At 42.1% G+C, this 276,995-nt stretch overlaps 4 protein-coding genes across 4 annotated transcripts; 2 read left to right on the top strand and 2 right to left on the bottom strand.

The window, feature by feature from the left end:
* The first annotated feature begins 40,006 nt into the window (after positions 1-40,006).
* Positions 40,007-100,946, top strand: LOC132822279 (proline-rich transmembrane protein 3). The gene is made up of 4 exons (XM_060835452.1): positions 40,007-40,131; positions 53,378-55,297; positions 57,113-57,202; positions 98,671-100,946. Exons 2-4 carry the CDS (start codon positions 53,449-53,451, stop codon positions 100,719-100,721), a joined length of 3,990 nt encoding a protein of 1,329 aa, XP_060691435.1. The 5' UTR covers positions 40,007-40,131; positions 53,378-53,448; the 3' UTR covers positions 100,722-100,946.
* Positions 100,947-114,882: 13,936 nt separating this feature from the next.
* Positions 114,883-133,106, top strand: LOC132822086 (uncharacterized). The gene is made up of 6 exons (XM_060835112.1): positions 114,883-114,953; positions 121,440-121,570; positions 123,420-123,547; positions 131,502-131,561; positions 132,469-132,658; positions 132,981-133,106. The coding sequence occupies exons 1-6, from the start codon at positions 114,926-114,928 to the stop codon at positions 133,089-133,091; spliced, it is 648 nt and encodes a 215-aa protein (XP_060691095.1). The 5' UTR covers positions 114,883-114,925; the 3' UTR covers positions 133,092-133,106.
* Positions 133,107-134,927: 1,821 nt separating this feature from the next.
* LOC132822280 (protein disulfide isomerase Creld1) lies at positions 134,928-158,571 on the bottom strand. The gene is made up of 11 exons (XM_060835453.1): positions 158,387-158,571; positions 156,469-156,644; positions 154,989-155,071; positions 153,512-153,622; positions 152,894-152,985; positions 147,223-147,399; positions 145,631-145,726; positions 141,692-141,775; positions 140,632-140,727; positions 139,662-139,802; positions 134,928-139,186 (listed from the first exon to the last, which is right to left on the bottom strand). Exons 2-11 carry the CDS (start codon positions 156,622-156,624, stop codon positions 138,966-138,968), a joined length of 1,257 nt encoding a protein of 418 aa, XP_060691436.1. The 5' UTR covers positions 156,625-156,644; positions 158,387-158,571; the 3' UTR covers positions 134,928-138,965.
* Positions 158,572-172,073: 13,502 nt separating this feature from the next.
* Positions 172,074-242,159, bottom strand: LOC132822281 (interleukin-17 receptor C-like). The gene is made up of 19 exons (XM_060835454.1): positions 241,661-242,159; positions 218,167-218,188; positions 214,754-214,891; positions 212,683-212,775; positions 211,848-211,960; positions 210,020-210,131; positions 207,320-207,364; positions 206,017-206,153; positions 204,732-204,788; positions 203,662-203,719; positions 202,323-202,510; positions 197,898-197,948; positions 195,647-195,692; positions 192,972-193,117; positions 190,051-190,101; positions 185,954-186,011; positions 184,304-184,399; positions 176,577-176,621; positions 172,074-174,966 (listed from the first exon to the last, which is right to left on the bottom strand). Exons 1-19 carry the CDS (start codon positions 241,754-241,756, stop codon positions 174,266-174,268), a joined length of 2,253 nt encoding a protein of 750 aa, XP_060691437.1. The 5' UTR covers positions 241,757-242,159; the 3' UTR covers positions 172,074-174,265.
* Between the last annotated feature and the right edge of the window lie 34,836 nt (positions 242,160-276,995).

Here is a 276,995-nt window from a genome sequence, read left to right on the forward strand (position 1 = left end):
AGTTTGATGATAGTGACTCAAGTCTCTGCAACAACTAGCCTCGATATCTGCTGCTGTCCATTGTAAAATACCCTTACCAATCATAGTTCATTTCTGTAGTCCACCTATAATCATTTTCTTATGTCAATGAATATAACCATCTGTTATCATAGACACTTGTATAAATAGCTTTCTGATGAAGCAAGTGCACTTAAAAAACTTTGGTGCAATACATTGCTAGCAGCTTACAGATTTACCACAGGCTTGATGGTGGATAGGATTTACTGTGAAGTGTAAGCTTGGTTTCTATCTTATTTTAACAGGCAATTGTAAATATCAAAAGCAGCTATTTTATGACCATATGTGTTAAGTCCTAGAGTGAACAATCACTGATTCGTAACTGTTTGATAAATCAGATTTTATTTCAGTTCGACTGGCATCATCGTAAACACATATTCCATTCCCTCATAAGGAGATTTTGAACGTAGTAGGAGCCACTTTATGGAGGATTAACAGGCAATGTACATGACCGAATGGAGATAGTTGAAGGAGTCTTTGCGTTCTGAATAATCCCCGGAGAGCTCAATTAAAAAAAGCAAATAAATTTTAAAATAATATTTGAACATATGGTATTCATAGAACATGTCAGAGAGAGCAAGGAGATACAGTTTCACTGGTGGAAACTTTGCATATCTGACTTTGACAGATTCCTTCTCGACTTGAACTAGCCCAATGAAATTATGCCATCTGCAGAATATCACCACTCAGCAACAATATCATTTACGGTCAGTGTTCACAAAATCAGGGGCATTTTCTGAACACATGCAGCTTACAATGAGAGGTAGGATACAATGTCCTCTTCTAAAGATAAGGCCTGGCTTCCAAGAGTTCTCCATACTTCACCCAAGTGGACATACTTCATTTGCATTTATGATCTACCCGACTGTGGAAGAACATCAAAGCAGGTCCTCACTCAACATTCACAGTCAGCTGGCAGGAGCCACTCGATGACAATGAGCTGGTGCACAATTATTGGTTGACAATGGGATGTAAACTGATATTGTTGCGTCGACCTGTCAAGGACTTTGTGCTGTTGCATTGCAGTTCACTAATTCAGCCAAGCAGTATATCCTTTATTTACTAAATATCTTCAAGCTGATAGCTTAATACTATTTGTCAGTGCATTATTTTCTCCCTTAAACTTTATCTCTTAATTTAAACTGAGTTCCACAACCACTCATCACTTTCTGTTAGTAGCATTTTTCACGTGGGAGTTGAGACAATATAAATTAATGGGCTATTTGACCCTGTGTGCCATCATAACCAAGCTGTTGTTGTTCTAACCCAATGAAGTTGGTCTTCTTTCCTCATTTTATAACACAGCATCAATGCTAGTTATAGCACCTCTCTTATCACTTCAGTTGAGAACAAGTGACCAATAAAAGAATATTTTGATAGCTGTTACATTCTGCCTTTGTCAACACCTTGTATGACCACAAGAGTGTAAAACAACACTTATAGGTCTCGAACAAATCGTGATATTTTTACTGGATATTTGATGTAGGAGGATTTCGATTGATGCCTTGCACTAAGAATTATGTATTATCACAGTGCCAGGGACCTGGGTTCAATTCCTGCCTCGGGAAACTGTCTGTGTGGAGTTGCACATTTTCCCTGTGTCTGCGTGGGTTTACTCCGGGTGCTCTGGTTTCCTCCCACAGTCCAAAGATGTGCAGGTTAGGTGAACTGGCCGTGCTAAATTGCCCATAGCATTAGTCAGGGGTGAATGTAGGGGAATGGGTCTGGGTGGGTTGCTTTTCGGAGGGTCAGTGTGGACTTGCTGGGCCGAAGGGCGTGTTTCCACACTATAGGGAATCTAATCTAATCTAATAATTTGTCTTGTAAGAAAGCAGCTACGAGTGGCACAACTATAAAAAACTCAAAAATCTCATGACATTGGGTTGTAGTCCGACAGGTTTATTTGAAACTGGAGGGTTTTGGAGCTCCACTCCTTCCTCAGGCAGCTTCCTCAGGAAGGAGCAGCCCCTCCGAAACCCTTCAGTTTCAAATAAACCTGTTGGACTATAATCCGATGTCATGTGATGTTTTTTGACTTTGTCCATCCTAGTCCAACTCCAGCACCTCCACATCATAGTTAGAAAATTTAACATCAGTTCATTTCTGGACCTTTTTTGTGCACTTATTAATCAAAGGAGTTCATGAACTATCGATGTCTTGACAAAGCAGGCCTTGGAGATTTGATTACACACTGCTGCGCTTGACTTAAGTAGGAAAATTATGCAAAGGAGAGCCTGAGGCCACCCAGAGTAAACTCCATTTTGAAGTGGTTTGTAGGACCTCAGTAGTGGCTTCTCTTGAGGGTTCAGTGAGGACTCCACTTAATAGACAAACACTCGATGATGCTGCAGATCAACTTACACAACTTTCAAGTATGAATGTACTTTCTGTCTGTCGAATGCTGCTTGACTGACAGACAAGAAACAAGAGCTAGATGAAGATCACTGCTGTCTGTTCCACTTTCATGATTAACAGCTATTTGAGGATTGTTTATATCACAGTCTGGCAATTCCATGATGCAAACCCCTTTCCACACTAAATCTTGCCTCAAAAGGGAGCTGTGATATCTCACCCTGCCATGGCATGCACACACACACAATCCAAACAGAGTCAAGGTTAGTTGTAACTGAATTAAAACTGAGAATTTAAAGAGACTGCTAAAGGTTCATACTGGGGAGCATACTAACCGTAACCCTCCTTCAGATCTAAACAAAAAGCTTGCCATTTTGTTTGATCCACTATTCAATGATAAACTTTGTTGGTTTACCAATGTTCAGATTTTTGCATGGAAGCCCAATCTCTGCAGTTCTTTTTACTATGTTTGAAGTTGAATTTGGTGTTTGACAATGGCACATCTGTTTAAAAGCAGATTCGTGCAGTCTGCTCCAGGACGCAAGATACAGATGGACAGCAAAGGCTGTTCAACCTTTCTTAACTTTTTTACTTAAAAAAGTGCAGCCTTCAAGTCATGGCATGCACAATCTCTGAAATAATTTCCAAACTTTATTTTCGATCACACAAAGGTCCATTCCTTGTGAAGAATTCCATCAAAAGTGTTGTTTCGTACCATCTGGAAACTAGTCCAATGTCTGTAACTTTGGCTAATTATTTGGACCTCAGCTAAATCCTTACTTTCAAAACTGCCAAGCCTTCACTGGGGTCAGATGTAACCCAAAGGTAGATTGTTGGAAACCAATCATCTCTGTGCTAAAACGTCAATATTGGATCTCCTCTTAGGACTATTTCCTAAACACAATCATATTCAACTACTTTATTGATAATCTTTCTTCCATGATAAGGTCAGAAGCCAAGTTTAAGTTTACAGATGATTGCAGAGTATCCAGTTCCATTTACAATTCTGCAGATAATGAAACTGTTGGTACCCATTTATAGCAAGACCTGGAGTACATTCAGACTTTGGCTAATAAGTGACAATCTGAACAGCACCAGGGCAAGGCAATGACCATCTCTAACTAGAAAGAATCTCATCATCTCCCCTATACAGTCAATGGCGTTGCTATTGCTGAATCCATCACTGTTGACATCCTGGCAGGGGTGAGTGGTTTGGTATTCATCATTGCTGCATGAACTAGACAAGCCAAATACACACTGTTCTAATAACATCAAGTAAGATTCAGGAGGACAATGAAATATTCCCCAATTTCCTGGATCAGTGAAGTTCCAATGGCACTCAAGAAGCTCGACATCGTCTACATCAAACCAGCCCACTGGATTTGCATCCTATTCACCACCTTGAACATGCATTCCCTGCAGTGGTGATGCATGTGCCATTCACAAACTGTACTGCAACAACTTGCCAAATTTGATTTGACATCACCTTCCGAACCCATGACTGCTACTGTTTTGTAGAAGAAGGGCAGCAGATGCTTGGGAGCATAGAATCCCTACAGTGCAGAAAAAGGCCATTAACCCCACCCAATCTACATCAACCTTCAAAGGGACGTCCCACCCTCAACTCCACTTTGTTCCCATAAGACAGAATGGTTAATCTGCATGGTCTGCACATCTTTGGGAGAAACTGAAGCATCTGACAGAAATCCAAGCAGACATGAGGAGAATGTACAAACTCTGCACAGACAGTCGCACAAGGTGAGGATCGAACCTGGGTCCCACAGTACTGTGGAATGTGAGGCAGCTGTGTTAACCACTGTGCCACCCACTTATGGGTTTCTCTTTAGGTCACATACCATCCTGACTTGGAATTTATCTCATGTCCTTCACCATCACTGGGTTAAAATCGTACAACTCCACCATTCATTGTGAGTACTTAACTACACCACATGGATCTCAGCTGTTATAAAGGCAGTCCAAAGGCAGTTAGGCATGTACAATATATACCGGGCTTGTCCATGAATCAATAAAGTGAAAAAAAGGCTGCTTTACAAGCAACATGTTATACATGAGCAGCACGGTGGCTCAGTGGTTAGCACTGCTGCCTCATAGTGCCGGGGACCTGGGTTTGATTCCAACCTCGGGTGACTGTCTGTGTGGAGTTTGCACATTCTCCCTGTGCCTGTGGGTTTCCTCTGGGTGCTCCAGCTTCCTCCCACAGTCCAAAGATATGTGGGTTAGGTAGATTGGCCATGCTAAATTGCCCATAGTTTTCAGGGAAGTGCAGGCTGGTTGGGTTAGCCATGGGAAATGCAGGGAGACAGGAATGGGATTGGAAGGTGGGTCTGCCTGTAATGCTCTTCAGAGGGTCAGTATTGACCTGAGGGACTTATTGGCCCATTTCTGCACTGCAGGGACATGCATGAGCCAGAGCTTCCAGCAAATGAGTAGTGGAAAGCGCAAGTTACTGCTTGTATGTTCATTCTCCTTCCTGTTTCCTCAGGCTGAACTGGATTGTATATAACCTCCGCATCCAACTCAGTCCTGAACTGTAGGAACCTCCAAGGTTAATTAATTGTCAAATATTTACCTGTAGCTTAGAACATTACTCACCCAAACTGGCATTGGATTTATTGGCTCCAGACTTGACATCTCTTTAGGAATGTGCTGAGTTTCATCAGGCACTAACTCTAACTCATTCAAATGTCACTGTCTTATATCCCACACTAAATTCACTTATTACCATTGTCCTCATTAATATCCGTTTGTTCCCTGTCCTATTCAGCCTCTCCCTATAGCTCAAACCCTCTAAGCCCAGCAACTTCCTTGTAAATCTTTTCTGAACTCTTTCAAGTTTAACATCTTTCCATTAGCAGGAAGACCAGAATTGTGCACAATATTCCAAAAGTGGCCTAACTAATGTCCTCAAGGTCTCTTTGTTCAGCAATACTCCCCAGAACCTTACCATTAAGTGTATAAGTACTGCCCTGATTTGCCATTCCAAAATGCAGCATTTCACATTTATCTAAACCACTCCTTGGCCCATTGGCCCGTCTGATCAATATCCCACTGTAATCTTTCATTCTTCACTATCCACTACACCTCCAACTTTGGTGTTATCTGCAAACTTACTAACTATACCTGCTAGGTTCACATCCAAAACATTTATACAAATGACAAAAATAACTGGACCCAGCATTAATCCTTGTGGCACACTGCTGGTCACAGGCCTCTAGTCTGAAAAGTAACCTCCATCACCACCCTCTGTCTTTTACTTTCAAACCAATTTTGTTTCCACATGGCTAGCTCTCCCTGGGTTCCATGTGATCTAACCTTGCGAACCAGTCTACCATGCAGAAACTTGTCAAACACTTGCTGAAGTCTATGTAAACAATGTCCACCAATCTATCTTCATTAGTCTTCTTTGCCACTTCTTCAAAAATCTTAATCAAGTTAGTGAAACACCGTTTCCCATGCACAAAGCCATTTTAACTATCCTTAATTAGTCATTGCCTTTACAAATGCATTAAATCCTGTCAGTCAGAATCCCCTCCAACAACTTACCCATCATTGACGTCAGGGTCACTGATCTATAGTTCCCTGGCTTTTCCTTATCACATTTTTTAAATATTGGCCCCAGACTATTCAATCATTAGTCTTCTGGCACCTCAACTGTGACTATCAATGATACAAATATCTCAGCAAGGCACCAGCAATCACTTCCCTAGCTTCCTACAAAGTTGTAGGATACACCTGATCAGATCCCGGGGATCTACCCACTTTTATGCTTTTCAAGACACCCAGCACATGCTCCAATGTAAAATGAACACCTTTCAAATTATCCCTATTTATTTCCCCATGTTCCCTAGCTTCCTCATCTTTCTCCACAGTAAATACTGACGTAAAATACTCATTTAATCTCTCACCCATCTCCTGCAGTTCCACACACTGATGGCTGCATTGATCTTTAAGGGGCCCTACTGTCTCCCTAGTTATCCTTTTGTCCTTAATGTATTTTTTGAATTTCTTTGGATACTGCTTAATTCTAAATGCCAAAGCTATCACATGTCTACTTTTTGTCCTCTTGATTTCCCTCTTCAGTATACTCCTACAGCCCTTATACTTTCAAGGGATTCATTCGATCACAGCTGTCAATACCCACCATATGCATCCTTTTTCTTGACAAGACCCTCAATGTCTCTAGTCGACAAATGTAGATATGTATTCCCAACCCTACTGATTATCAGAGTCTGTTTGATCCTGTTATGTGATGGGGGCATACTTTTGACATCAACATAACTCATTTCCTGAAGAAGGGCTCATGGCCGAAACGTCGCTTCTCCTGCTCCTTGGATGCTGCCTGACCTGCTGCGCTTTTCCAGCAACACATTTTCAGCTCTGATTTCCAGCATCTGCAGTCCTCACTTTCTCCTATAAGTCATTTAACGCTGCTCATGTTTATCCCAAAATGACTGCTTTTTGCTCCTGGAGAGGAGGAGAAGTAGTTTATTTCTATTCTGAAAGAACTGCAGACAGACGATCCGGCAGCTGCTTCTGGCAATATTGCAGCCCCCAGCAGAACTCTGCTTAAATCTTGCCAAAAGGGAGGAATGGAGGTTGGGCCAGTCCTGGGCTATGAGCAAATCAATTCTTTGTAGTCAAAGCCCATTATATCCTCTGTGATGTGTGAGGCCGGCTTCAGCGAGCACCGCCCCAACACATGGAGATTTTGCCCATATGCAAACAAACATTACAGCTGGATGTGCTTACTCAGCTCACAGCAGCCAAAGGAAGGGAGACTGGCTGTTCCATATGTGTGATACAGCTTGGAGTCACAGGAGCCGTGGTTTTATCCAGAGATGTGTTTAGATTTGAAGAACAGATTTCTTCCAATTCAACTGTGAAACAGAGTCACTGATTGCACGCTCCAGTTAATGAAAGCCCAAATCTGGGTCAAAGATGCCTTCTGCAGAGTAAGAAAAGACATATATCAAACTCAGCTCTCTGTCCAAGAGGGTTTGCTGGATTCTGAAAGTGAAAGGGATTTTCTGTGTCTGCAGCACCAGGTGAAACTGAGCTTATGAAGAGACTGTAACATTACAGAGTGTGTGACAAAGGTAACTCAACAGCAGGTAATGTCACTGAAGATTTCAGGCAATTGGTGTACTGCTAGCAGCTAGGTAACCATAGAAACGTGCTAGCAGCAAGGTGATCAAGGATATGGGAAAATAGATATGCAATTGAGACATTGAATAACCAAAGTCATGAGGTAGAGGCTGTGGGAGTGAGCCGTGTGTAACGCAAGACTGGCTATGTTTAGGTCGGAAGACAGCAGCTGTGTTGCCAAGAATACGTGACAGTGGCTTTGTGATGGAGGATCAATAAGGAGATGAGGCAATGTCTTTGCAATGTAGAGCACACATTGGTGGCGTGATGATAGTTTCTATTTGAATGAAAACACGTGACACTGGCTTTATGCAGAAGTTAGATGATGTGTGACTGAAGATAGTGTGACGACGGTGATAGTGCTTGGATGGCCAAGGGCATGTGACAGTTGCTCACTGAGTGAAAGTATGTAATTGCGATAATTGATAAAGGACAAAATAGCTGTTATGGGCCAAAGGAGGTGTTATATTAGCTGCATGACAGTGAATGAACAGATGGCAGCATATGATGGCACAAACAGTAAAGCCAAGTACTTTGATTCACATTCCCACATCTTTTGAAAAAATAACTATATATCCAATGGTTGAAATGTGAATGTTTTGCTTTACAATGGTGCATCCTGATGTTCCATTGATCGCTTTTTTATTAATATGCATGTTGGATTTATTTCCTTCAAATTATAAACAGGTTTATCGCAGCAAGGGCACAAGTAACACCATGGTAACAGTGATGCAGCATGCAAATAGCATTAATGAGGCATGATTCGTAATCTGACTGTGCTGGATAACAAGATATCCCACTGGCTTTATACAAACACTCAATGTTGGAGGAAAATTAATCCTTTGAAAGTAGCAACAACAATCTGACCATCACATGATTATTGCTATTGTGTAATGAGTTATTATTTTTTTAAAAGTGAAATATTCAAAAGCTCTTGATTCAAATCTTCTTGTTCCTGATATTAAAAACAAGCCTACATTTGGTCACCTCCCAAGTCTATTCACACAGTTTCTATGCTAAGTCAGATTCTTCTCCTCAAGACCATAAGAAATATGACCAGAAGGAGGCCATTCGTGCCTTCAACTCTGCTTTGCCATTCAATAGGATCATGGCTGGTCCAATATCCCTCACATCCACTTCCTTGTGTTTTCTACTTTCCTGCATTTTCCCTGTAACCCTGATTCCCCAACTGATCAAGGATCTATCTATCTCAGCCGTAAACATACACAAGGACTTTGCCCTCCCACAGCTTTTCATGGCCAGGTGTTCTAAAGACTCACAACCCTCTGAGAGAAGAAATTCCTCCTCACCTCAATTGTACATTAGTGCCCCTTCATTCTGAGATGATGCCCTCTGGTCCTAGACTCTTCCCCCATGAGGGGAAACATCCCCTCAGCCTTTGTCTCCCACCGACTGCCAGTTTTATCAAGTGTTTTATGATATTTTGTGACCTTGACAGTGCTGCAGAAGTGCAGATTGTCATTAGTTTGTGACAGATGATTGGGAAGCTGGTAATTGTCATTGCTGCATAGTTTAATATTATAAAGAATCTGCCTGGTTACATCTTAGCTGCGGTTTTATTTTTTTTAAATTAACATTCTTCCTGACCAATTTTCAAATTGAATTTCGTTAAGTCCTTCAGAGATTATTTCCATATTTTGGGCTCCTTCAGGACCATCTCAAACTAACAGTGTCAGTGCCCGAGTTTGCGCATACACTTGACAGCAGTTAGAATAGAATCCCTTCAGTGTGGAAATAGGCCCTTTGGCCCAACAAGTCCACACTGACCCTCTGAAAAGTAACCCACCCAGACCCATTCCTCATTACTCTACATTTACCCCTGACTAATGCACCTACCCTACACATCCCTGAACATTATGGGCAATTTAGCACAACCAATTCATTCAACCTGCACGTCTTTGGATTGTAGAAGGAAATCAGAGCAGGCATGGGAGAATGTGCAAACTCCACACAGACTGCCCAAGGCTGGAATCAGACCTGGGCCCTTGGTACTGTGAGGTAGCGGTGCTAACCACAGACCAACCGTGCAATAAATCTGATGGTGTATACTTATAATGATGTTGATATACATGTGTAGGTGTGTATGCCTATGTGTGCCAGAAGGAGGAGTGAGGGCTTTGGGTGTGGGTCAAAATCAATCATTTCACAAGGCTTGAACCTTGGGACCCCATTCCTCTACCTTCCCATGGTACCCAAGTATGTGGCACAGTGGCTCAGTGGTTAGCACTGCTGCCTCACAGCACCAGGGTCATGGGTATGATTCCCGCCTGTCTGTGTGGAGTTTGCACATTCTCTCTGTGTCTGCGTGGATTTGCCCTGGTTTCCTCCCACAATCCAAAGATGTGCAGGCTATGTGGATTGGCCATGCTAAATTGCCCACAGTGTTAGGTGTGTTAGTCAGGAGTAAATACAGGGGTAGGGGAATGGGTTTGGGTGGGTTTCTGTTCGGAGGGGCGGTGTGGACTTGTTGGGCCAAAGGGCTTATTTCCACACTGTAGAGAATCTAATCTAACCTAGTGAAAATGCTAATGCACTGGACATGTGGATTCAAATCCCACCGTCAGAGATGGTGAAATTATAACTTAGTAAAATCTGGAATTAAACAAGAACACACAAAACACAGCAAGTGTAATGGCGACCATGTGACTACTGTTAATTGTCTAAAATTATCACTCGTTTCCTTTAAGGAAGAGAATCTGCCATCCTTGCCCTGTCTGGACTATATGTGACTCCAGACCCACAGAAATGTGGCTGATTTTTAAATGCTCTCTGAAATGGCCTATAGAGACAATCAGTCCATAGGCAATTAGGAATGGGCAACTAATGTTAACCCTGCCAGTAATGTCCACACACCATGTTAGAGTAAAAAGAGAACTTTAGACAAGGCCAAAGTGAAAGGCTTTTTAACTAAAGGGAAGGCAGTCTGACTTCTTGAAAAGGGACATGGAGCATTCTCGAGCTATCAGCAACACAATAATCAACTTCTTTTCAGGAAAGGTAAGACAAATAATATAAGGATGAATTTTAAGTTTAAATGCTCTGTACTTAAGCTTTTATATGAGATGTTTGTCTGGAATTCAAGTCAGAGATCACAGCGATCTATTTACATCCAAATGATCTCATTGGGGATCTGGTGATCTGCTTTCTGAACTGTGTGAAAGTACAGGATCAGGATAGCTCCCAGTGAAATGGGAGGAGCAGGTTTGATCATGTTTGATTTGAACTTAGCAAATTTACCAAAGCAGGTTGAAGGTACAGAGGCTTGAATGTTTGCCCCCATGGCAGGAGGTCAGAGTTGGGAGAATTCTCATATCCACAAAGTGCCCCAAATGGCCAGAGTTTGTTTCTGGGAGAGAACAGACATTAACACCAGATGGCCTTTCTGCCTCCAGAAGCAGTGCAGAGGCAGCAGAGAGAATGTCAGGGCTATGTGAAAGGCTGGTCTCTGTGCTCTGGGACTTATAATAAAAGAGCAAAACAAATTCAGCCCAAACCCCTCACGCTCCCAACACACCCACCCATTCCAACCAATGACATTGCATTCTCTCCCCACCTACCAACACACGACTCCCCATACCTCCAGACCTCTCTGTCTCATGCTGAACTCCTAATGCCTTTTTTTATTGAACCCCCACAGTGCAAAAAAAGAGGCTATTCAGCCCAACAAGTCCACACTCTGAAGAACATCCCACCCAGACACATCTCCCACTCCACCCTGAAACCCTTCATTTCCCATGGCTAATGCACCTAACTAACACACCCTGAACACTATGGGTAATTTAGCATCCCAGTCCACCTAACTTAGTGGGAGGAAACTGAAGCACCTGGCGGAAGCCCACACAGACACAGGGAGAAGATGTGAACTCCACACAGACAATTGCCTGAGGCGGGAATCGAACCTGAATCCCTGGTGCTGTGAGCCACCCCTTTTATTGTCTTATGCCAACATCATGCCAGCCTATGCCCTCCACCCATTATTCTTTGCCTTTACAGTCTCCATGCCAACTCTTCCTGTATCTAAACTGGACTGACCATACATCCAATGCTAAAATGAGATACACTGAAGTTTTGAGTCTCTGTTGCTGACTTTGCCATTCCTATTTAAATAAAATTCCTATTTAAAAGACCTATTCACTATATTTAAGTTCCTTAAAGTACTTAATTCTTTGTAAAAATAGGAGTTCAAATTCATAACCACATTTTAAAACTTCTTAACCACTTGATATCAATGAAACTATAAAGCAACAGGCACACTGTTGTGATAATAAGAGGTTGTAAAATTGGTCCCACAGCATAGACTATATAATGCTAGCTCTCAGGTTTGTGTCAACTGACAGAGTGAAATAGCAAACTACAAATTTTTATTTAATAAATTCCTTAGCAGCTTGACAGCCTCAATGCATGTATTAATTTTTTTATGTATATTGAGAGTAGACACTTTAAACAATCCTACTAAAGGGCACTTGACCCCATCCAAAGAAGACCTTACCTGTCAAAAAGCACTTTACTTCTTCCAGCGGTGTTCCAGGACTTATCCAAAAGGTTACTTTACCTTACCAAAGTGGTAAGTTGAGATCATCTCCTGAAAAGTGTAAAAACCCGTGCATGAGTCCCACCTGCTTAATGCTCTATTGATGTGTTTACTATGGCTAATCCAACTGGCTTGCACATCCCTGGACAGTGCAGGGCAATGCAACTATGGCCAATCCACCTAGCCTGCAAAGCTTTGGACTGTGGGCAGAAACCAGAGGAGACCCACACAGTTACACTGAGGACATGGAACCTCCACATAGACGGTGGCCCGAGGGTAGAATTGAACCCAGGTCCCTGGCATTGTGAGGCAGCAGTGCAGACCACTGAGCCACCGTGTGGCCTATGGCAGGCGTTTTGCTGTTTCTGTCAGTAGATGGCAGCACATTTAAAACACAATATGGTTTTATAGTCTGTTGGAGGTCTTTTGTCTATGAGAGATGATGGACACTTAGCACACAGCCATTCATATTGGTGTAAAGGGTGGTGGCTTCACTTGATCGAACTTTCTTCATGAATGTGAAGACCAATATAAAGAGATCGATCCTGCCATAAGTGTTACACATGAGGGTGTAAAGTGACTTTGCTGTTGTGATTTTTGTGGTTGACAACTGTTGACCTTCTGCAGCAACCCCAGGTCATGATGGTGGTGCACCCCAGATTAAGGGCTGCTGCTCTTGCCAGTCATTTACCCCGAGACATGATATTCAATGTTTAGGAGCTCCATTATCCACTAGGCTAATCCATGGGCACCCCACTGGCCACCTAGGTGTCTAGCTACCTCACCATGCAGAATGTGCTTAGTAAAATGTTGATAGAGGCATGTTGGAGGAAGCATTGATTCCTAGTCCCTAATAAATTAAGGGAATGGAGAGACTAAATTGCTCCAATGGAGAGTTAGTACTGCTTCAGTGGGCTGAATGACCTCTTTCTGCCAATGACTCTAAATACAATTGGGTATAATGGAGGGGATGGACCTCATATCTCTGTACAACCTTAAATTGGAATATCAGTTTGGGTTACCTACCTTTCTTCCCTTTAGACTGATTTAACAACTTTGTGTAAGATATCACTGTGAGCTGTGTGTGAAGGGTGGGTGTTTCTCAGTGAAACAGTCTGGTCTGAAGTTGAAATAAGATGTGATAGCAACCAGTGAACCAGCCTGGAATCGGCTAGACTCCTGCTCAAGGCAGTTTAATTTTAAACAGTCACTTGCCTTAGTTAAGTGAGTAGGTTAACTGCTCACCGAATGTGTGTTCCATCATTAGCTATTCCAACTTGCCGGTCAGTTCGATATCAGCTATAGAGATTTCAGAATTCAAAGCCAACTTCTGATTCCTGGTGCACGGGGAATGGATAATGGAAAGTATCAGCTGAAGTTGTTATTTATTTTCATCCAGTGTTGCAGCACATCTCTGGGACAGGTAGTCCAGAGACAGGGACACTACCGCTGAGCCAAGAGACTTTTCTTGTGAATGGAGGTAAACAATGGGAGGTTGATGACATCATTAATTAACGCGGTACAAAACCCACTGGAAACTGCAGAACATTGCATCTGTTCTGACTGTGTGAATTGCAGGACTGTTTGAGTGATGAAATCATGAACTTACACAGCGAAACTGATATAAGTCAATGGAAATGAAGGAGCTGGTTCAGGATGCTCATTCATCTGTATCATGATGAACAGATTGCTGCAGGCAAAGAGGGAAAGAGAGAAGAAGGAGGGAAAGAGAGAAGCATTCATCAAAGCAGGGTTCTCTAATCATCAGATCAATTAACAAGTTCCATCTTGTGTCCTTGGTGTAGCGAGAAAAGGGAGTTTATGTATTTGCTTCAGAAACGTTGATAAGAATCTGTTGAAAACTTAGTTTCTGTTGTGCCCTCACCTTGATCTCAGGGAGTCTTTATCTACAAGTATACAGGCGAGATGTTCTGTTTTGGGACAGCTCACATGCTTTCAGGTTGAGTACAAGATTGAAGTAACTGGAATTGACCATGTAGCATTCGACTGACATAACCATAGCAGTTTTCTTTTCCCTAAACACATGTTCAAGTTGTTTAATAAAACAAAGAACTGCTGGACATCTGAAACAAACAAAAACAGAAATTGCTGAAGAAATAACACTGTCTATTGTTTTTCCTTTCTTTGTGTGATATTGTACAATTGTCTGCATTAAATCCAAACCTTTCTCTGTGCAATATTGTACAATTATCTGCAATAAATCCAAACAACCTTTGTTCAATCCACTTACAGTTTTGCTTGAATCATTCAGCAATTGTAAGCTCCCTCTTTTAATTCTACTATTCCTCTTAGTTTTGTTTCATCCTTAAAACTGAACACGTCACAGAGTTTCTGAATACAAAGGTTAGAAATTAGACTTCATTATGGCATCAAACAAAAAGGGTTGATTTCAAAGACCAACAACCTACATGCAAAGAAAATTGGATCAAATCATTTTTTGCGTAAGGACCAACTTATTTTAGACTCTCCATGGGAAATTTGATATCATAGTTTACAACAAAAGGCACTTTTTTTGTACTTTAAAAGCATTTGCTGTGAAGAAGAGGTGCCTAAACGGAGAAGCATTGATACCACTGTGACTCGGGCTCAGTAGTTAGCACTGCTGCCTCACAGCGCCAGGGACCCGAGTTCGATTCCAGCCTCAAGTGTCTGTCTGTGTACAGCTTCCACATTCTCCCTGTGTCCACATGGATTTCCTCCCGCTGCTCCAGTTTCCTCCCACAGTCCAAAGATATGCAGATAAGGTGGATCGGCCATGCTGAATTGCCCAAAGTGTCCAGGGATTTGCCAGCTCGGTGGATTAACCATGGGAAACGCAGGTTTACAAGGATAGGTTAGGGGGTTAGGTTTGGGTTTACAAGGATGGGGTAGGGAGTTAAGTGTGAGTTTACAAGGATAGATTGGGGGTAAAGTCTGGGTTTACAAGAATAGGGTAGTGAGTTAGGTGTGGGTTTTCAAGGATAGGTTAGGGGTTTAGGTCTGGGTGGGATGTTCTTCTGAGGGTTGGTGTGGACTTGATGGGATGAATGGCCTGCTTCCACACTGTAGGGATTCTATTTCTATTCTATGACTCTGGAGATCCTCGAATTCTCCAAGATACCAAAACAAGCAAACTAGTGTAAACTGGTGTAAATGCACTCTTCATACTAAAAAATGTAGGTTTAAAGCTGGATATATTTTCAAATTATACGCATGGGTGCCCATAAAATGCATCTCTGTCAGGTGTTTCCCAGCTGACAAAAATATTGTTCCAACTTGGGCAGGGTTGCTCCAGGTTATTACAGTTCCAGATGGGATAGCCCAAGTTGTGGGTGAGAAGGAATGAACTGGCTTCCCTTCTGTACTTACCTAACCCCTCAGTTAGCCTCAACCAGATTCACTTCAAACAAATCCCTTCCTTATGGATATCTTCTTCCCAGGTCAAATGAATTTCTGTTTTAAAAGGGGCTCATGTAATCATGCTTTCTTGAGTTAACAAGATGGTGAGTTTCTTAGTTACTAAACACAAAAAGAAACAGCAACACACCACCACATATGCATTCACAGATTAGAAATAAGAACTAAGTCCAAAAAACGATAAATGTTCAAAGTGTCACCAAGCTGGTTTCTTTTTTCTAAAAGCTGGTCCTTTTCTCAAGATACTATGTCCTTGGTTTTTTTCAGAGGGATCATAAACCACCCTCGGTGTCAATTAAACTGGTTTGGTACAGAGATTAAAGAGTATTGAGAGGCCTTTTTGTTTATATGTAAACTGATGAGACTTCAGGCCAAAGTGGTCATGTTTTAAAAGTGACCTGTATAATGAAAAGGGGGCGGTCAGCTCTCTAACTGTGCAGTGTAATTCAGTCCAGAACTAGTTAGACGTTCAGCAGTGGACTGTGTGTGAACAAACTCTCTCTCTCTCTCTCTCTCCACCCTTCTAATTTCAACCTGTAAGCATCTGTTTCATTTTTTAACCATGTTTCAAGAAGGTTTGCTTATTGGGACTGCTGTGTATATTCGGAACAGCATAATTAAGTCAAGTTTGGATAGACTGAGCTCTGTAGGAGTTCTTTATTTTTTTCTTTGTGTTTCATTGTGTAATTTTGTAAATAAGCGTTTATCTGTTTTAACACCTGGTAGTCAACCTCACTAACTTAATCGGGTAACTTTCACTGTACACTTACCAAAACAAATTGCAAAGGTCCAATCTGGGCTACCTGCTTAAGAATTTTCTCAGTGGTCTGGCCTAGTCCATAATAGATTGGGGGCTCTTTGTGGGATTTTAAACAGCGAGTGGTAGATGCTACTGTCTTTATTTTGGGTGTTGGTTTGGTTGGGTGTACAAATCTTGGCATAGGAATGGCTCTTTCAGTCACCAGAAGTTTTCTGGATATGGATGCAGTGACTTTGGAAGTTTTGCAAGAAGTAATAAGACCAAGCTGCAGGAATTAGAGTTGGAGTTGCAGGAGTTGGAATTGGAATTGCCTGCTTCTGTGAGGAAAGGAGAGATAATTACAGCAGTAGCTCAGCATTTACGTTTGCTGGAGAAGCCATCAGAATCTATAGAGTTGGCAAGAATTCAATTGCAAATGAAGCAGCTTGAATTAGAGGCAAGAGATAAGGGAAGGTCAGCAGAAATTAAACAGTTTGAGTTACAATTGAAAGCAGAAGAGAGGGAAAAAGGGAGAGCAGAAGAAGAAAATGGGAGACCTTTTGAAGTTCAAAAACTGACACTTAAAAAGAAAAGTCAAAGTTTGTGTGAAGATTTGTAGCTCGGGTGCTTGTTGTAGTGGTTCTGTTCGCAGGAGGCTCCACAGCACTGATGATGTCTCCTAGCCAGGGGACGAAATGTTTGCAACTAAAACTTCCAGCTCGGTGAACAGAACCACTACAAGAAAAGTCAACTTAAAAGGCTAGTGATAAAGGCTGAAGATAACCTTAGCGAGGAACTCATGTGGAAGAGCAGAGAGTTAAAAGATCAAAGTTAGCAGCTGAAGTGGCTGATGATTATGAGCTGGTCCTTCAAACTTGGTTTGGCTTCCAGAATTAATTTCAGTCCATGAGGGATAGAAACATGGAAAGGGAAAGGTAGATCTCAGTGAAGATCATAAGGATAACTTACCACAGGGTAAAAAAGAAATCCTTGAGGGGAACAAAGAAGTTAAAAAGCTCTGGTGTTTTCATTGTAATAAAGTGGACCACACGAAATCACAGTGTTGGTAGGCTAGGAGAAAGCCAGATGTAGGAAATCTGGACAAGCCTGAGGTTTTGTTGGACTAGTAACAAAAAGCACAAGGGAAGTTAGCCAACTGCCTCAAAGAATACAAGATGTTCAGAGGTTGGTTAAAGAGGAAGTGTCAGATCTGCTTAAAAAATACACATTCAAGGATAACGTTTATTCAGATAGGTCAGGAGTAGCAGGTAAAGAGGCTACAATATTAAGGGACACAAGATCCTTTCGGTCTGCAATGCTGAAGGATGAGGAGATATGTACTCCTGAGGGACTATTGCCAGAAAAAGTACTGGTAATGGGAATTCATGGTGAGACACAAAATGCTTAATTATGTAAAGTGAGGCTAAAGAGGCCAGAGAAGAGTGAATAATTTGTGATAGGAGTACTGGACAAACTCTCACCTCTAGGAATACAAATTGTCCTTGCAAATGATGTAGCTGATTCACCGGTAGGCATGCTGCTTACTCTAGGTGAAAAGCCAGTGGAGACGCAAGCAACTGAAGACATGAAGAGTGTTTTTCCAGGAATTTCCCCTGATTGTGTGATCACAAGATCACAGAGGCACAAGTTGAAGCAGGAGGGATCAAAAGGCACAGATAAGGAAGCTACATAGCGTTATCCGAGACCTTTTTTGATCAGAGACGTAGCACAGAGCAGGAGCAAATAGGTGAACATGCAAGTGTCTTTAGCTCTGCTAAGGCTGATTGAATTACAGCAGAAAGATGAGAACTTACAGCAGTTATATCAAAAGGTATTTACAGAGAAGAAAAGTGAATGTATTCCTGTGTGTTATTATGTAACAAATGATGTCTTAATGAGGAAATGGAGACCATACATATTCAAGCAAATGAGAAATGGGCAGAGCATCATCAAATTGTTTTGCCAGTAGGGTATAGAAAGGAAGTGCTGCAAGTGGCACATGAGTTACTATTTGGAGGTCATTTGTGGATGAGGAAAACACGGGCTAAAATACAAAGACATTTTTACTGGCCTGGAGTACTCAAGAATGTAGTTGAATTTTGCCAGTCATGTCATACATGTCAGCTAATTGGAAAACCACAGGCAGTAATAAAACCTGCACCTTTAATATCTATTCCAGCATTTGAGGAACCTTCCACAAGAGTCTTGATTGATGGCATAGGTTCACTACCTCAAACAAAAAGTGGGAATGAGTATTTATTAATAATAATGGATGTGTCGACTGGATTTCCAGAGGCAATCCCATTATGTAACATCACAGCGAATAGGGTTACAGAAGAATTATTTAAATTTTTTACTAGATACTGACTGCCAATAGAGATCCAGTCAGATCAAGGATCAAACTTCACATCCAAACTATTCAATGAGGTTATGGATAATTTGGAAATAAAGCAATTCAAATCTACTGCGTACCATCCAGAATCGCAGGGAGTGCTAGAGAGATGGCATCAAACATGAGATACCATGTTAAGGGCTTATGATCAGGATTATCCAGATGACTGGGATAACGGAGTTCCATTTGTACTTTTTACGATCAGAGATGCACTAAATTAATCAACCATTTGAATTAATGTTTGGGCATGAAGTAAGAAGACTGTTAAAATTGATTAAGGAGAAATTAATAAGTCAGAATTCAGAGACCACCTATTTGGACTATGTGTCAAATTTTAGAGAACAATTAAATAGAGCTGGAGGGTTGGCTAGACAGCATTTAGAAGTATCACAGTGTACATTGAAACAGGAACTGGAAAAGAAATCAAAAATTCACAATTTTCAATTTGGGATAAGGTATTGGTGTTACTTCCAGTGACAAGTGTGCCTTTAAAAGTCAGGTTTAGTAGACCTTATCAAGTCAAAAGGAAATTGAGTGAGGTGAACTACTTGATAAGGACTCCAGGCAGGAAAAAATCTCACAGAGTGTGTCATGTGAGAATGCTGAAAAGGTATTTTGATAGGGAGGAAAGCAAGAGGAGAAGGTGTTAATGATTACAGCACAGAAGGAATAACCAAGTTCAGAGGATTCTGAATTGGACATTCCTCAAATCAAATTGAACAGTAAGGAAGTTGCAATAAATTGGAATAAATTATTGAGTTACCTTCCACAACAAAATTGAAATGACCTGAAAGGGTTATTGCTATCACATGGGGAGATATGCGGAAATAAACTGGGAAGTACTAACCTAATTGTGCATGATGTAGTTATAGGAGATGCTGTTCCAACTAAGCAACATCCTTATAGGCATAACCCCCTAAAGTTGGCACAGGTACAGAAGGAGATAGAACACATGATCCAAAATGGCATAATCAAAGTGAGTTACAGTGACTGGAGCTCACCCACAGTCATAGTGCCAAAGCCAGATTAGTCACAGTTATGTGGGGACTATTGCAAAGTCAATGCCTTTACAAAGACTGATGCATATCCAAGTCCACGATTGGAGGACGGTGTCGAAAAAGTGGGACAAGCAGCTTGCATTTCTGAGTTGACCTTGCTCAGAGGATACTGGCAAGTACCATGTCAGAGAGAGCAAAGGCAATTTTGGCTTTTATAACACCAAATGGACAATATTAGTTCAAAGTCATTCCGTTTGGTATGAAAAATGCTCTAGCCATGTTTCAGAGACTGACTAATAAGGTCATTTCCAGATATCCCAATTGTGTGGTGTATATTGATGACCTGGTGATTTTTAGTCACTCATGAAAGTAACATTTACAGAATTTATCTGACTTGTTTGATCGACTTCCGAAGGCAGGCTTAGTGGTAAACCTAGCTAAAAGTGAATTTGCCAAGGCCCAAGTCACCTTCCTGGACCATGTTATCAGACATGGACAAATAGCCCCACAGGATGTGAAAATGAAAGTAATTGGGGAATTTCCCACACCGTCAACAAAAAATGCAATACTATGGTTCCTGGGATTGAATGGATTTCATTGAAAGTTTGTGCCGAACTTTAGCAGTATGGCTGCTCCACTCACCACATTGTTAAAAAAGGGCAAGAAATTTCAGTGGACAGTGACTGTCAAAAGGCATTTGACAGCCTAAAAACTGTGTTAACCACTGCCCCGGTATTAGCGACACCGGATTACATGAAGCCTTTCAAGGTGCCTATCGATGCCAGTGATGTGGGAGGATGACGAGAGTATGGAAAGACCCAAACAGTATTTTTCCAGAAGTTGAACATTCATCAACAGAAATATTAAACGGTGGAGAAAGAGACTTTATCTTGGTATTGTCATTACAATATTTCAGTGGTTATATTACCAGCAATGCATCTGAGACAACTGTAGAAACCGAAGTGTTTTTGCCCAAAACGCCGATTTTCCAAATCCTTGGATGCAGCCTGACCTGCTGTGTTTTTCCAGCACCACTCTAATCTAGACCCTATATACTGATCATAACCCATTGACACTTGTGGAAAAACTTAAGGACCAAAATGCCAGACTGTTCAGATGGAGCTTGTTGTTGCAGCCATTCAATTTGACAATTGTGCATGTGTCATAGTCATAGAGTCATAGAAATGTACAGAATGGAAACAGACGCTTTGGTCCAACCTGTCCATGCCGACCAGATATCCCAACCCAATCTAGTCCCACCTGCCAGCACCCGACCCACATCCCTCCAAATCCTTCCTATTCATATACCCATCCAAATGCCTCTTAAATGTTGCAATTGTACCAGCCTCCACCACTTCCTCTGGCAGCTCATTCCATACACGTACCACCCTCTGTGTGAAAACGTTGCAGCTTAGGTCTCTTTTATATCTTTCTCCTCTCACCTGAAACCTATGCCCTCTAGTTCTGGACTACCCCACCCCAGGGAAATAACTTTGTCTATCTATCCTATCCATGCTCCTCATAATTTTGTAAACCTCTATAAGGTCACCCCTCAGCCCCAGCCTGTTCAGCCTCTCCCTATAGCTCAACTCTTCCAACTTTAGCAACATCCTTGTAAATCTTTTCTGAACCCTTTCAAGTTTCACAATATCTTTCTGATAGGATGGAGACCAGAAATGCATGCAATATTCCAACACTGGCCTAACCAGTGTCTTATACAGCCGCAACATGACCTCCCAACGCCTGTACTCAATACCCTGACCAATAAAAGAAAGCATACCAAATGCCTTCTTCACTATCCTATCTACCTACAACTCCACTTTTAAGGAGCTATGAACCTGCACTCCAAGGTCTATTTGTTCAGCAACACTCTCTAGGACCTTACCATTAAGTGTATAAGTCCTACAAAGATTTGCTTTCTCAAAATGCAGCACCTCGCATTTATCTGAATTAAACTCCATCTGCCACTTCTCAGCCCATTGGCCCATCTAGTCCAGATCCTATTGTAATCTGAGGTAACCCTCTTCGCTGTCTACTACACCTCTAATTTTGGTGTCATCTGCAAACTTACTAACTGTACCTCTTATGCTCGCATTCAAATCATTTATGTAAATGACAAAAAGTAGAGGACCCAGCACCAATCCTTGTGACACTCCACTGGTCACAGGCCTCCAGTCTGAAAAACAACCTTCCACCACTACCCTCTGTCTTCTACCTTTGGGCCAATTCTGAATCCAAATGGCTAGTTCTCCCTGTATTCAGTGAGATTTAACCTTTCTAATCAGTCTCCCATGGGGAACCTTGTCAAACGCCTTACTGAAGTCCATATAGATCACACCTACCCTCTGCCCTCATCAATGCTCTTTGTTACTTCTTCAAAAAATTCAATCAAGTTTGCGAGATATAATTTCCCACACACAAAGTCATGTTGACTATCCCTAATATGTCCTTGCTGGCAGACTCAAATGATATACAGGGGCTTTCGGTGGCAGGTGTGCCGTGGCCTCAATTTGCATGTGGTTGTGCATGCTTGCATGTTTACAGTTAGTATAGTATATCTGTTTAGACTATTAACCGGGTTTTTGAAGGGTTAAAAATGAAGCCATCTTTTGGTACTGATTTTGTTTTAAGGGGTGTAGTGTCAGAAAGCTGTGTTTTTCTTTTCCAAAAGCTGTTCCTTTTCTCAAGGATACTATGTCCTTGGTTTCGTTCAGAGGGGTCATAAACCACTCTTGGTGTCAATTAGACTGGTTTGGTACAGAGATTAAAGGCTACTTAGAGGCCTTTTTGTTTATATGTAAACTGATGAGATTTCAGGCCAAAGTAGTCATGTTTTAGAAGTGAAAATGTGTTGCTGGTTAAAGCACAGCAGGTTAGGCAGCATCCAAGGAACAGGAAATTCGACGTTTCGGGCCAGAGCCCAAGGAATTTCCTGTTCCTTGGATGCTGCCTAACCTGCGGTGCTTTAACCAGCAACACATTTTCAGCTCTGATCTCCAGCATCTGCAGACCTCACTTTTTACTCGAATGTTTTAGAAGTGACCTGTATAATGAAAGGGGAGTGGTCAGCTCTCTATTTGAGCAGTGAAGTTCAGTCCAGAACTAGTTGGATGTTCAGCAGTGTTCTGTGTGTGAACAAACTATGCCTCTCTCTCCACCCTTCTAACTTCAACCTGTAAGCATCTGTTCCATTTTCGAATTATGTTTCAAGAGGGTTTGCTTATTGGGATTGCTGTGTGTATTCGGAACAGCATAATTAAGTCGAGTTTGGATAGACTGAGTTCTGTAGGAGAGTTCTTTATTCTGTTCTTTATGTTTCATTGTGTAATTTTGTGAATAACCGTTTGTCTGTTTTAAAACCCGGTAGTCAACCTCGCTAACATAATCTGAGTAATTTTTCACTGTACACTTACCAAAACAAATTGCAAAGTTATAGTCTGGGTTGCCTGCTTAAGAATGTTTTGAGTGGTCTGGTCTAGTCATGCTTGTTAGGGCGGCACGGTGGCACAGTGGTTAGCACTGCTGCCTCACAGCGGCTGAGACCCGGGTTCAATTCCCGACTCAGGCGACTGACTGTGTGGAGTTTGCACGTTCTCCCCGTGTCTGCGTGGGTTTCCTCCGGGTGCTCCGGTTTCCTCCCACAGTCCAAAGATGTGCGGGTCAGGTGAATTGGCCACGCTAAATTGCCCGTAGTGTTAGGTAAGGGGTAAATGTAGGGGTATGGGTGGGTTGCGCTTCGGCGGGTCGGTGTGGACTTGTTGGGCCGAAGGGCCTGTTTCCACACTGTAAGTCTAATCTAATCTAATCTAATCTAAAAGACATACACAGATGACATCACTCATGAAAATAGCAGTTGAATGTCAATTATTGGTGTTCTTGACTTTGCAGGTAGTTGAAATCCTTTTGTGTTGTTTCCTTCTGGTTGGTTTTCTGGTTAGTTGGCTTCCAGCACTTGGAGTAAAAGCTGATTTTTTTTCATCTGCAATGCAGGGGTGACTAGTGTTTTTTTTTGACTGTGGTATTCAAACCCAAGCTGGCATATCAACCTAAAGAAAAACATGCAGTTATTTGGTATCTTTTCCAACATCCAGATGCCTCAATGCTAATTAGTTCCTTTCTTTATGATGTACACACTGTAATAGAAGTACACAAATTAGGAACAGAAGTAAGCCATTCCACCCTTCTAGCGTGCTCTCCAGTCAATAAAATCATTACTGATCTGATCATGGCCTCAGCTGCACTCTCCTGTCTACTTCCTGATAACACTGACTCTCTAATTAGTCAATAATCTAGTTACCTTAGCCTTAAAATTAACCAACCACCCTGTCTCCATTGTTTTCTGGAGAAGAGAGTCTCAAAGTCTCACTATCCTCTGAGTGAAAAACTCCCTCCACTTCTTAGACGGGAGACCCCTACAATGCAGGTGTTTCATCCCTAAAGCATATCCCAATTTTCCATGAGCAATACCATGGAAGCTTGCCTAGTACTTATGTAAATTGACTTGTAATAGGCCTCCTCATCTGATCGAGATGGTTTCCTGTACAATGATGTTACTCTCAAAACAAATAGAGCTGCTGTTAGTTTAATTTCCACAGGCTATATTTTTGGAGTAGGTCCAGCCGCTGTTTATTCTGACAGGAAAATGACTCTGAGAGGCACAGACAAGCCAGGACAATGCTCTGAGATGAATTTATCACACATCACTGACACTGCTGCAAGAGCCAGCCTCTCATCTCAATCTGTTTAATTCTGATGATTGACATCACAGCGGAACACAACATGTTTCCCACTTGACACTCAGTGCTGGTGCTGATTATATTGAAGCCATGTCCAATTAAAGAGAACAAGTCACTTGCAATAATGTGCTTTTCTACCTCCATCCAGTGGGGACATTTTTCTGGAAGATTTTAAACTTGTGGAAAATTTGGGGATTGGGGGCTATTTAGTCAATAGTTCCACACAATATGCTGAAGTCTAGTATAAGTGAGATGATCAAATCATTCCAGTTGGAGAGTAACTTGCAAAATGTAGATGCTAATGTAAAAGATTGGGCAGGATTAAACAAGAATTACAATTCATTTTTTATTTGCTACTTTCCTCTTTCTCTTTCAATGTGCGGTCCATTTTCACAGCAGTCCTGTGGCAGTTTGTACAAAAGGCACATCTTTAAATGTGTGTCACAGAGTGGATGGGGTGAGAGCATCTTCAAACTCCAGAGGCTGCTCTGTCCTCATCTAATATACATGATCAAAGGCACACAAACTTATTCAATTATAGTATCCTCAAACTCAGCAGAAATTAGTGTTCAAATCTGATACATTTCTGAATGCCTCAATACCACCAATACATTCATCCTTTGAGTGACATTTTAAACCATGGTGTTCACAACTTCTCAAATTGAGGCTTGAGTTTTGAAAGTGTACAAAACCATTCCAGCCCCTTCTCCCTCTTTTGACTATGCACTTACTGAGAGGAAATTCCATCAACCAGAACCTAGTGTTCAGCTTTTTTCACAGTTCCTTGGCTTTTGAAACATTTCATTTATGCAGCAATGTTCACACTTGGGACAATAAATGCCTAATGCTATATATGCCACACATTGACTTCCTCCAATCAGAGCCTCTCAGCCTCTCCTCTTGACATTCTATGGTAATGTGTTCCTTGGGGAAGTGTCCTAGGCCTAACTATTGAGGACCTTGTTTCCATCACAAGATTAGCAGTGGGGATGTTCGCTCATGATTGAACTGTTTTCAGCATCACTTGCAACTTCTCAGACACCGTGCCCCTGAGCATCAAGACATTTACAACATTCAGGCTTGGGATGATCAGTCCCAAGAAACATTTGTGTGATGTAAGTTCAATGTTCCTTTCCAATAAGTCAGAATCTGACTAAGTCTCCTTGACATTTGATAGTGTTACCTCAGTTGTATCGCCGACCTTCAGCATGAGCTGAACTGGAACAGTCATATATACACTGTGGCTTCAAAGCCAGTTCAGAACCTGGTTATTCTGGTGGTGTAGGCCAACTTCCTAAGAAGGAGCAATAAATGCTGGCCTTGTCAACAACAGGTATATCCCATGGCTGAATAAATAAAGTAAATTTTAAAAGTTGCAAGTACAAAGAATATGCCCAGTTAATGCATCATTTCAACTAAATAGCAATTTGGGGGACAGCCATTCCCATGGTAAGGGAATTCAAGCAAAAATTTGACAGCTAACTGTTCCATGGTATATTCTCCATGGCAACACCCCTTCTAATCACAAAACTGTTCTATTTGCCAGCCAATCAACACCAACTTCTCATGCAATATTAACTGTAATTTTCTTTGGGCTTGGTATTCTTGTGATTGTGTCCTGATGAGTGCAAAGTGAGAACTTCCCAGCGCGTCACCTTTCTCAGCAATATTCAAAGCTCTGTCCTACAAACGACTATGGTAAAAAATTCTGTGTCAAGAGTATTATGAATGGCTTCCTGATAGAGATAGTTTGTCAGGATCTCTGAACAGTTCAGAACAGTTTCCCGTCTGATTTTAATTCAATGCCCTTTCAGACCCTACTTGCTACTATTTCAATAGAAGACAAATGGAGGATAAGAAAGGATTGAAGTCAAAAGTAACCTCTCCAGAAAAATCAATCAGTCTCTTAATTTTAACACTTTGAAAAGATAAGTAAACAAACTTCTCCCCACAAGATGAATGTTGAACACAAGGACAGAAAATTCCTCAAGCCAGTAGCTGACATTCTGACAGCTCCAGGGTCCATTGACTCAGTTGTTCATTCCTGTAGCTTGTTGACAGCTTGTGATGCTATCAATCATGAAGAGATTCAGAGTCAGATCAATTGCTGTTTAATGTTTCTCGAATTCTTTGCTTTAATATTCATAGCTGATTCTAATTGACTAACCTAATGCTCAAAGCTTCACAAAAAAAAAACTCATTACTCAAGACAATTTAATGTAAGTTCTTAAGACAATTAATCTTGAGTTTAATAATCTGGGTAGAAATTTTGAAAGTGTTTTCCTTTCTTTTCTGTTAATGTTTGAATGACAGCAGCCACAAGCTTTGACTTGTCTGAACTTGGCTTAAGGAGATGTTTTCAGTGAATCTTAGATTTGCACACCTGTGTGAAATCTTGAACTTGTGCACAGACTATTGGTTTTAAAGTAGAAATTGTTGGAAAAGCTCAGCAGCTCGGGCAGCATCTGTGGAAAGAAATCAGAGTTAACGTTTTGGGTCAAGTGACCCTTCCTCAGAACTCCACTGGGTTTATTTTATTGCTGTGCAAAATCTCTTCACAGTGACTGAGATGCTGTCAGGAGACTACAAATATCACATTGAGCCCCCACGGAATCCCTAGTCTTACCTTCAAAGGATCTGCTTTCAAAGAGAAAAATAGAATTAGTTTATGAATGTTAACAATATCGATAATAAACAGTTCTAAATACAAGGAGAACAATTTTAACCCAAGCTGTTTATCACGATGGGATTCAACCCAGCTAAATACTATTAACAACTGATACATGGACAGTAAAATTGTTCGGACTATGAAATGGACATTGTGTTCAATCCTGTAAATTGCTCAACAAATATCTTAATTTAAAATTGACCCTTTTGGGTCAACAAGTACAAAAATGATATGATTAGCAGAAAGATATTTGGCATTGTGAGCCTCCTCAAGGCTTCTGAGAAAATTGTTTGAAACACAATACTTAAATCTTGCATGTTGCATATTCTGCTCCCCATATCCTAGAATAAAAATGTCTCATATTTACAAGGTTACTCCAGACGCCATTCCAAACAAATCAGATCATCAAGTCAGTTACAAACATTTTCTCCATCACATTTGAAATTTAGATGTTGGCAACCTTGATTGATTGGTGACGTTAATTGGTTCTATAGAGTGTGGATATTGGATGGGTGTGCATGGAAGTGCCAAAGGTTTGCATGGATGATACAAGGGATCGTGAAGGTAAGTACAGTAGCATAATTCAGCATGAATGTGGCATGGGGAGGAAAATGAAGAGTAAAGAGACATGAGAAGCGAGGGTTAGAAGGTCTAATATTAAATTTATAACTGGAACAAAGCCCTAGAACAATGAGGTGGGTCACTTAACAAGCCCAGCTAAGCACCAAGCAGCACCCATGGTTTTCCCCTCAACCCTTTCCTATAGTGAGGGTGGGGGTGCTGATTCCAGTTAACACTGGCCTCTCCTGAGTGAAAATTCACCCTTTTCAGGCAGTGTCTCTAGCAGTGGACATCTTGAGTTGGGAAACTGTCTCTGTACCTCTACTTGCCTCCAGAATTAAAATTCAGCTCTCTAACACCACCTGAGATATTTTCTACAATCAGTAAAGTCAGAAGTTTCTAAACAGTCATACATTAACAGAGTTTAAAAAAACCCAAAGAGCTGCTGGAAATCAGAAAGAGAAACAGAAATATCTGGAAAAGCTCCAGCATCTATGGAGGAAAGTAAGAGTTAACGTTTTAGGAACTGGATTAACAGAGCATGGATAGGATGAATAGGGGAGTCCAAACCTAAAGGACATAGATTTAAGGGAGATGGAAAAGATTTAAAAGGGATCAAAGGGGTAAATTTTCCACACAGAAAGTGATGCGTGTATGGAATGAACTGCCAGAGGAATTGGTAGAGGTGCAATTACAACATTTAAAAGGCATCTGGATGGGTATATGAATAGGAAGGGTTTGGAGGGATATGGGCCGGGTGCTGACTGGTGGGACTAGATTGGGTTGGGATATCTGATCGGCATGGACGGGTTGGACCGAAGGGTCTGTATCCATGCTGTACATCTCTATGACTCTATGGATGGGTATATGAATGGGAAGGGTTTAGAGGGATATAGGCCAAATCCTGGCAAATCAGATGAGATTAATCCAAGCTAACTGGTCCACATGGACGAGTTGAACTGAGAGGTCTATTTCCATGCTGTATGACACTATGATTCGAGAACTGGATTGAATGCATTAAGAGATAATGGGCATGGAGATTTGGAGAGGAATGTCCCAAGTAAAATAATTAGGACATAGAACATAGAACGTTATAGAGCCATACAGACCTTCGACCTTGATGTTATGCTGACCTGTGAAACCAATCTAAAGCCCACCTACCCTACGTTATTCCATTATCATCCATATGTTTATCCAATGACCATTTAACTTCCCTTAATGTTGGCAAGTCCACTACTGTTGCAGCAGGGCATTCCACACCCTTACTACTCTCTGAGTAAAGAACCTACCTCTGACATCTGTCGTATTTCTATCACCTCTCAATTTAAAGCTATGTCCCCTCATGCTAGCCATCACCATCTGAGGAAAAGGGCTCTCACTGTTCATCCTACCTAATCTTCTGATCATCTTATATGTCTCTATTAAGTCACTTCTTAACCTTCTTCTCTCTAACGAAAACAGCCTCAAGTCCCTCAATTTTTCCTAATAAGACGTTCCCTCCATACCAGGCAACATCCTGGTAAATCTCCTCTGCGCCCTTTCCAGTGCCTCCACACTTCTTTCTAATATGGCGACCAGAACTGTATGCAATATTCCAAGTGTGGCCGCAGCCAGAGTTGGAAACAGATCTTCTGCAGAATGGGCTTTCTTATCTATTCTATTTTATATCTCACACTGAATGCTGCAAACAGCAGGGGATTCAGAAAGGATTTTTAGAACTCCACCACACACTGCTCCTCTGTCAGCAGCTTCATCTGTTTGTCTTCTGCTTTCTATTACTAGGCCAATTTTCAAATTAGCCGGCTAAGTTACCATGAATTCTCAGTGTCTACATTTGTGTGGAAACCCTGAGGCACAGAATCTTACTGAGCGGCTTCTGAAAAACAATTTTAATTACATCTGTCAGATAGACCTCAGCTGTAACCTCAGCAAAAAAAAAGGTCCAGTTAAATCACTTTGCGTGGGTTAGAAGTAACCCAATGTGGCTTCTGCCCAAAGCTAAGAGAAAGCTGGTTTTGGGAGCTCCAGCAGGGAATCAGCATTCTGCCAGCCAGCCAGTTGGGTTCAATAGAGGGAGTTAAGGGGCTTGAACAACCCAACAGCAGGACAGTGTATTTTCAGTGCCAGGGAAGGTTATCCATAAATATACTGTTAAAAAATTCTTGGATTTTTTTATGAAGTGGTTTCTAGCAGCCCTTCAATTTGCCAACTATCTCACAGATGTCCACTCAATTGTCCCGGCATAGGACCTTTTATTTGCATTTTAAGCAGTTTTACTCAGATTTCTGACTGTGACTGAGCATTGCAACTGATGGATTTTGGGGCACAACCCACCTGAGTGGTTGATATAGAAAGACTTAAACACCTCACCCAGTTCTGTTTGTACAGCCAATCTAAATACTGCACGGAATAACCTACACGGATCCTCTGAAATGGGTTCCAATTGAATGTTAGTGGTCTCTCCTTCCTTGCCTGACAAGAACAGGTTCAGAGACTCCTTTTTTTGAATTGGAAGAATTATATTATCAATTTTCCAGTTCTCAAGGACAGTCTCTGTATTTTTGGATCTTCTAAAAATGTGAAGCAAGACGCCCACTCATAACTTCCACATTTATTTCTTCAAGGATTCCAGTGTCTATCTAATCCACTCCAGCTGCCAGTTGATACTTGAATTATCTTCATAGCACATTCTTTACTGATGTATGAATGGATTCCTCACCCCATTTAACTGAATTTGGAACTGATCCATATATTTGATTCAAGCACCTGACATGAAGGATCTATTAAACTCTTACCTTTGCTCCTTTTTGTATTTATGACAAACTTATGACAGATCAGAAGAAATAAATGTTTAGACCCTTAGCCTATTATATGTTGAACTTAAAAGAAATTCTCTTAGCTCCTCTTACTGCCATTAACATCATGCTTTCCACTGGTGTGTTAGCTTTTCTAATACTCTACAACTGCGTAAGGGTGTGTTCTTTTTCCTTTAACAGTATATTTTTCCTTCTCGGGTGTTCCTTCATCTTTCTTCAGGAGAAATATTTCACTGTTTCCAATGCCTTTGTTATTCTGAGATGTGATTATTCCAATTACCCACAGGCTGGCCTGACATGTTCTATAAACTTCAGTTCATCCAAATTCCCACTGCCTGTGACTTAAGTCACAGTGAATCCTGTTCACTTATTAACCCTATGTTTACCAGCCTTTATTGGCTCCTGGTCCAACATCACTGCAATTTAAAATTTCTTGTATTTGTTTTCAAACCCTTTCCCACTCCTCCCCAACAGTACAACTTCCTCCAACTCCAGCCAATTTTAATCGCTCCATCATTGGCAATTATATCTCTAGCAGTCTATATCCTAAACTCTGGAATTCCAACCCTAAAGAAGAATACCATGCTATTTCTCTCTCCTTCAAGATTGTCCTTAAGAGCTCACCATTAGATCAAGATTTTGGTTATCTCCCCCAATACCTCTCGATTTTATGGTTTTGACCCAAATCTTACTTAGTATCTGGAATATTTTGCAGACCCATACCCCTACCCTATCCCTGTAATCCTGCATTTTCCATGGGCAATCCACCCAACCTACACATCCCTGCATACAATGGGGCAATTTAGCACGGCCAATCCACCCAATCTGCACATCTTTGGATTGTGGGAGGAAACCCGAGCATCTAAAGGAAACTCACGCAGACATGGGGAGAATGTGCTAACTCCACAGACACAGTCACCCGAGTGTGGAATCGAACCCAGTTCCCTGGCGCTGTGGGGCAGCAGTGCTAACCACTGAGCCACCATACTGCCCTACTCTGGATTAAGTCAGAAGTCAGACGACACCAGGTTATAGTCCAACAGGTTTATTTGAAATCACAAGCTTTCGGGGTGTTCACCTGATGAAGGGGAAATGCTCCGAAAGCTTGTGATTTCAAATGAACCGGTTAGAGTATAATCTAGGCATTGTCTGACTTCTGACCTTGCCCACCTCAGTCCAACACCAACACCTCCACATATTGCTACTCTGTTTAAAAGTTAAGTAAAATAAAATTGCCACAGTGTAACCAGAGCATAAGGCTGCAGTCTCTTTAGAGAGAGAGAACTGGTGCTAGTTTAACCTGAGGGTCACCATACCTCAGATAAGGGAATGGTTACAAAGGAGAGTCCTTCACAATAACCTCAGCCAGTGTGGGAATTAAACCCACTCTATTGGCCTTGTTCTGCATTGCAAGCCAGCCATCCAGCTAACTGACCTCTATGTCACATTTATTACTCAGTAAGCGAGAAGTTTATCCTGGAGTTTGAAAAAAACCTGCCTAATTCAAAAGAAACCTCTATGACAACCTGTAGAACATCATTGCGGTTTGGAGCCAATCCAGCCTATACTGGGAGTCTTTCTCCTTTTCTGTCAGTCACAGGCTTTTGTGTTATCTTGAAAAGGTGTGTGCATTTACTGCTAAAAGACAGGTCTGGTTAGAGAGAGTGAAAAATGAAGTAAGTTATAGATTGTTTCGTATTCTACTACACTGGACTAGATTCTACCGCATGTATTTTAGGCAGAGAAGCCAGAACGAGCAGAATTTTAGTTAAAGGGCATGTGAATAAGATCCTATTAATAAATGTTAAATTCATCTGTGCTGAATATAATTACAAGATCCGTTAGAGGTATGGAGTGCAATGCAATACTGGCTATGTCTGGCCAAGTTGGATTTCTAAGGAGCGAATTGCAAACTGTAATCTTCCCCCTCTACTCACTTTCCCTCCAAACACCCTTTTAATTAAAATGTGAACCAGTCTTTTCAGTGAATCCAGAGAATGATTATTCACCTATGTATTTTGCTATAAATTCTGTGTCCTGTGATCCTCCTTCACTCGCCACCTGATGAAGGAATAGCCCTCTGAAAGCTAGTGCTTCCAAATAAACCTGTTAGACTATAACCTGGTGTTGTGTGATTTTTAACTTTGTCCACCCCAGCCCAGCACTGACACCTCCACATTATCATCACCTATATATGGCATAATAATTAAGCCTTAAACTGACTATTGTTATGTCAGGAGAATAATTTAACTCTCCTCTTTTTAACCCTCCTCAGTTGTTGTGATCAATATTTGTCTTTATTTTTAAGCATGCACGTATATTATAAATCAACTAAAGAGACAGTTATCTAGATCACAGTAAATGAGCCAATTAATAGGTGTTCTGAAGTGAAAGTAAGAGGAGTTTTATTCGCTGCTAATCCTGAGAGAAAAAATAACACAATATGACATCAAACACAAGTACAGGCAATGCATTTAAAAGGCGACAGTGTCTGGTATAAACAATGAAGGTAAAGACTAAAAGTCTCAAGGTTCTTAAACTCCTTGAGGTATTATAGTTTAAATCTGATTTTAAAGTTGAGTGATACTTGACAAGAATCCTTAGCAGTGGTGAACTTTGTGGATTTTTATTTGTGAATGGTTATTTCCCTAGTGAAACCAGAAAGTGCTAGAGAAACTCAGCAGGTCTGACAGCCTCTATGCAGATAGAAGCAGAGTTCTTTCCCCTGTTTGCTTTTCAAAGAGTGCTGTTTTTAAGATGCTAAAGGAAACAGGCAGGGACAGAGAGAGCTAATCTTGTAATTTTTACTTACAAATCCATTTCTTTTTCTCTACCTTACTTCTGAAAAACAGCTGTTGAAATATAGTTCGGCATGTGTTCCTGAGTCAAGCCTGATTGTCTTTCCAAGCTGGTTAATGGACTGGTGAGCCTTTTATGAAGGGATCACACAAGTATGAGTTAAAGCAGGAGATCTGATTTTCTTGATGCTGACACTGGTTTTGATGACTGTAGATAGAAGTAATAGCTCGAGTGCAGGCAGCTTCCTTATTACACAGTTTCACCAAGCTTGCTTCAGTTTGTAGTCAGACAACCACTGCAATCATTTTAGGTTCACATGTCTTTCTTTTAACAAGCCATTTTAGTCCTTGAAAAGGCTCAGCCACGCCAATCAGATAATGAAATTTAAAATTTAATAGTCTGTATCTACCATTTTGTTACAACTTTGGTGTAACATTCCGTATTCACATGCACAATGACCTTAGGGTTCCTGTTTAGTAACTGGAGAAGGTACATTATAATTTCAACAAGCTTGCAAGTGTGGCCCTTGATTTTGATGGGTTGTGCTCAGTTGGGCCTGTCATGAACTCCTCCTTCCTATGCCCTGCATTTTAAAGGCTTGGGCAACAGTTAAACATCTAAAAATGGCCTCCATGAACTCCTGTGGTCAGAATTTTCTCTAACTCTAGCCAGATTCAACACATTCCTCGAATCACTTTTGCTGACATTACAATAAACAGAGGTGTTGGAAATAGTGTAAATATTTGAGAGAACTGCGTTGGCTGGGAATGCAGGCAGACGTAACAATGAAAGGTTGGATTTGGAGGGCATTTGTAAAATACAACAATTAATTAGAAACATACATTTTTCCAGCAGTAATTCTGTTTCTATATTAACAATAGATTCAAACTTGGGAGAGGCCTTCTTCCCACTGGTATGGTAACCAGTGCCAGGAACTGATTCCGGGAACCATAAGTGATCCAACAATTCAATTATTCTTAACTCCTTGATCCTTTTGTTCTTTCGAGCTTTTCCAAGATCTTGCAAGGTGTAATCTTATCATCACTTGTGACATTTGAAGTGAAATTGTAAAAAGTTATTAACTATTAGCGCTAGCTGCAGTGGAACTCTGCTTAGCTGCTGGGAAAAGTACTCACCAAGTGGGAATGTCTCAAATTGCTGTGGGCTCTGAACAGCTGCCTCTCTCAGAGGTCTGCTTTGCACAGTGGATGTGCTGTAAACAAATGTGTACAATGCCGCAACTATCTGACCAAGTAAGACTTCAGGTAAGGTACAGATAATCTGATGTTTCACCACTCAGCCACTGTTATGCTTAAATGTCATAAGAGTCCTGGTCCATGATGCATTCAAGTTAAAATCATTTTCTTCCTGTTAATTAGCTACGATGGTTAGTTATGAATTAATTTATTCAACCTTCAATCTGCTGTTGTAGTTACACTTTGACCATGAATGACAAACAGCAAAATGGATTTCAGGTAGTCATAATCAGTGAATAAAAGATTTCTGAACGAAAGAGCTAAAAGCTAAAGCTTAACAATCCATTTAAGGCGTGGGACAATAATCATTCAGTGCAAGATATCTTGACATAAGCAATGTATTGTAGACGCTGGAAATCCAAAACAAAAACAGAGACTGCTGGGAATACACAGTGGGTCTGGCAACATCTATGGAGAGAGAGAGAGCAACCATGTTAATGTTTCACATGGAGAACTGGAGAAAGCTAGAAATGTAACGGGATTTATAACAACATTGGCTTATATTTATGTAGCGCTGTCAGTATCACAAAAAAATGTCCCGAGTTGCGACACAGAATGGTTATAAACCAAAACAAAGAAGAGGTTAGATCAACAGTTGATCAAAATCTTGGAGCCAGTTCTGAAGAACTGGTCATACCGCACTCAAAACCTTAACTCCATTCCTCTAAACAAACAAAAAGAACTGCATAAATCAGAAACAGAAACAGGAATTGCTTGAAAAGCTCAACAAGTCTGGCAGCATCTGTGGAGAGAAAGCAGAGTTAACGTTTTGGGTCCAGTCCCCTTTCAGATGTTTAACTACTTTTCTCTCTGCAGATGCAGCCAGACCTGCTGAGTTTCTTCTGCATTTCCTGTGTTTGCTTCCGATTTCCAGCATCTGCAGTATTTTGCTTTTAGATAGGAATGGAACCAGGTAAGAGCAGTCCCACTAAGCTCGATGACAATGGCAGAGTATTGGGGGAGGATCGTTTGGTGAATGATTTCAAAAGCTGAAGGCAGATCAAAACGAACAAAGAAGAACGTTGTCTCAGTCGCATGGAATGTAATTTGTGAATTTGATAAGCTAGAGTTGCCAATTCTTTTTCAATGTATTCCTGGAGATTTCATCATATGACTGACACCTTCCTCCAGCTTTGGTGAGCTAACATAACTATTCTTAAGATGTGTCCCATGAGGGAATTTTAAAAAGAACTTCAAATGTACAACTTACTGCCATTCTCCTGTCTATTCCTTGTAACCATGAACATTTTTCCTTCTCAAATAACCTTCTACTTCCATTTTGAATGTCTCAATCGAACCTGCCTCCATCACCTCTCATGGTGCCAGGCTTTGGGAAGTCAATCAAAGGTCATGCCATCTTGTTTTGATGTACAATTGCATTACATAAGTGAAGCGGCAACTATCAATACCTCAATATCCTGGTGTTGCCACTGATCAGAAACTCAGTTGGGCCTTCACATAAATAATTGGTTATCACAACACTGCAGGGGCTAGCAATTCTACAGCAATTAACAGGGGTGGCACGGTGGCTCAGTGGTTAGCACTGCTGCCTCACAGCGCCAGGGACCCGGGTTTGATTCCAGCCTCGAGCTGTGTGAAGTTTGCACATTGTCTGCGTGGGTGTGCTCTGGTCTCCTTACACAGTCCAAAGATGTGCAGCTCAGGTGAATTGCCCATAGTATTAGGAACATTAGTCAGAGTGAAATGGGTCTGGGTGGGTTACTCTTCGGAGGGTCGGTTTGGGCTGAAGGGCCTATTTCCACACTGTAGGGAATCTAATCTAACTCACCTTTTATCTTTCCAGTGCCTGTGTACCATCTACAAGGCACTAATCAGGAGTGTTTTGGAGTACTTCCCACTTGCCTGGATGGGTGCAGCTCCAAAGCTCAAGAATTTGACACCATCCAGGACAAAGCAGCTCGGATGATTAACATTTCATCCACCACCTTGAACATTCTATTCCTTCACCATTGATGAACAGTGAATGTCATTTACATGAAGGCTCCGTTAATGACACCAATCAAACCTGTAACTTTGACCAGCTAGAATGACACCACCACTTACAATTTCCCCTCCCATCCAGACACCAACTTGATTTGGAAATATATCATTCCTTCACTATCGCAAGATCAAAATCACAGACATCCCTTCCTCAGCCTACTCTGGATGTGCCCACACCATTAGGACTGCAGTTATACAAGAAGCTAACTCCACACCAGCCTCTCCAGAGCAGTTAGAGGGGCCAATTACTACCAGCCCAGGAGGCAATGCCCACAATCCTTTCATGAATAAGAAAATATCTTCTGAGTTGATTGTGTTGTCTGTGCTTGGACCAAGGCTGTGATGATATCAGGACCTGAGTGGACCCGGTGGAATCCAAACTTGGTGCCAATGAACAGGTTGTTGTGAAGTAAGTACCACTTCATGGTGACCCCTTCCATCATTTTGCTCAAGATCAAGAGTAGACTGATATGATGGTAATTGGCTGGGTTAGAATTGTCCTAATCTTTGTGTATAGGACCTAGCTGAACAATTTTTACATGATTGGGTAACTGCCAGTGCTGTAGCTGTACTGGCATACTTATTTAGGGGTGTGGCAAGCTCTGGCACCCAAATTTTTAATACAGCAAACATTTTAATAACTACACCTATAGCACTAGGAGAGTATCAGCTGATCAAATATTCCAGTTGATCAAAAGGTCCACTTAATCAGTGTAAAAACACACACTAAGTAATAGAGATGTAATGCAGGGTGTGTACACATCAATGCTATACTTTATTTACAGAATAAATCACTTAAATAATATAGCAACTTCACCTTAAATAAAACACTGGTAGAGAGCCTTCTCACTCACCTTCTCAACTGACTAGTCAAACATCATACAGATCACAAAAATACAGTAAACTTTCAGCATTTGAGGTATATAACTTCTGCCACTTTATCAAGACTGCCAGTTTATTAAGGTGTGCAGTTTAAAACAAAGTTTGCTGCACCATTCTTTAGTGCTGAAATGTTGTCAGGGCCCATAGCCTTTGCAGTATTCTGTGCCTGCAGCCAGTTTTGATATTCCATATTGTTGAATTGAGCAATGTGATGTGGGTGACCACAGAAGGAGACCGGGTGGACCATCCACTTATGTTTGTGATTTTGGATGGTTGCAAATGCTTTATTACCTCATTAGTGTCAGGCTCCCTGTTTATTGAGAATGAGGATATTTGTGGAGTGTGCTCCTGCAGTTAGTTGTTTAATTGTCTAGCGCCATTCACATCTGGATGTGGCAGGTCTTCAGAGCTTAGGTCTGATCCATTAGTTGTAGGGTCACCCAACTCTGTCATTTGCTGTTTCCACCATTTGGCACACCGTTCAGCAGTCCTGTGTTGTGGCCTCTTAAAGTTGGTCAATCCCCAAACCCAACTGCATATAGCTCTGATCACCAACTCACTAGAAGGATGTGGATGCTTTGGAGAGGGTACAGAAAAGGTTCACCAGGATGTTGCCTGCTCTGGGGATTTTAACTATGAAGAAAGGTTGGATAGACTGGGTTTGTTTTCATTGGAACTCAGGAGGTTGAGGGGTGACCTGAGTGAAGTTTATAAGATTGTGAATAGCATGGATAGAGTGGAAAGTATGAGGCTTTTTTCCCAGGATGGAGGGGTCAATTACTCGTGGACATGGGTTCAAGGCGCTTGGGGAATGGGGGAAGAATGTTTAAAAGAGGCAAGTTTTTCACACAAAGAATGGTGAGTGCTTATAATGTGCTCCCAGAGGAGGTGGTGGAAGCAGGCACAATAACAGCAGCCAAGAAACACCTGGATAAATATGTGAATAGGAAGGGAATAGAGGAATATGGATCCTGTAAGTGAAGACAGTTTTTGTATGGAAGGGAAATATATGTCAGCGCAGGATGGAGGGCTGAAGGGCCTGTTTCTGTGTTGTATTAACCTTTGTTCTGATTGTAATGGGAGAATGGGAGATATACCAGACCATGAAGTTACAGACTATGATTGAATACAATTCTGCCACTGATGGATGCCCTGTTTTGATCTGTTCATTCTATCTCACTCAGCATGGTGGAAGTGCTACAGTGCATAGGGAGGGTAGGAATTAAGATAGGGCTTTGTCTCCACAATTACTTGTTGTGGTCATTGCAAACAATACTGTCTTGGATAAATGTATCTGCATCAGGTAGATTGGTGAAGATGCAATCAAGTTGGTTGTCTCTTTTGTTGGCTCCTTTACCATTTGATGCAGACTTAATCCAGCAACTATGTCCTTTAGGACAATCAGTGGTGGTGTTCCAAACCTGCTCCTGGTGACAATACACACAGAAGTGCTCCAGCTAAAGTGTATTCTGTGTCCTTGCTACTCCTCAATGCATCTTCTAATTGGAGTTCAACATGGAAGAGAATTGATTCACATTTGAGGCTAGGATCAGAGGGATGTTTCCTTGCCCATATTTGAAAGGATGACAATAGACTTCATCTGGTCTGGAATCAATGTTGTGAACTCCCAGGACAATTCCCTACTAAAGGTACACCACTCTCCTGCCACTGTGTATTAGCCCTATTAGTGGCAGAGGATACCGATAATGGTGTCTGCGACTGTTTGTGAGGTGTGATCTTGTGATTATGACTATGTCAGACCAGCCTGTGGGACAGTGCCCCAGTATGTACAAGTTCCCTGTAAGGACCCCATCGGTTAGTAGGTCTGGGTGTCCCATTGTCATTTATTATGCCCAGGTCAATATCAGGTGGTCAATCCAGTTCCATGAATTTCCCCCAGCAGTTTGATACAACCGATTGGCTTACTAAGTGCATTCCAGTGCCAACTACATTGCTGTAGGTCTGGAGTTACATGTCGGTCTGAGCAGTACCACAGATTCCTTTCCACGAATGGCCAAATGGATTCTACATTATCATCAATGGGTTCACACTCACCATTACCTGGGGTAGAGGTTTAATAGTTGAATTTAAATTCCAGCAGCTTCCATCTGGGATTTGCACTAAGCCCCTAAGGATATTAGCCTGACCTTGGATTACGTGGTAAAGTCAATAGAGAGAGAGAGAGAGAGAGAACTGGTGGTGAGTAGAACCTGAGGTCACCACGTCTCAGGGAGTGGGTGAGTTTGGGAAGTGGGGATCTCAGTGGTGCATGAACTGAACCCATATTGTTGACAACACACTGCACCGCAAACCAGCTGTCCAAGCTGATAACTCCAGTGACATGACTGCAATGGAACCGTCTCCCCCTCAACTAACAGAGCCAGTTTAGCTCCACTGTGCAGGTTCTGAGCAAAGAAGATTGTCAACCAGCAGCGGATTATACCCATTTGTGCCTCAAAGTGATCTTTCAATCACAAGATGCAGCATCACTGCAGCGGCTGAAAGCTCTGTAATCACCTGCATGGCCTTCATCACAGCATAATCTGATGTTCTGTTATCTTCTGATTGTGCCTAGCCGTGACTGATTCACACAGTGGAGACGGTGTGTGTTTTAGTGAAGGTTAGAGAATACACGAGTGCTCGGGAATAGGGGTTATTACCTTGGGACTGCAGAAAACATTTGGAGTAATTCAGACATTGTTCACTGACAGTTCATGTGGAGACCAAGTCGCTGGCCAGGTATGATTGTGTGTACGGTTTATTATCCTTCCCTGCTCTAAGTGGAGAGAGAAAGATGTGTGCATGCCAAGCATATTTTAATCTCTAATGGATTAGAGGATTTTTATTCTAATTATTTTTAGTTAGCATTCCGGTAGACTTCAGCTGGTTTCAGCGATCAAAGCTATCGGAATAATTCAGATTTCGTTCTGACCCCTATCAGGGATGTGGGCTATCTGTGATTTTCATTCACTTTACATGTTCCCTTTGAACCTGTAGTAAAATTTCTTATTTTAAATAGCTTGCAAAGCCTTCATTTTTCGCCATTGATTAGGCACTGCAGTAAAGGGAACGGATCGTGATACCACTGGCCCCTTGCACATCAGAGTGTGAGAAGAAACAGGAACATTTCATTCCTGAGTTGAGTGCATCCCAGCTTTTGTATCAGTTGCTTTTCATGTGCAAAGATGCAGCACTGCCTCTGCAGATCTTTTCCTTTCGCCAGAAAGCGTTGTCATTTTCTGGCGTGCAAGATGGGCAGTTCTAAACAGAAGTACAACCTCTCTCAGCCATTACCTGAGAGGTGGTAAAAATGCCCAAATAATGACACATTTTGCAAGGCGGTTTTTTTTGACAAGGTGACACCTTTGACCTAGTTCGTTAATGGAAGTGAATGGGTGGACTGGTGTGGTTTTTGAAATTTGGATCATCCAAGTTATTCATGTAGAGCACTGAGTGATGTTTAACACCGGAAAGTGGAATCCTCTCACTATCTGGAACATTTATGGAAAATGCCCATGTATAGTGAGGACCCCAAGGATGCAAAAAGTTGTTGGCTTTGAGATGGTAAAGTGCGCACTGACTTCCAAAAATATTGGTTTCCTCATGTGTTTAGAGTTTACAATTCATGTAAAGACAATTTTGGGAGGTGTGATGATCAATGATGATTATCTTTATTGGAATGAAAATTTTTTATTTTTATTAGAATTCCTACAGTGTGGAAACAGGCCCTTCGGCCCAACAAGTCCACACCAACCCTCCCAAGTGTAACCCACCCAAACTCATTCCCCTATCCTATATTTGCTCCTGACTAATGTACCTAACCTGCACATCCCTATGGGTAATTTACCTAACTTGCACATCTTTGGATTGTGGGAGGAAACCGGAACGCCCGGAGGAAACCCACGCAGACACTGGGAGAATGTGCAAACTCCACACAGACAGTTGCCCGAGGCTGGAATCAAATTTGGGACCCTGGCGCTGTGAGGCAGCAGTGCTAACCAGTGAGCCACTGTGCCGCCTATCTTCCCTGAGAGAATGGATAGGACAAGCAAGGTCTTTGGCATGTAACCCAGTTTACATGGCAGCATTGGCAATAAACTACTGCATGGCTTTACATAAACCTGATGTGGGGGCACTAATCTAATACAGTAAAGAACATACCTGAACATCACAGTAAGTTTTTAACCAATACAGTTTTTGCACCACTTAGAGTCATAAAGTCATAGAGATGTACAGCATGGAAACAGACCCTTCGGTCCAACCCATCCATGCCGACCAGATATCCCAACCCAATCTAGTCCCACCTGCCAGCATCCGGCCCATATCCCTCCAAACCCTTCCTATTCATATACACATCCAAATGCCTCTTAAATGTTCCAATTGTACCAGCCTCCACCACATCCTCTGGCAGCTCATTCCATACACTTACCACCCTCTGCATGAAAAAGTTGCCCCTTCGATCTCTTTTATATCTTTCCCCTCTCACCCTAAACCTATGCCCTCTAGTTCTGGACTCCCGACCCCAGGGAAAAGACTTTGCCTATTTATCCTATCCATGCCCCTCATCATTTTGTAAACCTCTATAAGGTCACCCCTCAGCCTTTGATGTTCTAGGGAAAGGCTGCTCCCACTTTCCCCTCACCTTCAATTATTTGTTGTTAGATCCACAATGTTGTTACTTACTTAACTGTTTACCTAAATCCAACTGATTGTTAAACAATTCCCTGAGGTCAACATATTATGCCCCATGTGCACAAAAATAAGGCCTTTCAAATTTTATATAACGAATGCTTGTCTTCATCGGACTGGGCATTGAGTATAAGAGCTGGCAGGTCATGTTAAAATTATACAAGACTTTGGTTTGGCTGCATTTAGAATACTGTGTACATTTCTGGTCGCCACATTACCAAAAGGATGTAGATGCATTGGAGAGGGTGCAGAGAAGGTTTAAGAGGATGTTGCCTGCTATGGAAAGTGCTAGCTATGAAGAGATGTTGAGTAGGTTAGGATTGTTTTCATTAGAAAGGAGGAGATTGAGGAGGTACCTGATTGAGTCTACAAAATTGTGAAGGGTATAAACAGGGTGCTTAGAGATAAGCTTTTTTCCCAGGTGAGGGATTCATTAACGAGAGGTCACTCATTCAAGGTGAGAGGTGTAAAGTTTAAAGGGGATACATGCGGCAAGTACTTTACACAGAGGGTGGTAGGTGCTTGGATTGAGTTGCCAGCAGAGGTAGTAGAGGCAGGCACGGTAGATTCATTCAAGGTGCATCTGGACAGATACATGAGTAAGTGGAGAGAGGAGGGATACAGATGCTTAGGAGTTGGGCGATAGGTTTAGACAGTGGATTTGGATCGGCTCAGGCTTGGAGGGCTGAAGGGCCTGTTCCTGGGCTGTAAATTTTCTTTGTTCCCTTTGTTCAATGCAGATTTGAGATCAAAAGCAATTTTTTGTTTTCTTAGACATTCTTTTACTTGTTCCTCAAAACCATTTCCTGATGTGACTTGGGAACCAGAAATGTGAAATTCCTTGAAGTTTACTGTAGTGCAGCTTAATGGAAACATTTATAGTGACTGATACATCATTGCATTGTCCTGGTCTCAAATTCCAGAGAGCAAATTGGTGCTCAAGGGACCATGCACCCAATTTTTTATGTCATTCATGGCAGTGGCAATGTCACTGCACTAGTAAATTACAGGTCCAAGCTAAAAGTCCATGGGCATGAGTTCAAATCCCATTATGGCAGATAGCGGAATTTAAATATGATGAATATATCTCACATAGAAAGCTAGTATCAGTAATGGTGACAAAAACTGAAATTGCTGGAACGGCTCAGCAGGTCTGGCAACATCTGTGGAGAGAAATCAGAGTTAATGTTTCAGGTTCAGTTACTCTTCCTCAGAACTGGTAGTAGCGAGGAAAAAGTTGGTCTTTATGCAGAAGATAAGATGGGGACAGGTCATAAGGAGCAAACGATAAGTGAAAGTAGAGCCCAAAGGCAGAGAAGAACAGTTGGTCAGTCAAAAGAGTGGGTAACAGTCAGCCTGAGAGAATGAATAGCTATTAGTGGACAATGAGTGACTAACAATGTGTGTAATAGCAGACCATGTGATTACAAGGCCTGCCGTGTGGGGCCTGGGGTAAGGGCATGGGAGAAGGTGCCTCAGGCCCTAAAATTGTTGAATTCGATATTGAGTCCAGGTGGCTGTAGAGTTCCCATGTGGAAAATGAGGTGCTGTTCTTGTGCTGCGTTGTACTGGAGCACTGCAGCAAGCCTGAGACAGAGATGGGATAGGGAACAGGGTGGTATGTTGAAGTGGCAGGCGACTGGAAACTCAGGGTCTTTTTTGCAGACAGAACATAGATTGTCTGTAAAACAGTCACCCAGCCTACACTTTGTTTCCCCAGTGTAGAGAAGACCACATTGTGAGCAGCAAAGCCAGGTTGAGTTGAGCGCAGGTAAAGCGCTGCTTCATCTGAAAGGTGTGTTTGGACCCTGGGATACTGAGTAGAGAGGAGGTAAATGGATAGGTGTTACACCTTCTGCATTTTCAGGGGAAGTTGCTGTGGGCCTGTGGGATGTCAGTAATGGTGACCATGACAACTGTCATCAATTGTTGCACAAACTAGTTCACCACTGTCTTTTAGGGGAGCAAATCAGCATTTTTTCCTGGTCTGGCTGATATTTAACTCCAGGCCCACAGCAATATGTTTGGCACTGAATTGCACTCCAAGTAGGCCATTGGAGATGGACAAGAAATGCTTGCTTAGGCCATTCTGGAAGAGTAAAATTTTTAAAAGATATGCTCTGGTGGCAACATTTGCACAGTGAGCAATGGCTGAGAAACTATGGGACACATCATCCCTGAATTATTTTCTGTTAATCAGATGCAAATAACAATCAGCTCCTTATTCAACTGGAATTCATTGCAGCATCATAAAGGAAGAGAGAGCATCTGAACAAGGCAACTGCCTCTTATTCCAACCCACTTGTCCCAGCACTTTCCCAGTCTGCCAGACCCCAGATACTTGCTGTCTCTAATTTTCGGACTCTTCTTTCCTTATGTTGATCTCTGGAAGGTACAGTGAAGACTGCAGCTTGACTGTCTTTTTTCAAATACTATTTATATATGGCTGCCTCTCCTGCAGTTACAACAAAAAGGCTAAACTTCATTTTCTGTGGGCAAGTTTAGATTGAACCTTCCAGGCGAGTTCAGCAGTTTCATCCCATTCAATGTTTTTTAATGGTGATTCAGCACGTGTGATGTCATTTTGAGGAGTTAACCGTGGAGTGATGCGATCCAGGCAATAACATCTAACAGCACCGGGGACCCGGGTTCTTGGGTGACTGTCTGTGTGGAGTTTGCACATTTTCCCTTGTGTCTGATTGGGTTTCCTCTGGGTGCTCCAGTTTCCTCCCAAAGTCCAAAGATGTGCTGTTTAGGTGAATTGTCCATGCCAAATTGCTCATAGTGTTCAGGGATGTACAGGATAGGTGCATTAGTCAGGGGTAAATGTAGAGAAATAGGCTAGGGGAATGGGTCTGGGTGGGTTACTCTTCAGAGGGTCGGTGTGGACTTGTTGGGCCGATGGGCCTGTTTCCACACTGTAGGGGATTCTATTTGAAAGTTTGGCCCTTGGTTGAACTTGCTGTACCAAAAATGTTTGGATAATGTTCAGCATCTCATTGTCAATTTGACAGCTAAATCTGGCTAAAGCTGTGTGCACTCCTGTTTAGTGTGTGATTCATTTATCAAAACAATATTGCATCAGTAAGATTTTGGTTTTGAGTTCAACCTAATAATTAAAACATTCAAATCAAACATTATTTCAGAACTTTAAAACTGTGGGGGCGATAATAGCATAGTGTCATATCACTGGACCAGTGATTCAAACATTTAGTCTAATTCTCTAGAGTTGGCGGATTCACATCCCACCATGGCAACTGGTAGAATTTAAAACCTCAACCTGAACTAACAAAAAGCCTGGACCTAAAATAAAGATGCCACAAAACTGTTATTGATTGGTATATGAATTAATCGTGTCATTTATTAATGTTCTTCAGGGAAGAGAATTTGCTATCCTTATCTGGTCTGGCCAACATGTAACTCCAGACCCACAGAAATATGGATACCTTTAAGCGACCTTTCAGTTCAAGGGGTAATTAGGGATTGGCAAAAATGCTGAGCTTCTCAATATGCATTTATCTCTATTTGCTAAATAGAAACACAATTTTCAATGAGACCAGGAAGTAGAGAAGACCATCATCAGATTTGCTCTGATTAACAATGACTGTTTACTGTCAGCATTCTTCGGATGTCACACTTTGTTTAAAACATCAACAAGTCACCACTGAGCAATGTTTACAAAGACACAAGGGATAATCACTTGGTACAAAACCTAAGATGCTGCAAATGCTGGCAATCTGAAATAAAATCGCAAAGTGCAGAAAGAACTCAGCAGGTCAGGCAGTATCCGTGGAGAGAGAAAAGCAGAGTTGATCTTTCAGGTTTATGATCTTGTTTTGATACATTACGTGATGTTTCCTCCATTTAAAATAACTTGCGCTGTTCAAATTTTATCTAACGTTACAATTGTTTTATCTTTAGCCCAAAAATGGGTACATTACCTCACAGACAAGTTTTTAAACCTGAATTAAAGAAAACTAAGAAGTCCAAAAGTCAGAAAGAACAGAAGAAAGACTTGAATTTATTTTATATCATTTATGTCCTATCAGAAGGATGTTGTGAAACTTGAAAGGGTTCAGAAAAGGTTTTTAAGGATGTTGCCAGGATTGGAGGATCTGAGCTACAGGGAGAGGCTGAACAGGCTGGGGCTGTTTTCCCTGGAGCATCAGAGGCTAAGGGGCAACCTCATAGAGGTTTACAAAATCATGAGAGGCATGGGATAGGATAAATAGACAAAGTCTTTTCCCTGGGGTGGGTGGGAGTCCAGAACTTGAGGGCATAGGTTTAGAGTGAGAGGAGAAAGGTATCAAAGAGACCTAAGGGGTAACTTTTTCACGCGGAGGGTGATAGGTGTATGGAATGAGCTGCCAGAGGAAGTGGTGGAGGCTGGTACAATTACAACATTTAAAAGGCATCTCGATGGATGTATGAATAGGAAGGGTTTAGAGGGATATGGGCTAAGTGCTGGCAAATGGGACTAGATTAGGTTGGGATATATGGTTGGCATGGACGAGTTAGTCCGAAGGGTCTGTTTCCGTGCTGTACTTCTCTATGCCTCAATGACCTTGGAACATTCTAAAAGTTAAATTAGCAGTCAATTAAATTCTGTTAAAGTAGTGACACTATTGTAATTTAGAAAATATAGTAATCAATTAATGTGCTGTCAACACTCTCAAATCACACAATGATAGTGGCCAGACAATTTCAAGTTCAGTGACCTTTCTGAAGTGAAGAAGGGTCATTGGTCCTGAAACATTTACTCTGTTTCTTGCTGCACATATGCTGTCAGACCTGCTGAGCTTCTCCAGTGCTTTCTGTTTTTGTTCCTATTTAGTGATTTTAATTGTTGGTATCCTCTCGAGTCCAGAACTAGAGGGCATTGGTTTAAGTTGAGATGGGAAAGATATAAAAGGGTGCTAAGGGGCAACTTTTTCACCATGAGGTTGTGCGTGTGTGGAATGAGCTGCCAGAGGAAGTGGTGGAGGCTGGTACAATTACAACATTTAAAAGGCATCTGGATGGGTATATGAATAGGAAGGGTTTGGAGGGATATGGGTGGCATGGTGGGTTAGTGGTTAGAACTGCTACGTCACAGACCCAGGGACCCAGGTTCGATTCCACCCTCTGGGCGACTAACTCCAGATTCTCCCCTTGTCTGCGTGAGTTTCCTCCCACAATCCAAAGATGTGCAGGTTAGGTGAATTGACCATGCTAAATTGCCTGTAGTGTTGAAGGGTGTGTGGGTTAAATGCATTAGTCGGATACTAGTGGAATGGGTCTGGGTGGGTTGTTGTGGACTTGTTGGGCTGAAGGGCCTGTTTTCACACTGTAGGGAGCCTATGTAAATGGGACTAGATTAATTTGGGATATCTGGTCGGCATGTCCAAATTGGACTGATGGGTCTCTTTCTGTGCTGTCCATTTCTATGACTCTATGCTGATGATTTCCCCACTGCCTGTTGCAACATGTTCCAATGTAGGTTCTTTGGGTCATCATGCTAGCTGAAGCCAGACTTGTGGCTTACTGCGAGCCAACAATGATTAAGACATTGAAACATAGAAATTAGAAGCAGGGGTAGGCCATTGAGGCCATTCATTATGATCATGATTGATAATCCAATTCAATAGCCTGTTCCAGCTTTTCCTTTGATCCCTTCAACCCCAAAATTGCCATCTCCAACTCCTTCTTGAAAGCATACCGTATTTTCAACCGCTTTCCGAGGTAGAGAATTCCACAGGGTCACCATTCCCTGGGTGAAGAAATTCCTTGTCTTCACTGTCCAAAACGGCCAATATCATATGCTGTGGTTCCTAGTGGTATGGCTACAGAGCAAGTGTGCACATTCCAATCTCACAGCAGAATACTAGCAGATGATTATTGAGGTCACAGTGGCATCACAGCTTACCTCCGAGACTCATGTAAATACTCATTGAACCCAAACGCCATGTGCCCTTTTTCAAATAGTGCTGCGAGATTTTTCACATCCATTTGAGAGAGTTCTGAAGTTTTAATAGCTCATCTCAAGACAGCACTGCAGACAGAGCAGCACTCCCTCAACAAAAATAGATACAGAGAATGGACTAGGCAGGAGTTATAGAGTCATAACAGTAAACAGACTCTTCGGTCCAACTCATCCAAGCCGAACAGATATCCCAACCCAATCTAGTCCCACCTGCCAGCACCCGGCCCATATCCCTCCAAACCCTTCCTATTCATATACCCATCAAGATGCCTCTTAAATGTTGCAATTGTACCAGCCTCCACCACTTCCTCTGGCAGTTCATTCCATACACATACCACCCTCTGTGAAAAAAGTTGCCCCCTAGGTCTCTTTTATATCTTTCCCCTCTCACCCTAAACCTATGCCCTCTAGTTCTGGACTCCCCCACCCCAGGGAAAAGACTTTGTCTATTTATCCTATCTATGCCCCTCATGATTTTATAAACCTCTATAATGTCACCGCTCAGCCTCCGACGCTCCAGGGAAAACATCCCTAGTCTGTTCAGCCTCTCCCTATAGCTCAAATCCTCCAACCTTGGCAACATCCTTGTAAATCTTTTCTGAACTCTTTCAGGTTTCACAACATATTTCCGATAGGAAGGAGACCAGAATTACACACAATGTTTCCAACAGTGGCCTAACCAGTGTCATGTACAGCCGCAACATGACCTCCCAACTGATCACTAAAGGAGAGCATACCAAACACCTCTTCACTATCCTATCTACCTGCAATTCCCCTTTCAAGGAGTTATGAACCTGCATTCCAAGGTCTCTTTGTTTACCAACACTCCGTAGGACCTTCTCAACCTTTCTCAAGTGTTCTCAACCTTTAGTCTTCAGAAGCTCCTCCCACTCCTGTGTTCAAAAAACAAATACTCAGATCTCCTGTAACAAGCATTTTCGTCCTGTATTGAAATCAGTTCTATCTTTATCAAGACAAATGGTCCTTGTCTAGATTAGATTAGATTCCCTACAGTATGGAAACAAGCCCTTCGGCCCAACAAGTCCACACCGGCCCTTCAAAGAGTAACCCATCCAGACCCATTTCCCTCTGACTAATAACCTCACACTATGGGCAATTTAGCATGGCCAATCTACCTGACCTGTACATCTTTGGACTGTGGGAAGAAGCCAGAGCACCCGGAGGAAACCCACGCAGACACGGGGAGAATGTGCAAACTCCATACAGACAGTTGCCCGAGGCCGGAATCGAGCCTGGGTCCCTGGCGCTGTGAGGCTGCAGTGCTAACCACTGAGCCACCGTGCCGCCCCTATTGTCCTATTATATTTAATATTTGATACTTTAATGAATCCAATTTGGATGCTTACAAAGAATCAGGCTGTAGTTGTGTAAAAGTGACACACGTTTATTAGGGTATATCTCCAATTACAGTAAGAATCAAACCAAAATTCAAATGGCTGCTTTCTCATTTCCTTAATTTTGCAGTGTTAATTTTTGCATTGTATTTTGTTAGTCACATTTTTCCTCCAACATTAACTGTCGATAATGTTCTAGGTTATCATGCTGTGAGTTCTGTTGTTTTGAAGCCGATGACCACATTAAACATGTATTCCCATCTGGTATTTATTGTCTTTGCTCACAATAACTTTTCCTGGGTTATGTAATTTATTGTGTTCCTACTGAAATAGCTCAAGTAAGCCTTACATAAAGGGAGAGCATATTAGGTGACCTGATGCCGCATTCATTTCTGTACTTTGCAGCTTGTAATAAACACACTCCAATTAGGAATAAGTATCAATTCCAACCTTGAACACACCCAAAGCATCAATATTTCAAATGTCGCTTACCTAAATGTGAGTATGGTAAAAGATCCAAACCTTATGTAAATGGATATGTCATAAGATGCCCAACATGGGTCAACAAAATATTAAATGCCCCAAGTGAGTGAATTAATGATCACATGCCCCAAACTCCCTGGAGAGTAGAACCATAGAATCCCTACACTGTGGCAGCAGGCCATTCAGCCCACTGAGTCAGGACTCACCCTCTGAAAAGCATCCCACCCAGACCCATCCCATCCCTGTAGTCCTGCATTTCCCATGGCTAATCCATCCAACCTGCACAGCCCTGGACACTATGGGCAATTTAGCATTGTCAAACCACTTAACCTTTGGATTATGGGAGGAAACTGGAGCATCCGGAGGAAACCCATACAGACATAGAGAGAATGTGCAAACTCCACACAGACAGACGCCTGAGGCTGGAATCGAACCTGGGTCACTGGCAATGTTACCAATCTTTCTGTAGACGTTGATCTACTCTTTTCCAGCCTGTGCACTCTTAAAATAATTTCCTTTCTAGCTCTCCAGAAAGGGAATGCTTTGTTAATTGGTATTGAGAATGTGCACCACTTTAATTCCAAGCTCTGGAGAGATGCTGCGTGATGTGTTGCCAGCTCTGACTTCCTACTTCCTGGGCTATTGAGACTGCTGGCTCCTGGTCACTTTTTTGCTTCCTCATTCACAGGATGAGGGTGACACAGGCTGGGCCAGCATTTATTGCCCATCCCTAATTGTCCAGTGGGCAGTTACAAGTCAACCACATTTCTGTGGGTTTGGAGTCACATGTAGGTCAGACCAGGAAAGATTTCTCTCCCTGAAGGATATCAGTGAACCAGATGGGGTTTTAAAATAATCAACACTGGGTATATGGTTGCCATTAAGCAATACTTTTAATTCCAGACTTTTATTGATTTCAGAGTTCACCATCTGCCATGGTGGAGTTTGAACCAGTGGTCTGGGATTCTAGATTACTAGGAAAAAGTGAGGACTGCAGATGCTGGAGATCAGTCGATGAGTGTGGTGCTGGAAAAACACAGGAGGTCAGGCAGCATCCATGGAGCAGGATTCGAGCATAAGCCCTGGCTTATTCTCCTGCTTCTCGGATGCTGCCTGACCGGCTGTGCTCTTTCAGTGCCACACTTTAGATTACTAGCCCAGTGAGGTAGCCCCTGTACCACCCACAGCACCTCTCTGGAATGTGCATTCAATATTGATCCCAGCCCCTTTTGGAATCTAGTCAAAGTAGAGGCCGACCCATCAGGTGTAGAGAGGTAAGGGATAGTGCCGGAGAGAGAACCAGGTTACAACTTGTTCAGGTAATCTTCAACATTATCTCCATCAGAACAAGGACTTTGAAAACACTGTTTCTGGCGGAATTTGCTGGGAATATCTCCACACACTGCTGTCTTAATCCTGGTACATCTTCACTTCTGCACGACTCTTTTCAAGGACCCATCGTTATCAGACAGAGCTGCTGGTAGCTTCCAATTGCTGCTGACTTTAAACCATCGACCCTTATGTGCATTGAAAACAACAAAATGCTGGAAATCACAGTGGGTCAGGCAGCATCCATGGAGAGAGAAAGCAAGCTAACGTTTCACATCATCTAGACTAGAAATGTTAGCTTGCTGTCTCTCTGTGGATGCTGCCTGACCTGCTGTAATTTCCAGCATCAGCGAGTTTTGAGAAGATTTGTAGTTCAGGTTGAGGTTCTGGATGTAGGTTTGCTCGCTGAGCTGGAAGATTCATTTTCAGACGTTTCGTCGCCATATTAGGTGACATCTTCGGTGAGCATCCGGATGAAGGCTCACTGAAGATATTGCCTACTATGGTGATTAAATGTCTGAAAATGAACCTTCCAGTTCAGTGAGCAAACCTATATCCAGATTCCAGCATTGGCAGAAATTTGCTCCAACCCTATGCACATTGTAAGCCTGCCCATGCCAATTTGGGAATGGATGCCACCATATTTCATCAGAGTAAAACAAAAGTAGCACTTATCCCTTAGAATATTTTTGTAGATGCCTCAGTTCGAAACCTCTGAACTGTGGAACATTCCTCTGATTATAACAGTGCTGTACTGAACACACCTCATTAATGGCAGTATAGGTAGTTCCACTGAATGGGTGTCAAATTAGAGGAAGACTTTAACGGGTGAGTGTATAATGGAACAATGCGAGAAGAATAATCTATTAAATCGACAGAAAACAGTTCATGTTGCTGCACATTGAGATCGACGCATTTCAGTGAATGAATGAAGAAGGACAGTGCTCACTAGAGGGTCATTGTCATCACGTGATAAACTTATAAGAGGGTCTGAAACACTTGTAAAGTGTTTTTTTTAATCAAGTCCCTACAGTGTGGAAACAGGCCCTTCAGCCCAACAAGTCCATGCCCACCCTCCGAAGAGTATCCCACCCAAACTCATTCCTCTACATTTATCCCTGACTAATGTACCTAACTACACATCCCTGAACACAATGGGCAATTTGGCATGGCCAATTCACCTAACGTGCACATCTTTGGACTGTGGAAGGAAACCGGAGCACCTGAAGGAAACCCACACAGATACAGGGATAACGTGCAAACTCCACACAGTCAGTCACCCAAGGTTGGAATCGAACCTGGGTTGCTGGTGCTGTGAGGTAGCAGTGGTAACCACTGAGCCACTGCCGCCTTAACGGGGTTGAAAAGAATAAATGGAGAAGGTCAGCAAGTACGTTTCTCAACTACAATTACTTTGCATTCTATCTGAATGGAGTCTCAAAGGTCTGTTCTTCTATCATCAGCCTTTGGGTGTGTCTCATTCAATGGTTATTGCCTCATGTTTTCATTGTATTCGTTTGTAGGACACACCTAAAGGAAGCACCTTGGGCAGGTAAAGCAACTGGGAGTCTGTGGAGCTGAATGTGCAAATAGTTCCTTAGCAGCAGTAATGCTGAAGTGAAATTTGTGGCTCAGTCTATACATCTTGACCTTGTCGTGGTTTTTTTCTTATCATTTTATGAGATATGGTAATGTAAATGGATGCAATGTGGGTGGGGTGGTGTGTTGCTGTTTTGTGCTACTAATTTTTACATTAATCAGAATTGTGCCAAGATGATGAAGGGAGATCAGGCAACTTCCAAAGAAATAGTGAATTGGACCATCCTGGCCAATATTGTTTATGTCTGATACCTGGTTCCAGAGCAAGAAAACCAGAGAAGGAAGAATGTAACCTTCCCATCTCGGACAACGCAAGGAAATTAGCAAAGTTCAGTTAAAAGTGAGGCAGCCACACTATCACAATATGCTCCACATTAAGCACAATGTCCCCAGGTGAACGTTCCTAAAGGTGGATACTTTTTAAAAACGATTAACTCTCTCAAAAAATTGCATTACCTCTGAACACTACATTTTCAATTCTGTCCTGATGTTTAATCAGTATATAATCATTAATTACAGTTTCAATACTAAACCGTTCAAAATCTTAACGCTGATCTTTTTATTTCAGGGATCACATAATTTCACTTCAAAGAAACAAACATTTCAAGCATCAATGAGAGTTGCAAGATCCATGTGGTGATGGAGCACCGAGATGTGATACAGACCTGGTGGCTTCTTCTCATCTGTTCCAGTATCATTAAAGCTGTCACTTTCCCTCCCACTAAAGACTCAGCCAGTGACAGCTCTCTATTCAGTAATCCGACCTTTATTTATTCGGCTGAAATTGAGCAGAGCTTGAACTCAGTTGCTATGAGTGACTCATCCAACCGCCCTTCTCAGCCTTTGCTTGAGATGTCCAACAAGAACTCAGTTCATGGCACGCATTTCTTCCCATCAAACATGAGCAAGTCCCCACGACACCTGAGGAGGCCTCTGAGTGAAAATGGCTTTGATTTCAGCGGGGATGATGAGGATGTTGATAGTGAGGATGATTTCAATTTTGAAACAACTGAAAAGGACGTTTTTGAATCTGAGCAGTTTATTTTAGAAAACACATCTGTTCCACTGGTCCCTTCTGCTCGCACGAGTGAAAACACCGACCACTCGTTATTGAGGCCATCTGAAAGTACACCAGGTTATCATACAATTCAAACACATCAAAGTCTCAGAAATACTCAAGGTGGCAGAACGGTAGATGCCAGAACTTTCCTCCAAAGGCCCACAGCTACATCTTCAATTGATTCCCCTGTTTTCAAGGTCACTGCTCACCACACAGTTCTTGAAAAGCTAACAGACAGACACATCACCACCCTTGGGAAAATGGGTCAAACATCAACTCCAAATCATTCAGCAACTGAGCAACGATATTTGCTCACTAGTTCAAATGCACTTGAAAAGGAGGAGGCAGTTGTACAATTTGAAGGACAGCCTGAACACACTTCACCTTCGTCGGTTCCTGGTCCTTCTCTTGCACAAAGGGACCAATCCTTGATTAAAAATGAGCCAGGCGAGAGTCATATGACTCCTGCACCATTGCAATCTGCTTCTCCGTTGATAACAGAAACGGATTATTCTCTAGTGACTGAAGGAAGCTCACTCCCTGCTAGACAGCCCAGTGTTGGTGTCACTCTACAAAGCAATCAGTTAGATTTCTTAAGTGGGACCAATGCATCGGAAGCCAGGAGCCAACGCAATTATCAGCACACTACTAACATTGGAGAAAATGCCCTGAATTTGCCCATTTCTTCCACTACTGAACATCTGGAGCCCGGAATGAAGAAGGAAATGATTGACCAAGTTAATCCAAGTGAAAGATCCCTAGCTGGAGTTGACAGTGCAACTACAACACAATGGCTTAGATCACCAATGTACGATGCCAGAAAATCCTCACCTGCCCATCAAATTACTGACTCATACTCTAGCTCGCAACATGGATATGACATCTACACACAGCCAGCAGATAACATGACAACAGTTGTTAAGGTGCTACAAGATGCACAATCCCTTGATATTCCAAAGGCAGATGTTGATGGGGGTTTAACAGCCAGGAATGAGCTTTCCACAGAGACTGTTACCACTTCCCCAACAGCAGGACTCCAGCACTTGACCATGAAAGGATTCAGAAAGGGAGTGACATCAACTGAGTCAACAAGGACAGACACTTCGACTTATTTCTTTGCATTAACTGCACAGAGACATATGCTGTCAGTAGAAGTTAACCCTGTTCTTACATCCACCAGAAATATGAGAGCAGAGTACACCCCGAGGGGTAGTTACATGGCAATGCTGCAGACGAAACCCACGGTACTACCTCAAAGGCTGACAGCAAGGGTTTCTAACAAAACACACATTTCTACCACCCAGCAACCTGCGGTTGGCACCAAATGGACGGCGACCAATTTGAGTCTACCTCGGACAACGTCGAGAGCTCTTTCACCCACTCCCCGTCCCACCAAAGTGTTTCAAACGCAGACATCAACTGTGAAAGGTGAGGCTTTTTTAACAATCTATTCGGATCGCCAAATGAAACCATTGTCTTTGGTCTGATGTCTTCTCCAGCTGACCATGTGAGTGAAAACTGTGCACATGGAAAGATTCTGCCTCAGTCCACGTTGTAGCCAAGGTTAGCGTGGTGCTAGAAAAGCACAGGAGATCAGGATGAAGGGCTTTTGCCCGAAACGTCAATTTTCCTGCTCCTCAGATGCTGCCTGACCTGCTGTGCTTTTCCAGCACCCCTCTAATCTTGACTGTCATCTCCAGCATCTGCGGTCCTCACTTTCGCTCAGTCCACGTTGTAGGTAGTCTGCACTGAGATTGCTCTTGGCATCAACAGGAATCTTTGTATCAAGCTTTCCCAAAATCACTAGCCCTGACTTGACAGCAAGGGGAAGAGGGCAGGGGTGAGGTGGAGCTATATTCAATAACCAATCCTACCTTCATTGCTGGGAAGAGGTTGCAGACATTTTGACACATTGTTCTCTGGAGTTTCAGGCAACATGATCATACAGCTATACTTGTTAAACCTGTTTTTCTTTATTTTCGGATGCACGCTCGGAATATACTTATCAATCCTGTCCCTTTAACTGGGGACAATCAACACAAACTTGTTATTCCTGTTTCTTGTGATGGAAATTGACGCATGTGGTAAATTCTGTCTCCTCAGCTGTCTCAACACATACTAATTGGGTAAACAGCATTTGTGTCTCCTTATTTAGAGGATTCTGCACACATTCAGTATCATGGTTCATTCAGAGCACTGAAGAAGAGTCATATCAGACTCAAAATGTTAACTCTGTTTCTCTCTCTACACAGACGCTGTGTTCCTGCAGCACTTTAGGTTTTTATTTCAGATCCCCAGCGTTCATCGTACTTTGTTTTTGCTATGTTCGGTTTCCATATTTGGAAGCATGCATGCACTTCAGATTCCCTACAGTGTGGAAACAGACCCCATCAGACCCTCCACAGAGTAACCCACCCAGACCCATTCACCTCTGATTAATGCACCTAACACTATGGGCGATTTAGCATGGCCAATTCACCTGACCTGCACATCTTTGGATTGTGGGAGGAAACCCACGCAGACACTGGGAGAATGTGCAAACTCCACACAGACAGTCGCCCGAGGCTGGAGTCGAACCTGGGACCCTGGTGCTGTGAGGCAGCAGTGATAACCACTGAGCCATCAGTCCGCCCTAGCTAATTGCTAATGATTTCTCCTGAACCGAAGGGCCCTGCACACACTCATTGATAGTATCTTCCCGTTTAGAGGGTTGGCACGTTTTTAACCAATCTTTCCTCTCAGCTAGACAGTGCCGAATAAAAACCAAAATAACTGGGGATGCTGTAAATCAGAATCAAAAACCAAAGTTGCTGGAAAAGCTCAGCACGTCCGGCAACATCTGTGAAGAGAAATCAAAGTTAACGTTTTGGGTCTGGTCACCCTTCCCCAGAGCTTCTGTTTTTGTTGTACACAGATCTGAATGTGCCCTCAAAACTCGTGTCCTAGTTACGAGAGGAATTATCTACTTTGAAGTATTGATCCCCTTTGCAAGGCTATCCATGTGCACACAATAACACGACTGGGCAGGAATGGTTGGTCTTTATGTTTGAGAATATTACGAAGATTGCTACATTCCTGAACTCTGTCCTAATATAGAATGAGATGTAAAAGGCATTAAATAAAAAGCAGATGAGTCAAGTGCATCGCTCTCTTCTAGTTCTGGTTAGTTTTATTCTGACTCAACTGCAATTTGTCTGTGTTGCCAGGGCCTTGTTAAACCAGATGTTAAACATCTTTTTCAAGGTACTGTGACAGTGAAGACAACTCCACCAGTTACTGGCAAGCCTGGAACCCATCATAACATCATGACAACAACAATGGATGGTAAATCAGGTGGGAACTTGCTTCATAACTGCTGCAGCAGGATCTATAGAAACCAAACTGTACATAAATATCTTTCACTGACAAGGCTGGCTGCTTCCTGTGTTTGGAATAGAAGAAATGATGTTCCTGTGTCTGCCAAGCTGTATTTTATACTTCTAGGCCTCTGGCACACCCTTCCATCAAAAGTGGCACCCAAAATTTTGAAAACCTGCCTGTATTAAAACAAGTGCAAAGATGTGCAGGTCAGGTGAATTGCCCGTGCTAAATTGCCCATGGTGATAGGTGCATTAGTCAGAGGGAAGTGGGTCTGGGTGCATAACTCTTCGGAGGGTCATTGTGGACTCGTTGGGCCAAAGGGCCTGTGTCCACATTGTAGGGAATCTAATCTAATCAAAAAAACACACACACACACACAATTATCTTATGACTTCCTTTTATTTCAAACTGATTAAGGAATGCTTTGAGAAAGTTTATTTATAAGCCTGGTAATTGAAGCAGACTGAATCCACAGCCAATTGGGCGACACCCCACACATTGAGCCCTTCAGCTATATCACTTCAAAAATACTTTGCTCGAGTTGGAAGTCTGTATTTGGAAGTGAATCCCGACAGAATTCTTACGGCATCTTTGACCTACTTTTCCTTTCAAAAAAGTTTCCAGCTTTTAAAGTTTCAATCAGCTGACCTCTGATGGCACAGAAAGAGTAAACAATAGGTTTGAATACCTAGCTGGTGCCTCAGTGTGATACAAATGCACAAATTAAGAACAGGATAAGGACATTTAGCCTCTCAAGCCTGCTGTGTTATTCAATAAGATCATGGCTGATCAGATGGTGGCTGCAGCTCCATCTTCCTGCCAATTCCAATAATCTTTTAGCCAAGTTTCTATTCTCCTTTGTAATCTTTTTGCCTTTCCCTACCTTTGTCACTTCTAAATCTGACATCCAATGCATGCCTGCCGACATTCCATCGCATGTATAGTTGCTGTCATCCAAAACTCACACTAAAACCATTCACCCATCACCCCTATCCACGCTGAACTCTGATCAACAACGATTCAGTTTTGAAATTCTCATTCTTATTTGCAAATCCTTTGGCCATCCCCAACTCTGTAATTTCTTTCATGGCCCTATTACCTTCTGAGAAAGCTGTACTCATCCAATCCTGGCCCCTAAAGCATCTTCAATTTCAATTAGTCCACCACGGGCAGCCTAGCCTCCAGTTACCAAAACCCTAAACACATGAATTCCCTCGCTAAACCTGTCCACTTGCCTCTTTCCTCCTTTCCTTTTGATCATCAGCCTTGATATCTGCCTACTTGGCTTGGTGTCATATCTGGTTGCGTTATGCACCTGTGAAGCTGTGGAACATTTATTTAAAAGATGCTATTTAAATGAAAGTTATTGTTGTTACATTCACCAAAAGTTATACAGTAATCATCTGGGATTCAAGCCAGTTGAATGTCTTTCACTCTAATTAAATTATAAATCATTTGATTGAGGTATTATTGAGGAAGAAAGAAAGCCTTGATGTTGTGTGATAAAGCTAATGAGGTCACTGTGCGTCTTTATTTGTGCATGAATGGAGTTTGTATTTATTGAAAAGAAAAATGATTGGTGTTTAGTTTCAGTTCATTAGCTTGGATATCAGAAAGATATTGTCGTTACTTATTATTTGATGTTGTTGACACTCAAGTGGACTGGCCTTTAGCAATGTTTCCAGAGGGAGTGATAAAAGAGACGTGACTGGGAGAGGTTTTAACTTCTCATTTGGGTGGGGCTTGAGCTGACATAGTATTTAAATTTTAGAGGAGGATTACGCTTTAGGTTTGGGAGGGGCAATGTGGGTACAAGGGGACAATTGTCATAATGGAAAAAGAAGCAGCTTGTTACTGCAGAACTCTGGTAAATACGATACATTCCCATCTCTTAGGTTGTGTGGTTGTGAACAACTTTTATTCTTAAGGGATACAGGTCATGTAAAGCACATTGATACTTGCGAATTGGCAGCCCATTTGGTCAACTTTTGTGGAAAGGTGAATGACTGACCATGCCTTCCCACAGGGAGAGCTGAAGCTTCCTATTGAGTCTGGCACCACTGTTATAACCAATAGGTTGGAGTGGAGTAGAACTTGCAGCAAAATCTCCATTTTGCACCAAACAGAATCAATTTGTTCTCGACTCATGGCGTGTGGGCCATCACTACAAGTGAGTATTCGCTGCCAAACCCTGACTAGCTTGCTGAGCCATTTTACAGGGCCATTAGGAATTCGTAACTGTGAATCTGGAATCATGGATAGGTCAGACGGCAGATTTCCTTTGGCCATGGAGCATTGATGAACCAGATGGGTTTTTGTGACAAGCATGGTCATCATTATTGATATCAATGTGGTAAGTTCAAATTCATTTAAGTGAAACAATTCAAATGGAGCGACAATTGCAGTGGGATTGAACTTATATCTTTGCATCATGTTTCTGGGTTGTATGCCCAGCAATCTATCCTCTAAGTCACCACATTGTTTTGAAGAATCTGCTGGTAATGTCTCCTAATATAAGGATGGTGGCTTTCACAGCAAAGTGGTAGAGGATAATTTGATATGAAATTTGAGCTTAAAGTCAATCGTGGTTATTGTTGGAGAGCAGTTTTCAGGAGTGATTGACTGAGCATGTATTCTGCTGTGCTTTTCCAGCAACACATTTTCAGCTCTGATCTCCAGCATCTGCAGTCCTCACTTTCTCCTATATACTTCATGGTCAGGGTTAGAGGCGTGGGGCAATAGAGTGAACCTTTACTGCTCTGATATATTCACTTGCAATAAAACAACCTGCCTGACTCTAATGGTGGCCATGCCTTTGGTTGCAAAGACCCTAAGCAGTGGACCATCCTCCCAGTACTTTGCAGCCTTAATTGCAATAAAACAACCTGCCTGACTCTAATGTGGGCTAATGTGGAGCATGGGGGATGGTGAGGACAAACATGACAGCATTCGGAGAGTTGAAAAGATACATAAAGAAGATTTGTTTAGAAGTGTGGTAGTCTGTGCCCTTTTGTTGTTGTTGCCTGGTATAGAGTTTAGAAGAAGGATTAATAGGGGAAAGAAAAACCAAAAATAAACTGTGGATACTGGAAACCAGAAACGAAAACAGAAGATGCAGAAAAATCTCAGCTGATCTGTAGGGAGAAATCAGAGTTAACATTTCAGGTCCAGTGACTGCTGTTCAGAATGGAAGTAATAGGTAGCAGAATCACCTTGTGTGATTATATAAGTGATTCCTGTCTGCTTCACTATTCACGTAGGAGTGAGGAAGTTGCTTTCCTTTCAGTTTCATAGTCGACACTCATCACTCAATTAACCTCCTGACCTCTCCCATTGGTGGCCATGCCTTTGGTTGCAAACACCTTAAGCACTGGACAATCCACTGTGCACCTCTCTTTCTCAATTTCTTCTCTCCAGGGACCTATTGGTTACCTGATCTGCGATTACCTCCTTATGTAGCTCAATGTCCTCTTCTTTTCATAATGCGCCTCCAAAGCACCTTGGGATATTTCATTATGCTAAAAGCATTAAATAAATATAAGTTGTTGTTGAGTTAGACAGAACTGTGCCTACCATTGTTAATGCTGGTTTAGAATGTTCTGACATTTTGTAATGAAAGTAAATGTTTAGCCATTTGTGGATCTCTAATTACAAAGAGCTCTATCTACAGTCAGAGTTAACAAGTCTTTAAGACTGAGGTGAGCTAGAATTTCTTCTTGAGGGTAACGAATCTGTGTAATTCTTTATGGCAGAGGGCTGGGTCATGATTTATACTCAATTCTCAGATTTTTAATCAGTAAGGGAATTGAGGATTATAGGGAAAAGGCAGGGATGTAGAGTTGGGGATTATAGATTAACCACGACCTCATTGAATCTGCTCTGCCCCTCAATGGGTTTTATGGCCTATTTCTGCTCCTATGTTTTAAAGCTTCCAAAGTTTGCAGGTTGCTGTTGAGAGACCCTAGGCTATTCATCAATGGCCATACTAGGTAGGCTAGCTTCACCCTAGGCAGTTCCAAAGAGTGGGGGAGGGCAATTGTTTAATTCACTCACAGGATGTAGGCCAGCATTTATTGCTTCTTCTTATTTGCCCTTGAGAAAGTGTTAGTGAGCTGCCTTCTTGAACCACTGCAGTCCATTTGTTGTAGGTAGATTCACAATGCCATTGGGAAACTGACCCAGTCACGCCGAAGGAACTTTGAATGGAATTACAAAACAGCCAAGGCAGGTGATACGAGACACTGACTTCCCCTGTCTCTAAGCATCAAAGATCTCAGACATTTTCCAGACTTTACAACACTGTCTCAATTATAATCGTGTTAGTTTAGAAAGGAAAGCATGAGAAGCTTGATGTGACAGTCAAACTCTGTGTTGTTTTCAGATTCTCTATATGACATTGGACGTGTTTCAGCCAGGTCTTTAGTTTCACTTCGTCCAGACAGACTTAATTCTATTGCCAGGAAATGGCTGAATTTTCTTTATCCACACCTATCCCCTGGCCAACCTATATCCAGACAGGCAGTAAAAGTCTGGCCATCTCCAGGGAGCTGCTAGCAACTCTTTGCAAAGAATTCACTTTAAAACATGTGTTTTTAAGTTATGTTAATGATTGTAACCATTTCAACTTTCCAATTGCAGCTTCTTTTCATTCCTAACTACTTAAAGGAGTGTGCAGACATTGAATTCTCTCATTTCCTGCATGAAAATGAATTTAATTTCCACACTCCATTATTATGACAAACACTAACATTGCCATTTACTTCGGAAAGAAATATTGGCTGGCCTACCGAAAAAAAGCGGATCGCTTGGCCCAATTGGAAAACTCCAGCAAAGGACTAGCACAGGCACCATGGGTCAAATGGCCTGGCTGTGTGCTGTACATTTTCCTGAGGGTGAACATAACTCATTTAAGGATGTGTGGATTAGGTGAGAAGTTAAAATTAAAAATTAAAATTAAAATTTGAAAAACGCCACATCTGGCTAGCACTACCCAACCCAACCCCATCCAATCCCCATTGAATGGTTTCAACAGTTGGCAGGGGGGAGAGGCAGGCAATTTACCTGCAAACACTTTTAAAGATGCCTAAGAGTCCCCATTTTCTCATGGTTTTTAACTTTGTGATTATTTTGTTATCCCCTCTTAGTAGTTCTCCACAAGCTTTAATTAAAGACTGAAAATGCCCATTTTTAAAAATAAAAGCTGCCTTCTTTGGGCTTATATATATTTTCATAATCAAACTCTTCAGAGATGAAATATGGTGATACTCCTCTAGAGGACATTAAGACTTGAACCCAGGTCTCCTATACTAGAGGTAGGGATCTTACCAATTCATCACAACAGCCTAGGCTCACCCTGTGTTTTTTTCCCTAAAAGTAACAAGTGAACATAAACCTAATTTGTTTTGCTCATTGCTGCTAATGTTAACAATTATTCCAGGATTGGGCTGTATTGTATAATGCAGTGAGTATCTTGAAAGGTTAATTGACATTAAAAGATAGGCTCCACCCATCAGAGAGGTCAAGGCAACCTCTGAGTAAGTGAGACTTGAACCTAGGCCTCTTGGTACAGGACATTGCAAACATGTCACGAGAGCTCCTCTCTGTTTCAGAGTCTTGAGAGTCTTTCTAACTAGCAATGGTCTGAGATCAACCAATATTCAGTCCTCCTCAGAAGAGGCACTGGTCTAACACAACAAGGTGTAGTTAATTACTTGATAGTAACAGGTACAATTTACATTGAATAGTTAGGCATGATTACAAAGACGATCAGGAAACAGCAATGACATGTTTATTTCCATTGGGACCTTGTAGAATGCTCTTTTCCACCCAATGACTGTGAAAGGTCAGCAGATTGCTAAAAATCACACAACACCAGGTTGTAGTCCTACAGGTTTAATTGGAAGCACTAGCTTTCGAATGCTGCTCTTACATCAGGAGGTTCACCTGATGAACCACCTGATGAAGGAGCAGTGCTCCGAAAGCTAGCGCTTCCAATTAAATCCGTTGGACTATAACTTGGTGTTGAGTGATTTTTAACTTTGTACACCCCAGTCCAACACCAGCACCTCCAAATCATGATCAGCAGAAATGATGTTAATGCAGCTTTAACATCAGCTCTTTGAGAACTGTTATCTCAGACTCCACTGACTATCTTTAAGATGTTGCTTGATAAAATTGCAAGTTTTGATTTAAATGACAGGACATTGAAGATTGTTTGAAAGCTGAATGTATTTGGAAATGATTCCTGTCTGGAAGGTTGGCAGGGGAATAAGGTGGAGGGGTCAACATTGTAAGCAATTCTATTCATGAAATGCAAGGGAAAGGATACTTTTTATTAAAGTGAAGGGTGACAAGTCTGTGAAAAAACAACATAAAGTTAAAAAGATGAGTAGAAAGTACTTAAAGCAGTGCTCATTCCTAGCAGCTTTCAAGATGTACCGAGAGCACATGGACTGCAGTGGTTTCAGAAGGCAGTTCAGTACCACCTTCATAAGGGTAATTAGTGATAGCAATAGTTACTGGTGTAGTCAGTGACAATCACACAGCATGTATTAGTGAATAAAAGAAGCTAACACCAAGACTGGATTTCAAAAGTCAAAAAAGTAGGAACAGTTCAGAAAAGCTCTGAGGATTTCTTTCTTTTATGAGGTTCTTGGAAAATGTAAGTTACCGCATGCAACTATTTAATAACAAATTGACTCTTCTGCACTTGATTGTAATACTAGACCAGAAGATTAATTCCATCCTAAATGAATTCTGGACAAGATAATAAAATAGGAGCCTGTTGTGGCAGAGTTTAGGAATTTAGCATAAACTGCAACTTTGTCCATGTAAGGTGCAGATATATATATATATATAAGCTGACAAAAATAAATGTGATGAAACATTATTATCAATGCTGCTGGACTCAAATTGGCCAATATTTCACAGTATCTGCTGGAACTTGTGATTGACTGCACTTTTCTTTTACGCTCTGTCAGCAATTGGGTAGAAATGGTTTGGGTAAAGTGATTCAGACTACTTGATCACATAGAGAATAAACACTGACTGGTTGGGCCAAAAGACCTGTTTCTGTGTAACCTTTATGCTAGACTGTTCCTTCAGACGTGATGGCTCATTTTCACATTTTTTTAAGGTGGGAGGGTAATGGTGAAGGATTATTTTTCATTCTTTGGAAGTGAGAATTTCAGACTAACAGTATTGCTCATCTCTAATTCTGGGAGAAGATAATTGCAATACAATTGGATATTAAAAAGAGGATGATATAGTTTATGATGGCGTCTGACATCACTAGGAGAGATTGAGAGAATCATAAGCAGTAACCTGCGATATATTTTCATAAATAAAGGTGTTGCAGTAAATGAAGAGAGGAAGAGCCTTACTTGAGGATAAGAAACAAACTTCAGAGTGAATGTGTAGGCTAACCCGAACCCTAATTCAAATCCCAAATATACAAAGGAGAAATATCTAACTGCTGTAAACTCCCAATACCTGGCACACTTGGGGAATGGGGAATGGCAAGCATGTGTGCGTGTGAGTAAAGTTGGAATGTTGGTAATGTTACTGGACTAATAATTATGAGGTCGAGATTAATAATGCAGAGAGAAATGTTCTAGGCTACGCTTCTACCTTTGTCCTTCTCAGCAGTAATGATTATGGCCATATTCATTGTTATTGAAGGAGACTTGACAAACTAGATTAGATTACTTGCAGTGTGGAAACAGGCCCTTCGGCCAAACAAGTCCACACCGACCCTCCGAAGAGCAACCCACTCCGCTACATTTACCCCTTCACCTAACACTACGGGCAATTTAGCATGGCCAATTCACCTAACCAACATATTTTTGAACTGTGGGAGGAAACCGGAGTACCCGGAGGAAACCCACGCAGACATGGGGCGAATGTGCAAACTCCACACAGTGAGTCGCCTGAGGTGGGATTTGAACCTGGGTCTCTGGTGCTGTGAGGCAGCAGTGCTAACCATTGTGCCACTGTACATCTTATAGAATGTGTTTATTTTTCTTAGAAAGGAAACACCAGGGTGGCCAATGACAAGCAGTGCCCTTTCCAGATTATATTTTTTTATATAAACCCCACACTACCGCTAACTGCAGTCATGCTTAGAATGAGTGTTGTTTTGAGTTGTCAATTCACACCCACCTACCTTTAAAAGTGAAGGCACATTTGGACCTGCAATGGAGCGATCAGCAAACCAAATCACTCCACTGATCTTTCAGAAATATATATATTATAATATATTTTACATAAAGTGACATCATACAAATCCTTTCTTTTGTCACAATTTTCATTTTGACACCTGTCAACCATATATTAAAAGTTCTGTGAAAATTCTGCACTGTTGTAACTTCCTGTTGACACCTATCAATAAACTCCTCCCTTAGCTACACTTCTTCATATTCAAATTTATTTTAATTTAAGCAAATTAATTCCACGAAACCAATGCTGTTATGTATGGCCGAAATAATTCATCCTCAGCCTTGGTCCTCCCAAATGTGACTTTATTTTCTTAATAAGTTCGTAGTACTTTTGTAAGACATTAACATCAAAATGACTTTCATTGGGCAGAGCATTGAGTATAGGAGATGGGATGGCTTGTTGCAGCTGTACAACACAGTGGTAAAGCCACATTTGGAGTATTTCATACAGTTTTGGAATCCCTACAAGAGAAAGGATATAATTAATCTACAAAGAGTGTAGCAAAGATTTACTAGGACACTACCAGGACCAGAAGGTTGGATTGGATAGGCTGGGACTTTTTTTTTCCCTGGAGTGTAGGAGACTGAGGGGTCTGTCTCTGGAGGTCTATAATATCTTGAGAGGCATAGATAAGGTAGATAGGCAACAGCTTTTTCCCATGGTGGGGAGTCTAAAACTAGAAGGCATAGGTTTAACGTGAGAGGGGAGAGATACCAAAAGGTTCAAAGGGGCAATTCTTTCTCACAGAAGGTGCTGAGTGTCTGGAATGGGCTGCCCGAGATAGCGGTGGAAGCGAGTACAATTTCATTATTTAAGAAACATTTAGACAGGTACATGGATGGGATAGGTATAGAGGGATATGGACCAAACGCAGGCATGTGAGACTAGTTTAATTATGAAAATTGGGCGGCATGGACAGGTTGGGCCGAAGGGCCTGTTTCCATGCTATAGACCTCGATGACTCTAACTAAAACAGTTGTTGATAATCAAGACAAAATGAGGGAAGTTTTGTCTTGAGTAATTGGGATGATTTATAAAATGCTCTTAGCTTTCTTTCTCCTCGACCTGAAATGCCATAAAGAATGTGACCATAAGAAACAGGAATAGGAGGAGGCTAATTGACCCCTTGAACCTGCTCCACCATGAAATAGGGTCACGACCGGTCCGACATTTCCACTTTCCTGCATTATCTTTGTAACCCTTCATTCCCCAACTCACAAAGAATCAATCTATCTCAGCCTTAAATATACACAAGGACTCTGCCCCATTGTTTCCTGGGACAAGGAGTTCTGAGGGCTGACAATACTGTGAGAGAAGAAATTCAGTCTAAAGTTGACACCGTTTTATTCTGAGACCATGTCCTTTAGTCCTGGACTCTCTTATAGGGGAAACATCCTCTCAGCATTTACTCTGTCAAGCCCCGCTTAAGAATGTTTGTTGTTTTACTGAGATCACCTCTTATTCTTTGAAACTCCAGTGAGCTGAGTCCTAACTTGTTCAGCCTTTGTTCATAAACAGTCCCTCTGTATCACGGATCATCCTCATCAACCGTCTTTGAACTGCTCAATGATTCAGTGTGCTTTGGTTCCTCTTTCCAAGAATTTACCAGATCGATGGAATCTCCCTAATTCTTAATTGACTTGTCAAGTAAGCAAACACCCACTTTCAAATCTGCAGCTGGATCTATAGCTCAACATTTGTCCCAATAAATATACCTCCCATTTTAAAGAAATACGTGCTTGATTTTGTGGATGTGTTGAGCTAGATTTTGTTATAGGAATAAAGATGAGGCTATCAGTGTTCATTGTTTTTTAAAAAAAAGTCAGTGTGTTGCTTCCAGAATCCACATACACACAGGAACATGTAGAAAGTAGGAAGTCTGAGTTGTCCTACTTTCATGGAAAGGACTCTTCTGGTTCAGTGGTAGTGTCCCTACCCCTGGACCAGGAACACTGAGTTCAAGTCCCACCTGATCCAGAGAATGTACCAACAGCTCTGAACAGTTCTGTTAGAGTCCTTGATAAAAGGTATCATTGCAAAGTACTTAGAAAATAGTAATAGGATTGGACAGAGTCAGTGTGCATTTACAAAAGAGAGAAATTGTGCTTGACTGGGTTTCTTTAAGGATGTAACTTGTAGAGTTGATGAGATGGGGAAGCCAGTGGATGTGGTTTATCTGGACCAAGTGCCACATAAGAGATTAAGAGAAAGTGAGGACTGCAGATGCTGGAGATCAGAGCTGAAAGATGTGTTGCTGGAAAAAGCGTAGCAGGTCAGGCAGCATCAAAGGAGCAGGAGAATCGAAGTTTCGGGCATAAGCCCTTCTTCAGTTTTGCACATTCTCCCCGTGTCTGCATGGGTTTCCTCCGGGTGCTCTGGTTTCCTCCCACAGTCCAAAGATGTGCAGGTCAGGTGAATTGGCCATGCTAAATTGCCCGTAGTGTTAGGTAAAGAGGGGAATGGGTGGGTTGCGCTTCGGCGGGTTGGTGTGGACTTGTTGGGCTGAAGGGCCTGTTTCCACACTGTAAGTAATCTAATCTAAAGCACATGGGATTGGGGGTAGAGTATTGAGATGGTAGGCAGACAGGAAATAAAGAGTAGGAATAAACAAGTCTTTTTCTGAATGGCAGCCAGTGACCAGTAGGATACTACAAGGATCACTGGTAGGACTTCAGCTGTTCACAATATATATTAATGATTTAGATGAGGGTATTAAATGTAATCTCTTCAAATTTTCAGATGACACAAAGATAGGTAGGAGGTTAGCAGAGATGCTTCAACGTGTTTTGGACAGGGTAAGTGATTGGGTAAATGCAAACTAGGTGCAGTATAATGTGGATAAATGTGAGGTTATCCACTTTGGGAGCAAATATAGCAAGGTAGATTATGATTTAAATGGCTATAAATTGAGACATAAGAACGTGCAACGAGTCCTGGGTGTCCTTAAACATCAGTCACTGAAGTTAGGTGGAGCAGACAGAGGGTGGTGCCGAGTTGGAAGGTTGGATCTAGGATGAGGTGGTGGGGAGAGGAGATAAGGAAACTGGTGAAATCGGCATTGATGCTGTGTGGTTAGAGGATCACAAGACAGCTGATGAGGTGTTCTTCCTCCAGGCATTCAGATGGCTTGCATTTGGCGGTGGAGGAAGCCCAGGACATGCATGTCCTTGGCGGAGTAGGAGGGGTGTTGTAGTGGTCGGCCACAGGGCGGTGGGATTGTTTGGTGAGTGTGTCCCAGAGATGTTCCCTGAAGTGTTCCATGAGTTGGTGTCTTGTCTCTCCAATGTAGAGGAGACCACATTGAGAACAATGAACCCTCTTGAACTGTCCTAACTGTCCATCTTCCTTCCCACCTATCCGCTCAATCCTCCCCTCTGACCTATCACTATCACTCCCACTTGCATCTGCCTAAACCTTCCCAGCTACCTTCCCCCTCCCCCATCCCATGCACCTATTTATCTCTCAGACTCCTTCCCCTCCCCACATTCCTGATGAAGGGCTTATGCCAGAAATGTCAATTCTCCTGCTCCTCAGATACTGCCTGACTAGCTGTGCTTTTCTAACGCCACACTTTTCGACTGATCTCCAGCGCCTGCAGTCCTCACTTTCTCTCAAAGATAGGACTCCTATAAGTAATAACAACTTGGGTAGTGTTGTAGAACTGAGGGGTGCAGGTATATAATTCTTTTGAAGTATGTGTACATATAGACAGGCCGGTTAAAAAGACATTTGGCACACTTGCCTTCATTACTCAGTCCTTTGGGTTTAGCGGTTGGGAAGTCATGTTGAGGTTGTACAGGACATTGGTGAGACCTATTCTGGAAGACTGAGCCTAGTTATAGAAAGGATATTATCAAGCTGGAGAGCGTTCAGAAGATATGTACCAGGATGTTGCCGGGTATGGAAGTTTTGAGTTATAAAGAAAGGCTGGATAGCTGGGACTTCTTCACTGGAGCATAAGAGATCAAGAGGCGACCTAATAGAAGTTTATAAAATAATGAGATGTATAGACAGAGTTAATGGAAGGTATGTTTTCCTTAGGATGGGGAATTTCAAGACGAGGGGGCACATGTTTAGCGTGAGAGGAGAGAGATTTTAAAAAAAATGAGAGGCAATTTTTTTACACATAGGGAGGTTTGCGTGTGGAATGAACTTCCTGAGGAAGTGGTGGATGCAGATACAATTACAATGGTTAAAAGACATTTAGATAGGTACATGAATAGGAAAGATTTGAAGGGATATGGGCCAGGAGCAGATAGGTGAGACTGGTTTAATTTGGGATTCTGTTTGGCATGGACTGTTTGGACTAAAGGGCCTGTTTCTGTGCTGAATGACTCTATGATTCTACGACTCTATAAGTAATAGAAAAAGTCAGCAAAATCTAGTCGTGAATATTTTATCATATGCACACATACAGACTGTGAATTTATTTATCTCAGGATTTCCTTTCCATGTTGGTTTTCATGCTTTTATTTATATTTGCTCAGTTATCTGGGCTTCCCTTTTCAGAAGTTGCCACCTTCAACTCCTCCTCATGTCACATATTATTGCAACTTGGGAAGGTATTGCCATTCCTTCATTCTTACTGGGTCTGAGACATTGAACCCCACGACTAACAGCACTGTGGCGGCTGCTCCACTGGATGCACTGCAACTGTTCAAGTAGAGGATTCACTACTACCTTCCTTGGAACAGTTAAAAATGAGCAGACACATTAGACCCTTGCTAACAATATGTCAATGAAAGGAAACTTTCAAGTTCAAGTTTACAAGTCTGAGATCAAAGGCCAAATTGAGAGCTCTCTCCTTCTCTTTATCTCCCTTCTTGACCTGTTGGCACTCACTCAGGCTGAGATATGAGGCAGAAATTTCCCTTCCCTGGCGGTGGTGAGAGGAGGCGAAAAGAGGAAATAACTGGGAGAATGTGCCCTTGAGAAAAGCTCACTCCCTTCTCACCACCTTTATAATTAGGTTCTTAACAAGAAGATCCTCAACTTGTGAGCAATAATAGCTCTTAAGTGGTGAATAAATGGCCACTTAAGGAACTTGAATTGCAACTCCCTCCTATTGCCTTTTATCCTGTGGGCAGTTAAAGGTGTCTAGTTACCCAAGAGGGAAACTGTGGCAACCTGATGGCCAAGTTAATGGCGGACCTCCGGTTACTCAAATCTGGGGGCATTCACAGACGCAGATCACAGGCAAGGGAGTGGTGTCCGAAAGCCACCTCTGAATCCCCACGTCCCCCCAAGTTGCTTCCCCCTCCCTATCCCAACCCCCCACCCCCACCTCCACCTTACAAAAAGAATTGATACAGTGAACCCAGAATGGGACAGTGGCAGTGGTGGCGAGGAGGCAGCTGGCACAGGGGCGAGCACAGGGACCTGGCATCAGGTGCTACATTGGCAGAGGTGGCATCAGCAAGACAGCCCTGGTGGCAAAAGATGGCCCATGAAGAGCAGTGACTTCAGCATTGGTTGGGTCCAGCTCTGGAGGTGGGGAAGCCATGGTGGAAAGGTTATGGAACTCTCTTTAAGCTATTTCTTTTTCCTTTTTTAATTACTCCCAAGCTTTTCAAAATGATGCTGGACCATGGCAACAGTGGAAGCTTTTCACAAACTTTCAACTGTATTTTTCTCTGTATAATACACTTGACAATAAATAAAATAATTCACTCATTCATTCATTCAAGAAGAAAAACGGGGTTTACTTTCTCACCATGAGATCCCTCGATGAGTAGGCCTCAAGTTGCAGAAGAACCAGAATCTGCTGGACCTCTGATTGGCTAGTCTGAAGACCCAGGTCACCAGTATGGAGACCTGTGATAGGGTGAAATGCTTGCCCTCAGTTTCATGCCAGTTGCTTTGTGAGTTATCCTGTTGATGAGGATACAGCATCAGCCCCCTACTCTGAGAAAATGATCAGACACTCAGACCCCTGCACCATCTCAGTGCCCTTTACTATCCTGATGTAGTGTGAGTCTGTGCAGTGAGTGTTGGCAAGGTGGTTATTTAGGGTAATACCAGAGCCAGGCCTCAACATGCTTGATTGTGCAATTGATTATCCTGTGCTGTAATGCTGTATGTCTTGGTGCCAGTAAGTGTTGGACTGAACCCAATGTCCACACAGACGTATTTCAGCAAGGTTAGAAACTGGGTGTGGACATGAGAGGCAGTTGAGGTGGGTGACTAAGAAGAGCTCACACAGCACAGATCTGGGTTTTTCTCAGTTTTTACCAATCTGTATGACTTAGTTAACCAGCTACCACATTCAAATTGACTGCTCTCAAGGTTAATTGGTTGTTAACATACATTGAGAAGCCTTCAAGTTTGCTTCTGATTCCTAAGTATGCAACCTGCCTGAAGTAGAGACCATGTAGGAGGAAATCAAACCTACATATCATGAAAATACATTTTTATTAATCAAGGGGACAATGATGGGGGCTGATCAGGTTCGAACAGCCACTCAGAGATTGAAAGGAATGGTCAGAAGAGGGTTGGTGCAGTATAGCAGAAATAGAGGAACACACAGAGATATGGGGAGGATATAAAGCAGTGAAACTTACTTTGAATTGATTGAGCGAAGAGATAGCACATGCATAATGGGTCAAATGGCCTCCTGTTGTGTTAGAAACTGGTGTGATTTACTGTTATCACTGAGATCGTACATCATGGATAGACCTGGGGGTTCCGACAACAGACTGGAAGCAGGCTGTGATCTCTCTTGGCCTGTTAGTGTGAACTACGCCTACATTTTACAGTGGAAGATGGCGGTGAGGTGTCATTTCCTCAGTACCCTACATTTTAAAGTCACCGGAAGTCACTGGCACCAGAAACCTCGAGGAGACCAGCAGGTTAATAGTCTCAATAGCGCCTCCAAGAGAGATTGCCATTGCTGGGACCACACCTGGAAGAAGAGGTCACCATGAAAGATGACCCAATCAGCTCAGTAGGAGGTGGGGGCACCCGGACCATCAGGTGGTTCACAGAAGGGAACTGGGTGATGGTGTTATTGGTAACAGCCTGTGGCATGTTGTTTGTCACCATCAAATTGGACTCACCATCCCACCCACTGGAAATCAAAGAATGCTTGAATGGGGGGTATCCCTCTCCTATTCCACTGGGAGACAACTGACAAACATCTGGAGGACTGCAGTGTGGCAGAGGACTCGCCCCCACCCGTAGAAATACACCAGCAGCAGCATGAGCAGGTCCTTATTTGGCCACTGGATTGCCTCATTTGGCGTTCAGTAGGGCAGGCGTACCTCCACCTTCGGTGGCATTGGCAAAGTGACATGGCAAAGGAAGAGACTCCAGCCTCTGCCAATTCTTGTTGTTTCACAGGACCTATCATGCCAGCCCATCCCATCACAGCTGATAAACCTCATCAGGATGGTCTAGTTTGGGTTTGGAGCCATGCTCTTTCCATGACAACCGGGCTCCAAGGCCATCAGAAGAGGATAAAATCTTCAAGTAAAAAGTGAGGTCTGCAGATGCTGGAGAGCAGAGCTGAAAATGTGTTGCTGGTTAAAGCGCAGCAGGTCAGGCAGCATCCAAGGAACAGGAAATTCGACGTTTCGGACATAAGCCCTTCATCAGCAATGGAGGGCTTATGCCCGAAGCGTCAAATTTCCTGTTCCTTGGATGCTGCCTGACCTGCTGCGCTTTAACCAGCAACACATTTTCAGCATCAGAAGAGGATCTCTCAGACAATTTGTCACTTTCTCCTTCAGTTACACGGTATGTGATGGAATTTCAAATCCCTCTTTTCTAAAGCCCAGTACAATCTGCTGGCTGAACCTCACAGTCTCCCTATCAGGATGAGATGTTTGTCTCAATCTCTCCTGATATTAATGCATTTGCACTGAGTAGCTAGTTTCCTCATATATTTTTGCAATTGGAATGAATGAGAGGTCTTTTTCTTAATCATTCATGGGATGTGGGTGTCACTGACTGGCAGCATTTATTACCCGTCCTGAGTTGCCCTTGAATAGGTGGTAGTGAGCTATCTTCTTGAATCACTGCATGTTTGTCAGCTCAAAGTTCTAGTAACACAGAGCAACCCTTGAATCCCTGGGTCATGTGGCTAAGAACCTGCCTTTTCAGCATTTGACTGAGCATTTTCCCTTGTAATGTGGCTGCTCAGTTTGGAAAATCTACATCCATGAGGTGAACGTTCAACTAAGACAAGCCCAGCAAAGGGATCTGTGAAGAGGGAAAGCTGTGAGAGTAAAGTGTGTGAGTCATCATCATTGTGATGCTGAGTTTTGTCAAATGGATTAGCCAAGAAGAACAATTCCTGTAGACACGGAGCAGGTGCAGCCATGCAAGCATCCTGCTGCACCTCATAACAGGGGCTAAGATTTCCAATCTCTTTCCGAGTCTCGGAAGCCAAATTCTTGACATCTGATCCCTGGGTGGCTGTGTTAAAGCGATTCCTTTATTTGAGAGAATGTTGTTTCAGTCATGAAGGAATGTGTCCCACTAGAATAATTCTCCCCTTGCTTTTTCCTTATAATGCTGAAATCAGCAGATTGGAAATCTGATAACCAAAATACCATTCAAAAATGTATATATTTTATGTCCTTTTCTGAAGCATGGATGTTGCTGGCTAGGCCAGCATTTGTTGAGCATGTCATTAGAACAGATCATAACCCTACATCAAATATGGACATATTGAACTTTTAATCGCAATGTGTTTTTTCCGTTTCTAAAAAAAAAGGGGATACAGGCTAAAGAATACTGCAAATGTAATTCATTGGCTGTCTGAACAGAAATCCTGAAACGTTACATCTGGATGCATGAAGACAACTTCAAAGAGAAATATCCACTACAAATTGACTATTAATCTGAGTTTCTCAGAGTGTGAATGTGTTGGAAGAAACGACAGCAGTGTCAATGAGCATCTTCATCTTCTTAAGGATATGCAACGACAGGGGTTAAAAGCAGATGCTACCCTAGTCTGTGTTTGCAAGTGAGCTGATTTGCTTGTGTATGCTAGCAGCTGAGTTAGTCATATGGAATCCCTACAGCGTGGAAACAGGCCTTTCAGCCCAACTACTCCACACTCACCCTCCAAAGAATGATCCACCCAGACCCATTCCCCTGACTAATGCACCTAACCTATATATCCCTGAACACAATGGGTAATTTAGCATGGCCAATTCACCTAACTTGCCTGTATTTGAATTGAGGGAGGAAGCCCACGCAGACATGGGGAGAATGTGAAGATTATGCATAGACAGTCACCTGAGGCTGGAATCAAACCTTGGTCTCTGGCGCTGTGAGGCAGCAGTGCTAACCACTGAACCACCGTGCCATGTGCTGGTCACAGGCCTCCAGTCTGAAAAACAACCCTCCACCACCCTCTGTCTTCTACCTTTGAGCCAGTTCTATATCCAAATGGCTAGTTCTCCCTGTGTTCCATGAGATCTAACCTTGTTAATCAGTCTCCCATGGGGAACCTTGTCGAATGCCTTACTGAAGTCCATATAGATCACATCTACTGCTCTGCCCTCATCAATCTTCTTTGTTATTTCTTCAAAAAACTCAATCAAGTTTGTGAGACATGATCTCCCACGCACAAAGCCATGTTGACTATCTCGAATCAGTCCTTGACTTTCCAAATACATGTACATCCTGTCCCTCAGGATTCCCTCCAACAACTTGCCCACCACCGAGGTCAGGCTCACCTGTCTATAGTTCCCTGGCTTGTCTTTACCGCCCTTCTTAAACAGTGGCACCATGTTTGCCAACCTCCAGTCTTCCGGCACCTCACCTGTGACTATCGATGATACAAATATCTCAGCAAGAAGCCCAGCAATCACTTCTCTAGTTTCCCGCAGAGTTCTCGGGTACACTTGATCAAGTCTTGGGGATTTATCCACTTTTAACCGTTTCAAAGCCCTCTACTTTTTGTCATTTACATAAATGATTTGGATGTGAGCATAAGAGGTACAGTTAGTAAGTTTGCAGATGACACCAAAATTAGAGGTGTAGTGGACAGCGAAGAGGGTTACCTCAGATTACAACAGGATCTGGACTAGATGGGCCAATGGGCTGAGAAGTGGCAGATGGAGTTTAATTCAGATAAATGTGAGGTGCTGCATTTTGGGAAAGCAAATCTTAGCAGGACTTATACACTTAATGGTAAGGTCCTAGGGAGTGTTGCTGAACAAAGAGACCTTGGAGTACAGGTTCATAGCTCCTTGAAAGTGGAATCACAGGTAGATAGGATAGTGAAGAAGGCATTTGGTATGCTTTCCTTTATTGGTCAGAGTATTGAGTACAGGAGTTGAGGGTCATGTTGCGGCTGTACAGGACATTGGTTAGGCCACTGTTGGAATATTACGTGCAATTCTGTTCTCCTTCCTATCGGAAAGATGTTGTGAAACCTGAAAGGTTTCAGAAAAGATTTACAAGGATGTTGCCAGGGTTAGAGGATCTGAGCTACAGGGAGAGGCTGAACAGGCTGGGGCTGTTTACCCTGGAGCGTCGGAGGCTGAGGAGTGACCTTATAGAGGTTTACAAAATTATGAGGAGCATGGATAGGATAACTAAACAAAGTCTTTTCCCTGGGGTCGGGGAGTCCATAACTAGAGGGCATAGGTTTAGGGTGAGAGGGGAAAGATATAAAAGAGACATAAGGGGCAACTTTTTCACGCAGAGGGTGGTACATGTATGGAATGAGCTGCCAGAGGATGTGGTACAATTGCAACATTTAAGAGGCATTTGGATGGGTATCTGAATAGGAAGGGTTTGGAGGGATATGGACCGGGTGCTGGCAGGTGGGACTAGATTGGGTTGGGATATCTGGGACATCAGCATGCCCAGGTTGGACCGAAGGGTCTGTTTCCATGCTGTACATCTCTATGACTCTATGTGCTACCCTGAGTTCCAGCACCAATGTGCTGTGAAAGTCACAGTTGAAGAACTATCCACAGGCATTACAAGTAAGGGTTTCTCTCACCCTGAATGCTAGAGACTGGTGGCACATCAGTCGAAAAGGAAACAGGACCAAACAACTTTGGCTAATTTGCTAAGAATCTTGAAATTAACTGCTCAACAACCAGTATTCCACTATTCACTCTTCAAGAACAACTCAGGCACACATCCATTTCTCTTTCTCATGTCTGATCTGAGTGCATATGTTGTGTTATCATTTCGCATTTGTATACTCACTGTTTTGTTAACTCAAGAAATCCTGGTTACATTGGCTCCATTTTAAGCATAAATTCATAATATCTTGGACAATGGCGCTAACTAGCGAAGGATCATTTTTAACTCATCTTGAGTCAAGATTAGAGAGGTGCTGGAACAACATAGCAGGTCAGGCAGTATCCGAAGAGCAGGATTCCTGATGAAGGGCTTTTGCCCAAAACATCGATTTTCCTGCTCCTCGTATGCTGCCTGACCTGCTGTGCTTTTCCAGCATCACTTTAATCTTGACTCTAATCTCCAGCATCTGCAGTAACCACTTTCACCTAGTTTAATTAATCTTGATCTGATTCACCATAGGACAGGCTCGTAAAGAACCAGTTCATTTCTCCTCATCTTGTAACAAATTCTAATAAATAAACCTCACTGAGTAAATAGTTGTAATATCCATCCCCATCTTCCCTTGAGAAGATGGTGGTGAACATCTTTCTTGACCTCACCAGTTCATGTGGTCCAGGTACACCCATTGTTAGAAAGGGAGTTCCAAAATTTGAACCCACCCAAAATGCTGGAATGAAGATGTTGTTCCAACTGAGGATGGTGCATGGCTTGGAAGGCATTTTGCAGATGGTAGTGTTCCCATGTACTTTCTGCCCTTGTATTCCTAGATGGTAGAGTTTGCGTTTTTGGGAGATGTTGCTGGGCATGGTTTCGTGAGTTGTTGTAGTGTATATTGAACACGGTACTCACTGCTGGTAGTAGGAGTGCTTGTTTATGTGGTGGATGTGGTGCTAATCAAACGAAACTTGTCCTGGATGGTGTCAAGCTCCTTTAGCTGTTGGAGATGCATTCATCCAGGCAAATGGAGAGAATTCCATCATATTCCTGACTCGTGTCGGTAGAGGACAGGCTTTGGGGAGAAAGGAGGTCAGTTGGTCTTTTCAGAATTCCTACCCTCTGAGCTGCTGTTGCAGCCACAGTACTTGTACAACCAGTCCACTTAAAGGAGATTGTTTTACATACCAGGTCAACGTACAACAGTAAGTATAACAGTAGAGTCTCTCCATTCCTGAAAACTGAATACATCAGAGCATTAAGAATGATGTGTCCATATCTTGAAAGTGATTCACATTGGCCACAAATTTGGAGTTTCAAAAGGAACAATTGGCTAGTTCTCTCCTTTTGGCAGAACAGAAATACTCTGAAAAGCAGTAAATAATTCAAGGAAAACATAAGCATACCTATTCCGCAATAAGAATCTCATTAACATATCAGTCTTAAAAACATCTTCTCTTGAACCTAAATTGAATATCTTTTAAAATGAATAGCTGACAGAACTACAAGTGACCCTTTACCATCTAACTGACCGTTCCATTCATTTCTTTTTATCTGACTCAGAGATGTTTGAAATTATACCCCTCTTTTGTTACCAATAAACTGAACATGATGCATTATGATCTGATGGCTAGTCTAGTATTTTCCAACTTACAGGAATCGCTGGAGGAATAGCCTGTAAATTCCGAACTAGTCTTGTGTGTGTCAAAATAGAATTCCAGTTCCGAGCAGTACCAGTCATTTCCAAGATATATGAGATTATCCCTTCTGAGTGTGCAGTCTGATGAAAAGAGTTTTTAATTGAAAGCAATTCAACTTTTCTGACTGCTAACAAAAATGCCTTGCAATCCGAGAGGGTCCCAGTGGAGGAATGGAGCTGTTTGTTCTTGGCACTGCTGACACGGTTGAGCAGGATTGGAATGTTGGCAGCTCAGCTGATGGGCAACAGGTTCATATAAAATTGACAAATTTTAAGTAAAGAAAGCTGTAGAACTGCCACCCCAGCCCCCATACCACCATGCTTTCCAACTCTTTTCCAGCATTCTGCCAGCTAAAGTATAAGTGGAGGGAGACCATATGAAACCTCAAGTGAATTAAAGGGATGTATTGCTGATATGTTCTCAGCCTTCAAGGTGAGGTGGAATTCTTGAATTGAATCTCCACTTAACTTGCAATTAAACTCTTGGCTGAATGTTACAGCCCATCATTTCAGCTAAATCAAAGCAAAAGATTCTTTTAACATGAAGAAAATTCTTGTGGAGGCAATGTCCTGTTGGAAAATGAATTCAAACCATGCCCCGAAAAGACTCCTACTTGATGGGGAGCTACAACACATCACATATTCTTAATTTGCTCAGACACTGTTAGACTCAGAACCCAGAGCAGGCACAGAAGTGTGATGTTTGTTTATCAGGAAGAGTAACTCTGAGAGAAGCAGCCTTTGATGTTTAAAAAAAACTGTTTTTCAACTCCGCTGCATCCTGTCTCTGAAATTCAACACTTTATCAATAAGGAATTTGCTTTATGAGGTATGAAACGGTATTGGTTCCAGAATCACCTTGCAAATCTTAAAAAACATACTGATGCACCGAACTCAAAAGCCAGTTCGAATCCCAACAATCTGTGCATCCGTCTTCCATTTATCTGAGTTAATGAATATGATTTGTCTGATTCGGTAGAAAGACTCAGCTGAAATGTTTGGTGGTACCGTGGATAAATATTCTGTTGCTATGGTACTGAATTTTGTACACATCAGACTGGCCCAAAGGTTTGAAGGGATATTTTGGTAACTCCCAGTTGAGGGGGCGAGGAACAGTCCTGGATATGTCTTCTGACCATTCATTAATCAGATGAAAAGTGCACACATGGTATTGAGTGACAATAGGATTGGAGTTGTCTTTGATCCTTGACTTGAAATCCCTGGTCACTCCTTATCTCTGTAATCTCCAGTAGCCCCTAAACTCTCGAAGATTTCTGTCTTCCTCTACTTTTGACCTGTTGAGCACCCTCCATTTTAATTGCTTCATTGTCGGTGAGTGTGCCTTCAGTTGATCAACTTTGGAAATCTTTCCCTACACCGTTCTGTCTCTTCAACTCACACCAATAACAACTGACTGCTTTGATCATTTCATCAAGCTTTTGATCATCTGACCTTAGTATCAATTTTTTTTACACATAGCTTCTTTGAGACATCTTGTGAGGTTTCACTATAATAAAAGAGCTAGATGAAAATAATCTGCTGTTCTTTGGGGCTTCTTATTGTTGATTAGTCCATCCAAGCTGAGGACCTAGAATGACAGGACGGGTGAGGGAAGAGGTGAGGGAGGGGGAGCTGGAAAACTTTCTGGAGCTAACATCCCAACACGATCATTTTGGGTGAGGTGTGGGAGAGCTCCATAGGGGAAGATTAAAAAAAGATAGTCGAACAGACTGCTGTATTTTAAAGTTTTGATCCATCTATAGCTCACGTAAATGTTCATGGGAATTGTTCATTTGAAACGCGTGTGTGTGTGTGAGAGAGAGAGAGAGAGACAGACATCAGTGGGTAACCCTTGTCGAGCCATCCTCTGGTTTGTCATCATAGTTCAAATGTGGTTGAATGCAGGAATGAAGGATTGCAGCCATTTAGCTGGCCATTAAGGGCACAGAGTTTGCCTTGTTCTGGTACATGCCAGCTTTGGTATGTGGCACCTGCAAGGTGATGAACATGGAGTCCATCACAACCAGCATCAAGGAGGGCTCTTCAATCCTTGTTGTGCTGTCTGCTGTAGCTCCCTGTGACGCGATAGCTACTGTGACAAGCAACAGACTGCGAGATGTTGCAAATAACTCCAGCTGCAGCCTGGAAGCAGTCAGGTACGTGGAAATTCAGCATGTCAAAACCTTTCCCAGCTTCTGCGGATACTGTTTTTGTCCTTGCCTCGAGGTTAGGATGGTGGCTGCATCAGTTACAGATTTTCAGTTTCAGACATCCTTATTGACTTACCCAAACCTGATAATCCAACACTCTTGTACCATGCACTAACTTCAAATTAAAACTGAATGTCCCTCTGAGTTAATCAATCTATCTGAATGCTCTTTCCTGTTGAATTGTTTGGTTAAGTGACGCCCTTCAGTTGACTCTTTTAATTTACAATCTCAGCCCTAGTTGTTGAAACAAAAATCATCTTAAAAACAAATTCAACATACAGAAATAAAACCGGCATTAAAATATATTTTTATTGATAAATGACAGGCAAACAACTGAGATTTCTCTCTCAGTCTCTGTACAATGTTTCTCCTGCTCTCATTCATAGGGCTGAACAATGAAGGATTGCTCTCTCCTGCTCCTAGTCATAGAACTGGATATGGAAGGGTTACAGTATACAACCTCCAGTCACAGATCTGAGCACTATAGTGTTACTTTCCCTTACCCCCAGAAGGTGTTTGATAAGATACCATGCATTACGTTGCTTAATAAGATAAGAGCCCATGGTGTTGGGGATGCTACATTGATCTGGATAGAGGTTGGGCTAGCTAATGGAACCAGAGAGTCCGGATAAAGGGTGTGTTCTCAGTATGGCAACCTGTAAATAGGGACCACACTTAATTGCAATATATATTAATGACTTGGATGAGGGAAGTGAATGCACTATCTCCAGGTTTGTGAATGACACAAAAGTATATGGAAAGGCGAGTGGTGTGGATGATGAAAAGAATCTGCACGGGGTACAGATAGTAAGTAGACAATACCAGCAGATAGAATATAATTTGGGAACATGTTATGCAGGAAGAATAGAGGAGCTGAATATTATTTAACCTGTGAAAGATTGCAGAAAATAACAGCACAGTGGAATTTGTTTCCCCTTCTATACAAGGATATAATTTCAGACAATGTGGATATCTATTTAGAAATGAGATGAGGAGAAATGTCTTCTCTTGGTCATTGAATCTGTTGAATTCTTTACTGCAGAGGGCTGTACAGGCTGGGTCATGAGTATATTTAAGGCTGAGATAGTCAGATTTGTAATCAGGAAGGAAGTTAAGGGTTATGGAGCAAAGGCCGGAAAGTGGAGTTGAAGATTAAACAGATTAGCCATAACCTCATTGAATGGCATGGTCTCTATGTATTGAGTAGCCTTCTTCTGTTTCTACACATTATGGCTTATCACAGGTCTGAACATTGAAGCATTAGTCTCCCCTTCACTCAGTCATAGTGTACAGAAAATCAGTAAATAACTGTACCACTGCTGTCGCAATGCTCAACACAGAAGGTTACACCTTCTTCGATCAGACTTTTAATTGGTAATTTCTTATTATGATTATTAATTAGTCAGAATATAAATCTAGGTTGAACATGCATTGTCCTGACAATGTCAAACTCTAACTGACAAGAGGGGTCCCATCACATCATATGCTGATCATTCATACAGGTAAGTTTCATGCCTGCCTCTTAGTGATGTTCAGTGGACAGAAATGTTGCAGAGTCATTTTGTTAAACGCAACTGATTCAGTAGGAATTTGAAACTCTGACAAGATTCACAAATCCAGCTCAGACCTTGGTCCAACACCCAGGTTACTCATGTTTGACATTGTTCTGTTCACCCAAATGAAAATGGCTATTGGTTATCTTTGTAGCCTGTTTCAGGGGAACTAACCAGTACTGCTGCTGTTTCTTATACTTTCTAATTCAACTCAGAGAATCTATCTTCAGCTTCGAGTCATAGAGTCATAGAAATGTACAGCATGGAAACAAACCCTTCGATCCAGCGCGTCCATGCCGAACAGATATCCTAACCCCATCTAGTTCCACCTGCCAGCAGCCGGCCCATTTCCCTCCAATCCCTTCCTATTCATATACCCATCCAAATGCCTTTTAAATGTTGCAATTGTACCAGCCTCTACCACATCCTCTGGCAGCTCATTCCATACACGTACCACCCTCTGCGTGAAAATGTTGCCCCTTAGGTCTCTTTTATATCTTTCCCCTCTCACCTTAAACCTAAGCCCTCTAGTTCTGGACTCCCCGACCCCAGGGAAAAGACATTGTCTATTTATCCTATCCATGCTCCTCATAATTTTGTAAACCTCTATAACGTCACCCCTCAGCCTCCAACGCTCCAGGGAAAACAGCCCCAGCCTGTTCAGCCTCTCCCTGTAGCTCAGATCCTCTAACCCTGGCAACATCCTTGTAAATCTTTTCTAAACCCTTTCAAGTTTCACAACATCTTTCCGATAGGAAGGAGACCAGAATTGCATGCAATATTCCAACAGTGGCCTAACCAATGCCCTGTACAGCCGCAACATGACCTCCCAACTCCTGTACTCAATACTCTGACCAATAAAGGAAAGCATACCAAATGCCTCCTTCACTATCCTATCTACCTGCGACTCCACTTTCAAGGAGCTATGAACCTGCACACCAAGGTCTCTTTGTTCAGCAACACTCTCTAGAACCTTGTTATTAAGTGTATAAGTCCTGCTAAGATTTGCTTTCCCAAAATGCAGCACCTCGCATTTATCTGAATTAAACTCCATCTGCCACTTCTCAGCCCATTGGCCCATCTGGTCCAGATCCTGTTATAATCTGAGGTAACCCTCTTCGCTGTCCACTACACCTCCAATTTTGGTGTCATCTGCAAACTTACTAACTGTACCTCTTAAGCTCGCATCCAAATCATTTATGTAAATGACAAAAAATAGAGGGCCCAGCACCGATCCTTTGGCACTCCACTGGTCACAGGCCTCCAGTCTGAAAAACAACCCTCCCCCACCACCCTCTGTCTCCTACCTTTGAGCCAGTTCTGTATCCAAATGGCTAGTTCTCCCTGTATTCCATGAGATCTAACCTTGCTAATCAATTTCCCATCGAAAACCTTGTCAAACGCCTTACTGAAGACAATATAGATCACATCTACTGCTCTGCCCTCATCAGTCTTCTTTGTTACTTCTTCAAAAAAACTCAATCAAGTTTGTGAGACATGATTTCCCACACACAAAGCCATGTTGACTATCCTGAATCAGTCCTTGCCTTTCCAAATACATGTACATCCTGTCCCTCAGGATTCCCTCCAACAACTTGCCCACCGCTGAGGTCAGGCTCACTGGTCTATAGTTCCCTGGCTTGTCTTTACCGCCCTTCTTAAACAGTGGCACCATGTTTGCCAACCTCCAGTCGTCCGGCACCTCACCTGTGACTATCGATGATACAAATATCTCAGCAAGAGGCCCAGCAATCACTTCTCTAGCTTCCCACAGAGTTCTCGGGTACACCTGATCAGGTCCTGGGGATTTATCCACTTTTAACCGTTTCAAGACATCCAGCACTTTCTCCTCTGTAATCTGGACATTTTGCAAGATGTCACCATCTACTTCCCTACAGTCTATATCTTCCATATCCTTTTCCACAGTAAATACTGATGCATTTAGTATCTCCTCCATTTTCTGTGACTCCACACAAAGGTCGCCTTGCTGATCTTTGAGGTGCCCTATTCTCTCCCTAGTTACCCTTTTGTCCTTAATATATTTGTAAAAGCCCTCTGGATTCTCCTTAATTCTATTTGCCAAAGCTATCTCATGTCCCCTCTTAAGTATACTCCTACTTTCTTTATACTCTTCTAAGGATTCACTCGATCTATCCTGTCTATACCTGACATATGCTTCCTTCTTTTTCTTAACCAATTCTTCAATTTCTTTAGTCATCCAGCATTCCCTATACCTGCCAGCCTTCCCTTTCACCCTGACAGGAATATACTTTCTCTGGGTTCTTGTTATCTCATTTCTGAAGACTTCCCATTTTCCAGCCATCCCTTTACCTGTGAACATTTGCCTCCAATCAGCTTTTGAAAGTTCTTGCCTCATACCGTCAAAATTGGCCTTTCTCCAATTTAGAACTTCAACTTTTAGATCTAGTCTATCCTTTTCCATCACTATTTTAAAATGAATAGAATTATGGTCGGTGGCCCCAAAGTGCTCCCCCACTGACACCTCAGTCACCTGCCCTGCCTTATTTCCCAACAGTAGGTCAAGTTTTGCACCTTCTCTAGTGAGTACATCCACATACTGAATCAGAAAATTGTCTTGTATACACTTAACAAATTCCTCTCCATCTAAACCTTTAACACTATGGCAGTCCCAGTCGATGTTTGGAAAGTTAAGATCCCCTACCATAACTACCCCATTATTCTTACAGATAGCTGAGATCTCCTTACAAGTTTGTTTCTCAATTTCCCTCTGACTGTTGGGGGGGTCTATAGTACAATCCCAGGAAGGTGATCATCCCTTTCTTATTTCTCAGTTCCACCCAAATAACTTCCCTGGATGTATTTCCAGGAATATCCTCCCTCAGCACAGCTGTAATGCTATCCCTTATCAAAAATGCCATTCCCCCTCCTCTCTTGCCTCCCTTTCTATCCTTCCTGTAGCATTTGTATCTTGGAATATTAAGCTGCCAGTCCTGCCCATCCCTGATGCAAATGTGTTGCTGGTCAGAGCACAGCAGGTTAGGCAGCATCTCAGGAATAGAGAATTCGACGTTTCGAGCATAAGCCCTTCATCAGGAATAAGAGAGAGAGAGCCAAGCCGGCTAAGATAAAAGGTAGGGAGGAGGGACTAGGGGAGGGGCGATGGAGGTGGGATAGGTGGAAGGAGGTCAAGGTGAGGGTGATAGGCCGGAGTGGGGTGGGGGCGGAGAGGTCAGGAAGAGGATTGCAGGTTAGGAGGGCGGTGCTGAGTTGAGGGAACCGACTGAGACAAGGTGGGGGGAGGGGAAATGAGGAAGCTGGAGAAATCTGAATTCATACCTTGTGGTTGGAGGGTTCCCAGGCGGAAGATGAGGCGCTCCTCCTCCAGCCGTCGTGTAGTTGTGTTCTGCCGGTGGAGGAGTCCAAGGACCTGCATGTCCTCGGTGGAGTGGGAGGGGGAGTTAAAGTGTTGAGCCACGGGGTGATTGGGTTGGTTGGTTCGGGCGGCCCAGAGGTGTTCTCTGAAGCGTTCCGCAAGTAAGCGGCCTGTCTCACCAATATAGAGGAGGCCACATCGGGTGCAGCGGATGCAATAGATGATGTGTGTGGAGGTACAGGTGAACTTGTGGCGGATATGGAAGGATCCCTTGGGGCCTTGGAGGGAAGTGAGTGTGGAGGTGTGGGCGCAAGTTTTACATTTCCTGCGGTTGCAGGGGAAGGTGCCGGGGGTGGAGGTTGGGTTGGTGGGGGGTGTGGATCTGACAAGGGAGTCACGAAGGGAGTGGTCCTTGCGGAACGCTGATAGGGGAGGGGAGGGAAATATATCCTTGGTGGTGGGGTCCGTTTGGAGGTGGCGGAAATGGCGGCGGATAATACGTTGTATGCGCAGGTTGGTGGGGTGGTAGGTGAGAACCAGTGGGGTTCTGTCTTGGTGGCGGTTGGAGGAGCGGGGCTCAAGGGCGGAGGAGCGGGAAGTGGAGGAGATGCGGTGGAGGGCATCGTCGATCACGTCTGGGGGGAATCTGCGGTCCTTGAAGAAGGAGGCCATCTGGGTTGTGCGGTGTTGGAATTGGTCCTCCTGGGAGCAGATGCGGCGGAGACGAAGGAATTGGGAATATGGGATGGCGTTTTTACAGGGGGCAGGGTGGGAGGAGGTGTAGTCCAGGTAGCTGTGGGAGTCAGTCGGTTTATAATAGATGTCTGTGTTGAGTCGGTCGCCCGAGATAGAAATGGAAAGGTCTAGGAAGGGGAGGGAGGAGTCTGAGACAGTCCAGGTGAATCATTTTTTACCCTGCCCATCCCTGAGCCATGTTTCTGTAATTGCTATGATATCCCAGTCCCATGTTCCTAACCATGCTCTGAGTTCATCTGCCTTCCCTGTTAGGCCCCTTGCATTGAAATAAATGCAGTTTAATTTATTAGTCCTACCTTGTCCCTGCCTGCCCTGAATGTTTGACTCACTTCTGTTCAGCTGTACCAGTCTCAGATCGATTTCTTTCCTCACTATCTCCCTGGGTCCCACCTCCGCCGCCCCCCCCCCCCCCCCCACCACCACCACCACCACCTTACTAGTTTAAATCCTCCCAAGCAGTTCTAGCAAATTTCCCTGCCTGTATATTAGTCCCCTTCCAATTTAGGTGCAATCCGTCCTTCTTGTACAGGTCACTTCTACCCCAAAAGAGATTCCAATGATCCAAAAATGTGAATCCTTCTCCCATACACCAGTTCTTCAGCCATGCATTCATCTGCTCTATCCTCCTATCCCTGCGTTCACTAGCTCATAGCACTGGGAGTAATCCAGATATTACTACCCTTGAGGACTTCTTTTTAAATTTCTGCCTAACTCTCTGTAATCTCCCTTCAGAGTCTCAACCTTTTTCCTTCCAATGTCATTGGTTCCAATGTGGACAATGACCTCCTGCTGGCCCCTCTCCCCTGTGAGAACATTCTGCACCCTCTCTGAGACATCCTTGATCCTGGCACCAGGGAAACAACACACCATCCTGCTTTTTCTCTGCTGGCCACAGAAACATCTGTCTGTACCTCTGACACAATTGATCTCTTGGAAGCTGATGTACCCCTTGTTGCATTAGAGCCAGTCTCAATACCAGAAACTTGGCTGTTCGTGCTACGTTCCCCTGAGAATCCATCACCCCCTACATTTTCCAAAACAGCTTACCTGTTTGAAATGGGTATATCCACAAAAGACTCCTGCCCTAGGTGCTGACTTCTCTCACCCTTCCTGGAGTTAACCCATCTATGTGACTGTATCTGAGACTTTCCCCCCTTCCTATAACTGCCATCCATCACACACTGTTGCTGTTGCAAATTCATCGCTTCTATCTGTCTCTCCAACCGATCCACTCGATCTGATAAGTTTCGCATCCAACAGCATTTATGGCAGATATAATCCGCAGTAACCCTTAAACTCTCTTTAAACTCCCACATCTGACAAGAAGTACATATCACTGCAAAGGCCATTTTTGCTCCTTCACAATCTACAGACCCAGAAAATAACACCTTCTTATTCCTCTACAAACACTGCCCCAGGTTAAATTAATAGTTATGGCTTATATTTTAAGTTTAATCAAGAGACTTATCTCCAAAAGCATATAATCAAGAAAGAATCCACTATACTCCCTACTGCGGCCTTCTTCATGATTAGATTAGAGATTAGATTACCTACTGTATGGAAACAGACCCTTTGGCCCAACAAGTCCACACCGACCCTCCGAAGGGTAACCGACCCGACCCATTCCCCTGTCCTATATTTGCCCCTGACTAATGCACCTAACACTATGGGCAATTTGCATGGCCAATTCACCTGACCTGCACATCTTTGGATTGTGGGAGGAAACCAGAGCACCTGGAGGAAACCCACGTTTACAGTCGCCCGAGGCAGGAATTGACCCCAGGTCCCTGGCGCTGTGAGACAGCAGTGCCAACCACTGAGCCACTGTACCGCTAATGACTGTATGATAAATGACTGTATGATTGTCCATCCATCTTGAGTTCAGAAGTGGGAATGTTTGCTTATGACTGCATCATGGAACTGAATTGGACCAGCCATACAACGACCATGGATGCAAGAGCAAATCAGAATTCTGTGGCACGTAACTCACCTCCTGACTCTCCAGAGTCTGTCCGCTAAGTGTAAAGCTCAAGTTGAGAGTGCGATAGAATCCTCTTGATTTGCCTGGGTGATTGTAGCTCCAACTGGCAAGGAGCTCAACATCATAGAGAAAGCAGCCCCACTTGATTGACGTGTCATCTATATTGAGGAGAAAGTGAGGTCTGCAGATGCTGGAGATCAGAGCTGAAAATGTGTTGCTGGAAAAGCGCAGCAGGTCAGGCAGCATCCAAGGATGCTGTTCCTTGGATGCTGCCTGACCTGCTGCGCTTTGCCAGCAACACATTTTCAGCAGTGTCATCTATATCATCAATATTCACTCCCATCACCAGCATGCTCAGCAGCAGTAGTGTGTACTGGCTACAAGATTCACAACAATAACTCACCGCTACCTCCTTCAATCTCTACCGAAAAGGACAAGGGGCGGCAGACACATGGGAACACCACGCCGACAAGTTCCCTGTCAGCTACGTACCATCCCAACAAGGAACTGCATTGCTGTTCCTTCACAATCAATACTGCAAAATCCTGGAACTCGCTTCCTAACAGCTCTGTGGATATTTCCAAACCTTAGGACTGCAACAGGAAGCTCACCACCATCTTCTGCAGAATGGAGATGGCCAATATATGTTCTCCCTACCTGCCTTGTTCCCTTCTTCTGTTTGTCTGTGATCTTCTTTGCCTACAATTCCTGAAGTTATGGGGCACCCTGCTGAAGCTGCCTCCTTGGCTCACAAATGCACAAAGTGCCCCGCTACCCACTAAAGCTCCAAATCCTGTAGCTCGAATCGCTCCAGCAGGGGCTAGACACATGGTCATCCAGACTGCTAGGAGCTGTTACAAAATGTAAGTTACATGCCTGAGCTCCCCAAACATTCCAGAACTAAATAGAATATAGAATCATAGAGCAACTTGTCCACACTGACCAGATACTCCAAATTAATCTACTCACAATTGCCAGCATTTTGCTCATGTCCCTCCAAACTCTTCCTATTCGTATACCCATCCGGATGCCTTTTAATTGTACCAGCCTCCACCACTTCCCCTGGCAGCTCATTCCACACACATACCACCTTCTGCATGAAGGGTTGCCCCTTAGGTCTCTTTTAAATCTTTCCCCTCTCACCTTAACCCTATGCCTTCTAGTTCTGGACTCCCCACTCTGGGGAAAAAACCTGGCTTTTCACCCTATCCATGCCCCTCATGATTTTATAAATCTCTATAAGGTCACCCCTCAGCCTCCGAAGCTCCAGGGAAAACAGCCCCAGCCTGTTCAGTCACTCCCTGTAGCTCAAATCCTCCAGCCTTGGCAACATCCTTGTAAGTCTTTTCTGAACCCTTTTAAGTTTCACAAGATCGTTCCTATAGCAGGAAGACCAGAATTCAGGCACAAAGTATTCCAAAAGTGGCCTAACCAATGTTCTGTACAACTGTAACATGACCTCCCAACTCCTATACTCAATGCTCTGACCAATAAAGGAAAGCATACCAAATGCCTTCTTCACTATCCTATCTACCTGTGACCTCACTTATGAATTATGGAATTATGAACTAGCACTCCAAGGTCTTTTTGTTCAGCAACACCCTCCAGGACCTTACCATTAAGTGTATAAGTCCTGCCCCTGATTAACCTTTCCAAAATGCAGCACCTCACTTTTATCTAAATGAAACTCCATCTGCCACACCTCAGCCCATTAGCCCATCTGATCAAGGTCCTGTTGTACTCTGAGGTTGGATTCTTGTTTTTATTTTATCCTTATTCCTAATGAGAGACATCATAAACTTGTTTATGTCAGACAAGCAATCAGAATCGCTTAACTTTACCCAAGAAAAGAAATTTAGTTTTGAAGTTGTAAAATACTAATAATCTGTGTAAAGGTTTTTAAGTTGTATTTGCAGTCTTCACTTAAATCAATATCCAGTTACAAGAGACAAGAGAAAAATGCCCAGCTCCCCTGTGATGCCAAGCTGTGGGTTTGTTGAAGCAGGTCTGTCACTGATCTGTCTGTTTCTCAGACTTCTTTGCTCTTGGTGCCATGACTCCGGAGTCCCGAACAGTTCTGTCACCAATCTGACCTCTCTCCTGCTCGTTTAACTGCTGGTAACTGCCTATGAGTCCACCAGATCCTGGGCAGTTTGGTAAATTGGTTGATATTGGCTTTGTGGCAGAAAACAAAGTGACGGTTGAAGAGTATTTTTGTGACTGGACGCCTGTGTTGAGTGGCATATCGCAGGATTCAGTGTTGGCTCCTTTGCTCTGTGCAGTGTACTTTAATGATCTACACATGAATGTAGGAGGTTTGATCAGTAAATTTGCATATGACATAAATGTTGGTGGCATGGCAAATCGTGAGGAGGAAATTTTAGACTGCAGGACGACATAGACAGGCCAAACCAAAATCAGAAATTTCTGGAAAAACTCAGCAGGTCTGGCAGCATCTGTGGAGAGAAAGCAGAATTAACATTTTGGTTCTTTCTTCAGAACTGTTTAAAGATAGGCCGGCCAGATGGGCTGAACAAGACAATGACAAACAAGACAAAGGAGTACATTTTGAACGGTGGGACTTTAGGAAGTACAGAGAATAGGAGGGACCTTGGTGTGCATGTCATAGATCCTTGAAGGTAACAGGGGAAGAACATCTATGATATACTTACCTTTATTAGAAATGAGTTGAATATAGAGCAAGGAGATTATGATGGAGCTGTATGAAATATTAGGCCACAGTTGGAATACTGTGTGCAATTCTGGTCACCCCATTATAGAAAGCATGTGATTTTACTAGAGAGGGTGCAGAGCAGGTTCACCAGGACGTGATTCAGCTATGAGGAGAGGCTGGATAAGCTGGGGTTGTTTTCCTTAGTGCAGATAAGGCGAAGGGGGACGTGAGATTTGCAAAATTATGAGAGGCGCTGATCGAATAGATAGGAAGAAACATTCCCTCTCAGTAACCAGGGATATTATGAAATTATGCACCTTACTTAGGTGGCCATTCCTCAAAGAGCTGGCATAGTGAGCCCCAACCCTGTTCAACCATAGGAAACGCATTCGTTAAACCTGGTACAATCCTTGTCCAGTGTCCATGCCCTTCTCACTTCTCTGACGTGGGAACTCTGAGAATACCGAGAAAGAGACTGATGTGTGTGGGAAGAACAGAAACGTTTAATGTTGATTCTATCCAAGTTGACTTAATTTTGTTTATTTTTGTCCAACCAGTTTCAAAGATGCATATGTGTGCATTTAAGAAATAACTAGCAGTGCCACCTCAAACAGCTACTTCCAATTTCTTCAATGTTTCAAAACTCCAACCAATCATTCAGACCAGAAAGGAAAGTGCTGTGATGTTATTTTAATATTGAGAGATGCTGCATATTTGTAGGGAACACAGTTTTAAGGACAGGAGCAGGAAGTTTAGAGGGGTTTGAGGAAGAATTTTTTTCACCCGGGAATGGTAGGTATCTGGAATTCACTGCCTGAAAAGGTAGTAGATGCAGGAACTCTCAAGACATTTAAGAATAATTTGGATGATCAATTGAAACACTGTAGCATACAACACTAGGGGCAAATGCTGGAAAATAGGATGTTTTTATTTGCAGAAATATACTTTATTCATAAATTATCTGTGAGTAATTCCAAAACAATTCAATCCGTACTTTGCAGAAATATAGTGGAATTTTGACATTCCTCATTAGAGTTGCAACAAAAGGCATTTCCATTAAGACAACGAGGGTATCTCAAAATATAATGGACCCTCATTGTATTTTGTCAGAAAGACCTTTAATGGTGGTCTTTCCCCACTGAGCCTTGGCAGCAGCTGCCCCAAGCTTTAGTATGTCCCTCAGCCCTTAGCCCTGGACTTTGGAGTGTGCTGGTCTGCAACGCTTGATCGAGGTCAAATGGTTACACTGGAATTCCAACGAATTTTGGGTAAATCAAGAGCGTCTTTCACCGAGTTGATGGCCCTCCAGGTGCAGTCGATGTTCATCTTGGTGTGCGTCCCAGGGAACAGGCCGTATAGCACAGAGTCCTGCATCACAGAGCTGCTCAGGGCAAACCTCAACAAAAACCACTGCATCGCTCTCCAGACTTCCTTTGCACAGGCACGTTCCCGAAGGAGATGTGTGAGATTCTCTTCCCCCACTTCCATAGCCACTTTGAGGGCAGCAAGTGTTGGCACAGAGAACCTGGGCGTACATGTGGGATCTGACAGCTAGTGCCTTTCTCACACCAGCCTGATGTTTGTTGGAAAGCTCTGGCGATGAGGCATTCTGTAAAATGACTTTGACAACCTGCTCAAGGAACCACACAACAGAATCAATCCTCTCTTTTTCCTGCAGGGTCTCAAGGATTCTACTTCCTGAGGAGGGACTTGTGGTCAAAGGTGCATCTCTTTGCAAATTTTTCCACATACAACAAAGAAGAGTTCCTCACATCTGATGGCCAAGTTTTTAACTGCAATGTTGAGTGGTGCTCCTAACTGCCCGATTGTGGGTCTGTGATACCTTGTCAAGGGCCTTCTCCCAAAGGTTGTAATTCTCTCCCTGGCTCCTCCAAACCATATTCCCAGCAACTTAGGTAGACTGTCCTGACGGTGAAGGGGATAAAGGATTGGTCTGCCCAATTCCCAAAGAACAAGGCGTTCCTCCTGCCTCGACTTAACTTGGCTCCCAAGGTCAGCCTGAACTGATCGCAGATGCTCATGACACAGATACGCACTGACAGTGGATCCACACAGAAAATGGCAACATTATCCAGGTACAGGGATGCTTTGAATTGCAGACCTCCACTGCCTGGCATAGTCAGCCCTCTTAGGCTCCGGTCCTTCCTAATGGACTTGACAAAAGGCTTCATACAACACACAAACAAGGCAGGAGAGAGTGGGAAACCCTGCCTGACCCCGGTCTGATCGGGAATCTTTCTGATTCCCACCCGTTGATTGAGACTGCACTAATGGTGTTGGTGTAGAGGAGTCAGATTCAATTGTGGATTCCCTCCCAAAAGCCAATTTGGAAGAGCAGATCCCTCATGTAGGGTTGGGCTATCCTGCCGAAGACCTTCTCCTGGTCCACCGTCCTGATAAATGCTTTTGATAATTGACATGGGCACAATGGGCTGAAGGGCCTCTTTCCATGCTTTAAAACACTAAGTTCGTTGAGGTACTGCTGACTGTCTCCAGGACCTCACCTCTCACACCGGGAATGCAAAATTGCGGTGAAATTTTATCCTGGCTAACTAGCTGCTGTGGTCTGATCTCAGAGTTTTTCCGAAGGCTTTTAGTTGGAAAAGTTGAGGAGCGGTCACACAATTCCGAGAAACCAACAGGATCCCATTACCCACTGTTTCCCCATGAGGTGTGTAACCAAAACAGAGTTGAGTCATGAATATTTGATAACTGAACATTGGCAAGTCAAAACAGAAACCCAATTGTTGGCCATCTCATCCTGGTGAGCATCTGACATGTTCAGAAACACATTTAGGGTTTGAGTGTATCATTATTTACTGTTTCAGGCACAATCACTGCCCCTGTCAAAAAGGCAGATGGGTGTGAGGAGACCACAACCATTTAATGCTGTTTCTATCCGAACGCACTTAGATCGTGTTTATTTCTATACGACTAGTTTCAAAGATTTGTGCCTTTAAAAATAAATAGCAGTGCCATCTCAAGCAGCTGCTTTCAATTCCACCGATGCTTCAAAACTCAGAGGGTACAGAGAGAAAAAGAAAATTCAGAAGGTCTAATCCTTGAGGCCAAGTTAAAGAAAGGGAAATGCTGTGATGTTGTTTTAATTTTGAGGGATGCAGCATAATTTCCCAGCTCCTTCTAATGTTCCAAAATCAATAATGAGCGAGCAACAACTTGAAAAATATTCCGAATACTGAGCTGTGAAGGACTTTGTCAGAGTTAACAGTTTTCCTGTTACATTGGCCATTGAATATTTATGATACATGTGCAACCTGGGAGAAATTGATTTCTCCACTCGGTGAGTGATCTCGGTTTTTTTCCCATTGGAAGTGGTGGAGTGGTAAATAGTGAGGAATACAGCCTTACATTACAGGCCAGTCAGATCCCATTAAGGGGCAGGTTAAACAAGGCCTGGGAATACAAGCTGATTGATAGGACCCTGGGAAGCACCAAGGATCAGAGGGGGATTGGTGTGGATGTCCACTGATCCTTTGAGGTAGCAGGACATACGGGATACTTGCCTTTATTAGCCAAGGCTTGGATTTCAACAGCAGGGAGGTTATGTTGGAACTGTGTAAAATGTTGATTAAGCTACAGATAGAGAATTATATGCAGTTCTAGAATCCACATTATAGGAAGGTAATGGTTGCACTAGAGAGAGTGCAGAGGAGATTTACCAGGATGTTGCCTGGACTGGAGAGTTTAGTTATGAAGAGAGTTTGGTCAGACTGGGTTGTTTTCTTTGGAACAGGGGAGGCTGAGTTGGGTATGTTTTTGAGATTAATAATTTTTGAGGGGTTTACACAGAGTAGAAAGGAAGAAACCTTTCCCCTTAAAGGAGGAATCAATGACAAGGGGACATAGATTCAACTTAATGTGCATGAAGATTAGAGAGGATGTGAGGAACCTTTTTTTTCACCCAGAGAATGGTGGGAATGTGGAGGTCACCGCCTGTAGGGGTGGTAGGCAGAAACACTCATAACATTGAAGATGTATTTAGATTTACATTTGTGGTGTCAAAGCTATGGGCCAAGTGCTGGAAAATGGGATTAGAAAAGTTTAGTGGTTGTCTTTGGCCAGCGCAGACTCAGTGAAAAGAAAGTGCCAGATCTAACTCATCGATATAAAGGGTACCCTGTGGCATGACAATGAGCCACAGGCATTAGAAACGTCCTGGTTGAGTTCCAGCTGGGGAAGCAAAGGAAGGACTAGTTCCTATTGCCACAGAGTTCCCATGCCAGGGAAAAGAGAAGGGCATGGACACCGGATCAGGATTGTGCCAGGTTTAACTAAGGCATTTCCCATGGTTGACTAAGCAGCTGGTGCTCACCGTGCCAGCTTTCATGTAATGGATGGCCACCTGAGTGCGGTGGCAGAAGGGCACCAATCATGGAATCATGAGAATTCGGGAAAATCAGGGCAAAAACAGCTGACAGTCAAACTTGTGTGTGTTTATTTACGTGTGTGTATATGTGTGTCTGTGTGTGTATGTGTTTGTGCTATGTGTGTGTGTTTGTATGCGTGTGTGTGGGTGGGCCTGTGTGCATGTGTATGCTTGTGTTTATGTGTTTCTGTGTCTGTGTGTATGTATGTGTGTGTATTTTTAATATGACATTGGTTTTGCTGGCTGTTGGTACAGGAATCTTTAGGTTCATCAGTAGCTGTTTCATTGTGTTGGTAGGTTTGTGAGCTACCATGATATGGACTAGTCTGGTAGTCATCTCTGAATGCGTGTGGGTGCATGTCGGTGCCTGTGCGTGTGTGAAATTGTTTTGCTCTTACTGCTTGAAATAAGCAAATGAGAGTGATAGTTCAAACTCTGCAGTTTCTGTCCAAGAGTTGTTATAATATCTAACCTCCCAGGTCCATTCTAATTGTTTAAGACCCTGGGACCATAAGAAATTGGAGTGGGAGAAGGCCATTGAGCCCTTTGAACCTGCTCCAACAGAATTGTGGCTGCTCTGACATTCTTCATGATCACTTTCCTGCACTTTCCCTATTAACACACAATAACTTTACTGGTCAGGAACCTATCTGTCTCTCAGCCTTAAATATACACCAGGGCTCTGCCCCCACAGCTCCCTGTGGCAAGGAGTTCAAAACCTCTGTGAGAATAAATTCCTCCTCATATCAGTCTTAAATTTGTGCCCTTTAATTCCGAAAGTATACCGTCTGGTTTGCGATTTTTGAGAGGATTTGTAACTCAGGTTGAGGTTCGGGTTGTAAGTTTGCTCATTGAGCTGGTAGGTTTGTTCTCAAACCTTTCATCACCATGTGAAGTAACATCATCAGTGAGCCTCTGGTGTTCTGTCTCATTTTCTATTATGTGTCTCGGTCTGTGACGGTGGGTAATATCATTTCCGGTTCTTTTTCTGAGACGTTGGTAAATGGGGTCCAAATCAATGTGTTTATTGATGGAGTTCCGGTTTGAATGCCAGGCCTATAGGAATTCCCGTGTGTGTCTTTGTTTAGCCTGCCCTAGGATTGATATGCTGTCCCAGTCAAAGTTGTGTCCTTCTTCAATTGTGTGCAAGGATACTATTGACAGTTGGTCATGTCTCTTGGTGGCTAGTTGGTGCTTGCGTATCCTGTGGCTAGTTTCCTGCCTGTTGTCCAATATAGTTTTGTTGCAGTCCTTGCAGGGTATTTTTATATGACATTTGTTTTGCTGGCTGTTGGTACAGGGTCCTTTAGGTTCATCAGTAGCTGTTTCAGTGTGTTGGTAGGTTTGTGAGCTACCATTGATGTCAAGGGGTCAGTGTAGTCTGGTTGTCATCTCCGAGATGTCCTTGATATATGGTAGTGTGCCTAGAGTTTCTGGGTACGTTGTGTCTACTTGTTTGGGTTTGTTGTTTAAGAATCGGCAGACTGTGCTTATCGAGTACCCATTGTTCTTGAATATACTGTATAGATATATAAGACATGATCAACTTTCACCAGTGTCCTTACACAGACGAAGAAGGACACCACTTTAACTGTGACAACACATCCGTCCGAGGACAGGCTATACAGAGACACGCACAGGAATTCCCAGAGGCCCGGCATTCAAACTGGAACTCCATCAATAAATTTGGAGCCCATTTACCACCCTCTGAGAAAAAGAACTGGAAATGATATCACCCACCTTAACAGACCAAGACAGATAAATAGAAAGTGGGACAGAACATCAGTGCTTTAACAGAGGCTCATTGATAATATTACCTAGGAAATGGTCACAAAATGTCTGAGAACAAACCTACCAGCTCAGCGAACAAACTTATAACCTATAGCCTCTGGTCCCAGACTTTCCCTTGAGGGGCATTATCCTCTCAGTATTTACCCTGGGAAGCCCCTTAAGAGTCCTATATGATTTAATGAGATCATCTCTCGATTTTCTCAACTAATGTTTTGCGAGAACATAAGAACTAAATGTGAGAAATGTGGGTAGATTATTTTCTAAGCTATAGCTGAGCCATTGGAAAAGTCAGGGGAAATCTGTACTCTATGTCCCATCCTTTGCCTTTGCAAGCATGTGTTACTACAGCTCTCGTTTGACTATTGTTTGAGCCCATAGAATTGCATCCCAAATCTTGACACTACCGCACATGCAAATTCTGGGCTGCTGTAACCCACGTTTCCATCAATTGTGTAGGAATGAGATATGTTCTTGGGATGATTAGTTGGAAGCTTTGCTGGGTCAGGTAACCCCTCATTATTTGGAAATCAACTCTTATGAGATGGCAGTGTGATGGTTGTCAAATTTCACAGTCAATTCTCTCATTGCAATAACCTGACTTTCACCAATGTGACTCCAGTTTGTCAATAAGCAGCTGAGAGAATTTCTATTTAGAGTGAAGGTGAGAGTCTCCTGCAGTAGAAACGAGGAATGATTACTAATTTTGTAATATAATCAACTTTAATCACAGCATACAGAACATAGTCTGCATGATTTCTTTGTGCAAAGCTGAAATATGTGACACTCAGACAGTACAGCGAGACATGCTTAGGTTTTTGTTCCCTTCTGCCACGCGCTATTCTGACTCGATCAATCCTTTAGACAACTCTGAGCTATTGATAATGGAAGCAAGACCCTCACAGTAGCCAGAGCACAACCTTTTAATAGATAACAGCATCATTTTCCATGTTTACATAATAAGTGAAGAGACTCTGCTGTAAGTTGCAACACTTGTAAGGTCATGGTGTGGAGTGTGGTAGCTTTCAGTCCATTTATTTCAGTAAAGGGTTAAATAATTTCAAGTGTGGATGGAAAACTGTAGGTTGTTTGCATTGTTTTCAGGATATTCAGTTATTAATGAGGAAACTATGGTTACCCAGCCAGAAGAATACTGTAAGCCAGACGGTACTGCAACGTACGATCTGCACTTTGAACACTTTAATCAAACAATACAAAAAAAACTACAGATGCTGCAGATCTGAAATAAAAACAGGAATTGCTAGAGAAACTCAGTTGGTCTGGCAGATTCATGTTTGGAGTCCAGTGATGCTTCTTCAGAACTGGACCAGAAATGTTAATTCTGCTTTCTCTCCCACACATGCTTCCAGATATGCTGAATTTCTCCAGCAATTTCTGTTTCTGGTGCTGAACATTTTGTTTAGCTGACTTACCAAATCACTGAGGATCAATGTGAGGGGCTCAGAATAATTTAGAATAAGCTATACCACAACAGGTTAACGTAGATGAGATACAGAATAATGTAGAATGAGCTATACCACAGTAGATTTAAGCAAAAAGAGGGAATAATTGTGAACATCATCCAGATTCTAAATTGATAGTTGAAAATAATATTGTCAAAAATTACTTTTATGGACTTGATTTTAAATTATCTTGAATGTACCTATGTATGCACTAAGAAGAGCAGTGAATAGACTAGTGTACCATGTGTAACATGTGCCAAGGAACAATTAGTTGAGAAAGTTGATTTATTCTTGCATCAGGCCATGCCTCCACAATAATATGATTAATGTTCACTTGCTCATCTTTTACAGGGAACAACAGACAAAGTCCAACCACAATGATAGCAGTCAATACTTCAACTGGTGTCAACACTTCATCCAAAGGACAGGACTCACAACATGGATCAGAACGGAAAAATATCAGGCCGGTCAATGCCCAGAAACCAGATCACACATCAAACTCAAAGCCAACCGTTGACAATAGTTCAGATGAATATAAATCTTATTCCCGACTGTGTTCTACGTGGGATAGGGAGTGCATCGCCAATAAAACTTCAGCCCAGTGGAATGATCTGAAACAGACATTGGGCTTTGCTTGGGAAATGCATGTTTATGGGGCTGGAATACTCTTTGTTATCCTCATGCTGATGTCTCTTATTAATTTAATTGGCTCTCCTATTTTATACATTCCAGATCTGAGCTATCTCATGGCAGCCAATGCCCAACTCTTTGCATTGGGTCTTTTAAGAGCTATTTATCTGTTCCTTGATCCCTATGGCAGCAAGTCCAAGCTTCCTCCGGTAGGTAGTTTGGTGTTGTACAACATTACACTTCCCCTTCTCATCACCACCTTTGGCATTCTTACCCTGATGTTGCTGAAGATGGGGAAACTTCAAATGCTCTCCTCAAACATACAGAGCCCAGCCTTCTTGGCAGTGATTGCAGTTATCCATTTTGTCGTTCTGTTAAGTGGCGATCTCTTATATTTGCTGCTGAATCCTGCTGTGAATATAATCCTCCATATCTTCTCAGTTTCATGGGGATCATTTCTCATCTTTGCATTTTTTCTCATCTGTCGCAAACTCAAGATTCAATCGGAAGCCACTGTTGGGCAAATCCAGCAATCAACAGTCCACAATGAGGAATCAATTGATCTCCAGAATCCAGAGAGGGCACTGAAGCAGCTTTTGATCTTCACAAGAGTGATGGCAATTGGAGGTGTCTTTGGATTACTTTGCTGTGCACTGCAAGTCTATGCTATTTTATGGATGTACGGAATATTGGGAGAGAAGGGTCATTTCTATTGGTCTTGGTGGTTCCTCCAGTTCTGGTATCGATGTTTTGAGATTGTAATATCCTTTGCCATGTGTTTCGTGACCTCCTATGCATTCTGTCAGCACCAAGGCCGGCCTGATCACATTTGTTGGAGCAAGATTGTTCAATACTTCGATCGCTACAGGAAGAGGGAAGTGCCGGAATACCCTAACAACTGCTATGATTGGTCATCTGGAACCCAAGACAGGATAACCAACAATGACATCTGCAAGAACCTTATACGAAATCAATCAGAGAATATGCCCCTTAAAGCATTGAATGAACCGAAGCCAAACAAAAGTTACTGCAACAAAGATGGCTCCATGATCTCTCTGGATCACAGGCCCAAAATACCAGTCCTGGGACCCAAATCTCACAATTTAATGATGGGTCGCTCATTTACCAGCATTTGCATTGAGAAGGAGTCAGTGTTATCCCTCAATGTCTTTGACTTACGTCCACCTTCACCCATCAATCTTAGCCGAAGCATTGACGAAGCTCTTTTCAGGGAGCACATCCTCAGAGACAGCTTGTTTCACTCTTCCAGTCTTCAGTATCCCAGCGACAAATCCGTGGAAAACTCTTCCTCCTCTTTGACAATACGCAAAGCACTTGATCAGGGTAATGTCACACTGGGGCCATCAGAGTTCAAGCGTCGCAACAGTGACCCAGACTATTTGTACAGCCTCGCCAAGTGCAGCTCATTGAACAATGTCCAAACGGATACATCCCAGCAGACCAGCCAGGATCTTGAGCACACGCAAGCATCCAGCAGGTTGCACCGGTCAGCATCCAGCAGTTCCTTGGACAGTGCTTCTAAAACATCCTTTGGAATCCATTGGTACTCATGGACACGTAACCATTCCTCTGGCGAGAGTGTCCCCTCTGCTGACCCAGCTAGTGAGAGCCTCCTCCCGCCAAGCAAGAATTTAGACAGTTCTGAAGTGAAATTGGTGACAGAAGACCCCAACCTTGAAGCGCATAAGAGCTTTATAGAAATAAGAGTGATTGATGATGTCAGTCTTTCTAGTGATACCATTGAACTTTAATCCTTGGGCACAAGTTGGTTTGTTTAATAGTACTTGGAGAAAATATCAGATCTGGTTGAATTCCAGGCATCTTGCATTGTTTTTAATAAGAACAAAGGCTCATGATTACCACTGATTGAAAGGAGTGTTACAAGACACTCAGAGAAAGGAGCAACAATACTTTGTCTTTATTCACTGAAACTTAGTCAGCTCTTCACTCTCTGATTGTGAGGCTGAATGTTTAGTTCATACGACCAAATTGGTTTTCTGTGATCTATCAACATATTGCATTTCAATATTCATTTGCAGTCACTTAAAGTCCATTGTAACACTAAACAAAAGTAACTTTTATAGGTTAACACTTGAGTCTGAGACTAATAACAATCTTAAAATTGCCCAACTATCGTGAAAAGAGCTTAACCTGTTATAAGGAGGCAGTTATGGATAATGAATAGATACATTCTCGTTGCAAAAGAAAATCTATTTTCTTGATTTGAAAAAAAAATCGTCATGTGCTCGCATTATGAAGGAACATGCTATATGATTGTTTAGCACTTTATTGATCTGCCTCAGAGATTGAAATGTCAGATTTCCTGAGGACATCACAACAGTCATCCAGGAAAGTATTATGTGACCACACTATTTTACCATTAGTCACGTAAATCTTTGAATACCCTTACTATGGGGGTAGGCACCAACTCTTTCTATAGAGAAAATGGTTCTGCAGCAAGAAGTCATCTTTGAAATTAAATAGATTTCAAGAATTATACAATACAGACAAAAGCTGTTTAATCCAGCATCCCTGTGCCAGATGAGGCCACTCACCTGAGAAAGATTTGCATTTATATAGCACCATTCATGCCCTCAAGATATCCCAAAATCCTTCATAGCTAATCAAGCAGCTCTGAGGGGTAATCACCAATGTAATTTAGGAAATGTAGGCAGAGGGAGATAATTAAAAGCAGAGAGAGAGTGGGAGAAAGAGAAAGAGGCAAGAGAGAGCTAAGGGGAGAAACCCTGCCTGTTTTACAGCTTCGCAACCAGTGTCCTCTGCACAATTGACTTTTATTGGTAAATATCAGAGTTTGTTGGAAACAGCTACAGAGTTGCCCCATTCAGTTGTTCAAATATATTATTTGAAGGACTCACCAGCTGTTGTAGGGCTTTTCCAGTATGGTGTTTATTCAGCTCTCCTGTTTCTAACAGTGGCTATTGTATTTCTGAAATTAAACTGCCAGGACTGTTTTCACAGATCAATTTGAGATGGACGAGTTGGAAATGTTAATCACTGTGTTTTACTCAATTCTGCGATCCTTGTATTTTCCCCCATCCATCATTGTTTTTGAACACGATAGGAATGAGGGATTATTTCATAATGAAAATAGTCTCCTGTCACCGCCAGACCCTGAGTTTCTTTTCTTTTCAAAAAGCTAAGAGCAAAGTGTATTTTTCAATTGACGTCATTTCTTTGACGGCAAAGTTTTCATTGCTTATTCTTCCTCACATGTTACAAGATGTCTTTTAAGTTATAACCTGTTGGCCAAATCAGAACAAAATGGAAGGGACTAAGAAAGAGAGTTTACCAGAGAAGAAGAATGTCTTGCATAAAGCTGACAGAAGCAAATCATTATGTACATATATATCTGCTATTGCTATGATCAGATCATCTCCAGTAGGTCTATAATAGATTGTGTGGTTTGGGCTGAACTGGAGTCTGTAATAATGAATTCCATTTAATTTGAGCTCTATTCTACTTGATTCTATTTGAACTTTTATACTTAGGAATCCATTTGTTCCATTATTAATCATAAATCATAATTCTAAAGGGGGTACAGAGCAGAGGGACTGGGGTGTATGTGGAAAATTCATTGAATAGGGAAGACAGGTTGAGGAAGTATTAAATAATGAACGTGGGACCCTGTAACAATAGGCATAGGTTACCAAAGCAATAGAGTTAATGTGACCCTGCATAAAACACCAATTCACTATCATTTGGAGTATCGTGTTCTATTCTAGGCATCACATTTCAGGAATATTGTGCAGGCTTTACAGAGGGTGCAGGGAAGGTTGGTGAGAGTGGTTTCAGTAATGAAGGACTTCAGTTATATGAGTGGAATAAAGAAGCTGGGACGGTTCTCCTTAGAGAAGATGAGGTAGAGAGGAGATTAACTCGAGATAGACAGTATGATGAGGGGTCTGGATGGAGTAGATAGGGCGAAACTGTGCCTTGTTGGTCTAAAAATTGAGAAACAGAAGACACAGATGTCTGATAAATGGCAAACAAATCAAAGGAAACACAAGGGAAGACTTTTTTTAAAAGAGTGAGTGGTTAGGACCTGGAGGAATGTGCCAAAACTTGTAATGGGGGCAGATTCAACTGTGGCTTTTAAAAGTGAAAAGAGATTTACAGAACTATGGAAGAAAGGGCAGGAAGACTTTGGAAAGACTGTGCTGTATCTCTGGATTGCTGAGCAACTAGGAGAAAGTGAGGACTGCAGATGCTGGAGAGTCAGAGTCGAAATGTGTGGCGCAGGAAAAAAGCACAGTAGCTCAGGCAGCATATGAGGAGCAGGAGAGTCGACGTTTCCAGCATAAGCCCTACATCAGGAATGTGGAGATGGAAGGTAGCTGAGAGAAGAAGGTTTGCTGCTACAGCCAGATACATATGTTGCAAACACTTTTGGTCTTATATTAGCCCTCAACAGAGGAAATACCATTTTGTTGACCTGCTCTGCACCTTTTACCACACAATAAGCAAACTGCTGGGTTTAAAGACTGAGTTTCACTCACTTCATTTCCAAGTTTATTATTTGGGTGTTAATGTGGACAAAATCACTATTTGGACTTGCATTTTAAAAGGAAAACGACATAATACACATAGTTCTGTTGCCACAAAATCTATGGCAACGACTGCAAATCAAGGCTCCCTTAATTATTCACAGATGCAGAAGGATTCAGAGGATATCTGTAGGAGCTGATGAATAAATGCACAACTCAGCAGTTACGTCCAAAGAAGATTGAAGACATTTGAAATTGAACTTGGACATAATGTTAAGAAAAGAAAATCAGCAGTGATTCAAAGCATTTGCAGCAATCCATGACTTGATTTCAGATAGATTTTCTTTAAAGTTTTAAACTAACATGATGTTTGTAAGAGTCACAATCTTCCAAAGGTGGTATGGAAGGGTGAGGCTGACTCTTTTTATTTGGTCAAGTGAGAAGTAGAAAAAACTGAGAAAAACAAATGTAGACTTTTCCAGGAATGTGCTGATGTAAATGCAAAGTGAGATTGAACCATCTACGTTCAATTGAGGTTGAAATAACAATGTATTTAAACACGTTTACTTGTATTTTTTGCTTGTCACTATTTGTATAATAATTCTGTATTTTTATGAGCAGTTGTTTTTGACCTGTGTTGTAAGTTTACCCCAACCATGACATGTAAATTCTGCTAAATTAAATATTTAGATTTTCATTTTGTTTTATAGAATTCAGGAACTAACACAGCAGTTCAGAACATCACTAAGCTGTTACTGTTTGCATCTGCACATGTGCAAGAAGTGCTCCTCCCTAGTGATGCAGTGCCAATAGATTCAGCTATGATAACTTCTCTTTGCAGTATTTCCAAATAGCAATATTCACCACTTGCAGCTACAGCCTTATAAATGCTGCTTAACATTTGCTTGCCTTTGGATTACAGTATTATATCTGATGAGGTCAGTGACAACATAACTGATGGTTGAAGTTGCAACTTCTTTTCCAAAGATTTCCCAGGACAGACCGACAGAAATGCATCGTTTGCACAGAGCATAAACTTGCTAGGACCTATTTCCCCACAGCTATAGTGAATGCTACCTGCAGTTGTTAATGTCAGCAACTGAAATAGACAGTGCATACGATTTTGGCAGCAAAGATTTCAAGACACTTGCTACATTATCATTGTGTGTACATTTTTCAGGGAGAGGTGGTGATGTGTGTGTTTCGAGGAGAGTGTGAATGCATGTGCAGAGATTTGTGAAATACACAAGAGAACGTGTGCCAATTTCGAGAATAAAGAAAGGAGAAAAGGCTGGAAACATTCAACAGGTCGGACAGAATTTGTGGAGAAATTTTCAGCCATTCAGCATTTTGCCTTTGAGTTTGTAGTGACATGGGGGCGTGCGTGTACATTATAGGGGACAGTGCGTTTGTGTGCATGGCTGTGTTTATATAAGAGGCATGTATACTTGATTGAAGGGGTGGGGAGGATGCATGTGTCTTTTATATTTGGTGGATGTGCAAGTGTTGTGTATCCAAGAGGAGAGAAGATGTAATACCTTTCATCATCTTGAAAGAGCATCCTTGTATGGGCAGACTGAGTGAGTCCTGAAACTTAACTGAAATGATGTGATATTCAAATATTGTGATGTTTAAACTAGCACCTTTTGAACCAAGGCCCTTTCAATTAGACCAGTGAGGACCATTCTTTGGGAACATTTTCTCTCAGTGCATTCGGGGCCTCTTTGCAATTGATGTACTGAGGTCATTAAGGCTAAATACTCCGTCTCAGTAAGGTACTTCAGTGCCTTAATATTTAATCTGGCAAGCATTTGCTAAAGCCATTGGGGTCTATTTAAGATGCACATTAAGAATAGATTAGAAAAATATTTTAAAGACAGGAATCTGTGCTTGATAGCATAACTCCTTATATTAAGATTAGTTTCATTAAGAGACCTGCCCTTTAAATTCTCCATGTTTAATTCTTCTCATTGCAGTATTTTGGCCAAAGTGACCAAGTTGACCTTAACTTTTTTAATCTCTTATATTCCAATATAATCAAGACTTGCGGCTTCTAATTGCATAAGATCTTACAGATAATAATGCATTACCTTTGTTTCTCTTTATCTTGGAGCTCAGCACTTTTGACTAAAGGACGCTCCCTGAATGGTATTAGACAAATAACTAATAATGGTCCATTGACATACTGCAAAAGATTGAGACTGAGAGGCAGACATTAGGCATGGCTCCCAGACATTGTCGTATTATTAAAGACTCGTGTTCTTGTGGTGCAGTGGTGGTGTTAGCTAACTTCGGGCCAGAAAGTCTGGGTTCATGTCTCAACTCCCATGGAGGTGTGTCATAACAAGTTGATTCAAAATAATTTATTTTCAGACTTACCTCCTGTACAAGACAGACAGCCGGGTTCGTGAGGCTCCATTAAAGAGGGACAATTAGCTCAGAAAAGTTTAAAGTGCTTAGATAAGCCAAAATGATGCATAATGTGGCATTGTTGGTGATATGTCTGTATGGAACACTTTGTACAGCCAAAGCATAGCAGTAATGTTTAAATTCCCTTGTAATTATTATGTATGTTGCTTTTGATGTTATTTTATAGCAAATTTATACTTTTAATTTTTTTACATTTTGTTCATATAATAAACCAAATGTTTGTTTTTGCTTGTTCTGCAGTCTCCTTCTCCTCTCTGAGCTCTGTTTACATGGTTAAATGTAGATTATAATACATAGGAATACTGTGCATCTATTGTGCATTGAATGATAATGCAGATGTAAGCCCATTCCAACCTCTCACATTTTAAGATATGATGGGTTTTAGGTTTTACAATTAGATATATAAAGGTTTCCATATTGGACAAGAAACTCTGAATTTGTGACTTACAATTCCACCACAGTAAGTTGCCAAATTGAATTCAATAATTTTGTAAAAGAAAATATGAAAGTTGCCAGGGTAATAGAACAAAATGGCCACTTTTAGAGCTGGGAGAGGCATCTTTGCTATTATTTGCTTTGTGGCAAAGTGAGATCAAAAATAGATTACCATTTTGTTGGTGATCAGACATGGAATTGGTCCAGAAAGCATTTACCAAGATGTTGCCAGCAATGGAACACAGAACATAGAACAGTATAGACAGACCCTTCAGCTCTTGATGTTGTGCCGACCTTTTATCCTACTTTAAGTTCAGACAAACCAACATACCCTTCATTGTACTATTTTCCATGTGCTTACCCAAGAGTTGCTTAAATGTCCCTAATGTATATGACTCTACTCCCATCGCTGGCAGTGCATTCCATGCACCCACCACTCTTTGAGTAAAGAACCTACCTCTGACATCTTCCCTAAACCTTCCTCCAATTAAAATTATGCTCCCTCGTAATATTCATTTCTGACCTGGGAAAAAGTCTCTGGCTATATACTCTGTCTATGCCTCTCATCATCTTGTACACCTCTATCAAGTCACTTGTCATCCTTCTTCACTCTAATGAGAAAAGCCTTAGCTCTCTCAACCTTCCTTCATAAGACATGCCCTCTAGTCCAGGCAACATCCTGGTAAGTCTCCTCTGCACTCTCTCTAAAGTTTCCACGTCTTTCCTATAATGAGGCGACCAGAACTGAACACAATATTCTAAGTGTGGTCTGACCAAGAGCTCTATAGAACTGCAGCATAACCTCATGGCTCTTAAACTGAATCCCTCTGCTAATGAAAGCTAACACACCATACACCTTCTTGACAACCCTATGAAATTGGGTGACAACTTTGAGGGATCTATGGACATGGACTCCAGGATCCCTCTGTTCCTCCACATGGGCAAGAATCCTGCCTTTAATCCTGTATTCTGCATTCAAATTTGACATTCCAAAATGAATCAGTTCACACTTTTTCAGGTTGAATTCCATCTGCCACTTCTCAACCCAGATCTGCATCCTGCCAATGTCCCGTTATAACCTACAACAGCCTTCCACACTATCTACCACTCCACCAACCTTTGTGTCATTGGCAAACTTACTAACCCACCCTTCCACCTCCTCATCCAGTCATTTATAAAGATCACAAACAGTAGAGGTCCCAGAACAGATCCTTGCGGAACACCACTGATCACCAAGCTCCAGGCTGAATACTTTCCATCTACCACCATCCTCTGTCTTCAAAGGACCAGTTAATTCTGTATCCAGACAGCCAGATTTCCCTGTATCCTATGTGTCCTCACTTTCTGCAGGAGCCTACAATGGGGAACCTTATCAAATGCCTTGCTAAAATCCATGTATACCACATTCAATGCCCCACCTTAATCAATGTGTTTTGTCACATCCTCAAAGAATTGAATAAGATTTGTGAGGCATGAACTGCCCCTCACAAAGCCATGCTGACTATCTCCAGTCAAACTATGGTTTTCCAAGTAATCATAAAGGGTTTGAGATATAAAAACAGTGTGGAAAGGCTTGTGTAGGAGTCTAAGGGGTGACCTATGAGAGGTATAGATAAGATTAATGACAAGGATCTTTTCCTTAGGGTGGGGGATTTAAAACAAGTGGGCATATTTTTAAAAGGTGAGAGGAGAAAGATTTAAAAAGGGCATGAGGGGTAACTTCTTTACACAAAGAGTGGTTCATGTGTGAAATGAACTACCAGAGAAAGTGGTGGATTTGGAGAAGTTCATGAATAGGAATTGGTGGGATATCGGCCAAGCGCAGGCAGGTGAAGCTCGTTTGGTTTGGGAACATGGTCAGCATGGACTGGTCGGGCTGAGGGGTTTGTTTCCATGCTGTATGACTCTATGATTCTATATATAAATACTATGGCTATAAGAGCAGATCTGAGATTAGACATCTTGCAATAAGTAACTCTCCTCCTAACTCTTCAACACCAGTCTATCATCTACGAAGCACAAGTCAGGAATGTGATGGAATCTGGGTGAGTGCAGCTCCAACAAAATTAAAGAAGCCTGACATGATCCAGAACAATCGAGTAAAAAATGAGGTCTGCAGATGCTGGAGATCACAGCTGCAAATGTGTTGCTGGTCAAAGCACAGCAGGCCAGGCAGCATCTCAGGAATAGAGAATTCGACGTTTCGAGCATAAGCCCTTCATCAGGAATAAGAGAGAGCAGCCAAGCAGGCTAAGATAAAAGGTAGGGAGGAGGGACTAGGGGGAGGGGCGATGGAGGTGGGATAGGTGGAAGGAGGTCAAGGTGAGGGTGATAGGCCGGAGTGGGGTGGGGGCGGAGAGGTCAGGAAGAGGATTGCAGGTTAGGAGGGCGGTGCTGAGTTGAGGGAACCGACTGAGACAAGGTGGGGGGAGGGGAAATGAGGAAACTGGAGAAATCTGAATTCATACCTTGTGGTTGGAGGGTTCCCAGGCGGAAGATGAGGCGCTCCTCCTCCAGCTGTCGTGTTGTTATGTTCTGCCGGTGGAGGAGTCCAAGGACCTGCATGTCCTCGGTGGAGTGGGAGGGAGAGTTAAAGTGTTGAGCCACGGGGTGATTGGGTTGGTTGGTTCGGGCGGCCCGGAGGTGTTCTCTGAAGCGTTCCGCAAGTAAGCGGCCTGTCTCACCAATATAGAGGAGGCCACATCGGGTGCAGCGGATGCAATAGATGATGTGTGTGGAGGTACAGGTGAACTTGTGGCGGATATGGAAGGATCCCTTGGGGCCTTGGAGGGAAGTGAGTGTGGAGGTGTGGGCGCAAGTTTTACATTTCCTGCGGTTGCAGGGGAAGGTGCCGGGGGTGGAGGTTGGGTTGGTGGGGTGTGTGGATCTGACGAGGGAGTCACGAAGGGAGTGGTCCTTGCGGAACGCTGATAGGGGAGGGGAGGGAAATATATCCTTGGTGGTGGGGTCTGTTTGGAGGTGGCGGAAATGGCGGCGGATGATACATTGTATGCGGAGGTTGGTGGGGTGGTAGGTGAGAACCAGTGGGGTTCTGTCTTGGTGGCGGTTGGAGGAGCGGGGCTCAAGGGCGGAGGAGCGGGAAGTGGAGGAGATGCGGTGGAGGGCATCGTCGATCACGTCTGGGGGGAATCTGCGGTCCTTGAAGAAGGAGGCTATCTGGGCTGTGCGGTGTTGGAATTGGTCCTCCTGGGAGCAGATGCGGCGGAGACGAAGGAATTGGGAATATGGGATGGCGTTTTTACAGGGGGCAGGGTGGGAGGAGGTGTAGTCCAGGTAGCTGTGGGAGTCAGTCGGTTTATAATAGATGTCTGTGTTGAGTCGGTCGCCCGAGATAGAAATGGAAAGGTCTAGGAAGGGGAGGGAGGAGTCTGAGACAGTCCAGGTGAATTTCAGGTCGGGATGGAAGGTGTTAGTAAAGTTGATGAACTGTTCAACCTCCTCGTGGGAGCACGAGGCAGCGCCGATACAGTCATCGATGTAGCGGAGGAAAAGGTGGGGGGTGGTGCCAGTGTAGTTGCGGAAGATGGACTGTTCCACATATCCTACAAAGAGACAGGCATAGCTGGGGCCCATGCGGGTGCCCATGGCAACTCCTTTAGTTTGGAGGAAGTGGGAGGATTGAAAAGAGAAGTTATTCAGGTGAGGACCAGTTCAGTCAGTCGAAGGAGGGTGTCAGTGGAAGGGTACTGGTTGGTGCGGCGGGAAAGGAAGAAGCGGAGGGCTTTGAGTCCTTCGTGATGGGGGATGGAGGTGTACAGGGACTGGCTGTCCATAGTGAAAATAAGGCGTTGGGGACCGGGGAAGCGAAAATCCTGGAGGAGGTGGAGGGCGTGGGTGGTGTCCCGAACGTAGGTGGGGAGTTCTTGGACTAAAGGGGACAGGACCGTGTCGAGGTATTGGGAGATGAGTTCGGTGGGGCAGGAGCAGGCTGAAACAATGGGTCGGCCGGGGCAGGCAGGTTTGTGGATTTTGGGCAGGAGGTAGAAACGGGTGGTGCGGGGTTGTGGGACTATGAGGTTGGAGGCGGTGGATGGGAGATCCCCTGAGGTGATGAGGTCCTGGATGGTCTGGGAGATGATGGTTTGGTGGTGGGAGGTGGGGTCGTGGTCAAGGGAGCGATAAGAGGAGGCGTCCGCGAGCTGGCGTTTGGCTTCAGCAGTATACAGGTCAGTGCGCCAAACTACCACCGCGCCTCCCTTGCTGCGGGTTTGATGGTGAGGTTGGGATTGGAGCGGAGGGAGTGGAGGGCTGCACGTTTTTTTCTGCGGGTTTGATGTTGAGTTTTTTCTGCGGGTTTGATGATGATCCAGAACAAGGCAATCATCTTGACTGGCACCTCATCCAACACCTTTAGCATTCGCCATCAATGGACCAAGGTAGTAATGTGTACCATTTATCATCTTTCCCCAACCCATTGACTGCAGTGGTTTGAGGAGGTAATTTAATGTCACCTATTTAAGTGTAATTAGGGTCGGGCAATAAAGGTTAGTCTGGCCTGAGATGCCCACATCCTGTGAATGATTAAAAAAATGCCATGCTGTCCCCTTCACAGTCTGATGAAACAAAAGAAAAATCCATCAATCACAACCTAAGCATTTCAAATAATCCAACATGCACTGGCCTTTTAGGGAGAGTGTCTGATATTCAATGCGGAAGTAATATTTCCTGACTTCATTCCTTAATAATGTCCCGTTAAGATTTCTCCACCAGATTTTTAAAAATCTACACCAATAATTATTTTTTTCACTTCACATACTTTGATTAGATCAATACTCTTGAAGGAATGCAAGCCATGTCTCTGCAACCAGTCTCCCTGCTCTGGGAAGGTAGTATAGGAGAGAGTGCAGAATAGGTTTCCAAGGATGTTGCCTGGATTGGAGGGTTTGAGCTGTAGGAACAGATTGAATAGCCTTTTTCCCATAATTTCCTCCTCCTTTATATTCCAGCATCTTTGAATGTCCAAACCAGTAGGATGAAACTACCCAGTGGAAAGTGGAGATCCAGTTCTGAAGTGGATACCAAAGGTGGAAACAATAAAGAAGACAATGAGAAATGATGAGCAACAAAGAAGCCAGAACTTCACTTGAAGCTAGAATGGGTGTTTTGTTAAAACCCGTCTTATCTGCACTATACAAGGAGACCAATCAGAGGATTGGGGTATAACACCATGAGGGAATAGAAACCCAACGGTATTCCTGTTGCTGGACAATGATAAGACTAGATAGATAGATGAGTTACATTTGCTCAGTTTGCATGGGCAAGCGTGTATGGAAAGATCATTGGAAGCAGAAACATTGGAACCTTGTGCAATGTGACATCAAGGGAACACGCCCTCTGGAGAGCATGGGGGAAGATGCTGAGGAAAATGTGTTTGGGTATGGAAAGGTGTTCATGCTTTTGCACAGCACCATTTGAAAAAAGCAATAATATTAGCTTTTGGAGGACACTCCACAATACCCCGGACCAAACACTAGCTTTAGGAGTTCTGTTAGCTCTTCAGTTTTCACTTTGATTGAAGGACACAAATTAGATTAGATTAGATTAGATTCCCTACAGTATGGAAACAGGCCCTTCGGCCCAATAAGTCCACACCGACCCTCCGAAGAGTAACCCACCCAGTCCCATTTCCCTCTGGCTAATGCACCTAATACTATGGGCATCTTTAACATCATAAACTTTTTTTCTCTTTACAGATACTGAGACACCAGCTGTGCATTTCCAGTACTGTCCATTTCTTTGCAGATTTGAAATTTTAAATATATTTAAACATATATAAAATGTATACATTCAACTCTTTTACTCCTGAAATGTTCAGAGTTATCTGATATAAATCAGTTGAACAAATTGAATTGTGGAACTAGCTTCATTGTCCTTTGATAAAATGAGCTAAAAATCCTGATTCGAATCTTTATCCATGCCAACTATATAAAAAGGTAAAATATCATTTAATTGTGATGCTTCCTACAGTCAATCAACCTGAGTATAGAATTCTGGTCTCCCTGGTATAGGAAAGATGGTATAGGAAAGGCTGCAGAAAAGGTTCACAAGGATGTTCTATGGGTTGGACGACTGGAGTGATAGGAAGAGTTGAATAGGCTAGGACTATTTTCTCTGGAGCATCAGAGACTAAGGGGTGACCTTATAAATGTTTATAAAATCATGAGGGGCATAGTTTTAAAATGAGAGGGGAAAGGTTTAAAAAGAATCAAAGGGGCAACTTTTTCATGCAGAGGGTGATGCGTGTAAGGAATGAGCTGCCAGAGGAAATGGTGGACACTGGTACAATTACATTTAAAAGGCATTTGAATGGGTGCATGAATAGGAAGGGTTTGGAGGGATATGGACCCAAATGCTGACAAATGGGACTAGATTAATTTAGGATATCTGGTCAGCATGGATGAATTGGACTGAAGGGCCTGATTCTATGCTATACACCTCTATGATTCTAACTTGTTGTATTTGAATAGAACCTTTAGTATAATAAAACACATCAAGGCATGTCACAGGAGCATAATCAGACAAAGGTTGCCATTGGTTAAAGAGGACATTAAGTGAGATGGCCAAACACTTGGTCAAATCTGTAGGTTTTAAGCAATACCTGAAAGAAGGAGAACACAATGGAGAGGTGGAGGGATTTTGGGAAAGGAACTCCAGACTTCAGCCTCACAAATGAAGAGGGACTGCTTACATGCAGAAACGGAGGAAAGTGGCTTGAGCAGGAGTCAGAAACCCAAGGTGATGTGGAAAGAATGCTGGCGAAGCACAAAATAAAGGAAGATTTCTGATGGAAGATTTCTGATCAAGCTTGTTGCTGGCAGAAATCAGCTGGATTTCCAATGATACATCCAATGTTGGAGAATGTAAGTATATACTTAATGTCTTCATTGATAGTAACCTTACATTTTAACATCTGTGTCTTGGAGAGTGCAGGTAGGCAAGAGACATCTGGTTCAACAGCTAAGTACAGGGGCTAGAAGACTAAGTATTAAAAGTGTCCTCTAATTATAAGGCATTCACACAGCTGGTGTGTATACCCTGAAGACAAGGCTAGGACAATAAAAGAAACTTCCTAAGAAAACTATAGAACTGAAGTTTAAAGATAATTCTTTTTGATCCACAACATTTGCTGTTATATCAGGTTTAATAGTAACACATGGTGTTTAATATAACACGTGGAATTTGGCAATCAAATTCCCCTCAGACTTGTCAGGAATGTGATTAACACCATCCAAAAGTTAAGTTGTACTGATATTATTTGAAAAAAAGAACTCATTAAGGGTGAAATATCACTGATGCCTTTGTTCCCCTGAGTTTTACCATCTTATTTGCACATTATTAACCAACAGTCTTCGTTCTCCATCCTTTATTTGTTCATATGTCAGAGATGTTCAAAATTATAAATGGGTTACACAAGTAAAGAAAGTGTATCCACTTGTGAGAAAGTTCAGACTAAGAGCCAGGACAGTTACACATAACTCCAACAAGAAAACCAGGAGATATTTTTTCATTCGGAAAATTATTTTTAAAAATGTCCTTTTATTGTCAAAATGTCAAACTCCTAACCACAGGAAATTAGGGAGGCAAATAGTTTTCAAGACATAAAGGGGGAGAGGAAAGGTGGATAGAGAGAAGACATTTCCGTAGGGGAACCTTGGACTATAACAGGTGTAGGCTAAAATAAGAGCTAAATCCTCCTGAAGTGAAATTAGAAAACAACTCTCAACACAAATGGTGACAAAGGTCTTACTCTTGCTGTTTTTTGTTATTCCCTAGCGCATTGTTTGCTATTTCTTTGCTGTTTCTGCCTTAGCCCAGCCCTGCTTTATCTGTTCATTCCCTGAGTTGTCTCTGAGTTCCCTTGTCCTGCTCTCTCTCAGTCATTGTTTTTACCTAGTTGATTTTAACCCTACTGCGAATCCTCTTGCAAGGATGCCTGCCTTGAAGAAGTTTTCCTCCTCTACAAGAATCTCAGGGAGTCCCTCTCCCACTGCAACTCCCAGCTCATTTCCTCTGCCCTGAAGCTCTTCAACCATGTCATGAAACAAACTCGGTACCAAAGCCACATTTGCTTCACCTATTGTACTCTATGCTACTCTCTCCCCACCCCTCCCTGCTCTAGCTTATCTCTCCATGCTTCCAGCTCACTGCCTTTATTCCTGATGAAGGGCTTTTGCCCGAAACGTCGATTTCGCTGCTGGTTGGATGCTGCCTGAACTGCTGTGCTCTTCCAGCACCACTGATCCAGAATCTGGTTTCCAGCATCTGCAGTCATTGTTTTTACCTGCTCTCTCTACTGTCTTCTTCCTTACTTTTGGCCTGTCAATTTTGATTTCTCAATCTCTGATATTCTTTTTCTCTGCACTAGTTCAGGTCTGGGTCTCTCCCTCTCTCTTTGTGTCTTCTCTGTTGTGTAATTTACCCTCACCCTGTTCCTTTTTGGACTCTCTAGATGTACGCTGTGTACAGTGGACCTGCTCTCTCCGGCTGCCTCCATTCATTGCTATTTCAGTGTCAATTTCACTGTCTCCAGAGCAGCGGACAGTCACGTGGCACAACACACGATGCTCGCTTTGCCGGAGCCGGGCTCCAGTAAGTATCAAACTCTGCAAAAACTTTCCCAAACTTTTCCAAAGTGCGCGCAAATCGACAGACGGCGCTTGTAAGCAAAAAAAAAGTGTTCGCCGTACTGATACAGGAACGGCCGATTTGATTTTCTGATTGCTACATTGGATACCCTGGCGGTGGTTGGGGTTTGATCGAGATGTGCATCAGTCTGTCAGTTCCTAACCTGGTTCAAACCAATTCTGCAGTATCTGTATCGAAAGTAATGTTTGATGATGGAAGCGACGCCAGAAAAGAAGATTAAAGAAACGATTGCCTCTTTCTCAATAAGTGCACTGTTTTGATTAAAATCAGTTTCCCATTCTCAGTGGGTCAGTTGAAGAAAGCTGGATACTATATAGCAGCACAGAAATTGCTGGAGAAACTCAGGAGGTGTGGCAGCATCGGTGGAGAAAGAAACAAGAATTAATATTTTGAGTCCAGTGACATTTCCATCATAAAAACTGCACATCCATAGGAAGCAATAATTTTGATTTGGCATTTTATAGCTGTTCAACAGCTTTAGATCAGAGCCACACTTTGACAAAGCAGATGTTTAGCATGACAATGCTGTTACCATTCACAACCTCCTCTAACCCAACTCTTATTCCTTTATTTGTAAAACCTCATGTATGTAATGATTCCTTTCATCATTTCATAGCTTTATTCCACTCTACATTAGTTTTGTCCAAAGCATGTACTCTTCATAATAAATCCTGAGGGTTACAGATCCTGTAAGTGAAGATAGTTTTAATATAGAAGGGCAAAATGTGTTGGCACAGGCTTGGAGGGTCAATGGTCTGTTCCTGTACTGTATTGTTCTTTGTTTTTTTGTTTGTTCCTCAAGTCCAAGAGGAATGGAAACTGGCCTCTCAGCAAATGCTATTCTTCTCTCTCTGTGGCAGCTGGCTGACTTGTGGGGCACTTCCCGAATTTACCATTTTCCCTTCCCCTCTACAAAGGGATCCTTGCAAGTTAGTGAGTGAGTACCAAGGTGGGAGATGCAGTGTACCTAATGTGGGAAAATATGATGGCATCACTTGTCTGTGAAGGATAGAACATCAAGAGAAAGTGAAGACTGCAGATGCTGGAGAATCACAGTTGAAAATTGTGGCGCTGGAAAAGCACAGCACATCAGGCAGCATCTGAGGAGCAGGAAGGTCGATGTTTCAGGCATAAGCCCTTCATCAGGAATGTTGTGAGGGGGGGAATGCTGAGAGATAAATCGAAGGGGCGCTTGAGCTGGAGGGTAAGGTAGCCAGGAAGGCGATTGGTGGATGGAGGTGGTTGTGATAGACCACTGGGGAGGATGGAGCGAATAGATGGGAAGGAAGATGGATAGGTGGGGCAGTTCAAGAGGGCGGTGCTGTGTTGGAGGGCTAGATCTGGGATGAGGTAGGGAAAGGCGAGATTTGGAAACTAGTGAAGTCGACATTGGTGCCATGTGGGTTGAAGGGTCCCAAGGTGGAAGATGAGGGCTTCTTGATGGGAAGCTGTGAAATGTTGGAGTTCAGAGGAATTTGGATGCCTTTGTGCATTGAGCATGGAAAGTTAATGTGTACAAACAGCAAGGAATCAGAAAGGCGACTATTGTGTAGCCTTTACTCTAGGGACTGGAAGCAGGAGAGAGAAAGTGTTCCTGCTGTCACACTGGGCTTTAATGAGACCAGACCGGGAACACTGTATTCAGGAACACTGTATGCAGTTCCATCATTAAGAAAGGCTATATCCTGGAGGGAAAAACCTAGGTTAACCAGGATCGATTCTTGAGATGAGAAGATTTTTCCACAAGCAGAGACTAAGTTCCACAGACCTACACTTTAAGAATGAGATTTAATTTCATTGAAATGTACATTATGTTGAGAGGGTCTGACAAGGTTGAGGTAGCCTGAGATGGTATGTCATTTCTCCCTGCCTGAAGAGTCTAGGACCATGAGGTGCAGTTCAGAACAAATAGTCGGTTATTTCAGTCTGAAATGAGGAGGAATTTCTTCACTTGAGTTTGTAAGTTTTGGGAATCCTCTACACCAGAATTGGATGGAGGCTCAGCTTTTTGTTAAGATAGTTGACACTGAGTATGATAAGAGTTTTGTTAATATATTTGTTAATGTATCTGACACTGAGTGTGATAGAGTTTTGAACTTTAAGGGAATCTAGGGACACAGGAACCAGGCAAGCGAGAGGAGCTGAGACAGAAGATGAACCAGGATTTCAACGATTGATGGAGTAGGTTTGACAAGTTGGATGGTCTACTCTTGCTCCTAGTTCTTATGATATTTTGTACATTCTTAACAATATCCTCTACCACTTGACCATGTTGTAGGTTTGTGGTGATCAGGTATCCTCCAGTTTATCAATCATGTGACCATGTGAGGAACATTTCTTGAATAGGAATTTGGATGTCATGTTCAAGTTGTACAGGAGATTGAAGCCTCTTCTGGAGTGCTGCGTCCAGTTCTGGTTGCCCTGTTATAGGAAGGATATTATCAAGCTGGAGAGGGTTCCACAAAGATTCAACAGGATGTTGCTGGGAATGGAGGGTTTGAATGGTAGGAAAGGCTGTATAGGCATGTGACAGATGATGCCATCATATTTTCCCACATTAGATATTCTGCACCTCCAACTTTGATACTTTTTTCACTGGACCATAGGAGGTTGAAGGATGACCTCATAGTGGTTTATAAAATCATGAGGAGTACAGATTAGGTGAATGGCAGGTGTCTTTTCCCTGTGGTGGGGGATTTCAAGACCAGGGGGCATATCTTTAAGGCGCAAGGAGAAAGATTTAAAAAGGACACTGTCTTTTTTATACAGAGAGTGGTTCATGTGTAGAATGAACTTCCAGAGGAAGTGGTGGATGTGATCACAATTTCAACATTTAAAAGACATTGGGAGAAGTACATGAATAAGAGGGATATGGATCAAGCACAGGCAGATGGGAATAGTTTAGTTTGGGATTATGCTCAGTATGGACTGGTTGCACCGAAGGGTCCATTTCTGTGCTGTATGACTCTCTATAAATGTTGAGTGTTTTGGTTTTGGAACCACAGGCTTATTTGAATTACAGTGAAGTAACAGTGAAAACATATCGCATAATGTATCAAGTTATGGAGATATTAAATAAATGCTTTCAACTTTAGCATTGCACATGACTTGACTATGACTAGATGTAGGAAGTACCTCGATACTGGTAACAGTGTCTTTATCACCCTGAAAACCACTTTCATTAATGATAGAAAAGTCTCCTTGGCAGAGTTTGATTTGATTAGATTAGATTACTTACAGTGTGGAAACAGGTCCTTCAGCCCAACAAGTCCACACAGACCCGCCGAAGCGCAATCCATTCTGCATGAAATGGTGCCTTCAACTAAATATCTTCTCTCATTCCCTTGCACAATGACAGTGTCTCTCATGAACTCACTGGGTGGTCCATTTCTGAAATTACCTGATTGTTAAATTTGCAAAATTTCTTGCTCTTGTTGTCAACCTCTCTCCTGTAGCTATGACCCATGACCTTCCTCTGCCATCATTAATCTGCAGCCTAGGATCCTGTATTGACTCTAGGCCTAAGGTGGGTATCGTACCGTCAGCAGCCGCCATCTTTGTGGTGGCGCTGATGTTCAATCGAGCTGATGGCTTTTGCTTGACACTCAATGACAGGACTTTAAGCCCTGAGGACTTTGATTGGGTTGAGTGGGGATGGCCTGTCAAATATTTGAGTGAGGTAAAAACAATGACTGCAGATGCTGGAAACCAGATTCTGGATTAGTGGTGCTGGAAGAACACCCACACCAATCTCCGGGACACCCGCACCAATCAACCACACCGCCCTGTGGCCCAACATTTCAACTCCCCCTCCCACTCTGCCAAGGACATGGAGGTCCTGGGCCTCCTTCACCGCCGCTCCCTCACCACCAGACGCCTAGAGGAAGGACGCCTCATCTTCCGCCTCGGAACACTTCAACCCCAGGGCATCAATGTGGACTTCAACAGTTTCCTCATTTCCCTTCCCCCACCTCACCCTAGTTCCAAACTTTCAGCTCAGCACTGTCCCCATGACTTATCCGGACTTGTCCTACCTACCTATCTCCTTTTTCGCCTATCTACTCCACCCTCTCCTCCCTGACCTATCACCTTCATCCCCTCCCCCACTCACCTATTGTACTCTATGCTACTTTCTCCCCACCCCCACCCTCCTCTAGCTTCTCTCTCCATGCTTCAGGCTCACTGCCTTTATTCCTGATGAAGGGCTTTTGCTCGAAACGTCGATTTCGCTGCTCCTTGGATGCTGCCTGAACTGCTGTGCTCTTCCAGCACCACTAATCCAGAAATATTTGAGTGACACAGTACAATGTACCTTCTGAAACAGAGACAATGTAGGGTTTTCAGCAGCATTTCAGCCGGCATGTGAGAACCCCATCACTTCAAGATTCTGCTCTTACAGTTTACTCAGAACCTCTGGCTCAGAGACGAAGCAGCTCACCTAATGAACCACAACGTAATGCCTTCCCATTGCTACTGTTCAGGGAGAGTAGTAAAATAGGTGAATAATTTTAAAGGTGCAATCATCTTGCTAATTCACTCACATCTAATATTGACCGATAGTGTGTCTCTCCTCAAGACCTAGGAACCTGAGACTTGGGAACAAGAATGATCTATCTGCCCCTCAAGTCTCAGCCTGTATTCAGTAAGATCATGGCTGATCTTGTTGTGGTCTCAGCTCCACTCTCATGTCTACACTCCACATCTTCTCTCCTTGTTTATCAAAAGTTCTATCTAATGCAGCCTTGGTATATACAAAAATATTCAGTATATTTTCTGAATCAGAATATTTTCTGATTCCTCTTACATTTTTATTGACAACTTGTTGGTATGATGCATGTCATGATTGAATTGAATAGCGGAGCAGGGTATATGGGCTGAATAGCCTATTCTGCTCTTACATCTTATGATCTTATGGACAGCAGATGCACTTACACATCCCCATATAATCTCCAACCTTGAAACTCATCAACCAGCACAAAACAACTCAAAACAATTCCCTTCAATGGCTGCCTGCTGAAAATGAAAGCAGGTGAGCTTACTAAATGAGATTCCTGATGAAGGGCTTTTGCCCGAAATGTCGATTTTCCTGCTCCTCGGATGCTGCCTGACCTGCTGTGCTTTTCCAGCACCACGCTAATCTAAACTCTGGTTTCCAGCATCAGCAGTCCTCACTTTTGCCTTGCTAAATGAGAGTTTGTCTGGATGATTAAAGCAGAAACCATCTCTCTTCAGAAAGATTGCAGATGAATATGTGTCAGATCTGGAAATTTCTAAAGTTGAAGAGGTGCATTCTGCACTGTAGTGTCAAAAATGTTTGATGCATTTCGTACATTTGAAGGAAAAGTGTAGAACTTGATTATTTATGTTTCACTAAAATAATTCCATGTTTCCTTATGATTTAAATTTGTTTACAAGATTGACTTCTTGAGGTTGTTCTACCATTTTTATCTTTTAAAGATGTGTGCGATGCTGCCATTTTTAAGGTGTCTTGCTGTATTCATCATATGGAATGTAGGGAAAATAAAGTTCACTGTACAGCAGACAATCCTTGACTTTTGTTGTTTAATTTAATTAAAAGTTCCAATTTTCAACATGCATGAGATTGTCCCAGATAATTACAGTTCAGATTCCATTGTATATATACAGTAGTTATTGGGGCAATTGTCCAACTATAGTCATAGTCTGTCCTTTTCTTATAGTCATTGCCAGAATAGCTTGATCTATAACAGTCACACTCTGTCCTGGGACAGTCATGCCATGAATATTGGTTGTGATATAGTAATCTACATTTTTAAAAACTAATCCCTTACTATAAATTGCACAGAGGGTATGAATCCATTGGTAAGCTTAAAAATGATCCAGGAATTCTATACTGGCTACACTAATGATGGAAAGTGCCAGGGCCCCTGTCTGCCCACAGATCTTGGCCATGAACTCAACCCTCAAGAATGGCTATGGAGCAATTTGCATGAATCCAAGCAATGTTCCCCATATTCAATCCAGGACCTGATTTTTTAAATTATATGTTGAAAGACAGAAATTCATAAACCTAGCAATAAAAATCAGGATATAAATATTTCAAGCCTGGAGTTTGTTCAGACCAACAGCTCTTCAAAAATATTTAAAAAACATAAGTGTATTATTATGTAGGATGTTTGACCTATGAAATATTTTGAACTAAGGACGAATGGTGCATCAATGGATAATATCTCGCAACCTAGCTTTGAAGCACTTTAGCCAGTGGTAAGTGGTCACACTTCACATCAGCTCTGAGAAGAGTCACCTAGACTCAAAATATTAGCTTGCTCTCTCTCCATGGATGCTGCTTGATCTGCCATGATCTCCAGCATTTTTTTGTGAATTTCTGTCCAGCACACATTTTAGTCACAAGTGTTTGAGCAAATATCTAAAATGGTTTCCCTTCCACAGAGAGAATGTCATTGCCATGCACGTCTTTGACTGCAAGTGGAAGAGTCAGTGCGACACGAAGAACTTTCACTTCAACACCGTTATTACTTCCAAAAGTGAGTCAGGCTGTCATCCCACTCTCTGTCAATCAGGTAAGCAACACCCTAAGGACATTTTACATTAAATCTATTCAAGGAATGTCAGATTTGACAAGGTCAGCATTTATTGTTCATTACTTAGTGACCTGTGTGAAGGTGGTGGTGAGCTGCTTCATGAAAGCTGCACTCCATCTCATTATAGATATATGTACATAGCATTTAGAGGGAGAGAGATATCCAGGGCTTTGGTCCAGTGACAGTGAAGAAACAATGACATAGTACTAGGGACAGGCAATGAATCTGGCCCAGACAGTAAAACCCATGTCCTATGAGTGAATCAAAAGAGAAAGTCCTACTTAGGGTTGATGTGACTTGGAGGGAAACTTGAAGGTAATAGTATTCCAAAGCACCTGGTCATTTGGAAGGTCCTGCTGGCTTTTTGACTTGATGCAGTACATCTTATTACTGCAGCCATTATGCATTGATGATAGAAGAAAGTGAATGTTTAAAGGGGAGTATTGGGTAGCAAGCACTCATGGTGCTTTGTCTTGAATGCTGTCGACCTTCTTGAATATTGCTGAAGATGCTCTCATCCTGGAAGGTGGAGAGTATTCACATTCCTTCTATATGCCATTGATGGTGAAAAGGCTTTGGGTAATGGGTTATTCCATCCAGTCTTCCAAGCCTCAAAGAGTGTGGTGCTGGAAAAGCACAGCCGGTCAGGCAGCATCCGAGCAGGAGAATCGATGTCTTGAACATAAGCCTTTCATCAGGAATGAGGTTTGTGGCTCAAGGGAGTGAGAGATAAATGGGAGGGATTGGTGCTGGTGGGAAGGTAGCTGGGGGAGAATTTGGGGGAGAAGGTGATAGGCCAGAGAGGAGTATGGAGCGGCTAGGTGGGAAGGATGATGGACAGGTAGGACAGATGATGGACAGGTAGGACAGTTCAAGAGTGTGGTGCTGAAGCCTGTGACCTGATCTTGTCACACGGTTTTTGTCCCACTGTCTCTGTTATGTTTCTGATCAACAGTGACCTTCTGGATAATAGAGGTGGAAGTTTCAGCAAGGGTAAAGCTGTTGAATGTAAAAGAGAGATAGTTAGGTTCACTAATGTTGGTGATTGTCCACATTTGTGTGGTACAAATGATGCTTGCCATCTACCAGCCCAGGCCCGAATGGATATGTAGTTGGATTCCCATCTCAGAGTCAAATGACACCAAGGTTGTGAAGAGTTTTGTTCAGCTTCAGATAGTTGTCAGAGCAAGGGGTAGAGTTGGTGGTTAGGACCAAAATTTGTGGCAGTAACTGCAGGCAATGGCTTCAGTTTTCCCAATACTGGAGGAAATTTCTGTTGATCCCATACTAGTCAGGTGTGTAAAGAATGATCATCAGACCAAGCAAGATAATCTGTCAAACAGAAAGAAGATGAAATCACTGAATGGAAAAATGTTATTTTAAATTCCAAATCAGAACGCTTAGCTTTTATTTCAAGATAGTAAACAGATGGAAGTAGTAATTCAGACCTATCGAGATACCAGACTGTCAGTGTATCCATTTGCCCATGATCATGTTTCTGTGTCAAAGAGAATATTTGTGATTCCGTGTGTTTCAGTATTAGGAGCTGGAGAAGGAAAGTGACCAAGAGTTAAGACCCTTGTCAATTAAGAAGGAAGTTTATGCTGATTATAACAGCATTTGTTATAGACTGGTTAATCAATTTTGATCTTAGCATAGGATAAACGATCAGCACATTGTGGGCCGGTTCTATGTTCTAATGTTTTCACATTGGGAAGGTGCCCAATATTGTAGCTAGTACATATGAATATGAACATTAGTCATATAACTGTTTAATCTGTTTCATAAGGGAAGTCAGGACTGATTTGTGGTCTTTTCCTATTTAAAGTGTGGCCAACGCATTAATCCTCTACATCCACCAGGGGTGAAGCGACGAACAGTCAGTCTAGAAACCTTTGCAGCTCATCACCATAACCAACAAAGGGCTGTGGTGATGCGACAGAAGGAGTATAACAGGTATGGACATGTTTCGCAGGTATGGACCAGAAGCCACTGGAAGAGAGGAAAAAAATTATTTGATTTTCTGGAACGTTTTTGGCCAGATTGCATAGAATAGTAGAATGGTAACAACATGAGGAAGTCATTTGGGATCAATGTCCATGCTGGTTGTCTGCAAATGAATCATGGCTCTTCTCATTCCCCCATCTTTTTTCTTTAGTACTTCAATGTTTTCTCTTCAAATAATTATCCAATTCATCTCTGGATGCCAGCTATGAACCTCCTTTGCCGTAGACAGTATATTCTAGAGTCAAGAGTGTGGTGTTGGAAAAGAACAGCAGGTCAGGCAGTATCCGAGGAGCAGGAGAATCGACATTTTGGGCAAAAGCCCTTCTTCAGGAATGCAGGCCCTTCCTGATGGAGAGCTTTTGCTCGAAATGTTGATTTACCTGCTTTTCGGATGCTGTCTGACCTGATGTGCTTTTCCAGCACCACACGCTCAACTCTAATCTCCGACATCTGCAGTCCTCACTTTCGCCTAGTATTTTCCAGATCCTAGCCACTCACTGAGTTGAAAGATATTTCCTCCTGTTACCTTTGGCTCTTTCACCATTCATCATGAATCAATGCCCTTTCCTTCTCAGCCCTCTGCTAATGGCCTTACATTTCTGCTCAGGCCCTTCATGATTCTGAAAACCCCGATCAAATTTCCCCTCAATGTTCTCACCAAGAAGAACAATCCCATCTTCTCCAATCTATCCAATCTGGTTTCTCAAATTGGGGCCACATCTTATTTGCATTCCCTCCAAAGCTTGGAAATTATGCACAGAGGGTAAATTATGCAACTGGATAGGTAATGGCATGAAATAGTAAAACAAACATTAGCTATGAGCTCCAACATTTCTGGGTCGGAAGAGGTTATGAACATGACACCAAAAGTTCTGAGGACCTAATTACTCTAAGATGTACTTGTAGCTTGCACAAGGATTATAGGAGCAACACTTCCAAAATGTGAAGATGATGCCAAGATAGTAGACAAAGTAACTAGTGTTGTAGAATGCAGGAAGATGTGAGAGGAATCTGAACCTAAAAATTATTGTTGGCAATATGAAAGAATTAACATTTAACATGGTCATATGCTATTAATCTGCTGCTATTATAATGATTACACCAATGTTTTTTTATTTTGAATATGTTAATGTCTCTGATAAAACAGCAGGCAAAGAAATGTGATATAAAGATGTTAAACGATGCTCTGTTAAAATCAGCAATTACAATTCCTGGTTATAACTATTTTAGGCTACTGAGCAACTACAGGGCCAATGCAGTTCAACAGGGGGAAACGTAAAATAAGTGCTATATGATTAAAAAAGTATGAGGTGGCAACATCAGGTCACAATCTCCCAGGTTAAACCAGGACATTTGCTGATGGGACTCTCCAGCTGCACCTCTACAGGAGTTTGCAGTGCCAGGGAAAGTCGATATCTTGTAGCAGGCAGTCAAAATCACAACTTCGGATGCAGCTCTCAAACATGTTATACACATGGAAGCACATTGTTTCACCTAGGGGAATTGTCTCCACCTCTTCTTCTCAACCCTTGACATTATTTACAATAACCCCACAATTTATTCCATGAGCAGCAGGTTAAACCAAAATTCCATCTAACATAAAACAATGGTCATTTAATTCATGAGGGCTGTGCCATTCTCTGTCATTTCTGGCAATTTTGTTTTTGATTAGTAAGGGATGGAGCCTATATTCTCTTGAGCAAGAAACCAATCTGCCTAGAACTCCAATTGTCTTAAAAGCTCCAAATTGCTTGCCCTCATTTATCCTTACGGATGTGAACACCCCACCACTTAGTTGGTATACTGTTCATCATGTAAGTGCCAGGTATAAGTTTGATTCAGGAGCAAGAACTCTTGGATTTGCAAGTCACCTTGGCAGCTGTCATGTGCCTATTAAGAAGTGGATATAAGCTCCTTTCCTCATAAACTGATGAAGAAACTTTCAGAAATGACAGAGAATGGCACAACCCTTGTGAATTGAATGACCAGTGTTTTGTGTTAAATAATATTTATTGGTATAACCAGCTGACCATGGAGGAAAGAAATTATTGTATTAGCTTGAATAAGTCTGCAATGCAACCAACAACAAATTTGATTTGTATAGCACCTTTAATGTGGAGCCATCCCAAGGAATTCAATGTCATGCCAAGCTACAGTAACCAGAGTACTGGGTCATTGCCAATAGCTGTATGATGAGCCATAGAAAGTATGATAAATGCTGAAAACCATTGTAAACATGAAAAATATATTTATTGAGTTCTAAACATTATAGAAATATTTCCTGAGAAAAAAAGGAAAGGAACAGCCAAATTGGTTGGCAAAATTCTAAAATCCATTTGCATTGCCCACAGTTTGAGAAGGCATGCAATGCTGTTAAATTAATCTCCAGTCCTGTTGCTAGGCTACAGTTTCTGCAAAAAAAAAGCCACAGAATGTCAACTGCCAACACAATCATTTATAAGCTTTATGTAACAAAGGATTTTCCTTTTCAGAGCATGTGCAGTAAAATAAGCTTCATGAAAAATGAACCTCTGCCTCTAACAAACATTTGTATTGATTCCACAAAACATTGGATATTGTCTGACCTTGGTATTGCTAGTGGTCAGGCCTAGTAACTCTTATTGATAGTTTAAATTTTAATGTTCAAAATTAAAATAAAAGCCTCTCATTGTGAGAGTGAGGCTTTCTATAGGACAGAATTTTTAAACTTAATGTGCAATACAAGGGTTGGTAGCAGACTGGATTTGTAGGCTGACTGAAGCATCAGTGAAAAAGGCATTTAGTAAGTCAAATGAAGCAGATACAGAGATGTTTTAATTTGCAGTGCTCCAGCAATATTTCAAATATAAACAGAGGCAGATGCGATGGTTTTTCGGATCCTCATTTCTTGCAATATTTTGTCACATTGAACAAGAACTATTTTGACAGATAAATACAACTATGACAAAAAAAAATGCAGATATCTTAGCAACATATAATCAAGGTGTCTATCATAATCTAGCTACTTTTGAAAACTGGTAAACTATTGCTAAATGATTTCTTCCTCATTGGTGCCTAGATCTCAATCTATTGTAAAAGCCACCAGATATTGTCTCCTGTAACAACTGTATATGTATGAAAATCATATGCTCCCATGCAGTACTGGCAGGGCTAACACATACACAATGAGAACCTCTCAGCAGTGTTAACAAGGTGCAATGTAACACGTGACAGACTCACGTTTTTGCAGTGGCCAGACTTCTTGTGTCAGCCATATTTTAAGAATAATCTTCCTTCTTCTTAGTTGAAAAGTTTTGGGTTCAAAAGGAGCCACTTCTGAAAATTAAGCACAAAGTCCAGGCTAACAGTTTGGAGTCCTGACCAATTTTTATTCTTCAACCAATGTCACTAAAGATGATTATCCAGCCATTATCATGTTACTATTTGTGGGATTTGCCTTGCTCATGTTAGCTGCTGTGCTTTACAAAAATACAATCATATGAATTCGGAACAGGCATGTCATTTGGAGCTTGAGCCTCATCACTGACCTGATTGTGGCTTCAACTCTATTTTCCTGCCTACCCCTGATTCTACTGTCAATCAAAAATCTAACCAACACAGCCCTAAAAATATTCAATGAACCTCACCTCTACTACTGTGAAAGAGAATTCCACAGATCCTAAAAGAGAAAAAAAGTCTTATTTTTTAGCAGTGTCACCTAATTTTAGTCTCTCCCAGAAAGGGAAATACTCACTTAATATCCATCTTGCCAAGTCTCACTTTTTGAGAGTGACTTCCAATGGCAGGATTAGAATGCAGGCCCCAGGACATTTACCTATATCTCCGGGTTACAAGACCACCACCTTTTACATATCTATGGAGTTAGTTTAGTTGTCTGGATGGCTGGTTTGCAATACAGCATGACACCAACAGTGTGTTCAATTCTCACTCTTGTTGGGTTACCATGAAGGACTTTCCTTCTCAAACTCCACCCACCCTCTTCCCCCCACCTCACATGAAATGTGGTAACCCTTGGGTTAAATGAATCTTTTCTCAAATGACATTGGGACTTGTGTTTACTCTTTACACCTTGTATCATGTATTATATTTGGGCACCTTATTGATCAAATGTCTACAAGTTACCCAAACTATTACAGTACTTCGTAAAACTTTGTGAAGCTTGATGCATTCTACAGTGATCTCATTCTTAAGAAGGCTAATCTGTTCTTCCATGTTGCAAATGTCACAATATTCGTGTTTATGTTTTAAAACAGCTATCATCAGTTTATAGAGATTATTATTTTCCAATATTATAATAGTTTACACCCTACATGTGGTCAAATCCTCTTTGTGGCTTTAAACAGGTTTCCACTCTGTCCATTTACTGAAATTATTTCAGCTTCAGCTTAAACAACTTCCCATTTTACACATATTATATTGATCATGTCCTCTGTGATTTTAAACAGGTGTTGGTTATGGGGTAGATATGTCTCGACACTCTTCAATGCTACACTTTCTATTTATTGGCTATTAATTTCTACATCCACATTTTTTTTCATCCTCTGTATAATCAATGTATCAGCATTAATTCTTTCTTTCTTGCTGCCCCAGTACAAAATTTTCATTGCTCATACCTGTCTTTCCTTGGTGATTCAGCATTTGCCAATCTCGTCTGAAGTAGTGCCCAATTTCTGAGGTTTGTGCCATGGCCTGATGCCTATATGCAAAAACTCCAATCTTAATGTTTTGTAACCATTGTCTGTTCACTTAACACATCTTATCAGTTTTCTTGGTATTTTTCATTTTTGACCTGAAAGATGTTGTAAACTTATTTGTATACAGCTATTTTCACTGTACAGATCTAATACCAAGATGTTTTGCACATTCAAGTCAAACAGCTGAATAATAGCCTTTACATTTTAAATCTACATACCTTGGTCATTAGTTTTAAGAACTATAGATAATGTTAAAACTGATTGTGTCTTGTTGAAAAATGACAGATACTTTGCAGTCCATACTGAGACTGATACACAGAAATGTAAGAACAGGCATGTGTCCGGCAACATGATAAGGACAACCAAGTATTAAAACAAGACTGAAAAGCACGTCGAGTAAACACTAAGTGAGCAGGATTGCCCTCTTGTGCATTTCTCTTATTCTGCAACTGCATCAATCCACAGTACCCAGATTTACAGGATTAAAGCCTAGATAGGCACAATGCGCTGATATTCTAGCTGACAAGTACAAGTTTCTCCACCACTGAGTCCCAGATATTAAATGGTGTTTATATTTCTCCATAGGTGGCAAACATAAAACACTTTTACATTTAAGAATAATAATGGGCCTTCTCCTTCAATTGCTGATGGTGCTTCCACATTGACGTAGTTAGTGAAATCCAGCATTTTAACCCTGCAATAACGAAGGAATGGTAATATATGTTCAAGCCAGGATATTGGTTTTCTTGGAAAGGAACATACAAGTGAAGATGTGTCTGTGATACTGCTGCCCTTATCCTTCTTTGCAGACGAAGCTGTGGGGCTGGGAGGTTCTAGCAACAAAAGATAGACTCATAGAAGATACAGTCCAAAAGGAGTCCTATTTCTCCACCTTCTCACTACTGCCCTGCAATTTTTATTTTGCTTTGGATAATTATCCAATATGCTTATATGAATGAATCTGCTTCCACCATACATTCAGGCAGGAAACTCCACACTCCACCATTTGTACTTTTTTAAAAGATTCATGCTGCCTCTGGTACTTTTACTAATTATCTCAGATCTGTGACCTCTTGTTCTCCACCTTTCCTCAAATGGAAACAGTTGCCCTCAATCTACTGTGCCTGAACATCTGATGGTTTTGAATGTCACTACTAAATCTCCTCTCAACCTTTCCATCTGTAAGGCAATCCCAATTTCTCCAATCTATCTATATAGCTGAAGTCCTTTAGCTGTGAAAATACGTTTGTCAATCATTTCTGCCTTCACATCCTTAATAAAAGTGTAGTGCCCTGGACACAATATTCCAGTTAAGGCTGGACCAGTGATTTATAAAGATTTGCCATCACTTTCTTATTTTGTACAATTTACTTTTTTTTGGTTTATCATTGTAAATAGGTAATGTGGTGCAAGGCATTCCGCAAGTATCAGATACTGCAGTCACAATGCACCTACATCAGATATAAAATCCAAAGGTAATCTAACTGACTAATCTTGTTGTGGATAGTGTTGAGATTAAGAGATCAGGCTGTACCCTTCAAAGCAAATGACAAGCATTCCATTATACATTTGGACATAATTATGAAAAGGATTGAGAGACATTAAGGGCGAGGGAGTGATCCAAACTTACAAGTACTCACGCTCTACTTGCATATAACTCATGAATAGGTGCTTTTTGACAACATGTTGACAACACCTGTAATTGATAAAATTACTGTGTCAATAGAAGACAAGGGGTGGAACTTGGCTAGGTTAAATTTTGTAAGACATATTTGAGCAATTGTCTACATTGTCAAATTAAATGTCTGTCTGAAAATTGCACTGGAGCGGGTTTCCAGCACAACACCCTTGCTTTGCTTTGTCCAATACATTCAGTAACTTCTTAATGTTACTTGTGAACAAATTTGACTGAACATAAGCACTAACAGTATCAGGGAGTTCGGAAGCAGGTTACACGTGATAGTCCACAGTTACTTTTTAGTTAAGTCATTTGCAAACATTTCAGCTCCGACTCTTCTAGTACTGCTTATAAAAAAATCACCGAAAATTAATTTAAAACACGTTACAGAACTGCAGATGTAGTTCTGAACTGTTCTAAATGGACATTTGACCCAAAGTGTTAACTCGGATTTCTCTCCATAGATGCTGCCAGACCTGCTGAGTTTTTTTCCTGGTAATTTTTGTTTTTGTTATAGAAAAATAGTCCACAGGTATTAATGGAGGCAAATGAAATGTAGGCATTTACTGATAAAGGAATAGAATATAGAAGCAAGGAAGAGTTGCTGCAAGCGTATAAGGCATTAGTAAGACTGTACCTGAAGTAATGTGTACAATTTTGGTCCCCTTACTTGAGGAGAAATGTAGTTGTATTAGTGGCAGTTCAGAGAAGGTTCCCACATGATTGATTCCAGAGGAGAGTTTGTTCAATAAAGAGAATTTGAGCCATTGAGGACAATACTCTCTGAAGTTCAGAAGAGATCTAATTGAGGTAGATTAGATGCTAAACAGTATTGATAAAGCAGACATAGAAAAGATGTTTCATCATGTTGGGTAATCTAGAATAAGGGTGCATAGTTTTGGATAAAGGGTAGCAGATTTAAAAGAGATGAGAAATTACTTTCCGCAAAGGTTGTGAATGCATGTATATGGAATTCACTACCCCAGTGTGCAATGGAGACTGGGACATTGATTAAGTTTAAGGAACAGACAGGTTTTTGTTTTTAAAACAAAAGGTAAAGGGTTATGGGGAACAGGCAGGGAAGTTGAGGCTGAGATGAGATCAGCCATGATTGTATCAAAAGGCAGAGCAAGCTCGAGGGGCTGAATTGCCTGGTCCTATTTCCCATGTTCGCCTCTTCCCTGTTTGAGAATAGGGATGCTTAAATTTCCCACTCCTTTAAGTAACTTGATTTCAAATGTTTATTCTCAACTAGGGTAACAGTATTTTGATCTAATTTCATTTGATGTGGAATTATTTATGGGGTTTCTAAATTTTTTTTTCCTCTACTTAACCAAACAGTGAACTGGGAAGTTATTGGTTAGTTAATTCAATGGTTTCGCATCCTCTTTTAAGAAATTCCAGATACCTAGAATAATCCTCCATAATCCCAAATGACCCCACCCCCCAGGGTTGACCTACTTTTACATCTGACATTTTGGTGCTATGAGAGTATGGCCTGAAGACTGTTAAACTTACTGCTGCTTTTCAGGTATCACCAGAGTTGGCAGCGTCCATTTTATGGATCTGTAGCTGAGAAGGAGGAATATAGGTAAGGGAACACGCAATAACAACTAGTCTGTACTGTTTTTGTGTTTAAATTTTCATTGGATCGTCAGTGATAATATATGAATGTACAAAGGCTCAAAATGCATGGCTTTGAGGATTCTTTCATCTTACTAATAATTATAAGTTCTCTGATAATCCTACACACAAAAGTGAGAGTGTCAGAAGATAGGAGCTGACATCACAATCCAAAGAGCAAAGTGGATAATCTACCTTGATGCTTCAACATCCTTAAAAGGGTACTGACAATCACCATCTACTCATTTGGAGACAAACAAATCACTACAGAAGATGAATAGTGAAATTCCTTGTATAATGGCCAACATTTATCATGTAATTATCACAATGGATAACTAGTCATACATCATTTCCTGATTGTGGGGTCTTAATGGTCACACATTAGCTCTGATACTTTTCCACTTGGCAATAAATATACTTCAGAACTAACTGATACTTCATGAAATGCTTTGGAGCCATCCTAAAGCTATTAAAGTTATTTGCCTCCTGAAAACTCAGGCCTGTTGATTCTGCATGTGTGCTGACTACAAGCCCCATACATATGATCTAACCACCAACACACATCTGTTTAGTTACGTTAATCTGAAGCTTTTGAAAGTTGCTGCATCAAAAATAATTTTTTGATGAAATGTGAGATAAAAATATGTCTATATAGTTTCTTGCTACCTCGGTCATTCAAAGACCGCACAGGCACATTAGATGAAAGAGCCCATTTGGGACATCCTGCAAAATGGGAGATTAAGCAAGCTGAATGTTAGTTATTCATTTTGAATTGAAAGATGTTTTTATTTGCTGTGGGCAACAGACCTGCTGCAGCAATATTCAGTCACTAACTGTGAGCTTATGAAGTCTGAGTCTATGTTTGGCTGCTCCAGGCGTGAGATCCGGCAGCTGTTAAAATGGCAGATGAGTCAGCAGCGAGAGTCTCAACGTTATGCTCTGTTCAATCGGGCCAAAGAGGGAGAGGCAGCACGGGAGGCAGAAAGACAGGCAACTCTTCAAGATCTGGAAAAACAGATTGCACGTTCCCGTTTTCTTCAAGCATTCCGGGATGAAAACAAAAAGGTGAGATAGTCAGGTAATGGATAAATTATCCCCTCTGAAGGGGATAGTGGCCTTCAGTTCCACCATTCAAAACGAAGATTTTCTGGAGGTAAATGCTGATGTTGCTTTAGACATATTACCTCAATGAGTTCATTCAATCACCCAAAATTCAATTTTTCCATTGCATGTATAAGTTATGAAAACTTATGCAATGGAAAAACAGCCAGAAGATTCAAACCATGATTGGAGATTATGAAAATTTAGTCTCACAGAACTTGTGCTTGGCAGTATTCAAATGTAAATTTATATATACATATTTTTCTTTTTTTCAACTTCCACTCAGCTGATGGAAATTCAGTGGAAGGAGAAGAGGTTAGCAAAATCCCTGGATTCTCTACGAGAGCGTGAGCTGCTGCAATACAATCCAATCAACTGGAGCTGCACTCTGAAATAGATTTCAGCGTGAATTGACGTGCCACTCACAATACGAAATGGACGCAAGTTATGACATTTTCTCAATAAAGATTCATTTTAAACGTTTTGCAATTGCTTCATCCTGTGTGACAAAGATGGCTCAATTGGAACCTAGCTCAGATCTGGTCCTACTCCTGGGTTTTACTACAAAATTAAGGCTGAGACTCCAGTAGAATACTGAGGGAGTGCTGCAGTGTCCACAGACTGCAAAATAACCCATTGTACTATTTTAAGGAAAGTACTTATTCTGGTCTCCTGGTCAAAGTTTTACAAGCTCTGCGGGGAAACCTAAAAAACTAAATTATCTGCAAATTATCAACAAAATTTTACTTTTTGTAACCTTAATGTTTAACTGGAACCAATCCAGATAAACATGAAAGCCAGGGAATTATAGGTAGATGAGCTTTGTCAGTGGTGGTAAGTTGTTAGAGGGGATTCTGAGGAACAGGGTTTATACGCATTTAGAAAGGCAAGGACTGATTAGGGATAGTCAGCATGGCTTTCTGTGTGGAAAATTGTATCACACTAACTTGACTGAGCTTTTTGAAGAGGTGACAAAGAAGGCAGAACAGTGGATGTTGTATATGTGGACTTCACAAAGTGTTCGACAAGGTTCCACACTGTTCTTTACTGATGCAGTGTGGGTCAGGTGTCCAATAACAACCTTCACCTCAGAGCTACAATTATCATTAATGTGACACGCCTGTACAAACCCTCACTCTATCAGATCACAACATTCCTGCCCAAAATTCCTTTGAAACCAACCAGCAACACACACACTCACTATTTGGCCACTTGTGGAAAACATCTGGCTCTTCAGTGTCTCTGAGCTATTCACAGCCTGTTATACACTGTATTACACATCATTAAAATAGTTTAATTTTACAGTCTTATCAAAACCAATCCCTTGGCTTTAAGGCACTATTACCATCCCTGTGATTTAAACACTCAACAAGGCTATAACATTACCTCAACCAGCAAACTTAGAGAAGCTGAAATTTCATTCCTTGAAGCAGAGGACATTGAGGGGAGATTTGACAGAGGCACATCAGATTATGACAGGCTTAGAAAAGAAAAACTTTGCCTATCAGCTGATTGTACAAACACCAGGGAACACAGATTGAAGGCTTTGTATAAGATATGCAAGAGGGAATGAGAAGAATCAGATAGAATTCTGCAGTACAGAAGGAGACCATTCAACTCATTGCATATGTACCGGTTCCTGAAAGAGATACTCAAAAGAGTTCCACTCTCCAACCTTATTTCTGTGGCCCTCTTAAATTCATCACTTTCAAATATATTTTCAACTTTTCATAAACCATACTGTATTAATGACCCGGAATAGACCGGAAACAAATTTTAAAAGGAAATTTGATGAGTACTTTAAGGTTACTATGCAGGCTGACCGAGAGTGGGAATTCTATATTCAAGGGTATTCAACACACCAGAAGGCAAAACAAAAACAGTGACTCAGAGATAGAAATCGGTTGAAAAGGATCGCTGCTGCTTATTTTTATCTCCCGCCATTGCTGCCCTTTTCATGCAGGTCTGCTGCTCTACTCATGAAGCTGCTTTCCCTATTCTCTCACATGATTTCAAAAGCATGCGGTCTTCTTTCTCGTGCTCTAAATACTTTACGAAGACAAACCCCATTTCTTTGCACTGACTTTGACAGTTCACTTGTTCAGCAGTAACTTCACTCCACATTTTGGAAAGTCCTGTGAGCATAAGCTGTGGGGGCAAGGATTTCTGTGACGAACAAGAAAAATACCAGTAAAAAGACAAAGACACAATTCAACTTTTTATTTACCACAAAATGTTTATTTTTACCAGCATTTCAGTGCCAGTGTTTTGGAGGATCTACCCCCACCTCACTACGTTTTATAACATATCTTTTAATTGGAATCTTCCTGTTAGCAACCGGGCACATTCAGAATGACAAGTAATATAGTCACAAGCTCCATTTTGCTCCAATATTTATCCTAGCCCTTTTTGTTTGTTTTAAAGTTAGCTAGGTCACTTCCAAAGAAGGGTTGAAGGTCAGAGAGTTAACAGATTCCTGGTGAAACATACGAACATATAAATCACAAAAATTACAGAAGCAATAAAGAATGAGTAAATTCAATTTGAATAAATAAATAAAAGAATGAATAAATTCACTCAGGTCCAGCACACCTAGTCATACAGGTAACAAAGACAATCTTTAGTGCACGCCACCGATACACCTTAAAGATCCTACATATATACACACAGGTACAATACAGAGAAATATCAGTGTCAGACACCCATCCACTCAGCTAATAAAGGGTGGTGTGAGAAATGTCCAGCATAATCACATACACTGCAGTTCCTTCATGTGTATCGAGGCAAAAAAAACCTATCAGCATATGATAGTAATGCTCAACTAGCTTACTTCCACAGGGTCAGTATCCAAAATTACACATTGCTACACTATACAGTAGCCAACATGAAGAAACCTCTTGTTGCACTGTGTATCTGAAATAAAGGCCACAATAGTAAAGCAACGCTCAGCAAGGATCCAATGATTAAGACAGATGTAAGTCACACACCTGGAACTTGAACTTGAAGTGCAGACTTGAAGTAGTAGTGGGGCATTCTGGTCTAGTCCACCTTTTAGAAGATGGAGGCAATGCCTTCTCCTATTTTATCCCAGTAGTGAACAATGGGAATTTCAGTGCAGACAATTCCATTTTCCACCAGCAGGTGGCTGTTGCACTTCACAAGCAACAGAAATTTGGGTGCAAATATAAATGGGACACACCTTTGGCATGGGGATAAAAGTGTCTAGTCATGGCCTTTGAGATTAACTTTTAAAAGAAAATGATTTAAAATGATTTCACAAAACCAAATTGTGAGAACATACAGAAAAAAATTCTTTGAATAACTCAGCCAAGTGGATGTAAAATAAGTCACAACGAAACCCTTCAAGTCTATCCAGGTACGTCCATTATTTTCAGTCAATTCACATTTCATTTGACACGGAAAATAATTTCCCATAGTTAGGTACAATAAATGTACAATAAATTAAAGGATAATGAATATTATGCAGAGAAATGATAAAATATTTAAATATCTTATAGGTTACTGACACTTGTAAATTCTATTGATGTTGTATGGGGCTTATTTCAGAGTGAGGACTTTTAATTAAAGAATTTTTAAATACACACAACCCTCAAATCAGAAAGTGCCAAAAATGCTGGAATTATATAGCAAAACTGTCAGCATCTGTAAGAGATAAGACAGGTCAAGGATGTACTTTTCAGCAGTGAATACCCCTGAAACATCATACATTCTATACATTCATGAGAATGTATCCAAAGCATCACCACCCTGCTTTTCTCCTCACTGATGCGGATTTAACTGGCAAATGGAACCATCACTTTCTATTTCTAACTATATGAACTTATTTTCCATAATTAAATATTTTTAAAAATGCATGAAGCAGCGTAAATGGGGGACAACGACAAAGATTAACAACTGGCTGATTGGAAGTGAAACAGGTTTGTTGCCAAGATAGCACTAATTTAACCGTCTACATAACTCTGTGGACTGCTGTCTTTCAATAGGACCAATATAAATTTCATTGATATGAAGCGAAGGGATCTGTGCCCCTCCCAATGATAAATCTTGTATAATGATGAACACATACCTGCATTTACTAGGCATTGTAGCAAATTGCACAAATCAGCGTCTAAGACTCAATTTAAGTGTTTGATTACTAATCTGACTGGTCTTGACAATACTGCGTTGGGGCGGGGAGGGAGAGGGGGGCGGTGGTTAAAAGCAAAAATAAAGACGAGCCAGGTTCTCACTCTTCATAACTAAAACTCTCTGTTGGGAAGTGTACAATCACTTGTGGTTTAGAGTTTAGCTGTGATACACCCCATCAGCCAACCATGGAATGGCCCAGCAAGAACTATTCTCCAGAAACTTTATACCCATAGGGATTCATGAACCATATCGAAGTTAGTCATCACCTGGTTTCTTCTCTACATAGGAGAAAAAATATGAAGACACTTCTCACAAATATGCTTCAGTAACAAAAAACTATGGATTATTTAGAGCTTTCATAAAATCAACACCAATCTTTGCCAATGGGTTGCGGAAAGGTTCCCTTCATGGTGGCAATTCCATCATGGTGTTTGAGAGGCTGCAATAATGATTTGGAGGCTTGAACAAGGGCAGATATCAGGCTGCTTCACTTTTCAGATACAGCCAAAAATCCTTTAAGAATATTCACATTTCCATCTCAAAAAGCCATCAAGGACATCATGTTCAATGTTAAATCCACTTGATTTTAAATATGCTGACTTCCTTCCAAAGTAAAATGATAAACAAATTCTATTCTCCATGAAGGCAAATAAAGAATGAAGAAATTGCACCTCCAATATTACCTGATTCTACCCAACACATAGCCAAATGTGGATGCTTTATATTTGCTACCTCTAACTGCAAAATTAGTTCAAAGCGTACATTCGTGATGCTGATTCCCTCCAACTCCTTCACTATCTTTTAGTCAAATTGTCCAAAAAGTAAAAGAATCAGCTTTCTTACTTCAGTCTCTTTGTGAAGCCAGAAGATTGTGGTTCTATTATCCAAGAGCATATCAAAGATGGCAACCAGACCAAGACATGGTTTCTACCACCTCATTGCAGGCCAAACTGAAGGCACCTTGCTTCACTCCAATCAAATACTCTGATCTGGACTGCATCTATTTCCTCTGGCAAGCGGAGCACAGTGTGACTAATAAAGAACATTTCTCCCATACATCCAATCCAACGTTTGTTCGGAACGTAACACTGCCTGGATCCACAGTAAACAAGAGCCATATTCAGGCTTTAATCGTGTCACACCCAAACATCTTTAACATTTTTGTAGCTGGCTTCAACCCTCCTCTCAACTAAAATGCAACATTCCACACAGACATTTCCTCTCTAATCTCAACTGTTACCCTATGGCTAAGTGAGCATTTTCTTATTCTCATCTTAATTTTAACTAAAAATCACTTCACCTCTGCTGTGAATAGGATGCCACAATAGGTCAAGCAAAAGCATTACTTACTGAACAGTGTATCAATTATAGAAGTTACTTCCTAATCATCCCATCCGACAGATTGCAAAACACATTCATTTGCTTGTTCATGCTGAACATCAAACTCAACCTGACCTCACTATAGCTTAAATCTATTTCTCACCATGAAGTATCTTATTTAAATGAAAGCCAAGACTGTGGTCAGAAATTAAATACCCTACAAAATGTGACAATGACAATTTCCAACCAGATTCCAAGCCTAAAAATCCAGCAGAAACAAGGCCTTGAAAGGTTTATCATACAAAATCTTGGTTCAATTGGCTGAAGTTGGGACAATGTTCCAAAAGTAAAATTAGACACTTTGTAAACAGAAGCTCAATTTTGTTGAGAGATGACAGATGAGACAAAACTTCTCCCTGAATCTTAAATATGCTTTTGGATAACGCCCATGCTGCAGCTTTTTACAATAAATTAGAACAGTGCATATTCAGAAAACATTACATCATTGTACATTTTATCGGAACTGAGAATTCACCAGAAGTAGAGCACAAGAGTTGCTTCGATAGAAACACCCCCAGATGCTCCATCTGAATATAAGTAATCTTGTGTTTTCAGACATGCACAGTTTACTCTGTTGAATTCATAATTTAAAGATTGATATTTTACCCATACTTCCATGTGGCAATCCCAGCTGCTGGGCTCTGCAGAACAGTCCTCTGGGTAACAATCCAGTTTGGTTTAAAATAGTCAGCTATTACCACAGATAACCATATAATTCTTGCACTCAAACTAATCTTCTTCCTTATTTGCCTTTAAGAAATCCATCCACAAGACGATCTGATTTCTCTGACAGCCAGTAGCCTGCCGTTGCTGCAATGGCACCAATGAAGATGGAGGTAAAAACCATATCACCCTTTGCAGCAAGTGTTGCCAGTGCACATATGATGACACCAAAGAACATCTGCTGTAAGACCACCATCTCATCCTCAGTGACATTGTCAAAGAGACCTTCCTCAGGGGCAGCTGATAAAGAGAGAGAGAGAGAGTTGAATATTAATGGTTTACAATCATTTTTTTTACCAGCTCTAACTTAGCTTCGCTTCTGAAAACCTCCTGTAGAGTTATACCTTTACAAAATGTATCTGAAGTATTCAATGACCGACTTTTAATTGCGAGAAAAGTTTTGATTTAACTTCATCCCCACCAAGTGTAAGAATGTCAATGTTGGAGGAGAGAACTCTGCCCGATATCTCAACATTAGACAGATAAGGCAAGTAACAGGTCAGATGCAAAATAAAATGCTGCCAACCTCTGTCCAACTGAGCTTTCTTGGGTTGCCTTTTAGGCTGATTTATTCCCAACACGTTTTTAAAATTGCCAGCTCATGTAATATTGCCACACAGTACATTAGCTTTGCTTAAACTTTCAAAAGGGATTCACTGTTGATGCATATTGGAACAGTGATCAGAGTGTGGATTAGAAAAGATGTAATACTTACGAGTCACCTTGTCCTCAGTACAAAGACCATCATGTTTAGAAAACCCATCAATACAAGCACACATGTAGCTGCCCTCTGTATTTTTACATTCCTCATGTTCACCATTACAGATTGGTTTTTCACTGTTACACTCATCGATATCTGTAACAGAACATACGGAGACAATGAACCTTTCATAATTGAGCTATTTCTTCAGCCTTCAAAACACTTGGAGTAGGTCGACCATTTCCTTTCCAGCTCCCAACCTAACAGCTTGACATTAAAGTCTCGTTAATCTGGCTGCGATTTACTCGTCAGTGAGTGGCCTTGGATATTGAGATGGCATTTCTTATCCACCTAATTGTTCCATCAACTGGATAATGATCACTCAGTAAAGTACAGTCTGAATCATAGATTATTTGCCGCCACTATTTTGAAAACATCTTTTTCTACCAATTTCTCTGCTCTGTTGTTAAATTTTGTGCTCCAAACAGCTGACAAAAATGACGCATTGTGACCGAGATGATTGACTTCCAGCAACCGAAATCATCTTCCTTTATGCTATGTATGACTCCAACTAATGGAATGTTTCCCCAAACTCTCATTGACTAATTTGGCTCGGACTACTGATGCCTCAGTCAAATGTGGACGATCAACAATAGATGGCTGGGTTAGATTTGTCCTGTTCAGTGTACAGAACACACTCGGCAATTTTCCACATTGCTGGGTACGTGCCAATGTTGCATTAGCAATGAAACAGTTTGTCTCAGGACATAGCTGTTTCTAGAGTACACATCTTCAGTACCATGGCCAGAATGCTGATGGAGTAGGTCTACCATTTCCTTTTCAGCTCCCAACCTAACAGCTTGACACTACAAAGTCTCAGTACCTGATCTTTATAACTAAAGCATCTGTTTTTTAAGTCTTCTGAAACCACTCCATGAATTTGACATCCTCAAGAGGCTGCTCAGTAAATATTAAGATTGCTTACCCAGACATTTTGTACCATCCATCTGATAACCTTTGTTGCATTTTTTACATCTGCTCGGTCCAGCTCCCATACAAGTGAAGCAGGCCTTATCACAAGCTAGAAAAATAAATATTAAATAAATATTAAATAAACATTACAGCATAATGCACACAAGTGCCACGGCACCTGGAAAAGTTACTCCTCACTCTCAGTTTAAAACCGGTTTGCCACTTACATACAGATTTCATTACAGGGTAGGCCAGAAAGAGAAATGAAGAACCAAATAATGCCAAACCAAAGTAATCACCAAGGCTTTCAGTTATCCCCTTTCATTTTATTCCAGCCTTCTTGGTATAATTGAAGATCAGTAAGTATAAGAAGTAGGATTATTCAGTTCCTTGCAGCTGCGTTGCCACTCAAAATTATAACTGGAATGACGGAACAGAATTAAATGCTTGAGATTAAGGCCACTTTGTCTCAGTCAAAAGGATCAGATGCATTAATTGAAACCAATAAACCGTCTATTCTTTTTAGCAGGAATGCCTTGCAGTAGCAGGAATACATATATCACACCACATTACTAACAAGCTGTAACATCTAAAGAAACAATCAAGGAATTAATTTAACACCCTAACTCTCCCAGTACTACGGAGGCTGGAGATCTGAAACAAAAACAGTGCTGGAGAAATTCAGGGGGTCTAGCAGGATCTGTGGATGGGGAACCAGAGTTCAAAGAACTTCCAAGTTCTGATGAAGAGTCGTGTTGGACTTAAAATATTAAATTGGTTCTCTCACCACAGATGCTACCATATCTGTTAATTATTCTTAACGCTCTGGCAATATTTTAGAAAGAAGGAAATCTTAAAAATAGAAGCAACATATTGACTTGTGATATGATTTCACTTTGAAGATCCAAATGAGTTCAGGTCCGAGTCAACATGAAGCATCAGTGAGACAGTGAAAAGAAACGGAGCAAATAAACTAACAATCCAGTCACTACATCTTTAAATGGCATCAAAAGTATGAATTGCAGCAGGTGCGATGATTTAGTACTCCTTGCAAAAAGAATAACAACACTGACCTCTGCACTCATAGGAGCCGTCCGTGTTCGCACAGTACTGGCCAGGTTTGCAGTTTGCCAATTCAGTGTCGCACTCATCAATATCTGAATGCAAGGAAAGTGGACAGTATGATTGTTTTTAAACAAACTATAACAAAACCATTAAAGACCGTAAACCACCTTTCAGAACTTCAAAATTGTTTGTAACTTGTAAGAAAACAAACTCCCCTTGTCAAATATTCTTTGCTTAAAAGGTGCTCAAGATTTTTGGCTATGTATAAAGAAACAGAGCTTTGACTCTGACTTTTGTGATTTTGTTATAAGGATACTTTGGGATAGATTTGCAATGAGTGGTCACTGGATCCTATAAAAAGTTAGTCACTTTATATTGAATGTGAAAGTTGTTTATTTATAATATTAACAGAAGCAGACAATTTGGACTCTAGTGTTCTTTTCAATAGGAAGATCTAACTCCATATTCCTTTTCTCTCTCAGCTGTAAATCTCCTCGGCAAAGTGTTTACAAGCTCTCCCTTTAAAATGCAACAGCCTACATTTCCATTACTAAAGGAATCTGCGCTACTACCCCAGAGATTCCAGTACCATATGGAGAAACAGTTGCATTTTGGTGGCACAGTTTTTCAAGCGAGATGGGTCTCTATGACTGAGGTAAAGTTGCCATAATCCCAGAGGACCACAGAAACACAAAGAACTTGCAGCATAGCATACATGGGACCAAGCAATTCTGGATTTAGTGACATACAATGAAGCAGAGCTAAAATCAGAAATTGCTGGATAAACCCAGGTCTGGAAGCATCCGGAAGACAGAAGCAGAGATAACATTTCAGGTTGGGTGACTCTTCTTCAGAACATTAACTCTGAAATGTTGACATTGCTTTCTCTCCACAGATGCTGTCAGATCTGCTGAGCTTTTCCCAACAATTTCTGATTTTGTTTTAGATTTCCAGCATCCTCAATGTCTTTTTTCTGTATAATGATCAGGGAACTGAAGGTGAGAAGAACCCCTATGAGGCAGTGGACAAATTATGGCAGAATTAACCCTGCAGTTTGAGAGGGAGAAAATGGAATCAGATGTAACAATTGAATAAAGGTACTGCAAAGACATGAGGGAAGTGCTGGTCAGACTTGATTGCAATGGGAACCTGGTAGGGAAGACAGTTGAGCAGTAATGGCAGACGTTTCTGGAGGTAATACAAGACTCCTAGCAGAAATTCACCTCAAGGAAGAAGAAACATATTAGTAGGAGGAGAAAGCAACCATGGCTGATGAGGGAAGGCAGGGATAGCATAGAAGCAAAAGAAAAGGCATTCAATGTGGTGAAGATTAGTGGAAAGCCAAACGATTGGAAACTCTTTAAAAAACAGCAGAGGACAAATTTTAAAAACTAACCCAATAAGGAGAGAGAAAATGAAACATGAGAGCAAGCTAGCGAGTAATATAAAATATTACAAGAGATTTTGTTAGATATCTTAAAAAAAAACGAGAGAGAGGCAAGAGTGGATATTTGAGCACAGGAAAGCAAGGCTGGAGACGTGGTAATGGGGAACAAAGAAATGGCAAAGGAACTGAATAGGTACTTTGGATCAGGGTTTCACAGTGGAAGACACCAGCAATACATTAGAACTTCACGAGAGTCAGAGGGCAGAGATGAATGTGGTGACCGTCACTAATGGGGTGGTGCTGGGGAAGCTGGAAAGGTTTGAAAGCAGGTAAGTTACCCAGAGATTGGAAGGAGGTAGCTGTTGAGATTTTACAGGCATTGATGGCACTCTATCAGGAATCATCAGAAGATCCCAGGGGATTGGAAAAGGTATAATTTATCACTCCTGTTTAAGAAGGGAGAGGTCAGAAGACAGGAAACTATGGGATCATTAACCTACTTCGTCATTGTTAAGATTTTAGACTCCACTACGAAGGAAGAGATCTCCGAGTACTTGGAAGTGCATGTTAAAGTAGAGAGGAATCAGCACAGCTTTGTCCAAGGGAGGTTATACCTGAGAAATCTGTTAGAATTCTTTGAGGACGTAACAAGTAAGTTAGACAAAGAAGAGCGAGTGATTGTGATCTATTTGGATCTCCAGAAGGCCTTTGACAATGTGCCATTCAGGAGGCTGTTGTTATACAAGAGCCCATGGTGTGAGCTGCAATGTGGTTGCATGGATAGAGGACTGGCTGACTGGCAGAGAGTAGGGATAAAAGGGTCTTTTTCAGGATTGCAGCCAGTGACTAATGAAATTCTATAGGGGTCCATTTTGGGACCACAACAATTCATGCTATACATTAATGATCTGGACGACAGAATTGCTGGCATTGCTGCAAAAATTGCAAAATACACAAAGATAATGGAAGGACTGGTAGTGTCAAGAAAGACAGGAGGTTGCAAAAGGACTTGGACAGGATAAGCAAGTGGGCAAATAAAGTGGCAGATGTGAGGTTATGCACTTTGATAGGAGGAATAGAGGCGTATAATATTCTCTAAATGGGAAAAGGCTTCAGAAATCTGAAGGGCAAAGGGACATGGGGCTCCTAATTCATGATTCACTTAAGATTATCAGTGTGTGTAGTTAGAAAATCAAATGCGATGTTAGCATTCATTTCAAAGGGGCCTAGAATACTAGAGTCGAGATATCCTACTGAGGCTGTATAAGGCGCTGGTCAGACTGCATTTGGAATATTGCGAGCAGTTTCGTATCCTCCATAGCTTAGGAAGGGGATCCAGAGGAGATTCACAAGAATGATCCCAAGGATTAAGGACTTGTCATACGAAGAATTGTTGAGGACTTGGTCTGTACTCAATTGAGTTTAGAAGGTGGAGGTCTAATTGAAACCTACAGAAAACTGAGAAGCTTGGAGAGTGTGGCTGTGGAGATGTTTCCATTGGATAGGACCCAAGAGCACAGCCTCACAGTGAAGGGATGATGTTTTAAAATGGAGGAGGAGGAAGAATTCCTTCAGCCTTGGATAGTTAATCAGTGGAACACATTGCTGAAGACAGCTATGAAGGCCAGGTCATTAAATGTCTTTAAGACAGAGATGGATAGGGTCTTGATTGGTATGGGGACTCATGTATTATGGGAGAAGGCACAAGAATGTGGTTGAGAAACAGTCTGTCCACAAGAAATGGTGAAGTAGATCTGAATGGACTAATTCTGCTCCTATATATTATTGGTTCCCCCTCAGTCTCCTTCGTTACAAGGAAAACAACCCCAGTGTGTCCAATCTGTCTTCATAATCAAAACTCTCTCACCCAGGCAATATCCTAGCAGATCTCCTCTGTACCCTCTCCCATGCAATCACATCTCCCCTATAGTCTGGATTCCAGAATTGCACACAGTACTCAAACGCGGTCTAACCAACATTTTATACTTTTCACACTGAAGAAAGACTCCAAGAGGGGATAAAAGTTACTACAATGCTGCTTCAAAGAACACCTGAGGAGCTGTCCACAGCCCCAAAGTCAATATTATCCTTCAATGAAGTTATCATATTAGACATTATAGGCATTATCATATGGATGCTTGAGGAAACGGTGTACAAAATGGCTGCTCTGAGTATTTTACAATACAACAATGATTACACATCAAAATCAATTTATTTTTTGTAATATATTTTGGAATACTAAGTTTATAGAAGATCTTATATGACTGCAAATTCTTTAATTAGTTTTGTACAAAGGGAAATTATTCTATCCTAATTTTAGCATTTGTCAAAACTTAAACTCCTCTTCACCTATTTTCCCCAAACAGAAAAAAAAATAGACTATCTCAAGGTAGCGCATCAAAGCCATTTATAGCTTTAACAGAACCAACAGAAATATGGTAAATAGAGGCCAAAACAGCATAACGAATAGCAAAACGAACAGATTGTGTATGATTCATCTTGATGAAATTCAGTCCTCAGCAAATCATAATGATTCAAAGGATAAGCAATTAGTACTTACCTATACACTTGTCATCATGCAGGAACCAGCCAACTTTACACTCTTGACATTTATAGTCCTCAGGGCCTGTGCACTTCTTGCAAGATTTGTAGCATTCTGAAACACAGCAGTCAACAGAGCACAAGATTAATTCATCTGTAACCATACTTCACTAAAACCATGCTTAGAAATTGTGAGCTCCAAATTTGAAAAAATTTTGGATTTGGATTAGGCATGCAGAAACAAAGTTCATTGTTGACAGAAGGGTGCCACCTTCAAAGTGTGTCAATTTTAATGTCTTGGTATAGGTTTGCTTTTCTGGAAATCTTTTAAGGGGACAAATTTGTTTTTCTCCATCTAAAAAAGTTCAGGCCCATAAAAGACAAAATTCTTTTCTATACCATGTAAATTTCAAGCACATGCGCAAGTTTATACAAAATTAAGACTTTCTATTTAATCCCAAGAATAGCAGCACAATTTTGTTCCTGAGCACGTTGTTCTCATGTGAAACGTTAACGTTTATTCACATCACATATACAGGCCACTGGTATGAAAAAGCTCAAGTCAAGGTGGGGGCAAGTTCAAAAACTAGTCAGATACTACTCCAATTCTTTCACTTTGCCCTTTGGATTTTCTCTCTGAAGGCAGGGATCATAATAAATGGTCAGTACTGGATCCAACATTCACTTTATATATATCTGATAATGAATGTTGCCAAGTAATTTGCTGGCATTAGCCACCATAATGAAAGCTGATCCTATCCTCATCCAAATGCTCCACACATCGTCTAAATGGAATATATATATATAATGGGCTGTTTTAAAAAAAATGCTAGACTTGAAGCAGAATCACTCAGCTAGGTGGATTAGGTTTTAAACATAGTTGAATACAGCAGCACACTTAACAAAAGGACTTCACTCTCTGGTCTGCTCTGCAAATTAACATGTAAAGGTGAGTACAGATCAGAACCCTCATTGGTGTGTCACAAAGCTGGTTCTTTTTCCTAAAAGCTATTCCTTTTATCAAAGATACTGTGTCCTTATTTTTTTTTCCAGAGAGGTCGAAAACAGTCCGGTCTCTGAAACGACTTATTTAGTACAGATGTGAAAGGGGTTACTGAGAGGTCTGTGAGGAAACAGGCTGCTGAACTCTCTCTCCTTCTGCCCTTCTAATTTGACTGTAAGCCTTTGTGTTATTTTTGCTCTGTGTTTCAGGAGCTTATTTATTGGGACTGTTACGCATATGCAGAACAGCATAATTACGTTCATTTTGGATAGAGAGTGTTCTACAGGTTTTTTTTATTCTGTTCTTAGTGTTTCATTTCGTATTTTTGTGAATAAATTTTTGTCTGTTTAAAAGCTGGTAGTTAATCTAGTAACTTACTCTGTGTAATATTCACTGTACACCTACCGAAACAAAATAGCAAAGTTACGATCTGGGCTACCTGCTTAAGAATATTTTAAGCAGTCTGGCTTAGTCCATAACAGGTGACAAATGCCATTAAGGCATTACATTTCACAGAAGTTTCTGTGCATGTTCCTTTTAACACAAAACAGCCCACGCATATATTCCCTGTGTCGTTGAGTTACACTTACAGAATATACATCACATACCTTGACATACCAATTGGGTATCATTCCTCGACTCTTCAAAGTATCCATCAGCACATTCCATACAGATAGATCCTGCATAGCCTGGATCACAATTACACAACCCAGTTCCAGATCGAGTTCCATCACCATCACATTGACCATATCCACTGCATGGTTTTGTGGATCCACCTGTACATGCTGTAAACATAGTATAAATGGCAAGGTCAGAATGCAATTGTTCACCTGAAAAAGTTTGGGAAAGAATTTCAGAGCTTAGGGTTCAATCAGCCAAGATACATGCCACCAGTGGGATGAGAGGATTCTGGAACAACCAAGCAGCCATATTTGGAGAAACAGAGGGCTGAAGGACCAGAAGTGATAACAGATAGATAGAGATGACAACTCGATTCATGTCACTGGCCAGGTAAAGCAAACTCAACTAATGGCAAATAAGTGATTGAATTACTTATGAAATCTGAGCTATTCAGTTATCAGTCAGCAAGTTAAACTTGAAGGAATTCCAAGTTTAAAATCTCTCTCATGATACCTGCAATTAAATATTAATACAGTTGCAGAAATAAAGGGTACAAGATACTTTGATTTTCATAAATAATATTTTGCATTATTTCCTCAGGGATCGGGGTGGTAATTTGGGGTCCCAGCCAAAGCACCATATACATCTTCAGTTAACTACATACACAACAGCTGGTAAATAATCAGTGCATCACCAAATCACCCAGACAGAACATCATTCTGTTCTTGAAACAAACAAAATCATCTTAGCTTTTCGATTTGCAATCTAATTCACAGAAGTACTTACCCTAACCAAGAATTTAATAGTCACTTTATTTTGAATAACCACCCAAACATGCTGCTTCTCACAATTGGCTAGGAAACCTGCATTCTACCAGCCATCTAGAAACTTGAAGCAATCAAAATTTAATACCCTGAAAGGTCAAATTATGCATCACAAAAGGATGAATAGGTCCAAGACAAATTAAGCAAAAGCAGGTACTAATCAGAACTAAGAACTGGAGGAAATCAGATTTTCAGATAGTTGGCTGTCAGAGGAAATTCTATCACAATAGTCAGATGTCATAACCTGAAGTCAACTTCAATCTCTTACATTTTGTACAGTATGATCAACCAGATCACCTCTCAGTACAAGCCATCCATGGGTGACTGGCAGAATTAAGAGATTGGAAGCCCCTGTAAAGTATGAGTGGGAAGCATGGCACTAAAGATGTTCTCTAAATTAGACACAAAAAAAAATTTTTGTAACTGAATTAAATATTTTATTTGAAGTATTCTGTTTAGTTATCTCGAATTTCATTATTTATGGACAGGGCAGAATCACTCAACATGAATATTCCCACTGAGGAATGTTACAAGTCAATGGCCCTGAAGCTGATTTGACGTCTGCTGCACTAGTTAAGATGGTGAAAAGACCATATGGTTGAGGTGCTGCTACTACAGATAACAACTTGACAATGAAAACTTGCTGCAGAATCTACTTTCTGATATATTTCGCAGCTACATGGGAGGACTCAGAAGATAAGAAGGTTCAACTTCCAATGTATTTACATTTACCAGCAACTGCTTAGTTGCCACAAGTGCCAGCGTGGCACCTGGCACACTGGGGAATCCAGTTATTGCATGGAGTTCAGCTAGTTATAAAAGACAATGTCTATCAGCTGCATGGAACATGCCCTCACAGCTCCCCCATATACATTGCACAGATGTGGTAAGGTAGCTTAAAAGGAGGTGGAGTTAGGTGAACTGAGGGAGCTCACCTGGACAGAGTGGCTGCGGCAGTACAGACAGTCTGAAATCACCATGAACTTGACAGATGCAGAATAACATCCTTGAAAAAGGTCTTGTTCAGTTGCATAATGTCTCTTCAGATCCTAATGGGTATATATAACTGAAGGGCATAGAGCTTACCAAGCTGCTTTCCTCAGCAAATGTTTTGGCCTTGACTGCCTTTTGTGGCAGAGAAACAGGCTCACCACACTCTGAGTGAAGAAATTTCTCCTTCTCTTAGTCCCAAATGGCCTATTCCATAAGGTTAGACTGTGAACCCTGACTCTAGACTCCCCAGTCAGGACCATCCTATCTGATCCTGTTAGAAGTTTAGTGGTTTCTGAGAAACCCACCTCCCTCTTTCTTCTGTACACCAGTAAATATAGCCCTAACCTATTCAATCTCTCTTCATACATCAGACCTGCCATGCCAGGAATCAAATCTGGTAAAACTTAATTGAGCCTTTTCTGTAACCAGGACATTCTTCCTCAGATAAAAATCACTCACAAACTCCAGATGTAGTCTCACCCGGGCCTTATGCAATTGCACCAAGGCATCCCTGCTTCTGTACTCATATCTTCCCACTAGGAAGCTTAACATATTTGACTTTCCCACCATCTGCTGCACCTACTTGCTCACTTTCAATGACCTACGTATAAGGATTCAAGGTGTTGTTGCACCTCCTTTCCCAACCTATCACTAGATAATAATCTGCCATTTTTACTACCAAAGTGGATGACCTCACATTTATCCCCATTATACTTTATCTGTTGTGTATTTGCCCACTCACTCTACTTGTCCAAATCACAATGAAGCCTGCACAGTCCCCCCTCTCACCCAGATGCAAAAGTACAACTAACTAAAAAAGTAAAATGGAACAAGTCTTCTATAAATCAGGGAAATTCAAGGCTTATGATCTGAAACATTTAATTCCACTTTCTTCTCAAATGCAGCAGGACTCTATGGTAGACCACAAATCTAACTCAATTGTGAATATATTCTGTGAGCCAGCCTCCAGTGTTCTCTATGGTGCCCATCTGAGAAAAGAAATTCCTCATCTCTACCTTAAATGGGAGACTCTCATTCTCAAAACATGCCCTCTAGTTCTAGATTCCTCAAGCCCCATTCTTTACTAAGTGTAACATAGGGAAACTGAGGGAAATTAAAATAAAGGGGAGATAAGAATGATTTTATATGCACAAGTTGTTAACTTTATCATGCAATACAGCACAAGAACAGGTCCTTTGGCACACCAAGCCTAATCCTTATTTAGATCCACCATCTATTGCCCATGCACGGTTTCTATCCCATTGTTCACCTCCCAAACATGCATCTATCAAAATATGCCTCAAATGTTGCTAACATGCCTGTTTCAACTACCTCCACTGGCAGTGCACTCCAGGCATACAACACCCTGTGTGAAAACTTTTCCCTGCACTTCTCCCCTAAACTTTCCCTCGCTCTCCTTGAACCTGTGCCCTCTTGTGGTTGACCTTTCTACCTTGGCTAAAAGCCTCTGGCTACCCACCTCTAGGCCTCTCTATCAGCTTGCCACTCAGCTTCTGTCTTTCTATCGAAACCATTTGAGTTTATCTAACCTCTCTTCATAACTTATACCCTGCAGACCAGGCAACATCCTTGTGAACCTTCTCTGCACCCTCTCCAAAGCAGTCACATATTTTGGTAATGTGGCAACCAGAACTGCACACAATATTCTAAATGTGGCCTAACTAAAGTTTTGTACAGCTGGCAACATAACTTGCCAGCTTGTATATTCGATGCCCTGACCAATGAAGGCAAACTTACTGTATGCCTTCTTGACCACCGTATCCATCTGTGTTGTCACTTTCAGGGTTGTGTGGATCTATACATCCAGATCCCTCTGTATGTCAATGCTCCTAAGAGTTCTATCATTATTGTATAACTTGTACCTGAATTTGATCTTCTAAAATGTATCACTTTGCCTAAATATCAAAGATATTTCACTTAGAATACGTGGAATTTGAACCATCAAATCATTAATCAAATCTGAAAATCTTAGACAAATCATCCACCTTTACCACATCTTAAAATGACCAACAAACACAACCAACATCAACCAACCTATTTCAAGTATTAATGTGCCTGGTACAAATGACAAAACAAAAATGCACATTATCAATATATTATCGAATATATAGCAAATACTGTCTGAATTAGCTGGCTCAGAAGCAAGATTAGGAATATTAAAGTAAATTTAGATAAGTCTATAGATTTTTGTTGGTTAAATAATTACTTCATTAACTCAATAATAGGATATTTCCTATTATTATGAAGGTAAGAGGAAGAAGTAAATGTTTAAGAAAATTATTGGGTAATAATATGGAATGAGCCACTCAGAATACAGTTCTTTCAACATGCACAGTTTATAATCATGCAAAGCACTGAAAGCAACACTCAAATTAGGATAGAAACATTTATTTTGTATATTTTATGCATGTGTTGTGGCCAAAGTAGATTGTCTGTCTTCTACAGCAAGCTTTTATTTTCAAAATAGAATGATCTACCATTTCCATTTAGATTGCCAAGCAATCAATAAGAAGAGACTTATATCACGTCTGAAGCTTAGTAATGCTCCAAGCCATAACGCAATGCACAAAGTTAATAGGCATGTGAACAAAGTACAAGAGAAAGTGGGCAGAATGAGCCAGTTGGGTGGTTTTGAAGCCAAAGGCTGTTTCATTTAGGAAATGAAGTTAAACCCACAAAGTAAATAGTCTGGATCTTGTGAATAACAGCAAAGCAGAGTTGTATTCCATTCATTGCATCTCAGGTGGTAGGTGCCTGGAACATGTTGCCAGCACAGTAGATGCATGAATAGGTGGGGAGCAGAGGGATACAGATGCTTTGGAATTGGGTGACAGGTTTAGACAGTGGATTTGGATCGGCTCAGGCTTGAAGGGCCGAAAGGCCTGTTCCTGGGCTGTAAATTTTCTTTGTTCTTTAAAACACATGCTGCATTTAGAACATGCTGCCCTGGCAACAGCATAAATGTATTATGGAGTTAACTAGACAGGCAAAGTCCTCTGTTGATGTCACAAGCTGTGGAGCCTGAGTGTTTTTAATGCACTTCTAATCATTTTAAAAGTTGAATAAAAGAAATCATGAATGCTAACTCCTCCTCTAGGTTGTGAGCAAAGTTGGGTGCCACTCGGCGACAGGATTCAGGTATTTTTTTTTGGGGGGGGGGGTTGGAGGGAGGAGGGTGGTAGTGGTGCCATAGTGTTTTGACAGTCCATCTGTTTGAAGAGTTTCGCTTCCAGGAGTCCTAAATTTATCAGTATAAATGATAATGTATATAAAGGGTCAATCATTCCAAATTTATTTGTTGACAGGTTCTGCTAGGCTTGCCGGTGTGAATTCCCTCACGGACCTTTCTGACAACCTGCAACTTCTTTGGTTCAAAACACGTCTGCTCCCCTTAAGTTGTGGGTCCACAGCCATGAGTACCAACGACATCTCAGTATTCACTGCTAATGGAATCATTAGACCAGGGTCAAAACTTATTTCAGTTTCACACATACACGTGTTGAACCCAGCAATAGAAATGTCCAAGAAAAGCAATGCCTACAGAGTGAAAGAAGCTGGATCATCATCACAGAGCATATCCAAAGCCAGAGTCGACTTCAAAGTTCAGAAGATGGTCAACAATTGTAGAAGTGTCAAAATCATGAACTCAAATGGAATTTAGTTCTTAAAACATACTTAACATTTTGAACCTACTACTATATTTAGAAAAGGCAAGTTCAGTAGAACATTTCATTTTGCTAACATGAACAAGCATTTTGAAAAATCATATATACTCCAGGGTCTAGCCGATCTACTTGACACTGAAAGCAACTATACTCACAGGAGCAGTCGGGTCCAAAGGTCCCAGGAGGACAACAGACTTGGATAGTATCATGACAGAGCCACTGGAATAGATCTGGGTACTCCTCCTGCCTGCAAAGAATTAAACAGATTATTGGCCAAAACACAGAATGGCACCCACCCCGAAGGTGAGTACACAAAACGTTTTTTAGTGAATCACTCATGCACTGCTCAGTTCAACTCTCCCACAACATTGAAGAGAGGTCATCCTATCTGGGACAATGCAGCAAGATATCGCCTTTTCTACAGGTGCTTTACAGAAAAAGAAAACTCCCTCAGATGTTCATAAACTCCAGGATGCTATAATCTCCAACACAAAAAATACAAATAAAAGTTTACAAAGTCACATACCCACTAGCAGCAGTTGTAGAGTAGCATTTTTTGTCCTGATTGTACCTATCTTTAGGCATTTCCCAAAGCCCAATTACCTACTTTCACAGTTGAGGGACAAAAGAGAGTTAGCATATTGCTGAAACAATTTCTGACCCAGGATGGTCAGAAGGTCAGATGGCCAGAGGGTCCCAGCTTTGGGACTTTACGTAAAATTGTGACAAAAGAAAGATAATGCACAGGATAGCACGAGGAATTAAACACTCACTTTCTGAACCACCAATTTTCAATATGATCTTCGTTCTGTTCCACCATTTGATTACAGTCAAAGTTCATGCTTTCACATAGCAGTTCTATGATTTCCAGTAGACGTGTTTCACTGTAAGCAGAAAGATGAAACAATATTAATGGATTCTGCACATAAAATATTACAATGTGATTATAGTTTTAACATAATCAGACTAAGCTAATCACAAGATCGAAAATCACAATCACCACTTGAGCACAGGACAGGGAAGATCTGGCCCACTTGCTCCACAAGTGGATCTGAAGAAGCAGCGGAAATTGTGACTGATCAACCAAGTAAGAACACCGGCCACAGATTAAAACTTCTGCTTCAAGCAATCAACTCCTGCTGTGTTATAACTGTTCACACTACCTCAGCTGAAACCATTGAATGGATTATTAACCTTGACATTAAATTGTAACTGCTTCCTCAGCAAAACAATTTTTAAAAAATACTTAATACAAATAAAGATAGCCAATGGCCCAATCTAACATCCAAATCAAAAAGACCCTACAACCTCTCCCCAGATGCTACTGATTCTCAAATAATTCCAGGTTTTTTGCTTCTATCGCAAAGAATTTCTTTACATTAGGCCCGCATTAACCTTTATTAGTTTAAACAGTTTCCCCACGTTCTCTCTATAACACCATAAGATCCAGAACAGAATCAAGCCATTCTGCCTATAGAGTCTGCTCCATCATTCAATCATGGCTATTACATTTCTCAACCCCCACACTCCTGCCTTCTCCCCTCAATTGAAGGCAATTAAACTGCAACTTCATTTGAAGTTATTTGCCAGATTTACCCATTACAATAATTTTTACTGCAGAATCTTTTACTCCTCAGGAGGTCACCTTATGTTATCACTAATATATGTGGCACATAATGAATTCATGGTCAGTATACCACGTTAACTAAACAACTAACCAGGGCATCGATGGGTAAGTGCAAGAGCATTTTTAAGCTAGAAGGCTGCAAGTTTTTAAAAATAGATTCAGCAAATTATTAGAATCAACACCATATTAAAAAAATAACCGACTGCAAGGAATTAGAAGTCAGGCAGCATCTGAAAATGAAATGTATAAACATTTTGAATGCATTTATTTTCAGATCAGATTGCCTGGCTGTGACATTTAAAACATCTCTATCACTGCAGTTTCATTTTTACCACACAGAATCAAAGCATAATTATGTTGTGAAATATTGCATGGAGTTTATGCAACAAGTGATGACAGAAACCTCCAGTTTTCATCAGAATGTGGGAACTGCCAACAAAAATCAGTCATGCCCCAGTCTGAAATTTGCCTTAAAATCCCAGCAAGGGTCCAAATCATCCTAAGAACTGTATAACCAATACTCTCACCACCACAACAATGGTCATCTACAGCAACACCTGATTAAGTAACATGACCCAACCTATGTAGTCCTTTGCATACACATGACGACCTTAGGCGCATACCTGATTTCATACTTCGCCAAATTTTTCTTTTCCCAATCAGTGTTTCCACCACCAAAATTCTTGTTTGTAGTTTTTTCCATTCCCTAAGAATATAAACAAAGTAAAAGTCTCTACTTACAATGAGATATATACCACATATACCAATTGGCTGTATCATGCTCATTTTATGAGTACATTACAGGTTCTGCACTACCTTGCAGCAACCCTTTTACAACAGAGTGTTTAACTTCTTCTCCATTTGGGTCTAGGTTTTCAATCCCTAAATGAAGAAAAAGTAGAATTCTAGCTACTGAGTACTTTTCAAGGCAAATGATTACAGCTAGGGAATTGAAATAATAAACACAATTGTCAAGACCATTCCCACTACTGGGACTAATTGAAGTTTTAAAATTGAAATGCATATGCCTCCTACAAAACTGCATCACCAATTAAAACACACCTTCTCACCATCACACAAATTGTAACCAACTTTACTTTTATAAAGACAGCCAAGAATACTGAATAACAAATTTCATATTTAGTAATTTACAATGAAAAATTATATTCAAAACCCATAATAACAACAAAAAGGGAAAAAGAAAATCACTTATTCAATTTGACCATCGTAGCTGGACTTTTCATCAACAGAGTAACATACAGCTCCACCAGCAGCATTTGCATTTGAAAATTCAACCATCTCTTTTGAGCTAATTATTACCAAAGCTCTACAAGCAACATCTCAGTAAGCGAGGGGGTTCTGGAATATTAATAAAGTAAGAAATAGGAAAGAATGGTAAAATGACATTGTAATAATCAGAAAGAGTGAATGGGAAACAAAGTAGGGATATGCAAGTTAAAGAATAGAATCGACTTCATAGATAGGATAAATAGACAAAGTCTTTTCCTTTGGGTGGGGGGAGTCCAGAACAAGAGAGCATTGGTTTAGGGCAAGAGGGGAAAGATATAAAAGAGACCTATGGGGCAATTGTTTCACGCAGAGGGTGGTACGTGTATGGAATGAACTGCCAGAGAATGTGGTGGAGGCTGGTACAATTGCAACATTTAAGAGGCATTTGGATGGGTATATGAATAGGAAGGGTTTGGAGGGATATGGGCCGGTGCTGGCAAGTGGGACTAGATTGGGTTGGGTTATCTGGTCAGCATGGACGGGTTGGACCGAAGGGTCTGTTTCCATGCTGTACATTGCTAGGACTCTTTTAGCCCCAAGTAGATTGGGATAAAACAAAACCCATTGTTTTATTTTCTTGTTTTATCGTAAGGGAAAACTCTTTGCATCCACTTATTGCATCTTCACTTGCCCCTTTAGGACTTTGTATTCATAGCTCATCCAGAACCTCAGGATGAGTGATTAGCAGAGACAAAACGTAAACAGAGCAACTGAAACTGACTGGCCATATGGCTCAAAGCATGCTACTTTAATAAACTGCAACTCCCCTCACGACCAAAGCAACAGGCAAAATTCTTTGGCATAGTTCCTTACCTTTCTAAAGTTCTCAGTGATATGATGACAAATCTGACAGGAATCCTGTTTTGTGGCAACAGACTCCAGAAACTGTAGAGAAACAATAGAGTAGAGAAGGATCCAAAGGGCGGGAAAGATGAATAGCCTGTGGCTCAGGAGCGGACCGATGTTCATTGTGAATTATAAAGGGCAGGCTGCACAAAACAAAAGAAAACCATAGTAATCACATAAAGGAGATCTATGTCTAATCAGAGTTGGATATGCTAGAAAAATTAAGGACACTACATGAGTAAACTTTGTCAAATAGTTGTTCAATCTTTTAGTGTTATGAGGCTTGTAAGATGATGGCCCTATCATTAATGTTACCTATTATCAGTAATTTGTTGATTATAGATCTACAAAGATGAGAAACCAAAAAGTATTTTTTTTGTATTACAAGATTAAAATTCTCTCCGCATATAAATGTACATGGACAACAAATGCCCTAAAACATGGCAACTTTGGAAGTAGCCAGCAAATCAGAAAATGCGTTTCTTTACAGAAGAAAAAAATTATTAATGCCTGCAGTTAGTCTCTGACAAAATTGGGATGGGGTTGTCATGTCCGATGATTGAAATGGAGGTGGAAGTTTCCATTTAAAAAATTACTAATAATAAATTATAAATATTTATCTCCTTTCACACATTCAAATACCTCATGGAATCACAAAATACACAACTAAAACAGGAAACACTTCTGACACACCTCTTTAGGATACATTATGATTTGGAAAAATTAACTGTAGTACACAACTAAAATACTGCAAACACAAAATCTGAAGTTAAAAACCAACACAACACTAGGTTATAGTCCAACAGGTTTATTTGGAAGCACAAGCTTTTGGAGTGCTGCTCCTTTGCCTGGTAGCTAGTGGGGCACTGGACACAGAATTTGCTATAAATAAGGTTGAGGGACAGTTGGGGGCAATGGAGAATGGACTGGGGGGCACTGAAAATTGGGCAAGGGGGTGTTGGGGCATGGGCTGGGGGGGGGTGGGGAGTTGTGGAAGTGAGTGAGGGAGGTGATGAAGGGGTTGAGGGAGGGCTTAAGGAGGAGGATGAGAGGGGGAATGTGATGTGTGAGGTGGGGGAGGATGTAGGGTTGGGAGGAGGTGGTGAGGGTGTTCAGGGTGGGGAGTGGATAGGGAGTGGGGTTATGTGGGCGAGGCACAATATAGGGTTGGGGAGGGGAAGAGGGGGAGAGAGGTGAGGCGAGAGGGGAGATCAAGGATGGAGGGGAGGTGAGGGAGATCAAGGATGGAGGTGAGGTGAGGGAGGGTGGGATGGGGTGAGATCAGTGATGGAGGTGAGGTGGGGGCAAAGGGGAGGTGAGGTGGGAGCAAAGGGGAGGTGAGGTGGGGGGACGTGGGATGGGGGAGATCAGGGATGGAGGTGAGGTGGGGGAGATCAAGGATGGAGGTGAGGTGGGGGAGGGTGGGATGGGGGGAGATCAAGGATGGAGGTGAGGTGGGGGAGGGTGGGATGGGGGGAGATCAGGGATGGAGGTGAGGTGGGGGAGGGTGGGATGGGGGGAGATCAGGGATGGAGGTGAGGTGGGGGAGATCAAGGATGGAGGTGAGGTGGGGGAGATCAAGGATGGAGGTGAGGTGGGGGAGGGTGGGATGGGGGGAGATCAGGGATGGAGGTGAGGCGGGGGAGGGTGGGATGGGGGGAGATCAGGGGTTGGGGGGGGGGGGGGGGGGGAGTGGAAGCCAGGGAAGTGGTGAGGTCCAGGTGGGGGTGAGGCGGGGTGGAGATTAGGGATGAGGATGAAGTTGGGGGTGTGTGTGGGGGGGGGGGGGGGTGTGTGTGGGGGGGGGGGTGTGGTGGGGGTGAGGGGGGGGTGTGGGGGGGGAGGACGGGCAGGTGCTGAACTGAGGGATAATGGCGGCTCTCACCGAGTGACCGCGACAACAGAAAGACAGTCTCCACAGGGACCACTCCTCAACCCGGAGAATTCGATCTTCTCTTCCACTCTTGTTTGTTATTAACCTTAGATTTAATAACAATAACGAATGTTACTACAATTTGCTTCAAAAAAACCCGTGCTGATGAAACAACCTTCTCGAGGATCTCAATAACATTCAACTTGATTGGCTGCCCTTCGAGCAGGTTGAACCAATAAGAGTGCGCTGTGGGATGGGGCGGGGCGATGAACGGAACCGTGACACGCCCCCTCGCCCGGACACATGCGCAGTCGCTGTGGATGAGCGCACATTATAGTAGTTGGATGGTCCCTGACTTAAATGCTATTTCAGGTCATACCAAATATATCAGAGAGGGTCTTGGATTTAGAATGAATTTAGCAAATTGAAATCAAAGCAGCAAATACCTCAAGAGCTTAGTCTTCACTGGCATGGAAAAAAACCTTTTTAAAAATTTTATTCATGGGATTTGCTCATCAAAGTATTGCACCAACATTTATTGCCCATCCCTAATTGCCCAGAGGGAAGAGTCAACCACATTGCTTTGGTCTGGGGTCTCATGGAGACCAGACTCGGTAAGGATGGCAATTTCCTTTCCTAAATCATTAGAGAACCAGATGGATTTTCCTGACAGTCAGCAATGGATTTATGGTTATTATTAAATGCTTACTTCCAAAATATTATTGAATTCAAATTCCACCATCTGCCATGGTGGGGTTTGAACTCAGGTCCCCGGAATATTAAGAGTCAAGCTTAGAGTGGTGCTGGAAAAGCACAGCAGGTCAGGCAGCATCTGAGGAGTAGGAATATCGACGTTTCGGGCAAATCTTGACTCTAATCTCGAGCATTTGAAGTACCCATCTCTCCCCAGAATATTACCTGCGTCTCTGGATTAACAGTTCAGTGATAGTACTACTAGGTCTTTGCTGACCAAAAGTTATTTACTCGTCATAGGCTCAAGCCCTAACCTTTATTTTAGCCTTCATCAAAGCATCTGGTTTCCATAGGAAAAATGCACACATCATGGATGAAAGGTGTTCCATTAAGCAACCAGCATAATTAAGAGACTCTGTGACCATCTCATCCATACTGAGGCAGCCTTCAATGAACTGAATTCATGCTATATGTCTTCAAAAAATTACATAGGTGAAAGAACACCCTCAAAAATACAAGAGTTTAGATTAGAGTGGTGCTGGAACAGCACAGCAGGTCAGGCAGCATCCGAGGAGTAAAAACAATCGATGTTTTGGGCAAAAGCCCTTAATCAGGAATGGATGCAGGGAGCCTCCAGGGTGGAGAGATAAGTGGGGATTTTGGTGGGGGGAGGGGGGCGGGGGGGGGAGGTGGGGCTGGGGAGAAGGTAGCAAAGAGTACAATAAGTGAATTTGGTGGGGATGATGGTGATAGTTCAGAAAGGAAGGTCGGGGAAGGTAGCAAAGAGTATAATGGGTGGGTGGAGGTGGGGGTGAAGGTGATAGGTCAGAGGGGAGAGTGGAGAGGATAGGCGGGAAGGGAGATCGGCAGGTAGGACAGGTCATGGGGACGATGCTGAGCTGGAAGGTTGGAAATGGGGTAACGTGAGGGGAGGGGAAATGAGGAAACTGGTGAAGTTCACATTAATGCCCTGGGGTTGAAGCGTTCTGAGGCGGAAGATGAGGAGTTCTTTCTCCATGCGTCGGGTGGTGAGGGAGCGGCGGTGGAGGAGGCCCAGGACTTGCATATCCTCAGCAGAGTGGAAGGGGGAGTTGAAATGTTGGGCCATGGGGCGGTAGGGTTGATTGGTGCGGGTGTCCCGGAGATGTTCCCTAAAGCGCTCTGCGAGGGGGCATCCAGTCTCCCCAATGTACAGGAGACCGCATCGGGAGCAACGGATACACTAAATGACATTTGTGGATGTGCAGGTGAAACTTTGATGGGTGTGGAAGGCTCCTTTGGGGCCTTGGATGGAGGTGAGGGAGGAGATGTGGGCGCAGGTTTTGTAATTCCTGTGGTGGCAGGGGAAGGTGCCAGGACTGGAGGGTGGGTTGTTAGGGGGTGTGGAGCTGACCAGTAGTCATGGAGGGAACAGTCTTTGCAGAAAGAGTGGGGAGGGAAATATATCTCTGGTGGTGGCGTCCGTTTGGAGGTGGCGGAAATGTTGGTGGATGATGCGGTTTATGCGAAGGTTGGTAGGGTGGAAGGTGAGGACAGGGGGATCTGTCCTTGTTATGGTTGAAGGGGTGGGGTTTGAGGGCAAAGGTGCAGGATGTGGATGAGATGTGTTGGAGGGGATCTTCAACCACATGGGAAGGGAAATTGTGGTGTCTAACGAAGGAGGCCATCTGGTGTGTTCTGTGTTGGAACTGGTCCTCCCGGGAGCAGATACGGCAGAGGCAGAGGAATTGGGAATACGGGATGGCATTTTTGCAGGAGGTAGGGTGGGAAGAGGTGTAATCCAAGTAGCTCTGGGAGATGGTGGGTTTGTAAAAAAAATGTCAGTGTCAAGTCGGTCGTCATTAATAGAGATGGAGAGGTCCAGGAAGGGGAGGGAGGTGTCAGAGATTGTTCAGGTGAATTTAAGGTTGGTATGGAATGTGTTGGTGAAGTTGATGAACTGCTCAACCTCCTCGCAGGAGCACGAGGTCGCGCCGATGCAGTCATCAATGTAGTGGAAGACAAGGTGGGGAGTGGTGCCAGTGTAACTATGGAAGATGGACAGTTCTACATAGCCGACAACGAGACAGGCATTGCTGGGGCCCATACGGGTGCCCATGGCTACCCCTTTGGTCTGGACGAAGTGGGAGGATTCAGAGGAGAAATTGTTAAGGGTGAGGACCAATTCAGCCAAACGAATGAGAGTGTCAGTGGAAGAGTACTGGTGGGGACGTCAGGAGAGGAAGAATGGAGGGCTTGGAGGCCCTGGTCATGGCGGATGGAGGTGTAGAGGGATTGGATATCCATGGTGAAGATGAGGCATTTGGGGCCAGGGAAACAGAAGACTTGGAGGAGGTGGAGGGCGTGGACTAGGGGGATAGGACAGTATTGAGGTAGGTGGAGATGAGTTTGGTGGGGCAGAAGCAGGCTGAGACAATGGGCCGGCGGGGGTGGTCAGGCTTGTGGATCTTGGGAAGGAGGTAGAATCAGGCGGTGTGGGGTTCTGGATTACTAGGTTGGGAGCTGTGGGTGGGGGATCTCCTGAGGTGATTAGGTTGAGTATGGTCTGAGAGATGATGGTTTGGTGATGGGGGAGGGGGTGGGGTCATGGTCGAGGGGGCGGTAGGAGGAGGTGTCTTCAAACTGGCGTCTGGCTTCAGCGGTGTAGAGGTCAGTGCGCCAAAATACCACTGCACCCCCTTTATCCATTGGTGGGGTTGGGATTGGAGCAGAGGGAGTGGAGGGCTGCACATTGTGAGGGTGGGACATTGAAATGGGGGAGAGGGATAGACAGTTTGAGGCAGTTAATGTCTCGGCAGCAGTTGGAAATGAAGAGATCAAGGGTGGGTAATAGGCGAGCACGCGGTATCCAGGTGGATGGAGTGTGTTGGAGGCGAGTGAAGGGGTCCTCGGAAGGTGGACGGGAATCCTGATTGTAAAAGTAAATTTGGAGGCGGAGGTGGCGGAAGAAGTGTTCAACGTCACGACACGTATTAAATTCATTAATGCTTGGGTGGAGGGAGATAAAGGTAAGGCCTTTGCTGAGGACTGATTGCTCATCCTCAGTGAGGGGGAGGTCTGGGGGGATGGTGAAAACTCGGCAGGGTTGGGAGCTAGGACCTGGTTTAGGTGTGGAGCTGAAGCCACATAAATGGACTTCCATTTACAGCAGGGGGGGAGATATTCTGTGCTGAGTGGCTCATCACCAATTCCCAAAGCCTCGCCACAATCTACAATTCACAGGTCTCAGTTATGACAATATCTTGCTTTATATTGTTCACTCATTGGACACGGGCATCACTCATTGACCAGTATTTATTTCCGACTTGTGTCTTGTAGATGAGGAACAGGTTTTGGAGAATCAGTAAGTGAGTTATTCGCCACAGTACTCCTAGCCTGTGGCTTGCTGTTGTGGCCACTGTGTTTATCTCAAGTCAATAATAAACCCAAGGATGTTGATAGTGAAGGATTCAATAATTGTAACACCACTGAATGACAAGGGGTAGGGTTTATTGGAGATAGTCATTGCCTGTATACTGTTGCAACTTTGTTCTTTAAAATTAATTTTCTGCCTATTCCTATCATGTTACATGTTGGCCGAGTTTTTGTGTTATAGGCCTGTTCAATCCTACAGTGATACACTTCCTCCCGATCCTATTACATTATAATAATTCAGTCTTGTTTGGTGTAGTTCTCAATGCTATAGTGTTTTAACTCTCCTTCATTGCAGAAGGAAACTGTTACATTCAATTAGACCTTTTCCCAGCTTTATTTTGTCACAAATATATCACAAAGTTGTACTATTAAAGGCTATGTCCATTTTGTAACTACTCGGTGTCCATTAATACTTCCATATCACAGGCAGCAAAGAGATGATTGTGCAGCTAACATATTTCTGATAACGCTGACTGAGAAAAGATACTAGGAAAATTACATGCAACACCGAGTAGTGCCGTGGTCTTTTTATATTCCCTGAGGTGCAAGTTAGAACTTTCATTCAAACTCCTTCAGAACTGGACGGAAGTTATGGCCCAAAAGTTTTCTTTATATTCATTCATGGGTGTCACTGTCCAGAAGTTTGATAATTGGGGATTCTGTGATGGTAAGGTCATTGAATATCAAGATGGAATGGTCAGAATGTCTCCAGTCTGAGATAGTCATTGTCTGGCATTAATGAGGATCAAATGTTACTTGCCAGTTTTCAGCTCAAGTCTGGATATCGTCTAGATCTTGTTACATTTGAATATGGATTGCTTCTGTATCGGAAAAGTCACCAATGACCCTGAACATTGAGCAATCATCAGTGAACATCTTCACTTCTGACCTTATGATGGAGGGAAGGTCCTTGATGAAGCAACTGAAATGGTTGGGACTAAGACACTAGCCTGACGAATTCCTGCAGCGATGTCTTGGAGATGAGATGACTGACTTCCAACAACCACAACCATCTTCCTACGTGTCACATATGACCTCAGCCAGAAGAAACTTTTCCCCTTGGAATTGGTGATCAGGTGACGTAGATTTAAGGAGTTTTAGAGGGGATGTGAGAAAATTTGTTTTTCACCATGAGGCTGGTGGGAATCTGGAATACACTCTCTGTAAGGATAGAGGTAGAAGCTTTCAGTATAGGAAGTATTCAGGTGTACACTTGTGCTGCTAACACATACAAGGCCAAGGGCCAAGTCCTGGAGTTGAGAATAGTTAGTTGGTTGTTTTTGACCTGTGCAGACCTAATGGGCCTTTTTCTGTGCTGGTAGATCTCTATGACTCTCAGGAGAATCAGTTAAATCAAGGGATAATCAATTAAGTAAAACCTGATATAGAGGTATACTGTCTTTGGATTTGAATCACTGTATATTGATGGTGTTAGGAATATATTGAAACTTGTTTTCATGGGCATTTTAAGATTTTTCCAACTGTGTTGTATATCTAGATAGCTTGCTTTCTGTTTTGTTTTCTCTTTTGTGTCATTACTGTCTGGTCCACCGTTAGAGAAAATCTGCAGCCTTGTACGATTCAGTGTGTGGCCACCATGTTGACTAAATTCTTTTAATAAAAGATCTGTCGGTCAGATTTAATTCTGGGATCTGACATGTCTGGTCGTCAGCTGGGATCATAGCAGAGCACATGATAACTGAACTGCTGCAACAGTTTCACATTTCAGCTCAACCTTTTACTAGGTTTAGCTTGTTATTTCATGTCAAAGGTTAACCCATTTGATGACACAGCTATAGTTTGCAACATAATGAAACAGTTCAGATTTCAGTTAGAACAAGTGTCTCAATAACCTTTAGGTAATATAATACTCACCCTGAATTTTACATGGGCAGAGGACTGGGTGAAAAACGCCTGAGTGAGGGCTTGCTGACACCTGTCCCATGACATAGGAATATAGCAACAGGAGTAAGCCATTCATGTTCCATCACGAGGTCTGTGGCTTCACTCCATATACCTGCCTTTGAACCATATCCCTTAATACCTTTGCATAACAAAAATTTATCTATCTCAGACTTAAAATTAACAACTGACCCTGTATAACCACTGTTTCTGGAAAAATTCCAAACCCCAACCATCCTTTCTGTGTAGAAGTGTTCTCTAATATTTCTCCTAAATTGCCTGGCCTTGATTCTTAAACTATCCTCTCTTATTCCAAAATCTCCAACCAGTGGAAATAGCTGTGGTATTGCATGATATTTTTAAAACAGCCAAATTATCATCTAAATTTGCACCCTTAATTAATTTTAATTGCTGTTAATGATGTGTGAATTTATTAAAAGGTATGCTGCTGCCTGTCCCTTTTCTGCAGTTATGTCAGAGCCCGGGTGTCCCTGGAGAAGGAGCACGTGGTGTTCGCCAACACCCTCAAGATTTTCAGGGAGAGGTGGGCACCATAGGGAGTGGAGTGTATTATTTCCCCCTCCAATTCTATTTTGGTTTCATCCCTGCCCTCCCCCTCACTATTTGATCATGCATCATTGCCCTTTGCGAAGGGCACAGATTGTCACTGGCCACTTGGGTGTTTCCTTTCTTCCTGGTGATGGAAGTTGAATAAAGATTTGTACACCTGTTGTCTCACACCTGCACACACAGAACATAGGTGCTGGGGAAAATATAAGCATTTCGGCAGTTAGGTGGTAGTGTGGAAAATATAAGCATTATCACAGTTAGGCGGTAGTTTGGGGGTTAAAAATAACATAGGAGAAAGTGAGGACTGCAGATGCTGGAGATCAGAGCTGAAAAATGTGTTGCTGGAAAAGCGCAGCAGGTCAGGCAGCATCCAGGGAGCAGGAGAATCAACGTTTCGGGCATGAGCCCTTCTTCAGGATTCCTGAAGAAGGGCTCATGCCCGAAATGTTGATTCTCCTGCTCCCTGAATGCTGCCTGACCTGCTGCGCTTTTCCAGCAACACATTTTCAGCAGTTAAAAACAACATAGCCAGGAAATAGCAAACGAAACAGAAAAAAATTAAAAGGTATACTGGGGGAGATCCAAGATGGTGGTGGTCTGCTGTGCTGGGTTCTGTGCCATACCTCCTGGCAAGCTGGACCTTTAGACCCCTCATCAATCACCCCGAGGAGACAAAACCTCTAATATAAACTTGCAGACATCTGGAGCTGCTAATATTGTGGTGTGACAGCTTTAAGACCAGAATGAAAGCAAATAAAGGAAAGGGGCCTAAAGGAAAACAGCAGACAGGGCACTCCCCTACTGCATCAGAGCTTAAATATGTCTTGCTGGAAAAGCGCAGCAGGTCAGGCAGCATCAAAGGAACAGGAGAATCGACGTTCCTGAAGAAGGACTTATGCCCGAAACGTCGATTCTCCTGTTATTTACCTTGGCAATTGAGCCGTTAGCTGAGGCTATCAGAAAGGATCTTGAAATAGTGGCGTCAGAGTGGGAATGGGGGAGTATAAGATCACCCAAAACACTGATGGCATCCTTTTCTTCTTGGCCAATCCAGAGGAGTTCGTTCCTCGATTGATTCAACAATTAATTTATTTGGCGGTTTTTCGGGCTACAGGATCAACTTGACAAAATCGGAAGCCATGCCAATGGGGGAATCAATGGAGGTGCCTGATCTGAAGGATGGAATGCAGTTCCCCTTTGGATGGCCGTCAAAAGGTTTTTTTTGTATTTTGGAATTTTTATTACCCCTGCCTTCCACCAGCTGTATAAAGGTAACTACATACAACTGCTGGAGAGGATAAAACAGGATTTGCAGCGGTGGGAGGGATTACCATTATCGTGATTAGGCCAAATAGTCCTGAGTAAAATGAATGCTGTTCCTTGCTTGTTGTAGCCCATGAGAGTGCTCCCTTTGTTGCTACCCAGATGAGTGTTACAGAGGCTCAATAGTTGGTTAGGGGTCCTTTATTTGGTGTTGCAGGCGTCCCCGAATAAAATTCACTAAATTGCGGCTTTCACAGGGTGAGGGAGGGGTGGATCTTCTGCACTTGAAGAGATATCAGGTAAGTGCCCTGTTAGCATATGTTGGTGACTGGGTGCGGGGGAATTTGAAGTCAATTTGGCTTGATGTTGAAGCCTCACAGTCGAGACGTCCCCTAGTTAATCTATTATTCATGGATAAGATGAAATCCGTGACTGAGCATTGTAAAAGCCCAATCATTTTAAATACGGTGAGGCTTGGAGGATAATGAGGCAAGACGAGGGCAGTTGGTTTAAGACCTCGCCATTTACCCCATTGGTGGGAGCCCAAGGATTTAAACCTGGGGCAATGGACTCCAGCTTTAAGCTGTGGGAGAATAAGGGAATCTGTTGTGTGGAAGATTTATTCGAGGGGGGTATCTTTATGTCATTTAGCCAACTAAGTCAGAAATATGGATTGTCTAATAGGGACCTTTTCTGGTACTTCCAGATAAGGGATTATATACAGAGGAGGACCATGCTCCTGGCCCAGTTTTACAAGTCAGATGTGGAGAAAAGAGTGCTCTAGTGTACGGGTGTTCTTTCAGGCACTTTGTATCATTTACAGAAGGGACATGTCTTAGGGGACATGGTGGGACTCGGTAGAATGTAGAATCGAGAGCTAGGAGAGGATATTTCATTGGAGGTATGGGAAAATATATGGATAAATGTAAGGAAAATTTCAAAATGTAACAGAGTGCGGGCCATGCAATTGAAGATTTTATACAGGGCTCATAGGCTCACTGGGCTAGCTAAGTTCAAGAGAGGAGTGTCTCCAGGGTGTCCCAAGTTTAAAATTAATATAGCCACTCTCACACACTGCTACTGGTCATGTTGTAAGAGTCAGAGATACTGGAGTGCTGTACTAAGGGAGTTGAAGGACATCTTGGAGATCGAAGTGAAAGTGGATCTGGTATTTCTTCTTCTGGGGTTGTCAAATTTGCCCCCTGTGGGGGAACTTGGGAAGTGATTGTGTAATATTCTTAACCCCTGTGCGAGGAAGAACATTTTAATGAATTGGACGTTGGGAAAACCCCCAGGTCTTATGGGATGGCGCAGGCTGGTGATGGAGCATCTCCCCCAAGACTACCTCACAAATATGGTGCACCACAAAACGGAGCAGTTTTACAAGATGTGGCAGCCCTTTCTAAATTATATTGACACAGACTTACTAGCAATATTAATTAGGGCCGTGGTATAGCCGTGGGAATCAGTCTGGATGCCTATAGGGCCCTGGGAGGGGGAGGCTGGGGGAAAGGAATACGGATACAATGACTGGTGCTCCCAGGGATGGGAGCCTCAGTGGAGGTGTGGTGAGTGAAATAGAATAAAGTAGTGAGATATAAGTTAATTTAAGTAAATTTGAATTCAGTTTAATTTAACTTGTTTGTAGTTTAGTTTAACTCAAGTAGATATGTTTGTTGTGGTAGAATAGTAGGTAGTTCATTACTAATAGTATCGCGATATCATGTTGTTGTACTGCCTCTATCTATTTTTTGGTATTACTCTTTTTTGTAAAATATTTTTAAAAAGTTTATAATAGAATATTTAAAGAAAAGAAGGGTATTCTGGGTGTAATGCATTCTTGGATGAACCTTTTACTTAATTCAGAAGTGAATGAGTGCAGTAAATCACTCACCCTCTATTTTCTCTGTCTTTTCCTGTTATTATCTTGAAGACTTCAATCAGATCATTCTTTAACCTTCAAAATTCTAGAGACATCAGGCCTAATTCTCTTCCCATAACTTAGTCTCTGAAGTCCAAGTATCATTCTTGTAAACCCACATTGTACTCTGTCCAAGGCCAAGTGCCAGCAGCCTCTGTCGTGCCATTGGGAGAGATGATCATTGCAAGTGAGTGAAGGAGAACAGAGAGCTGGCCCAGGTAAGTTACAAAGAAAATAGTTGAGGGGACTGAGGGTAGGAGATAAAACTCTTCCACCATTTTGGGGTAGCATGGTGACTCAGTGTTTAGCACTGCTGCTGCACAGCACCAGGGTTCAATTCCAGCCTCCCCGCGTCTGCGTGGGTTTCCTCCAGGTGCACTGGTTTCCTCCCACAGTGCAAGGATGTGCAGGTTAGGTAGATTAGCCATGATAAATTGCCCATAGTGTTCAGGGATGTTCAGGGTAGGTGGGCTAGCCATGGGAAATGGAGGGTTACAGGGATTGGGTATGTTGGTCCATCTGGGTGGGATGCTTTTCAGATGGGCAGTACGGATTTGATGTGCTGAATGTTCTGCATCCACATTGTAGGAATTCTATGATTCTGTCTTCCCTATCCACAGCATGCTGTTTGGACCATCAAGCTTGCTAACAGAGAGATAGCTTTTTGTGTGATTTTTCACAGTTAGTAGGCATTATATGTTTAAGAGACACGCTAGTGAAATCATTGTTGTATCCATACCAATTAAAGCCTTCAAGAAAGATCTTCCAGGCATGAAAAATGCCTATACCAACAATGTCTGACTGGAAAACAGATGCAAGTGTGAAGCCATTGTGGTAGTCTTTAGATGCAGTCAGCAAAGTGCATCAGATCAAAAAGATGTGTAACAGATGCGGTTTGTCACTCCCAGCTAAACGCTGTCTGGATTTTCTTCACACCAGGAGAAAGTGAGGACTGCAGATGCTGGAGATCAGAGCTGAAAATGTGTTGCTGGAAAAGCGCAGCAGGTCAGGCATCATCCAAGGAGTAGAAGAATCGACGTTTCGGGCATGAGCCCTTCTTCAGGAATGAGGAAAGTGTGCCAAGCAGGCTAAGATAAAAGGTAGAGAGGAGGGACTTGGGGGAGGAGCGTTGGAAATGCAATAGGTGGAAGGAGGTTAGGGTGAGGGTGATAGGCCGGAGTGGGGGTGTGGGTGGAGAGGTCAGGAAGAAGATTGCAGGTTAGGAAGGTGGTGCTGAGTTCGAGGGTTAGGACTGAGACAAGGTGGGAGGAGGGGAAATGAGGAAACTGGAGAAATCTGAGTTCATCCCTTGTGGTTGGAGGGTTCCTAGGCGGAAGATGAGGTGCTCTTCCTCCAGTCGTCGCGCCGCTATGGTCTGGCGATGGAGGAGTCCAAGGACCTGCATGTCCTTGGTGGAGTGGGAGGGGGAGTTGAAGTGTTGAGCCACGGGGTGGTTCGGTTTGTTGGTCTGGTTGTCCCAGAGGTGTTCTCTGAAATATTCCGCAAGTAGGTGTCCTGTCTCCCCAATATAGAGGAGGCCACATCAGGTGCAGCGGATGCAGTAAATGATGCGTATGGAGGTGAAGGTGAATTTGGACGGATTTGGAAGGATCCCTTGGGGCCTTGGAGGGAAGTAAGGGAGGAGGTGTGGGCGCAGGTTTTGCATTTCTTGTGGTTGCAGGGGAAGGTGCCGGGAATGGAGGTTGGGTTGGTGGGGGTGTGTGGATCTGATGAGGGAGTCACGGAGGGAGTGGTCTTTTCGGAACGCTGATAGGGGAGGGGAGGGAAATATATCCCTGGTGGTCGGGTCCGTTTGGAAGTGGCGGAAATGACGACGGATGATACGATGTATATGGAGGTTGGTGGGGTGGTAGGTGAGGACCAGTGGGGTTCTGTCCTGGTGGCGATTAGAGGGGCGGGGTTCAAGGGTGGAGGAGCGGGAAGTGGAGGAGATGTGGTGGAGGGCATCGTCGATCACGTCTGGGGGGAAATTGCGGTCTTTGAAGAAGGAGCCCATCTGAGTTGTTCGGTATTGGAACTGGTCCTCCTGGGAGCAGATGCGGCAGAGACTAAGGAATTGGGAATATGGGATGGCGTTTTTACAGGGGGCAGGGTGGGAGGAGGTGTAGTCTAGGTAGCTGTGGGAGTCGGTCGGTTTATTATAAATGTCCGTGTTGATTCGGTCGCCCGAGATAGAAATGGAGAGGTCTAGGAAGGAAAGGGAGGAGTCTGAGACGGTCCAGGTAAATTTGAGATTGGGGTGGAAGGTGTTAGTAAAGTGGATGAACTGTTCAACCTCCTCGTGGGAGCATGAGGCAGCGCTGATACAGTCATCAATGTAGCGGAGGAAAAGGTGGGGGGTGGTGCCAGTGTAGCTGCGGAAGATGGACTGTTCCACATATCCTACGAACCAGCAAAGCACGTCACACCAAAGGATGTAAGGAATGCACGTGCAGGAAATTTGATTCCAAAACCAAGCCAGACCCAGAACTAAACACAGCTAACCAACAAGCTGATATAATTCCACAATGCTGACAGAAAGTGTCAAGCGTTTCATTTTTCTGAAACAAATGTTTCTCCTGCTTTATTCTTTCATATCAGATGTTTCTCTCTATGTTAATCTCAGGTATAGAGCGATATATCTGAAGAGGAGAGATTGAGTAATTAGGGCCTGTACACATTGGAGTTTAGAAGAATTGAAACATAAGAATCTTAGCAGGGTTTGACAGCAACAGTGAGAGACTATTTCTACTTGTTGGAGGACATAATCTGAGAGTAAGGAGTTAGGACAGAGATAAGGAGGAATTTCTTCTTCCAGAGGGGAGTGAATCTTTAGTATTCTTTAGTGCTAGGTTTTTAGATAGTGTTATCATCACATCTCAATTTTTATATTACATTCCTCTTGACCTAGGGATTAGTTAGCTTAGTTAGTTAGGCAGCTAACAGGTGGATAAGATGAACACAAACAGCAAAGGGATTGATCTTTTGTTTACTTTAGATTGCTTTGCAACTCAGCAAGGTGAATAAGGGTACCTCGAGGTTTTAGAGATTTTTGGAACTTGTATTTTTAAGCTAAGGGGTAAAACACATAGTTAGAGAGGGAGACTTTTAGGTTTCAGTTTCTGCTTTGAGTGGGACAGTCCGATGAATTCCTTAGAATAGGATGCTTAGACCTTTGTCTGTGAGAAGGGAAAATATATAGTGAGCTAAATTACCTTAGAGAGTGAATTATTGGTGCCGACCACAGACCAGGAATGTTGGGATCAAACCCTGAAGCAGTTATTTAAATGTGCATACAAAGAAAACTAAGTGTGTCATAGTTCCAGGAAGAAGCTATCTACAATTTCAGTCTAAACGTTGAAGTCACAAATGACTTAAGCTTCCCAAGGTGTGAAATGCAGTGACTCTGATGTAAATATTACATAAGTGGTATTTTGGGTACTAAATAAAAGCTATTTTGTCCCTTCCTAATTTAGGATGGAGTATTTTGGGATTAAGAGGAACTTTGATTATCCAAAGGATGTGGATGGGGAGTGTTTTATTCAGTTAATCAAATTCCAGATAATTGAATGCCACATAACATAGTTTAGGGGAGCATCGGGACAAAGCGATTTTGCCAGATAATCCAATATTTGGATAATCGAATGCTGGATAATCGAGGTTCCTTATACTTATGTGTATTTAAAAATCTTTGATTTCATATCATGAATAAATGGTTTGGTTTATTCTGTGTTAGCTTCATTTCTTTTATTAATAAAGCACTGTTTTATTGTTGAAACAATGCCTGTGGCATCACATGCTATATTTCAGCAAGGCACGTTTTTGTTTAAACTAAAACAAGTCAAAATATGATCCTGTCTGGGATCTGTCTTGTCCATTAATAACATCAGCTGGGATCATAGCAGTACATGATAGCTTTTCTTTATGAGATGCTAGTTTTAATGTTTTTTGGACTTGAATTGTCAATCCTTCTGGTCTTGCGCATCCTCCTCCTTTCTCTATTAAAGCAATCAGAGAAGATTCTCAATCCTTATCACAAATCAGTAATGCAAAATCTATGGATGTGGGCATTGAGTGGAGATAGTACTCAGCTTTGCTGTAATGACCAATGACTGTGTTCACTCTTCCTTGGCAAGTATGACAAGTGATAATTGTTTATCCGTACAATTAGATGCATGTTTTATCTCAGCAACATAATAATACAACTGCCAAAATTCTTTGATAATTACAATATACATAGATGTTTCATACCAAAATTGTAAAGACTGGAAAAGTACTTAAGACTTTGAGCAGCTTCAGATTTAAGTTGCCCAAACCATCCTTTCAGTTGCACTATAATACCCATGAAGTGCATCTTATTATGTTAAAGGTGCTGGATAAATGCAAGTTACTGGTATTCCCATCATATAGAATTCAAATAACTTACAGTCAGAAGAACACGTCCCAAATCTAACTTGGCTCGTCACTTAACACTTTTAAAAATTTCATTAGACCGAACACAGAACACTCTTATATACATAGGGAATGATCCACAAATAAATGGATATATGGAATAAGTTAACAGATCAGTGAAACATATACATTGAGACTCTGAAATAAATGCTTGACAAAGGAATAGGCTATTTAAGCAAATGGAACATCAGTATAGAATTTGCTTTTTATGCCTTCCAGTTTTCCAGAATGTTGAATGAACTGCTAATACCTGCCACTGCCTCCTACCTAATACTCCTCATCTCTACTTCCAATGCAGCACACCATCTGAACCCTGCATGAGGACTACGTTACATAACTGAGATCTAGCAGTTAGATTTCAATATAATTAAACTGGTGAATACAAATAAAATGCTGGCGTCATTTGATGTTGACTGTATGGTTTATAGGTATGGACCATGAAAAAAAATTATAGGTAACAATAATTTGCAAGACAATAGTTGGAGAGAATATTGAGAGAACTAGCAGGAAAATAGCAACATAATGAATAACCAAATAAGCATTTTTGACAAACAGACCCGATTAAGTGTCACCAGACCCAAAATGTTAACTCTGCTTTCACTTCCCAGATGCTGCAGACCTACTGAGTTTCTCCAGCAATTTCTGTCTTTGTTTCAGGTGGTATACTTAAGTGGACCACAATAGTTTAGATGGGAACAAAATTCAAATTGATGGGTTACTGAAGAAGGAGCGATTCCAGGGAAATGTTGCAAAGGTGAAATTAAGATGTATCAAAAAGGACAATCTCCTCCAATAAAGTATGATTTTTCCTTTCCTAACATTTTCTGTTTCAATGACTGGTTTGTAGTGAAAGCAAACAAGAGATATCAAAATAATCATACTGTATACACAATATTTAAGGTATTTACATTGATACACATATATACACACACACAAAAAATACTGCAGTCCGAGTGCCTGAGATTGTTACCCAATCTCCTGAGTTAGAATGGAAAGGTCTGCTCACTCAGACTGGATTGTGTTTGGTATTGGATAAGTCCTTCCTGAAGTCTTTTCCAGCCATGCCTACTTTGCAGCTGTGGAATTTTATGGACTTTAATTATCCTTTGTGTTTAATGCACCCAAAACCTAAAACAAGGTCAAACTGTCAATACATCTTGGTTTAAAGGCAAAAGCCCTTCGTCAGGCTGGGCTTTTGCTCGAAACATCGATTTTCCTGCTCCATGGATGCTGTCTGACCTGCTGTGCTTTTCTAGCACCACACTCTTGAATACATCTTGGTTTGTTAAGAATACATTCACTTGTTTAATCCCTTCATTAAATCATTAATCATTTCATTAAAATTTTCATTACTGCAGCAAGTGATTTTTTTTTTCTTTAGTCCATTAGGTTTGTCACAGCTTTTATCAGTTTTGAAATAAAGGAAAATTCCTAGAGTTGGAATCAGATGTTACCAAATAATTTAAAAGTACTTCAGTTGTTCCAAATGTACCAAAATTATCCATTTCACAAGGTCGTCAGTGGGATTAAGTTAACTCAGTCTTAATTTTTGGTTTGACATGCTATACAGTTTCCTTTCTAACAATTGTTCACAGTTACATGGTGACCTTGACTTTAAGCAAAGCAGCAAAGGACAGTGATCAGTCTGTGCATTAAGGATTGTCATGATAGAATCTTCAGATCATTGAAAGCATCTCCATTTGAATCAATGGACAGTGCGTCATGGTATCATTTTCTTGTTGTCCTTCAGATATCCATTTTAACTTGCAATGGTCCTGGGACCAAGGCATGTGAGTTTGTTCCCATAGTTGGCACTCCTTAATCACATTGTCCAGACTGTTCTTAATTGTTGACTGATAGCTGGTGGCTTTCCACCCAGATTTAACATTGGCCGGTACCCCAATCTCTTGAAGGAACTCAGGAAATTGCGATGGTAAACTGTAGATTGGCATTATGTTAAATATATCTGGTATATCTTCCTTTTTCTGCAAATCTTCAAAATATGCAACAACATACTTCCCAAACACATTTCCTTTTATGATATCAGGAAGAACACAGTTCAAGGAAGCCATAAATCCATCGTATGGATCATGCATGGGTTTGGTGCCTTCAGAGGACTGGAACCATTCATTATATTTCATACTGGCACCATTGGAGAAGAGGATAAGAATCTTCCCACCTTCTTCTGTAACTTTATTTTTTTGGGAATGGAACCATGGCAGGGGACCTTGGTCAACCAGTTCTCTACGTTTCCATAAATCCACAGCGACTTGAAGTTTAAGTTCACACAGGACATATGCAAGAGTGCTGACCAACTTTTCAAACAGATTGTAATCCAGCGAATATAGAAGAAGAACCTTCCCATTTGTCGAACAATCTGAAGAAAAACCAAAAATATCATAATAAAAGCTGTAACATAGTGCGTCAGCAAACCTTTGATCTCCCATAACAAATAAGAGATTATTATAGATAAAAGGTAATACCAGAGTGTAAAATATTAGTTCTGAAGAAGAGTCACATCTGATTCAAAATATTACGGCCAAAATTTCATTTGCCTTCTTAATTACTTGCTGCACCTGCATGCTAATGTTTTGTGTTACATGCACAAGAACACCCAGATCTCTCTCAATTGCACTTTTTTGGAGTTTCTCTCCATTTAAATAATAGTCTGATCTTTGATTCTTCCTATCACAGTGCATGATCTTGACCATAACCCCTGTTGGCTCTGCTAGGATTACAGTCTATTGACAAAGCAATTGCTTAAGTCAGGATTTCCACATGAAAGGGCTGCCAAAGATCCACTCCAGGCCATTAACTCCGCATTACATGGTTTCGAAGCAGCTATCAAGATGGGCCATTCCCACCAGATCTTTTTAATTTGGGGCAGGCATTCAAGTGCCCATTAAATAAAATGTTATAATTCTACAAGTTCAAAATGTAGGTTTTCTCTTGTTAAGGGAAGATACATATGGAACATTCTCCCAATGTAAGCAAAAGAGTGAAATTTTATCATAAAATTAACAGGATGAATGCAATGGATTTCTGGAAAATAAATGGAGGAAAATGGGTGATCCTTCTATATTGCTGCTGAGGATACTGCTAATCTCTGAACACTATGATCAGATAGATGATCAATGGTCTTTTGAGTTCAATTTATCCCTGTATTCCTGATTATAAGCCATATTTGCAATGAGGCTCATTTTACACTTCCTTAAAGTGACCCATGTAAGAACCACAAAGAAATATGTTCAAACCTTGTGCCTTTTCTAATTACCAGAGAGCTTTAGAATTCGAATGGTGGCATGGTGGCTCTGTGGTTAGCACTGCTGCTTTGTAGTGCTGGAGACCTGGGTTCGATTCCAGCCTTGGGTGACTGTGTGGAGTTTGCACATTCTCCCTGTGACTGTGTGAGTTTCCTTCAGGTGCTATGGTTTCCTCCCAAAGGATATGCAGGTTAGGAGGATTGGCCATGGGAAATTGCTGTGTAGTGTCCAAGGATATGAGGGCTAGGTGGGTTTGCCTTGGTAAATGTGGGATTATGGATTAGGGTAGGGGACTTGGCCAGGGTAAGATGCTCTTCAGAGGGTCAGTGCAGACCTGTTGGGGGCAGAATGGCCTTTCTGTGCACAATAGGGATTCTATGATTCTGTAAGCCTATAGTTCCCCAATGCTTTCTCCATGGCAACACGTCTGTCAATCAGAGTCAACTTACTGACCAGTCAGTATTCGCTTCCCCTGTAGTACATTGTGGCTTATTTGAAATTTGGCATTCTTGCATTTGCCCTGATTAGCACAAGATGAGTAACTTTCACAACAAATCTCTCCTGTCAGCAATATTCAAGATTTGTACAACAAGGGACTGTCACTAATACTTGCCCTCTACAAACACGTGGACATGTAGAATGTAATCAAATACCACATAACCTGTTTCAACTCCAGGCTAGGAAATAAAAATAGCTTTCTCTGTTACCCTTTCTAAATGTTTACCTGCAACTGTTGCAGTGGGTTTAAATTTGATCATCTTTACGCAACCTGGAGAAACAAAGCAAAATTTGGGTTAAGATACCACTCAAGAAATTAACAACAAATATTACTATTATTGTTAAAAATCACACAACATCAGGTTATAGTCCAATAGGCTTAATTGGAAGCACACTAGCTTTCGGAGCATTGCTCCTTCATCAGCTCCAAAAGTTAGTGCTTTCAATTAAACATGTTGGACCATAACCTGGCGTTGTGTGATTTTTAACTTTGTACACCCCAGTCCAACACCGGAATCTCCAAATCATGACTACAATTATTGTAGCATCTTTTGTAAAATTAAAACATTCCAAAGTACTTTGCAGCTAATTCAGTACTTCACTGTTTCAATGCAAGAAATGTGATTGTCAATTTGAAGCAAGTTAGGTCATACAAGGCTGACAAAATTAAATAACCAAGTAATTCCAATTGCTTTGGTTGAGGGATTAATATTGATTGGGACATCAAAGAGAACTTCCATGCTCATTTTCAAAACTATCCATGTCCATTAGAAAGTTCACAGGGGTTCTTCTTTTAACATCTAATCTGAAAGATGTCATGTATGACAATGTGGAGCACTCTCAGAGCTAGTGTATCAGTTGAGATTATTGTGCTCAATTCTCTTGGGCGGTGCTTGACCCTACAACCAACTGAGTCATGACTAGTATTTTCAACCACAGAATTGCACAATGCAGGCATATCTATGTGACCAATAATTTTCTAGGAGCAAAATCTGAACCGGAAACAGTAGAGTCATAGAGATGTACAGCATGGAAACAGACCCTTCAGTCCAACCCATCCATGCCAACCAGGTATCCCAACCCAACCTAGTCCCACCTGCCAGCACCCGGCCCATATCCCTCCAAACCCTTCCTATTCAAATACCCATCCAAATGCCTCTGAAATATTGCAATTGTACCAGCCTCCACCACATCCTCTGGCAGCTTATTCCATACACGTACCACCTCTGCGTGAAAAAATTGCCCCTTAGATCTCTTTTATATCTTTCCTCTCTCACCCTAAACCTATGCCCTCTAGTTCGGGACTCCCCCACCCCAGGGAAAAGACTTTGTCTATTTATCCTATCCATGCCCCTCATAATTTTGTAAACCTCTATAAGGTCACCCCTCAGCCTCCGACGCTCCAGGGAAAACAACCCCAGCCTGTTCAGCCTCTCCCAGTAGCTCAGATCCTCCAACCCTGGCAACATCCTTGTAAATCTTTTCTGAACCCTTTTCAAGTTTCACAACATCTTTCTGATTGGAAGGAGACCAGAATTGCATGCAATATTCCAACAGTGGCCTAACCAAGGTCCTGTACAACCACAATATGACCTCCCAACTCCTGTACTCAATACTCTGACCAATAAAGGAAAACATACCAAACACCTTCTTCACTATCCTATCTATCTGCGACTCCACTTTCAAGGAGCTATGAACCTGCACTCCATGGTCTCTTTGTTCAGCAACACTCCCTAGGTCCTTACCATTAAGTGTATAAGTCCTGCTAAGATTTGCTTTCCCAAAATGCAGCACCTCACATTTATCTGAATTAAACTCCATCTGCCACTTCTCAGCCCATTGGCCCATCTGGTCCAGATCCTGTTATAATCTGAGGTAACCCTCTTCGCTGTCCACTACACTTCCAATTTTGGTGTCATCTGCAAACTTACTAACTGTACCTCTTATGCTCGCATCCAAATCATTTAAGTAAGTGACAAAAAGTAGAGGGCCCAGCACCGATCCTTGTGGCACTCTATTAGTCACAGGCCTCCAGTCTGTTCTTGTTGGATGTTGGAGTTTTGAGAGAGTTTACGTGCTACTGAGGATTATATCTGCAACAATGCCATTGGTTGCGAATCCTATCAGGTCTAATTTCCTAGGATGATGATGTCAGCTAGTACAAGGGACATACCTATAAGTTGAGTGGTGACAGATTTAAGACAAATGTCAGAGTTCTGGGGATTTATTCAGCTTTATACATTTCAAGACTTCCAGTACTTCCTCCTCTGTAATATGGATATTTTTCAAGATGTCACCATCTCAAGGTTTGTGCGAAGATTTGTAGCTCGGGTGCTCGTTGTTGTGGTTCTGTTCGCCGAGCTGGAAGCTTTTCTTGCAAACGTTTCGTCCCCTGGCTAGGAGACATCATCAATGCTTTGGAGCCTCCTGCGAAGCACATCTTTGATGTTTCTTCCGGTATTTATAGTGGTCTGTCCTTGCCGCTTCCGGTTGTCAGTTTCAGCTGTCCGTTGTAGTGGTTGGTATATTGGGTCCAGGTCGATGTGTTTGTTGATGGAGTTTGTGGATGAATGCCATGCCTCTAGGAATTCCCTGGCTGTTCTCTGTCTGGCTTGCCCTATGATAGTGGTGTTGTCCCAGTCGAATTCATGTTGCTTGTTGTCTGTGTGTGTGGCCAGTTATCCCTAGTAGCCACACTCACAGACAACAAGCAACATGAATTCGACTAGGACAACACCACTATCATAGGGCAAGCCAGACAGAGAACAGCCAGGGAATTCCTAGAGGCATGGCATTCATCCACAAACTCCATCAACAAACACATCGTCCTGGACCCAATATACCAATCACTACAACGGACAGCTGAAACTGACAACCGGAAGCGGCAAGGACAGACCACTATAAATACCGGAAGAAACATCAAAGAAGCGCTTCGCAGGAGGCTCCAAAGCACTGATGATGTCGCCTAGCCAGGGGACGAAACGTTTGCAACAAAAACTTCCAGCGCGGCGAACAGAACCACAACAATGTCACCATCTATTTCCCTCCAGTCTATATTTTCCATGTCCTTTTCAAAAGTAAATACTGTTGCAAAATACTCATTTAGTATCTCCCCATCTCTTGTGGCTCCACACAAAGGCTGCCTTGCTGATCTTTGAGGCACCCTGTTCTCTTCCTTGTGTCCTTATTGTAATTTGTAAAAATCATTTGCATTCTCCTTAACCCTATTTGCCAAGGCTAACTCAGATCCTCTTTTTGTCCTCCTGATTTCCCTCTTAAGTATACCCTTACTGCCTTAATACTCTTCTAAGGATTCGCTTGACCTATCCTGTCCATACCTGACATATGCATCCTTCATTTTCTTAACCAAATGCTCAATTTCTTTAGTCATCCAGCATTCCCTACACCTGCCAGCCTTTCCTTTCACCCTGACAGGAATATACTTTCTCTGGACTCTCATTATCTCATTTCTGAAGGCTTCCCATTTTCCAGCTGTCCCTTTACCTGTGAACATCTGCTTTTGAAAGTTCTTGTGTAATACTGTCAAAATTATCCTTACTCCAACTTAGAACTTCAACTTTTAGATCTGGTCTATCCTTTTCCATCACTATTTTAAATCTAATACAACTATGATCGCTGGCCCCAAAAATGCTGCCCCACTGACACCTCAGTCACCTGCCCTGCCTTATTTCCCAAGAGTAGGTCAAGTTTTGCACTTTCTGAAGTACGTACATCCACATACTGAATCAGAAAATTTTCTTGTACACACTTGACAAATTCCTCTCAATCTAAATCCTTAACACTATAGCAGTCCCAGTCTATGTTTGGAAAGTTAAAAATCTCCTACCATAACCATCCTATTATTCTTACAGATTAGAATAGATTAGATTAGATTAGATCATCTACAGGCCCAACAAGTCCACATCAACCCTCCAAAGAGTAACCCACCCAGACCCATTTCCTTCTGACTAATGCACTTAACACTATGAGCAAATTAGCATGGAAAACTGTGATCTCCTTACAAGTTTGTTTCTCAATTTTCCCACTCTATAATACAATCCCAATAAGGTGATCATCCCTTTCCTATTTCTCAGTTTCACGCAAGTATATCCGGGAATATCCTCCCTCAGTACAGCTGTAATGCATTCCTTATCAAAAACGCCACTCCCCCTCCTCTCTTGCCTCCCTTTCTATCCTTCCTGTAGCATTTGTATCCTGGAACATTAAGTTGCCAGTCCTGTCCATCCCTGAGCCATGTTTCTGTAATTGCTATGATATCCCAGTCTTATGTTCCTAACCATGCCCTGAGTTCATCTGCCCTCCCTGTTAGGTCTCTTGCATTGAAATAAATGCAATTTAATTTATCAGTCCTACCTTGTTCTCTGCTTTGTCCCTGCCTGCCCTGACTGTTTAACTGACTTCTTTTCTCAATTGTACCAGTCTCAGATTGATCTCTTTCCTCACTATCTCCGTGGGTCCCACCCCCCACCTTACTAGTTTAAGTCCTCCTGAGCAGCTCTAGCAAATTTCCCTGCCAGCATATTAGTCCCCTTCCAATTTAGGTGCAATCCAATCTTCTTGTACAGATCACTTCTACCCCAGTAGAGATTCCAATGATCCAATAATGTAAATTCTTCTCCCATACACCAATCCTCAGCCACACATTCATCTGCTTTATCCTCCTATTCCGATCCTCATTAGCTCGTAGCACTGGAAGTAATCCAGATACGACTACTCTCGAGGACCTCCTTTTTAAATTCCTGCCTAACTCTCTATATACTCCCTTCAGAATTTCATCCTTTTTCCTTCCTATGTCATTGGTTCCAATGTGTACAATGACCTCCTGGTTGATCCCTCTCCTCTTTGAGAACATTTTGCACCCTCTCTGAGATATCCTTGATCCTAGCACCAGGGAGGCAACACCATTCTGGTTTTTCACTGCTGGCGCGCAGAAATGTCCGTCTGTGCCTCTGACTAGAGAGTCCCCTAGTACAATCAATTGCTTTGAGCCTGATGTATCTTTCATTGCATTAGAGCCTGTCTTGATACAGAAAGTTAGCTGTTTGTGCTCCATTCCCCTGAGAATCCATCATGCCCTACATTTTCCAAAACAGTATACTTGTTTGAAATGGGGATAGCCACAGAAGACTCCTGCACTACCTGCCTACCCCTCTTATCTTTCCTGAAGTTAACCCATCTATGTGACTGTATCTGCGGCTTTTCTCCCTTCCTACAGCTGCCATCCATCATACCCCCTTGCTCTTGTAAACTCCTCATTGCCTCTAACTGTTGCTCCAATTGATTCATTAGAACATTGGACATGGAATAAAACAGTGCAGAACAGTCCCTTTGGCTCTCAATGTTGCGCCGACCTGTGAACTTTTCTAGCTTGTCCCCCTACACTAACCCATCATCATCCATGTGCTTATCCAAGGATTGTTTAAATCTCCCTAATGTGGCTGAGTTAACTACATTGCCAGATAGGGCATTCCACGCCCTTACCACTCTCTGAGAACTCTGTGAGATGCTAGGGAAGTGATTGCTGGGCCTCTTGCTGAGATATTTGTATGATCAATAGTCACAGGTGAGGTGCCAGAAGACTGGAGGTTGGCTAACGTGGTGCCACTGTTTAAGAAGGGTAGTAAGGACAAGCCAGGGAACCATAAACCAGTGAGCCTGACGTCAGTGTTGGGCAAGTTGTTGGAGGGAATCCTGAGGGACAAGATTTACACATATTTGGAAAGGCAAGGACTGATTAGGGATAGCAAACATGGCTTTGTGCGTGAGAAATCATGTTTCACGAAGTTGATTGATGAGGGCAAAGCAGTGGACGTGATCTACATGGATTTCAGTAAGGCGTTTAACAAGGTTCCCAGTGGGAGACTGGTTAGCCAGGTTAGATCTCATGGAATACAGGGAGAACTAGCCATTTGGATGCAGAAGTGCCTCAAAGGTAGAAGACAGAGGTGGTGATGGACGGTTGTTTTTCAGGCTGGGGGCCTGTGACCAGTGGAGTGCCACAAGGATCGGTACTGGGTCCACTTCTTTCAGTCATTATATAACTGATTTGGGTGTGAACACAGGGGATGTAGTTAGCAAGTTTGCAGATTACATCAAAATTGGAGGTGTAGTTGGCAGCAAAGAGGGTTACCTCAGATTACAATTGGATCCTGATCAGATGGGCCAATGGGCTGAAGAGTGGCAGGTGGGGTTTAATTTCGATAAATGCAAGGTGCTGCACTTTGGGAAAGCAAATCTTAGCAGGACTTATACACTTAATGATAAGGTCCTGAGAGGTGTTGCTGAACAAAGAGACCTTGGAGTGCAGGCTCATAGATCCTTGAAATTGGAGTCACAGGTAGATAGGATAGTGAAGGCGGCATTTGATATGTTTTCCTTTAATGGTCAGAGTATTGAGTACAAGAGTTGGGAAGTCATTGTGCAACTATACAGGACATTAGTTAGGTTACATTTGGAATATTGTGTGCAATTCTAGTCTCCTACCTATCAGAAGGATGTTATGAAGCTTCAAACGGTTCAGAAAAGATTTACAAGAATGTTGGCAGGGTTTGAGGATTTGAGCTATAGGGAAAGGCTGAACAGGCTAGGGCTGTTTTCCCTGGAGTGTCGAAGGCTGAGGGGAGACCGCATAGAGGTTTATAAAATCATGAGAAGCAAGGATAGGGTCTTTTCCCCAGGGGTGTGGGAGTCCAAAACTAGAGGGCGTAGGTTTAGGGTCAGAGGGGAAAGATGTAAAAGAGATTTCAGGGGCAACATTTTCATGCAGAGGTTGGTGTGTGTATGGAATGAGCTGCCAGAGGAAGTTGTGGAGTTTGGTACAATTGCAACATTTAACAGGCATCTGGATGTGTATATGAATAGGAAGGGTTGGAGCGATATGGGTGAAGTGCTGGCAAATGGGACTAGATTAGGTTGGGATATCTGGTCTGCATGGATGAGTTAGACTGAAGGATCTGTTTCTATTCTGTACATCTCTATGACTCTCTGGTGGAATATAAAAGTTCCAAATGTGATATATTTCATATGTAAGCAATCTTCCACAACATGTGGTGAGTCAAAACCATATGTAATTTTTAGGTGGTCCAATATTAGAGGTTGGGAAGGACTATTTACAGGCACACTGACATAATTAAATCCTCATTTTAAAATCATACATTCTGTCCTTACTTTCCATTAGCATTTCTAATTCCTTTCATGTCCACACTTATAACAGAAACTAATTACACTGCAATAATCCTCCCTCCAATGGTACCTCTGGAGTCCCACAGGCTGCTGTGTGTAATCAAGAGGGTGATATGTTTACATAAGCTATTTCCATAGAAATAACACAGGAAATTATTGTGAGAAAAGATGACTGGAAGTGTATACAGATGGAAAACTTTACATACAGATTTGACTTATCAGACCTTTGGAATGTCTCAAAACAATTCAGACAAGCATTTTAAGTAACAAAGAACTTCAGAATCTGGAAATCAGAAACAAAACAGAATTTGCTGGAGAAATTCAGCAAATCTGGCAGCATCTGTGGAGAGATTCTAAAGTATGAAGAAGAGTCACATTGCTTTCATTCAATATTAACTATGTCGTTTGAACAACTATAAAATGGCAAGTCAGTTTTTTTTAAAGTGATCTTTGTTGTGGGATGAGGGTTGGTAAGGACACTTGCAAAACTCCCTTTTCAAATTAGCACAATGGCAATTTCGATGCCCATATGAACAGATAGAAAGGACTTCAACTTATAACTCATCCAAATATGCAGACCTCTTCAGTACCAGTCTCTATTAAGTGCTTACATCTTGGTCTGGGACTCAAACCTGGAGTTGAAAGCACTGCCAGGAAACAGTGGAGCTCTAGTTATGATTGACATTTATACATTAAAACTATCAGCCCTCGTGTATAGATGCTAAGGGTTATAGAAAGCCTGTTCCTTACCTTTCAGTATCTGAGTCTTGATGGTAATTGTAAAAATCACGATTGTAACAAGTATTAAAAATGGGACCAGTAATGGAGTCCATCGAGCTCTGGCGTCTGCAATATAAACATGGCATCAGCAAGTCTTCTAGAGATTGGTAGAGTCGAGAGTGTGGTGCTGGAAACGCACAGCACGTCAGGCAGCATCCAAGGAGCAGGAGAATCAATATTTCAGGCATAAGCCCTTCATCAGGAATGAGGCTTATTCCAAAAACATTGATTCTCCTGCTCCTTGGATGCTGCCTGACCTGCTGTGCTTTTCCAGCACCACACTCTTGACTCTAATCTCCAGCATCTGCAGTCCTTACTTTCTTGTAGAGATTGGTAGAGATTGATACAGATAACAATACAGACTAGATCATAGTGAGCTGTTTCAACCCCACCCCCACCCCCCCATTATACAGGAAATGAGCAACACTTTCAATTTGATAGAGGCTAAATGCACTGATTACACATGCTGAAGCAACAAATTAATGAGACACTAACTGTAAGGCAGAGAAATTTAGAAATACAAATACTGGTTGGTATACAGATGCCTAATAGAGCAGCACTGAACATACATATCCTCACATTATGCTACATTAGAGATCAGTCAGGACAGCAGTACATCAGGATTAGCATTAGTGCCATTTTTAAAGTCCTATTCCTGAATTCTAGCTGATTAAATTTTCAGAAAAGTATACACGTGTGAAGAGCAATTGGGAACAAGATAGCCCCTGACTGTAATACGTATGGGTGTTAAAATCTTCTACATGTCACTTTTATGTTGGCATATTAATATTTGGTTTCAAAAGAAAGGTACTGAAAGACTGTTGGAATCCAGGAAATTCTGTCCTACAGCTCCAGCACAGCAGCAGAAGCAAAGAACCAAAATTGTGAGAGAATTAGGGCAAAATTAGGGGGAGGCGACCACCTGGTGGTACTATTACTGGGCTATTAATCCAGACTCAGGTCTCTGGATTCTGAACACCCAAGTTCGAATTCTGCCATGGAATTAGAATTCAATAAAAGTCTGGAATTAAGAATCTATCGATGACCACAAACTCACTGTCAATTTTCAGGAAAAACTCATCTGGTTCACTAATGTCCTTTCGGGAAGGAAACTTGCCATCCTTACCTGGGCTGGACCTACATCTCCAAATCCACAGCGATGTGGTTGACTCTGAACTGCTCTTTGGGCAATAAGTGCTGGCCTAGCCAGTGACACCCTCTTTTCATGAATGAATGAAAATAGGACTATCTCTGAAAAGTGACTTGGATTGAATTTGAAAGGGGAAGGAAAGCAGATCCTTAATTAGTGCATCCAAATTTGATCACTTTTTCACTTAATACTTCCTTGTCTGGCCCTGTTTGCATACCACAGAGACTTTTTTACCTGAAGCCTTATTCATGCTAGAATGTCTGCTGTGATATTTTCATACACATTAATGCCCATTTAGTGTGAATGTTTCTAATGTAGACTAATTGAGTACGTACTCTATACCTCTGCAAGACTGGCTTTCAAGATTTGGTCACTATGTATGAACAAACTGTTGCTGTTAGTAAAAATAGTTAAATTTGCTCACTGTAATAAAATCTTGTTGGGATGTTAATAAATTATATAATACTTACATATATCAAAGGGACAAATGGTGATTCTGGGTGAGAACTTCACATCTGATCTCCAGACCTGAAAGATACAAGGACTCTGTTAGACTAGGTGGCCATTTTGAGTTGATATCAATTGTCTTGGCAAGCTATTCTCTACCACACATTTTGCCATGTCTTTTGTGAGGCATAAGACCATAAAACCATAAGACATATTCGGCCCATCGAGTCCACTCCGCCATTCAATCATGGCTGATGGGCATTTCAACTCCACTTACCCGCACCAGTTAATACTCTTCGGAAGAGAGCAGAAAGATCCCTGGTGGCATAAATTTTCCACCACCCAACACTGGCAAAAGACAGCAAACCATCTGGTTGTCCATTTGTGTTGTAGAGTCATACAACAGGGAAACAGACCCTTTGGTTCAACTAGCCTGTGCCAACTATATGCCTAAAGTAAATTTGTCTCACCTGCCTCCGTTTGGACCATATCCCTCCAAACATTTCTGATTCATGAACTTATCCAAATGTCTTTTAAAAGTTGTAACTGTTCCTGCATCCACCACTTTCTCTGGCAGTTCATTTCGCCCATGAACCATTCTGTGTAAAAAAAGTTGCCTCTTGCATCCTTTTTAAATCTTTCTCTACTCACCTTCAAAATATGCCCTCTTGTTTTTGAACTCCCTCACCCTAGGGAAAAGACCAGTGTCATTCACCTTATCTATGCTCCTCACAATTTTATAAACCTCTATATGGTCACTCTTCAACCTCCTATGTTCCAGCGAAAAAAGGTCCAATCTATTTTTATATCTCAAAGCTTCCATTCTGGCAACATCCTGGTAAATCTTTTCTTAACTCTATCCTGTTTAATAATAATCTTTCTGTAGCACGGTGACCAGAACTGCACAGAGTACTCCAGAAGAGACTTCACCAATATCCTGTATAAACTTAACATGACTCTCAACTCTTATACTAAAAGATCTGATCAATGAAGGCAAGCATGCTAAACACCTTCTTAACTATCCTGCCTACCTGTGATACAAATTTCAAGAAAATATATGCCTGAATCTCCAGGACTCCCTGTTCTACAGCATTACCTAGGGCTGCAGCATTAATTGTATAAGTCCTGTCTTTATTTGTATTACCCTATCTGTGTCCAAAATTCATGGTTCCTTTTGTCTAGTTAACAAAAATGATTGCACTTCAAAAGTAATCCATTGTTTGTCAGGTGCTTTTGGAACAACTTGATGGAATGATGAGGATCTGTATAAATATAGGTTCTTTCTATGCTAGAATATTGACAGCATTAACCTATCATAGTGAGCAGTTGATTTAATCATTTCAATGAAGAAACAATAATTGTTTATTCAAACTATTGTTGTTTGACATTTTTAAATGTCATCATTCAGATCTGTTTTTGAACATTTGAAAGGGCAGTTTTTAAAAATATTTATTCTTGAAATGTGAGCATCACCAGCAAGGCCAATGTTTATTGCCTAAAAATAATTGCCTTTGACAAGATGGTAATAATTGGATTTCTTGAATGGCGGGGATCCATCTGGTGCAGGTACATCCACAGCGCTGTTCAGAAGGAAGTTTCAGTTTGGACACAATGACAATGAAAGAATAGCAATACAGTTCCAATTCTGGATATTGTGTTGGAAGGGAACCCTTGAGGTACTGGCACTTTGATATGTTTTGCTCCCTTTGTTTTTTTTAAGTGGTAGAAGTTGCATATTTGGAAAGTGCTATCAAAGGAGCCTCACCAAGTTCCTGCAGTGCATCTTACAGCCAGTAAAATGGCAGCTCCACCTCATGTAAATATATTGCAAACTGTTTATCCTCATTCACTTTGACTCAATATTTGACTTATCTGAGTCAGACAATATTGGGTTCAAATGCAACTCCAGAAAACACTTAATCCAGACTTAAACATCAGTCCAGTACTGTGTTAGTTCAGTGGTCCTTTATCTCTTTCTCCCTCCATTACCTTCATTTTCCTCAATTTATGGCAGCTTACTCCCTTTATGCTTCATATGGCCAGATTTCCTGACAAGAAAGGTGACGTCTTGGAAAATATGGTTGCAATTAAGTACTGCTATTGAGTTTGTTACAAAACTGATGTTCTCTAATGTTTTCCAAATTCATTCTTAAAGGAAAGCAGCAAAAGATGATTCACATTGATGTGACACATCAGATTCTTCTTCACGCAGTGGGACAAAGGTCTGACCAAGGGCAGGAATGTACCTAACAAGAAACAAAGAAGTGTGGATGCTGGAAATGTGAAACAAAAACCAGGAATCGCTGGAGAAACTCAGCAGGTCTGGTAGCATCTATGGAGAGAAAGCAGAGTCAACATTTTGGGTCCAGTGATCCTTCTCCAGTTCTGACCCAAAATGTTGATTCTGCTTTCTGTCCACAGATGATACAGTTTCTCCTGCAATTTCTATTTTTGTTTCAGAAATTTCACCTGTGGTTGAGATTTTATGCAAATATATCACTTTTTATTGTAACTTGCTTTCTCGATTGACTGGAATGATCCCAAAAGTGTGGAAGCAGGCCATTCAGCCCATTGAGTTGGCACGGCCCCTTCAAACTGCAGTTCACCCTGCCCCAATATATCCCTGTAACCCTGCAATTTCCATGCCCAAGCTACATATCCACGGACATTATGGGCAATTTAGCATGGCCAATCCACCTAACCTGCACATCTTGAACTTTGGAAGGAAACCACAATTCACAGAGGAAGCTCACATAGACATGGGTGAGAATGTGCAAACTCCCTACAGACCGTCACCCAAGGTTGGAATCAAACCTGGGTCCTTGGCATTGAGAAGCAGCAGCAGCTAACCACTAAGCCAATTCCTGAATGAGCAGAATTGTATTAACATTAAATATTTCAGGCTCACTTCTGCAATGCACAAAGAACAGCTAGTTAACAGGTCAACCTTGTTTCTGTTGCCAATTTAGGAAGGTAGATGGGTTCCCGAGGTGGAAGATCCAATAGTATAGGACATCAGCAGCTCTGGACATTGTGTGCGTACGCTCAAATTAGAGACAATATCTGTTCTTTCAGTTTTAAAGATTACAAAGATCCAGGGTTTGGAGTGGCCAGTGTGAAGAGGAAGCCCCCACACCCCCAACTTCAAAGAATTTGGCTGAGGTTGCGTGCTTTTTAGATTAGATTACCTACAGTGTGGAAACAGGCCCTTCGGCCCAACAAGTCCACACCGACCCGCCGAAGCGCAACCCACCCATACCCCTTTACCTAACACTACGGGCAATTTAGCATGGCCAATTCACCTGATGCGCCCATCCTTGGACTGTGGGAGGAAACCAGAGCACCCGGAGGAAACCTACGCAGACACGGGGAGAATGTGCAGACTCCACACAGTCAGTCGCCTGAGTCGGGAATTGAACCCGGGTCTCTGGCGCATGTGAGGCAGCAGTGCTAACCACTGTGCCACGGTGCCACCCACTAATTTTATTCTTGTGGCACAATGACTGAGTCATTCAGAGGAGACACCAGTGGTTCTCCCATCATGTTCAAGGTGCTGCAAGATTTTGGGCTTAGCATTCAGGTGGAGCTGCCTTTTTATTGTCTCCAAGATGGTTCGAAGAATGCTGCATTACCTGGAACATTTCAAGCTCCTGATCCAATAAAGAAACAGGAAATTATATTTTCCACAGTGCAGATCTTGTCTTGCAATGCGGAATAAACAGCATTTTTATTACTTTTTTTTACCTTCCCATGGTGCTGAGGTGTTGATGCTCAGACACCAGTAAAGCTCTGGCACATCATCAGTCTTCCTGTGTGAGCCTTTCAGTGGCTACTGGGAGGTGAAAAACATCACAGACAAGACCATTCCTGTCCTCAGCCAATTCACTTGGGATGGAAAACACAAACACGGGCTCATTTTCTGAGATCCCTGCTGCTTCTCAGATTCAAAATTGCTGAGGCCAAATGTGGTACTCCAATCATCAGATTTGTTACTGAGTGGGAATCAAATTAAGGGATATTTCTAATCTGTAAGATGCATTTCTGAACCAGGCAGTCCATTTATCCTCAAAGTCACTTTTAGAACCATTTAAGAAAACATTGAGTGAGTAATGTTACTAACCTGAAAGCAGTCCTGTGAAATAAGATTTAGTTGCTTCATTTGCTCATTAATCTGTGTTAGTCATGGAAGAAAATTGAAATTAGTAACAGTCATAAACACAAGGTATATTGAATGCAAGTATCTAATTCTTCATAATTAGTCAGTTCTGAATAAAGGAACGTCTTTCACTTACCACATACCAAATGTAGCAACTAATATTACAACAGGTTAAGCCATTGTAATGGCTCATCAATCGATAGTTTTTGTAATAATGATTTTCCTTATTATTACAAAAATAAGGAAAATTTTGTAAAAGATAAGGCAAATTACAGCTGAGGAATGGAATCAGTTTTCCACTTTGGATATCTGTTCAACATCATGAGCTCCCAACTGATAGTATGGTCACATTAGATTAGACTACTTACAGTGTGGAAACAGGCCCTTTGGCCCAACAAGTCCACACCGACCTGCCAAAGTGCAACCCACCCATACCCCCACACTTACCCCTTACCTAACACTACGGGCAATTTAGCATGGCCAATTCACCTGACCCGCACATCTTTGGACTGTGGGAGGAAACCGGAGCACCCGGAGGAAACCCACGCAGACACGGGGAGAACGTGCAAACTCCACACAGTCAGTCGCCTGAGTCGGGAATTGCTGTCTCAGGCGCTGTGAGACAGCAGTGCTAACCACTGTGCCACCGTGCCGCCCACAAGGATACAGCTACCATCAATTTAAATAAAACAGAATCCCTACAGTGTGGAAAGAGGTTATTTGGCCTTTCAAATCTGCACTGAGACTCCAGACAGCATTCCACCCAGACTCAGCCCCTATCCTATCCAATAATCCCACATTTATAATTGCTCAGCATTCTAGCCCATAATTTGCCAAATTAGTTATCAATATGGAAGAAAGTGAGCACTGCAGATACTTGAAATGTCAACTGTCCTACTCCTTTGATGCTGCCTGACCAGCTGTGCTTTTCCAGCGCCACACTCTTCGACAGTTACCAATATGGTCACACTGAATGCAAGTAGAAATTTATCACCAAATTCCATGTACTTCTGTACTCTGCCTCACATTAAGAGATAGCTCGGAGCTGATGAGCCCATTTCAACTGAAACCCTTTGAGAACTTAGAAATTGTGAGCCAGATTTAAACTCAGATCACACACTATTTGTAAATGAAGTGAAAATGCATTTCTCTTTCCCTATGATAAGGTAAAACAAATAAACCAGTCAGAATCAATTTCTGATAGTTTCTAACGGAATCAGTAAGTGAGAGATTCTCTTTGGCTTTGTACAATCCCATTGTGTTCTGGTTAAGCTCCTGAGCAGTCCTTACTGTTTGGTCATTCTTTTTTTCTGATAAGTGTTCATGCAATGTCCCCAGGTTGCATGGGTATGCATCTCCACAGATGAACAAATAAAGACATGTAACTCCATTAAGCAAAGGAACACAAAGCACAATCCACTAGGTTAAAGTAAGACACCGGAATGGAACTGCTCATGTGTGAACTTCCCCACATAATGATTCTCTTTGTAGGAGTGGCTGTGTGGCCTAGCAAATCAAAGAACAAAGAAAATTTACAGCCCAGGAACACGCCCTTCAGCCCTCCAAGCCTGAGTCGATCCAAATGTACTGTCTAAACCTGTCGGTCAATTCCTAAGCATCTGTATCCCTCTACTCCCCACCTACTCATGCATTTATCCAGACGCATCTTAAATGAATCTACGGTGCCTGTCTCTACCACCTCTGCTGGCAATGCATTCCAAACACCCACCACCCTCTGTGTGAAGTACTTGCCGCGTGTATGCCCCTTAAACTTTCCACCTCTCACCTTGAAAGTGTGACCTCTCGTTATTGAATCCTTCACCCTGGGAAAAAGCTTGGCTCTATCCACTCTGTCTATACCCTTCATGATTTTATAAACCTCAATCAAGTCCCCCCTCAATCTCCTTTTTTCTAATGAAAATAAACCTAACTACTCAACCTTTCTTCATAGCTAGCACCTTCCATACCAGAAAATATCCTCGTAAACCTTCTCTGCACATTCTCCATCACTTTTGAATGGCCTTGGATAGCAGGTTAGCTTACAACTGCCTTGGTTCATTTGCTCAAGGCGACATGAGGAGGCTTCTGATCAGTGGGTGCACTACATTTGATAACCAAAGGGGCTCTGAATTTCGAAGAAAAAGAGATGATGTCACTCAAACATGCAAAATTCTGAGAGGGATTGATCAGGTAAATTCTGACAGGCTGGTTGGGAAATGAAGAAATCAAAGGACATTGTTTTATGATAAAGGGGCTTATCATTTTAGACAAAGATAAGGTGAAATGTATTCAATCAATGGGTTCGGAATCTTTGGAATTCTCTTGCCCAGAATGTTAGATGAGTGAATTGACGAGAATATTGTTTTTAATAAAAGCATTCGTGGGATGGGGGCATTGCTGGCTAGGCCAGCATTTATTACCCATTCCAAAATGGAGGTAAGGGCAATGAACAGCCATGATCAAACTGAATGGCTACATCGAGAGACTGGGGTTGAGTGTGTGGTGCTGAAAAAGTACAGCAGATCAGGCAGCATCTGAGGAGCAGAAGAATCGATGTTTCGGGCAAAAACCCAAATTCCTGATGAAGGGCTCTTGCCTGAAACGTTGATTCTCCTGCTCCTCAGATGCTGCCTGATCTGCTGTACTTTTCCAGCACCACACTCTTGACTCTAATCTCCAGCATCTGCAGTCCTCACTTTCGCATACTTTGAGAGACAGTATGGTCGGCTCTTGTCCCTTTTTTCTTATTTTCTCTGCTAACTATTTCAGGCCTAAACACTCTGTCTTAATTTAGTCTGGTCTAATGCAGCTTTCATTGACACCACTAGTCTAATTGATGAACTACCATCACATTGAAGCAGTTGTCTATTACAAATTTAACTTACGACTTCCATGTTCTGCAGGAAATGATCACACTTGCTTCCTTTCACAGTGCAGATCGAGAAGTTCATTTCATTTATTGCATGAAGTATAGTCAAGGTGACATTTCTGTGCTTCACTTCAGACTTCACCTTCCATAGGAGTGAATGACCTAAACAAACAAAGCAATCATAGAACACACACACGACCAAATGGCCTTAGAGATTGCCTAACAAGAAGAAAATCTATTTCTATTCCTTTCCCATAAGATGTAACAACAGAAATTAGGCCATTCAGCCCATCGGGTCTGCTCCACCATTCAATCAAGGCTGTTAAGTTTCTCAACCTCACTCTCCCGCTTTCTCCCTGTAATCTTGAATCCCTTTATACTCAAGAACCTACCTACCTTGGTCAAAAATATACTCAAAGACTTGGCCTCCATACCCTTCTGTGGCAATGAGTTCCATAGATTCACCATTCTCTGGCTGAAGAAGTTTCTCCATATCTCTGTTTTGAAAGGTTTTCCCTTTACTCTAAGGCTGAGTGCATGGGTCCTAGTCTCTCCTACCAATGGAAAAACTTTCCCAACATTTACTCTGTCCAGACCATTCAATATTCTGTATGTTTCAACTAGATTCCCCCATCATTCTTCTAAACTCCATTGAGTGTAGATCCAGAGTCCTCAAACATTCTCATTTGTTAAGCTTTTCATTCCTGGGATCTTGCTTGTGAAACTCTGATGAAGGGCTTATGCTCGAAACATCGAATTCCCTATTCCTGAGATGCTGCCTAACCTGCTGTGCTTTAACCAGCAACACATTTTCAGCTGTGATCTCCAGCATCTGCAGACCTCATTTTTTACTGTGAAACTCTGAACACAGTCCAGGGCCAGTACATCCTTTTTGAGATTGTGGGGCCTATAACTGCACACAATACTCCAAATGTGGTCTGCCCAGAGCCTATTGAGCCTCAGATGTTCTTATCTAGTTCCTCCGTTTAGTTTTGTAGTAGTTGTGTCCAAGTACAGCATTTTGGGAGGGGGGGGGGGGGTGGTGGGGGGAGGGTGGTTGCTCAAGGACACTATGTCCGGGGTTGGGTGCCCAGGTTAGAAACTCTCCAAGGCACATGTCCCACTCTCCATCTAAATCAAGCCTTGTAATTGCATATCACCTTTAAATGTAGCAAAAGATCTCAAGACATTTTTACAAGAACATTATCAGAATACATTTATCACTAAAGCACAAAAAGTGATATTAGGGCAGATAATGAAAAGCTTGGTCAAGAAGGTAGTTGTAAGGAGGGTTAAATTATAAGGATGGTTAAAGGGAGAAAGAGGTTTAGAGAAGTTTAACAAGAGAATTTAAAACTCTTTACCCAACTCACTGAAGGAGCAATTGTCAATGGTGGGTGACCATTGAGCAGAATCGAGAATGATCTGAAGTTCAGGATTGCGCGCGCGCTCAAACACACACACACACACACGTAGCTCATGTAGAGCAAGAGATAGGGAGGGGTGTGACCATAGAAGAATTTGAAAGTTGAGGCGCTGTTCAATTTGTAGATGATATAGATCAGCAAACACAGAGTTTATTGATAAATGGGAACTGTAATGGGTCAGAATCAGCAGGCAGCAGTAAAGGTCAGCTCAAACTTATGCAGAGTGAAAGATGAGAGACTAGAGCAGGAGCATGCAGGAAGTCAAGTCGAGAGGTAACAAAAACACGAAGGAGGTTTTCAGCAGCAAATATGCTGAACCAGAGTGGGAGTCAATAAAATGTATTGTCCTTTGTAAATTCAGACCTTGAGAAGTGCTATAAAAACAGTTAGAAGACATGGTGGCACAGTGGCTCAGTGGTTAGCACTGCTGCCTCACAGCGTCAGGGATCCGGGTTTAATTCCAGCCTCAGGCAACTGTCTGTATGGACCCTGTGTTTGTGAGGTTTCCTCCTGGTGCTCTGGTTTCTTCTCATGGTCCAACGATGTAAGTTTGGGTGAATTGGCCGTGCTAAATTGCCCATAGTATCCAGGGATGTGTAGGTTACGTGCATTAGTCAGAGGTAAATGTAGGGGAATGGGTCTGCGTAGGTCACTCTTTGGAGCGTAGGTGTGGACTTACAGAGTCATAGAGATGTACAGAATGGAAACATACCAACTCGTCCATGCTGGCCAGATATCCCACCCCAATCCAATCCCACCTACCATGAAAACGCTGCCCCTTAGGTCTCTTTTATATCTTTCTCCTCTCACCCTGAACCTATGCCCTCTAGTTTAGGTTAGATTAGATTACTTAAGTGTGGAAACAGGCCCTTCGGCCCAACAAGTCCACACCAACCCGCTGAAGCACAACCCACCCAGACCCATTCCCCTACATTTACCCCTTCACCTAACACTACGGGCAACTTAGCATGGCCAATTCACCTAACCTGCACATGTTTGGACTGCGGGAGGAAACTGGAGCACCTGGAGGAAACCCACGCAGGGAAACTGTGCAAACTCCAGTTTCCAGTTGCCAGAAACGGGAATTGAACCCGGGTCTCTGGCGCTGTGAGGCAGCAGTGCTAACCACTGTGCCACCGTGCCACCCACTGCCACCATGCCGCCTGGACTTGTTGGGCCAAATGGCCTGTTCCCCCACTGTAGCGATTCTATTCTATAAAAAGCCTGTCAATAAACCGAAAACTATCAGGTAAATTCTACTCACCAGAATCAAAAGGGCAACTAAAATTGACATGACCTCCGGAGGTAATCTAAGTAAAGAAAAAACAGGTTTAGAAAAGAAAAACGGCATCATAGCAGGCAATTTAGAAACATTAACCCACAAGCCAAAAGCAGCAAGTAAACGCATTATTTTAGTTTCTGTGACTATCAGTTATTTGGCTTAATGATAATTAACAGTAGCCTTTGGGAGTTAAAAGAGTGAATATGCAACATTTGGTCCCTCTCACTATTAAGATTAACACTGGCTCAGAGTCCCACATTCCTGCAGAAACTCGTTGTTTTAAACATTGTATCATATTTACATAAAAAGAATGTGAAATGCACAGCTGTGAGCATCAATTGAAGCATTCAAAAGAGCAGTGGACTGTTATTTAAATAGAAAAATGTGCAGGATTACAGGGAAAAGGCAGGAAATTGGGAAAAACGCTCAAATGTTCTGGGAGCTGGCACATACTTGATAGACTGAATGGCCTCCTTCTGCACTGTAAGAAGTCTGAGATTCCCTGAATATCTTGTTGAAGGGGTGATGTTCAGCCATTAAAATGCAACCAACAAAAACTTGCATTTATATAATGGTTCCAACATGGTAAAACATTCCAAGATGCTTCACATCAGTGTTTTCAAACAAATGTTGATACTAAGGGACTATGAGGACTGATGACCAAACATTTTTTCCATAAGAATCATCTTAGAGGTAGACAGGAAAGTAGACAGGTGAAGAGGTGCAGGAAGACAATTTAAGAATTTAAGCATTGGGAGCTGAAGGCATGGATGCAAATGGTGCAGCTACTAAAATGGGAATCCAAACGAGACCAGAATTGGAGGAACAGGAATCTCAACATACTTCACGGAATTCGGGATAGATAAATACATAGAGTCGTAGAGATATACAGTATGGAAACAGACCCCTCGGTCTAACTCGTCCAAGCTGACCAAATATCCTAAATTATTGTAGTCCCTTTGCCAGCAATTGACCCATATCCCTCCCAACCCTTCCTATTCATATATCCATCTACATGACGTTGTAATGTTCTAATTGTATCAACTTCCACCATTCCTGTTGGCATACACGCACCACCTCTGCATGAAAATGTTGCCCCTGAGGTCCCTTTTATATCTTTCCCCTCTCACCCTAAACCTATGTCCTCTAGTTCTGGACTCCCCCAACCCAGGGAAAAGACCCTGTCGGTTTACCCTATCCGTGCCCCTCATGATTTTATAGACCTCTACAAGGTCATCCGTCAGCCTCCATGCTCCCAGGAAAATAGCTCCAGCCTACACAACCTCTCCTTATAGCTCAAACTCTCCAACCCTGGCAACATATTTGTAACTCTTTTCTGAACCCTCTCAAGTTTCACAACATCCTTCCGATGGGAAGGAGACCAGAACTGCATGCAATATTCCAACAGTGGCCTAACCAATGTTCTGTACAGCCACAACATGATGTCCCACCCCCTATACTCAATGCTCTGACCAATAAAGGGAAGCACACTAAACATATTCTTCACTATCCTATGTACCAGAGATTCCACTTTCAAGGAACTATGAACCTGCACTCCAAGGTCTCTTTTTTCAGCAACATTCCCTAGGGCCTTATCATTAACTGTATAAGTCCTGCCCTAATTTGCCTTTGCAGCACCTCACATTTATCTAAATTAAAATCCATCTGCCACTCCTCGACCAATGGTCCATCTGATTGAGATCCCATTGTACTCTTGGAGGTAACCTTCTTCATTGTCCAATACATCTCCAATATTGGTGTCATCTGCAAACTTACTAACCATACCGCCTATGTTATTACAAAATGGGAACTTTGAAATGGAAACTTCAGTGAATAAGAATCAATGCAGCTCAGTGAACACAGGGATGGATGATGAAAATTTAACAGTATGTAGTGTTCTACTTCTGACACAAAATCGAAACTTTATTGGTAGATTAGTTAGGTTCTAATAAGGAGAGAACAATGGAGGTCAATTTCATGTGCAAAAATGTGAAAGGTAGGAAGGGAAAGAATATATTTAATCCATAAGGAGTGCTGGAGTACCAATGGATAAAAAGATGCAGTAGATGAAGAAGCCACATAAATAAAAATGTCTGAAATGAAAACAGAAATTGCTGGGAAATCTCAGCAAGTCTGGCAGCACTAGTGGAGAGAAATCGGAGTTAATATTTCGGGTCCTGTGATCCATCTTCAGAATTAAAATTGTCTAACTCATTGTAGCATCGATAAATACCTTGATGCAGAGAGAGGGGTGCGGATCCACACTTTGGAATTCACTCAGTTTCTGTTTGGAAGAGAAAATGAAAAAGTTGAGAATAATACTCTTTTGACAGAGAACAGCATTTAAAGATCCAAAGACTCGTATTCAGGTTTAGATTTGTGTGTGTTTACTTATACTTATTCCAGCAATAAATATTCTGAGAAATACCAATGTTAGCACAGACTATGACACAGCCACTACCAATACAGTAGCAGCGATATTGACACAGACATTAGCGATACTAGTTAGCAACAGATTGTCTCTGTAATCCTCTGCACTGCAGTACTGCCTCAGTTTTGACATTATTGTGAATAGATTTCAATCATAGAATCCCTATCAAGTGGAAGCAGACCATTTGGCCTTCCAAAGAGCATCCCACCCAGACTTATTGCCCTTACCCTATCCCTATAACCCTGCATGTCCCAAGGCTGATCCACCTAGCCTGCACACCAGTGGGCACTATGGGCAACTTACCATTGCCAATCCTGCTAACCTGCACATCTTTGGTGTGGGGGAGGAAACTAGAGAACCCGGTGGATGCCCACATAGACATGGGACAGGGGTGATGTGTAAAAGGGATATACAAACTCCACACAGACAGTCTCCTGAGGCTGGAATCAAACCTGACTCCCTGATGCTGTGAGACAGCAGTGCTAACCGCAGAGCAACTGTGCTGCCCTTCAGTCGATTCAGTGGGTGCCGCAGGGCAGTGCATTCCCTCCCCATAAGAACATCATAACAAGGAGGAGTTGGCCCCTGGACCCCATTCAATAAAACTGTGGCTGATCTGATTGTGAGCTTAGCTCCACCTTCCAGCCTCCTCTGCCAGAAAAATCGTCATTGAAAAATCCAAGTGAACCTTGAATATGTTAATTGGCCTAGCCTCCATTGGTCTCTCTAGAAATGGTGAACAATCCTCAGAGAAGTTCTACCTCATTTCTGTCAGATAATAAAACCCCTTATTTTTAAATTGCCTTCTCGGGCGCAACCACAAAATATCTCTCAGCATCTTGTAGCAGCCTGTTGGTCTAGAGGTATGATTCTCACTTTGGGTGCAAGAGGTCCCAGGTTCAAATCCTAGACAACTTCAGTTTTTGAGAGCAGCACGATGGCTCAGTGGTTAGCGCTACTGCCACACAACACCAGCGACCCAGGTTCGATTCCAGCCTTGGGTAATTGTCTGTGTGGAGTTTGCACATTCTCCCTGCGTCTGTGTGGGTTTCCTCCGGGTGCCCCAGTTTCCTACTACAGTCCAAAGACGTGCAGGTCAGGTGAATTGACTATTCTAAATTGCCCATAGAGTTAGGTGCTTTAGTCAGAGGGTAATGGGTCTGCGTGGGTTACTCTTCAGAGGGTCAGTGTGGACTTGTTGGGCCGAAGGGCTTGTTCCCACACTGTAAGTAATCTAATCTATCCTCTTTAGCCTGCCTCAGGGTCTTACATTTTTCCAAACTCCAATGAGTATAGACCTAATCTATCCAAACTTTCCTCAGAAAATTGAAGAATTAACCAGAAAATATATAACCTGTGATCAGATTGCTTCTATAATGCTCTGAAGGCCTATATTCCAGCATATGACTAGGGCTTTAAGCTCCTTCAGCCTGCTCTGCCAATCAATTAGATTACTTACAGTGTGGAAACAGGCCCTTCGGCCCAACAAGTCCACACCGACCCGCCGAAGCGCAACCCACCCATACCCCTATATTTACCCCTTACCTAACACTATGGGCAATCTAGCATGGCCAATTCACCAATTAGGCAATGGCTAATCTGGTTATGGTCTCAACTACACTTTCCTGTCTGCCCTCATAGTCATAGACTCCCTCTTCTATCAAAATTCTGTCCAATTCTGCTGTGAATAAATTTAACAAGACGGCTTCCATTACTTTCTGGGCATGAGAATTCCAGTGATAAAATCCCTCAAAGAAAATAAAATCTTATTGCCTCTTACAGTAGAAGAAATGAGATATTACAACATGTTAGGGCTATCACAAACAAATGTATCATTTTTAAATATGACATTTTTCCCTGTATTTTTGTTTAGACTGTAACAGATGTCGCAATCTGGTGAACCTTCCCAGCACAGAACACCCACTGTATCTATAGAATCTCAATGAGAAAGGAAATTCTTATGAATGGTGAGTTGAAGTGCTGATGTGCGTCTGCTTATTAGTCCACAAATACTCTGTCTAGATTCAGAGAGCGGCTTTCACGAAACTCTTAAAGGATTAAAATGCCTCTGCTCCTGGGTTGTCAGGTTTAGTCCATGAATAATGCATGAAAGAACCAGGAAAGGATCCTGGCCCAGATTCCATGCTGAAAATCTGCAAGATAAGTCAATGTAGTACAAGCTCGTAATCCATTGATCTCAATTAATAATCAAGAGGATATATCACTTGGAGAACTTGAAGTGTGGAATTCAAAAACATCATTGTTGCTACCAGCATTGTCATAAAAGACTCAAAAAGGTTCTGTCACATATTTAAGTTCGGAAAATTGCTATTTTTACGCAGTCAATTCTACTTATTTACCAGTCCCACGTCCAAGAAGTTGACCCCTAACTCTCTGATAAAGTGATAAATCAAACCATTCACCTGCAACTTCAGCAAGGGAACATCTGGCAATGTATACAGGTCACCAGTCCCTGCTCAGGACAACTAAGGATAAACAATACATCCAATCATTTCAGGCCTGACATTGAACTTAAAAAAATAAAGTGCAATGTCTCAGTGTTGACTGTCATAGTCACAACTCTTCAGATAAGGTCCTTAAAAGGAAAGGAAGGAAGAGCAGAAAATTATGAAATGAAGAGATTTAAAGCATTAATGTACATAATAAAATGCCAAACTAATGAATGGAAATTGGAAATAAAGAGAAGTACTGGAAGTACACAACAGGATACAACAGGAATTGACCTCGGCAATAACCTAGTGATATTATCGCTGGAATATTAATCCAAAGACCCAGCTAATGTTCTGGGGTCCCAGATTCAAACCCTTTAATGGCACATAGTGTAATTGGAATTGAATAAAACTTAAGAGTCTAATAATGACTATGAATCCATTACTGATTCTGAGGAAAAAACCCACATGGTTCACTAATATCCTTTATGATTTGGAGATGCCAGTGTTGGACTGGGGTGTACAAAGTTAAAAATCACACAACACCAGATTATAGTCCAGCAGGTTTAATTGGAAGCACACTAGCTTTCGGAGCGATGCTCCTTCATCGGGTGATTGTGGAGGGCTCGATTGTAACACAGAATTTATATCAAAAATTTGCAGTGTGATGTAACTGAAATTATACATTGAAAAATTGATTGTCTGTTAAGCCTTTCATCTGTTAGAATACAGTGATAGTTTCACTTCTTTCATGTGTAAATCACAAAACCCTTTTTTTCAAAAGTTGCATTCTCGGGTTAGCTGTTAGCTGGTGATAGCTAGACATTTTGTTGAAGAAGGTGTTAGCCCCCTGTGTTCTCTGTCTATGACCTGATGTTTAGATTGCTTCTAATCTAAAAAGTGAGATAACAGTGTTTTACATAAATTCCTGCAGTTTTTGAGCTCAGAGTTCTACATGAATGTATGCAGTTTTTGAGCAAAGTGCAATGTAACTCTGCAATACAAATTCACCACACAAAATCTATGTGTGCGTGTGGATCTTTGTCTGTCTGTGTGTGTCTGTCTGTCTGGGGTGGGGGTTGTGAGTGTGAGAATGTGTGTGTGTGTGTGTGAGAATGTGTGTGTGTGTGTGTGTGTGTCTGTGTGTGTGTGTAGAATATCTTAAGTCTGTGAGGGGGTGCATGTGTGAGTGTAGGAGTGTGTGTGTCTATAAGGGTGTGTGTGGGTGTCTGTGTGCGCATCTGTGTGTACCTGTGTTTGTGTGTATGTGAGAGTGTGTGTGTGTGTAGGAATATCTGTGTGTGTGATGAAGGAGCGTCGCTCCGAAAGCTAGTGTGCTTCCAATTAAACCTGTTGGACTATAACCTGGTGTTGTGTGATTTTTAACTTAATATCCTTTAGTGGAGGAAATGGCCATCCTTATCTGGTCTGTCCTACATGTGACTTCAGATCCACAGCAATGTGGTTGACTCTGAACTGCTCTTTGCGTAATTAGGGATGGGCAATAAATGCTAGCTAGCCAGTGACTCCCTCATCCAGGAAATGCATGTCGACATTTTGGAGGGGAATCTTTCATCTGGGCCTGGGATATTTGAGCATTCATTTGTTTTCCAACTCTACATTTTATTCAGCTGAAGTGAATTCAGATAAACATAACCCGTGGACAACCATCAACATAATCCCATATGCTACTTCCCAGTGATATGAACTCCAACTTGAAATGCTATACTCCGAGACTGTTCTTAGAATTATGTTAATGATCTATGAAAAGACTTACATTAATTTGAATTGTCTGCCTGGAATGAGGGATCTCGTGACATAGTGCAGCACTTTCTCCAGTCTTTGAACACAGGGAAATCTCCCCCACAATACTGCATGGTGATGAGAATGTCCACTGAAGTGCTTTCCCTTTGTATTCCACTGCCAGGCTGCTCAACTTCCAAATGTTTTCTTGAAATTGCTTATCTAAAATAAATTAATATATTTAACAAAAATCAAAATGTGCTCTGCACGTGTTTGAAATGTTTGTTGAGAGGGAGCACTACACAAATGTAAACTAGATAAATCCTTTTCAATATGGACAGATTAAGGTAATACCAAATGAAAATATTCCTATTTATTAATAGGAACCGAATGGTTCAATAGGTTAGACACAATCACAAGAATTAGGAGTAAGGGAAGGCCATTCGGCTGCAAAGAGGTACAGAACTGAATCTCAGCATTGACTAGAAGACCGGGCGATACATAAAGATGGTGTCAGGATTTCCTTGGATCAATCCATAACGAATACCAAATAATTTACTGGCTTGTCACTCACTTCCTGAATCTGCTTGGCTTTTACCCCATGATCCCATGAATCAGGAAAGTAGTGAAATATCAGCCATCGTCTTTTAAAAACACTCACACTAAAAAATATCACTGATCGACAGGAAAACTGGACAGCGGGCTGGGCAATAAATGGGCAATAAATGCTAGCTAGCCAGTGACTCCTTCATCACTGAACTGTGGTTCAGTGGTCAGCATTGCTGCCCCAGGGACCCAGGTTCGATTCCACCCTCGGGTGACTGCTTGTGTGCAGTATGCACATTCTCCCAGTGTTTGCCTGGGTTCCACTGGGTGCTCTGGGTCCCTCCCACACTCTAAAGGTTAGGTGGATTGGCCATAGTGTCCAGGGATGTGCAGGCTAGGTGGAATAGCATTAGAAATGCAGGGATGGGTTGGGTTTGGGTAGGATCGCTGTGGACTCGATGGGCTAAATGGCCTGCTTCCACACTGTAGGGGTTCTATGATTGATCTGGCAAGCGGCCAATCCATTGTAGTCTTCCACGAGTGATTTTTATCCCCAGATAATCTATGCGATTGAGATATTACAACTATGTTCAGTCTGTATCAGTCACAGTGAAACACAGTAATTTGCGTTTATTGTAACAAATTATATATGTGTTTCAGAAAAGTTACTACAACCCTCTTCTTTTCATGTTAAATATCACATAGCTAATTGTTCAAATAAATAAAACACAATGGAGACAGAAATGTTGAAGCAATAAAATAGGTCTTCACTTTAAATATACAATAACCAAAACAAAGCCACAAAAGTCAGAAGCACTCAAACTCACACTCAGAAAAGGGACATTTTTCAGCCCGTATGGCATCTTCGATTTTTGCTGACCATGCCTATTAAAACCAAAGGAATGTGTAAGCAGAGTCAGTCTGAACCATAGCTGTCATTCCCACTGCAAGCAGGAAACTGATTTTTAATCCATTAGGACATAACAAGTTCCATCCCCCAGCCCCCCATCTCAAATAAATAAAACAAAACTTCAATGACAACATGTAATCAGAACAATCTTACAAAGAAAACACAGCCAGCTGAAACACATATCAGCACATTATGCTTGAAAAGTAGCAGTTAGATTACACATGGAGTCATACACACCCCATGAAAATACCAATCTCAATCATACAACAAACTTTTATAAATAAATGTTATTGATCAGTGGTATCAAGGTGCCTACTGAATGTAAATAGGGTTTACACAAACCTGTTTGCTTTAACAAAAATATTATAGGATACTGATTTAAACTTTTCCTTATGGTATAAAACCAACTGCGACTTCAGAGGTAATACAGAGAGGGACTTCAGAGAGAGAATTGAATTTCCCTCTCGTTTACAGATTAACATCACAGTGGAAACTTTACCCTCTATACAGGACACTGCTCCTAAACTACTGAAATAGCTTTCCTCAGGTTCTTATCAACTATTGAGAGCAGCGCTCTTCAATGGGTTAATGTGAAAGGAGAAAGATGGCTGCTGCTTTTAAAATAAACCAAAAAAAGGGAGATGTTACTGAATTGCAAGAATGCCTCAAGAAGAAGCATTCTGAAGGGGTTGGTGGGAGAGGGAGCATCAACAAGAGAGGCTCCTGAGTATCCATTCAACTCCTTGAGAGGGTTGCCAGTTGCAACTTCAAGAGTGATCTGAACCCTCTAGATGGCCCACCACATGGGAGTTCTGCTGGTCTTCAAGGACAATTTATTAAAGCTACTTAAGGGTAAGTCCCTTCAGATTTCTCAAGCTATACAGCAACCACCCAGACATAGAATAAATACAGGCCATATTCAGAAATAGAGCCCCTCACACATTTTAGTTTTAACATTTCAGATAGAACGATATGATAGACACGTACCTGCACGCACAAGCAAGGGACGATGTCTGAAAAGTTGAGGCGTACTTCAGTCATTTTCTGGATGAACAATAATGAAGAACCATCACTCCATATATTTATAAACAAGTCACCTTTCAACATCATTGAAGCACAAATAACAGGCCAACCAATTCCATAGGCATGAAATTTGTCTTGGGCTCCAATATTAAGTCAGTGACAGCACATTGGCTGTCTATTTTACAACCTGCCTGAATATCTTTTCCACTGAAATAATCTGAAAATGGTGTAAAAGGGGTAACCAATTCATTATAGTCTGGTGTTGTGAATCATCAAGTTTCTCCCTCAGCCTCTCTTATTTCCTACTTACATTGTCACAACTTTAAGTCTCCAAATTGTTCTTCAGTCAAATCCATTTGTCAAAAGGTATAAAATTCCTTTGGTTCAAGGTTTCCAAATAGTGGACTGATGACCAAGGCTTGACCAAGCAAATGACCACATTTGAGTATCTGGTAAGAATTTGAATTAAACTTTGGAGCACTGCATTACAGTGCGAGTAGACTGGGAGATAACAATATTTGGGGCACCTTATGTTTTTCAGTTGTTAAACTGAAACCTCAGATTGCTCTGGGGAAGAAACCAAAACGAGTTTTTAATCAGACTGTTGCTATGTTCTTTAAACTCCAGCCAGGCCTTTTGGATTGAACTTTTGAGAAAACCTTATAAATCCAGCCTGCGACGTTTATAATAATATAAAAGTCAATGGATAGTGATTAAGCAAATCCTATCACTCCAATCTGCAAAGTGGAAAGAATAATATGTTTCTCATTTTTTTCAGGGGACCCAAGGTGGGGAGAAAGAGTAATGAAGTCAGGCATTTGTAGATGCCTGCGATGGCAGTCACAAACCCACTCACTGTGATTTGGAGTTAAGGTTAACTGGATAGCAGGAGATACACTTTGAAATGAAATCAATTAGTCCAAATACCAAACTGATAGCTATTTCAGCCCAAGCTGCAGCCAAGAACATAGTACCCATGACTGTGCTTGTTCTTCAAATACACATTAAGTTTTTATCATGTTTTCTCTCTTCATCATCTGACTTTTACCTTGGTTTACATTCCTCAGTCATGGGCTAACAGTGATCCCTTGCTTAGTGCCATTCTATGATGTCTTGTAAGAGATACCCACTGTGTGTGGTATTACAGACAGTATTCATATAATAGTGAAATGTAATAAAATTGTTGAACTTCCAGGAGTTTACAGATTTACACAGCCATGTCAATAACAGAATCTCTAATACCACTTACCAAGTTGTCAGTAACCAGGGGGTTGGTGCTGTCGAAAGGTGGTACCACATTATACTTGAACAACATGTAGGAATTCTCTGGTACATTAATAACAGCCACCTGTGTCTCATCTTCAAGTGTAGTATTTATATTTGGAACTGTAGTACAAGAGATTGACATGAGGAATCTTATCTGAGCTAAAACATGTTAGATTGGCAATTTCCCTCAGTCAAAGAAGCATTAGGATTAGTGAAAACTGAACCTGGCATCTGAAGGTTTGGTATAAAGTCATGTCTCTCAGTTATATCACATCATTAATTGTAATTTCAATGTTCTTCTCTGTCATTATTTCAGGACATTTTAAGCAAGAATCTATTGAGGAATTATTGACAAGAAAAGCTCCAAGTATTCTGTCCACTCTTTGAAAATTACTTTAAGGCAAGATTGCAGATATCATGTGAAAGATTTTTACACTTGAACGCTTTGAAGCTCCTGTGGATTTAAAAATACTGAGACTCTCAAACTTCAGAACCAAACTTGCCAAAATTCACAATTGTAAGTTTTGAGTTTGATTTACCTGACAGTTAAAAATCATGTAATTCCCTTCTCCAGATCTTTCTGAATCTTGCAACTTGGATATCCCAGATTTCCTTCACCTTCATCTTCAGGAACTGCATCTTCAACTGGCCCCAGTCCTCTGATTCTCTACCTCTCCTACCTCCTTCTAGGCTCTCCTTAAAGACACCTCTTTGAGTAAGCTTTTGGTCATCTATTCTATTGGGTCCCAATACTTCTGAGCGTATGGTGCTATATAAATGGGAGATAGCACTGTTGCATGATCTTGTACAGCTACCAGAAATAATTTTGTTTGTTAGTAAGTTCATTATCATTCTACAGATTTGTTATGAGATTCATTATGAGCTGTGCTGATGTTCATGTAGTCTAACACAGGAAATCATAGAATTTCTACAGTGTAGAAACAGGCCATTCAGCCATCGAGTCCACACTGACCCTCCAAAGAGCATCCCACCCCCACCCACCTCCCTACCCTATAACGCTACATTTCCCATTGCTAATTAACCCTGAGCTTGCACAGTACTGGATACTATGTGCAATTTAGCATGGTTAAGCCACCTAATCTGCACCTCTTTGATCATTTACAAATTTCTATTTGCTGTCCATTTCATAGACAGCATGGAAATGGACTCTTCCACCCAACTTAGGAGCTTCCTTCACCACTTCTACGTTTTTGACGTGAAGAAATAATAAATTTAAAAAGTGCATGTAGTATGTAAATAATAAATGTCAAATTCTGTTTTCTCACCTTTGCACCATGTTATGTTCTCCAGAAAGTCTTCCCAGGTACAATCTACACAACAAAACCACAACAGACTCATTAGGAATTCCATATCAACACATTCAATTTGTACAGTAGTGAAAGAATACAGGGATAACTATTTCCCAATACTGTGAAGTTTTAGCTGGAGATTATAAGAATTGTACAATCACAGAACAGATACCATATTGAAAGCACGGACAGCCATTCAGCCTCTCTCCTTCTAAAGCAACTCAGCTAGTCCTTCGCCTGCAACTGGAAAAGATGCAAAACCTGCTGGTACACCACCCCGTTCACCTCCATCAAGGGCCCCAAACAGTCTTTCCATTTAAGACGGAAGTTCACCTGTCTCCCTTCCAACCGTGTTTACTGCATCAGGTGCTCCCAGTGTGGTCTTCCCTACATTGGGGAGATCAAGTGTAAATGTAGGGAACAGTTCACCGAGTATCTCAGTCAGGCCCGCAGGGGCCAACTGGATCTCCCAGTCACTGGACATTTCAATTTGTCTTCCCAATCCCTTTCCGACCATCCTTGGTCTCCTCTATTGCCACAACAAACCAAACCAAAAATTGGAGGAACAACGCCTCATCTTCCACAGCCTAGAGGACTCAACATTGAGTTCCCCAATTTCAAATAACCTCCCTTCCCACCTACTGGATTCATGCCTCCCATTGACCAACCAGGTCGTACCCTCTGCCTGTCTTCACCTATACCCACTCCACCACCCTGCCCCCGCCATTCCCTTTATCCACAGCTCCCCCATGACCCACCCCCAGTCCTGAAGAAGCGTTATACCTGAAACATCGACTTCTCCACCTCCTGATGCTGTCTGCCTTGCTGTGTTCTTCCAGCCTCCTATCTGTCTACTTTGGATTCCAGCATCTGCAGTTTTTTTGCCTCTAACCAAATCTTTCGCTCCAGCTTGTTCCTTGTAGCACACTGCAAAATCTTTTTCTTCAGTTGTTTATCCAATTTTCTTCTGGAAGCCACATTTGAATAGTCTTTCACCGCACTTTCAGCTATTCTAGATCCTAACCATTCATTACAAAAATAGGTTTCTTTGTGTCAACCTTGTCTCGTTTTGATATGGGGGTGTCAGTGTTGGATAGGGTAAAGAAGGTCAGAAGTCACATGACATCAGATGATAGTGCAATAGGCTTAGTGTAATCACAAGCTTTCAGAGCGCTACTCCTTTGTCAGGCGAAATGACTTCACCTGACGCAGGAGCAGGGCTCCGAAAACTTGTGATTTTAAATAAACCTATTGGACTATAACCTGGCGTCATGCAACTTTTGAATTTATTTCTTTTTGCCATTCACAGTAAGATCATTGTCCTCTGGTTCTCAACCTTGCAGCCATTATGAACAACCTCTCCCTATCTGTCTGCACCTGTCATGAATTTTGAATGTCTCAATCAATTCTCCTCTCAACCTTCTCTTCCAAGTTTCTCCAATCTCTTCACATCTCTGGAAACATTCATTCCTGGAACCATTCTCATAAACCTTTGCTGCATTCTCTCCAAAGCCATCACGTCCTTCCTGAAGCATGCCTTGCCTTGCTCTTGGCATGGATGTTCACCCAAAAAACGTTTCCCCACAGATTAGACTAGATTCCCTACAGTGTGGAAACAGGCCCTTCAGCTCAACAAGTCCACACCGACCCATTTCCCTCTGACTAATGCACCTATTACAATGGGCAATTTAGTGACGCCAATTCACCTGACCTGCACATCTTTGGACTGTGGGAGGAAACCAACGCAGACACAGGGAGAACATGCAAACTCCACGCAGACAGTCACCTGAGGCAGGAATCGAACCCACGTCCCTGGTGCTATGAGGCAGTAGTGCTAACCACGGAGTCACCGTGCCACCCCAGGTAAGTGAGTAACTTTTATTCTGTTGAAAATGTGTTGCTGGTTAAAGCACAGCAGGTCAGGCAGCATCCAAGGAACAGGAAATTTGACGTTTCGGGCATAAGCCCTTCATCAGGAATGAGGAGAGGGTGCAAGGCAGGCTAAGATAAAAGGTAGGGAGGAGGGACTTGGGGGAGGGGCGATGGAGATGTGATAGGTGGAAGGAGGTCAAGGTGAGGGTGATAGGCCGGAGTGGGGTGGGGGCGGAGAGGTTAGGAAGAAGATTGCAGGTTGGGAGGGCAGTGCTGAGTTGAGGGAACCGACTGAGACAAGGTGGGGGGAGGGGAAATGAGGAAACTGGAGAAATCCGAGTTCATTCCTTGTGGTTGGAGGGTTCCCAGGCGGAAGATGAGGCGTTCTTCCTCCAACCGTCGTGTTGTTGTGTTTTGCCGGTGGAGGAGTCCAAGGACCTGCATGTCCTCGGTGGAGTGGGAGGGAGAGTTAAAGTGTTGAGCCACGGAGTGGTTGGGTTGGTTGGTCCGGGCATCCCTGAGGTGTTCTCTGAAGCGTTCCGCAAGTAAGCGGCCCGTCTCCCCATAACTTTTATTCTGCTCTAGGTTAGAAATGCGGATTTAGAGCTAGATCATAGGGATTCAGAATGGCAGATATCCTGCTCCTCCTGGTCAGTGCTCTGCTTTGATTGCATGAGTGAACCTCCTTCCCAAGTAAAGTGATCACCTCAAAGCTGACCCCACTCAATCATTGCAGTATCCTGTAGCACGAGGGAAGGCTCTGAAAATTTGAGGATCAACGCTACCTCCTGTTAGCTTACCCACCTTCAACTTCATGTGTCTGCTGCAAATCCTTCTGGTTTGCACGTTTTGGGAAGGCTTTAATTAAAACGTTGCTGCTCACGTATGCTCGAAAGCATCTCAACTCCACAGTACCCTATTAAGAAAAGTAAAGAACAATGCTTTACCTGTAGGCTTTTCTCTGCAGGCTATTGTGGCTACAATACCACCTTTATTCAAATGTTGTGTTAGCTTACTCAGTTTCTATAACCCAGCAGATGGTGTAACTGAGGTGCGTTTCCGTTGTGTCATATACATCACAGAGAGAAGTCTGTTCCCTCCCCCATAACCTGGAAACTTCCCATGTCTGTTAGTATATGAGGTAGACCAAATGTGTGCTTATGTTTTGGTCATAACTTGTTTTTTCCTTAGAAATAAGTTGCCATTCCACATCAAGCAGAGTATTCAGTATTCCAGGAAGCCTGTACTTCCAGAATTTCTGAACGTAACATCTCCTCTGTGGTCCAAAGTCCCATTCCAGTAAATCTTGCTGCCCACGATTCCACCTTCAGCTGAAAGAGCTGACACATTCAGGCAAAATCTGATCTGCAACTGCGGCAGAGCCACTGCATGGATGTAACAGAAACTGTTCAGTTTCAAAGTGTCCCTCACTTCTGACAGCAATGTTTTCTGTTATTCCATTCTTTTCCACCCTGTAGCACATATGCCATACAGTTGCCGTCTGTTCCTCCATTCGGTATAGTTGAGAAGACAAAACAGATCTAAGCGAATGTAAGAATTTAATATCTCAGTTCAGGCTGAGATTGGCAGCTCAAATTTTTCACGGAGGAGGCTGTCTATACCACACAGAATCTGAGAACAGCAGAGCACAGGAGGAGGCTATTCAGCCCCACCAAGGTTGTACTAGATCAATCCAGGGCAGGAGCAAATTAATCCAAATGTGATAGCCAGATGAATCCATTTAGCCCTGGCTCCTGGTCTTTTCCTCTACCCATACAAATTATGGCTCCTTTTGTATTTAAAAGCCACATTTAATCTTTAGCCACTGTCTTCCCAGGCAGTACATTCTACATCCTAAATATTCCTTTCAAGAAACATTCCTCCTCATGTTTGTAAAACTTACAAAACATTTCCAAAATAAAAAACAAGTTGTTCACTTCTTGATGCAGAATGGTTTTATAACGAAATGGAGAAGTGTTGATTGGCTTCTTTGGAAATAAAAACAGGAAAATTTTGGGATTGTTCAGCACCTGTGAACAGAAGCAGAGATCATGTACCCGCTCTGTAACCCTTCATCAGAACTGGAACAATTAGAACTCGTTTGGATTTGTGGTAAATATGGAGCAGAGGGAGGCAGGAGGAACAAAAGCAAAAGTCAGTGACAGATAGGGGAGACTGGTTACAAAAGGGATGATGGTGCAAGGCAGTAGGAAATGTTAGTGGAACAAGCAAGGAAACAAAATATAGATCTAGAACAGGAGTACATGACAGATTCAGCATTATCAGCAATATGTTAGTTTAAAACAATAAGGTTAGAAGTTGCAGGAAGAAATTATTGAACACAATTTTGATTTCGGAAGGCTCCAAAGCACCTAATTGGAAAGGTAAAGTGCTGTTCTTTGACCTTACATTAGACATCATTGGCAGAAGTGTCAGAGTAGGAGGGAAGCAGAAAATAGAAATAACAGGCAACTTGGTGGCCCAGGTCACATAGGTGGTGCATAGATGCATGCCTGTTTTATTAGTTAATGTTAACTAATGGGAGTCCCGTTCTTTCACATTTGGTCTAATATTATATTTGTTGGCGTGTGAGCAAGATGTTCGGAGTTCCAACTCTTCTCTTCACACTTGCCTTTGGAGATGTGTTGAGTTCATGATCAGAGGGATGGAATCGAACCTTCAGCCGTGCACATCTGTTTATCCCATTCGTTGAGTGATATACAGAAAGATATATCAACTCAAAACCTGAAAGGAAAAGAAGGCTTTTTATTTCCAAATGTCTGTCCACATTCACAAGGTCATCCTGGTCAATACTGCCATTTGGTCTCAGTTGCCAGCATTTGGTCCATATCCCTCTAATCACTCCCTATTCATATACCCATCCAGATGCCTTTTAAATGCTGTAATTGTACCAGCCTCCACCACTTCCTCTGGCAACACGTTCCATATATGCATCAACCTCTGCATGAAAAAGTTGCCCCTTAGGTCTCTCTTAAACCTTTCCCCTCTCACCTTAAACCTATGCCCTCTAGTTTTGGACTCCCCCAACCCAGGGAAAAGACTTTGTCTATTTACCCTATCTATGCCCCTCATCATTTTATAACACGTCACCCCTTAGCCTCCAATGCTCCAGGGAAAATAGCCCCAGTCTATTCAGCCTCTCCCTATAGTTCAAAACCTCCAAACATGGCAACATCCTCGTAAATCTTTTCTGAACCTTTCCTGTTTCACAGCATTCTTCCCAAAGCAGGGAGAATTGCATGCAGTATTCCAATAGTGAGCCAACCAAAGTCCTATACAGCCACATCAATGACCTCCCAACTCCCGTACTCAATGCTCTGACCAATACAAGCAATCATCTAGGTGCTGGGTTTCCAATTTAAAAATCAAGCCCAGTAAGTCTGGATTTCTGGTCATTGACTACCACATTGTGCAGGTGATAAATCTTGAATATTAATTACAATTACCTTCATTATATTCATCATCCTCAATTTCTTCATCTGCATTGTTTTTACTGGACTTGCTTCCACTTCCACCCCGACTCGATTTACTCTCCCCTCCTGGTCAAAATCGGGAAAGTTACAATCATTAGCCTGCTCTACTTTTTTTTAAAAAGATAATTTCATAGTACATTTGTGTGCTGTCTATAGATGCCTCCAGCACAATTCAAAGCACTTTAATTAAGAACTTTTGGATTGCAGTCAATGTTGCTGCGTAGCAAAGTGGATTAGTTGATTGCACACAGGAAAGTTTCAGGAACGACAGTCAGTTAAGCTGTTTTTTTCCTCACTTTTACTTTTGAGAGAGGAAAGTTGGCCATGCCTGCCCTGTCTGTGGAAGAGGATCTTGCACAATCATTTGAGTAGTCCCCTCAACACTGCATTGAACTGAACTGCCAGCATAGGTTATAGGAACGAATGAATGTTTTAGATTAGATTACCTACAGTGTGGAAACAGGCCCTTCGGCCCAACAAGTTCACACCAACCCGCCGAAGCGCAACCCACCCATACCCCTACACTTACCCCTTCGCCTAACACTATGGGCAATTTAGCATGGCCAATTCACCTAACCTGCACATCTTTGTGACTGTGGGAGGAAACCAGAGCACCCGGAGGAAACCCACGCAGACACTGGGAGAATGTGCAAACTCCATACAGTCAGTCGCCTGAGGCGGGAATCGAACCCCGGTCTCTGGCGCTGTGAGGCAGCTGTGCTAACCACTGTGCCACCATGCCGCCCACTGTGTTAAACACTGAGGGACGAGTTCTCTCTACCACACTAAGGTGACACTACATTCACTAGGTTGCAGGGTAATATTTGTTCCGTGAGACAGAATCACGAATTGACCCCTCTCTAGCCATCTTTTGAATGTGGAACTGGAACTCTGGGAGGTCAATTTCTAGGCATGAGTGTGCATACTCAGTCTCCTCCAGAAGATTGATAATTAGTGCCAAATTCAACAGAACCTCTGCAGCACATTCTCCATGTTGACTGAGCAAACGGTTTCTGCACCAGAAACTGCAGCAAAGTGGAGAGAATGCTTGCAGAAGTTAGCCGATTTACAATTCCTCTATGATATGAATAATGATCCAGCTAAATGCATGGTCTGTCCAGTGGAAGGTCAGAAAAAGTGGCCTTCTTTGGCCATAGTGTTAACTGTATTAGTCAGAGGGAAATGGATCTGGGTGGGTTACTCTTCGGAGGGTCGGTGTGGACTGGTTGGGCCGAAGGGCCTGTTTCCACACTATAGGGAATCTAATCTAATGTAAAGTATAGCAACTGGGTGTAAATAGGGTGCCATAGGGTGCACATTGATTTTATCTTCACTACCTCATGAGATGATTAGAACAGATGCATTTCATAGAAATTACATAAACACGTGCAGGAGAAAGGAATGGAAAGGTTATGCTGATGGGGTCAGATGAAGAAGGATGGAAGAAGGTTTCTGCAGAGCATAAACAATGGCTCAGACCTGTTGGGCTGAATGGCCTGTTTCTGTCCTATCATTGCAATGTGACACTGTCCCATTTCTTTCAGATAAACCAAGTTCAAATAATTTCCATTGCCTTTTCCCCAGCTGCTTTCTGAAGAGAAATGGTTTATTTTCTTGTGAACTGACATCTGGCTGCAGGAGACTGAACAATTAGAGCAATCTGTTATTACAATTTTTTTCTAGGGTGCTCCTTCATTGCTAAGTGTCAGCGATGATTACTAACAAGGTACAGCTCCTAGCAATGGAGACTTTTTATTGCACATGAGAAAAATAAACTTTTAACCAACTGGCCCTTCCCGATAGAGTACAATAAATATTTGTGTACAATCAATACCTAGTCTAATCAAACTGTATTTATTAATCTAATAAAGAAAAAAGGGATTGAAATGTAAACATAATGTATCAACTAAAAGTACTTCCTTAGACTTTCAACGTCAATCAATAATTGCTGACATGTAGCAATTATTTCCCAGACATTAGTCATAACCTTGAATCTTCTGAATTTTTTTAACAGTTTGAGATTATTAATATTCTTCAGCCTTACCTGCTAGTGACACAGTCAACTGGACATGTATACATGGGCTACATTTCTCTTTGCAGTACAGTATAGTGGAGGTTGTTAAGTTATTTAGGAGAAGTCTGTTCACAGGCATAGCTTCATTAATTTCTTCACAGCCACAGTCTGTCAAAAAGAGTTATGAAACAGCAAGGAAGGCTAGTTACATCGCACATAAAGTCAGAAAGTACAAGGGTCACTGGGCAAAGACAAAATAACTGCCAACACAGATCAGGTGTTAACATTAAATCTCAAACATTAAATTTTGCAACAGTGGGAATGATAGCGTAATTGCCCCATAATCCTCAGTATGAACTTTGAAATCACAATGAATCCAAAGGTATAGAGTCAGAGAGGTTTCAACACAGTAAAAGGCCCTTTGGCCCATCAAATCTGCGCCAGTCAAAAATAAACACCCAACTCTTCTAATCTCACTGTCCAGCACTTTAGCTCATAGCCTTGTATACCTTGGCATCACAAGTGCACATCTAAATACTTCTTAAATGTTAGGAGGGCTTCCACCTCTATCACCCTCACAGGGAGTGGTGTATTCCACAGTATCTCATCATCTTAGGGCAGATTGATAGTCTGAAATTTCTTAATGCTAGCTTAAGAACTGCTGAAAATGTGAAGCCATCAACTGGGTTGTGCTGAGCTTTCAAACTTATTTTACACTTAGGATAACTAGTCAAGCTGAGAAACGTAATTTTGTTTTGGATATATGATTTGGAGGTGCTAGTATTGGACTGGGATGGACAAATCACACAACACCAAGTTACAGTCGAACAAGTTTATTTGGAAGCACTAGGTTTCAAGACACTAGGTTTCTTCACACAGCGGGTTGTGAGTTCATGGAATGCCCTGCCCGTATCAGTGGTGAACTCTCCTTCTTTATGGTCATTTAAGCGGGCATTGGATAGGCATTTGGAAGTTATTGGGCTAGTATAGGTTAGGTAGGATTCGGTCGGCGCAACATCGAGGGCCGAAGGGCCTGTACTGCGCTGTATCCTTCTATGTTCTATGTTCTATGTACGCTGCCTCTTCATCAGGTGGTTGTGGAACAGGAGTATAAGACACAAAAGGGTTACAGTGTCATGGAACTGGATATATTAAACAAATTTAGATTAAGACTTTCATTGTTTAGAATGGGACATGCTAGTTTCAGTTCTTTAATATGTAAATTACAAATTTAATATGTAAATGAGAATTTTAAACTACATTCTCAAGATAAAGTTGTCAACCACCTGATGAAGGAGCAGTGCTTCCAATTAAACCTGTTGGACTATAACCTGGTGTTGTGTGATTTGTAACTTTGTACACCCCAGTCCAACACTGGCATCTCCAAATCAGTCTCAAAATAGCTTCAGCACTTCTAACAATAGGTGCCATCTCAGCTCAGACAATGCATTAAAGATGTGAGGTTAAAGTCTGTCTGTGCCCCAATGTTGAGTCATATAAGTTTATGGGGTCAATTTGTATTTGCAGAATAGCATTTTATTTTGCTCAAAAACTGATTAAATCCATGTAAGATCCTATAAGTCCCACTTTAGAAATAGAACCAGTCTGACTCAACATTGGGAAACTTCACATCTTTAATGCATTGTCTGAGCTAAAATGGCACATATTGTTAGAAATGCTGAAGCTATCTTGAGAATGTGACTTAAAAGGAGTTCTGGGATTTACACATTTAAGAACCGAAACTAGCATATTCCATTCTAAAAGATGAAAGACTAAATCTCGTTTTGTTTAAAATGCCATTACAGCTCCATGACACTGTAACCCTTTTGCTATAACTTCTGTGTCTTATAGTCCTGTTCCACAACTACCTGATGAAGAGGCAATGTCTTGAAAGCTAGTGATTCCAAATAAACCTGTTGGACTATATCCTGGTGTTTTAGATATAGCCAAACATGTCTGTATCTGCTCAATATTATTGTATTGTGCATTAGAATCTAAGACAATGGAAGGTAAATAGAAAGGCAACACAGAGGTGGGTGGGATTTTGTGCACTTCCCCAGGATGAATTGGAGGCAGCAGTGGTAATTAATCAGACTGTGTGGGTGCCAGGTGGGTCTCTGCTTTGCCATCAATTGAGGCCCTCAAGGGGGTAGTTAATGATATTCAATCACCAAGGGCAGTCACCACACAGGTACCCCTATCCATTCCCACCTCTCTCACTTCCCCACTATCGGGGTTCCTCAGTGATCCCAAGTCTCTCCTTGGTTGTATTGTCTACAGTTGCCAAATGATCCCACTAACACTGTAGAGAATGGACAGCTACTGGTTTCTGATTGCCCAACAGCTCTCAGGGTGCAGGGAGTTTCCACCATTGGGATCATTAGTCACAAAAAGAGAACTACAATTCCTTGAGCTTGCACTTAGGGGAAAGAAACTAGAAATCTGGTAGTGATTGGTAAAACAGAGGGTAACAGAGCAAGAGGGAGACCAAGAAGGAAATGCATAGACAGTTCTAGAGTCATGCAGAAATTCCCCAAACTAAACTAGTCCAACTTGCCTACATTTGGCCCAAATCCCTTAAAACTTTCCTATTCATGTACTTGTCCAAATGTCTTTTAAATGTTGTAACTGTACCTGCACCTACTACTACCTCTTGAAGAAATAAAGTTCAATGCAAGCTGGAGGAATAACCTTTTTTAATGCTCAGGCAATTTACAGCCTCTAGTACTCGACATTAATTTCACAGCATGATCTGTCCTGCACTTTTCTTACATTCCCCCACTACTCTCCCAGCCATGTCTTTTTTGTGTCTTGTTGACTATTTTTTTCCTTCTCCTCCCATCATTGACCCCATTTCACATCTTTATTCCCCCTTTACCACCACTAGCACCACTTTTGCCTTTTTCTCTGGGCATTCTCACAATCTATTCCCTTCATTCTCCCTCCGTCAGCAGCATATACATCACCATTCCCAAAGTTTGAACGATGAAGAAGAGTCATACCGGACACGAAATGTTAAACGCTGTTCCTCTTGCCACAGATGTTGGCAAATCTACTGAGCTTCTGCAGCAATTTCTGCTCTTAGTTTATACTAGAAGACATTAGTTGCTATGAAATACCATGAATTAGATAGCCATGATTGCTATCTAATGTGACATCTAAAGTCTTCTGTCCAGATTTTACTCTAAGTGTGCTACAATGTGCATCATCACCTCAGTCGCTTATGTGAATTAACAGGAGATTGCCATTGTTAAGTTCAACATGAATTTCCCTTTGACCTGCCAGCATGAGAAAGTCTGTGACGTGGGCAGATCTCATTGTTGTAATTGTTGGATGAGTGGGGCTTTTGCTGATTAATAATCAAGTGCAACATAAAAAGGCAAGATGCAATTTACAGCTAAACAATAGGCATTCGATGCCAACAAACTTATAAGTATACTTACACTTGGCTTCACATGAAAAGGCCTGCAAAGTAATGAGAGAAAAAAAAATGTCAAAATTGAAAATTATTAAAATCACTATTTAATTCTATCTTCCCAGTTAGTTGAGAGGTTTGCCAATAAAGAGTAAAGGGTAGCTGCTCCACCATTTAATGAGAAGTATCAGAAATGTCAGTACATGGTTTGTACTTTTCCTGATGCAATTGGTGATAAAATGAAGTGCAAAGTTTGAAAATGACTCCTTTCCAACAGTGACAGTCTACAAAAGCTAATAACCTGCACCTACAGTAGTGCCTGAAATGTGGCCATGTGTCCAAGCAACCATCTTGAGGATAAATTCTCAGTCTGAGAGAGAATGAAAACAGGGTCATAAAAAAGAAAAGAAGTTGCTTTTATATAGCTTCTTTTAACACCCAAGATGTCTCAAAGTACTTTACAGACAAGGATGTATTTTTGTAGTGTCCTTACTTAATAACGGAGGAAATGCAGCAGCTCATTCACACTCAGCAAGCTCCCATAAACCAAGATGCAATAATGACCTACTTCTGAGATGTTGTTTGAGGGATAAATATTGACCAGCCCACTGGCAATAAGTCCTCTGCCATTTTTTTTGCGATTTTAGTACAATGGAGTTTTTTCCTGATGAAGGGCTTATGCCCGAAACATCGAATTTCCTGTTCCTTGGATGCTGCCTAACCTGCTGTGCTTTAACCAGCAACACATTTTCAACAATGGAGTTTTTTACCTACTAACTGAAACACAGTCAGGGCTTTAGTTCATCACGTACTGGATACGAATGGTCTTAAAAGCAGCTGCAAACTGATGAGATTGATTGGAAATACAGAAAGGATCCAGGGTCAGTCAAAACATTACAGCAACCAGTGCATGATGATTGGTTCATGACTAGATTTCTAATGACTCTAGGAAGACTTGTAGAGCAGGGGATTATCAGACACATTCTGGTTGAGCTAGATGCCATTCTTTACATTCCAAGCAGTCTCGGCACCTCCCATTCCTGCAGTGAAAATCTGTCGAGTCACTCAGTTCCTTTCTCCAAACCTGCTGCATGTTCACTCTCCATCTGTTTTGTTGGAGTGAAGCCATTAATATTTCTGTATCAGCAATGGCCTCTTACTTCCCCCTTTTACTAACTTTCATTTCAGTCACACTAGGTATAGCTCACAGGCCCAGTTTATGACCGTAAGACACAGCAGCAGATGTAGACCATTCAGACCCAATGAGTCTGCTCCACCATTTAATGACATCATGTTTGCTCGCTGAGCTGGAAGGTTCATTTTCAGACGTTTTGTCACATATTAGGTGACATCATCAATGAGCCTCTGTAAAAGCACTGGTGTTAGTGACCCGCTTTCTATTTATGTGTTTAGGTTTCCTTGGACTGGTGGCGTCATTTCCTGTGGTGATGTCATTTCCTCTTCTTTTTCTCAGAGGGTGGTAAATGGGATCCAAGTCAATGTGTTTGTTGATATCAAACCTTCTCAAAACTTGCTAATGAGACCATGGTAGATTTGATAACTTTCAACAACTCAACTTTCTGTGGTTCAGTGGTTAGCACTGCTGCCTCACAGCGTCAGGGACCTGGATCCAAAATAGTCTGCTCCCTTCTGGGCTCCATGACAAGCTGTTCCAAAAAGCCGTCCTGTAAGCATTCCAAGAATTCCCTTTCTTTGGATCCACTGGCAACATTATTTATCCAGTCCACCTGCATATTGAAGTCCCCCATGATCACCGTGACCTTGCCTTTCTGACATGCTTTTTCTATTTCCCGGTACATGTTGCACCTCTGGTCCTGACCACTGTTAGGAGGTCTGTACATAACTCTCATTATGGCTTTTTTGCCTTTGTGGTTCCTCAATTCCACCCACACAGACTCCACATCATCCGACCCTAAGTCATTCAGTGCCATAGATTTAATTTTGTTCTTAACGAATAAGGCCACCCCGTCCCCTCTAGCCACTTTTCTGTCTTTTCGATAAGTTGTAAATCCTTGGATGTTTAACTGCCAGTCCTGAACCCCCTGCAACCATGTCTCTGTGATGCCTACCACATCATAATCATTCACGATGATCTGTGCCGTTAGTTATTCTACTTTGTTACGAATGCTATGAGCATTCAGGTAAAGTGCCTTAAAGCTAACATTCTTATCATTAGAGATATTGGAAATCATAAAATGTCCTAAGTTATCCTTCCTTTTTGTTGCATTCCTAGTCTGCCTCAAGGTTAAATCCACCTGCACACATGCTATCCTCCTGCTTATCTTTCCATTTAACTCCATACTCCCTGTCGCTTTCACTTTCCCCTCCCCCCAACTCAGAAGTTTAAAGTCCTACTGACCACCCTATTTATCCTCTTCGCTAGAAGATTGGTACCAGATCGGTTCAGGTGGAGACCGTCCCAACGGTACAGATCCCCCGGTTCCAAAACTGATGCCAATGCCCCATGAAATGGAATCCCTCTTTCCCAGACCAATCCCTTAGCCAAGTGTTTACTTCCCTAATTTTCTTATCCCTTTGCCAATTGGCACATAGCTCGGGCAGTAATCCGGAGATTATGACCCTTGAGGACCTGTACTTCAAATTTCCTTCCTAGTGCTTGATAATCCCCAAACAGGTCCTCCACCCTAGTTTTGCCTATATTATTAGTCCCAACGTGGACCACAACTAGATCCTCCCCCTCCCGCTCCAATATTCTTTCAGGCCGGTCGGAGATGTCCCACACGCTGGCACCGGGCAGGCAACATACCATGCGAGACTCCCGATCTGGCTTGCATAAGATACAATCTGTTCGTCTAATTATAGAATCCCCTATAACAACTACTTGTCTTTTTGCTCCCCCCTCTTGAATTGTGTTCTGCACCATGGTGCCGTGGTCAGCTGGCTCATCCTGTCCAGAGCCCTTTTACTCATCCGTACAGGAAGCAAGAATCTCATACCTGTTGGACAAGGTCAAGGGCTGAGGCTCCTGCACTCCTGAACTCAAGGTCCCCCTACCTGCCTCACTTACAGTCACACTCTGATGTCCCTGATCACTAACTGAATGTGAATTACTTAATCTCCCAGGTGTGACTGCCTCCTGAAACAAAGCGTCCAGGTAACTCTCCCCCTCCTGGATGTGCCGCAGTGTTTGAAGCTCAAATTCCAGATCATCAACTCTGAGCCAGAGTTCTTCCAGCAACCAACACTTGCTGCAGATGTGGTCACTGCCATTCACAATGGGATCAGCCAGCTCCCACATCATACAGCTACAGCACATCACCTGCCCAGCCATGTCTGCTTAGTTAATTACTTTATTACTTTGTATACGTTTGAGTTTAAGTGCTTTCTGATACCTCTCTGCTGTAGTCTTTTTCTAAAAACCAATTAATAGATCTATCTTTATGAGAAACCTCTTCCATTCCTGGTGTTAGCCTTGTGAACCTTCTCCAGACTGCCTCCAATGCCTGGATATCTTTCCTTACTGTTCATGATATCTTACCAAAATTGTTCACAGTATTCCAGCTGTGGTCTGACTAGTTCCTTGTACAGTTTTTTTTTACAAGATCTCCTTATTTTCACACTCCATCCCCTTTGAAACTTAAATTCAATGTGTCTTCAATATTACTTCCTGAACTTGGCTGATGGATTTTTGTGATTCATACATGAGGGCCCTAAAATATTCCTTGCTGCACTTTTCTGCAGTCTTTCACCATTTAACTAATATTCAGCCCTTCTATTCTTCCTGCAAAAATGCATCATTTCACATTTTCTCACATGATATTCCATCTGCCAAGTTTTTACCCATTCACATAATCTAGATATATTCCCTGAGCAGACTGTTTTTCTCATCCTCATTATTTACCTTCCCACCTGGTTTTGTGTCATCTGCAAACCCGGAGATAGTAAGTTCACTTCGCTCATTGAGTTGTGAATAAATATTTTAAAATAACTGCGGACCCAAGCAAGGATCCTTATGTACCTCCACTAGTTGCATGTTGCCATCCTGAAAAAGCCTCCTTTACTCCAACTCTGTTTTCTAATAGTTAGCCAATCATCTATCCATACTTATGTAGTACCCACAACATCACATGCTCTTATTGCATTCGCTAGCCGTATGTGTGGTAGCTTATTGAACCTCTTTTATGGAAATCCAAATTTATTACATCTATTTTAGTCACTAAACTTCAATCTCCCAACTTCTAATCAATATTTTGTAATCAGCCTTCCCAATCTGCAGCCAGTCATTTGCAATAGTCATTACACACAATGTACAGTCCCTAAGTTGTCATGTACACACTCTTCAAATCTCAATTCTGCAGTTACCTCATTCTAATGTCCTGTATTTTGTAGTCAGCAGGTTTCAATCTTCAGGCACCACGCTCACCAAAATCCTCCATACTTCTATTCTGACAGTGTCATGTCGAAGGCTGCACTCAGTGCACAACCACCCATCTGAAATCAGTCTATCAATGCCATCCTTCAGTCACTGCACAAATGGCAGTTGTCTGTCATTATGCATGGACAGTCTGCACTAAGCACACAAGTTTAATCCTTGCTGAGGGAGAAGCTTCTTTTACCTGTTCAAATGATCTCAACAAGAGGAAGGGAAGTATTTTCTCCTCACCACTGCCCAACATCCAAAATGTTAACAACTAGAAAAGCACAACACAGACCATTGCAATAGTCACACTTTTCCCACCACCCATTTCACATATTCATTCATGAGGCACCATTGGATAGGTGGTGATAAGCTGTCTTCTTAAACAATTGAGGTGTAGAGACACCCACAGTGTTGTTAAGGAGGGAATTCAAGGAAATTAACCCAGTGACAGTGAAAGAACAACTACAGAGTTCCAAATTAGAATGGCATGTGACTTTAGGTGGGGGATTGGTGTTTCCATGAGTTACTGCCCTTGTTCTTCTAGATGGCAGCAGTTGCAGATCTGGAAGCTGCCATTGAAGGACTCCTTGTTACTCCAGTGTATCGTTTAGATGGTACACACTTCTGTCACCCTGCATTGTGGTTGAAGGAATGTGAAACATTCCACCACACTCCTGACTTGGGCCTTATAGATGATGGACAGGCTTTGGGGAGTTATGGTACTATTCATAGCCTCTAATCTGCTCTTTCAGCCACAGTATTTATATGGTTAGTCTAGTTTAGTTACTGGTCAATGGTAACCCCAAAGATGTTGTTAGTGGGGCTTTTAGCAATGATGATGTAAGGGTCAGATTCTCTCTTATTGGAGACAGTCATTTGTGTGGCGTGACTGCTACTTGTTAGTTATTAACCCTGGATATTGCCCAGGGCTTGCTGCAAATGGACATGGATTGCTTCGGTATCTGGAGAGTGGCAAATTGTGCTAAATATTGTGCAATCATTGGTGTACATCCCTACTCTGACCTTAGCATGGAGAGAAGATCATTGACGTTGAGCCTGGAACACTACCCTGAGGAACTACTGCTGTGATATCCTGAGATGTTTGATCTTCAACAACCACAGCTATCTTCCTTTGTACTCAGTATGAGTCCAACTAGTGGAGAGATTTCCTCTTGACTTCCAATAATCTCTGTTTTGCAAGAGCTCTTTAATGTCATACCCAGATGATGTTAAGCACAATCACTCTCTCCTCAGCTCTGGAGTTAAACTCCTTTGCCCATGTTTGGAACATGGCTGTAATCAGGTGAGGAGCTGAGTGGGCATGGAGGAACCCAAACTGAGGATCAGTGAGCAGTTATTCCTTTGCAAGTGCCAGTATTCAGTGCTGAGTGTTTCACAGCAGTAGGAGGAACTGCGGTCAACGGTGGGGGGGGGGGGGAGGAGAACATAGCGAGGGATGTGAGAATCTTGATAGAGAAGCCATGGGGAGAATGACCACCTGGGGGTAGACCTTTGAAGGTATTAGGATAAAATGAGGACTGCTGGGGATCAGAGTCAAAAAGTGCGGTGCTCGAAAAGCACAGCCAGCCAGGCAGCATCCAAGGAGCAGGAGAGTCAACGTTTCGAGCATAAGCTCTTCATCAGGAATGTGAGAGTAGGTAGACCTTTGAGGGAGGTACTCCCCCCCCAACTTCGTGTGAGGTTTGAGCAGGTTGACGTGATAGAATGCTCCTCATCCCTCAATTCTTCCCATAAGCTTCAAAACTGAGGTTGGCTAAGAACTGGACATTGTGGCTAATAATTAGCCATGCAATTGAGGACTTCAACTGGGATGAGAATGCCTGGGCTGCCCTAGGTCTTGCCCGTCCCAATAACATTTCAAAAACATCCGTGGTTAGGGGAGAGAAAGAGTGATGGCAGGAAGGCCATCAGGTATTTTACAGGATGTCCAGCCTACAAACCTAGGAGACATAAAATCTTCCACCAAGTGCTCCTTTGATACTGACATTCCAGAGCCTTGGAATTGCTAAGCCCCTGCTGTTTCCCTACTCCCTTTGCCTGTCTGAGCTGAAAATTGAGAACAAGCTCAGATGGAGGAAGTTGACATTAAATGATGATCATGAAACAGCCAAGAAGCCTGTTTTTCAGGCTGGGCAGGAAATGGAGAAATGTTCTTATCTAACAGTAAGAAATGAAAAAGATGCTTGAAAATAGCAGGGGTTTTCTGATGTGGTGGAATTCAATGTTCGGTATTCAGTGTGGGATTTAATCCCACTTTTAGAGAGAGATACAGTATTTCCACCTGGCAAAGTTTATACACAAGTGCTTACCTGCTTAATCATCAGTGCGATGTTCTTAAGTAGGTACATATTTGTTTATTTTAAATGAGCACATGCCTAAAATAATAAACAGAAGAATGCAGTAACAATGCATTAAGAATCCTTAGGTGAAGACTACTGTTCTTAATCTAAATACTTTTGATATAATATTACCATCTCTGCATTGTTCAGTGGTTGAGCTGTGACCAGCTTTTCAGCCTCATTTTAAAAGTTGTACAACCATAACACAGTGGAATGCGTAATCCTTGACTATCATAACCTCACATTATATGCTTAAAAGGATGTGTTTATGTTGGTATTCAAAGGGATTAACCATGGATACAATTACCTCCAATAGTGTAGGAAAGAGTGGTGAGAGTAGGAAAGTATGGGTTTTTGGCCCTAAGTTATGCCAGAGGAATACAAAGTACTTGGAGATACCTCTTTTGTTGGTTCTAATTTACGTCAACCAATTGGATTTTTAAGTACAAAGCGGTCAAACATGCTAATGTGAACAATCTAGGAAAGGAAGGTGAAGCTGTGGAGCTAGGGTTCTTGTAGTACAGTGGTAGTGTCCCTACCTCTAAGCCAGAAGATTTAGGTTCAAGTACCACCTACTCCAGAGGTGCATTATCTCTGAACAGGTTGATTAGGAAAACGCAATGAATTTTGGGAATTTGCACAGAAACTACAAAATCATTTTTGCAGAAAATGGGCAGGTCAGTGACAAGTGAAATTTAATATGACAATACAGTACATTGAAGAAACAAAAAACCAGCTTCCTAAATGCTTTAATGCAAGCCTTTCCAGATTATTTGACTAAGGCACAGAGCTATGTGTTCATTCATGCCTCACATGAACAATTGCATGCCCTTGTCAATTATTGTTGGTTTGTGTGACATTGTTACTGTTCCTTGGACACATGGCAACTTTCCAAAGCCTACACTAAATCATGCTAGAAAATCACCAGGACTTTAATAACAAATACGGCTGAATCTTACTTTTTTGAAAAGTTTAGCTGGGAGAGTTGTATCACATTTTCTAAGAAGGTTTTTCACATAACACCGAAAAAGTATCTTACCAAACTCACCTCAATAATTACCTATCCCACTCCCGATTCTTGACCCCTTACCTCATGCTGTTCCTGAAGCAAGTCACCACTCAGTAATATCTGCCTAAAGATCAGTGTCTCTACCACTCACACCATCTTTAAGAAGTTGCTGTGTACCCAGACAAATGTTGATAATCCAGTATTGTACCTCACGGCTGCCATTCTCTCACCCTGGTCTCTGTTTAATCACCAGGCCACACACTGTACAAGTCATTAGATCCCATCTAAATCACCCTCTCCAAGTCACTGCTGCTCTGTCCCAATACCCACTGTAGACTGGGATCTTATCATAGTCCAGTAGAAGCACACCACATACAGGCAAGTAAGTGGAAATTCCAAACATGAGTTTTCTCTTTATAATCATCAAAAGGGAACATAAAGAAAACAAATGGAGGCTGATGTGTGCCTACCCAATTGTCTGCTGCACCTAGCTCTCATCTGCTGGAAGCATCTGCCTGGCTTGTACTGCCTGATTCAGCTAAATTCTGTCAGGCACAAGGAGAGCTTCCTCCTCCCCAGTGTCCTCATCTTCCTCCATGGAACAGCTCCCTATCCCACAGTTTGTCAGGGTCCAGCACATTGCCTGCTCCAATTGTTGAGACCATAGCATATTGGGAAGATGAGGCAGCCTCTGTCTGGACTACACTGGCCTCCCTTTCCTCGGGCCCTGCTCCAGTATAATTCTGTCACGGTGTCCTGGGACTTAGGGAGCCCGTGTTGGTAGTTCACCTTACTCAAAGTCATAATACTCTGGACCTCCTGTGGACCCTACACCATGCACACAAGTTCTGTGGCTGTCCTCTGCCTGTGCTGGGTGCTCCTCATCCTCTGCAGTAGCCTGCTGCTGCTCTTGAGCTTACCGTCAGCTCTGGTCGTCCTGCATCAGCCTACGCCTTCTTGGGAAGGCAACCACCATGACAGATATGCCACATGCAGCAGGGCACCAGGACTGTCAGTAGGAACACAAGGGGCGAGAGAGGTTCTTGAACCTCCGAACAGTCAGTGGTAGCATACATTTTCATGCTTTCGCCCTTCAAACTGACATCACCCGTCCAGATGTTGTTACAGCATTCCCAGTTGCTGTTAGCATCTATAAAATGAAAAGTAATGACAAGGATTGCAGCTTGCTGCGAACAGTGTCAACACCAGACCCCAGCTGATCTCCAGGTGCCTTTTACCAATGTCCCCATTGTACCTCGCACCAGCTGACAGCCCATTTATACCCATCCTGCAATGTGGAGACACAACTTATTCAACTTCGCCACCCTGACCCCTTCAACCCTGGCATTACACCTTAATAATGTCTAGCCTGTTCATCTGTGTTCCCACTGCAGAGACCACTGGAGTGGTCACTGCCACTGATCCTCAATCCATAGCCTACCATGCCCATCAATGTTCTTTTGTGTACCTCCCATATTCCTGCAGATGCTCCTGTCATTGTGTCTCTACCTGGCTAAATGCCTCTATTTTACACCTCCCCCTCCCCAACAACCTTTTTGTTATCAAAAGAAACACTGCACTGGTTCTTCAAACAAGTATCATTACCTTGAGCCCATCTTCTGCTTTCTCCTCCATACTCCCACAAATTATTGCTATCCAAATAATCCTCCAATGCTCCCATGAAGACCTGAATTGAACCTTCACCACATTTCCAGGCAGTGCATTCCATACTCTAATGACTCGCTGTGTGAAAGAGATTTTTCTCACATCACCCTTCCTTTATTTGCACATCTTTAAGTCTATTCCCTCTCTTGCCTTGATGTTTTATGAGTGGGAACAGCTATTCCTAATTTACTTTTTTCCAGCCTGCTCACAATTTTGTAAACCTCCATCAAATCTTCTCCCAGTCTGCTTCTGCCAAGGGAGAACAGTCCCAACTTCTTCATACTGTCCTCACAACTAAAGTTTCTCATTCCCAGAACCATTCTCAGAAATGCCTCAAAAGGACATCTCATCCACTTCCCCTCAACTCCCACCATAGTCCACATCTCCCAGACCTCTATAAGGTCCCATCCACAGCCCTTTCTTGCACAGATGCTCTGAAATAAAACAATTCACTCAAGGTGATTGGTGCTAAGTCAATCAAATTAAGACTGCAGCTTTACACTAGTTAACAATTAGCACTAAGCAGACAAATCCATCTGTTCAGATCCTTTGATTGCTTTTTGTTTGTGGTAGCTCTCACAAATGATAGAAGGGGAGCTATGCTCTGCCAGTTGACGGCTAATTGGAAATCACATTGATTTTCTTCACTGTGCAAAGGAACAGCTAAATCAAATCTGCGACTGCACAGTAACTGTATCATTCACCCACAGGTTTCAAACTTTTTGAAATACAGACCCATCTTTAAGAAGTCAATCTGCAAAGCAAATAGACTTTATCCACGTGATTGGGAAACCTCAACACACATCTAAATGCATGGTAGTGAGTCTCGATGACACAACCGATCTTTGCTAGAGTTATTCTGCGACAACAAATTGCTAAATCAGTATCTCAGAATGTACACTATGTGTTTCCAATGCTTGGGTGTGCTTGGAGGAGCATAAACTGGTTAGCCATTAACTGCATTATTTTGTTTTGACTCAACTGCTTCATACTGTTTTAAAAAAAAAGCCATAGCCCAAACTGATGTGGAAAGAAGGCCACGTTGAAGACAGCATCTTTTTCAAAATAAAATCTGTTTTAAAGCCAAGAAAGACAATATATTGAAAATGATGAATTGCTGATTGTAGTATGTAGTTGCACATGATGCAATTGTTTGGCCTACTGACATTGATAGACAGAAAAATGTTAGTAATACCTCTGCAATTTTCTGATAAATTGCATACTTCATGAGGTCCCATTGGTGGTCCAGGGCCTCAAAATACCACCTCAAGTCTTTTCTGTTTTAAAATATTGATTGGCATTCAAAGTATTGGATGAATCCCCTTGCATATGGAGAGTACTGGAAATATAATTATCATTAATAGTGTTCACAACATTGTTTTTTAAATTTATTCACAGGATGTGGGCTTCACTGACTTAATCCAGCACTTATTGCCCAGAGAGCAGTTAAGAGTCAACCACATTGCTGGGGTCTAGAGTCACATGTAGGTCCATTGCCAGAACAAACCACAGCTCCTATTGGAGGAACAACACCTTTTCCTCTTCCTGGGCACCCTACAGCCTGGAGGACTCAACATTGAGTTTTTCAATTTCAAATAACCTCCCTCCCCAACCCCCGACTCCCTTCTCAGCACCCCATCCCCTTCCACTGCTCCCTGCCACCAACTGGATTCATTCCTCCCAATGACCAACCAAGTTGTACAATCTACGTGTCTTCACCTATCCTCACTTCACCACTAAAGGGTGTGCCCCCGCCATCCCCTTTATCTGCAGCTACCCCCACACCCACCCTCAGTCTTGAAGAAGGATTACACCTGAAACATTGACTTCTGCACCTCCTGATACTGCCTGGTTTGCTGTGTTCTTCCAGCCTCCTGACTGTCCACTTTGGATTCCAGCATCTGCAGTTATTTTTGTCTCAAACCCATGAGGATGGCAGTTTCCTTCCCTAAAGGATATTAGTGAACCAGATGGGTTCTTCTGACAATCAACAACATATTCCTGGTCATCATTAGACTCCTAATTCCATTTTTTAAAATTCAAGTTCCAAATCTGCCATGGTGGGATTCAAACCTGAATCCTCAGAACAATGGCTGAGCTTCTAGATTAACAGTCCAGAGACAACACCACGAGGCTATTCCTAAGCAGTATGTTAATCTTTCAAGGTTCTAGGACATGGGGAATTGTACCTGGAAGACATGTACCTGTAACAGTCATATGGATTACATTGCTAAAGCTGTGGGCAATGTCTGGTTGGAATTATATTCAGTTTCAGGTACAGTCTCAAATATGGAGGTTCCCACACTGAAAGGGTTAATGAATAAAGTGTTTTCACAAGCTTTGCCAAAAACAACTCTGTTTCAAAGTCCAAACAACATCTATTTTAGTCACATAGGAATCTCTTATCTCCACCAGTACATTACACCCATGTAATTTAATGCCACCCAATGAAATATTCAATTCTGACTCAGTTGAATTTATTCTCTTCCAGCTAGTTCAAAGTCCCTTTGCTTTTTAATATGGATTTTTCTCTCCTTTTGTGGTTCCCCATACCATCCTCTTACTTGTCTGTAGTTATCTCTATCTGATTAAAAGATGGTGCAGTAGAACAGTTAAATTAGTTATCCAAGCATTCTCTACTACCCTGTTGGCGGTGATATTTTTATTGTAAATTTAACATATTTTTACAAGTTTACAAATTTAAAAAATTGATATACAATTAAATCTTTAATAAATAATAACCAAAATTTATCAAACAAAAAAAAGATACCGAGAAACCAAAACTCAACTAACTACTAATCTAACCTACAACTAACCAGAGTGGAGGGGGTGATTCTTGATGTTCACTTGATAAACTTTCTCTGATGGTTAACAGTAGCAAAAGGAGGAGAGGAGTCATTTTGACTTCAGGCAATATTCATTACTGAGTACTCAATATTATCATACTCAATACTAAAAGTTTACATCTCTTCAAATTATCATATGCTTTCATGATCCTGCTGTGTGTGTGGAAATCTTTTGCATAAACAATTGTCTGAAAACTAGCTATCATTGGGTACTCATCCATGAAGTTAATGCTTAAGACCAATTACGTCTGTATTGTTCATGTTTGTACACATACGTCAGTGTCATAGGAACAATTTGTCTACAATATAATTCAAACAGCTCCACCCTATCTATTTTTTCTTCTTGAAATCCTTGCATACAGAAACACCTTTGATCATCTTCAATGATTACAATTGTCAGATACATTTCAAACTACCATTCAGATATTCCCCAGAGCTCATTAATTCACAATGCCTTCTGGTTATGAAGAAGCAATTCTATTTGAACATCAAAATCCCCAATGGCTTTTCCTTTTCCTATCTCTATAATCTCCTATGGTTCTCTGAGATAATTGCATTTCTCTAAATGGGGGACCATTCAGTTGCCAGACCATCCCAGCACCTTTGTGGAAGAGAGGTCTTTGGTTTTGTTGGGACAATTTAAGTTCAACATCTTATTTGTTTGCTTGAAATGCAACTGTGCAGTACTGAACTGCTTTTGTGTCAATATATACAAAGAGATTTTTATGAATAAATATATTTTTGAAATAAAGAAAAAGCAGACTGTGTTCAATCACAAGATAATACGTTATTTCTGGAAGATTACCTCATTGGATGGAATTTCCCTTGGGGGTGGGAGGGATCCAGGAGTGCAGGTGAGTGGTAGTAAGTAATTGGGAAATCACAAACCAAACCTTTCTGTATTTGTTCACACATACTGTCAATATTAATTAATTTTAAATGTAAGTGATAATTTCATTAGCATACACTGAACATGAAGCTCAGCGACAGTCTGGTTTGAGAATCTAAGGAAAACATGGGACTCAAATTTATTTTTCTTTTAGTTATTTGTTCCTGGGATGTGTGTGTCTCTAGCTGGGCCAGCATTTATAATCCCTCAAGAGGTTGGTGCTTTCTTAGCTGCAGCCTGTGTGTTGAAGGCATTTCCACAGTGTTGTTAGTGAAGGGATCTTGCCTATGGTGACAAAGGAATGGTGACTTGGAGAGAAGCCTATAAGTGGTGCTCGAATGAAACTGTTGCCTTTCTCCTTCTAGACTTGGGAGATTTTCTTTATTTGGGAAAATTAAAACATAAGCAAATGAGCCATTGTAAATGCATAAAGTTTCAAAACATTCAACTGTGAAAACTTCTCTATTCTTCAGCTGAGCTGTAAAATGGCACTTTTTTTTAATTCATGAAGAAGCATCAGAAAAATGACTTATTCCCAGCTAAATCTTCATGTTTTAAAACTGTGGGCATGCAGGAAATTCACATGTACTGCTTTTTTAGCTTGACATATTCATAGCCATTGTATTGAGGCGAGATGCAATGGCTGGCAGGAATTCTAGTATAGACACAATGTGCAAAATTACTCCCTCTGAACCATAACTAATCTGTGATTCTGTGAACTAATACACCCTCTGAGGTAACTGCATTGTTCTAAATCTGACCTTTTGTGCTTGCACAATCATAACTGCTTCATCACTGCTGGCTTTGCTTTCAGATGTCTGGCTCTAAGCTCTGGAATTCCTGCTCTTAACCTCTGTGCTTCCACCTCATTTTTCTTTTTTAAGATACCTCCTGAAAGCTACAACTTAGAACTTGGTCAACTGAAACTATCCTTTGGTGGCTTATTTTATTATGTTCTTGTGAAGACTCTTGAGGTATTTGGTTGCATTAAAGGTGCTATATAAATGAAAGATGTTGTTATTGCAGTACAATATTAGGCAGTTGAGATTGTGGAACAAAACTGCAGTGTTTTAGCCCGGACCATAACAGCGAATGAAATAGCTTATCAAAGCACTCAGATCCTATCTATGCATCACATCTTTCAATATCCCTCATACATGGTCATTTCAATTAAAATTGAGGGAATTCATACTTAGATCTGTTCCTCCATTGCAGTGGGCTTGAGTGGGCATATTGACAGAGCTAGTCTCTAGTAATTAATTTATGAATTTATTTTCTTGAGAAACCATTCCTCCTGCTTTCCCATCACTGTGTGTTAAAACTGGTAACTAGATGGAACAACAGGATGCTTGTTTGATGCAACAGGCTCTGTCTCTTCATTTAATGCGAACAGGAAGTATTGCAAAATTATTCTTCAGATAGCTTAACATGTTCCACTGAGAAGTAATATCTACATTACAGATGCATTCTACTCCAACATGTATTGTGTAAGATTTCTGAGTATATTAACTTGCAAGTACGTACATTCCTGGATATGTTGCATAATAATAGCCTGATTCACTGAAATTTAATACTGTTGTATAAACTTGTTGATTTCCTTTCGTAGTCAGTACTCAGTGAGTGGGAGGGGCTGTATGAGGTGAAAGTAAGAATCATTTGATCCAGGTAAAAGGGGAAGGAATGGGAAAGGATGATGGGAAAGAGGTGGATGGAGAAATCAGAAAGGGTTGAGAGGGGGAGAAACATGGACGGAGTGAGGAAAACATGGACAAAATTGAAGGAGGGGGAGAGTGAGGAATGAGGATGAAACAGAAGTGTTTTCTCTAGACCTTTTTTGAATGTGAAGGCAATTTCTGTAAGTGTGCATTCACTGTTGAACTTCTTGTGTGGTTGCGCACGTTCTGTAAGTTAAAGGGGATGATGTAGGCACTTAAGAAATTTTTTGGCATGACTGGAAAAGAGGGAAGGTGGAGGGAGAAGGAAAGGCAGAGAAAGACAGGAAACTCTTTAAAGGAGGTCTATCAGAGATAGAATGAATGTCCATCAATCTCTGATTTTTTTCCTCCAATCACCTTTTCCTTTATAAATTCCCATTTTTCTTCTGAGTAGGGTGTCCAGTTGCTCTTGACTCAGGAGAGAATTGGTTTTCCTATGGGCATAACCTGGCATTGAGGTTTTCAATGCACATTGAGATGCAACAGTATAACTCAGTCAACATTTTTAACATATTGCAAAGGAAAATAAGAAATGAGAAAGGCCAGTCATCCCATTGGGTTCCTCTTTCTAGCCTACCCTACAAAGTGCAGCACTCGACTCCATTTATTCAATCTCCCAAAGGAAGATTAAACAATGTCTAAACAACAGGAAAACAAGAACCAAGGAATCTAACAGTAGGAATCACATTACATCTTACTCAAGTGCAGCAAGCTTCATTCCATTGGTGACTTTCCCAGGATCTCGATAGGATTGGGAAAATGAGCTCGAAATTTCCTTGGTGCTGCCGGAGTGCAGCAGGAATATTGTTTATCCATATAAATAGTTCCCATTGCTCTTCTGGAAAAGGGGCAATGGGCTGGGAAGGGGGAGGCTGAGGAAATGCTTGTCCATTGTGTCAGGTCTTTGGGTTTTCTCAGGAGGCACTTTCATGAATTCAGCCTCAGCAGTCACTCTTGCAAGCAGAAGTAGACAATTATGAAATTCAGGATTCAAAAGAGAGAATTCTGATTCTGCGTGCCACAGTCACTGGAATGCGTCACAAGCTGCCAATGTCAATGTCAAAAAGTAGAATTAATATGTGCTCTGACACTCTAAAACAGTGAATAGTTTTATTAAGGTAAAGGAATAACACAGTGAATCAGAATTCTTACTATCCTCTTCAATGCACTGTCAAACAGCCATCCATTAAAACTTGCCTTATCCCCAAGATGGAAAGGGGCAAACTCAAAACTATTCGGGCAATCTTTTCTAGAATTCTTCTGGTGTGTTACAGTAAATTTGACATGGGAGCTATTAGTTTTGTGACTGTACAAGTAATCGAGAGGCCCAGGTCATGTTCTGGGGGCCAGGTTTGAATTCCACCTCAGCAGGTGATAACGCTTGAATTCTATAGATATCTGGAATTAAAAGTCTAACCATGGCGTTGTTCATTGTCATGAAAACCCCTCTGTCATCACTAAGACCTTTAGGGAAACTACTATTCTTCTCTCATCTTGCCAATATGTGACTCCAGACCATCCCATTCTCAATGATGGGGGAGCCCAGCACATTAGGGTAAAAGATAAGACTGAAGCGTTCTCAGCAATCTTCAGTGAGAAGTTCTGACTGGAAGATCTGTTATAATTTCCTCCAGACATCCCAGCATTGCATTTCAGTCTTCAGCCAATTCTATTCTCTCCACATGACATCGAGGAGCACTGGATACTGCAAAGGCTATGGTCCTTAAGAATATTCTGACTATAGAACCGAAGATTTGCGCTCTATAACTTGCTGTATTCTTAGCCAAGCTGATCAAGTACAGCTACAACGTTGGTGTCTATCTGACAACATGGAAAATTGTCCTGTACACAAAAAGCAGGACAAATCCAACCAGGCTCAATCAGTCTATTCTTGATCATCAATAAAGGAGCAGCAGTTGCTCATCAATATCCTGCTCAGTTCTGTCAGGGTCAGTAAGCTCCTGACCTTAGTTCAGCCTTGGTCCAACGTGAACAAAAAAGTTGATTTCCAGAGGTGAAGGTGGAGTGACTGCCCTTGACATCAAGGGCATATTTGATCAAGTGTGGTATCAAGGAGCCCTAGCAAACTGGAATCAATGGGAACCATGGAGAAGAATCTCTGTTGTTTAGAGTCAAACTGGGCACATAGGAAGATGGTTGTGGTTATTGGAGGTCAGTCAATTCATCTCCAGGACATCTCTGCAGGAGTTCCTCAGAAAAATGTCCGAGGCCCAAACATCTTCAGCTGCTTCATCAATGACCTTCCCCTGATAAGGTCAGAAGTGAAGACATTTGCTGATGATTACACCATGTTCAGCACCATATGTGACTCCTCACATACTGAAGCAGTCCATATACAAATGCAACAAGGCCTGGGCAGGATCTAGGTTTGGGCTGACAAGCGGCAAGAAATGTTCATGTCACATGAGTGCCAACAAAATAGAATCTAACTATCAGTTCTTGACAGTTAGTGACATGACCATCATTGAATTCCAATATAAATACCTTGGGGGTTATCATTGACCAGAAACTAAACTAAACCAGTCATACAAGTAATTTGGCTATAACAGCAGGTCAGAGGCTAGGAATGTTTGGAAGTTACCTCCTGACTCCCAAAGCCTGTATACCATCCACAAGGCACAAGTCAGGAGTGTGATGAAATACTCCCCACTTGCCTGAATGAGTGCAGCACCAATAACACTCAAGAAACTTGACACCACCCAGGGCAAGCAGCTCACTTAATTGACACCACATCCACAAATATGCAATGCTACTGCACATCAGGGATGAAGGCAGCAGTATGCACTAATTGTAAGATGCCCTGTTTAAATTCACCAAGGCTTCTTAGGCAGCACTTTCCAAACACACGACCAGTTCCCTCTAAAAGGACACGGGCAGCAGATACATAGGAAGACCACCATCTGCAAATTCCCTTCCAAGCCAGTCACCATCCAACTTGGAAATATTTCACCATTCCTTCACTGTTGTGGTTCAAAGTCCTGGAATTCCCTCCCTAATGACATTGTTGGTCAAACAGCAACACATGAACTGCAGTCCAGCCAGTGGTGCCCACTTCCCATGCTAGATTCAAAAACCTTGGCTCCACCTGTTGCACTGTTAAAGTGGAAAAAGCTCTGAGAAGCTTTCTGTCTGGGAGCCATAAGTCACATATGAACTAAATCAATGAAGCATATGTAGTCATTGGTGAGTCACTGTCACTGAGTAGTCTATCAAAAAGGATAATAAGGAATCAATTAACGTCTCCCTTTCTCAAAGGTCTCACAATACAGCTGTCTTTCAAACCCACAATGTCACAATGGGCCCTGCTTCTCCGATCTGTCCAAGCACAGGTTGAAGTCACCTTTGCACCCAAGTCTGATACCTAAGGTCAGTAACTCATTTCTTGATGCAAATCATGAAATAATTACCAATGGCAATGAAGCACAATTACAGTATTTGAAAATAGTTATCACATTAGACATTCCATTGTGCTCTCTTTAACAGTCTTTGAAAACACACTGCAGCCTGTCCAACTGAAAAGTGAGCTGTTTGAGAAACACTTTCTTTTCTCTTTATATTTTAACCCTTCACGTGCTGATTCCAGAGTGGAGAATCTCCACCATAAGTTCATGAAAACCATAAATTTGGTTATCTATAATGACAATTATTTTCATTGTCTTCAGCTGCCTTTTTTAACCTTTGTAAGAGACTTAACCACCATACAATGTCCCATTGGTCACTCTACACGTAAAAACCATGGCAGCAACCATTGATTTCAATTGAATGGAACTTCAGTTCATTGCACTGGTGACATTTTGGTTACCAAAACCACTCCCTCCCCCAGTGTGACAGATCTTACTGGTAGTACCAAGTTTAAGAACATTTTCCCCTTAATGGAAAGCATGAGCTTGGCTCAACAGCAAGCACTCTCACTTCAGTCTCAGAAAGCAATAGCATAAAATCCCAATTATCTTGTCCTTCAGCACAACTTTGAGGAAATGCAGAACTGTGGGAGTGCCTATCCACCAACGGTTGTGAAGGATTTCATGCACAGAATCTTTTCTCAACCAACACCATCAATAACCCAGGTTCAAGTCCTACCTGCTATGAGAAATTGTGGACTGGCTGCTGGAGATCAGAGTTGAGAGTGTGGTGTGGGAAAAGCACAGCAGGTCAGGCAGCATCCTAGGAGCAGGAAGATCGATGTTTCGGGCATAAGTACTCCTGCTCCTGTTGCTTGACCTGCTGTGCTTTTCCAGCACCACACTCTTGACTCAAGTCCTACCTGATTTAGAGATGTGCGATAACACCTCTGAACAGGTTGATTAGAAAAACATCTAACTTCTTTGCTACCACATTTAGATTAGATTACTCACTGTGTGGAAACAGGCCCTTCGGCCCAACAAGTCCACACTGACCCTCCGAAGAGCAACCCAACCAGACCCATTCCCCTACATTTACTCCTTCATCTAACACTACGGGCAATTTAGCATGGCCAATTCACCTAACCTGCACCTATCCATATTGAAACAATAACTAAACAAGCAAAAAGTGGGATGGGGTACTTTCCTCTTTCCTGAATGAGTGGGGTCCAACTACACTGCAGAGGCTCAACAGTATTTAAAACAAAACCAACATCTTGATCAATACCTCATCAATGAACGTCACCCTTCTCTTCCACTGTCATTGGCACACAGTGGCAGCAGTGGAAACCATCTTTCAGATGTAGATTGAAGCAACTCACCAAGACACATTTCAAAACTCCTTCAAATACACACACTCTCTATCATATAGAGGGACAAGGGAAACACATACATGGGAATGCTACGTCTGCAAGTTATCCATCATTGGCTGGGGCATAACTTTCTGACTTCCCTTACTAACAATACTGATGGCGCACTGGCACCAAACAGGCAGCAGTAAAAGGCAACTCTTTGCAATGCTCTGCAATGTTCATATCTCAACAAGCAATAAAATAAACGTCTAAGTAATGTGTGCTGTTCAAAGTTCTTTGAGATCTGATAAGGTGCCATATTTAAAAGCAATTTCTTTCATTAAGATTGAAATATTATGGAACTGCTCACTGATGCTAACAGCAAGTGATATCAAACTATCCTCCCCAGTTTTCTAATAAACTAATCACAAGTGCTTAATGGTTCATCTGTGATGCAAAGTTGGAAATATTTTGTATGGTGTGCTGTTTTAGAAGGGAATAAATTCCGTCAATGTTTAGTTTTTTTTAAACCTTGCAAGTCTTAGGTTATTTAGTTCTATTAATATCGTTCAGGTTAAATACCTTATACATAGCCATGTTATTAGATTAGATTAGATTACTTACAGTGTGGAAACAGGCCCTTTGGCCCAACAAGTCCACACCGACCCCCTGAAGAGCAACCCACCCAGACTCATTCCCCTACATTTACCCCTTCACCTAACACTACGGGCAATTTAGCCTGGCCAATTCACCTAACCTGCACATTTTGTTTTGGACTATGTTGGACTTGTTGTATGGGGCTTTCAGCATTATAACAACCCAATAACCTAACTCACCTCCAATCTTCATTCAGATTAGAAAAGAAAGGTTAGGAATACTGCAGCAAGTAACTCACCCCCTGAATCCTCACAGTCTCCACCATCTACAAGGCACAGGTGAGAAATGTGATGGAATATGCCCCACTTGCCTGGATGTGCGCAACTCCAATAACACTCAAGAAGCTTGATATTATCCAGCACAAACCATTCCACTTGATTGGCATCACAACCACAAGCATCCATTCTCTTCATCACCAATGCTCTGTAGCAGCAGTATGTACTAGCTGCAAGATGCACCTCAGAAATTCACCAGAGATCCTTAGACAGCAGCTTCCAAATGCACACTCTCTTCCATCTAGAAGGACAAGGGCAATAAACACATGGGAACACCACCACCTGCAAGTTGCTCTCTGAGCCATTCACCAATATATCACCATTCCTTTACTGTTGCTGGGTCAAAATCCTGGAATTCCCTCCTTAAAATGTGTTGTAGATCTACCTACAGCACACTGACTGCAGCAGTTCAAGAAGGAAGCTTACTGCCATTTTTGAGGGCAACTCAGGATGGGTAACAAATGTTATTTCAGCCAGTGACACCCAAGTCCCACAAGTGAATTAAAAAAGCCAAGGCCTCATCTGCTCGCTCAGGCTGATGTAAAGAGATCACATGGTATAATTCAAAGACTATTAGTGGGGGTTCTCCTCAGTTTCCTTTCCAATATTTGTCCCCCAGTCCCACCACAGAAACTGAGTGTCTGGTTATTGTTGTAATGGAACTTTGTTCTGGCTTATTTCCTGCATTGTGTCAATGATTACACTTCAAAGGAACCTCATTGGCTGTATTTCACTTTGAGACATTCAGAGGTTATGGATGGTGCTCTGTAATGGCAAATCTTCTCGAGTTCATTCCTCCATTCAGGATAATTACTTACAACAAAGATCTGCTGTACAGTCAACTCCTTAGAATTTGCGGCATAGTTAACAAAATGTTCTGATTTACTGATTTGCAACATTGGAATATGCTGTAAGTTGTAGGATGCACCATACTCTTGACTACATTACACACAAACTGTCTGATGTTTTAAGGCAACAAGTGAACATTGTATGCACCATCTCAATTGAAGATGTATTGTGGACTTATAACACAGTCCAGTATGTATTACTTATAACTTAATCAAATAAGGATTTTTCATCTTTGCACATTTGTAATGTTTTCTCAGTTTTTGTCAGACCTGATATTCAGGAAATCAACAAAAACAGAGCAGCCGAGTGTGAAAAGACAATAAAGATTGCACTGTCTGATTGAACAGGCAATGATGCTGGAATTGTCTAATTGCAAGTAGACAAAAGGAAATTAAGGGTTGGTTGATGCTGCTGCTCTGTGTTAAATGATCCCCCGTGACAATGCATAAACAACACTGAGGACATGTATGGGATGTAGAAGCAGGATTGGTGTATAATTGAACTGGAAAGAACAGGGAAGGAATAGAGGTCAGGCGAGAGGAAGGAGAAGGATGCATGGAGGAGGATAAGGAAAGAAAGTCAGTGGTCGAAGAGCCATGACAATCTCTCACAATTTCCACCAACTGAGTGGAGGAGAATATTTGCAAAAGTGATTGTCCTTATGCGGCTTGACTTTTTCCTCTCTCATAAACTCCATAATGGGAGCTCTGTGTAAAATCTGTTACGTTTTTATCACTGAGTTGTAACATTCCTCTATACTCTATGTAACCACACTGTGTCTCTGAAGTATAATATTTCTGTATTCCTGGATAATTAAAGGTATTTCACACAATACTCAGCTCTCAGCCAGGCACACCTTAATAGCAAAAACTACATCACGCCTCAAAATACCTGCAGGGCAATTCTGATATGCTCTTATTTTATCATGACTAATGTGAAGTAATCAAGACTCAATTCCAGTTACTGAGTAGGTAGGAAACAAGCAACCAACGCATTTAAAAAGACTCATTTTCCTCAACTTAATTCTGCCAGTAATGTTACTGTCTCGCCTATACATCAAATCCTTTTAAAATATATTTACATTATAAATAGGTTGCAACATTGTTTTTTTCTAAGAATAAAGAAAAATCATAGAATCCCTATAGTGTGGAAGCAGGTCATTCAGCCCATCCAGCCCACGCTGACTCTCCAAAGAGCATTCTAGGTAAAAGTGGGTACTGCAGAAACTGGAGATTCGAGTCAAGATTAAAGTGGTGCTGGAAAAACACAGCAGGTCAGGGAGCATCTGAGGAGCATTCTACTCAGACCCACCTCTATCCCTGCATTTCGCATGACTAATCTACCTAGTCTGCACATCCCTGAATACTATGGTCAATTTTACTGCTGCTAGTCCACCTAACCTGCACATCTTTAGACTGTGGGAGGAAGCCTATGCAGAAACAGGGAGAATGCGCAAATTCTATAGAGATAAACACCCAAGGCTGGCATTGAATCTAGGACCCTAGCACTGTGAGGCAGCAGTGCTCACTACTGAGCCACTGTGCAGCTCCCAATAAATGTATTTAAAGTATGTTAGAGCTCATAATATTTCGAACAGCACACAGTACAGAACCCAAATAATCTCGCCATTCCCCCAGGATTGGACGCTTATCCTGGAGAAGTGCAGAGGAATCTCATGTCTCAATTACATTGGAATCTTCACTGTCCCAGAGTGCCCATGATGTTCCCTAGTGGGCACCAGAGCGTTTAACTTCAATATTACTGTTCCTTCACCATTACTGGAACAAAATGTCCTTCCTTACAGCACTGTCTGTGTGTCAACATCATATGTCCCTCAGTTCGTAAAGATAACAACTACCACCTTCTAAAGAGCATTCCGCAGACTCTGGGGAGTTTGAAGTGTCAGGGAACAGGAGAGTCTGCAGCTGGCTGTAACTAATTCACTTTAAAGATCCACTCTGCTTCTGTAAAAACTAAATGACACCCATCCGTGACTGCAGGCATCGATACTACTGGGGAGTAATAATGAAACAGAGAGAGAGAGAGAGAGATCCCAGCGATAATCAATCACTGTCTGTGGGGGGGATTCATGGCAAAGAGGTGAGCAGGAATTAAGGTTCACAATAAGGTCTGAGTCTCACCTCATGGGGGCAACTGACTTCCAGTGAAGGTTCATCGGAGGTAGCCAGGCAGAGAGCTCCAGGTAGCAGCAGGAACAGCCAGAGCTCAGGCTGCATCTCGCTGAAGGAGGGAGGGTGAAAGAAACTCGCTTCACTTTCGACTGGATGACCCGAGAGCCGGCAATCGCGAATCCCATCTCACCAAAAGCCTGCTCCCATCTCTCTCTCTCACTCACACCCACACAGTATCCGAGCTTTGGCAGATCGCAGCCACACAACGTTCCAGCTGCTCCTTGTCTTGTTGCAAGTCAGGATCCTGTGAAACTCCCAGCGCTTCTGCTCCTTTGACTGGAACAGGTGTCAGTGCTTCCTGCAAGAGGCCGACACTCCCATTCCACTGGGGCCCTCCAGCCTCCAAAACTCACGCTCGGCGAAACGAACGGGGAGCAAAAGGACAACTTCAGAGTCCAATTTCCTGTCCAGGATACCGAATTATAGTACAGAGTGCGTGTTTCAAGAGGAACCTTAGAGGAGGTCCCATTCTTTATCCTCACAGCCAATGATGGAGTGAGGCGGTCTTATTCCTTCCACGGTTCATGTCCTCAATAAAGTGTTTAAAAGATTACATACTGGCAGAGGAATGGTGTACTGGCTGCAATCGCAGGTCAGTGTTCCTTCTTTTTTTTGTAAATATATTTATTAGCAATTTTTTTTAACTTTACAAACATATAAAATTATTGAAAAAAAATCAATCACAAATATCAGTATAATAAAAAGAGAAAAACACAAATTACAATACAACTACTATCTACTAACTATTAACCTACTCTATAATACAAAGCAAACCCTAACACTGTGCAAAGCAACACCAAAAAAAGGAAGATAACCAAAAAAAACTACAAAATACAGAACAGTTATGCTGGGCGCTAGGCTCCCAAATAAAGGAATGGGAGCATTGTATACATACCAGTATTAACTCGGGAGACCCCATCCAGGGCCCAGGGCTTGACAAATCTAATCATCCTGGTTAAACAAACGCCCTAGTTAAGATAATTGACAAATCTATATCCAAATCACTCAAGTAGGGCTGCCATGTCTTGTAAAAATGGTCTGTTGTGTGGTGCACAATGTTCGTGAAAAAGTCCAAGGGAATATGCTCCGTAATTAATTTCTGCCATCCCAGCAAGCCCGGTGGGTTCTCAGACATCCAATTCATCAGAATATTCTTCCGTGCACAGTATGCAAGAATATGAAATAGTTTCTTCCCATGCCCGTCTAAAAATGGTAAATTTGGTAGACCTAAGAGGAGAGATATTGGGTCTACTTTGACTTCAGCCCTCAATACCCTCCCTATCTCTCCCGCCACAGCGCTCCAGTAAACACAGAGCCTGTGGCATGTCCAGAAGCAATGGGTAAGAGTACCTACACTTATTTTACATTTGGGGCACAGTGAAGATGCCCCTTTTTTAAACTTCGCCAGATGGTCTGGTGCCAGAAGAGTCCTGTGCAGAACTTTTAACTGTGTAGCGTATGTCCTGTTACAGATTGAGATCTTTTGAGCATTCTCCCATATGTTCTCCCATGTTTCAGAAGAGATCTCCACTCCCAGCTCTTGCTCCCAGACCTCATATAACCGGTTAATATCCTGCCAGGCCCTGCCACCCAGCAGGCGATAGAAGGCACAATCTGAAAGGGTGCTTGTGGAACGTAGCAACAATCTCTCTGTATCGGGCTTATAAGGCTCAGTGAAAAGTGTAGTCTTCTTCTGGATGATATCCCTAACCTGAAAAAAACGGAAAAGATCTCTGCTGGGCAACCGGTATTTGAGGCTCAGTTGCTCAAAAGACATCATAACCTCCCCCTCAAACAAGTCTCCCAAACTAGAAACTTCTCTCGCTGCCCATAATTTGAACTCTGAGTCCATCATCCCAGGTCGGAACCCTGGCATGCCAACTATAGGTGTAAGTGGCAAAGTCGTGGATAAATAACCCTCACTCTGACTTATTGCCCTCCATGCCTTGACTGTACTTTTGACAATGGGGTTCCGGCAGTGGTCCATAACTGTCCTCATCTTATCGATGAACAATAGGTTAATAAGAGGGCACTTTGCCTGGGAGGCCTCAATATCCAGTCAATATCTAGTAAATAAACTCCTCCCCCTCCTTGAGGCAACTGCAATTTAGTAAGTTTGATGAGGGGCCGCCCACGATGCCAGACAAAGGAACCAAACCACCCCATAAGCTTCCGCAGCGTTGACCTGGGAAACATTAATGGGAGCATACGCATGGGATAAAGCAAACAAGAAAGAACATTCATCTTAATGAGAGATATTTGGCCCAGCCATGAAATTGGAAGAGCCTTCCATCTCTGGAGATCTCGCCTAATATTGTCGAGCAAGTGAGCAAAGTCAGTCCGAAATAACAGATCAAACTTGGGGGTAATAAAAATGCCTAGGTACCAGAACCCTGCCCGTGACCACTTAAAAGGAAACATAGGGCCACTTTCAACTTCTGGCACATCCTTAAGGTTCCCCAGAGGCATAGCCTCCGATTTTGCAAAGTTAATCTTATATCCTGAACTAGCCCCAAATGAGTTGATACATTGTATCAAATGGGGTATGGAGGTCATTGGGTTTGATAAAAACAGAAGGACATCATCCACGAACAATGTAATCTTGTGCCCTCGATCCCACTTCCGGAGCGGTTATGTGGACGTTCTGACAAATGGCCCCTGCCAGCGGCTCTATCACCAACATAAACAACAATGGTGAGAGGGGGCAGCCTTGCCGACCACCCCTACCAATCGTAAAATTCCCAGACTTCACCCCATTGGTGATGACCGCAGCCAGAGGGTGGCGATATAAAACCTCCAACCACCGAGCAAAGACTCCACCCAACCCGAATTGTTCTAAGACAAAAAAGATACGAAAGCTGCACCCGATGTGGCCTCCTCTATATTGGAGAAACAAGCCGCCTACTTGCGGAACGTTTCAGAGAACACCTCTGGGACACCCAGACCAACCAACCCAATCACCCAGTGGCTCAACACTTCAACTCTCCCTCCCACTCCACCAAGGACATGCAGGTCCTTGGACTCCTCCATTTCCAGACCATAGCAACACGACGGCTGGAGGAAGAACGCCTCACTTCGGCTGAGGAACCCTCCAACCACAAGGGATGAACTCAGATTTCTCTAATTTCCTCATTTCCCCTCCCTCCAACTTGTCCCAGTCCCAACCCTCGAACTCAGTACCATCTTCCTAACCTGCAATCTTCTTCCTGACCTCTCCGCCCCAGCCCCACTCCGGCCTATCACCCTCCCCTTAACCTCATTTCACCTATCGCATTTCCAGTGCCCCCCCCCCCAAGTCTATCCTCCCTCCCTTTTATCTTAGCCTGCTGGACACACTTTCCTCATTCCTGAAGAAGGGTTCAAGCCTGAAACGTCGATTCTCCTGCTCCTTGGATGCTGCCTGACCTGCTGCACTTTTCCAGCAACACATTTTCAGCTCTGATCTCCAGCATCTGCAGTCCTCACTTTCTCCCATAAAAAAGATATGGCCATTCCACCCGGTCAAATGCTTTCTCTGCATCTAAGGAAATCACCAACCCCTGAATCAATCGTTGCTGACAAGCTTGGACCACATTCAGCAACCTTCTAATATTATTAGAGGACCCATGGCCCCTTATAAAACCTGTCTGGTCCTCTTTAATAATACGGGGCAACACCCTTTCCAATCTCAGCGCCTAGATCTTGGTCAGAATCTTGAAATCTGAATTTAATAGAGAGATGGGCCTGTATGAGGTACGATCCTCAGGAATCTTCCCCTTCTTAAGAATTAAGGAAATATTAGCTTCTCTCAAAGATGGTGGTAGGTATTCATGCATATAGGGGTGATTGTACATCTCCAACATTGGCCCTGACAGAATCCCTATAAACTCTTTATAAAACTCACTCGGAAGACCATCAGGGCCAGGCGCTTTCCCACTCTGAAGTTGCTTAGCTGCCTCCTGTATTTCCTGAACTGTCAAGGGGGAAATAAGCGGAGAGGCCTGTTCCAAGATTACCCCTGGGAGATCCCAGTTCTTAAAAGAGGACTCCATTTAGCCCTCCTGTCTTCACAACCTTCAGACCAATACAATTCAGAGTAAAAGCTCTGAAAAGCCTCATTAATCTTTTTAGCATCGTATGTAAGGACCCCAGCGCTGTATCTGATTGCAGTAATAGATTGGGGAGCACGCTTTTTCCTAGTCAGGTATGCTAAATACTTCCCTGGCCTATCCCCATATTCAAACAGCCTCTGTGTAGCAAAAGCAAGTTCTTTCTTTGTGTTTTGTGTCAGTATTGAATTCAAGGCAGCCAGAAGGGCCGAGATCTGTTGTAGCTTAGTCTTCGGAGACCGTGCAAAATCTGCTGCCTCCGCGGCTTTCAACCGTGTCTCAAGTAGACGCTGCTGTTCCTCCTTCTGTCGTTTCCAGCTTGCCAAATAGGAAATAGCTAATCCCCTCACAAGGGCCTCAGCGGTCTTCCATAGCACAGACGGACCACTAGCCGTGCCTAAGTTGGTAGTCAAAAATTCCTGAAACTCCTTAAGAAGTATTACACAAATTTGGAATCCTTAAAGAGAAAAGGGTCCAAACACCAGTGCCGCAAACCTAACCCTTCACTCTTGGCCTTAACCTCCAAATAAACTGCCGCATGATCAGAGATAGCTATATTCCCAATGTTACAACCCACAATCGAATCCACAAGGGCCGAGGGAGCCAGAAAGAGGTCAATCCTCGTGTGACATTTATGTGGGTTTGAAAAAATGGTGAAGTCCCTGCCGGTAGGGTGAAGACATCTTCAAATGTCCACCAGCCCCAACTCCTCGCATAAATCAACCACTTGCTTGGCCTGGGAAGGAATAGTTGGGGGCCCACAAGGCATCCTGTCCACTGTCGGATCCAAAAGACAATTAAAATCCCCCCCCCCCTATAATAATGTACCGTGTTCCAAAAAACACTCAACTTATAGAAAGCACGAATCAAAAATTTGAGAGGATGTGCTGGAGGACAGTAGACATTTAAAATGCCATATTCCTCCCCATGTATCAGGGCTTTAAGTATTACAAACTGCCCTGATCTTTCACCTGCTCTAATAATGTGAATGGAAGATTTTTCTGGATAAGTACTGCCACTCCCCTACTTTTAGTAGTAAAGGATGGAAAGAATACCCGGTCATAACCCTCCTGTTGTAATTTCAGGTGTTCCCCATCATCAAGATGGGTTTCCTGCAACAAAGTGATATCAACTCTTTCCCTCTTAAGGCTAGAAAGCACTTTTTTCCTTTTAATAGGCGAATGACTTCCCTTAATGTTCCAGGTGCACCATTTAATAAGACACTTAGCCATATCCCCTTTCAGACATCCTTGAACTCCTCTGAGGGAGAACCCTGCTTACAAAGCGCTGAGCATAAGTAAATAAAGACTCATAGAATCGAAAAACCTATATATACAAAAACTACTCTATCACAACTAGAAACAAAAAACTACAAAGAAAACCAACTATAGAATCTTGAATAGAAGACTCTTCCCCCTGCCCATAGGGGCACTCACCCCACCCATCCCCTCCTTCACAGCTCCTTCAAACCTGGACAGTGACCCAGCCTTAGGCCAGAAAAAAAACAAGGAGATGATCCTTAAATCAACAGAAAAAAAGACAAAAATCAGGATGAGCATTCCACCCATCCCTGGCTTCATGACACACCTACTTGTGACTAAAAGAGAAGCAGAACAAATAAACAAAAAGGAGAGAGAGAACAAAGAACATCCACAAAATTTCCCATCAGAACACCCAGTTATTAAAAAAAAAGGAACAACTTATTCCAAAGTCTTTTCCCCCCCTTTCCAAAAAGGAAGTTATTAGGGAGAAAGAAAGGAATAAAAAAAGGGAAAACATGGGGAAAAATAGAAAAGAGAAGAAACATTAACCATATTCTTCAGGCCAATCCGTCTATTTTAAACTTTCCACAAAGGTTTTAGCCTTATCCACCAAGTCAAATGTACAAACTGAGTCCTCGTGGCTGAAGCGAAGTACTGCAGGGTATCTCATGGATGTCCAGGTTCCTCAGCGTCTTTTTAACTTCATCGAAGGACTTCCTCTTTTGGATTACAGCTGCTGAAAAATCCTGGAAAAACATGGTTTTTGACCTGTTTTACAGCAACACCTGTGGATCTTTTCCCAGGGACTTGGAAGCTTCTATGACTTTTTGCTTGTCCTATATGAGTGGAAGTGCATTCGGATTGGGTGAGGACGCTGCACCGACCCTGACCTGTGCACTGTAACCCGATAAGCCCTTTCAATCTGTAGCCTGCTGGACTCGATGTGAAGGCCCAACACCTTCAGCAGCCAGTTTTCATAGAAGCTGACTGGCTTCTCACTTTCCTCACCTTCAGGGAGCCCGACAATTCAGAGATTTATCCTCCGACCTCAATTTTCGAGGTCGTTGATATGGTTTCGCAAGGCCAGCACCTCTCGCTCCAGCACCTGGATCCGACTGGATGAGGACTCCATCGCAGCTTCCGAGGCCTTAGTTCGACCTTCCACCTCCTCCAGCCTCTCCCCGAGGCCCTGGATTTCCTGCTTATGCTTCTGCAGCATGGATGTGATAGGTTGGACCTGGGCACGAATCTCTCCACAGATCCCCTCAATCGCAGCCGCAACTTTCAAGGTCAGTCTCTCCATTGCCGCAGCCAATTCCTATGAGTCTGTCAGGTCCCTGGGGGAGTTCAGGAGGGGCTGCTGCTGCTGCAGTCTCTGGTATGGTAGGTGCTACAGGGGAGTGTCCTCCCTGCTGCTGTTTGCTCACTCCTTTTCCCTTTGGCATCCTTCCCACTCCCAAATATTAACAAATATGTGTTCTGTAAGTTTTTAAACTAATATTTCCACCACATAAGTTGGCCAGGGATGGCAAAAAACACCGGTATGCCTTGGCTGTTAGGCAGAGCGGCCACAGCAGTTCTACAGAATCACCGCCATCTTGCTGAGTCCCCCTGTGTTCCTTTTTTTAAGAGTCTACACGCTGAACTGGTTTAAAAGCAAAATGCTGGAAATCTGAAACAGGCCCTGAAAATGCTGGAGAAACTCAGCAGGTCTGGCAGGAACTGAGAGAGGGTTAGATTCCAAATGTTACCTCTGTTTCTTCTCCACAGATGCTGCCAGATCTGCTGAGTTTCTCCAGCAATTTTCAGGCTTTGCAGTTGAATTTGTTTGTCAGCTTTTCTTTCATTTATTCTTTCACAGAATGTGGATGGTGTGTCAGGGTTTATTACCCACCCCCAACTGCTCTGGAGAAGGTGGTAGTTATCTTTGTGAACCTCAGTACATTGGATGTTGACATGCCCACAGTGCTATTAGGAAGTAGATTTTGTCCCAATGACAGTGAAAGAACAGTAATATAGTTTTGAGTCAGGATGGTTTGCAGGTTTGAAAGGAACTCACATGTGTGAGTGTTAACATATATCCATTGCCCTGGCCCAATTGGCAGACACTGTGAGTTTGAAAGGTGCTGTTGAAGGAGACTTGGTGAGCTTTTGCAATGCATCTTGTAGGTGATTCACATTGGTAGAGGAGGAAATGAATGTTTAAGAGAATGGATGTGGAGCCATGGATGGTGTCCTGGATGGTGTCAAGCTTCTTAAATTTTACTGGAGCTGCATTCATCCAGGCAACTGGGGAGTATAACATCACACTGCTGATTATCAAGAGTTTTCATGTTTTTAACTTAATTTTTAGTCTTGATACCAATTTGTCCATGTATACTACACTTCAACTATACCTTTATGCTGCAAGTATATTCTTAAACTAAAACACAATTCTTATTATGACTTGTGCTACGACATGGGGTAAACCCTCTTGCTTAATTTAAAATCAGCAACATAGAAATGATTTATCCTGTGCAGTAATCTGTAAAACTTTGAGTGGCCAAGAACTATTTAAACTAAAAATTAACAACTTTATTTCTTAAAGTATATCAAAGAATAATCAACTAACAACTACGTACAAGTCCTTACTCCAACCTATCTTTTACCTTCCCTCTATAATACTAGTCCGATAAAACTCCCAATTAAGATTTACAAAACAACAATTCTTCTCTCAAAATCAGGCAGCATTCAGTTCTTCTACTTGGATCTTCCTATGTCTTCTTTTCTTCTTCTTAGGGATTTCTGCATCACAGGTAAGTGATTAGAAAGGTACTGTTAAGAGAGCTTTTCTTCAAGCAGTCTGCTACATGCTGGGCTTGGCAGTTCTCTTCCCAACTGTTCAATTTTCCCCCAGAGCATCGGATTGTGCCATTGGGCTTTTAAGATTGTCAATATACTCAGTTCAAACTTGATTGGAGTTTTGTATTTTTCGGGGTTTAGTTTAAATTGATTGGCTGAATTCAAATTTGTTTTTGTTTCCAGGCAATGAGCTAATTGAGTTGTTCGACCCAGTGTTACATACACCTGCCCCCTTAAGAAAAAAATGAACCACCATTTTTTCTCTACTTTTTAAACACATTACCCTAATATACAGATAACTTTAATATAAGTTTACCTTAACTTCTTCCCATATACTTAAAGACAGATCTCATCTAAACATTATCAGTTAAATCTGTATGATTTTAAAATTAAAAGTCTGAACATAAGACTCCAATGAAACAGCCTCATATTGTTATCTTTAAAATGTTCCAAGAATGTAAGTGGATTGTGGTTAGCGTACACAACTGTCTCAGACACATTGTTCGTGACATACACAGTAAAATGTTGTAAGGCCAGTACCAAACTCAATAGTTCCTTTTCGATTGTAGAGTATTTCATCTGGTGGATGTTGATCTTCTTTGAAAAGTAACCAACTGGCAGTTCAATCCAATCCCCATCTTCCTGTAGGAGTACAGCTCCAACTCCACTGTCACTAGCATTGATGGCAACTTTAAAAGGTTTTGAAAAGTTTGGTGTAGCTAAAACTGGTTTGGTGGTTAATATCAACTTCATATGGTCGAATGCCTCCCGGCAAGGTTCTGTCCACCGAAACTTTGTGTTCTTCTTCTACAAGTTGGTTAATGGTGCCACTACACTGCTGAGGTTTGAAACAAACTTCCGAAGTGAGGAACCTCTTTCTTCAAGGTTGGTCGTGTAAATTCTTCAATGTTCTTCGTCTTTGCATTCCATGGGGTCAACTTTCCATGACTGATGTTATGTCCCAAGAACGTAATCTCTGCTTTTGCAAATTCCGTTTTATTTAAGTTTATCACTAGTTTTGTTTCTTGTTGTCTGTAGCATCTCTAAGACAAGTCAGGGAAAGCTTGTTGTAACCCTACCCATTAAGCACTACCCAGCATTACATTAAAATTCTGTCCATGGATATTTTGCTTTGCTAAATTACGCTAACAGAATACCTAATGGATAAACTACACAATTTACAACGTGCACATTTTACAGATAGTGACATTTAAGAGAAACATTGCTCATGCTCAACTGTGAAGCTGTTCTGTGGGCTTGATAGAAAGCAGACGTGTTCAAAGGGACTAAATCGCTGCCTAAAGCAGATCTCCTGTAAGTAATCATGATCAAAAAGGCAGATGCTGAAGCAGGATTGCATCTCTTGAAGATCAATTTCATTACTCGCATGGTCCAGGTTAATAGTATTAAGATCGGTTTAGCCTGCAAAGTAAAAAAAAACTATTAATAAAAATGTAAATAAATAAAAATGTAAATAAATAAATAAAGCTAAATAAATAAAATTACACCCTTCATAACAATGTCTCTAGGTACTGTCACTATTTTGTTAAAGCAAAAGTGCCACATTCCACTAGCAGTAGATGAGATAAATGATCATTTAATCTCAAGAGGGCAAGGAGAGACCCTAAGTTTTTTTTAATATGTCATATCATCTTGGTATTTTTGTAAATCAATTCATGTCAGATGTTTTTAATGCTATCATGAGCATGGTAACTGCTTCCAGAAAGTTCTAACAATTGCCAGGAGTAAAGCAAACCCTGGAATCTGGCAATCCTTTCAGTCTAATGAACATTACAGCCAAGCTAATGCAAAGGACTTGTGGACCAGATATTCACCTCAGCTAGATCTGAACAAATGAGCCATCAAAACCAACTATGACCTGACACACAAATTATTCCAGTTACCTACTACAAACCCCAGTGGTCTACTTCATTGGCTGAATACCTCCAAAGCCTCAGTCACATGATTGTAATGGCTGGTTAACTTTAAATTTTTTATAGTTTGTTTTGAAACCAGAACAGAACATATCATTGATTAGCAAAACACCTGTTTCTGATCTCAATATCTTGCATATTATAAAGTTTTATAAAGTTGTCGCCAGATTTCCTTGTTTCTATGTTCTACACCCTGGCTAATGAAGGCAAGCATCCCACATACCTTCTTCACCATCCTAGCTACCTGTGCCAACGCCTTCAGGGATCTATGGACTTGTAGACCAAAGTCTATTTGTTCCTCGGTACATCCAAAGGACCTACCTAGTATTTATTGTGCAAATCCATCCCTTATTGGACCTCCCTAAATGTATCACCTCACACATATCAGGATTAAAGGTATAAGTTTGTTCGCTGAGCTGGTAGGCTTGTTCTCAGACGTTTCGTCATCATGCTAGGTTACATCAGCAGTGAGCCTCTGATGAAGAGCTGGCATTCTGTCCCACGTGTTATTTAGTTGTCATGGTCTGATGTGGTGGGTGATATCAATTCCAATTCTTTTTCTGAGAGGTTGATAAATGGGGTCCAAATCGATATGTTTGTTATTGGAGTTCCGGTTTGAATGTCAGGCCTCTAGGAATTCCCATGTGTGTCTTTGTTTAGCCTGTCCCAGGATGGATGTATTGTCCCATCGAACTGGTGTCCTTCTTCATCAGTGCGTAAGGATATTAGTGATAGTTGGTCATGTCTTTTGGTGGCTATTTGGTGCTTGTGTATCCTGGTGGCTAGTTTCCTGTCCATTTGTCCAATGTAATGTTTGTTGCCATCCTTGCAGGACATTCGTTTTGCTGGTTGTTGGTACGGGGTCCTTTAAATTCATCAGGACCTGTTTGTGTGGTGGAAGCTTTGTGGGCTACCATGATGTCTAAGGGTTGGAGTAAGTCTTGTTGTCATCTCCGAGATGTCTTTAATATATGGCTAGGCATCAAATCTACCAGCTCAGTGAGCAAACTTACAACCTGATCCACAACCTGAGCTACAAATCTTCTCCAAAATCACAATCAGGATTAAATTCCATCTGCCATTGCTTTGCCCAATTTATCAGCTGGTCAATATCAGTCTGTAGCCTGACATCATCCTGCTCACAATCAACACCACCACTAATTTTCATGTCATCTGCAAACTTACTAGTTATATTTTCTACAATCACATCCAAGTTGTTACTGTACATAATAAATTGTAAGGGTCTGATCCTGTGGTACTATGGTCATTGGCTTCCAATTGCATCCCTCCACCATCACACTTTGCCTCCTATTTGAAAGCCACTTTTGGATCCAGTTTGCCAACTTGAATTGGATCTCATGGGCTCTTATCTTTTGGACCTGCCTTTCATGTTGGGCCTTGTCAATAACCTTACTGAAGTCTACATCAGTAAAAATACCACATCAACTGTCAACAACATATTTAGTCAACTTTTCAAAAAACTCAATCACATTAGTCAGACAAGATCTGTTTCTAACAAATTTGAGCTATCCTTGTCTTTCCAAGTGTTGATTGATTCAATCACTCTGAATTATTTTCCAATAATTTCCATCACGTTGACGTCAGACTAACTGATCTGTAATTACCTGGTCTATCTGTGCTGTCCTTCTTGAACAAGAAGAACCACATTAGCTAGCATGGTTGGCGTGTTGCCTCCTAGGTGTCAGGGTCCGTGATGTCTCTGATCGTGTTTTTGGGATCCTTCGGGGGGGGAGAGAGAGCAGCCCCAAGTCGTGGTCCACATTGGCACCAACGACATAGGTCAGAATAGAAATGGGGACTTGGGGCAGAAATTCAGGGAGCTAGGATGGAAGCTTAGAGCTAGAACAAACAGAGTTGTTTTCTTTGGTTTGCTGTCCGTGCCATGTGCTAGTGAGGTGAGGAATAGGGAGAGAAAGGAGTTGAACATGTGGCTACAGGGATGGTGCAGGAGGGAGGGGTTCGGGTTTTTGGATAATTGGGGCTCTTTCTGGGGTAGGTGGGACCTCTACAAGCAGGATGGTCTTCATTTAAAACGGAGGGGTACCAATATCCTTGGTGGGAAATTCGATAAAGCTATAAGGTGGATTTAAACCAATACAGCAGGGGGATGGGAAACAAAATTGTAGGACAGGTACAGAAGAGGAAGAGAGTAGGGAGTTCCAAAATCCAGTATCTGACACTGGCAAGCGAGAACCTGTTTGAGGTGTGTGAACTTCAATACAAGGAGCATCCGAAATAAAGTGGGTAAACTGGCAGTGTGGGTTGGTACCTGGGACTTCGATGTTGTGGCCATTACGGAGACATGGATAGAGCTGGGACAGGAATGGCTGTTGCAGGCTCTGGGATTCAGATGTTTCAGTAAGAACAGAGAAGATGCCAAAAGAGGGGGAGGTGTGGCATTGTTGATCAGGGACAATATTATAGTTGTAGAAAGAATGTTTGGGGACTCGTTAACTGAGGGAGTATGGGCTGAGGTTAGAAACAGGAAAGGAGAAGTCACCATGCTGGGAGTTTTCTATAGGCCTCCGAATAGTCCCAGAGATGTAGAGGAAAGGATAGCAAAGATGATTCTCAATAGGAGTGAGAAAGGCAGGGTAGTTGTTATAGGGGACTTCAACCATCCAAATATTGATGGGGATCACTGCAGTATGAGTACTATAGATGGGTCAGTTTTTGTCCAGTGTGTGCAGGAGGGCTTCCTGACACAGTATGTAGACAGGCCTAGAAGGGGCGAAGCTACTTTAGATTTAGTGTTGGGTAATGAGCCTGGCCAGGTGTTAGATTTGGAAGTAGGTGAGCACTTTGGAGACAGCGATCACAATTCTGTTAGGTTTACTTTAGTGATGGAAGGGGATAGGTGTACTCCACCGAGCAAGAGTTATAGCTGGGGAAAGGGAAATTACGATGGAATTAGGAAAGATTTAGGAAGAGTAGAATGGGGAACGAAACTGCAGGGGATGAGCACATTAAAAATGTGGAGCTTATTCAAGGAAAAGCTCCTGTGTGTCCTAGATAAGTATGTACCTGTCAGGCAGGGAGGAAGATGTAGAACGCCTGAGCCGTGGTTTGCTAAGTAAGTGGAATCCCTGGTCAAGAAGAAGGGTAATGTTAGGACAAAATGTGAAAACTCAGTTAGGGCGCTTGAGGGCTACAAGGAAGTCAGGAAAGACCTAAAAAGAGAGCTCAGAAGAGCCAGGAGGAGACATGAGAAGTTGTTGGCGGATAGGATCAGGGATAACCTAACGCTTTCCATAGGTATGTCAGGAATAAAAGAATGAGGAGAGTTAAACTAAGGCCAATCAAGGATAATAGTGGGAAGTTGTGTGTGGAATCAGAGGAGATAGGGGAAGCACTAAATAAATATTTTTCGACAGTGTTCACTATAGAAAATGAAAATGTTGGCAAGGAAGGTACAAAGATACTTGCATCTAGACTAGAAGAAATTGAGGTTCACAAGGAAGAGGTATTAGATATACTGCAGAGTGTGAAAATAGACAAGTCCCCTGGGCCAGATGGGATCTATCCTAGGATTCTCTGGGAAGCAAGGTTGCCGAGCCTTTGGCATTGATCTTCAAATCATCATTGTCTACAGGAATAGTGCCTGAGGACTGGAGGGTAGCAAACGTGGTTCCCTTGTTCAAAAAGGGTAGTAGAGACAACCCTGGTAATTACAGACCAGTGAGTCTCACTTCAGTTGTTGGTAAAGTGTTGGAAAAGGTTATAAGAGATAGGATTTATAACCATCTAGAAAATAATAATCTGATCAGGGACAGTCAGCATGGTTTTGTGAAGGGTAGGTCGTGCCTAACGAATCTTATTGAGTTTTTTGACAAAGTGACCAAACAGGTGGATGAGAGTAAACCGTTTGATGTGGTGTATATGGATTTCAGCAAGGCGTTTGATAAGGTTCCCCACAGTAGGCTATTATACAAAATGCGGAGGAATGGGATTGTGGGAGACATAGCAGTTTGGATCAGTAGTTGGCTTGCTGAAAGAAAACAGAGGGTTGTAGTTGATGAAACATGTTCATCTTGGTGTCCAGTTACTAGCGGCGTACTGCAAGGTCGGTGTTGGGTTCACTGCTGTTCGTCATTTTTATAAATGACCTGGATGAGGGCTTAGAAGGGTGGGTCAGTAAATTTGCCTACGACACAAAGGTCGGTGGAGTTGTGGATAGCGACGAAGGATGTAGTTGGTTACAGAGAGACATAGATAGGATGCAGAGAGGTGGCAAATGGAATTTAATGTGGACAAGTGTGAGGTGATACACTTTGGACAGAGTAGTAGGAATGTAAAATATTGGGCTAATGGTAAGATTCTTGGGAGTGCAGATGAGCAGAGAAATCTCGGTGTCCATGTACACAGATTCCTGAAAGTTGCCACAGATTGAAAGGATTGTTAAGAAGGCATACAGTGTTTTGGCCTTTCTTAATAGAGGGATTGAGTTTAGGAACCAGGAGGTAATGCTGCAGCTGTACAAAGCTCTGGTATGGCCACACTTGGAGTATTGTGTACAGTTCTGGTCACCGCATTATAAGAAGGATGTGGAAGCTTTGGATAGGGTGCAGAGGAGATTTACTAGGATGTTGCCTGGTATGGAAGGAATGTCTTACAAGGAAAGGCTGAGGACCTTGAGGCTGTTCTCGTTAGAGAGAAGAAGGTTGAGAGGTGACTTAATAGGGACATACAAGATAATCAAAGGGTTAGATAGGATGGACAGGGAAAGCCTTTTTCCAAGTGTGGGGAAACACGAGGGAACACAACTTTAAAGTGAGGGGAGATAGGTATAAGACAGATATCAGAGGTAGTTTCTTTACTCAGAGAGTAGTAAGGGTATGGAATGCTTTGCCTGCAACGGTAGTAATTTGCCAAGTTTAAGTGCATTTAAGTTGTCATTGGACAGGCATATGGACGTACATGGAATAGTGTAGGTGGGATGGGCTTCAGATTAGTATGACAGGGTGGTGCAACATCAAGGGCCTGTACTGCACTGTAGTGTTCTATGTTCTATGTTTTATGATCCTAAGGCAGCAGTCATCGCAAACGACACTAAGTTGGGTAACTTTAATATTGGGAGGGGTAGTCAACAGGGGTGTCCTTTTTCACTGCTGTTATTTATCTTGGCAATTGAGCCATTAGCTGAGGCTATCAGGATGGATCCTGAAATAGTGTCGTCAAGTGGTGGAAATGGGGGAGCATAAGATCACTCTGTACGCTGATTATATCCTTTTGTTCTTGGCCAATCTAGAATAGTACGTCCTTTGATTGATCCAAAAAATTAATTTATTTGGCAGTTTTTCAGGATACAGGATCAACTTCAGAAAATCAGAAGCTGGTGGGGGGATTAGTGGAGGTGCCTGATCTGAAGGATGGAATGCTGTTCCTGTTTGGATGGTCATCAAAAGGTTTTTGGTATTTGGGAATTTTATTACCCCTGCCTTCCACCAGCTGTATAAAGGTAACTAAGTACAACTATTGGAGAGGATAAAGCAGGATTTGCAGCGGTGGGAGGGATTACCGTTATCATGGTTAGGCCGAATAGCCCTGATCAAAATGAATGTTCTTCCTCGCCTGTTGTACCCCATGAGAGTGCTCCCGTTGTTGCTATGGAATATTACGGAGGCTCAATAGCGCCCCCAATTAAATTTACCACATTGCAGCTCCTGCAGGGTGAGGGAGGGGTGGCCCTTCTGGACTTGAAGAGATATCAAATAAGCCCCCTGTTAGCATATGTTGGTGACTGGGTACAGGAGGATTCGGAGTTGATTTGGTTTGATGTTGAAGCCTCGCTGTCAAGGTGTCCCCTAGTTAATCTATTATTTATGAGTAAGATGAAATCTGTGACCAAGCAGCGTAAGAGTCCAATCGTTTTAAATATAGAGAAAACTCGGAGGATAATGAGACAAGACGAAGGCAGTTGGTTTAAGACTTCGCCACTTACCCCGTTGATTGGGGTTGGTGATGATTCGCCACGGCAGATTCACCACCGATGATTAGCCACTGCCAGTTCTCCAGCAGCGCTTCTCCACTGGGGTCGTTTGACCTCTGCAGGCTATTCACCATGTATATATGTACTGATTGTTTTCCCTCCCGCCTGTTCTTTCATATTTCTCAGTCCCCTTTATTTATACAAATATATACTACATATTGATAAAAAAAGGTAAAATAAATATCATTTTATTGATTTATATATAAAAATGAGTTACAAACTTTAACCAGAAAAAGGAAATATATTTTAAAAATCTTTATAATGGCAGTAGAATCTCACATTAATATTAAACTATGAAATTTCAGTTCATTTGTTAGTTATACGCTATTTATCTAAGATATTCCAAACAATCTCACTGTATTCAAGAACAATTTATTTTATTCTATCGTTTGTGTCTCTATATGTTTTTAGCTTTATTTGAGGTGGGTAACCCGCTATCAGCTGTTCCATATATAAATCTCACCCCTTTTGCACCCACATTAATGATCCAATAAATTTCCATATCGTTGGGTGGTGAGCTCAGAGTACAAACGCTATTATCCGATGAACGGCTGCAGCATGATTATTTGTGCGATCTTCATCGTTTAGTGCTGTCTCATAGACTGACCACATATCATGGGGAAACAAACGTGTCCTTCGGCTACTGCCACGTTTATTGTAGAGTCCAATATAATTAAATTCAAACCAATCTAGTATTGGTTGTAGTTCTTGAGGCAAAACATCTGCGAGTGCTTCAAAATATACGACTTATTTGTGGTGGCGAATTGTCTTCAGTGGCCAATGGGCGGTGGCTGTGTCCTCAGCGATCAAAGGGCAGTGGCTAATCCTCAGCGGCGAATCTGCTGTGGGGAATGGTCCCATCCCGGTTGGTGGGAGCCCAAGCATTTAAACCTGGGGCAACGGACTCTGGCTTTAAGTTATAGAGAATAAGGGAATCTCTTGTCCGGGAGATTTATTCGAGGGGGAGGTCTTGATGTCATTTAGCCAGCTAAGTCAAAAATACGGATTGTCTAATAAGGATCTTTTCCAGTACATTCAGATAAGGGGCTATATACAGAGGAAGACCACGCTCCTGGCTCAGTTTTACAAGTCAGATGTGGAGGAAAGATTGCTCCAGTATATGGGTGCTCCTTCAGTTCGTACTTTGCATCATTTACAGAAGGGGCGTGCCTCAGGGGATATGGAGAGACTCTGTAGGACGTAGAATCAAGAGGCAAGAGAGGATATCTCATTGGAGGTATGGGAAGATATATGGGAAAATGTAAGGAAAATTTCAATATGTAACAAAGTGCAGGCCATGCAATTGAAGATTTTACACAGGACTCATATGGCGCCAGAAAGGCAAGCTAAGTTCAAGAGAGGAGTATCTCCAGGGTGTCCCAAGTGTAAAATTAATATAGCCACTCTCACACAGTGCTACCAGTCATGTTGTAAGATCCAGAGGTACTGGAATGCCATAGTAAGGGAGCTGAAAGAAATCCTGGGAATTGAAGTCAAAGTGGATCCAGTATTTCTTCTTCTGGGTTGCCAATCTTGCCCTCTCTGGGGGAACACAGGAAGAGATTGTGTAACCTTCTTACCCACTGCGCGAGGAAGAACATGTTAACGAATTGGATGTTGGAAAACCCCCAGGTCTTATGGGGTGGCGCAGACTGGTGATGGAGCATCTCCCCCAAGACTACCTCACTAATATGGTGCACCACATAACAGAGAAGTTTTACAAGATGTGGTAGCCCTTTCTAAATTATACTGACTCAGACTTATCACAATATTAATTAGGGCAGTGATATAGCTGTGGGAATCAGTTTGGGTGCCTAAGGGGCCCTGGGAGGTGGAAGCTGGGGGAAAAATATACGTGCACAATGACTGGTGCTCCCAGGGATGGGATCTTCAGTGGAGGTGTGATGAGTTAAATAGAATAAAGTAGTGTGATATAGTTTAATTTAAGTTAATTTGAATTCAGCTTAATTTACTTTTCATTTAATTTGATTGTAGTTTAGTTTAAGTAGATATGTTTGCTCTGGTAGAATAGTAGGTAATTTATTATTAATAGTATTGTGATATGACTTTGTTATACTACCTCTATCTTTTTATATTTGGTATTTTTTATACACAGTTGTTTTGTAAAAGATTTGAAAAAGTTTTTAATAAATGTATTTATTAAAAGATTTCACCCACATCCTCAGGCTGCACACATGGGTTGCCCCTTTGTCTCTAATAGACCCCAGTAATTATTTCCCCAGTAATCCTTTTACTCTTAACATGGTGCTTTCATTAGACCCATTTGCCAAAGTTATTTTGTGGCCCTTCTGATCTCTCAGTGATTGCAACTATATCATATTTACATATGCTGATCAAAGTTCTAAGTTCATTCACCTAATCAGTCAAGCACCTTCCATTAAAATAGATACAATTTCACTTTCTGGACCTCCCATGTGTCTTATCATGCCCAAGTTTTCTCTGTCCTAATATTCCTTCTGTATCTGATGTGACCTACTCTGTGCCCCATTCCCCTGCCAAGCTCGTTTAAAACCTCCCCAACAGCTGGGCAAACTCCCCAGCAAGGATATTGGATCCATTCTGGTTTAGGTGCAGCCCATCAAGCTTACAAATGTAAATATTCATCAATTCTATTCACTTCCACAATTTCCACCTGGAGTAAGTCAACAAAAAACCCTCAAGAAGTAATGGCGTAGTTATAACATTATTGAAAACGTGTTGCTGGAAAAGCGCAGCAGGTCAGGCAGCATCCAAGGAGCAGGAGAATCGATGTTTCGGGCATGAGCCCTTCTTCAGGAATCCTGAAGAAGGGCTCATTCCCGAAATGTCAATTCTCCTGCTCCTTGGATGCTGTCTGACCTGCTGCGCTTTTCCAGCAACACATTTTCAGCTCTGATCTCCAGCATCTGCAGTCCTCACTTTCTCCTTATAACATCACTGGGCTAGTAATCAGGTTAATGCTCTGCGCAACACACGTTGAAATCCTACCGAGGCATTGATGGCATTTAAATTTAATTAATTAAATGAATAAATCTGGAACATAAGGCTAATCTCAGAGATGGTAAACATAACAAATTAAGATGAATTGTTATTTTTAAAAAAAACCCATTTGGTCCACTCATCCTTCCACTCATTCACAGATCTGTTAGAGAAGGAAATTTGTCATCCTTACCTGATCTGGTCTCTATCTGGCTCCAGTCCCATGGCTGTGTGGTTGAATATCTACTACTCTTTAAACAGCCAGGCAAGTCACTCAGTTCAAGGGCAGTTGGGGATGGGTAGCAAACTCTAGCCTTGCTCATGAACCCCACATCCCATGAAAGGGTTTTTAAACGTGCAGAGTCACTGTCAGCAACATCTGGATATTCATGTTAGAAAATGCAGATGTCTGTATAATTTGGATTGCTTAAAGATTGAGATGGCCATCAAACTTTCTTTGTTGTACAATCTCAGTGTGCAGCAGTAGAACTGATATATATGGGCGTTTGAATTTATAAACAAATGACGTTAAGTAACTATCATTGATTATAGGCAACTTACTAAGTGATTGAGTACTTCAATTGATTCTGACACCTCCAGCAACATGCTGCAACAGTCAAAATATAAGGCAGTAGTCAACTAACAGCAATTCAGGAAATTTGCAGTCATCATTGATTTTCATGGGGAGGAAACAATGAATTGTACAAAACAAATAAATCAAATAATCAGGTGAAGTCTGATATAAAGAGAACTTTATTAAGTTACACCAAAATTTAAAGACACGTGGATGAAAACTGTAGGTTTTATATTAATGCTTCTGAAATTAATGTAAAATGCTTGCTGTACTGTAACAAAGTGGGAAAGAATAAGACATGTTGTAACTGAACAAATTTAATCTGATAGCAGAATAAATAATAATGTAGTTAATCTTCATGGTCTCATTAGATAAAGAGAAAATTAACCCTGAGACGAACAGGAACATTACAATGTATGGCTTGAAGAGGGATGAATGGCAAAGTTGGACTTGAGCAAAGATTTTATTCAATAATCTCTGTATAACAATGATTATTTTGTGCATTTACTATATTGTACAAATATTTAGTTTCTACATGTGTTAACTACTAAACTCAGCCAGTGAAGCTTATCAGCATGATTCATCTATTATTGGAAGTATTGTGAGATCAAATGACATTTGTTGCCAGGAGATGTGGAAGAGAGTGTGATTAAAGTTTACTTTATTATTATCGCAAAGCAAATGTTGTCCAGTCCCAATATTTCTGTAATACGAGCATGATGGGTTGAAAGGAAAGTATAGATTTAGGTTTTGTGAGATCCACACAAAAGACAGATGGTGCTTTAATCGATTATGTTTGTTTAGTCCTGGCAGCTTGAATTATGTCAGTTCTTTTACACTGGTACTCTCCTTCATGGCTGTTTTGCTACCACAGCTTTCTCTGAAATCTTCCTGCTACATCTCTCACTGTCACCTGTATCTACCACCGTCGGTGGCCTTAGTCTGATTACCAGGTATGCTTCATATAAATTGGTTTACAAGTAGGAGACCTGATCCAGACTCTATATCACTTTGGTATGGCTAGATATACATTACCACAATTAATGGACTTCAGTGGAATTTCACTTGAACTGTCTGATTCCAGATAGTAATAGCCTCAGATGTTCGGATTTCAACAGTTTTGTAAAAATCATTCCCACCTTTCCCCCAACCTGCCAAGGAGACAATGGTCTAGTACTTTCTAGTTGGGGTGTTAATCCAGAGACTCTGCTAATGTTCTGGGGACCTGGGTTCAAATCCTGCTATGGCAGATGGTGGAATTTGAATTCAATAAACAACAAGACTGTAATTAAGAGTCTAATTATGAATCCGTTGTCGATTGTTGGGAAAAATCCATCGGGTTCACTAATGCCCTTTAGGGAAGGGAAACTGCCATCCATACTTGATCTGACCTATGTGTGACTCCAGGCCCAAGCAATGTGGTTGACTCTCAATGGCCCTCTGGGCAATAAAATACTGGCATAGCCAGTGACACCTTCATTCCATGAATAAATTTAAAACAACACCCAATCTAGGTATTAACCCATAGGCAATGTTCAGAATTCGGAGTGTTAGTTGTGGCTAAGTCCCTGTACACTTGCTTCTCACTTAGAAGGTTGTGTGCTCAGTTCCTACTCGAGTAATGTATGCTGTCATCTTAATGCAGTGCTGAGATATTGCGCCAGTGTTGGAAGTTTGAATGAGATGTAAACCCAAGTCCTTACAAATCTAGGTAAAAATTCCTATAGCCTATTTGGCAGTTTCTCCCTAAGCTAGCACCAAAATAGACTATCCAGTCAATTATATAATTGCTGTTTGTGAGGGCTTGATGTGCCCAACTTAATGATTTGAACCTGCAATGAAAAATACTGTGTATTTGGAAAGTACTGGATGGTGTCAAGCTTTTGGAGCATTGGGGCTGCACTCATCCTGCAAGTGGGGAGCATTCCATCATACTCCTAACTTGTGCCTTGTAGATGGTAGACAGGCTTTGGGAGCCAGGAGGTGAGTTACCTTCACAGTATTCCTAGCCTCTGACCTGCTTCTGTAGCCACTGCATTTATGTGGGGAGTCCATTTATGTCTGATCAATGATAACTCCCAGGATGTTGACAGTGGGGGAATTCAGTGATGGTAAGGGACAGTGGTTAGACCTAAAACACTATTCTGAGGAATACCTGCAGAGATGGCCTGGAGCTGAGATAACCATCTTCCTATGTGTCATGTATGACTCAAACCACTGGAAAGCTTCCCCGGAAAGCCCCCTAACTGATTCCAATTTTGCTTGGGCTCAGTGACGTCACACTCGGTTAAACACAGTCTTGATGTCAAGGGCTGTCACTCTCAAACTCACCTCTGGAACTCAGCTCTTTTGTCCATGTTTGAACCAAGGTCGCATTAAGGTCAGGAGCTGAGTGGCTCTGGTGGAGCCCAAACTGAGCGTCACTGAGCAAGTTATTGTTGAGCAGGTGCTGCTTGATAGCACTGTTGATCACACCTACCATCACTTTAATGATGATCAAGAGTAGACTGATGGGGCGGTAATGGGCCCGATTGGATTTGTCCTGCGTTCTATGTACAAAACAGCCATGTAGGAGAGTATCAGTGTAAAAGAGATGATATAAATTGGGCAATTTTCCACATTGTCGGGTAGATGCCAGCGTCTTGACTATACTAGAACAACTTGGTTAGGGGAGCAGCAAGTTCTGGAGCACAAGTCTTCAGTACTATTGCCAGAATGTTGTCAGGGACCATAGCCTTTGAAGTATCCAGTGCCTCCAACCATTTCTTGATGTTATGTGGAGTGAATCAAATTGGTTGAAGGTTGGTATCTGTGATGTGGGGACCAGTGAGCAGGCCGAGAGGGATCATCCACGTGGCACGACTAGCTGAAGATTGTTATGAAAGCTGATGTGGCAGGCTCTTCCATCATTGAGGATGGGAATAATTGTGGAGCCTCCTCCTCCAGGGAGTTGTTTAATTATCCACCACCATTCACGACTGGATGTAGCAGGACTGCAGAGCTTAGATCTGATGCATTGGTTGTGGAATCACTTAGCTCTATCACTTGCTGCTTATGCTGTTTGGCATGCAAGTTGTCCTGTTTGGTGGCTTCACCAGATTGGCACCTCATTTTCAGGTATGCCTGGTGTTGCTCCTGGCATGTCCGCCGGGTGATAATGGTTAAATAGGGAATATGTCAGGCCATAAGGTTACAGATTATGCTGGAGTACAATTCTGCTGCTATTAATGGCTCATGGTGCCTCATTTGAATTGTGGGGAGAATCACCAGCCTCAGATTCAGAGTCGGGGTTCAACACCAGAGTTCATTGTACAAGGAAATACTAGAGCTCTAGGGAGAGAAAGACACCAGTGGTCAGCTGCAATTCTTCTCTCGACCTGGAGCATGTGTCGAGAGACTTTCATACGTTTTTGTAATAATAGGTCAGTGATGATGTTATTGTCTTTGTAACGTGGTTTGTTTATGGTAAACATTGCAGTATCATTAATAGTTTCAGTGTAGTCATTGTCATTTCCAGTGCAGCCTTTGTTAATTTCAGCATGGTCATTGTCAGTTTCAGTGCAGACATTGTCAGTTTCAATGTCTGCACGGAAGTCTATTGCTCTCGTAACAGGCACTAATCACTCTTCCTGAGAAGGATGATTACTGCAGTCCTGGCTATTAGTACTCTGTATTGAGTCAGTATCAAGTTGTTAGCATTTCTATCAAAGGTGTTGGTTGGACCTAGACACTTAGAGTCATAGAGTCATAGAGATGTACAGCACGGAAACAGAGCCTTCGGTCCAACTCGTCCATGCCAACCAGACATCCCAACCCAATCTAGTCCCATCTGCCAGCACCCAGCCCATATCCCTCCAAACCCTTCCTATTCATATAGCCATCCAGATGCCTTTGAAATGTTGCAATTGTAGCAGACTCCACCACTTCTCTGGCAGCTCATGCCATACACATACCACACTCTGCTTGAAAAAGGTAACCCCTTAGGTCGCTTTTATATCTTTCCCCTCTCACCCTAAACCTATGCCCTCTAGATCTGGACTCACCCATCTCAAGGAAAAGACCTTGTCTATTTATCCTATCCATGCCCCACATGATTTTGTAAACCTCTATAAGGTCACCCCTCAGCTTCCGATGCTCCAAGGAAAACAGCCCCATCCTATTCAACCTCTCCCTGTAGCTCAAATCTTCCAACCCTGCAACACCCTTGTAAATCTTTTCTGAACCCTTTCAAGTTTCACAACATCTTTCCGATAGGAAGGAGACTAGAATTGCATGCAATATTCCAACAGTGGCCTAACCAATGTCCTGTACAGCCGCAACATGACCTCCCAACTCCTGTACTCAATACTCTGACCAATAAAGGAAAGCATACCAAACGCCTCCTTCACTATCCTATCTACCTGCAACTCCACTTTCAAGGAGCTATGAACCTGTTGTGGTTCTGTTCGCCGAGCTGGAAGTTTTTGCTGCAAACGTTTCGTTCCCTGGCTAGGGAACATCATCAGTGCTATTGGATCCTCCTGTGAAGCGCTGCTTTGATGTTTCTTCCGGTATTTATAGTGGTTTGTTCTTGCCGCTTCCAGGTGTCAGTTTCAGCTGTAGTAGTTTGTATGTGGGGTCCAGGTCGATGTGTCTGTTGATGCATGTTCTTGCCGCTTCCGGGTATCAGTTTCAGCTGTAGTGGTTTGTATATGGGGTCCAGGTCTATGTGTCTGTTAATGGAGTTTGTGGATGAATGCCATGCCTCTAGGAATTCCCTGGCTGTTCTCTGTCTGGCTTGTCCTGTGATGGTAGTGTTTTCCCAGTCAAATTCATGTTCCTGGTTGTCTGAGTGTATGGCTACTAGGGATAGCTGGTCGTGTCGTTTTGTGGCTAGCTGATGTTCATGGATGCGGATTGTGAGCTGTCTTCCTGTTTGTCCTATATAGTGTTTTGTGCAGTCCTTGCATGGTATTTTGTAAACTATGTTAGTTTGGCTCGTGCTGGCTATTGGGTCCTTTGTTCTCGTGAGTTGTCTGAGTGTGGAAGTTGGCTTGTGTGCTGTTATGAGTCCTAAGGGTCGCAGTAGTCTGGCTGTCAGTTCTGAGACGCTCCTGACGTATGGTAGTGTGGCTAGTCCTTTTGGTTGTGGCATGTCCTCGTTCCGTGGTCTATCTCTTAGGCATCTGATGATAAAGTTGCGTGGGTATCCGTTTTTGGCGAATACCTTGTATAGGTGTTCCTCTTCCTCTTTTCGCAGTTCTGGTGTACTGCAGTGTGTTGTGGCTCTTTTGAATAGTATCCTGATGCAGCTTCGTTTGTGTGTGTTGGGGTGGTTACTTTCATAGTTAAGGACTTGGTCTGTGTGTGTTGGTTTCCTGTGTACCCTTGTGGTGAATTCTCCGTTGGATGTTCTCTCTACTAACACATCTAGGAATGGGAGTTGGCTATCCTTTTCCTCTTCTTTCGTGAATCGTATTCCTGTGAGTGTGGCGTTGATGATTCGGTGTGTTTTTTCTATTTCTGTGTTTTTGATGATTACAAAGGTGTCATCGACGTATCTGATCCAGAGTTTGGATCAAAAAAAAAATCAACGGAACACCCATGGGATCACCAATCTCGGGACTCATAGCAGAGGCAGTTATGCAAAGGTTAGAACATACAGCCCTACCACAAATCCAACCCAAACTCTGGATCAGATACGTCGATGACACCTTTGTAATCATCAAAAACACAGAAATAGAAAAAACACACCGAATCATCAACGCCACACTCACAGGAATACGATTCACGAGAGAAGAGGAAAAGGATAGCCAACTCCCATTCCTAGACGTGTTAGTAGAGAGAACACCCAACAGAGAATTCACCACAAGGGTACACAGGAAACCAACACACACAGACCAAGTCCTTAACTATGAAAGTAACCACCCCAACACAAACGAAGCTGCACCAGGACACTATTCAAAAGAGCCACAACACACTGCAGTACACCAGAACTGCGAAAAGAGGAAGAGGAACACCTATACAAGGTATTCGCCAAAAACGGATACCCACGCAACTTTATCACCAGATGCCTAAGAGATAGACCACGGAACGAGGACATGCCACAACCAAAAGGACCAGCCACACTACCATACGTCAGGAGCGTCTCAGAACTGACAGCCAGACTACTGCGACCCTTAGGACTCATAACAGCACACAAGCCAACTTCCACACTCAGACAACAACTCACTAGAACAAAGGACCCAATAGCCAGCACGAGCCAAACTAACGTAGTTTACAAAATACCATGCAAGGACTGCACAAAACACTATATAGGACAAACAAGAAGACAGCTCACAATCCGCATCCATGAACATCAGCTAGCCACAAAACGACACGACCAGCTATCCCTAGTAGCCATACACTCAGACAACCAGGAACATGAATTTGACTGGGAAAACACTACCATCATAGGACAAGCCAGACAGAGAACAGCCAGGGAATTCCTAGAGGCATGGCATTCATCCACAAACTCCATTAACAGACACATGGACCTGGACCCCATATACAAACCACTACAGCTGAAACTGACACCCGGAAGCGGCAAGAACATCCATCAACAGACACAGCGACCTGGACCCCACATACAAACTACTACAGCTGAAACTGACACCCGGAAGTGGCAAGAACAAACCACTATAAATACCGGAAGAAACATCAAAGCAGCGCTTCACAGGAGGATCCAATAGCACTGATGATGTTCCCTAGCCAGGGAACGAAACGTTTGCAGCAAAAACTTCCAGCTTGGCGAACAGAACCACAACAACGGACACCCGAGCTACAAATCTTCAACCAGACTTTAAGCTATGAACCTGCACTCCAAGGTTTCTTTGCTCAGCAACAATCCCTCGGACCTTACCATTAAGTGTATAAGTCCTGCTAAGATTTGCTTTCCCAAAATGCAGCACTACTCTTTATCTAAATTAAACTCCATCTGCCACATCTTAGCCCATTGGCCCATCTGATCAAGATCCTGTTGTAATCTGAGTTAACCTTCTTCGCTGTTCACTACACTCCAATTTTGGTGTCATCAGCAAACTTACTAACTATACCTCTTATATAAATTATTTGAATGTGAGCATAAATGATGAAAAGCAGTGGACCCAGCACCCATCCTTGTGGCACTCCAGTGGTCACTGGCCTCCAGTCTGAAAAACAACCCACCTCTGTCTTCTACCTTTGAGCCAGTTCTGTATCCAAATGTCTAGTTCTCCCTGTATTCCATGAGATCAAACCTTACTCACCAGTCTGCAATGGGGAACTTGCCGAACGCCTTACTGAAGCCCGTATAGATCACATCTACTGTTCTGCCCTCATTAATCCTCTTTGTTACTTCTTCAAAAAAACTCAATCAAGTTTGTGAGACATGATTTCCCACGCATAAAGCCACATTAGGGATAGTCAATCAGTTCTTGCCTTTCCAAATACATGCACATCCCTCAGGATTCCCTCCAACAACTTGCCCACCACCGATGTCAGGCTCACTGGTCTATGGTTCCTGGCTTATCCTTACTACCTTTCTTAAACAGTGGCACCACATTAGCCAACCTCCAGTCTTCTGGCACCTCACCTGTGACTACCAATGAAATAAATAACTCAGTAAGAGGCTCAGCAATCACTTCTCTCGCTTCCCACAGAGTTCAAGGGTACACCTGATCAGGTCGTGGGGACTTATCCACTTTTATGCATTTCAAGACATCCAGCACTGCCTCCTCTGTAATATGGATACTTTTCAAGATGTACCATCTATTTCCCTACATTCTATATCTTCCATGTTCTTTTGCACAGTAAATAATGAAGCAAAATACTCATTTAGTATCTGTCCCATCTCTTGCAGCTCCACACAAAGGCCACCTTGCTGATCTTGTGAGGGGTCCTATTCTCTCCCTAGTTACCCTTTTATCCTTCATGTATTTGTAAAAAACCTTTGGATTCTCCTTAACTCTATTTGCCAGAGCTATCTCATGTCCCCTTTTTGCCCTCCTGATTTCTCTCAAGTATACTCCTACTTCCTTTATACTTTTCTGAGACTTCACTCGATCTATCCTGTCTATACCAGATATAGGCTTCCTTCTTTTTCTTAACCAAACCCTCAATTTCTTTAGTCATCCAGCATTCCCTATACCTACCAGCCTTTCCTTTCCCCCTGACAGGAATATACTTTTGCAGGACTCTCATTATCTCATTTCTGAAGGCTTCCCATTTTCCAGCCGTCACTTTACCTGCGAACACCTGCCCCCAATCAGCTTTTGAAAGTTCTTGCCTAATACCATCAAAATTGGCATTTCTCCAATTTAGAACTTCAACTTTTACATCTGGTCTATCTTTTTCCATCACTATTTTAAAACTAATAGAATTATGGTCACTGGTCCCGAAGTGCTTCCCCACTGACACCTCAGTCACCTGCCCTGCCTTATTTCCCAAGAGTAGGTCAAGTTTTGCACCTTCTCTAGTGAGTACATCCACACACTGAATCAGAAAATTGTCTTGTACACACTTAACAAATTCCTCTCCATCTAAACCCTTAATATTATGGCAGTTCCAGACTATGTCTGGAAAGTTAAAATCCCCTACCATAACCACCCTATCATTCTTACAAATAACTGAGATCTCCTTACAAATTTGTTTCTCAATTTCTCTCTGACAATTAGGGTGTCTATAATACAATCCAAATAAGGTGATCATCCTTTTCTGATTTCTCAATTTCATCCAAATAATTTCCCTGGATAGATTTCCAGGAATATCCTCCCTCAGTACAGTGTAATGCTATCCCTTATCAAAAATGCCACTCCCCCTCCTCTCTTGCCACCCTTTCTATCCTTCCTGTAGCATTTGTATCCTGGAACATTAAGCTGCCAGTCCTGCCCATCCCTGAGCCGTGTTTTTGTAATTGTTATGCTATCCCAGTCCCATGTTCCTAACCATGCCCTGAGTTCATCTGCCTTCCCTGTTGGGCCCTTTACATTGAACTAAATGCAGTTAGATTTATGTGTTCCTATCTTGTTCTCTGTTTTGTTCTTGCCTGCCCTGACTGTTTGACTCGCTTCTGTTCTCAACTGTACCAGTCTCAGATTGATCTCTTTCCTCACTATCTCCTTGGGTCTCAACCCCCCACATTACTCGTTTAAATCCTCCCGAGCAGCTCTAGCAAATCTCCCTGCCAGGATATTAGTCCCCTTCCAATTTAGGTGCAATCTGTCCTTCTTGTATAGGTCACTTCTACCCCAAAAGAGATTACAATTATTCAAAAATGTGAATCTTTCTCCCTTACACCAGCTCCTCAGCCATGCATTCATCTGCTCTATCCTCCTACTCCTGCCCTCACTACCTCATAGCACTAGGAGTAATCCAGATATTACTACTCTCAAGGACCTCCTTTTTAAATTCCTGCCTAACTTTCTGTAATCTCCCTTCAGAATCTCAACCTTTTCTCTTCCTACATCGTTGGTACTAATGTGTATAATGAACTCCTGCTGGGCCATCTCCCCCTTGAGAATATTCGGCATTCTCTGTGAGACATCCTTGATCCTGGAACCAGGGAAGCAACACAATATTCTGATTTCTCGCTGCTGGCCACAGAAACATCAGTCTGCACCTCAGACTAGAGAGTCCCCTAACACAATCGAACGCTTGGAACCTGACCTACCCCTCATTGCATTACAGCCAGTCTCAATACCAGAAACTTGACTGTTCATGCTACGTTCCCCTGAGAATCCAACACCCTCTACATTTTCCAAAACAGCAAATCTGTTTGAAATGGGGATAGCCAAAGAAGACTCCTTCACTACCTGCCTACCTCTCTTACCTTTCCTGGAGTTAACCCATCTATATGACTGTATCTAAGACTTTCCTCCCTTCCCAAAACTGCCATGCATCACAACCCCTTGGTCTTGTAAATTCCTCATTGCCTCTAACTGCCTCTCCATCCGATCCATTCTTTCTGATAGGATTCACAACCAATGGCATTTATTGCAGATATAATTCTCAGTAACCCGTAAGGTCTCCCTAAACTCCCACATCTGACAAGAAGAGCATATCACTCTACTTGAGGCCATTTTTGCTTCTTTCAACACTTCAGCGGACGGTGTATGCTACTCATGTGTATTCTCTCCCACACCCACCTTAAACTAATCAACTAGGTTTTGAGTGCATTGTGCTGGCACTCTGGTGGCCCCAGGCAGTGTCTGTATTTGCTCTGCAGTCTCTGTCCATGTTGTGGTTCAGCGGCCATCTTGTGTGTCACGTAGCCAACTGATGGCTTAGTGGCCATCTTGTGTGTTTGTGTGCCTAGTATCATCCTGCCCCGTGCCATCTCTCACTTCAGAAGTCTGTCCCATTGAGCACAGTGACAGTGCTACACAACATGATTGAGGTTATTCTCAATGTGAAGGCTGGAATGCTGCTGCTGTGCATGGTACTTTACAATAACTAACATTGTTTTGCAATCTAAGCTTGAAAGTAGAGATGACTTTGCCTTCTCCTTAACCAGTTTGACTTGAACCAAAACTCAATGTGAATATACCTAAAAAGAAAACATATTTCCAGAAAATCATCCATCCAGCTTTATGAATGGCCAGAAAAGACAGCTGCCACAAAGAAAGTATTGCAGAACAGAAAAGAATCCATGCAGAGAATCCATCAGAAATAACTGGAGAGAAGTTTGCTTTTTAGACCTGGTAATAGGGAAACAAACATTTAAAGATCTATAATGCGGTAAAAGCTCAACAGCACATCAGGGGATAAATCAAGATTAACTACACATGAAAAGATGCTGATTACCAAACTCCTGAAGCAGATTCACTCCATTAGAAGATGGATCAAAAGAAAACAATTTCACCCAAATAACTAGGCTAAGTATCACAATTAAAGACTCTGAACAGTAATTGAATAAATAGTACAGAAACTGTTCAATAACAATGTTAACAAATTAAAACCATTTTTCAAAAACACTTGAAAAAATGCAGAATGAGAGTCATTTATGAGAATTTGAAATTTCAAAGCCTTACAGTGAAATTAATGAAATCTTTTTGTTTTTATATTTTATCTGTGAAAAGCAAGATTTATTGAGTAACTGCGAAGCTTTATTAACTTTAATCACTATTTTCAACACAAATATAAAATTTATAACTGAAAAAAGAGCACAAATTGGTTCACGTGTTCTGGCTTAGATAGATTTGCAACCTTTTATCTCCATGGTGCTATGGGTCAGACTGGCTCTGGGCAGAGATTTCGTAAGAAGGATGAGATTAAGTGACGCTATTTGTTGTCCTGGTTGAAATCATTAATTTAGCATGGATTAGGAACTGACTATATGTTTACCTGATTTGATTACTACGCCATTTAACATCCAAACAATTAAATCTTTTTTTTAGATTAGATTAGACTTACAGTGTGGAAACAGGCCCTTCGGCCCAACAAGTCCACACCGACCCGCCGAAGCGCAACCCACCCATACCCCTACATTTACCCCTACCTAACACTACGGGCAATTTAGCATGGCCAATTAGCTGCTGTTGTTTCAGCAAATTGAGAGGAGAGAAACAAAGTTGCAGGGATAAGGAGAATGGGCAGGAAAGCAAGTGTGGCTACGTTGCTGTTATAGAGGGCTAGCACAGACACAATAGAATGAATGGCTTCCTTCGTGCTCTAACTGTTCTATCGTTCTTTGAGTAACAAACAAATGTATATTGGCAACAGCATCTCATATTGTGCTGCTATTTATAAAACAACTGTTTAATTCCTTTTATTTTACCCTATGTCAAAATTATGTGTTGATTGCACATTAATGGTGCAATTCATAGCTTTACTGGCTGCATAAAATACGTGGAAGTGACAAGCAATATTAGGGTAGAGTTGAACACATCAAAAATTAGTCAACCACGAGTTAGCAGTTCCACCCTTTATGCCGAAGGCAAATTCCGTAACATTGTCGAGAAAAGGCAGGAATATCCGATTTCTTTTTCTGATTATATATCTCTGATTTTCTGGTTCAAGTATAGAAAGGCTTTATGACTGTTCTTGTAGTTAATCTAACAAACTTAGAGTTGAATATTTTCCCCAATTGGAGAAAAGCACCTAATCCAACAAGTTGAAATAATGAGGGACACGGGTTTAGGTGAAGTTTTCTGCATAACCTGTACTATAATTACAAAATTATATTCATTGAGATTTGTTGCTTATTCTTGGCAACAGTGAAGAAATAGTGACATAATTCCAAGTCAGGATGGTTTTGAGTTAGAGAGAACTTGCTGGTGTTGTTGTTCCATACACCTGCTGCCCTTACATTTCTTGGTAAGTGCTGTCAATAGACCCTTGGCGAATTGCTGAGTGTATGGTACAGATGATACGCACTGCGGCCACTTTACTAGTGGCAGAAGAATTGATGTAGAAAGTGGAACATGATTCACTCATGAAAGGACTAATTTTGACCATGTGGTATCCCCACAGAGCAGAAAGAAGCCATTCGGCCCGCTTGCATCAAACCTGCACCAACCCTGCAAACAGCCTTCCATCCAGACCCAGTCCCCACTCCATTCCTGTAAACCAGCATTCCCCATGGTTAACCTACCCAGCCTGCACACCCTTGGACATTATGGGCAATTTCCCACAGCCAACCTACCTAACCTGTACACCTTTGAATCTTTTAACTATGGGAGGAAACCAGGTCTGAAAACGTGTTGCTGGAAAAGCGCAGCAGGTCAGGCAGCATCCAAGAAACAGGAGATTCGACGTTTCGGGTATGAGCCCTTCTTCAGGAATGAGGAAAGTGTGTCCAGCAGGCTAAGATAAAAGGTAGGGAGGAGGGGCTTGGGGGAGGGGCATTGGAGATGTGATAGGTGGAAGGAGGTTAAGGTGAGGGTGATAGGCCGGAGTGGGGATGGGAGCAGAGATGTCAGGAAGAAGATTGCAGGTTAGGAAGGTGGTGCTGAGTTTGAGGGTTGGGACTGAGACAAGGTGGGGGGAGGGGAAATGAGGAAACTGGAGAAATCTGAGTTCATCCCCTGTAGCTGGAGGGTTCCTAGGCGGAAGATGAGGCGCTCTTCCTCCAGCTGTCATGTTGCTATGGTCTGGCAATGGGCCGAATGCAGGCAGGTGGGACAGGTTCAGTTTGGGAATATGGTTGGCGTGGACTAGTTTGGCCACAGGGTATGTTTCCATGCTGTATGATTATGACTCTATGACTTATTTCCTGTGACTGAGGATGTCTTCCCAGAGAGACAGCACCATTTTAGAATTTCCAGAGCAACCTTTGTCATGGTTTTTGTCAGCAGAACTAAGTGAAATGTCAAGAGTACCACCAGGAACTCTTCACAGTATTTAAGCCCTTTGTCTCACCCCACTCCGGCCTATCACCCTCACCTTGACCTCCTTCCACCTATCACATCTCCAACGCCCCTCCCCTAAGTCCCTCCTCCCTACCTTTTATCTTAGCCTGCTGGACACACTTTCCTCATTCCTGAAGAAGGGCTCATGCCCGAAACATCGAATCTCCTGCTCTTTGGATGCTGCTTGACCTGCTGCGCTTTTCCAGCAACACATTTTCAGCTCTGACCTCCAGCATCTGCAGTCCTCACTTTCTCCTCGAGGAAACCAGGTCACCTGGTGGAAATCCACACAGATACAGGGAACACCAGGAGGCAGGCATCGAAGGTGGAATTAAATCCAGGTCCCTGCCACTGTGAGGCAGCAATGCCACCAACTGAGCCGTGCCACCCCAGTTACTGTTTGGAGACAAATGGAGAATAGTCCATCATGGTCGTGGTTTGGACCTTATAGATTGTGGATGGCTTTTGGGAGTGAGGAGAGAAATTAGCTCTGACTTGTTCTCTTAACCAAAGTAGCTCTACAATTAGCCCAGTTAGTTTCCAGGTCACTGAACAGTTCTAGCTTGTTGGAGATGATCATTGCCCAATACTTTTGTGGCATGAATGTCACTTGCCAATTATTACCCCAAGCCTGGATAGGAACTGATCTTAGTGCTTAATCTTACAAATGGCTTTCAGACTTCACAGTCATGTTCGAATGTCCCCATTCTTGACTTTATGTTGGAGGGAAAGCCACTGTTAAAGCAGTTGAAGCTGGGGGACTAGCCTGAGGAACTCCTTCAATGACATCCTAGGACTGAAATGATTTGCCTCCAACAACCACAAACAGCTGCCTCTGTGCTAGTTATAACTAGAGTTCCCACCCAGTTGTCAACTTCACTTTTGCTGGGCTTATTGATGTCACACTTGGTCAAATGCTGTTTCAAAGTGAAGAGCAAACCCAACATCTGGAATTTAACTCTTTTTTTAATCCTGTTCAGGCCCCAGGACCCGAGGTCAGGAGTTCAGCAGCCCTGGCAAAACTGAAACTGAGCCCTGGCGAACAGATCTGTATAACACAATAGCACTGTCAATGGCACCTTCGTCATTTTGCTGACGATCAAAAGTCAACTTATGGGCAGTTATTGCCTACGTTATAATGTTTCTTCTATTGTGCAGAGGGCAATTTTCCACAATGTCTGTTAGATCCCAATACTTTAGCTGCATTAGAACAACTAATCTACTAGATACAGGCCCCAGTCCATTCAACCATGTCTCAATATCACGCAGAATGAATTGAATTGGCTGAAATTTTATACCACTTTCTTGGAACATAATAATAGCATCTTATCTGCTTCTTTTCCATTCCACAAATTACAGCTAGACATGTCTGTGCATAGTCAATGCACAAACATATATACTACCATTCAAGGAGAGCAATCAAACTGACTACCCTCAAATCAATCTCATTCACATGCAGCCGAACTTATTCTGCTTTCCCTCAAGTTAAAGAAATTGTTACCTTTAAGACAAATTCTTAAATAATCATCCTTTGCGTCAGAATATTGGTAACTCTTCGCAAATGTTGAACCATTTAAGTCTTATGTTAACAAATGCTGCAGAATAATTGGGGAAAATACTCAAGTGTACAAGTTCCGAGAAAAATAATAAGGGAAGGATAAACTGATAAATTGAGCAGATGGTATTTATCGTGCCCTTTGGTACAATCCATTGATGATCCACCATCGATGGGAGAGCTGTAACAAGCAGACAAACGTATGCGAAACATCCAAGCTAAAATCTTCAAAACTGACAGGTCTTTGCTGCTATCAGGATGCGATGCATGCATCCAGCAGAAATGGGAGAGAAAAAAAAGATTTATCTATATCCCCCATCCCTGCAGCAATTTCATGAATTTAAAAAATATGACTAACTTGAAGACAGACAATTAAATCATGCTGTGGAAAACTATTGAGGCTGTTTGGCCTCGTTCTCCCTAATCACCCGAGGGGCAATTTAAAAAAAAAATATGGAGTGTGTGGAATGTATTGCCAGGGGAAGTGGTAGATGCAGGTATGGTTGCAACATTTTAAAGACATTTAGGTAAGTTGATGAAAAGGAAAGGTTTGGAAGGCTATGGGCCAAATGCAGGCAGGTGGGACAGGTTCAGTTTGGGAATATGTTTGGCGTGGACTAGTTTGGCCACAGGGTATGTTTCCATGCTGTATGATGATGACTCTATGACTTATTTCCTGTGACTGAGGATGTCTT

The sequence above is a fragment of the Hemiscyllium ocellatum genome, chromosome 14 (genome assembly GCF_020745735.1).
Source record: "Hemiscyllium ocellatum isolate sHemOce1 chromosome 14, sHemOce1.pat.X.cur, whole genome shotgun sequence".
NCBI lineage: Eukaryota > Metazoa > Chordata > Chondrichthyes > Orectolobiformes > Hemiscylliidae > Hemiscyllium > Hemiscyllium ocellatum.

Coding starts and splice junctions, on each gene's coding strand:
- LOC132822281 (XM_060835454.1), bottom strand. CDS start 241,756: ATGCAGCCTGAGCTCTGGCTGTTCCTGCTGCTACCTGGAGCTCTCTGC. Junction 202,511..203,661: donor AAAATGTCCCTTTTCTGAGT/GTGAGTTTGAGT, acceptor AATTTATTTTAG/ATAAGCAATTTCAAGAAAAC. Junction 176,622..184,303: donor CAAGACTCAGATACTGAAAG/GTAAGGAACAGG, acceptor TTGTTTCTCCAG/GTTGCGTAAAGATGATCAAA.
- LOC132822280 (XM_060835453.1), bottom strand. CDS start 156,624: ATGAACATCGGTCCGCTCCTGAGCCACAGGCTATTCATCTTTCCCGCC. Junction 141,776..145,630: donor GCATGATGACAAGTGTATAG/GTAAGTACTAAT, acceptor CCTTGCATTCAG/ATATTGATGAGTGCGACACT. Junction 139,187..139,661: donor TACTGAGGACAAGGTGACTC/GTAAGTATTACA, acceptor TCTCTTTATCAG/CTGCCCCTGAGGAAGGTCTC.
- LOC132822086 (XM_060835112.1), top strand. CDS start 114,926: ATGCTCGCTTTGCCGGAGCCGGGCTCCA. Junction 123,548..131,501: donor CGACAGAAGGAGTATAACAG/GTATGGACATGT, acceptor GCTGCTTTTCAG/GTATCACCAGAGTTGGCAGC. Junction 131,562..132,468: donor GCTGAGAAGGAGGAATATAG/GTAAGGGAACAC, acceptor TGGCTGCTCCAG/GCGTGAGATCCGGCAGCTGT.
- LOC132822279 (XM_060835452.1), top strand. CDS start 53,449: ATGGAGCACCGAGATGTGATACAGACCTGGTGGCTTCTTCTCATCTGT. Junction 55,298..57,112: donor GCAGACATCAACTGTGAAAG/GTGAGGCTTTTT, acceptor ATCTTTTTCAAG/GTACTGTGACAGTGAAGACA. Junction 57,203..98,670: donor AACAATGGATGGTAAATCAG/GTGGGAACTTGC, acceptor CATCTTTTACAG/GGAACAACAGACAAAGTCCA.